This window comes from Myotis myotis, unplaced genomic scaffold, assembly GCF_014108235.1.
Source record: "Myotis myotis isolate mMyoMyo1 unplaced genomic scaffold, mMyoMyo1.p scaffold_m19_p_2, whole genome shotgun sequence".
Lineage (NCBI taxonomy): Eukaryota > Metazoa > Chordata > Mammalia > Chiroptera > Vespertilionidae > Myotis > Myotis myotis.
In genome coordinates, this window is record NW_023416324.1 from 18474405 (window position 1) to 18759989 (window position 285585).

Below are 285585 nucleotides of genomic sequence, written 5' to 3' on the forward strand. Positions count from 1 at the left end.
TCTCCATCTCATCAGTGACAGCTTCATTCATCTAGTTGCTCAAGTCAAAAATATTGTATCCATCTTGATTCCTCTCCTCTTGTGTCTCTATTCTCCAATCCATCAGCAATGCTATCAGCTCTGTCTTTAAAATATATCTCTAACCCAGCTGGTGTTGCTCAGTGGTTAAGCACCGATCCATGAACCAAGAGGTCACTGGTTCAATTCCCCATCAGGGTACATGCTGGGGTTGTGGGCTCCATCCCCAGTGGGGGGTTCAGGGGGTATGCAGGAGGCAGCCTATTGAAAATATTTCTCTCCCACCAATGTTTCTATCTCTCTATCCCTCTCATTTCCTCTCTCTCTAAAGATCAATGAAAACATACTTAAAATATATCTCTAAATATATATATGTGTGTGTGTGTGTGTGTGTGTGTGTGTGTATGTGTATGTATATATATACAAAATTTGGATACTTCTTATACCCCCACAGTCACCACATCAGTGCAAGCCACCATCATATTTCTCCTGGATTAATTAATTTGGCTCCAAGTGCTTCCGCCTTTGCCCTGCCCCATAGTCTATTCTCCACTCAGCATTCAGAGCAATGCTTTAAAACTTGTCATTTTTCTACTTAACTCTTTATCCCCAAAACACATCAAGCTCACATTGGGACCTTTACCTCTGCCAAGAATGTCCTTCAGATGATTCACATGATCAAATCATTTCTCAATGTCAACTGATCACAGTGGCCTTCCCCAACCAATGAATCTAAAATAGCACTTCTAGTCCAGCTGGTGTTGCTCAATGGTTTGAGCATCGACCTATAAACCAGGAGGTCACAGTTTGATTCTCAATCAGGGCACATGCCTGGGTTGTGGAACACCCAGTAGGGGGCATGCAGGAGGCAACCATTTGATGATTCTCTCATCATTGATGTTTCCATCTATCTCTCCTTCTCCCTTCCTCTCTGAAATCAATAGATATATTTTAAAATAGCCCTTCTAGTTACCCTCTATCCCTCAGCTTGCTTTAATTTTCTTATAGAACTTATTATCCCCTGATATATTTTGTATTTATTTCTTGTGATCTATCTCTCCTCACTAGAATGTAAGCTCTATAAGGTCAAGGATTTTTCTATGTTTTGTTTATTCATGTGTTCCCAGCACCTAGAAACCTTGACCCATAGTAGTCCTTGGCCTGTAGGAGTTGCTCAAGAAATATTTGTTGAATTAATGAATGCTGAATGATAGTTTTATTTACTTAGGAAACCCCAATCAACTCTAGTAGAAGAAAAAAACACCCACATCAAACTTCCTGCAGTAGGTTGAATGGTAGCTCCCAAAAAAGATATGTCCACCTCTTGGGACCCGGGAATGCAAGCTTATTTGGGAAAAGAGTCTTTGCAGATGTAATTAAGTTAAGGATATTGAGATAAGATTATCTGGGTAGGCCCTAAATCCAATGACAAATGTCCTTATAAGAGACACACAGAGCAGAGATGGACAGAGAAGAGGAAAAGGCCATGTGAAGATACGGACAGAGATTGGAGTTATTCAGCCACAAGCCATGGATCACCTAGCGCAGTGGTCGGCAAACTCATTAGTCAACAGAGCCAAATATCAACAGTACAACGATTGAAATTTCTTTTGAGAGCCAAATTTTTTAAACTTAAACTATATAGGTAGGTACATTGTTATTAACTTAATTAGGATACTCCTAAGCTGGCCTTTGCTAAAAATGTCCTCAATCTGATTGAGGTACGTTCGCTGAGGTCGACCCCTTCCAACTCTCCCATCCACACTCGTCTTGTGTACTTGTTTCGTCTATCTCCTTTCGTTCATCCTCTCTATATGTCCAAACCATCTCAACATACCTTTCTCAATCCTCGACACTACATCTTCTTTCATTCCACAACGTTCCCTAAAATTAACTTAATAAACTTTACTTAAAGTTTTAAGTCAACTTCGCACTGTACGTGGTATTTTGTGGAAGAGCCACACTCAAGGGGCCAAAGAGCTGCATGTGGATCGCGAGCCGTGGTTTGTCGACCACTAACATAGAGCCACCAGAAGCTGGAGGAGGCAGGATGGACCACCTCTACAGGATGTGGCCCTGCCACTGGAGTTTGGACTTCTGACCTCCAGAACTCTGGGAGAGAAAATTTCTGTTTTAAGCCACCAAGTTTGTCATGGCATTTGTTATGGCAGCCTTAGGAACCAATCCACTACCAGACTAACAAGAGAAGTTGGTAAGGAGATGGCTACAAGATAAATAGGACAAAATCAATTGTTTTTCTTTGTGCTCTCAAGAAGTAATTAGAAAAGATAATTTAAGAGAGCCTGTATTTTCTAATTTTTCTAAATTAACTTCCAATCTCAGTGGGAAAAAAAACAGAGATGAGTTCAGAAGAACAACAGCTAACTACTAGGAATTTCAGAAAGAGAATAGACCTCTGGAGAGAGGTCTATCTAATAACACTGACCCTCAAAGGGAAAGAGTCGGGATCCTAATCTGATCATTCCCAGAATGCAAATTTTCTTCAGTCCTCCTGTCTCCATCCAGACACCAATTTGGAGAGGCAGCCCATGGCAGGCCACAAAGAGTACAATCACACACACACACACACAGCAGGCAAACCAGCCTTACATTTATATAACTAATAGGGGTCACTCCAGGAATCCTTCCCTGGACAGCTCTGCCCCTTAATGACTTTCTGTGTCCGTCTCTAGGCTGAGAAGCAATCAGCAATTTAAAAATAGCATCTTCTCTTGCCAAACCAAAAATTAAGTTCTGTCTCACCAGGCAGCCTTCTACATTATTAACAGCGAAGAGACTATTAAAACCTGCCTGGTCCTGCACCGCAGCCTGGAAACATCAGAAAGCCCCAGCTAGAGATGCTCTCAGGACCCTAACTCGATGTGCTTTGGCTTGCCTCTCCCCTTGTTTACTGCGACTGAGCAATGAGCTCATTGCTCAAGGTCGCTCATCTAGGGGACTACCAAACTCAGATAACACACTCATCCCCTGGGCCTTTCTCATTCGACTGCTTAAGCGGGCTTATCTGACTGCGTGATCCTGTGTAGGGAAGAGGAGTCAGTGTGACGGAGGTCACCAGTGGTGTGCTGGTAATTGTCCAACCACCAGCTACTGGGTGAACAGATAGCTCTGGTTTGTAGCATCTGTTGATTTCCTTGGTGTGAATACTCTCACTGTGACTGATTTCTAGTTCATTTCCAACTCAACATCAACCTGCAAATTGAACCGTATGCAGTCAGGAGCAGAGGTGAGCAGACTCCAACACCCATGGTAAACTTGGGGCCCTTTGAGGACATGCTACCAGGGTTCTGACACCTTCTAGGTCAACTCTTGCCTCCGTCACACCTTGGCATTTAAAAAAAAAATGTTACTAGTAGGGAATTATATTGAGGCAACATGAGCAGAATGGGACAGAAACTTGGGAGTCTTAGAGCCTCGGTTCTCAGTAGCAGTCCCACCACTTATGACCCAATCTACCTATTCAGCTGCTTCACCAATCTGGGCCTCAGTGGCCTCACCTGTAAAATGGGGATATTGCCCTGGCCGGTTTGGCTCAGTGGATAGAGTGTCGGCCTGCGGACTCAGGGGTTCCAGGTTCGATTCCAGTCAAGGGCATGTACCTTGGTTGTGCGCATATACCCAGTGGGGGGTGTGCAGGAGGCAGCTGATCGATGTTTCTCTCTCATTGAGGTTTCTAACTCTCTATCCCTCTCCCTTCCTCTCTGTAAAAAATCAATAAAATATATTAAAAAATTTAAAAAAATAAAATGGGGATATTGATACCTGACGAGGTGGTTGTGAAAAATAAGTAAGATAATGTCCATGTACTTGCCAATCAGTCAATATGAATTTCTTCCCTACATTACCATGAGCAATTGCTTATGATATAACACTGTGTGCAAAAATCAGAATACCAACTTTTCCTATGATTTATTACCGGGGAGGTACTGGTTGCCTGGGATGGAGGCAGGGAGATTGACAGAGAAGAGCAGGAGGGACATTTCAAGGATGATGTAAATATTTTTTACCTTGAGATGGTGGCAGGGGGTATGCCTTTGTCAAAACTCATCTTGCCCTAGCTGGTTTGGCTCAGTGGATAGAGCATCAGCCTGTGGACTGAAGGGTCCCAGGTTCAATTCCGGTCAAGGGCATAGACCTGGTTTGTATTCTTGATCCCCAGTGGGGGGCATGCAGGAGGCAGCCAATCAATGATTCTCTCTCATCATTGATGTTTCTATCTCTCCCTCTCCCTCCCTCTATGAAATCAATAAAAATATATTTTTAAAAAACAAACTCATCTAACTGGAGTGCCCTCAAAGGTCCTGGATCTTTTTTTAATATATATATATTTATGGATTTTAGAGAGGAAGTGAGAGGGAGAGAGAGAGACAGAAACATCAGTGATGAGAATCATTGATCGGCTGCCTCCTGTATGCCCCACACTGAGGACTGAGCCCACAACCCAGGCATGTGCCCTGACTGGGAATGGAATCATGACCTCCTGGGTCACAGGTCGATGCTCAACCACTGAGCAACACCAGCCGGGCTGGATCTGTCTCTTGCTTCATCCTCTGACCACCCTCTAATGTCTTTTCCAGTCACCACCTTTGGAACCACCTCAGCCATCCTCAGCCTCCGAGACCAGCCAACACCGTTTTTGGGGTCTTTTTAAAAAACTTAACTTCTTATTGCCGAAAACCATGAGCTCCCAATTCCTCAGAGTTATTCCACCGAGGGGGGAGGGGGGGGGCTGCCGTCAGCCGCCTGGCCGGCGGCATCTGCGGCCCCACACCTACCTGTCTCTGCGTTTCTATTCCGACTGGGACCAGGTGGCTCTGGAGGGCTGGGCCCTTCTTCCGAGAGTTGGTGAAGGCATGGAGGGCGCTGAGCAGCTTAGAGATGTGAAACCAGCGCGGCGGCCGCATTCTCTCCAGGACGCGCTGAAGCCCCCCAAGATGAGGGGGCAAAACTCAGGGCCCATGGCAGCCGCCCTGGCCTTGGAGAGGCACCTGAGCCAGGCCCCGTGGAGCTGCCGCCCCGGGTTCCACCCGCAGACCCTCAGCTCTGGGGCTTCCTGCAGAACCACTTCCGGGGCAGGAGGTGAACCTCGCCAGGAGGATGGGCAACACCTGCCTCACCCCACAGGCTGCCGGCCCCCAGGCTGGGCCGGGGAGTGTCTCCTCCGGAAGCCTCCCCCTCAAGCACCACCAGGAGCCTTTGGAGCCCAGAGGCCTTTGAGGGGCCCCTCTGCTTCCCCTGGTGTCTGGCTTTGCCCGAGCTTCTCCCTGAAACCACTGGCCATTCTTTTCACCACCTGGAGCCGTCTCCCGTGCATGGGACCAAATGAAACAATAAAGCTTTTTGCAGGGAAAAAAAAACAAAACAAAAAACCCCACAAAAACTCATCTAACTGTAGAGCTGCGGATGCCTCTATTAAAAATGAAAAAATATGCCGAAACTGGTTTGGCTCAGTGGACAGAGCGTCGGCCTGCGGACTGAAGGGTCCCGGGTTCGATTCCGGTCAAGGACATGTACCCTGGTTGCGGGCACATCCCCAGTGGGAGATGTGCAGGAGGCAGCTGATCGATGTTTCTCTCTCATTGATGTTTCTAACTCTCTATCTCTCTCCCTTCCTCTCTGTAAAAAATCAATAAAATATATTTTAAAAAAATGAAAAAATAGAAAGTGGGGGAAGGAGCATGATTATACATGACAAGTTCCTTTAAAAAGCACACACATGAACAAGTGGATATGAGGATAAGAGAAAGAGTTAGGTGAGCAGGCTCAGCAGGCCAGGCTAAAAGCCTCCCCTGGCCTTGCCTGGAGGTGGCCTGAACCCCTCTCTCTACCATGGAAGTGTCCAGGCAGCTGCTGATCACAGCGACCACGGGGGTCCTGAGCTTAGGCAAGGGAGCTATGTTGTCGGGCATCAGCACAGCCCACCGAACACCTTCCCAGCAGGCCCGTGCTCCCAGACCACCTGCTGAGGGAGCCAGACCGGGAAGTCAGAGTGTAGTCAGGCTTTCATTGTGCGAGGGGTACTGAACCCAGGCCATGTGACTCAGCTGGAAAAGCTCGCCCTGCAGAGCTGGCTGTTGGACCACGTCTATCCAGCCGACATGGCAATCCACCCAAGCACGCCTTTGAAGTCTCTTAAGCAACGCCTTCCGGCTTCCTGGATTCCTTCAGCCAGTGCCCTGTGTGCTGCGTTGAATTTGACCCTCTCCAACCCATTGGCATCTGTGATCTGACTGGAAGCTGTTGCCAAGATACCAAAGGCTTACGAAGCCTAAAGGAAACCTGTCCTGCAATATTAACAGAAGATTAAGAAAAAAAGAATGTTCAACAAGGTCTCGCAAACAGAAACCAGTAAGGTCTGGCCTCTTTCACACCCTTTCCTACCCCCCAAAATGTGCCACATAAAAACGAGAAGAGAGAAAAGGCAGCAGTTAACCTCAAGACGGAATATGAGCAATTAGTAAGATGAGCAGAACTTCCCTTTCCTGTCACACTTGGCCTAAGACCTGAGCAGATATAAATTCTTGTATATTGTATTTCCATTTCATTTCTATGAATTTTAAGCTGGGTACCAAAAGATGGGCAACAGAGTTCAATGTTAAGATTTAACTTTTGCCGAAACCGGTTTGGCTCCGTGGATAGAGCGTCAGCCTGCGGACTGAAAGGTCCCAGGTTCGATTCCGGTCAAGGGCATGTACCTGGGTTGCGGGCACATCCCCAGTGGGAGGTGTGCAGGAGGCGGCTGATCGATGTTTCTCTCTCATCGATGTTTCTAACTCTCTATCTCTCTCCCTTCCTCTCTGTGAAAAATCAATAAAAAATATTTAAAAAAAAAAAAAAGATTTAACTTTTGAGCCCTAGCCACTGAGGTTTAGCTCAGTGGATAGTGTCGTGTTGGCCTATGGACCAAAGGATCCCAGGTTTGATTCTGGTCAAGGGCACGTGCCTCGGTTGCAGGCTCCTCCCCAGCACAGGCCCTGGTTGGGGTTCCTGTAGGACGCAATCAATCGATGTCTTTCGCTCACATTGATGTTTCTCTCTGTCTTTCCCTCTCCCTTCTACTCTCCCTAAAAAAATTTTTAAAAAATAAAATAAAATAAAAAGATTTACCTTTTGAAAGAATCTAATGCAGTTTTCACTTAGTTGTCTCCTATGAGTGAGCAAATCTATAATAATAAAAGCATAATATGCTAATTAGACAGAACAGCCAAATGACCATCAGACGTCATTCCGGATGTCCTTCCGGACGAAGCCGCGGTGGCGGGGGCCGAGGCAGAGTGGTTAGGGGCCATCAGGCAAGCAGTTAGGAGCCAGCGGTCCCGGATTGTGAGAGGGGGCAGACCAGGCTGAGGGACACCCCCGCTGCTCCATGCATGAATTTTGTACACCGGGCCTCTAGTAATATAGAAATGTCTAAACATCTAATTATACTGAACTTAAAAAATGTTTTACAATAAAGATGCCGAAACCGGTTTGCCTCAGTGGATAGAGCGTCGGCCTGCGGACTGAAGGGTCCCGGGATCGATTCCGGTCAAGGGCATGTACCTGGGTTGTGGGCACTTCCCCAGTGGGGATGTGCAGGAGGCAGCTGATCGATGTTTCTCTCTCATCGATGTTTCTGACTTTCTATCTCTCTCCCTTCCTCTCTGTAAAAAATCAATAAAATATATTTTAAAAAAAAGTTTTACAATAAAGAATAAAAGAGTAATTGAATGTTATCTCGTTTTATCTGTAAGAATAATGTGTTTATAGTGTTTCCCTATTTTTCTGGGAAAGTAATTTGAAAATCACATAACACTAATTTTTGGAAAGTATCTTAACAAGACTTTGGGATGGACTGATGCCAAAAAACCACATTTCTCATTCCAGAACACAATTTGTGGTGCGCTATGTCTACAAAATGCAACTCTGAATAAAAACAACTTGCCTTGAAGAGTGGATTCTTCAGAATAGAAATTAACTACTGCCTCTAAAATAAGAAACTTGTAAATAAGTTGGCCACATAGCCTGATTTAATTTTGTGGGTGAACACACTTTCAGTTTATCTGTTTCAAAAACAACCCAGCTAAAATTTTCTTTTTCTTTAAATCATTTTTTTAACTGATGAGAGAGAGAGAGAGAGACATCAATTTGTTGTTCCATTTATTTATGCTTTCATTGGTTGCTTCTTGTATGTGCCCTGACCCGGGATCAAACCTACAACATGGGCATACTGGGATGACGCTCTAACTGAGCTCCCTGGCCAGGGCCAGAGAGAACTTTCAGTAGTCAATCTGCTATAAAAATCCATCAAGTGACATATTGGAAAATATTATTTTTATTTTTTACTGTATTTAAAATTTTTTTCAATTATAGTTTACATTTCTGGTGTACAACATAGTGGTTAGACAATCATACTTTACAAAGTTTTCCTCCCAATATTTCATGGTGGGTGCTTGAAATATGGGGATGGCCGAATTGGTGTGTTTTTTTCTCTTATTTTTTCTTTTTTGCTCAACCCCTCCAACACTACCCCCAACCAGAATGGTCTGCCCGCTCTCTCTCTCTGAGTCTGTTGGAAAATCTCATTATTTTTAAAATATATTTTTATTTATTTCGAAGAGGAATGGAAAGGGAGAGAGATAGAAACGTCAATGATGAGAGAGAATCATTGATTGGCTGCTTCCTGCATGCTCCTCCTGGGGATTGAGCCTGCAACCCAGGCATGTGCTCTTGACCGGAATTGAACCCGGGACCCTGCAGTCCTCAGGCCAATGCTCTATCCACTGAGCCAAACAAGCCAGGGCGGAAAATATTATTTTTAAGTGACTTGCTTTTAGCCCAGCTGAGGTGGTTGAGCATCTACCCATGAAGTAGGAGGTCAAGGTTCAATTTTGGGTCAGGGTACATGTTTGGGTTGTGGGCTTGGTCCTCAGTGTAGGGTGTGCAGGAGACAGCCCATCAATGATTATTCCCTTTCATCATTGATGTTTCTATCTCTCTCTTCCTCTCCCTTCCTCTCTGAAATCAATAAAAATATATTTTTTAAAAATTAAATTACTTGCTTTTATTTTTCCTTTGAAAGCACATGTGTGTCGAGAGTTGCATGCTAGAAATTGACACCATGATATGAATGCTTGAATAAGAACCAAGTTGCTTGAATTTTCTCCAGGGGCAAGCTGAATTAGATCTAGTGTTAGCAGATCTAAGTTACTCAGCTTAAGAAGTGTGTGGAGGAGTGGGGCACGTGAGCGGGGGGGGGGGGGGGGGGGGGGGGCAGGGGGGGCGGAGGGGGAGAACTGTGTGAGTTGCAACCCACTTCCCACTTTTTCTTTCTGCCCCAAAGCATTTTGGTGGCTAACAAACCAAAGTACAATCAAAGAAACAAAAGATAACCCAGGGCACTGGGCACAGCCAGCATTCTCTGTGGTTGGGAAATAGGAGTACATTGAGCATATGCTGGGGGAAAAAATTCTTGATACAAATTACAGTCGTAATTAGTACACAGGAATAGAAATAAACAGGTTTTACATGTTTGTGGCAGAGGTTAGGAGGTCTTGGAAAGTAAGCGAGTTTGTTGCAGAAGGAGCTTTGCTCCTGGGGAAAGCAGTTGGTGCTGGCGGGCTGGCGGGCCTTCCCATCTCAGCGCTACTGAGTGTAATCTGAGCAGCCGTGTTGTCACCATTATTGTCCCGGATTCTTAAGGGAGGCAAAGGGGTTAGGCCCTTATGCCAGGCGGGGCAGGGCGGGGTGAGGGTCAGTGCCCTAGAGATGGAGGGTCACTGGCTATGTATCAAAATGGCCTCTCTCGCCCTTACTTCACTTGGGGCTGAACCAAATTAACATTCACAGCTGAGCGTTATTACCTGCCCTCGAAAAATTGTTCCACCTCATAATATTTTACTGGAGGCACTTAAAACACGAATGCTAGAAAATGGTTCTCATAATTGTTTAGTGAAAAAGATTTCCCCCCATATATATCTTTAAAATATATTTTTATTGTTTTCAGAGAGGAAGGGAGAGGGAGAGAGAGATAGAAACATCGATGATGAGGAGAATCATTGATTGGCAGTCTCCTGCACATTCCCCACTGGGGACTGAGCCCACAACCCCGGGCATGTGCCCTGATGGGGAATCGAACTGTGAGCTCCTGGTTCATAGGTCGACACTCAACCACTGAGCCACTGCCAGCTGGGCTCTGATATTTTTTAAATTTTAATTCACTGTTGGTCTTTCAAAATGGAGAAGACTTTTAAAAGAATTACAACTACATTTTAGTTTTAACATTTGTTTCTTTTTAATAAAAGATGTTTTTATAGATTTTTAGAGAGAAAGTGGGGGAGGGAGAGAGAGAGAGAGAGCAAAAGAGAGAGAGAGAGAGAGAGAGAGAGAGAGAGAGAGAGAGAGAGAGATCAGTTGCCTCTCCCATATGACCAGGGATTGAACCCATAACCTGGGCATGTGTCCTGACCAGGAATTGAAACAGCGACCTTTCAGTGCATGGGATGACACTCAAGTAACTGAGCCACACTGGCCCAGGCTAACATTTGTTTCTTTCTTTAAAAAAAAAAAAATATTTTATTGATTTTTTACAGAGAGGAAGGGAGAGGGATAGAGAGTTAGAAACATCGATGAGAGAGAAACATCAATCAGCTGCCTCCTGCACACCTCCCACTGGGGATGTGCCCGAAACCAAGGTACATGCCCTTGACTAGAATCAAACTCAGAGCCTTCAGTCTGCAGGCCGACGCTCTATCCACTGAGCCAAACTGGTCAGGGCTAACATTTGTTTCTTTATGAAATCTCCTGTATTGTTACATGTTAATATTATGTAATATCATGTGCTTCCCAAAATTGTTGTGAAGTATTAGACTGTATGAACTGTCGGTAGGCTCTCAAGCATTCTTTATTGCTCTATTACAACACAAACAAGTTTCAGGGGAAAAATAAAGATAGTACTAAGAAGTTGACCAAGAAGGGAAAGAGAGGAAGGAAAAGAGAAAGAAATTAAGAGAAATGGAGGCCAGACTGAGAGCATCGAACAAGCACTCCAGGAGTTGAAATGGAGCGAATGGCAATGAGGTAATACTTGCAGAAATAAGGGTGAGGATTTTTCCAGAATAGGATAAAGACATGAGCCTTCAGACTGAAAGGGCCCACACACTGAAAGCTTCAGTAAGAACTCATCAAACTGATAGCATGGGAACCTCTGAGAGGGTTGGCATCAGCTGGACTTTAGCCTTAGCTATATGCATACATTTTTTATAAGGAGACTAGGTCTGTGTTTTTCATATGCAGCCAGTAACGAGAGAGAGAGAGAGAGAGAGAGAGAGAGAGAGAGAGAGAGAGAGAGAGAGAGAGACTGAGTTGCTGTTGCACTTATGTATGCATTCATTCATTGGTTGATTCTTGTATGTGCCCGGACGGGGACTGAACTGCAACCTTGGCATATTGAACCACCAGCTGAGCTACCCAGCCAGGGCCTCGGGGAGAGAAGTGTTGAGTGAGCAGCCCGTGGATCATTTCATAGGGTGTCTTCCCACAAGGTGCCAATGCCTAGAGGAGGACACAGCCACAGAAAGTACAATGTGAAAACTCTCAAAATAGATGACATCACCTGCTGGCCGTGTGCTGAGGATCATGTCAGGTGCTTAACAAGCAGGTTAACTCTCATGACAACTCCATGAGTCTGGGCTATTGTTATTCCACCTGATAAAGAACCTAAGGCGTACAATGTAAGCTACTTGCTTGAAGATAAGATTATATGTTAATAATCACAATAGCTACCCTAGCCGGTGCGGCTCAGTGGATAGAGCATCCACCTGTGCACTGAAAAGTCCCAGGTTGGATTCCGTTCAAGGGCACATGCCTGGGTTTCAGGTTTGATCCCCAGGTAATGAGTGTGCAGGAGGCAGCCAATCAATGCTTCTCTCTCATCATTGATGTTGCTATCTCTCTCTCCCTCTCCCTTCCTCTCTGAAATCAATAAAAATATATTTTAAAATAAATAAATAAAATAATATTTTTAAAAAATCACAATAGTTCAATGACTTATTATATGCTCACGACAAAGCAGGCAGCATTCTAAGACGGTGCTATGTGCATGCGTTAACTCAGTTACTAGTATTACTCACAATAATCCCATAAGGCAGAACCAGTTCACCCCACTTTACAGGTGAGGAAACTGAAGTCCAGATGTGTTCAGACCCTTGTCCAAACAAGCAAATGGCAGAGGTAGGATTTGAACTTCACCCGAACAGAGTCTGTGCCCTTGATTTCATAATATTGTGCATATGCCATGAGGACACAGAAGAGGCTAGGAAATAACCCACTTTGAGGATGAGGGGTTCATGATGGATCAGGGCAGGACACTTCTGAGTGGGTCTTGAAGGGTGAATAGGATTTTGCCAGGCAGAGCTAGGGAGAAAGAGCACTCAGCAAAAGACAAAGCAATGAACAAGGTGGCATCTGTTTGATGAAGATGAGAATAGGACCTACCTCAAGGGGCTATTGGAAGGATTGAATGAGGTACTGCACTAAGCATGTGCACACTGCCGGGCACATGGGAAGTCTCCATACGTGTCAGGTATAATTATTAATTATTACACAAGTAAGTATAGTTGCCTTCTCACTTTTCTGTATTGGGAACAAGTCTTTGTTTCGAGTGATGGAAACCCAGCTCAGACGAATGTGCTTTGTTGGTTTTGGAGGACTCACGTCGCCACGGAACGTGCAAAGGCCTAGCTTGCACTGGTCTCGGGGACAGCTGCATCCAAGGACTCAGACACTGCCAAGTCTCTCACTCCGCTTCTCTGTCTGAACTCCACCGTTTCAAATCTTCATTGGAGACATGGTGGCCGACAGCTATAGCATCTCCCATCTTTCCCCCGCAGCAGGACGGCAGTCATTCTCTCTAGCCCGAGTTGAACAATCACAGGGGAAGCTCTGACAGATACAACCCCGCCAGGGGGGTGGGTGCCTGTAAGACTGGAGAGCGTCCATTTGAAACACATGGTCTATGAAGGGGAGAGAGGAACAAGACCTGCTCCCAGAAGAAAGAGATGAGGTACAGTTCTGGGCAGGCAAAACCAGAGTGCACCCAAAAAAGTACATTCTGGTACATAGTGCTTTTTGCATTGTAACAGAGTCCGTTTCTTTTTTCTCTCAAGATTTAACATCACAACCAGAGTGTGTGTGTGTGTGTGTGTGTGTGTGTGTGTGTGTGTGTGTGTGACTGTGGGAAACTTGTTTTTCTCTTTGGAATCTTGTAACTTCATCTTTTTGTCCCTATTGTTCTGAAATTTCCTGCCTATGTAACTTGGCATGGACCAAGTTTCATTGAATTTTCTGGGGACTTAGGGGACCTCACTATGATAATAAAAGCTCTTCAGAGTTTTTTGTTGTTTTTCTCTGGAGGATTTCCTCTCCTGTTTCCCTGTTCTTTCTGCAATTCCTGAAACTCAGGTCCTAGACGGGCCCTCTCGTTTTCTGCTAATTCTCTCCTGTTTTCCATCTCTTTGTCATTCTGCTCTACTCTCTGTGACACTCCCATTACTTTATATCCAACTCTTCTGCTCTAAGTTTTATTGCTATTATCATAACTTCAATTTCACGAGCTGTTTTATATGTGTGTAAAACGTCATTTGACCCAGAAAAAAGGCCTGAACTTCTTAAAGCATCCCCATGTGCAAAATAAAGGACAAAGTTCTTTTTATGAGATTGGTTTTCACGGTATCAGGTCCAGCTCAAGAAGCTGCTTTTCAACTCCACATAATTAAGAGCTAAAACCAAGGCCCTTGCTGGGTAGCTCAGTTAGTTAGAGCATCATCCTGACACACCAAGGTTGTGGGTTCAACTCCCGGTCAGGGAACATACAAGAAGCAACCAATGAGTACATAAATAAGTGGAACAACAAGTTGATGTCTCTCTCTCTCTCTCTCTCTGTCTCTCTCTCTCTCTGTCTCTCTCTCTCTCAAATCAACATGAAAAACACAAACAACCTTCATGCCTTTGTGCAATTGCCCAAGTGCTGATATTACTGGCTTGGTACATGGAGCTATTCAACAACACTGCATTCTGGACCAAAAGAAACACCACGTTGGGAAGCAGTGGGAATGGGAAAGGTGCCACCTTAGACTAATGCTGTGCCATTGGTGGGCACATAGACACGTCAGGTGATTTAGCTTCAATCTAGAAAACTGGTATATGCAATAAAGCGTTTGTTGTAGAGTGATGGCCCTACAGCCCTGAGTATGGGTTGGAATCCCCGAAGAGAAATGTCTGCGACAGCAACCCAAGTTCCAAGGCAATCTACTGGCGGTGCAATATTTAAAGGGGTAAGGAATACTTTGAAGCTCATGAGGCATTTTGGAAACATGGTGTAAGCCTGAGGATGAGGGCCCAGACAGGAAGGTGTGCAGCTCTACGTCAAGAATTCCTTCTAGGAAACCGAAGAGTCAGGAAACACTTGTCTTATTTGTACAAAAGCTTCCCTGTGAAAGCATGTAGACGGTTGCCTGTGGAGCTGAATTCCACATAAGTGAGGTTATCAAAAATGATGACTCTAAGTACTGCGCACCCTGTGACAGTCTCTTCTGTTTAAGATAAGAATACCACTCCCGATATTTCACATTAAAGTACGTGGGCTTCCAAGGGATGAGTTTATAGTTAAATACATAAGGCTTACCAATCATTCTTACCTTTCTGACTTGTTGGAGGTTATTCTTTTTTTTTCTTTATTATTTCATACTCTTTTTAAAATTTTTTTATTGATTAAGTTATTGCATATGTGTCCTTATCCTCACATTACCCCCCATCCACCCCCCATGAAAGTTATTCTCGTCTTTTAGGAAGGTTTTATTCATTTGACATTTACTAGTACATTTTTTTTTCTTCAAAATATTTTTTATTGACCCCCTACAGAGAGGAAGGGAGAGGGATAGAGAGTTAGAAACATCGATGAGAGAGAAACATCGACCAGCCGCCTCCTGCACACCTCCTACTGGGGATGTGTCTGCAACCAAAGCACATGCCCTTGACCAGAACAGAACCCGGGACCCTTCAGTCCGCAGGCCGAAGCTCCATCCACCGAGCCAAACCGGTTTGGCAACTAGTACATTTTTTTATTTCTTGATGGATTTTTGAGAGAAGAAGGGAGAGAGCGAGAGAGAGACTTGTTCCCCTTATTTGTGCATTCATTGGTTGATTCTTGTATGTACCCGGACCTGGAATCAAACCCACAACCTTGGTGTGTAGCTCTAACCAACTGAGCTATTGGCCAGGCTATCTATACCGGGAGGGCTTAGAATCCCCTCAATCACCTTTCTTCTCATTTTAGTGAGAAGGAACACTTATTTAAACGGGAGTACACTCTGTCATATTTAACTAGAAATAAAAAATGATTTTCCCCCCAAACTCTTTTAAACCAGAGAGCCTTTTTTTCCCCTCCCCAATGGGAAACCACTTGGAAGTCCGATATATTAAAGAGAAAAAGTGAAGTTGCTTTGGTTGGGGTGGGAACGCGGTGCTCGCCACATGGGTTGTTTTCTATTTCTGAGTCCATTAATCTCTAGACCAAGGTTTCACTTGACTCAATTTGTCTCAATTAAATGGCTGCAATAATGTACTTTTTCTCAGCCTGGCCTTGTGCTAGTTCCTGAGAAGGCAGATATGGACAGCAAAGCCCCTGCCTTCAGGGAGTTCATGGTCCAGTGGTAGAGACAGACATGCATATAGAGAATTATGAGGTTTCAGGACACCGGAATGAGAACTGGCGAGGGAGTCAGCAGGGGACTGACTGTCTTTCAGTCGCTCCAAATAGACACCCATTCGAACTGGCTTAAGCGGAAGGCAGAGTGAGAGCGCTGTTAGTGTGACAAGTGCATGTGAGGAGTTCCCAGGGCAAGACATGCAGGCAGGAGGCCTGGACCAGGAGACCAGCAAAGCCACCCCTCTGTCCTTTGGCAGTTAGGTGGGCCCTGTCTTCTCTGCTAGTCACTCTTGGAGTCATTCTTTTTATATATGTTTTATTAATTTCAGAGAGGAAGGAAGAGGGGAGAGATAGAAACATCAACGATGAAAGGGGATCATTGATTGGCTGCCTCCTGCATGCCCCCCTACTGGGGACTGAGCCCGCAACCCGGGCATGTGCCCTTGACCAGAATCGAATCCAGGACCCTTCAGTCCGAAGGCCAACGCTCTATCCACTGAGCCAAACCAGCTGAGGCATGGAGTCATTCTTTTTTTAAATCAACAATTCATACATTGTATGTATGTATTTATTATTTCTTTATTTTTTTAATCCTCACCCAAGGGTATTTTTCCATTGAATTTTAGAGAGAGGGAAAGACAGAGAGATATTGATGTGAGAGAACCACATCGATTGATTGCCTCCTGCATGGGCCAGGGAGGAGCAATATGGCGGAGCCTACAACCTTTGACCAGATTCGAACCTGGGACGCTTTGGTCCGTAGGCTGACACTCTATCCACTGAGCCAAATCGGCTAAGGCTGGAGTCATTCTTGACTGTTGTTTTCTACACCTCTTTGCAATCTGTCAGTAAGTTCTATTGGTTTTATCTTCAAAATATAGCTTGGCCAGCGTGGCTCAGTGGTTGAGCATCAATCTATGAACCAGGAGGTCATGGTTTGATTCTGGGTCAAGGCACATGCCCAGGTTGCAGGCTCGATACCCAGTGTGGGGCGTGTGGGAGGCAGTCCATCAATGATTCTCTTTCATCATTGATGTTTTTATCTCTCTTTCTTTCTTCCTTCCTCTCTGAAATCACTACACACACACACACACACACACACACACACACACACACACACACACACATATCCAGAATCTGACTCTTACCAACTCTTCTTGCTTTCTTGAGCATCTGGTGGCAAATTGCTGGGTCAGTTCTGGAGCTCTGTGACAAATTCCAAATTCTCAGCACAAAAACTCTGATTGGCCCAGTTTGAGTCAGGTGTTCATCCTTGGACCAATCAGCTACAACCACTGGGGATCATATACACACCCTTCTCTATAGTAGGGGTCAATTCCCAGGGAATCAGGGCTGGACAGACAGCCCTAAATGGCTCTATGAATGTGGAGAAGCAACTTACAATTTATCTAGGAAGCAGTAGTTGCCATCTTAGTTTTTTAAACAAGAAAAAAACAAAAACAAAACCTTGGTATTTTTAGTTCCTTTTATGTTTGTCACAAAACGCCAGTCAGATTTCCTGCCACATCAACTTCCCCCTCTGACTTAACCTGCCCCAGCTCCCACAGTCCTTCTTACTGCCGTCCTGGCCAGAGGCCAGGGAGGGCTGGCTGGGAAGGATCCCTGGACGTGGGCTCCAGGGCAGAAGGGTCCTGCTGGAGAGTCGAGACCCTGTTGGCCCAAACTGTGGGGAGGCTGAGTGATGGGAAGGCAACCACTAACCCAGGGTGGTACACATTGGTCTAGAGCAGTGGTTCTCAACCTTCCTAATGCCGCGACCCTTTAATACAGTTCTTCATGTTGTGGTGACCCCCAACCATAAAATTATTGTCATGGCTACTTCATAACTGTAATTTTGCTACTGTTATGAATCGTAATGTAAATATCTGATATGCAGGATGTATTTTCATTGTTACAAATTGAACATAATTAAAGCATAGTGATTAATCACAAAAACAATATGTAATTATATATGTGTTTTCCGATGGTCTTAGGCGACCCCTGTGAAAGGGTCGTTCGACCCCCCAAAGGGGTCGCGACCCACAGGTTGAGAACCGCTGGTCTAGAGACCGGGGAACCCAGGAGGCTCAAGAGCAAAGCAGAGATAAGAGTCAGCATCGTCAATCAATGGTTCTCTCTCATCACTGATGTTTCTATCTCTCTCCCTTCCTCTCTGAAACCAATAAAAATACATTTGAGAGAGAGAGAGAGAGAGAGAGAGAGAGAGAGAGAGAGAGAGAGAGAGATGGATTGCCTTGGAGAGAGGGAAATAGAGAGAGAGGAGCTGCCTGACAGCTTCTTTCCGTTCTTCCCTTCACTTGGGCAGCAACCATTTACGGGGCCTCTCCTCCGTGCTAGTCACTAGGGATGGATGAACAAGCCAGAAGAGGGACTTTGCTTGTGGAGCTTGCAATCCAGTGGGAGAGAGAATCATGAAATGATAGTCATACGGGGACTTAATCTACTAACTAGAAGCATACTTACGCAAGACGAATTCGTTATTTACAAGTGCCCCAAATGCAGTGTGCTCTACAGAAGCATGACATGGACATCACCCAGCCTGGGGCCTCGGAAAGGGCTTTTCGGCTGGGACTTCAGAGGCAAGTAGGAGTTAGCTAGGCAAAGAGGCAGGGGGAAGAATATTCTACCAAGAAGAAATGGGTTATGCAAAGGGCCTGAGGCAATTTAGGAGTGTGGCACATTCAAGCGACTAAGGGGAGCCCAGTGTGGCTGGAGTGTGCTGTGCAAGAAGCGGATGTGAGATGAGAGAAGTGGGGGTGGGGCCAAGTCAGGCCGTATCTGCAGCTGCGGTTAGGGACTGGGATTTTATTTTAATTTTTTAAAGTGGGAAGCATTTCTGCAAGGGCCCTAAGCAGGGGAGCAGCATGTCACAGGCAGCTTAGAAAGGTCACCCTGGAGGCGGGGCTAGATGTGCTGACACGGAAAAACATTCAACAGAGGCTTAAAGAAAAAAGGCAGCTTGCCAAGTGAAACACAGAGCTATCTCAGTTACGAAAAAACAGGCAAACAAAGCACAAGCCTGACTGAAGAGCACGTAGTTGGAGGGCTGAAAGGGACCGTATAATTAATAGCATAGTTTGCCCTCTTGGGGAGCAGCGGACTTGGGATTGGTGAATTTAAACACGGCTTTGTGCTCAGTTGGTGTCTGTTTTTGCTTTAGAGTGATAGGAAAGTGAATGTATTGCTCGCCTAATTAAACAAATGACCAAATAAATCAATAGCCCTGGCCAGTTTGGCTCAGTGGTTGGAGCATCAACTGGCAGACGGAAGGGTCTCGGGTTCAATTCCTGGTCAAGGGCACGTACCTTGATTGCAGGTTTGAGCCCTGGCCCCAGTTGGGGCACCAGCAGGAGGCAACCAATCAATGTGTCTCTCTCATGTCTATGTTTCTCTCTCTCTCTCCCCTCCCCCCTCTCTCGCACTCCCTCTTTAAATCAATGGAAAATAATATCCTCGGGTGAGAAAAATAAACAAATAAACAAACAAACAGACAAATAAATAAATCCTGGTTCAATAAAACTAAACACCCATAGACACAGCAACAATGTGGTAATGGCCAAAGGGAAGTGGGGGTGGGGGAGCCTGGGTAAAATGGGGACAGCTGTAATAGTGTCAACAATTAAAAAAAAAAAGAGCAAATAAACAAATAGGTTGGTCTTTCCAGAAGCACACCTCAAGATGAAGCTTCTTGTATAGGCGATTTATTAAGAAAGGCTCGCAGGAGACACTGGCCAGGGAGTGGGGGAAGGACAGGAAAGGGCAAACAAGAATATGATTTCAGATAAAACCCTGACAGGGGAGCAGCAACGGCATGAATTCCGGAGTGGAAATCCTGAGTTGTCTGACGTCTGAGGCTTCCATTCCACTCTGACCAGTCACTGGCTAACGCGTGCCCACAGGGTGGGGGTGCGGTGCGGGCAAGAGCTGGAACTTAAATTCCAGGTACTTCCAGCTCTCCGGAGGGCAAAACGGTGCCAGCAGCGGCGTGCAGTCTTCCGAAGGAGGCTCTGGGGGTGGGCCATCACTAACTAAGTCACCGGCACAGAAACCAAGAGACGGGCACTCAGAAATGATCTAGGGGTCCAAGAGAATCCGGACTGAGCAACAACAATATCCATTACAACATTTTAAAAAATGTATTCTATGCAGTGTGTTATAAAGTATGACATGGGATGTCACCCAGCACACCCAGTCAGGGTGCGTCTCTCTCACATCAATGTTTCTCTCCGTCTCAACCCCTCCCTTCCATCTTCCCTACAGGTCAAAGGAGAGAATATCCTCAGGTGAGGATTAACAAAACAAACAAACAAAAAAATAGTAATGAATACATGCACTCAGGACAAAATTGCATAGTCTGTCCCTGTATATTTTTGCTTGGCCTTAGAACTGTTACCAGAGATTTTCTGTGCACGTACAAGCATGACTATATGTTTCCTACCTTCTTTTAAAAAGGGGGAAATGAAACAAGTAGTAGCATATCATTTCTTGCTTTTCTTATTTCACATCTTGGAGATGGTACCATGGCGACACATTTAGACATACTCATTATTTTCAGTGACTGCTGAAGAGACCTTATTGAGGGACATTTAGATTTTATACCCACTCTTTACTACAGCACATGAACCAAACTTCAACGCATATTCTTTGTGTATGTCTTGTGTACATGTACAAGTACATGTGTAAATCAGATTTGTAGAATTGTTTGATCCAAGGTTATATGCAGTTAAAATTTAAAAATAGATATTAGCAAATTGTCTTCCATAGGCCTGATACTGAAGTAGACTCCTACCAAAAATTATGAAAATTTTGACAACTTATTTAACTCAGATAAGGGCATCTTCCATAGAAGTCTTCAACTGGTGCATTTATCTTTCTGGGCATTGGAACAAAAAGCAGATTATAGTCCTGGCCCATGTGCTCAATGGTTAGAGCGTGGGCCCATGCACTGGAGGGTCTTGGATTCTATTCTCAATCATGAGCACGTACCTGGGTTGCAGGTTCTACCCCTGGCCAGGTCGGGGCACATGCACGCTGCGCCTTAGGGAGGCAACCAATTGATGTGTCTCTCCCACATGGATGTTTTCCTCTCTGTCACTCCCGCTTCCTTCCTCCCTTCCTCTATCTCTAAAGATCAATGGAAAAAATATCTTTGGGTGAGGATTAACACCAAAAACTTATTTTTTAAAAAGCAGATTATAGTTTATGAAAAGGAAAAAAATAATTTTAGGTATAAGATGATTCATCTGAAATAACATGTTTGTTTTTTAAAAAAATAAGAGCCCTGCAGCTGCAGTGTGTGCGTGGGCACAGAGAGCACTGGGGGCTGGGCTGGTGGGCAGAGGCGGTCTCGGGAAGAAAACATGGAGGTCAGTGTCAGCGACTGAAGAGTAGAGCGATGCCTGTGAAGACTGCGCTCCTTCCTGCACTTTCCCCAAATCTTTCCACAGCCCCCTTCCATTTGATCTAGGTTGAATGGAGCTCAGGCTGTTGGTGTTTTGTTCCAACCAAAGAGCCTTCGCCGGGTCTCTATCAAAAACCTTGGTATCCCCTGAGGAACTGATACCTGACATTGACTTCTTCAGGCACATCAGCTAATCATAGTATCAGTCCAAGACAGAAAAGCAAGGAAACCATTTTCTTTTTAATATATTTTTATTGATTCCAGAGAGGAAGGGAGAGGGAGAGAGAGATCGAAACATCAATGATGAGAGAGAATCATTGATCGACTGCCTCCTGCGTGCCCCACACTGGGGACCAAGCCTGCAACCCAAACATCTGCCCTTGACCAGGATCAAACCCAGGACCCTTCAGTCCGCAGGCCGACGCTCTATCCACTGAGCAAAACCAGCCAGGGCAGGAAGGAAACTATTAGTAGTTGAGCACCTAGGCCAGCCTTAGGCAAACTACGGCCCGCGGGCCGGATCCGGCCCTGTTTGAAATGAATAAAACTAAAAAAATAAAAAAAAAGACCGTACCCTTTTATGTAATGATGTTTACTTTGAATTTATATTAGTTCACACAAACACTCCATCCATGCTTTTGTTCCGGCCCTCCGGTCCAGTTTAAGAACCCATTGTGGCCCTCGAGTCAAAAAGTTTGCCCACCCCTGATAGGCCCTTGGCATCTGTTACCTAATTGGTCTGCAGTGGTGTGGTTAGTCCCCACCTCGCATATCCATTCCACAACCAGCTGTTGTATTTAAGCTAATCATAGTGACTCCATCCCCTTGACAAGGATGGCTCAGGAATGGTCACGGGACCCAATTCTGTCCAACGGGGCCTGAGAGGGCTCTGCTGGAGGGCTTCTGGGAAATGTTTTCTCCTAAGAGCGTCTCTCCTCAGAATAGTATGGACTCTCTAGCTCAGTGGTTCTCAACCTTCCTAATGCCGCGACCCTTTAGTACAATTCCTCATGTTGTGGTGACCCCCAACCATAAAATTATTTTCGTTGCTACTTCATAACTGTAATTTTGCTACTGTTATGAATCGTAATGTAAATATCTGATATGCAGGATGTATTTTCATTGTTACAAATTGAACATAATTAAAGCATAGTGATGAATCACAAAAACAATATGTAATTATATAAGTGTTTTCCGATGGTCTTAGGCGACCCCTGTGAAAGGGTCGTTCGACCCCCAAAGGGGTCTCGACCCACAGGTTGAGAACCACTGCTCTAGCTGAATACTGTGGTGTTTGGATGTGAGCGCCACATGGCGCCCTATAGGATTAATCACCCAGGCTTTTGGGGTTGTAAGTGATTTGGTCCGAATCCCATCTCCATCACTTAATCTCTGTATGGCCCTGGGCACTTTCCCTCTCTAAACCTATGTTCTCAACTGCAAAATTGGGTTAATAATAGTGGAATCGATTTGTTTTGAGAATTAATGAAATAATGCACAAAAGCCAAGACTCATTTCATTTCCAAGTGACAGAGTCCCAAATCAAACTATCTTGAATTATAAAAAAGAATTTATTGACCCTGGACAGTTTGCTCAATGGTTAGAGCATCTGCAGGAAGACCGAAGGGTCGTGGGTTTGATTCCCAGTCAAGGGCAGGTACTTCAGTTGTTACCTCAGTTGCGGGTTCCCCAGCCCCAGTAGGGATGCGTGCAGTAGGCAACTAATCGATGTGTCTCATGTCTTGTTTCTCTTTATCCCCCTCCTCCATCCCCTCTAGTCTCTGTAGAAATCAATAAAAAAAATTATCCTCTGGTGAGGATTTTAAAAATTACAAAGAATGTATTGGCTCATATAACTTAAAAGTCCAGGAGAGCCCTAGCCAGTTTGGTTCAGTGGATACAACGTTGGCATGTGGACTGAAAGGTCCTGGGTTCGATTCCGGTCAAGGCCACATGCCTGGGTTTCGGGCTCGATCCCCAGTGTGGGGCGTGCAGGAGGCAGCCGATCAATGATTCCTTCTCATCACTGATGTTTCTATCTCTCCTCTCTCCCTTCCTCTCTGAAATCAATAAAAATAATAAAATAACATAAAATTTAAAAAGTCCAGGAGAAATAGCTTCAGGTATAGCTGAATCTCGGAGCTCAAATGATGTCACCAAAAGCAGCTCCAGGCTCTGCCTGTTTTTTGTTCTGGCTCCATTCCCAAACAAGCCATGATTTTTCACCACAGCTACTGCCCTAGTCCAAAGCACCATCGTTCCCACCATAATGACTGTAACAGCCTCCTAACTGGGTCCCTTCTTTCTACACCTCTACCCCTCCCTCCCAGTCTCATCTTACAAAGAGAGTGAACTTTTAAAACTGTGATTCAGCTCATAGGACTCTTCTGCTCAAAACCGTCCACTAGTTTCTTGGAGTAAAATCTAAATCCCTCTCTATGGCCCAGCAGACCCCCTCAAAAGTGGCCTTTCCTGACCCCCTGAATTCATCTCCTGCTTCTTTCCTCTCCCACTCTACTTCACTGGCCTTCATCCCATTTTGGGGGGTGGGGGGTGGGGACAGGAGGGAAGGAGGTCCCTTTGCCAGGAACTCACCTCTGTGGCTTGCTCCCTAACTTCATTTATCACGCAGTTCCCCTGATCTCATCTCTCCCAGGTTCCCACCCTCACAATTCCAAGTCCAGTAGGAAAAAGAAAGTTCTCTTGCCCAAGAGTTTGGACACAAGTCCAGGGCTGGCTTCCATTGCCCCAAATTGCACTGGGGTACATCCCTGAACCAATCAATCACTGTTGCCAAGAGGCTGAGATGATCTGATTGGTTAGACTCTTGTCACGGGCTCACCTGGAGCTAATGAGTGGAGAAAATCAGTTCCCCAGAGAAAGATTGAGGTCCTGTACCAGAGGGTGAAGTAATGCTGGGCAGCAAAAATGACAATGTCTATTTTCTGTTTGGACAGTGACTGACATAAGAAGTGTTTGGGGACAAAAATACTCAAAACAACCCCAGCTTGCGTAGCCTGCAAGACCACCCTGGGGAGCTCCTTTATCAACATTCATTCATTTAACAACTTTTTATTAATATCATTCAATTCCAGGCTCCGTCCATAGGGACCCTGTTACTTTCTTGAATTGAAATGTGACAATGTAATAAATAGGTTATATGATGTGTCTAGAACAGTGCCTGGCATTCATTCAACAATATTTATTGGGCTTTTATTAGCATTGGAGAGGAGCTCAGACCACAGCTGTGCATACATAGGTGGTCCTTCTCCTCCTGGGACTTATATTCTAGAAGAAAAATGACAGTAAGAGAGAATATGGACACGCAAGCCACTCATAAAAGCTGATACCTTCTAGGGAGAAAATTTGAGTGGCCTGGGCCATTTCTTTATTGAATAATCTTTTGTTTCTTTAGACTTGTGTACTTATACCAGTAGTAATCATTTTTTGAAAAATATTGATTCATTATTTTAAAAGTAATGCCATATGGCCAAAACCGATTTGGCTCAGTGGATGGAGCGTCCGCCTGCGGACTGAGGGGTCCCAGGTTCGATTCCGGTCAAGGGCATGTGCCTGGGTAGCGGGCATATCCCCAGTGGGAGATGTGCAGGAGGCAGCTGATCGATGTTTCTCTCTCATCGATGTTTCTAACTCTCTGTCTCTCTCCCTTCCTCTCTGTAAAAAATCAGTAAAATATATTAAAAAAAAAAAAAAAGTAATGCCATATGGAGATACACTACACCCATTAGAATGGCTAACGTAAAAACTGAGCAGCACTCCTGCTGTGGGAGCGCACTGACCTCCAGGGGGCAACTCCCGGGTTGAGTCTCTGCCCCCTGGTGGTCAGTGTGTGTCATAGCGACCGGTTGAACGGTCACTTAGGCTTTTTTTTTTAATAAATATATTTTACTGATTTTTTACAGAGAGGAAGGGAGAGAGATAGGGAGTAAGAAACATCCATGAGAGAGAAACATCGATCAGCTGCCTCCTGCATACCCCCTGCTGGGGATGTGCCCACAACCAAGGGACATGCCCTTGACTGGAATTGAACATGGGACCCTTGAGTCTGCAGGCCCATTCTCTATCCACTGAGCCAAACCGGTTAGGGCTAGGCTTTTATATATATAGATTAAACAAAGAACTACCCTATGGCCCAGCAATTCCACTCCTTTACCCAAGAGAAATAAAAAGTCATGTCCACAAAAGATTTGTGTAAGGATATTCATAGCTTAATACTAGCCCCAGACTGAAAGCAACCCAAACGTCCATCAGCAGAAAATTGGATAAACAAGCTACGGTATAATTATATAATGAAATACTACTCAATTTTTTAAACATTGCTAATACAACAATGTGGATGAATCTCAAGACGAGTATGCTGAATGAAAGAAGCCAGACTTAAAAAATAAAAGTATTGTATGCTTTACTTTATATTAACTTCTAGAACAGGCAACAGAAATGGGAACAGTGGTTGCCTGGGGTGCGGGGGAGGGGGGCGCGGGATTCACGGAGAAGGAACTCGGTGAACTTTCTGTGCCCTGGAAATGTTCTAAGTCTGGTAGAGGTGTGAGTTACAGGGGTGTTTTCATTTGTCAAAACTCACGGAACTGCACGTTCAAGTTCTGTCTGTGCATTTCGTTGAATGAAAATTATACCTTAAGTTTTTGGGTTTTTTAAAAGTGTTTGAACAGGGAAAATGACTGCATGTAAATGTGCGGCAGGATACCTCCACCAGGGCGTGGGTGTGCCGTAGAGATCTGGGAGGAGAGGGTGAGGGTTCGGTCTTTATGGGATGATGGAGGAGGGTGAGCTAACGTTCATCGCCCTGCAGCTTTTATTCGTGTTTCTGCACTTAGTGTCACAATAGCAGCATTTTGGCTCCCATTTTACAAGTGAGGAGACGGAGATTCAGGGAGGTCAGAGGACTTGCTTAAGACCAACGACTGGGGCCTGGCAGGAGCCAGGTGACAGGGGTACCTATCTGGTGTCGTTTTCCCGACACATAACCTGAAACCGCCCGGCAGCCTCTCCTGGGTGGGAGCGTGGAGCACAGGAATGTTTCGGAACAAAAGAAGGGCTGGGCTGGTGAGCTCGCACCTCCCACCGGCCTCCCGAGAGAACGGGGTGGGGGAGGGCGCCAAGGTCTGGCTCCGCTGGGTGAGTCAGCGGCTCCCAGGTTCCCGGCAGGTCGGCCCTAGAACAAAGAGTCCGTGGGGTTGGGGGGCGGGGTCCGATCGGGTGGGGGTGGGGAGGGTGTCGGGGCGGGGCTCAGGCGGGGAGAGGGGGAGGGGAGCGAAGGGGCCCAGCGCGAGGGGGTGGGGCGAGAGGTGGTGAAGGGCGGGGCCCGATCCCCAGGACACAGTGAAGCCGGGAAGGGGACCTCCCCCCTAAGCCGGGGAGAGAACGGGAAGGGGTGGGGGTGAAGGCGGGCCTGAGTTCCTGGAGAGGAGGGCGGGAGCGGCGGGTTCGGGAGGGATTCTATTGGGGGAAGCAGAGAGGCTGGAGGGGCCGAGTTTGGGGGACGGGGCGGGGAGTGAGCGGGAGGGGTGCCGCGGGAGGGGTGCCGCGGGAGGGGTGCCGCGGGAGGGGTGCCGCGGGAGGGGTGCCGCGGGAGGGGTTGGTTCCCGGCGGCTGCAGTTCCCAGCTCGCTCCGCAGCCCCGCCTGCCGTTCCCGCTAGTCCCGGAGCAAGTCTTTCCCCTGCTCGGGTCCTGTTTCCTGTCGTGTGGAATCATGATGGCGGGTCTGGAATCGCAGGGTCCAGGAGAGTGGGCTGAGAATGGAAATGGCGAGGAAGACTGGTCATGCCCTGATGTATTTTGTACTGTGACGGCGAACCTATGACACGCGTGTCAGAGGTGACGCGCGAACTCATTTTTTTGGTTGATTTTTCTTTGTTAAATGGCACTTAAATATATACGATAAATATCAAAAATATTAGTCTTGGTTTTACTATGGTTGCAAATATCAAAAAATTTCTATATGTGACGCAGCACCAGAGTTAAGTTAGGGTTTTTCAAAATGCTGACACGCCGAGCTCAAAAGATTCGCCAAGGTTAGCAGCCAGGAAGAACTGTCTTCGTAGCAGCACTAACACTTCATACACACATTTCCGTTTATTCCACAAAACAACCCATGAAAATAGGTAGTTATCATCCCATGGCACAGCTGAGAAAACTGAGGCCTAGAAGAGTTTTTGGAGAACGTTTCTTCACAAGCTGGTACGCGTCAGAAGCACTTAAATCTGAATCAGGGGCCCAGCGGAGCTCAGTCTTATTGTTGATGCTACCACGGCACCAGGCATGTGAGTGAAACCTCTTGGATGTCTTGGACTCTCCCCCAGACTAGCCATCCACTAACCTTGCCAAGAGACCCCCTTTGACGCCATAGGGAGCAGAACGCCCCAGCTGAGCCCTGCCTGAAATCCTGACCCACAAAACTGTGAGATGTATTGAAATGCTTTAACCTACTGAGTTATCTATCGCAGCGATAGACAACGGGGACAGAGGGAACAAGTCCCTGGGGGAGCCAGACTCAGGATGCTGGGCAACCACCAGGACTCTGGTGGGAAAAGGAAAACAGTGAGGGCCTTGTTTGCACCTGGCAGGGCTGTGGCCGGAGGGACAGGCAGTCCCGCCTCTCCCTAGCTGGCCATTGGTGGTCCATGGCGTAGACCTCCAGAGAAGGGGTTGACTTACCTCACACAGATGACCTGGGCAGAAAGGGCACACAGAAATTGAGCTCAGTGATACATGGCTCTTTAAAATTCCTGTGCAGCTCTGGCTGGTTTGGCTCAGTGGATAGAGCGTCGGCCTGCGGACTGAAGGGTCCCAGGTCTGATTTCAGTCAAGGGCACATGCCTGGGTTGCGGACTCGATCCCCAGTGGGGAGCACGGAGGAGGCAGCCGATCAATGATTCTTTCTCATCACTGATGTTTCTCTCTCTCTCTCCCTCTCCCTTCCTCTCTGAAATCAATGAAAATATATTTTAAAATCCCTGTGCAACACACGCACGGGTAATGGGCCTGCATGTTAAATAGGTAAAACTGAGGCTTAGAGGGAGAAAGTGATTTGCCCTTGAGGCAAATAAAGCTCCAGCTATAGAAGTGTGGCCTGGCCAAGTCAGAGGGTTAGAGGCCCTGGACGATGTCTTGGTGGTGGTGACCCCATGGGGCTGAGTGGGTGGTCACCAGCACCTGTGATTAGCCCTGAGGGAGGGGCTTAGGTGCTCCCTGCCAGGAGGAGGTCTTGTATACCTTTCCCAGGAAGAAGAGGGTGGGAAGATGTGGGGAGTCCAGGTCCCCTAAAACCCAGGGAATTAGCCAATGTTCTGGCTATGCCCATGGAGGGCATGAAATGCTGCAGGACCCAGGGAAAGAAGCTGAAGAAGCAGAATCTCCACAGGTGGGAGAACAAGGACTTTAGAGTCCAGTCACTGATGTGACCTGGGGAGGAAACAGGCACTTTGCCTCATTATGCCTCAATATCCTCAACTGAAAATAGGTTTCAGAGCCCCGAGTACCTACTCTGCTAGTCTTCATTCCCTCATCAATGCATCCGCTCATTCACTTACTCAGCAAACACACATTGAGCACCAACAGGGCGAGGCTGGATACCCAGCAATAGTGGGCCAATAAGGTCCAGACCCCTGGTCAGTCCTTGCAGGCCACAGGGGAGGGGGAAATGATCGTGCCGGACCTGGAGCAATTCCTTTCCTTTCTAAGGGCTCCGTTTTCAACTCCGGGCAACGGGAGTGCTTGGAGAGACTTCCTGGGCCTCTGGGCAGAGGCTGCAGAGAGGTGGGCTGTAGGGTGGAGAGAAGGCAGGAGGTGGTGGATGGTTCTCAGGGTCAAGTTCTGTGACAGTGGACAGGCCCTTTGCCCATTGCCATCCCAGGGGGGCAGGCCGAGGCTGCAGGAAGCAGGACTGTCAGGAGAGTCTACGTGGCTCCCAGAGCTGCCCCTGGTCGGGGAGGCCTCTATACTGTAGTTCTCTTCTGGGGATCTGAGCTGAGACTCCTTCCAGACTGCTCCAGGGTGTGGTCTGGCAAGGAGGCCTCAGGCTATGCAAAATATAATGAGTTCTTCCCCTGTGTACAGCTTCTACAACTTCCAAAGCCCTTACTCTTAACCTCTATGGCCCAAAGATACACATAATATTAAGGTCATTTTACAGACTGGAATATCGAGGCTCAGAGCAGCAGGCTAGCAGCCTAAAGCGACTCATTAAACACCTTCCTGGTCACTCCCATTGTTCCATCTCATCCCCACTTCTCCCATCTCCCTGTTTGAACTTCTCCCAACCCCAGGTCCTCATCTACCCTCTTCTTGGGACCCTGAAACTCCCTGTCCTATCCATGGTGATCCAGGAGCTGTCATCTTTTTTGGGGGGAGGGAGGGCGGGTGAGGTGCCAGGGAAGGAGAAGGAGGCTCAGAGCTTGGAGTCTAATCATTCTGTATCACACTCTGGCGCTGGTCAGGCAGAGAGGACACAGTGCCGTGTCCAAATATTCCTCCTCCTCCAGCCCTCCCACTCCCTCACACCAACAGCTGGAGGCTGGGGGAAAGGAACTCACGCTTCACATTTTACATTTACTGCCACCTGTGATTCTCATAGAACCCTGCCATGTGAGACGTGTTACAAATGAAGCTACTGAGCTTCTGAAGAATTATAAGACTTGGCCAAGTGGTAGAGCCAGGACACAAACCCTGGCCTAACTCCAGAGACTGGGACCAAGAAAGGGAAGGGAGAGGGAAGGCGCTGGCTGGGCAACGGGATGGCCAAGCATTCAGGAGGACAGGGAGTTGCCTGGGCAAGGAGCCTGGCTGCCTGGCAGGGTGGGGTGGTCTCCTCCCAGTCTAGATGTCTGGAGGCCTCACAGATGCAGCACCAGCCAGCAGGTGTCGCTGTGACAGTCACGTTATCTGTTCTGATGGAAAGAGCTGAGGGAGATACTCAGCAAGACTAATATTGTGAAAACAGTGGCTGTATCTCTGCTAGATATGGTGGGGAGGATGACCGATGTCACTGATGAAAAGGGTCCAGCCAGGCGCTCAACTATCAGAATCTTCACTTCTCTATGCCTCAGTTTCCTCATCTGTAAAACAGGAACACGGCGGCTGCTTTCCAGGGTCACCGTGGGGATTAGGAGAGCTACGTAAGTCTGCCACGTTGTAAGGACTCATGAGTATTTAATGCTGATTCTTTTCCCCCTGTCAGCAGCAACTGGTCCTGCTGGGCCCCCGGGCCTTACTTCCCATCATTCTCCCAGACCCCCGGTCGCACCTAGGACCCTCCCTGGGCATATAGGCCAGAATACCGAGAAGTTGGAAACAGCCACATTACAGGGGTGTTCACCTGAGAGAGTTAAGAAGTCAGCGTTCTTGGTAGGTGACGTCGTAGTTTGAAACGCAGTTTCCTTGTCTATGAAACAGTGACAATGCCTGTGAATGAGCCAGTGGCTTATGGGAAACCCCTAGCCCAGTGTCTAGCACCGGAGCCACAGGACTTGTGGTGCTGGTGTTGAGGGCTTGGGAGTCCCTGCTCTCTCATAAATCACCCACAGCTTGTGGTTCTGTGTGTGTGTGTGTGTGTGTGTGTGTGTGTTAATCCTCACCCAAAGATATTTTTCCATTGATTTTTAGAGAGTGGGAGAGGGAGAGACAGAGAGAAACATCGATGTGAGAGGGACACATCGATTGGTTGCCTTTTGCACGCACCCCGACCAAGGCCGGGGAACCTGCAACCAAGGTACATACCCTTGACCAAAATCGAACCTGGGATCCTTCAGTCCACGGGTCGACACTCTATCCACTGAGCCAAACTGGCTAGGGCTGTTTGTGGTTCTTAATCTGGTATTTGGGAGTTTCTGATGGCAGAATGAGGTCCTTGTGCTGCTGTGATACTTCTGAAAGCCAGAGGACCATCCCATGTGTAAGAGGGGAGAGGTTGCTTAAGCTGACAGAAGAGTCTCTGTTCTGGGCTGGGATTGCCAGCTCTCCAGAAGGTCACGTGGCAAGTCCTGCCCCAGGCAGCTGGGACAGCTGTCTTGGCAAATGGGAAACAAATTAATAATTAATCAGTGCTGTTTTCTAAAATGGAACCTGGATGGGGGTGGTAATCTTAAAAGTTGTGGGCCACGGATCTAGTTTGATCCCTCTCTTCACCCCAATGCCATCTGATGGGCAGAGGACACGGAGGCCCGAGTTTGGAGCCGCAAGATCACTGTCTTGGGTCTTGGAAGTGGCCCGTACTTTGGTGAGACTGGGGGCAGGGGCTGTCATTCTTGTATTTCTTCGTAAAGGAGCTAACAGTTATTGGGGCCTCCTATGTGTCAGGCGCTTTACAGGAATTCTCATTAATGATCTCACGAACGCCTTGAAATGTTATGCCATTTCACAGATGAGAAATGCTTTCCCCATGGTCTCCCTGTCCCCCTTGATGACTTTACTTACTTAGCTGCCTCTGTGTAGAACAGTGACTCACTGGGGGTGAGGTTGCTCCTCAGGGACATTTGGCCATGCCTGGAGACATTTTTGATTGTCACTCCTGGAGGTGGGGCACATCTTGTGGGTAGAGCCCGGGGATGCTGCTAAACATCGTGCAGTGCACAGGACAGCTCTCTCTCTCTCTCTCTGCCTCCCCCCCCCCCCCCCCCCCCCAGCTGCCTGCAAGGAATTATCTAATGCAAAACGGAATAATGCTGTGGGAGAAACTCTGTTCCAGAGAGCTCCATGCCTGCCCTCTGGGCCACTCCAGGAGGCCTGCCCTGAGGCCCCACCTGGGAGAGGTGCTCCTCCTGGTGGCCCCTACAGCCACCATCTGTCCTAACAGGTTACTGATCACTGATGAGCTGCCGCTACCCGGAGCGGTTTGGGCAAATGGTATTGGATTGATATTCACTCAGCGCTTGTTGACTTGAAACACAAGGTCGTACCTATCTGTCTACTGACGCCTTGCTTTAATGACACTGGTGGCTCCTTCAGGTCTGGAGTGTGTGTGACAGAACCCACAGCTTTGTTCTTGCCAGAGAGGTGGTATGCTCATTGTCACTTGTGCACGTGGACAATCTGACAATCCACCTATATTGCTTAGCACAGTGCCTGGCAGGTGGCAGGCATCCTGAGAAAGTTGGCCATTGTTATTAGGCGATGCAAGCAGCAATGCAGTTTCCATGAAATAATAGCAAGGTTCCTTCTAAACATGAAATCCCACAAACATGTTAGTCTCTGTCATACTTCTATGCTCTTGAACAAGCTGTTTTCTGTTGTTGTTTTTATCTTATTTTTTTCTTGCTTAGAATGCTGTTCTCTCTGCACATGTCTCCAAATACACTCTTTATTCTTCAGGTCTCAGTTCATGTGCCCCCTCTTCTATGAAGCCTCCCTTGATTGCCCTCTTCTTTTCTGCTTCCACCATGATTCTCCACCTTATCCTGGGATCATACTGCCATTACAGTATCTATTCCATCATTAAAAACTTTTGTGTTAGCCCTAGCTGGTTTGGCTCAGTGAATAGAGCGTCGGCCTGCAGACTAAAGGGTCCCGAGTTCGACTCCAGCCAAGAGCACATGCCCGGGTCGCAGGCTCGATCCCGAGTGGGGTGTGTGCAGGAAGCAGCCAATCAATGATTCTCTCTCATCATTGATGTTTCTATCTCTCCCTTCCTTTCTAAAATCAATAAAAATATCTTAAGAAAAAAACTTTTGTATTAAATTTCTTCCCTATGCAGTCTGAGTCCTCCCTCCCCCGCCCCCACCCCCCGCCCGCCCCCCTGGGTCAGATCTATCTTTGCACCCCAGCACCAGAACACAGACATGTGGAAGCAGCAATAAACATCCATGGAATGAACTCTGGGTCTGAGTATATGAAGCCCTCCAGCAGGCTTCTTCCACAAATACTTATCAAGTGTCTACCGTGTCCCAGGCACTGCACTCTCTGCCAATGAACGGTATCAGATCTGCTTTTCCCCGGTGTTCCAAGTTTTGAGCCTTTGAATCCAGAAGGTCATAAGGAAGAGTGGAGGGAAGGAAACTGGCATTTCTTCTGAGAACCTGTTTGGTTTCTTTAAGATAACATGAGTATTAGAACAACAATCAGAGTCCCCGTAGGGGTTTCAAAGTGTGTCCACAAATTCTTTGACAATCCTCCCTTTAATAGTGAGAGATGCATTGCTAACCCTTTCGCGTGGATTGGACTTAGTGACTCTCCTAACCAACAGCATGTGGTGGGAGCGCGGTGTGTGGCTTCTGAGACAGTCTTTCTAGTCTTCCTCTCCCTCACTCTCTCTCAGTTGGTCTGGGGCAGGCTGGCTACCATGTTACGAGTCTAGTCCAGCACCCCAATGGGAAGATCTGCAAAAAGGACCTCAGGCTTTCTTTCAGCAGCCACTTGATGAGGCAATCTGGGATGTGGCATCTCCAGCCCAGCCACGCCTCCATCTATCTGCAACCCCATCTATCTGCAAGCTCATGAGAGACCCTGGCCAGCACCACCCAGCTAAGCCTGTTCCCAAATGTCTGACCCACAGAAACGGAGACAATATTTGTTGATTTTGTTTCAGAGGCTAAGTTTTATGGTAGTTCGTTATGTGGCAAGAAAACGAATAGAGTCGCCCAGGTCCTAGAGCCGTGGTTCTCAGTCTTGGCTGGGCGTAGACAGTTCCAGGAGGCAGTTGTCCAGTGGCTGGAGAATGAGCCTGGGGTCAGAGTGGCTGGGTTGGCTTTTGCTTACCAGCTGTGTAACTTGGCATACATGACAACCTCTCCCAGCTTTCGTGGCTCCTACTGTTGTCATCCCAACTTTTCGGGCAGCTCCACCCTTCTATGCTCTCAGGCCAGAAAGCTTGGGGCTGGGGCGGGCGGGCGGGGGGGGGGGGGGCGGGGGCGGGGGGGGGGGGTTCTCTTTGGTTCTTTCCTTTCACTCACATCCCACATCCAATCTGCCAGAAAACCCCGTCGGCCCCACCCATCAAATAGATTGGGATCTCCCTGTTTCCCACGTCCTCCACTGCTGCCACCTGCCTGAACCACCAGCATCTCCCATCTGGATTTCTTGGTGGCATCCGACCTGGTCTCTCTCCCTCTGTCAGCCCTGACTTCCTACAGTCTGTCCTCCACACAGTATCCGAAGGGATTTTTCCCAGCGCTGGGTTCTAGGCCTCCTTTTAGTCTTTCAGATTAAAAGTTAAAGCCCTAATGATGTCTCTTAAGGCCAATACAGTGTCTGACATGCCTCCCTACTCCCCATCTCTGACTTTGTCTCCTACATTCTGTCCTTTCCACACTGGCGCGCGCCCACCTCAGGGCCTGTGCACCTGCTGTTTCATGTGCTTTCTGTCTAACCTTCTTTAGGTCTTTTATCAAAAATTCTTCCTGACCTTAAGTCCAATTGAAAACTGGAATAAATTCTTATCCTTCACTCCCTTCCCTGCCCCATTTTGCTCTCTGACACTTAGCTTGATATATCATAGATTTTGCTGGTTTATTCATTTCCTCCCAATAGCTACCCTCCCGAGAGCAGGGATTACTTTCTGTCTTGTTCACTGTTGTATCCCCAATTCTCGGTGCACAGTAGGTGCTTAATAAATATCTGAAGGGTTAATTCGGGTGTTTGGGTCCCAATGAATGAGAACCTGGTATGTGAGTGTGGCCCAGGAATCTGTATTTCAAAGACACCCCAGTACATTAGGGTTGAGAGGCCTTTTCTCAAAATGTCAGTGGGAAAGAAGTCATCATGCAAAGTTCAGCCCTCTGATCTCACCATTGAAGGCACCAAGGTCAGAGGTGGGAGGAGTTAACCAGGTCCCAGGTGGCTGGGGCAGAGGAAGTAGAATTTAGGTACTGGACAACCAGCACTGGGCGCTCTACAGCTCCAGTCTGCCTGGGCCTGCCCATCTGATTCCAGGGCCTGCCCATCTGAGTCACTGGAACCCAGGCTTAGGGCGAGGCCTGGCCCCAAGCTCAGGTGGCCTGGGGCAAATTGGAGCTGCACTCACCTCCTCCAAATGACTGAGGCTGAGAGGGAAAGGCAGAGAATGGTCCTGCTTTTGCCCAAACTAACTTATGGTGAAGTTATGTCAATGTTTAAGTTCAAGAGTTGATCACAGCCTTTGAAATGCTTAACCCATTAAAAAAAAGTTATAACAACTGAAAGTGGGCTTTGGGGAAATAACTAAAATCTAGCTCTGATCTGAAGGAGCTGACTGGCATAATTTGGTGCGGCCTCCATGACACTGGCTTCAAGGAAGATTAAAAAATGTTTGCATGCCTCTCTACCTGGGCCTAGGATTTCCCAAACCTGCATCACCTGGGGGACATTTGTAAAAACAAAAACAAACAAAACAGATTCCTATTATTGCCCAGATGTTGGGTTCAGTGTCTTGGATCAGGCGCAGAAATTTGGATTTTAAGGGACTCTTATATATGCAAGTTTGAGAAACACTGCCTGGGCCAGTAGCCTGGGCAGTGATGAATCATGTAGAGCAACCAGGCCTTGGCATCAGGCCCTCCCTCACATCTCATCTGTTTGGAAACACCAAGACCCAATCCCAACATGTTGAAGAAAACTCTAGTATGTCTGTAAATCTCAGTGACTATTGTGCTTGTCAAACCCACCTTTGAGAATTTATATTCTGTTGCTTCACAGAATGCCTTGGGCACCCATGACCCAGCAGTTGTTGAAGATGGTCTGTCTTATCTGGATTATGCTGATGGGCAGAGGTTGCTGGGAGATGGCCCCAGGGTGTCAGCAGCGGGGGGGGGGGGGGGGGGAGCGGCTTCACTGGGTTTGGTGGGAAGACCGGCTTGGTGGTTTCCAGAGTCATACTGTTTTAAAATATATATTTTTACTGATTTCAGAGAGGAAGGGATAGAGACATCAATGATGAGAGAGAATCATCGATCGGCTGCCTCCTGCACAACCCCTACTGGGGATCCAACCCACAACCCGGGCATGTGCCATTGACCGGAATAGAACTTGGGACCCTTCAGTCTGCAGGCCGATACTCTATTCACTGTGCCAAACCAGCTAGGGCGAGAGTGATACTTTAAAAAAATATATATTTTTAATTGATTTCAGAGAGGAAGGGAGAGGGAGAGTTAGAAACATCAATGATGAGAGAGAATCATTGATTGGCATGCAGGAACCGAGCCCAAAATCCGGGCATGTGCCCTTGACTGGAATCGACCCCAGGACCCTTCAGTCTGCAGGCCGATGCTCTATCCACTGAGCCAAACCAGCTAGGGCCAGAGTGATACATTTGGACCCAGGTAGCCTGACTTTTGCATTTTATGCTCTTCGTTGCTATACTAGCCCTCCCAAGGCTGCACAGAGTTCATGGTCACACACATATCCCCAGTGACACAGGGAAGTGAGAAACCCTAAGCCTCTTCCCAAAAGAACGCTGTTTCCTACTCTCCTCCTCCAACCCACCTCTCCAGCCCCACGGGCTCTCTCTGCAGGACAGCTCTAAATCCTGCAGAAGCCACCACGTCTGATGCACCTGGTTTGGCATTCAGGGCTATAACTTGGACACAACTGCCCTGTGGAAGGCAGAATAATGGCTCCCAAAGCTGTCCACATTCTACTCCCTGGAGCCTGTGAATGTGCTGCATGGCAAAGGGATTTTTGCAGGCCTGGCCAGGTGGCTCAGTTGGTTGGAGCATTGTCCTGATGCACCAAGGCTGCAGGTTCAATCCCTAGTCAGAGCACAAACAGGAATCAACCAATGAATGCATAAATGGGAGGAGTGGCAGATTGATGCCCCCCCCCCCCGCCCCCAACACACAATCAAAATGTTTATTTTTCTAAAGAAGGACTTTTGCAGATGTGATTAAGGGCTTTGAAAAGGGGAGATTTTCCTGGACTATGTGGGTGGGCCCAATCTAACGATTCAAGACTTTAAAAGTGGAGAGCTTTGCCCAGCCCGTGTGGCTCAATGGTTGAGCGGCAACCTGTGAACCAGGAGGTCACAGTTCCATTCCAGGTCAGGGCACATGCCTGGGTTGCGGGCTCGCTCCCCAGTAGGGGCTTGCAGGAGGCAGCCAATCAATGATTCTATCTCATCATTGATGATTCTTTCTCTCACTCCCTTCCTCTCTGAAATCAATAAAATAATATTTAAAAAAAACTTTTAAAAGTGGAGAGCCTTTTCTGGCTGTGGTTAGAGAGAGGTGATGGAAGAAGGAAGGGTCAGAGAGATACCCCCCTGCTGGCTTTGAAGATGGAGGAAGAGTGGCCAAGAGCCAAGAAATCAGGCAGCCTCAACCGACCGGCGTGGTTCTGTGGTTGAACGTCGATCTATGAACCAGGAGGTCATGCCTGGGTTGTGGGCTCAATCCCCAGTGGGGGGTGTGCAGGAGGCAGCTGATCGATGATTCTCTCATCACTGATCTTTCTAGCACTCTCTCCCTCTCTGAAATCAATAAAAATATATGTAAAAAAAAAAAAAGCAGCAGCCTCTAGAATCTACAAAAGGCAAGGAAATGGATTCTGCCCTAGAGCGTCCAGAAAGAAATCTTGACTTTACCCCGTGACACCACGTTGAACTTCTGTCAGATAATACATTTGTATTGTTTTAAGACACTGAAGCCGTGGTGATTTATGACAGCAATAGGAAACGAATACAGTCCCCATAGAAGCTTCCTCCAACCAGTTAGTCCCTGCTAGTCTGACTCCAGGCACCATGTGTCCTCCCTCACACCTTTGCTCCTGCTGCTGCCTGTCCAGGACACTCAGTTCACCTCTCCTGCGCTCCTGTTAACAACTGCCTTCCCCTCTACACTGTCCTGGCATTGACCCCTGCCAGCAGCATTCACCCTTCAGCCTGCCCCTCCCGCGGGCCCCCCTCTAGACCATGAGCTCCTTACAGGCCGTGCCTGTGATTTATTTTCCTCCGACTCCATGACCAGGAGTGGTCCACAGAGGCCTGCACAATGGACCTGGGGCACTTATGTAGAACCCCTGGTTCTTAGTCCCCAGCTGCATCAGGATCACCCGGGATCCCTACAAAAACCCCAATCTACCAAATCACGGTGGAAGGACGGGCGGCGGCTACGCATGCATTATTGGGGGAAGATTCCCAAGAGTCAGAAAGTGGAAAAACAGCAGGGAGGTGAAAAGTAGGATATGTTGCCACTTGTGTGAAAAAAATGGAAAAAACAAATATTTGTAACAAATTTTTAAAGAATCAGCTATCTTTGGAAAGATATAAAAAACAAGAGAACATAACTCCTGGTAACTTTCTAAATTCTGTATCATATATACATATTAACTGTTCACAAAAGTAAGTAAAATTTTAAAAACTCAAAATACTGATTCTGGTGTATCTCCAGAAAAGACCCAGAATGCCCCAGGTGGGGCACAGGAATGTCCCTGGAAAACACTGTCCGCCAGCTCATTCCAAGTCAGGAACTGAATTGTCAGGAAGAGGGCAGAGCCAAGAAGCACAAACTGGAAATGCACTTCATCAGACAAATAAATAGAAAGCTCTCCAAGGGACTGGGAAGCCCTAGAAACCCACTGACTCAGTCCCGCCTCTGCATTTTATGGGCCAGGAAAGAGAGGGAGAGTAACCTGCCCACAGCAACACAGCCAGTCAGAGGCCCAGGCCAGTGCCCCAGGAATGATAGCGACAAGGACATCGATTCCAGCCCCTGCCCACCCTCATGCAGGGGCCCTGCGGACTCACGAGGCAGCAGGACAGGAAGATAGAGAAGAAAACACCATCTTTAATCAACCCACCTGCACAGAAACCAGGGGAACGTGCCCTGCCTTGCAAGGTCCCAGTGAGAACTCGGTCCCCTTGCAAAAACTGTCTTATAAAAACAAAAGGCTTCAAAGCACCAGTGGCTAAACCCCTTGAGTAGAAAGGGGGTGGGGGAGGGGAGGGGAGATGACAATTGGCTGGGGGTCGGGCAGGGGGGAGAAGGGAGGACTGGAGGCAGGAGTTAGCCAAGTGGTGGGGCAGCAGTCAGGCCTCAAGGGAACTGTCCCCATCTTGAACTGTACCCACCAGCTAAAGGGGCTGACCATCTGGGACCTCGGTGCCCGTGGTGACCAGAGGAACTCCTGGGGCTGGTTCCTTGGCACAGAACTGCACTGGGAGGGGGTTTTAGCTCAGGATATTTTGGCTTTAGACAGTAGGAAATACTAGACTGGAGAGGGAAGAGCATAGAACAAAGTGGTCACCATGGACGGGCTCAGGTGTGCAAACTGTCTGCACTTCCCTCCAGCTCCCTGAGGCCTCCCACCCTTCCTTACCCAGGGCCACTCCAATTTCACAGGCTGCGAGGCTGAGGCCTGATCCTCCTGCCCTTGGACTCACCAGCCAGGGCACAGGATGCAGGCTGCTCTGGGATGCCTGTGGGGGGAGGTGGGGAATTGAATGAGCTCTCATCTCTACTTGCTCTCAAGGAAGTGTGCTGGGCCTCCTGACCCCACCCCACCCCCACTCTACCTCTTCAGAACTCCAGGACATTGGAGTAGTCGTAAGCGCTAGTGATCTGTGAGCACTGGTGACCAGCTAGAGCGGACCAGCCCTTTTCCACTCTTAAATCACAGGTCTTCCAACCGGTCAGGTGGAGTTGCTGAGAGCATAGGGGACCATAGGTGCAGCAGCTTTAGGCACCTGGAAAGGGGGGTGATGACTGACTGTGAGTCCCCTTTCCTGGAGAGAGCTTGAAAGGGTTGCCAAGGGTGGACAGAAGCCAAGTCTAGGAAGGCTTCCCTGTGGGCCAGGCTGAATTCAGGGCTCTGGGCTCCATATGTCTAGTTCCCCAACGAGAGAACGGGTATATTGCTTTAAGAGAGGCGCTGGCAAGTGGTGGCGGTGATGTGTAAGTATGGTGTGGATCTCATGGGTTCTAGAGTGTCCAGGCTGGAAAGGGGTTTGTTTGAAAATGGAATGCGGAGACCAGGCACTGGGTTTTGGAGGTTGAAACTACAGAAAGTACACTGTGTTCAAGGCCTGCCTCCACCAAAAGCCTAGTTGTGTGGCCTCTACACCTCTGGGCCTCAGTTTCCTTATCTGCAAAATGGGGATTATAATACCAGCCTAACCCAGGAGGGAACTGAGTGTCAACTGAGAGAGAAGGCTAGAAAGAGCTCCATCTGCTAAGGGATTATTTTAATTATTTGAGGTGGGGAAACTGAGGACCAGAGGGCAAGGGCTTTGCCAGATGTCACACAGAGAGTCAGGGATGGAGCTGCGATTGGAACCCAGGACTCCTGCTCCTAGCTCACGGTGTGAATGAGTGTGGGGAGGTGGGGTGAGTCTGTCCATCCTGCCTCTCCTCTCTGGACAGTGGACAGGATGCTGAGCGAAGGTTGAAAGAGAGAGGCTGGAAAAGGGAGGGAGGCCCCAGCGCACGCCAAGGCAGATATTAAAAAAAATACAAACCCCGAGATTCCCCTCCCGCACCCCGCCCCGCCCCGCCCCATCCCTGAAGTCCAGGCTGCAAAGGGCCAAGTCCAAGTCCGAGGCAGACCAGATAGAGCCGCGCAAGCTGCAGTCAGCCCGCCAGCCACCAGGGGGCGCGCCTGCCATCTTGGCCCGAGCTCGTGGCAGCGGCTGTCAGTTTAGCACAAAGCACTCGGCACGGCACCGGGTGGGCGTGGGGCTGAAGCTACCCCGACCTGCAGGAAACAAAGGCAGGTTAGGAAAGTGGACCCCGAAAATGGGAGAGCAGAGAGATCCGACTGCTCTTCCCACCCCTCCTCTCCTTTTTACCGACACTAACGCCCGGGTCCCCCATCCCACCCTGCTCGGCGCCATGACCCACGTGTACAGAGGCTGCAGCTGTAAATGCGACGTCTTCTGGGGCGCCTGGTATCCGTAGGAGTCAAAACCACCGATGAAGTCAACTGCAGAAGGGGAGGTGGCATACAGTTAGAAACGGGCTGGGGGCGGGGCGTCCCTAAGGGAGAAGGTTCTTGGGGGCAGGGCTTGAGCCACTTAAGGGGAGGAGATGGGGTTGGGGGAAAACGCTGGGAATGAGAGGTGCCAGATAGGGACCAGCCTTGTGGAGCCTCTCCAAGGGGCAGGGCCTGAAAGGGGCGGGTAGGGTGGTGGTGCTGGGGCCATGGACTGGGCACCTGGACATCCGGACCTCAGTCCAGAATGGGCTGACTATATAAATCCCACCCACCCCTGGCTCCTCTCCTCCCCACTCATAGAGGGGCCGACCCAGGGCTCCCTCCCACCGAGGCCATGCGGGCCCCTGTCCAGGGTGCTGAAGACGCGGGGTGGCCCGCGGCCAGGCTTTTCCGCTTCCTTGGGGCGCCACATACTTACAGCTGTCCTCTTCCTCCAGGAACACTTTGCTCACGTAGCAGGCGAACACAAAGCCGAACAGCTGAGGGAGGAAGAGGATGAGGAGAGGGAAGCTCTCCCTCCACCCGCTGCCTGGCCCTGCCTACCCCGGCTGGAGGGACAGGGTGTGCTCACGTGAAGGCAAACCCCTAACAACTTCCAAGTTAATGGCTGGGCCTTAAAGTCAAACATTCCTGGTTGCAGTCTCTGTCCTGGGACTGTGACTTCGGACAAGTAATTATTTTACCTCTTTGAGCCTCAGTTTCCCCAGTTGGATCTGGGCAATACCTTACTGGCTTGCTAAGAGGAAAGAGAATTATGGGGGGTGGGAGATCCTCCCCAGGCAGGCTGGAAGACCCAGAGTCAACCCTTCTTAACTAGGGCTAAGCAAAGGGGCTTTCAGACTCCACTTCTGGGAGTGTTGTGAGGTGGGGACAGGAGGACTCACAGCCAGGAAGATCTGCAGGGCGCTGCTGAGGGCTTCAATGTAGGGATAGTCGAGCAGGCAGCCAGTGACAGAGATGACATGGTGGTCTTCCAGGGCCAGGCGGGAGTTCAGGACAGGTGTCACCAGGCAGCCTGGCCCGTTCTCCATCCACCAGGAGCGGTGCAGGGATGTGTTGAAGGTCATGATGAAGTCCCGGTCCTGGGGGTAGAGGGGCCTAGGATACTGAGCTGGGGTGGGGGAATCCTCCCCAGCTCCCAGGAGACTATATATAAAGCCTATTTCACATATGCACCCTTATAGCAGCCTCCTCCCATAACTTGCTTTGAGGTGGGCATGGGGGTGAGGGGGCATGCAGAGTATGTATCTGCAGATCCACACTTGGCCAGTAGGTGGCACAGGATGACCATGCAAGCCTCCCTATTCCATCAGCAATAGAAGGGGCTGGTACTGACCCACAGAACCCCAGGATTCCAGGGCTGGAAAGAACATTAACAGTGACCAGATATAATTTTCCAGCTATTGGTGAAATCTTCAATACAGGCCCTTTCACGGCCCATTCAGCCTCTCCCATGTGCTCCCTATGTGTGACCCTGGGCAAACCTTTTCCCTCTTGGGCCTCAGTCTCTCCATTTGAAATGGCGAAGTGGCTGACCTAGGTCAGAAGTTGTTACCCATGATGTGCATCCCTGTGTTCATTAGTCATTCACTCATACAGTCTGCTAACAAATATTCACTGCATGCTGACCAGGTGCACAGCACTGAGATGTGTGATCTTGTTTATCCCCTCAGCAATCAAAGGAAGTTGGGGTTGCTCTTATCTGAATTTACTAAATGAGGAACTGAAGTTCAGAGAGAGTAAGACACTTGCCCAAGGTCAGACAGCTAGAAAACATTAAAGCTGGATTTGAATCTAGTAGATAGTCAAACTACCAAGCCCATTGCTCTCATTCATGTATGCTGCCTTCTTAATATCTAAGAATGAAAGTTGTGCTCTCGATGGTTTGGCTCAGTGGCTGGGGTGTTGGCCTGTGGACCGAAGGTCGAGGGTTCGATTCCTGGTCAAGGGCACGCACGTACCTTCGTTGCAGGTTCCCCAGCTCTCATAGGGGCCCATGCAGGAGGCAACCAATCAGTGTGTGTCTCTCTCATGTTGACGTTTCTCTCTTTCTCTCCCTCCCTCCCTTTCACTCTCTCTAGATATCAATGAAAAAAAAAATATCCTTGGGTTAGAATTAAAAAATAATAATAATAAAAATGGAAGTTATACCCTCTGGGTTTACTCTTCTCAAAGCTAAATATTCCTACTTTCTTCGATATTTTTCTATGTGACATGGTCTGTTCAATTTTCCCCGAACAAACTCTACCTAACCTCTTGTTCTTCTGAAAAATATTGATCAGCACTGAACTCGAATCTTTGCGGTCTAAACAGTACAAAGTGCATGGGATTTTCACCTCCCTTGCACTGAGCACAGGTGAGGCCTAAGAGTAGCTTTGTGGGCCACCATATACTGTTAGTTTCTACAAAGCTTGTTATCAACCGAGACCCCAGCCCATCTTTACACAGACGGATCTTCACCCTTATCTGCTCCATCATCATTTGTGTCTGAGAAGTGCAGAGGGGGCCAGAAACAAAAATGTGGGGTGGGGGATGGGGATAGATTATTTGGGTGTGCGGAGGGAAGTTTCTTCAAGAAATAATCCCCCCCACACACACACAAAAAAAATCCACTAAAGAGATGATGGCCCAGACCCATATCACCGTGGGAGCCTTTAGGGTGGGAGGGCAAAGGTCAGGCTCTGCCCTCTGGCACTGCCAGGCCTGAGGCTTACCTGGGACAGCTGTCCAACCTCCAGGTAGAAGCAGATGATAAATGCATTCCAGCCAACCCAGAGCACCAGCCAGGCTGCATACTGGGGAAAGCAGAGGTGGGGTCAGGGTGGGGCTTGGGGGAGGGGGCTTGGGGTACGTCCATGGACACAGAGTTAATGGACTGAGAAGACTTTTGCAGGGGACGTTACGACAACACCTTGCTCATAGAGCACTGAGAATAGTTAACAAATCATTTTTATACCAAACCAGTCTTTATAACAGCCCTGCAGGGAAGGCATTGTCCTCGCTTCAGAGATAACTAATTTAAGACCTAGAGAGAGTCATTTTTTCCAAGATCACACAGCTAGAAAGAGGTAGGGCTGGAACTCAAACCCAAGTCCTGGGGTAGCTAATCCTATCCATTCGGCAGAAAACAACAGCCACCGGACATGGCCAAGAGCTGGAGAGGAGCTGGCTATTTCCACCCAAACCCTATGCCTACAATTCCAGTGGCGGCCACCAGCAGACACAGCATTTTACACTGGTGTCTGGGCCGTCCTGAGAACTGGAGAGAAGGGTTCTCATATCTCACTCAGATGAGAGAAAACCCTGGAAGGGCCACGTTCTCCTGGCCTCTGGGAGGTGGGGACAGGCCCTAGAATGAGGGCTAGTGGGCTCTGGTGGTAGCAGGACACTGCGTGTCACTGTTATTGCAGGTGTCAAGCGTTTCTGTAGTAAATCTACCGAAAAGCCTTTTCCCTCAAGAGAGGTATGTGAATGGGTCACGGAGGAAGAGCAGGGGACACAGGTGAACTGAAAACAGGAGTTTGACAGAGACCATCCAGGACCAACCAGGACTTAGAAAAAGGGAGCAGGAGGAAGGAGCCAGGGACACAGTCCACTCTGGGGATGGGCCTCAGAGCCACTCTCGACTGTATTCTTGATGAACACCAAGGGACAAGCGCCAAGCTTTCCCGACGCAACCTGAGGAACTAAGCTAGACCAGGCTCCGTCCTCGCACTGGCTTTCTGAGGCGGCGTGGTGAGGTGGCAGGAGCCTCCACTCTGGATCTGAGGCTCTAGTCCTGGCTCTGCCACCCTCTAGCTGTGTGACCTTAGGAAGGGCTGCAACCTTTCTGAGACTCATTTCCTCATCGAGAAAATGGAGATGGTGCGATATACCTCGCAGAGCTGCGTAAAGATCCAACAAAGCAAGTGGCATCTTAGCAGAGTGTCCAACACAAGGTGGGCACTCATTATATCAGTGGTTCTCAACCTTGGCTGCACATTAGAATCACCTGGGAATCTTTTTAAAATCGCGATTTCTGGGCCTCATCCTCCGGAAATTCTGTTTCTTTGTTATGGGGTGGGGCCACAACATTAGTAACAAAGAAACAGAATTTCCGGAGGATGAGGCCCAGAAATCAGGATTTTAAAAAGATTCCCAGGTGATTCTAATGTGCAGCCAAGGTTGAGAACCACTGCATTAAATGATGTATCATGTTAATAGTTGGATTTTTCCCTCGGAAATTCTTTAGGAAAAACACCAACCTGCCTCCGCTGAATAAAGAAGCATTGGGATTTGGGCATTCACATCAACAGGGCTAGAGGCAAGACAGGGCAGGGGTCTGCGTGCCTGTGGTGGGGGGCAGTTTTGGTTGGAGGAGTGGGGGAGATGGATAGGGGTGAGGAGAAGAGGTTGGCTGGGGAGGGGTCAATGAGCCATACCAGAATGAGGTACCGGGAGCGGTACTGCACCGTGCCAAAGATGCCCAGGATGACCGCCATGATGTGCAGGAAGTTGGCTAGGATAGGAGCCCATTGGTAGCCCAGGAAGTCAAAGATCTGCCGCTCCAGCGCAGCCACCTGTGGGAAAGAACACACTGAGGCCGTGTGCACGCCCTAAAAGGGAAGGGCAGGGACTCCTTGACCTTGTGGAGAAGCTGACATCAGTTATTGTGGTGATGAGGCACCATGACGGATTGTGCAGAAATCTTGGAGCCATCCCAGCCCCGCAGTACCAAAGGGCTGCTGGGAGGTGGGACAAGTCTGTGGGGGTGGAGGACGGAGCCCTGATCATGACTTTGGGGTGGGCTGAAGGGAGATGGGAGCCAGGGTTCAGAACACCTACCTCCCTGCCAAGAGGCCCTCCCCACTTGCTCCTTCCTTACGTGGGGCTCTCAGTTGATGGAGTCAGGATCCAGACTCCTCCCTGGCCCTGCCCTAGGGCTGAGCCCTGGCCCTGGAGGCCCCAGGGATGCCTGGGGTCTGAGTCATCTCTTCCCAGGCCCCCTCTCAGGAGGTTACCCTGGCCTATGGGATCCATGGGCCACAGAGAAAGGGATTTTATTTTCTCCCCTTCCCCGAGGGAGCTGCAGTAGATTGCAAAACTGGCCTCAAATTCTTCTTCCTATTTCCATGCTCTTTGGCAGTGCCCGCCCACACTAGCTCCGTACTTGGTCATGTGACTTGCTTTGCCCAATGGGGCTTAAGCAAATGTGAAGCAAGTGAAGACGTGAAAAATGCTTGTGCACTGGAGCTTGCTCACTTGCTACACTTGTAACACAGAGAACACCTTGTGAAGGAGCCCGAGCTGACCTGCTGAATGGCAGGCGCCCCAGCTGCCAGCCAGTCAGCCATCAGAGTGAGGCCGTTCTAGCTCATTCAGATGCTAGCCAACCCACCAGCTGGCCACAGATACCCAGCCCAGAGTCAGAAGGATCTCCCAGCCGACACACAGAATCATGAGCTGAATAAAATGATTCTTTTAAACTACTACATTTTGGGGTGATTTGTTACACAGCAAAAGCTAACTGATACAGGACACAATCAACACTCCCTTTCCAGCAGCCCCTACTTCAATCTTTCAGCTGATACAATCAGGAACAAAGGTGCCAAGGGTACCTATTGGTATTGACTGACCAACATTCCTTCTTCTGGTTTTGGAAGCTGCCACCCAGACACTCAGTTCATGTGGCTTGGTGGGGCTGATCCGACTTCTAACTTCCACAGTGGCTGGTGGCCTATGCCTAACCAATAATCCACACAGCGATCTACTCAGGGATGGGCACTCACTGTGTGTCCTGCTCCCGAGAGTCACCAAAGCTAAGGAACAGGGAGAGAGTGAGGAAGGAAGATGAACAAGCAGGGACAGTGTCCCCGGTGACATCATTGTAGGTCTGAGGACCCAGACATGCCTGAAACGAACTGCCCCTCCCTGGACCTGCGATTTCTGTCACTTGCAACCAAGAGTCCTGACTGAGATAGAAGAAGGGGAGAGAAGCGGGTCTGGCTTGGGAGGGAAAGGGAAGATTCTGATCAAGTGAAAAGGTCCCAGAAGCTTTTTTCCTGGGAGGGAGGCAGGAGAAGGTGGACCTGATGCTACCACACAGATGGCAGGGCTGGGCAGAGACCCAGGAAGCTGCGGGCTCAACCCTGGCACCCACCCACCTGGCACCAGCCTGCCTCTTTTTGGTGACTCCCCTCGCAGGGCTCTGCGGATTGTAAAGAGCGTTCCAAGTTCATCTCTCCCTCCATACTCCCTGGCAGAAAGGCAGAACTGAGATCATGATCTCATTTTGGAGAAAGAGACAACTGAGGCTCAGAGAGGGGAAGTGACTGGCCTAAGGTCACACAACTGGTTGGTGGCAGAGCCAGGCAACCATTCTGCCTTTCTCTGCCACCTGTCTCACCTTGGCCCCAACACACAACCTCTCCCAGTGGGCAGTGGCCTGGGTGTTAAGAGGCATGGTTCCGGTTGAGAGTCTGGTACTGACCATGGGTGACCTTGGGTAGGCCACCTTCCTGCTGGGTCTTGGGCTGCTCTTGCATACATAGAGGCCGCTGGACCACATGACCTCTAAGGGTCCTTCTGGTTTTGACGTCAATGATCTGCCGACCTTGGGAGAGAAACTCCCCAGGCTGCTCCCCCTGCCAAAAGGCCCTGCCTCACTTTTTTTTTTAAATGAGGTTTATTCTCTCTTTTTTAAAAAAAATATATTTTTATTGATTTCAAAGAGGAAGGGAGAGGGCGAGAGAGATGGAAACATCAATGATAAGAGAGGGACTCATTGGACGGCTGCCTCCTGCACGCCCCATACTGGGGATCAAGCCCGAAACCTGGGCATGTGCCCTATGACCGAAACCGAACCCAGGACCCTTTAGTCTGCAGACCGATGCTCTATCCGCTGAACCAAACTGGCCAGGGCTCTGCCTCATTTTTGTTCTCCCTTCCACCCACACTCTGCTAGGCTTTAGGAAACGTGGTGGTTTGGGATCCAGCTTGAAGCTCTCAACTCAGCTGGCACCTGGTCCTGGCAAGGAGGCTGTCATCAGAGGACAGAGGGCTGTGGCTCAGTTCTTGGGCATTGTCCCGTGCACTGAAAGGTAGCAGGTTCGATTCCTGGTCAGGACACATGCCCGGGTTTAGGGCTCAATCCCCGGTAGCGGGGGTGCAGGAGGCAGGAAGTAGCTGATCAATGCTTTGCTCTTACATCGATGTTTCTCCCTCTCCCTTCCTCTCTCTCTAAAAATCAATAAAAATATTTATCAAATAAAATTATTCTCCACCGCAGGACTCCCTGCCTCCCCACTGGTTTTATTTTTTCCATGGCATTTATCTACCCACCTTCTATGTACTGTCTATCTCCTGCATTAGAGGGCAAACTCCATGAGAGTGGGGGTTTCTGCCTGAGATGTCCGCTGCTGTGTTAGTGGTGAGGGCCAAGCCTGGCACACTGCAGGTGCTAAAGGTAACCTCATTCTCCACCCTGTCTGGCCACTCCCGAATCCAGCGCAGCTCATCCTCCCATGCACTCAGACCCTTAAATATCCAAGAACCTCAGGGCTATATTTGGCCCTTTTTCATGCTCCACTTGTCCCAGCAAACGCATGCCTACCCAAGCTTCAGTGACTACCTGCTCATGTTTCAGCTTCCAGCCCCTTTATAAACCAACTGCCCACTGGATGGCTCATCATGAACTTAATACGCTCAAACCTGGTCCATTTCCAGTGACTTGGGGCCCCATGATGTGTCCAGCTGCATGAGCTGGAAAACGGAACTTTAGGTCCTGGTCTCCCCGCTCTCCCTCACCTCCATGCCGGGCCTGTCAAGTTCTGGCTCTGACTTGCTGAATCTCTTACACAGCTGGTCACCTTTCTCCCTCCACTGTCTGCTCTCACCTGGCCTTTGCAATGCCACGCCCCCCCCACACCCCACTTCTAACCTATCCCCCTCTTTCCTGAGTGAAACCTCCAAGAGGCTCCCCTGCTGCCCCTCCCCCTGCCCTTAGCTCCCCACCCCCACCCTAATTATTTATTTATCGGGTAGCTGCCAGCTGAGGGGATGCAGTTGCCATGGGAACCTTCAGCCCCAGTCAGGGCTGCTTCTGTTCTCAGTAGGATGCTCTTGTCTGTCTAGACGCCAACCCCAGGAGTTCAACACCAGGTGGGGGGTGGGAAGTGGGGGGCAAGGAATGAATAATGGAGATGGGAGATGGGCCCACCCCAGCCCCTAGGAGGAGAGGGCAGGGAGGGGTTTGGGCTTGGGGCCACAAAATCCATCAGAAGTCTCTTGTATCCAAGCCCTCGCCAGCCAATCCTGCAAGTCAACTACTTTCCTGGCCCAAATTCCAGTCATGTAGCCCCAGGACTTAGACACAGAAGTCAGGCTGTCTGAGAAATAATGAGGGAGAGGCCCCTGAAGTTTTCTGAGAATGGTTTGGTCCAGCCGGATACTATCTCTTTTATTGATTTTGGTTCACAGAGGACCGAGTTGGGAAGAGTTCCCCATTTAGGATCAGGCAGACCTGAGATCCACCCCCAGCTCAGTCCTGGTGTGACCTTAGGCAAGTTACTCACCCTCTCTGAGCCTAGGAAAACATCCTAAGGATTCAGACAGCGCACTTTACGGACAGCTCTCAGCTCAGGCCCTGGCACACAGTTGGTGCTCGGTATATGGCAACAGCATTTTCTGCATCCTCAAACTCAAGCCTCCCTTTTCCCAATGGATTTCTGAGGCAGCTGACAAAATTAAACTCGACGCAGCCCCTCATCCGTGAAATGAGGGAGTGGGATTGAAGCCACAGACAGCAGAGCTGGAAGGACCCCTGGAGATCTGCTGGTCCAGCCCCCTCATTAGGGAGGTGAGCAAACTGACAGCAGAAAGGGGCAGTGACTTTCTACGGGGAGGGTCTTCTCCCTCTCCCTGAGCTCTGCCCCCATCTCCAGGGTCCATTTGGGGTCAATGCCATTTGAGCATGAGTTAAAATAAACACCCAACAAGAGATTGAAAGGAGTACAGGCATGGAGACCAAGTAGTCTTTGCCAGGACAAGAAAGATGGGCTTGGCAGTGACTCAATTCATTGTACAAATGTTTCTTGAGCACCTACTATGTGCCGGGCCCTGAGCAGGCTATGTGGACAAGCTGGTGTGGCTCCTGCCTCGGAGAGCTCAAGCCTAGATATCACAGTGCTCTGGGAGCTGACGATGGGGGCTTCTCTGCCAGGTTCCCCACCTCCCCTGGGCCTCCTTCCTGTCCCCAACACACACACACACACACACACACACACACACACACACGCACACACAGCTCTTGTTTTCCAGGGCTCCTGCAGCCCTTCTGTTTCTCTCTGTCCCAGCCTGGGTCCTGCTGGAAAATGGCCAAGGCCATAACTGTTAAGTGAAATAAAACGAGCTGCAGAACAACATGATTCTATTTGTGTAAAAAAAAAAAAAGAGAGAGAGAGAGACACGAAATGTGTGTGACTGTAAATGCACAGTCAAGAGCCACAGAAATACAATAGATAATCATGAGAAGTTCTCTCCAGGGAGTGTGAAAGGGGAGATGGGGAGACTTCTACTTTTAAATATACACACTTCGTATTTCTGAAATTCTTTTTGACAACAGTTATATTTTTTGGGAAAAAAAAGTTTTAACATGTTGATTCATTGCTCAGCCCATGTTACAACGGTGCTAGAGTGGCTCAGCAGATCTGAGGTCTCCTCCTCCTCCGATGAGAATGCGTGCGGGGCCCTGGGCGGTTTCCTCCTCTGGCCTCAGTGTTCTCACTGTGCCATGGGGGCCGCTGTAGCTCCAGGTCACTATCTAGGCCTGGTGGTGCCGCATGCAGTCTGCCTGCCTGCGGGGGGACTGGCCTTGGGGTCCTGTGACCTCTGCTGAGAGCCGAATGGCTCTTCCCCCGCCCCCCCAGAAGCTGGTTCTGCCGGCCCCTGTCCCAGCCTGGCTCCAGGTTCTGCCTGAGCCATCACAGCCCTGCTTTCCCTGCCTCACCCTACCTGGACCCATCAGCACCCGTCTCTAGGTTCCGCCAACTGAGGGTACCCTCTCCCCTCAGCCCTAGTGGAGCTGCCTCAATAGAAGGTTCCCTTTTCACAGAGAGCAGTCACCTTAGTCTCCTGAAATCACGCAGACAGGAAGAGGCAGAGCCGCGATCTGAGTCCTTGTCTCCGTACCCACTGCTCTTCCCACCCAACAGCCATCTCTCCAGAGGCAGGGGCTTGGGAAGGGGGCAGAGCCTGCTCTGGGTCAAGGGCCTCTCATAAGTCACCCAGCAAAGCCTCCGGGGGCAGTGCTGTAACAGCTCACATTTATTAACCTCCAATTAGTGCCAGACACTGTTCTGAGTACTTCACATCTGTCCGTTCATTCATTCTACAAATAGTTCTCGAGTGTCTTTTGTGTGCTAAGTTCAGAGAACTCAGCAGTGAACAGAGACAACCCCACTCCTGTCCTCAGTGCAGACACCAGGACTCTGGCCCCAGCCCAGACAGCAGGGGAAGCACAGAGGGGCAAGAAAAGGGAAAGTTCTTTACCATTAGAAAACAAAACAAATTCTCCCCGAAGGAGATCAATACCTTCTCTCAATGGGTCTTAGAATTGCAGAATCATTTATTGAGCACCTACTGTATATAACCCCTCATACTCACATCACGTCTCTTAATCCTACCCCCATTGATAGACAAGGCCCAGAGAAGTGCAGGGGCCCTGCCCAAGGACACACAGAGAGCTGAGGCTCCAACAATCAGTTTGGGGCCAAGCCCTCGCTCTTCCCTACCACATGGCTCCCTGAGCCTGTTTGCATGATGTGGCTTTTGGGAATTTCACCCCTTCCAGCCCTGCTCCCTCTTCCTCAGGACAGTTCCCCACTCCCTCCAGCCCCCAGACTGCCATCTGTCTTCCTCACACCCTCCCGCTGTGGCCCAACCCTCTACCTCAGTGGAGCCCGAGGAGCAGGGAGCAGCTGGTCACCACCTTCCAGGTAATTAGCCCTGGGAGACCAGCGTGGAGTTATTAGGGAGGCCCAGGACTGTCTCAGAGGGCTGATCTAACCGGCCCTGGTTCTGTCAGAATGTAGCCACTGGGGCTTGGCCTCAGTCTCCATGGCAACCCCACTCCAGTGACTGCTGACCCATCCCCAGCTAGGGGGCTCCTCGGGCCCCTTCTGGGCAGATCTATCCCAATGCACCTCAGAGCTGGCAGCTCCATTAGAAAGAGGGGATTGGTAGTGGTCTCATTAGCATACATCTACATTAATTTGCATAAACCCTAGGCCTAGCAGCCCAGGGTGATACCAAGGTCAGTCTAAAAAGAATCAAAGCGTCCCTCCATCTCATAGGCTTGTCTCCTCATGTACCATCTGGTCCAGGCCCACAGGCAGCATAGTGGGAGGTGGTGTGGGCCACGCAGGGAAGGGCCAGTGACTCTCTGTGACTCAGCCTCCTCCTCTGTAGAATGGGGACAGGATGCCTACTTCACCTAGGTGTTGAGAGGACTGAGGGATCTTCTCCATCATTCCCACGCCCAGGCCCTGCCCTGGCCCCACTAACCCCCAGTCTCCACTCCTGGAGCTCCTTGCTTTCTGCCTGTGGGCAGACCCACCCCTCTAACAGGCCCAGAAGCCAGCAGGAGCCCAGCAGAGCCTGCACCTTGGATCTGGGGCTACTATGCCACCCTCCTCCTACCAGGCCCTTCCCCCCACTAGTTTCTCTGGGTTCTGGCAGAAAGTGGATTGGAAGCTGGAGGCCACCAGCTTTGACCTTTCATCACACGGCTGGGCTTTGCCCTCGTGCAGATGTACAGCCAGGGAGCAGGGGGCCTCTGACCTCACCACCCACTCCATGCACCCTTTGGAAAACTATGAGGCAGTTTAGGGTAACGGGGCAGTGGGGGCGCTCTGGAGCCAGACTGCTTGGGTTTATCATCCAGATGAGCCTGTCTCCCCGTCTGTAAAATGTGGATAACAGTCTCCACAATTCGTGGAGTTGGCGTGAAAATTAAATGAGATAATATAGGTCAAGTGCCTGACATAGTAAGCACTCTATAAATGTTAACTATTATTACAGTAATGACAGTAATAAGAAAAAAACCTGAGACCACCTGGAAGATCAAGGAAGGGGTTATAGAGGAGGTGATATTCTTTTTTTTTCTTTTTCTTTTTTTTTTTAGAAATGAGAAGTATTGTTTTTAAACCATTTTTTAAAATATATTTTAATAGCCCTAACCAATTTGGCTCACTGGATAGAGCATTGGCCTGCGGACTCAAGGGTCCCAGGTTCAATCCTAGTCAAGGGCGTGTACCTTGGTTGAGGGCACATACCCAATAGGGAGTGTGCAGGAGGCAGCTAATCAATGTTTCTCTCTCATTGATGTTTCTAACTCTCTATCCCTCACCCTTTCTCTCTGTAAAAAAATCAATAAAATATATTTTTTAAAAATAAAAAAAATAGTTATTGATTTTAGAGAGGAAGGGAGAGGGAGAGAGAGATAGAAACATCAATGATGAGAATCATTGATTGGCTGCCTCCTGCACGCCCCCCACTGGGGATCAAGCCTGCAACCCAGGCATGTGCCCTTGGCCGGAATCAAACCTGGGACCCTCCAGTCCACAGGCCGACGCTCTATCCACGGAGCCAAACCAGCTAAGGCAGAGGAGTTAGTTTGCTATTTAACGTGGCCTTGAGCGGACGATAATAATGAAACACTGGAAACATTCTGAATGTCCGTCCGAAGGACCCACAATAAATTATGGCACCTCCACAGGATGGAACACACACAGCACAGCTATTACAACGAGCGTGGAAGGAGGGCCAAGCTGGGCGGAGTGAAAAGGCCGCAGAGCCGCGGGAGTACGAACTTATTTTTGAGCAGAAAAAAGAAAAGGAGACATCACACTGTTAACTCTGGAGTGTGGGATTTGGGGGGTGATCTTAGAGAGTCAACCAGAGACATTTCTGTAAGGTTTTACATTGAGGGGTAATACTTTTATAAGAAAACAAAAGAAAGAAGAAATTACTAGGGGAAAAATGAACATGGACAAAACCCTGAGGTGTGAGCAAGGTGACCCATCGTCCTAGTTTCCCTGGCACTATGGAGTTTCTTGGAGTGCATCACTTTAAAAGATAAAATCCAAAAGTCCTGGGCAAACTGGGACGAGCTGGTCACCCCCAGATGTGGGAGCGTATGGACGACTCGGGGACCTGGGGTGGCTCTTGAATGAATGGTGTGAGGGGTGGCAGGGTGGGGAAGACCTGGCTGGGCCTCAGTCCCAGAGCTTTATCCCACTGGCCCCCAGGAGCCAGGGAGGTTAGGGCAGAGGGCTGTGGAAGCCGGGTGCTTCTCTGGCTGGGGCAGTGGGGGTGGAGGACGGGCTGGAGGTGGGACGCCTGGTGGAGACGCTGAGGCTTTCCTTGCTGGGGCCCCATTCTCCCAGGACTCCCACCTTCTTGGTGATGCCCACTCTATCTCTGCCCCTACCCCCATGTCCAAACTGTTGGGGCATCCTCAGTCCCAGGCCCCAGAGGCCGAGACTCCAGCAGGCTCTGGCGTGGACAGTGAAGGCTTGGGAAGAGAGCGCCCTCCTAGAGGAGCATTCCAGAAGGGGATGGAGGGGAAGGCAATCCGGGCAGAGAAAACCAGCAAAAACCAGGCTCTCCCAGGAGACGCCGGCTACAGACAAATGGACATTTGAATAAATATAAAGATGATTAATCAGATCCCCCCATTAAGTACCATGAATGACATCATATAATTAAGCCAAAAACTCATGGCAGAAAGCATCTAAAATGGAGCAGGCACTTAAGCAGGGAGAATTAATTAAGGAGGCATTGAAAGTTTCAGGAGTGGCTATAAGGATGGAGTTGGAGTGGGAAAAACTAGAAGGTAGACAAAAACACTTGGGTGTTAACATCTGCCCAGCATGGGACGGAGGCCTGAGCCCAGTAGTTTAAAATCTCAGGCTCTGGGAGTCAGGCAGACCTGGGATGGATTCCCAGCTCTCACTTACAAGCTTTGGGATCTGGGAAAGTCAGTTTCCTCATCTATACCATGGGAATATTATCACTAAATACCTGAGGGGTGTGAGGATTCAGCGAGGCAATGTGAGTCAAGGACTCTGCATATAGTAAGTGCTCAGTAAATTATCCTTCATTGAACAAGCTACATTCCCTTCTGGATCTTAATTTCTTACCGGCAAAAACAGGACAATAATGTCCTGCCTTCTTCACAGAGAAATTAGAGATCAAATAAGATCATAACCATGAAAGCAATTTATATAATCTAATGTGCTTTCTAAACTATAAAGTACTATGCCCACATTATTAGGATAATTATTAAGTCCTTGGCTTCATACTAAGGTCAGATTCTTGCTGCTTGAGTTTTTTGAGAAACTGTACACTGTAGTGGTTAAAAGTGTGGCCTAGGAGTCAGACCATCTGGGCTTGAATGCTGCCTTTAACACATTAGCTATGTACCCTTCAGCAAGTCACTTAACCTCTCTGTGCTTTACGTCTTCATCCATAGAATGGGGATAATGACAATGGTACCATCTTGTGGGGTAGTTGTGAGGCCTAAATGAGGGAATGTGTGTAAAATGCTCAGAATACCGCCTGGCCTGGAGCCATGGGTAAGAAGCCATGTTAGCTGTGATGATGTTGCCCACAGTGAAGATCCAGGGCCTGAGACCTCTCAGAGGAGACCATAGTCGTCCTGGTGTGCAGGCCTCTTTGAGGCCAGGTAGGGCTCCCTCCACCCCGAGCTGGCCCCTTGCTCTGCCCTTTCTCTCCTTATTCACCTGCCAAGCATTCATGGCACACACACACCCCGCCCCCGCCCTGTGCTGGGGGCACAGATGATGGACTTCAAGTGTCAGTGCTGCACAAGCCCAGAGAGCAAGGACTTCCCTTCGGGGCTGGCACTGAGCCTGCCCTGTACAGGCTGCCTTATGTCCACTTCATTTACTCTTCTCAACTCTTCCCCCACCCCCCTTAATCCTCACCTGAGGATATGGTTTTGTTTTGTTTGTTTTTTAGAGAGAGAGAAGGGAGAATGAGAGAAACATTGATGTGAGAGAGCAACATCGATCTGTTGCCTCCTGTATGTGCCCCGACTAGGAATCAAACTCACAACCTTTTGGCGCACGGGAGGACACTTCAACCTACTGAGCCACCCAAACAGGGCAATTCCTTTCAGCTTTTGAGCGGTGCTATTTCCATATGTGGAAACAGAGGCCCAGGGAGCAAAGTCATAGACTCCAGGTCGCAGAGCAGGCAGGGGCAGGATTCCAACGCAGACCTGTGGGCTCTAAAGCCTGCCCACCACCACCCCACCTTCCCCATGAGCTCTTCTGCTCTACAAACGGCTGCTGGGCCCCCCGCAGTGTCCCCACTGAGGCCTGACTCCCTTCTGCTGAAACTGGCTCTCCTCCCAACGAATCTGCTAGTGACACTGATGGTGCTGAGATGTGTTCTGTTCAAATCCATCATTTACTAGCCATGTGACCTCCAGCAAGCGTCTAACACCCCCTAAGCCCGTTTCCTCCACTATCACAAGGAAAAGATTAAAACCTACCTTTCAGAGGTGACCTTAAAGGATGCAAAATATGGCACTTGGCACAGGAGGGGCACCTGACAAATGCCATTCTTTCATCAAGTCTGAGCGCAGTCCTCCCAGGGCCCCCTCCCCCTCTCCGCCCCATGCCTCTGGAGGCTTGTGCTCTGACCTAGCTCGGCCTCCACTGAAGCTTTCTCATTCCCGGCTGCCTTCCTTTGGGGAAGGTTTCTTTCATTTTTTTTCGGAGGCCTTTCTTCCTTGCTAATGAGACAAAACAGAGTCCTCCTGCAGCCCTTTTGCCAGCTCCTCGGGCAGGAGGCCTGCCTGCCTCACAGCACCGTGGAAACCTCTCATGTTGGCTCAGTTCGCTGGGCCCCAGGGCTCCCTCAGAAAGCGCCCTCGAAGCTGACCTGGGCTCCCTCACGCCAGGCCAGCACTGATAGTGGCCGTCCCTCCTGGCCTGCAGTAGAGGCACGTCAGATACCAGACAAGATGCTGCCGTACCAAACAGTCCTGCCTTTCTGGGCCCCCTCCCAGCTCTGGCTTTTCTGTACCGGGCTCTGGTGTGGCTCTGGGACAGCCTGTCTCAGAATTATGTTGCTCAGACCTTGGGCAAATCGCATGCCCGTTCAGGGCCTCCATTTCCTCATCTATAAAATGGGAATCGTAATCCCTACCCTTCTTGCTTCTTGGGTTAAGGGTGGATCCAACAGAATAACTGAGATCAAGGAACCCTCAAACTCTCCCCTCACAGGGGAGACCCCCAGGGCTCACGCTTCCCGTTCTAAAGGAGTCAAGAGTAACACACCTGCCTGACTGGTGTGGTTCAGTGGTTGAGCGTCGACCTATGAACCAGGAGGTCACGGTTCAATTCCCGGTCAGGGCACATGCCCAGGGTGTGGGCTCAATCCTCAATAGGGGCGTGCAGGAGGCAGCCAATTGATGATCCCTCATCAGATGTTTCTGTCTCCCTCTCCCTTCCTCTCTCTGAAATCATTTTTTTTTTAAATTTATTGATTTTTTTACAGAGAGGAAGGGAGAGGGATAGAGAGCCAGAAACATCAATGAGGAGAAACATTGATCAGCTGCCTTCTGCACGCCCCCCACTGGGGATGTGCCCGCAACCAAGGTACGTGCCCCTGACTGGAATCGAACCCGGGACCCTTGAGTCCGCAGGCTGACGCTCTATCCACTGAGCCAAACCGGTTCTGGCTGAAATCAATTTTTTAAAAAATCTTAAAAAAAAAAATAGCAGCACAGCAACATTCACGCTCCACCTCCTTCCCACCTAAGCATCCCCAACAGCTGCAAGAGAGGACTCTTCTGCGAGTCTGTGTTATCTTAACAGAATATGCACCCAGCATTCTCCTCTAAACAGAGCCTCCTCTTTAGTTCACGTCCCCGGAAATCAGGGTAGAATCAATGCTCTGCACGGATGCACGGTATCTGCATCCTGTGGCTTAATGTCCTCCTCCTCCCAACCTGGCAGGTACAGGAACTGCGGCCTGAGATGCTATCAGGTTGGGTATCAATCCTGTCTCCGCCACTTACAGGCCACACGGCTAGTAAGCCACTCGGCATGGCTGAGGCTGTGTTCTCATCTGAAATGGGAATCATTCATACTGGAACGTAAGTCTGTGGGCCAAGGCCAGGGTAAGGCTGAGAGGAGTGGGTGAGGAGAAAGGATCCAAGCCTGAAGTCAGGGCCATGGACAGCTGGAGTCGCTGCAGGAAGATTGTGAGAAGACTGGCCCTGTGGGCCACCATTAGACCTTTATTCTCACCTCATTAATTGAGTGTCAGCCACAATACTAGACACTGAAGATACAGTGGCAAGCAAAAGCACAAACAGACACAGCCCCTTTCATGACATAAACACTCAACAAAATTGGAACAAAAGGGAACTTTTCAATCCGGTTAAGGGTATGAAAAACCCACAGCTAACATCGTACTTAAAGGTGAAAGTCTGAAAGCGTTCCCCCTCAATTCAGGAACAAGGCAAGAATGTCCGCTCTCCTCACTTCTATTCAACATTGCACTGAAGATTCTAGCCAATTAGGCAAGAAAAAGAAATCAATCAAAGGCATCTGGATTGGAAAGGAAGAAACAGCCCTAGCTGGTTTGGCTCAGTGGATAGAGCATCAGCCTGCAGACTGAAGAGTCCCGGGTTCGATTCCGGTCAAGGGCACATGCCCAGGTTGCAGCTTGATCCTCAGTGGGGGAACCTGCAGGAGGCAGCCAATCAATGATTCTCTCTCATCACTGATATTTCTTTCTTTCTCTCCTTCTCCCTTCCTCTCTGAAATCAATTAAAAAACCAAAAACAAAACTCAGGGCTACTAAGTTAGATCAGCAATGTTGCAAGATCCAATATCAATATACAGAAATCAGTTGTATTTCTATACACTAGCAATGAACAATCCAAAATTGAATTAAGAAAATTCCATTTACAACAGCAGCAAAAAGAATAAAGTACCAAGGATAAATTTAACCAACCAAGAAGGTGAAAGATTCATACCCTGAAAACTATAAAATATTGTTAAAAAATTAAATGGAAAGGCATCCAGTGTTCACGGGTTGGAAGACTTAATGTTGGTAAGATGGCAATACTCCCAAATTGATCTTATAGATTTAATACAATCTCTGTCAAAATTCCAACTACCTTTTTTTTTCCCCCCAAAGTGGATAAGCTGGTCCTAAAATTCATATAGAAATGCAAGAGACCCAGAATAGCCAAAATAATCCTGATACATGCCCAACATGGATGAATCTTGAAAACTTTATGCTCAGTGAAAGAAGCTAGTCACATCTTTTATATAGATTCCATCTATATAAAATATCAGGAATAGGCAAATCCAGAGAGACAGAAAGTAGATTAATGGTAGCCAAGGGCTGGCAGGAGGGAAAATGGGGAGTGACTGCTAGTGGGTTTGAGGTGTTGTTTTGTTTTGTTTTGTTTTGAGGGATGAAAATGTTCTGGAGTTAGAGAGTGGTGAATGCTGCACATACCGGTACGCTGTGAACATACTAGAAAACACTGGCTTTTACACTTTAAAGTAGTAAATTTTATGGTACGAGAATCACACTTCAATCAAGAAGAAGGAAGAAGAGGAAGAGGAGGAGGAAGAGGAAAAACCCAGACACAGCTCTTGTCCTCGTGGAGCTTATATTCAGTGGGGAGTTGGGGGGGGGGGGACTCAACGCCCCCCCCCCACACACACACACCCAAAATCCGCTGAAGGAAGGGTTCCAAGAATGAGAGCTATGATGGAAATAGTCAAGGAAGACTTTCTAGAGGAAGTGATCTGAAGAGGGGCTGGCGAGGAAAGAAGGCTGAGGAGGAGGAGACCCCTGTGGCGGGAGGGAGTTCGGTCAGAAGGACCCAGAAAAGATCCCCGTGGCTCGGACAGAGGAAAGGAGAGGGAGCAGGGCAACAGAGGGAAGGGCTGGCAGGGCTTCTGTGTCCTATGGCCAGATGCCAATGTGGCAGGGGCAGCGGCTGAGCAGGACAACAGCTGACAGCTGGAGGGGGGCCACCAAACCCTCTGAGTGCCTCGAGTCAAACATCACTGGGGGTATCAGGGCAAGTGCTCCCAGCCAACATCTGGAAAAGAGCTGGAGGTCATTTCTCTGGGCTAAGCCTCTCCTTTTTTTGTTTGTTAATCCTCACCTGAGGATATTTTTCCATTGATTTTTAGAGAGAGTGGAAGGAAGCTAGGGAAGGGGGGTAGAGAGAGAGAGAGAGAGAGAGAGAGAGAGAGAGAAACATTGCTGTGAGAGAGACACGTTGATTGGTTGACTCCTACATGGGCCCCAACTGGGACCAGGGATTGAACCTACAACCCAGGTACGTGTCCTTGACTGGGAATTGAACCCATGATCCTTTGGGGCTCAGGCGGGGGCTCTAACCACTTAGCACACCAGCCAGGGCTGGGCTGAGCCCCTCTTGATGGGACCTGAAAGCGAGGAAAACATCCAATTCCCTGACTTAGTGATACCTCCTATACCGAAACTCCCGGGAAGAAAATACTGATGAAAACCAGCCTCACTGCTATGGCAACAGCAACCCCTTCTGACTTCCCGCCAGACTAAAGGCCAGATGGGAAAGTCTGCCTAGCAACAGTGGTGGGCGTCAAGAGCCCCCACCCAGGGGCTTCCGGATTCCCCTTCCATTATCGTCCCGGCCTTGGCTCCCATCCCAGCCTCCCTGCTTCTCCTTCCAGCAGAGAACCACAGCAGCTACCCACACGGAAACAGGCCTTCACAGCTCAGTCTGTGACTGATGTCACCACTGTAATGTGGGATTAGCCCCATTGGACAGATACAGACACTGAGGCTCAGAGAGGAGAAGGGGGTGCTGCCAGCCTGGTGCCCTTCCCTTTGCTCTCCAGGGTGGTAAAGGTTTGCTTATCTGTGCAGGTCTCCTGCTCTGACTCATCTGTGACAAAAGGAATAAATGAGTGGGAGGAGTGTCATCCCTCCATCCTGTCCCCTTCTTCTTTCCCTGGTAACCCAGCAGTTCTGGGCCTGGGGGTGCTCTGTGCTGGACCAGCTCAAAAGAGGGGAAAGGGAGGGGTCACTTGGGGCCTGAGAGCCAGAGCAGTAAGAAGAGTGGAGAAGCCCTGTGCAGGGTCCAGCCCTGCTTGGCAGGGGAGGGGGTCCCCCCCAGGAGACTGAGCTGAAATGTTTCCCTTCAAAATGCCTGGCTCTGAACTTTAACCCTAGTATCAAAAACGGTGGCTAATATTTTGCGCGCACTTACTGTCAGGCTTTGTGGCAAGCACTTTGCCTGCGCCTTCTCACTTTGCCCTCAACCACGAGTGAGGGATGGGTCACTGCCCCTGTCCTAGAGGGGGGTGTGCAGCTGAGATCTCAGAGCTGGAGGGGGCAGAGCTGTGATGAACCAGGTGGGTCAGGCCCTAGAGCCCAGGCTCCTAAGAGGTACTACAGTCCCCAGGAGACTTCTCTTCTCCTCATCACCCCCACCCCCCACCCCCCCCCCCCACCCCGGCCACCACCCGCCCCAGCCTCCAGCCCCAGGCTGGCTGAAGACTAAAGGGCTGGCAGAGGAGCTGACAAGAGGGAGTGGAGCTGCCTCCTGACTCCGGGCCCGGGGCCAGAGCCTGCTGGAGGGAGAGGTGTGCTGTGGAAGCAAGGGTGGAGGGGGGCCCCTCCTAAGGATGGCCCCTGCCTGATCTGCAGGCCTGGGCTTCACAGGAAAAGGAAGAAATGGTTTGTAAGTGCCTACTATGTGCATATGCTGAGCACAGCACTTTACAGGTGGCGTTTCATTTTATCCCCAGAAAGACACTAAGATAATAGCTAACGCTTATTATATCCAAGTATCTCTTGCTTGCTTAGCAGGCTTTGATTCATTTAATCCTCACAGAAAGCATGCCAGGTAGAGACAGATCATCCTGGCTTCCCACATGGGAAACTGAAGCGTAAGGAAGAGAACTGCCCAAGGTCACACAGCAGGTAGCGGTTCGAACCAGGTCTTCTGGCGCCAGTGTCCACGAGGAACAGACGTACTGTCCTGCTAGGGGAGTGGTGTCCCAGAGGGGGAGAGTGAGGCCCTTTCTTGAGGCCACCAGGTGTCAGAGTGGGGTTGGAGCCCCATCTTCTGGGAACATGTGTGGCATTATGGCTTATCTAGTGGCACCTCCTGGATTGATGGGCCCCTTTGGCACTGCTGCCTCACCAGCTCTGCCTGGAAACACCGAGGCCATGGGGAGCAGCTCCAGCTGCAGACGCTTGCCCAGGGCTGCCCAGAACCGAGCAGGGGAGCATTTTTGTTCAGGGTATTTTTGTCTGGAATCACACACCCAACTGTGATCCTTTCCAGCGATGGCATCAGCCCGCGTCGTGGAACAGTCCATGAAGGACCCTGACGCCAGGCATCGGAAGGGACCCAGCATGCCCCACTGCCTCCCCGGGCCTCTGCGGACCTGTCTGTTCAAACAAAGGGTTGAAGGATGTTCTCTGGGACCCTCCTGGCTCCCAAAGTCCAGGATCCTCTGCCCGGGAGCTGCCCACTCAGCACAGCCCTGCCTCCCACATGCACCGCCTCCAGGAGCCTGACCGTGATCCCTGCTAGCCGTAATTACCGCAGCTACCGCGTCCTACACCTTGGCTCAGTGCCAGTGCTGTGCTGGGTGCTTTTCATGGATTCTGTCACTGAGTTTGCCCAGCAGCCTTAAGAGGCATTTTACAGATGCAAAAACTCAGCTCAGAGAGGCTGAGCAACTTGACTGTGCTCACACCCCTGAGGAGTAGCAGAAACGGGATGTCTCAACATCACCTGGTGCAGGCCTTGATTAAACCATGCCCCCTCCCTCCCTCCTACCTCATCCTGTCCCATCAGGCCTCAGGGGGCCAACCCGCCCAGCCTGTCACAGCTGACAACCATGGCATGATGCCCAGGATGGGCCCCAGAAAGCCTCTCATTTTGTTGGGGGAATCCCTGTGTCCCTGGTGGCCTATCTTGGGGATGACAGCTCGTAGCAGCTTGGGGACAGCAGCCTACTCAGATGGCACTGGGGGCCGCTGAGAGCAGACAGGCAGTGACAGGCTGGAGCAGCTGGAATTGCCCGAAGCAGATCAGGCACCTGCCCCCCACACCAAGCCCAGACCCTTCTCTCTAACATTGGAGGTCTTCAGGACCGAGGCAAGAGTGTCTAAGTAAGTTATAAACCAAGCTAACAAACTCTTAAATAAGGTCTGGACAGCCAGGCTGTGAATTTCAACTTCTCTGACTCCTTAAAGCTCTGTCTAGAACAGCCGTGGGCAAACTACGGCCCGCGGTCCGGATCTGGCCCGTTTGAAATGAATAAAACTAAAAAAAAAAAAAAAGACCGTACCCTTTTATGTAATGATGTTTACTTTGAATTTATATTAGTTCACACAAACACTCCATCCATGCTTTTGTTCCGGCCCTCTGGTCCAGTTTAAGAACCCATTGTGGCCCTCGAGTCAAAAAGTTTGCCCACCCCTGGTCTAGAAGACAGCAGCATCCTCCGGCTTCAGCCGGCTCTCCCATCTCTGCCTTCCTTCTGGGCCTCATGCACAGGTCTGGACACATGCGTAGGCAACATCCACACCTGCCCTTCTTCCCAACACAGTCAGCTTTTGTCCCTGGGTCTGGGGGTGCACACACCAGCCACACGGGCTGTCCACTGGAGAAGCCCGGCGGGCCCTGAAAGTGGGCTTGGGGCTGACTGGACAGGGGGGCTGGGGTCTGCCAGGAGTAAACCGGTCAATCCTCACTGGAGACATGTTCCCAAAGCAGAGTCTCAGGCCACCTGGTGCCTGCGCTCTGGAGGCAGCACGGGGAGGGGGGAGGGGGGGGCGGAGGAGAGAGAATAGAGAGAGCTTGGGATTTGGCGTTGGAATCCCGGCAAACCGCAGCTCTGCGACGTGCCTGCTGTGACTGTGGCCCAGTGAATTCCCCTCGGGGGCCCATTTGCTCACCTGGGGAACAGGGATGACAGTTCCTGCCTGGTAGGGCTGCAGGGAGGAGTAAATGCAATAAGATCCACGCGAGGGTTTGTGCTTTGTTTGCAGACTGTTCAACTCCACGCTAACCAGCGTCTCTAAGAAGTCCCCTCTGTACCACCCAGATCCTCAACATCTTCTCCTGGATAGCACTGGCCAAACCCGGCTTGATCTGAGAGCACCTGAGCCCCACAGAGGCAGGGGCTGTGGCTCCCACACCGCTGAACCCCGGCATCTAGCACAGTGCCTGGCCCAGAGTAAGCAACAATGACTACCTGACTGGCTGAGTACATGAAGCTCTGTGACTATTCACCCGGCTTTCCGTCTACTCACGGGGTTTATTCAAGTATATCACACATTCACTGAGGGCCTTCTGAGGGCCGGGCCCGAGGTCCAGATGTTCAGACACCTCTCCAAGCCTCACAGAGCTCAATCTAGGGAGAGAGTCCACATGGAAACAGGAACAGATCCCGACAGTGTGGTGCCTGCAGTAATGGAGGAGGTGGGGGCAAGGTGTGGCCAGAGCCCGAATGAAATCAGCGATGTGTGGTGGGGCTGCAGGAGTACAGAGAAGCTCAGAGAGGAAAGAATGGGTTAGCTGGCCTTAAAGAGAGGGGGCAGGGCTTCCAGAGGTCAGAACGGTATATGCAAAGGCACTGGGTATGAGGTGAAGCTGGCGTGCTTACATCAATGTGGCCGGAGCTCAGGGACTGGAGGTGGTGCGTGCTAGGGTTGGTGGGCCAGCCGGACAGCCCAGTGTCCCACTGATTAGACTACTGGTCCTCAAATATGTGGTCCCCAGACCAGCATCATCAGTGGAACCTTGGAACTTGTTAGAAATGCAAATGTCTCAGACCTACTAAATCAGAAACTCAGGGCAACGTCCACAAATGTGCATTTTACTAAGCTCTCTAGCTGCTTCTGATGCATACTGGTTTGAGACCCCCAACTCCACCCCTAGTTAGACTTCCTCCTGGAGGCACGGAGGAGCCATTGATAGGTGGTAAACGGGCAGTTGGGGGGTGGGGAGGCGGATCAGAACATCAGAATGGCACCTGATTGCAATCACTGGGCAGTCTGGTGAGGGGCTGGTCAAAGGCCCACAACTGAAAGTTGGCCCCACATGGACTTCCACCTCCAAGTGGACAGAGCTGCTGTGTGTGGCAGAACAATCTATCTTCACATGTGAGGGAAGGGGCCACTGGGAAGTCAGAGACCCTGCTGGGCAAAGGGGCTGTTGCCAGGGTAACCACCTGTCACTGGGAGAAAGGGGACAGCTCCTTACCGAGGGTAGGGACGGGGGACTGGTTATTAGGGCAACTTGCCCTTGGACGGGACAGGGCAAGGGAAGAAGGATGCCTGCTTGTTCCCAGGTACCCCATCCCCATCCCAGGAGGGAGCCCCACGCACCCCAGTCCCCCTCTGACTGTATCGAGCCCTTCATCCCCTCCTCTGTGCATTTGGGCTCCAGGCGACAGTTTCCTTTCATGAAGCCACACCCTCCTTGTCAAAGCCTAAGGGCTGAGGGGCTGCCTCCCTGGTTATAGCAGGGGCTCCTGTATCCATGGGGAGCCTCTCTCAAGAGACCTGAGACCCTCACCTACCAGGCCTTCCCTTTCTCTGCCAAGGCTGGTTTGGGGGCCAGTACTCCTGTCTGGGGCAGTGACCCAGGTCGGTGGCAGGGCTCTCCCACTCTCTCTTCGGCTGCACAGTGACAAAAAGAGGAACAAGACGACGACGTGTGATGGACGCAGAGGCACACTACACAGCGCATCAGGGAAACCTGATCAGAACAACTCAGGTCCAAACTGAAGCTCAAAAGAGAGCAAACGGAGCTCTCAGACCTGGTAGAGCACAAAGCATGAAGGTCCTGGAGGCCCAGAGGCCTGGGTTTGAGTCCAGCACCAGCACTGTCACCTTGGGCAGGCTCCGTCACTTCCTGAGCCTTGGCCTCCTCACCGGGACGTCAGAGATGATATGCGTACCCGCCTCCTAGGGTTCCCATCTGAAGTGAGAAACAGCACCCGACGCCTCCCTGCGTCTTCGTCTCCCTCTTTCTCAGGGAGAAGGGAGCAAAGGCCCCCGATGACCTCTCTCCGCTGGTGGGACATCTGGCGGGGAGAGCCCTGGCTCCGGGGTCAGACACACTCGGTAAACCCTGACTGCCGGTACTGTGATTGTTACTACTAATCAGCGGGCCATGAATGGAGCCCTGATTTCTTCTGCCCCGACCCCCGAGGTAATTTACACTTGCTAGTGTAGTCTTCATTCACTACAAGCTGACACAGGGATGTTTTCTAGAAAGCAGGAGCCATGAGCGTCTTGGTTTTCCTGCAATGCCCAGCCCAGGCTCCCTGCCAAGGAGCACCCAGGATGCGCAGCATGGAGAGGACTTGGAAATCATCTCCTCTCACTTAGTATGCAAGGGGAAACCCTCCTTCCTGGCCACATCAAGCGCTCGAATGCCTCTGGGGATGAGGTCCTTAGTCCCTGCGGAAGGTGGACAGAAGGTGGACGGTGCCCAGGACTCCGGGGAGGCTGAGCTCCACGGAGTGAGCAGAAGCTGAACAGGCAGCTGCTGGAGTTGGGGCTGCAGGGAACTCCCAGGGCCATCCCCAAGCCCTAGCAGCCTCGTTCCCCACCCCTCCCGCTGGGAGCTGATAATAGGAGTGGTTCTAATTATGCTCTAATTGCTTTCTTCCAGGCAGTTTCTCTGGAGCCAAGGAGTTCAGAGTTCATGAATAAATGAAGAGGGAGGAAGCGGGGAGGGATGTTTATTGATCCACAAATCTCTACTGCCAGTGTCTGCCCCACAAACGCTTAGGCAGGGAGCTGTTCTGAATACATACACTGAAAGAACATACACACCACAGCCCCCAAGCCCTCTCTCCCAAGGACTGCTGGGAGTTAAAACGAAGGTTACAAGAAGTGTCCTAAACTGGCTTGGGGTCCCAGTTCCAACTCTGCCACTGACTTGCACTGTGGTCTCAGGCAAATCCTAACTTTCCGGGCTGTAGAGAGTAGGGGGAAAGGTAATGTCTGACAGCCCCTCTCAGAAAACCCAGATTTCAGGATGTCAGTGGGAATCATCCAGTTAGACAGAACCCGGAGCCGGGCCAGGTGGGCACTGTCACCCTCACCCTCAGGTTGCCCTTTCGCCCAGATGCCTCCTTCTCTAAGAACTGGCCAGGCAGCTGGGGGCCCCAGGGAAGTGGCGGGAGGAACACCCACACCTCCATGCAGGCAGGACGCTTGGTGGGGAAGAGCAGGAGCTCTGGATGTTGATGTCTGCTCAGCCACTCACCCGCTGTGAGGCCCCGGGCAAGGCCCTTAAGTTTCTTGAGCCTCAGTTGCTTCATCTGTTAAATGGGAATGACAGGCTATGTGGTGAAGGTTCACCCAGGGCACATAATGGCCTTAGCCGAGTGCCTGGCATATAGGAAGCATTTGGCAAGTGGTAGGTAGATATGACTGCTAATATTGTTAACAACCCTGCCAGGTACAGATCGGTGACTTCGTTACAGATGAAGCAACAAAGGATGGGTCAAGCAGCTGACCCAAATCATTATGAAGTGGTAGGATTTGAACCCAAGCCCATCTGACCCGGAAACCTCTGTAGCCCAGTCTTATTTCTCCACTGTGTCTAACCCATCCCCAGGAGCTGGCACATAATAGGTGTCCATAATAACGTGCCAAGTGACAGAGAAATGTAGAAAAAAATTAGTATAACAGGCTCTGTTTCTAATGACCAAGGTAAGGGTGGGTTTATGGGGTAGGAATGAGGCCAGATTTCCTTCAAAGTCAAAGCAAAGTGCTGGTTCTGCTTTCTCAGCGGCTGGGGCCCGGCCAGGTGGGATATGGGGATCCTTGGTATGTGCTTGTGGAAGGAAATCTTCTTTTTTTTTTAATATATTTTTTTTATTGATTTTTTACAGAGAGGAAGGAAGAGGAAGAGAGTTAGAAACATTGATGAGAGAGAAACATCGATCTGCTGCCTCCTGCACACCTCCTACTGGGGATGTGCCCGCAACCAAGGTACATGCCCTTGACCGGAATCGAACCTGGGACCCGTCAGTCCGTAGGCCGACGCTCTATCCACTGAGTCAAACTGGTTAGGGCTGGAAGGAAATCTTTTACCCCTTCCTGACTTCCACTAAGAAGCCAAAGTCAGAAATCCGGGCTTTGGCATTCGCCGGAACCTCTCGGCCACTGCCGCCTGTGTGACTTTTGGCAAATGACTTCGGTTCCCTGAGCCTCAGAGCCGCATCTAGGGAATGGGGATAGCGACGGCCCACCTCTGGGCTGCTGCGGAGGAGCTATGAGATGACGTGTGCAAGGCTGTCTGTTAGGTTAGGGGTGGGGCCTAGAGCCAGACTGCCCGGGTTTGCACCCCAGCACTGGCACGGCCTGCAGCCTCAGGTTCTGCTTCTGTACAACTGTCACTAAAGAAGGGTGGAGTGAGGGTGAATGAGCCACTACAGGTGAAACCGTTACAACAGTAGGCAGCGTGCATAAGTGCTCAATAAATCTCTATTAGACTACGCTGCGTGCAGAGAGCCCGAGTTCATTTCACACCTGGGGAAACAGAGCCCCAAAGAGTGTGAGGACTTGTCCAAGGTCCCAGAGCCAGTCCACGGCAGACCCAGGCCTGTGTGGGAACCTGCTGTATGCAGGGCCCCGGGAGTCCAGACCTCAGCTTGCACAGATGACCACAGACCTTTCACAGACCTGGGCCATCCTACTCAAGGCCTGAAGACTCTAGGAGGCGGGGGGGGGGGGGGGGGGGGGGGGGGGGGGGGCGGAAGCTCCCCTCTCCTGTCCTCCCTGGCGGCTCCAAGGCTGGCTTAAACCAGCAGGGTGTGTCAGAGGGCAGGGAGGACTGACCCACCTTCCTGGCCCACCTGGCTGGCCCCTCCACTCCCAGGCTGGCTGCAGAGGCCTCAGAAACAATCCAGGGACCTGGACTGGAACACCATTTGTCAGCCCTGCATGGTGGTGACGGGCTCATCTCCATGGCAACAGTACAGTGTGAAGGCATCCTGGCATCATTAGGGAGCGCGCTGAGTAGTATAAACAGAGGCTGCAGTAGATTACACGCCTATTATGAGCAGTCTCAGGCTCTGAGCACTGGTAATTATGCCTAATTGTGCATTTAATTGTGTAATTGAAAACCCACATCTCTGGATCAGGCTGGGGCTGCAGAACTTACGCCCCCCCCCTCCAAAAAGAAGAGGCTTAGGAACCACCCTTACCCGGAAAACCCTATGGCGGCCTCCCCTTCTAGGGAAAGTGGTACCCAGAATAGTCTCAGGAGAAAAGTGCCTATAGACTCCCATTTCCCCTATTTCCTGTGCCAGGTTCTGAGATTTGGGGTGGGAGGGGGTGGAGCATGCTTAAGGCAAAGGCACATGGGAAGAGCAAAAAAACGCTCACAATTTTAATTATTCGTACTAGCTACCATTTTGTACTATTGCCATTGTCCTCTCAGGACCCAGACCACATCTGGTGGCTCCAAGGGACCTGGGTCATCATTAGCTCCATTATTCATCCAAGTGGTCATCCACTTACATATAAATTCTTAATCACTGCCAGGGACAGGGAACTCACCACCTGATTGTCAGTCTGCCACTGCAATACTCTCTCCCCCATCCCCAGGGTCACAGAGCGGAGAAAATGAGGCTCAGAACGAGGCAGGGCCAGCTTCAAGTTGCACAGCAAGTGAGTACAAGAACTGTGGGATTCTGGCTTGTAGCTGAGGGCATTTTTTTAAAGATATGTTTTTACTGATTTCAGAGAGAGGAGGGAAGAGGGAGAGAGAGATATAAACATTAATGATGAGAGAGAATCATTTCTCAGCTGCCTCCTGCATGCCCCCTATTGGAGATGGAGCCTAAAACCCAGGCATGTGCCCAGATTGGGAATAGAACTGTGACCTCCTGGTTCATGAGTTGACGCTCAACCACTGAGCCATACCAGCCGGGCTGAGGGCATACTTTGCATGTACCCTAAGGTGCACTTAGGATTGTGCCAAGCACCTTGTGGGGTCTTCAGACATATTTGCTGAATGCAACTCTAGGCAGGGTCAGGGAGTGGCATTTCTTATTCTCTGATCCAACAGCTATTTAGTTTTTCTCGAGTTTAGGAAGCTCACCAGTGGTGACCAGGGGTTAGTGATGGGTCAGAACCTCTTGCTCTAAATCTCTGTGATCGGAGACTTCATTTTACAACCAAACATACCATGTGGGCATTAGGGATGGAGACAGCACTCATTCCAACAGAAAGAGGAAAGAAGATGTCCCCTGGGTCCCTGACAATCTGACACCGGGTGTAAAGCCTGGAGCAGGCCATCATAGGCAGGAGTCTCCTCCTGTCTCCAGAGCCTGACATCCACCCTCCTACCCTCCCCCACCAGTCAGTCACTGCTGCCTGCAGCAAGGTGGGCGCTGTGGCAGCAGCTCAGATCTCCACCTGGGAAAGGACAAACTCATTGATGACTCAGAGCTGGAGTCCAACCTTCTCCCTTTACAGAAGGTCAAACCTTTCTGACTCCCTCTGAGTGAGTGCCAGACTCTGTGCCCAGCTCTCTCCCTGCAGTATCTCAGGTCACCCTTACTACAGTCCCCATATTACAGAAGAGAAAACCAAGGGACAGTCAAGGCCACGGCCACAAGATTCAGCAGAACCTCTGCTCCAACTTGGGCCTTCTACTGGCTGAAAAGGGTATCTGTCCCATTTCCTACCCCACAGTATTGGTTCATGGAGTCTGCTTTCTCATTTCCAGGGCATTCAACAGTGTGAACCCCTCGTGAGCTCCTACTCGGCATATCCTACCTCAAAGGAGCCTCTGTCAACTCTTTGAGGCAGGTTATTACTATCCTGCCTGGCAGGTGGCTCAGTTGGTTAGAGCGATGTCCTGATACGCCAAGGTTGCGGGTTTGATCTCCGATCAGGACACATACAAGAAGCAACCAACGAATGCATAAACAAGTGGAACAACAAATCAATGTTTCTCTCTCTCTCAAATCAATAACAATTAAAAAAAGATGATTACTATCCTGATTTAGAGAAATTCAGGAGGAAGGTCAGAGAGGTTAAGTGTCTAACCCAAGGTCACCAAGCTACAAAGAAGCAGGGGTAAAACTCAAACCCCAGCCTGACCCCAAAGCCCAAGCTCTTCCCTTGCCCCCGGATTCTCCAGCTGCTTTGAGAGGCAGGGGTCAGGAGGCCAGGAAAACCCATTAAAACCTGCAACTGCAGACATAGCTCTTCTAACACCCTGGTGCTTGCTGGCAGAAGTATGTCTCAGGGAGACTTGCTTTGCTGCCTGAGACTCTCCCTGTCTCCGAATCACCATTCCTCTCCTTCCTGATCAAGGAGGGAGGCCAAGGGCACTGGGACTGGGATTCCCAGGACCAAAGGCAGCTCCACACCCTGTGGCCTGGAACTGGCTTTGAAAAAACACATCTCTGGTCTAAGCCTGCTCTGCTAGCACCCACCCCTCCCTGAAAGGAGACTTCAATGATTAGAGCTTGGTTCAGATGTTACAACTGTCTTCACATCCTTTCCCTTGATCACTCATCTGAAGCCTAGACTGTATCTTGTTTCCTTGGCAACGAGTCACTTCTTTCTTTTGAGCCTCAGTATACTCATCAGTAAATGGGTATAAAAACAGTATCTACTTTATAGAGTTGTTATGAAGGCTGATAAGTTTTCAAAACAGGTCAATTTCTTCCCTGGGTAACTTTTTCTCAACCTGCATCATAGTATCCTTAAACCCAACACCAGCATTGGGATGAATAGAAATAGGGATGGGGATGGGGGTTTGTGGAGCATTTGAATAAGTAGCTCAGAATATCACGTATCTAGTAATATTGTGTATTGAGGAAGGATTTAGATTTCCCCATCGCCTTCCACATCCAGCATCCCACAATCTTACAGGGGGAGCAATGGGCATGCAAGGTAGAAGCTAGGAGTCCTAGGCTTGGGTTTGAATCCTCACTCTGTCCCTACTGTCTATGTGGCCATGAATAAGCCAGAGAGTAACAAGGGATAGGTATACAAGGAGCCCGTGCCTGGCTCATAGCAGACACCAAACAAAAAGGTAGTTATTATTGTTACTGTTATTTCTGCTGAACCATACACTTTCCATATAAAGAAATTAAGACTTGAAGAGTTTATGGGCATGACTCTGACCCCTAAATCTCTAATGCAGGCAGACAGGGGGGCGGAAGTGACTAGTCCAAGCCTCAAGGCAAATAAGAGCTAGCCACCGGGAGCATATCGCCTCGGCCAGGCACTGTGCTATTCGGGCACTGTCTCATGGAATGCCCCAAACTGCCATGGGGTAGGAGCTGCTGTTCTGACTACTTTCTAGGAGAGAGGCGGAGGCTTAGAGAGGGTAAGAGAGGCTTTCTGGAAGTCACAAAGCAAGGCAGCAGACTGACTGAACCGGGAGATACTGCTCCTAAGCTCTGGGCCAGATTCTATTTCATTTTTATTGATTTCAGAGAGGAAGGGAGAGGTAGAAACATCAATGATGAGAGAGAATCATGGATCGGTTGTTGCCTCCTGCACGCCCCCTACTGGGGGGTCGAGCCCACAACCGAGCACATGACTGGGAATTGAACCATGATCTCCTGGTTCATAGGTTGACGCTCAACCACTGAGCCACACCAGCTGGGCTCTGTGCCAGATTTTAGAGTGGCTGCCATTTATGGGGGGCTTATCTGAAATAATCACCCACCCACCCCTGCAAAGGAACAGAACCAGGGCCACCCCCAGTCCCACAGAGGCCCCCTTCTCCATTCCACCCTGCTCTGCCGACATCATAAGGGTCTTGAGAACTGTTTGTCCTCAGTTCATCTGCAAAAGGGAGCTGATCCCCCAGCCCCCAGCTGTCTAAAGGGGTCAGTGGCCTGGACAGTTTCATGCTCCTGACTCCCAGGCGTGGCTCAAGGACCTGAAGCACCCAGAGCAGAGCCAGAGGCTCCCCAGGAAGCCATGAGCTTGCCTTAGCAGCTGCTTCAGGGCGCAGGCCCCCCGCAGGAGCCATCTCCCTCCAGTCTTCCCCATCACTCTCCTAATAACCACATCAATCAGGTTGACCACGTTTCACACCATTACTCGCAGCTCAGCAGGAAGCTACACATTTCCCCCCTCACCCACCACCTTCCAGAAAGCAAAGTACGTTCCAGAAGGGAAGAGAATGAAACTGCCACTTTTCTGAGTACCTATTATGTATACGGCACTGGCTAAGCCCTTTTTACAGCTCTGAGAGGTAGCGACGACTCTCTGTGACAGGAAGAAAACGGCTCCAGAGGAGTGAATGCATGTGTCCAAGGTCACACAGAGCTGGGACAAGAGCAGCCACAGCAGTGATGGATGACTGAGCACCCACAGGCTCACGCTGCCAGGCGTGCGCGTGATCCTATTGAAATACTATCGTTTTCACTTTTCAGATGAGGAAGCGGAGGCTTGAAGCAGTGAACAGACCTGTCTGAGGTCGCACACTGCTTAAACGTGAGCCGCAGCGGGGCACAGGGCGGAGAGGGTGGCTCTCTGCTCAGGCAGAAGAGTGCTCGATCCTGGTTCCGTCACTGACTAGCGTAGTGATCGCGGGCACATCTCATCGCCTCTCTGAGCCTCAATTCCCTCCTCTGAAAAAGGGGATAAGAACATCTCTCCCATCATGTGGAATAACAGTAAGAAGGATAAAAACAGTAAAACAGCTAACTTTTATCAGCCATCTAACATGTACCAGGCATTTTGCCAAGCACTTTACATATGTAAGCTCATTTGGTTAAATGAGGTAATGCGTATAAAGTGCTTAGCACAGGATTCCAGAAATGGGAGTAATAATGGCGATGATGAAGAAATTGATGATGACTCCCTTGGGCAAATCCCCTCGGTTCATCCTCTTACGGGAAGAACAGTGGCCTGTAAGGTTTCAGGAAGGGGGTGGAAAGAAAGGCAGGGTCTGGATGGGGGAAGGAAAAGGGATAGACATTAAAATTAGGGAGTGAATAGCATTAATAATGTCAAGATGATACATCAAGTAGGAGCCAGGAAACCAAGGGACCCAAGATATTCTACAGATGTCCGGGCTGGTGTGGCTCAGTGGTTGAGCATTGAACTATGAACCAGGAGGTCATGGTTCGATTCCCAGTCAGGGCACATGCCCAGTTTGTGGGCTCGACCCCTATATGGGGTGTGCAGGAGGCGGCCGATCAATGATTCTCATCATGGATGTTTCTATCTCTCTCTTCCTTTTCCTTCCTCTCTAAAATCAATAAAATAATGCTTTTTTAAAAAAGATATGCTAGCCCTCGCTGGTTTGGCTCAGTGGATAGAGCGTCGGCCTGCGGACCAAAGGGTCCCAGGTTCGATTCCAGTCAAGGGCAAATGCCTGGGTTGCGGGCTCGGTCCAACATGCAGGAGGCAGCCAATCAATGATTCCCTCTCATCATTAATGTTTCTATCTCTCTCTTCCTCTCCCTTCTTCTCTGAAATCAATAAAAATATTTTTTTTAAAAAAAGATATTCTACAGAATGGAACCAGATTGTGATGCATCGAAACCTCCAGGCCAGCCCAGACCTCATCCCAGAGTCCCTGATGGGCAGAACTGGCGGGACCCTAGAGACAGAGGCTAATGGTTCTTCCCCTTTTACAAATGGAAAAACCGAGGCTTGTCCAAGTTCACAGGACGTCAGTGACAGAGTTGGGCTTGAATCAGGCCTCCTGCCTCTCAGCTCAGGGCCCAAAACCTGCTGCTTCCCACAAAGGAAGAGTGCAGGGGGGCACCTGGATACTTGGGCCACAACTCCAGGAGAGCATTCCATGGTATATACATCATTAAGATAATAGCAATAAAAAGCTAAGGTTCGTTCTGTGCTTGGCACAGTGCTAAATTCATTATGAGCACTCAATCCTGGCAACAACCTTACTTAACAGATGACAAAACTGTGGCTCAGCGAGGGTAAGCAACTTGCCTGAGATCACAGCTAGAAAGAGACAGTCAGGACTCAAACCCGCCGAAACCGGTTTGGCTCAGTGGATAGAGCATCGGCCTGCGGACTGAAGGGTCCCGGGTTCGATTCCGGTCGAGGGCATGTACCTGGGTTGCGGGCATATCTCCAGTGGGAGATGTGCAGGAGGCAGCTGATCGATGTTTCTCTCTCATCGATGTTTCTAACTCTCTATCTCTCTCCCTTCCTCTCTGTAAAAAATCAATAAAATATATTTAAAAAATAAATAAATAAAAATAAAAAAGAAGGACTCAAACCCAGGTCTGACCTATCAAACTCCAAGGCCTTGCCTCTATAGAGTCCACCTGAATGGTATAGCCCCTACCTGCTTCTCCTACAGTTCATCTTGTAAAGTTTTCAGCTGAGAAACAAACAGCCTCTTCCTTCTCTGACCCTTTCCATTGGGTGAGAAAACAGACTCCCTTCTCCCTGGGTCCTAGGATAATGTCAGGCTGGTGAATGCCAGCATCTGGGAGCACTTTACGGAAGCTGCCAGGGAGCAGAGGCTCCTGGGGGTGACAACTGAAGGGACTCACTCTGCAATCCGCTCAGACAGAGCAACAGAGCCAAGAGACCAATTTTCAAGTCCCTCTTCTGAGCACCTCCCCAAATTATCTCATGTAACCCTCACAGGCTGCCCAGCCAAGACACAGGAGATTCAGAATCCCAGCCAGGTCCTGTCTAACTCCAGATCCCCTCGAGCTGGTGAGCCCTCTATGTGGAAGAGTGGGACTTAGCTTAGCTCGAGAGAGCTATGGAAGCAGGTGAGTGGGAGGCAGGGAGATTACCTTCCTTCACCACCTCATCTCTCTAGAGCAGTGGTTCTCAACCTTCTGGCCCTTTACATACAGTTCCTCATGTTGTGACCCAACCATAAAATTATTTTCGTTGCTACTTCATACCTGTAATGTTGCTACTGTTATGAATCGTAATGTAAATATCGGATATGCAAGATGGTCTTAGGCGACCCCTGTGAAAGGGTCGTTTGACCGCCAGAGGGGTTGCGACCCACAGGTTGAGAACCGCTGCTCTAGAGCGAGAAGTAAGCACTTCCCAAGGGACTCCTGACTTAATCAGGGCCAGAACTACTTACTAGTATTTTATAAGTAAGACAACAGAGGATGCTGGTCAGCTGCCTGGCTGCAAAGCCTGGCTCCTACCTATAGAACTTTGGGCAAGTTACTTTATAGGGTCATTATGAGGATTTAATGAGTTAATAGGTGGGAGAGTGCTTACAAACACCTAGTAAGCGCTCCCTAAAGCTAACTATTGTTATTTTTTTTAAAAAAATAATTTATCATTGCAACCCTCATCTTTTATTTTGTATTTATTTATTTTTGTTAATCCTCACCTAAGGATATTTTTCCATTGATCTTTTGGAGAGAGTGGAAGAAAGAGGGAAAGACAGAAACATCAATCTATTGGTTAGATCCTGCACATGCTCCAACTAGGGCCTGGGTCTGGGAGGAGGCTGCAGCCAAGGTGTGTGCCCTTGACTGGAATCGAACCTGGGACCCTTTGGTCCACATGCCGACGCTCTATCCGCCCGCTGGGCCAAACTGGCTAGGGCAAAGCTAACTATTGTTATTATCATCAACAGAATGAGCCTGGGACAAACTATTAATAGTACTTATCTTTGGGGTGTGAAACTGGACATACAAGGAAACTTACCTTTATCTTCTATTCTGTTTGATTACTTATTGATTTATTCATTTTTACAATATGTGTGTATTACTTTGCTAAAAGCTCTAGTTTAAAATTTAAACACGAACAAGTACAGAAAAAAGAATCTTCTGAAAAGTTTTAGCACTTGTTGGCATTTTATGTTCCTCAGAGCAGATAAAGAAGGGTGTTTCTACTGTGCGCCAGGAGTTGCCAAAATAACGGATTCATTCATTTGTTTTACGAATATTAATGGAATGCCACGCACTGTTCCAGCTGCTGGGGATTTAGCAGGGAACAAAACGGATCACGTCTGCCCTTCTGGAGTTTCCATTCTACCTGATCTTAATTAATCTCCTCTGCAACCCTCAAGGATGAGCAATTACAGATCGGCAGACCAAGACGGCCAAGTGAGGGGAGTCACTTGCCTGCCTCCCACAGCTGGGAGCAGGGCTACAGTCTTCTAGTCTAGGCTGTTTCTACCACTGCCCAAGAGGGCAGGTCCATGGATGGCAAGTTTGGGGCTGGTGCCCCCAAGAGGTGAGAAACAAGATGAATGAGGTCTGCCCATCCAGGCTCAAAGCTTCACTCTGTATTACTGTGCACACCTATGGTGCAGAAGGGGCCATGGCACAGGCAAAAGTGGAGACCAGGTCACGGAGGCAGGCATAACTCACATTCAGACTTGAGTTTTGTCCACGGAGGTTCCCATGCGTCTCTAACCAGAGGAGCAGCACAGCTTCAACAATCCCTTGTTGTGGGGCCTCAGCTCTAGGGTAGGCAGAAGACCCTGGCCTCTCCTTAATTAAGCACCTTCCCAAATCCACCTGCCAGAGCCTGAACTGAAGGGCAGTCAGTTCCCTTCAGCTCCTGAATTCACTCCACTAGCCTCCCAGAGACAAGAACCCGAGTTCCCTAAGCTGGGGTTGGGCAGTGTCCTCAATGCTCCCATCCTCCCAGAGCACCCCCGAATGCCCAACTCCATCAGTGCCAGCCCTGAGAGAGGACTGCTCTGCCTGTCCTCACCCCTGATGCCCCGGTGGAGCTGATGGCTGGTGGAACACCCATGCCACAGTGGCCACAGTCAAAGCAGGGAGGGCGGTTCAGCACCTGGTTAGTCAGACTGGCCAGTACCTGGCACCGCCGTGTGACCCTTTCCAGGGAGGTGGTTCTCCATTCCCAGGCCTGCTCAGTCAGGGGGGTGAAGGGAGGCAGAAACAGCACAAAGGAGCGAGCGGGTCTTGGAGTCTAAGATCCCAACAGGATCGTCACTCACACGGATGAACATGGACCAGAATGGTCACAGATCTAGAGATCTGCCAAAGAGAAACCCAGAGAGACACGCACAGGAGCTGAGACTTTGTGAGAAACATTCACGGGGCGGAGACCAGAGGCAGAAGCCCAGAGGCAGGGAGACCCATGCAAACAAACGAGTGATCTAGGAAAACACACGGCAGGAATAACAACGGATCCACAAACCAGCCCGGGTCACATCGCCAGCCACAGTCCCACAGCGCACCTCGCAACAGGAGGCCCGACGCGTGGAGCCCCAGGCGCCGGGCGGGCCGGGGACTCGCGCGCAGGGCGCACTCCCGGACTGGGGAGCGCCGGGCGAGAAGCGCACACAAAGAGACAGCACGGCCAGCGGGAGCTGGCTCCGCCCGTCCGCTCCGTGACTCCAGACCACCCCCCACCCGGGCACTCTCAGCAGACACACACACAGACACAGCACCCACCCGCACGCCCAGGGACCCCGCCCCGCCGCGCCCCACCCTGCTCCGGCCGCCCGGGAGCGAGGCGCTCACCAGCTGCAGGCAGCAGAAGGCGACGAGCGTGCAGCGCCCGCTGCACTTGCCCATGGCTCCAGGGGCCGCGCAGGCCGTCCGCCGCGGCGCCCCTCTAGCTCGGCGGCCGCCGCTTCCTCCGCCCCGGGCCGTCTCCGCGTCCTTCCCGCTGGGCGCCCCGGGCGGCGGGGCCGGGCGCTTAGGGCCGGGGCCAGGAGCGCGGGGTCCTCAGGGCCGGGGCGGGCCGCTTGCGCTCGGAGTCCATGGTCCGTCCACCCGCGCGCTGGCTCCGCCGCGCCGCGCCTCCTTTGTCTGACCGGCCGGGCGCCCGGCGCGCCTCCTGCCCCGGGGCGGCCGGCGGGGAGCGCGGAGCGGGGAGCGCAGACACCGAAGGCGGCGCGGCGCGGCGCGGAGCAGCACTGCCCAGCTGGGGCAGCCGCCCGGGCGCTCCGCGGCCACGGCTTCCCGGCCCCACCACGTGGCTCCGCCGTTGCCGCCGCCACCACCGAGAGGGTGGGAGGGAGGGAGGGAGGAAGGAGAGAGGTGGGGCGGGGCGGCCGCGGGAGGCGAGAGGAGGTGGGAAGGGGTAGGGCAGTGGAGAGTTGGGGGAGAGAGGCGGGGAGTGAAGTGGGAAAAGCGCAGGCTTGGGGGCTGACAGCCCTCGGTCAAACCCGGACTTCAGGGCTTGCTCACTCTCTGTGTGACCTTGGGCAAATCACATCACCTCCCTGGGTCTCAGTTTTCTTAAACAAAGTAGGAATAATAATGTCTTTTCAGTGTTGCCATGAAGATGAAATGTATTTATGTGAACAAAGCACTTAGCCCTGTGCCTGGCCTCCCGAGGGCTCTGGACACCCCTCTGTCCAGCCTGTTTTTAGGGTCTTGGGGTTCAAACTTTGGCCCTCCATTTCCCACTCCAGTTCCCAGATCTGCTCCTCGTCCCAGCTTTCCTCCTGAAGGCCTCGTCACATTTTCTTCCTTCCCTCTTTTTTTCTACTGGCATTTATTGAGCCCTGACTGCATACACATCCCCGGCAGCCCTGGGATCCAGAAATGAGCCCTGCTGTTCCAGAACCCACTGATCGGGCATCCCAGTCAGGCTCTCAGGGGCAGGTGTGCCTAGGGGGCAGTGGGGAAGGGAATGGGAAAGGGCTTGCTCTAGGAGACTGCCTTCTCCAAGACCCCCCCCCAAAAGCTCTCAACTCCGAAACACATCCCAAATCCATTTAACCATCGCTGCCCCACAGCTAAGTTTGTTTGTTTTTTAAATCCTCACCTGAGGATATATATATATATATTTTTAATTTTAGAGATAGAGGGAGAGACATCAATCGGTTGCCTATTTATGCACCCCAAACCTGCAACCTAGGTATGTCCCCTGACCAGGAATCGAACCCACAACCTTTTGGAGTATGGAAGGCCAGGACCACACCTAACTTCTCATAGTCATCTTGATGATTAGCATCACTCAGGTAGGATCCCTCATCCTCCCTCCAGGCTTCTCTATCCCTTCTGGCCTGTGCACTGCACCTTCCAGCTAGTATCTATGAAATACCTACTATGTGCCAGGCTCTCCACTGGGGAGAAGGCGGTGCACCAGCCTCCGCACTCACTGCGAGAACAGTCTAGTGAGGAAATGTCATTAAAACAAGAAGCCCTGGCAGAACGTTCCTTATTCTTGCCCTTCCTCTCCACTCTCACCAGCCCTCTTGACTCAGAAGGCAGTATGATATAGATTCAGACCATGGTTTGGACCCGAACAGCCTGGGCTCCAGGCCCAGCACTGCCACTTGGAAGCTGCTTACATAGTGAGCACTCAAATGCACGCTTATCTACTCCTAGGACTGGCTACGTGGTTTGTGGGGTCCAGTGCGAAATGCAAATGCAAGGCTCCTTGTTAACGAATTAAGAATGATGACACGCCGAAACCGGTTTGGCTCAGTGGATAGAGCGTCGGCTTGCGGACTGAGGGGTCCCAGGTTCGATTCCGGTCAAGGGCATGTACCTGGGTTGCGGGCACACCCCCAGTAGGAGGTGTGCAGGAGGCAGCTGATCGATGTTTCTCTCTCATCGATGTTTCTAACTCTCTATCTCTCTCCCTCTCTCCCTCTCCCTCTCCCTTCCTCTCTGTAAAAAATCAATAAAATATATTAAAAAAAAAAAAAAAAAAGAATGATGACACGGCAGAGCACGAAACCAAGCCCAGGGAGGGCCTTGCACGGCTAAAGCCAGCCCTCTCCCCCCTGGATGACTGAAACGGTCTCTTCACTGGTCTCCCTCCTCCACTCATTCCTTCGCTTGCCACCTAGTATTTTAAAGTACACAGGGTACTCGCAGAATTGCAACAACATGTGCTGAGGTTTTCACTTGGTATAACAAGCTGAGATAATAGTGGGAACTTTTCTCAGCCCTGCTCGGGGGAGTAACAGCCGGGTCCCGCCAGGTTCCATGACTAGACAGCCTTCCCGGAGTCTGTGAAGTCCCTGAAACAATATGCAAAGCCTCGCATGAGCAGATGTGCTTTTTCTCTGGGAACAGGGTCCACAGCTTTCATCAGATTCCCCAAAGAGTTCATTTCCCACAAAAGAATAACAAATCAGCCCGCAAAGGATCAGCCCAGCTGTAACAGTTCTCTACCAGGTCCTCTTTGAGGTCTCTTCCAGACCCCAGTCTCTGCCAGTTGCTTCTGTGACGCTATCAATGCAATTCAATAATAATAACAATAATAGCTGCCATTTATTGGGTCCTCCCTCTAAGCCAGGCACTTGACATAGATTGTCTCATTTAATCCTTATAGACTCCACTGGGGCTGTGACCAGCCCTTGCAAAGTTTTTGGCTCTATCCTGCCTGTGACACCTGTTCCAAGGCCTGGCTGACTCCCTCTTTTTTTATGTTTTATTTTTTATTGATTTCAGAGAGGAAGGGAGAGAGGTAGAAACATCAATGATGAGAGAGAATCATTGATCCGCTGCCTCCTGCACAGCCCCTACTGGGGACAGAGCCCGCAACCTGGGCATGTGCCCTGACCGGAAATCGAACCGTGACCTCCTGGTTCATAGGTCAATACTCAACCGCTGAGCCGCATCAGCCAGGCTAGCTGACTCACTCTTAAGCCTGTCTTGTGGGAACAGGGATGGCCTGGCCAAGCTCAGCAGAGCTAGCCTCCGCCTCTGGGTCATTCCCACCTATTACAAGTCTTATCCGGGTGAACCACGCACACACCATGCCATCTCTCACTTCCGGGCTTTGCATTATGTTCTTTCTGTCCAGACTGCATCTCCCATACAAATTCTTGCCTGAAGAATTTATATTTAAATTTCAAATCTCAACTTCCTCCTGGAGGCCTTCCTTAACGCTGCGATTTGGGGGAAGGGCCCTTCCTTTGGGCTCACAGGTAGTCTGTGATACCTTTCTTACAGCTTTTACTGAGATTTTCTGTACTTGCCTGATTTTGTTTCGTTCCCCAATAGACTGTGAGCTGTACGAGGACAGTGACTGTTATAAATTACCTCTATATCCCATAGGCCTCTGATGATATCAGCAGTCAGCAAATATGTGGAGAATGGATGGTCTTCCCAGCCTCAGGCCCTAGTGTAACTTGTGCCCTCTTTACCACTGGAGAGTCCAGGGTTCTAAGGGGGAGGGTGATCTCATTATAGGAACAGATGGAATTGTCTCAGGCAAGAAGTTGGAGGGGGTTCAGAGCTGGGGATGACGTCAGGAGGTGCTTGGAGTAGTCGACACAGAGGATAACTAACCCTTCAACTAGGGAAAGTTTGTGGGGAAAATGAAGAATTTAGTCATACAGGAAGAGGCCCAGTAGGAGCTGCTGAAGCGCTGAGATTCCTGGGGAGGTAAAAGTGCCTCCCTTGGCTTAAGCTAGGGCGAGGCAGTGGTTGAATCTTAGTCCCTCTGGGGCTTAAAACACTGAAAGCTTCTGAGAAAGTTTCCTCATCAGATAGCCAAAATGTCAAACCTATATCTCCTTCGTCCAGGTAAGAGGACTGAACGTGCTCACTAAGTATAGTTTCTGGGGGTGTTTTCTGCTATCAACGAATTCTCCAACACCAGCTGGTTGTCCAACAATTTAATTCAGTTCTGGCACTAACTGCCTGGATTAGGGTAGGGCCGCAGCGTCAGGGTTCAGTGCCACAGACTGCCTCCTCTTCCCATGCTGGGCCCCAGCCACGCCTACTTCTGATCAGCCAGCCAGAAACCGAGAGTTCCCACCACCACCTCCTCAGGTTCCATAATTTGCTTGTACACAAATTCGCAGAACTCAGGAAGTTAGTTTACTTACCTTCACTGTTTATTATAAAAGCTACAAATGGGCCAGCTGGCGTGGCTCAGTGGCTGAGCGTGGATCTATGAACCAGGTCACGTTCCATTCCTGGTCAGGCCATATGCCCTGGTTGCAGGCTCCATCCCTAGTGTGGGGCGTGCAGGAGACAGCTGATCAATGATCTCTCTCAGCATTAATGTTTCTCTCTCCCTCTCCTTTCCTCTCTGAAATCAATAATATATATATTGATACAAATATATTTAAAGCTACAAATTAGCGGCCAGATGAAGAGGTACATTGGGCAATGTCTGAAAGGGTCCTGGGTACTTCTGTCCCTGTGGAGTTGGGACACACCACCCTCCTAGAGGGCTCACCAACCCAGAAGCTGCTCTGGCTCTCACTGTTCAGGAGTTTTCATAGAGCTCAGTCTCCAGGCTGACAGTTTCCACTCTCCAATCACTTGGTCTTCCCGGCGATCAGCAGCATCCTGAGTCTATCCTGGGGGTCCCCTCACGGCAACCCTTTGAGGAAGGGATTATCAAAAGGGACTCCCGAGGGACAAGGGACACTCCTATCACTGAGGACACGCCAAGAGTTTTAGGAACTCTGGGCCAGGAACGGAGATAAAGACCAAATATATTTTTGTATTATATCACACATATTCTGGTTTCTCCCCGGATGGCATAAATCCTTTGCCTTTTGTATTATATCACAATCACAAACACCTATTAAGCATTCTGTGCCAGGCACTGTTCTGAGCAATTTCAACGCATTAATTCATTAACCCTCACAGCAACCCTTTGAGGAAGATATTATCCCCACCCCCATTTTCTAGATGAGGAAACTGAGGCTCGGAGAGGTTAGCTCACTTGTCCACGGTCACACCACAAGGAAGTGGCAGGATCAGGATTTGAACCTAGGCAAAACGACAGTTCTTTACAACTCCTATTCCATTCTTTACAGAGTCCAAACTTTTTCTTAGCATCAGACCCCTTTCTTCAAAAAAAATAATAATTTCTAAAACTGCTAATAGTAGAATGAGCCCTAGCCAGTTTGGTTCAGTGGATAGAGCATTGGCCTGCAGACTGACGGGTCCCGGGTTCAATTCCGAACAAGGACACATGCCTGGGTTGCGGCTCGGTCCCCAGTGGGGGGCATGCAGGAGGCAGCCAATCAATGATTCCCTCTCATCATTGATGTTTCTATCTCTCTCTTCCTCCCCCTTCCTCTCTGAAATCAAAAAGCAAACAAACAAACAAACAAACAAAAACAACACCCCCCCCCCAAAAAAAAAAGAAATTAGTAGAATGCTCAGGTTGTGTGGGGAAGGACTAGCACCTTGCTCTCAATCTGCACTCACCTGTGAAGGCCCCCAAGTCAGCACCGAAATCCAAGGTCTCTAGGGAAAAAGTGGAAAAACCACTGGCCTCCATGCTCTCCAAGCCCCTGTTTTGAAGAGGGGAGAGACAAAGAGAGGGAAAGCGGAGGGCAGAGAGGTTCGGTGGGTTCTGTAAAGTCACACAGCACGTTCAGGGCAGAGCTAGATCCCAAGTTCTCCAGGTGAGTTCCAGGACTGCCTGGCACTGAGCTAGGAGCTTTGCAAGCAAAGATGAATCAAATAAGCTCCCCTGAGAATCCTTGGGATAAAGGCCTGGGTCTAGCGCACTGGCCACCAGCGTGACATTGTCCACTGCTTCTATTCTTAAACACAGCAGTTTCATGCATTTGCCTTTCCTCTCACCCCTGATGGCATCAGAGTTTGTGACGCTTGAGTCTGTGGGAGAGGAAGAATAGATAAACAGACAGTTACAAGCAATACAGAGAATGGCATAACTTCTCTGAGGCACAGAACCAGAATGGATGGCTTGGCTTGTGAATAGTTAGTGATGAAAAACTTTAGGGAAAAGGTGATGCCTGATATACAGGTTGCCAGACAGAAAAACAAGTGCAGACACAAAAAATACCTAACTGCAAGGTGCATTTCAGGGACTGGGACCCCTTTAGTTTAACTTCTGTGCATACTTTTTCCTTCCTATTGCCTCCTTATCGCCAACGCCCCTCTTCAATCAACTTTCTTTAAAATCTCAGATCCAGAGCAAATCTTAAAAGAAAAAACAAGTCTCTGATAAGAACGGATGGTGGAGAAATAAAGACAGAACAGGGTGTATATGAATGGGCAGGGTCCAGATCAGAACAGCTTTTTTTTTTTTTTAAAATTTTAATTGATTTCAGAGAGGAAGGGAGAGGGAGAGAGAGAGACGGAAACATCAATGATGAGAGAAAAATCATTGATCAGCTGCCTTCTGCCCACCCCACACTGGGATCGAGCCCACAACCCAGACATGTGCCTCGACTGGGAATCGAACTGTGACCTCCTGGTTCATAGGTCAATGCTCAACCACTGAGCAACCCAGCCGGGCAGATCAGAACAGCTTTGATGGCAGTAAAGCTTGTAGAATGTTGACTCCCCTTCTCTGGGCTTGTGGAGTCCAGAATCCCTAGCACAGAACCTTCTGACACCAAAACAAATTTCCCTTTGCACTAGTTCTTGGCTTTCGAATAAAGTCTGCCCCCAGGCCAGCTGAGCTGGGGACATTAAGAGATGGCAAGCGGTCCTCTCCAGCTGGCCCCACACTCTGCTGGGCCTTTATTAGGCAGCGCTGGGCGTGGCCAAGGGCCAGCTGGGGATAGGAAGGCAGCTCAGGCCGGGTCCCTCCAGCAGGTTCCAAATGCCCTCACGGGATTCTCAGCTCCCTGCTGGCTCCCCACCCCTTATCATGTTCCCTAAGTCCTCACCCAGGCGTCCCCTCACAGCCAAACAATTCATCGAATCCTAAAATTACCATCTTAGAGTCTGGAAAAGACCACAGAGGCCCTCTAATTGCGTGGCTCCCAAATGTTAGTGTACAGACCTGCCTCTGCATCAGGGTCCCACACCAGCCGGACTCCAGCAAAATCTCTAGAGATGGGACCTGATTATGGGGATTTTAAAAAATATATTCCTCAGGGATATGATGAGCAGCTTCAGCCCTCATTCAATACAGCTCAAGCTTTCCTGTCAGTGGGCACCCAGCTCTGCCTGCACACCCGCGCGGAGGGGCGCGGGGCCGTTCTGTGTGGACGGCGCCGGTTCAGTGGCTTTCTCTGCTGAGTGTAAATCTGCCTTCTCACACTTTGTCTCGGCTCTGCACTCTGAGGCCTCCCAGAATGAGTGTTTTCTTTTCCAATGTAGCCTTTTGATGTTTGAAGACCGTGATCTCATTGATCGTCCCTAGTTCCCACAACTGTTCCCCGCAATGACCTTTTCACTGAGTACCCGGAACCAAAGTGTCCTCAGGTGTGGCCCTCCGACCACAACCAAGAAACTCTGCTGGCTCCCTTTCCATAAGACAAACCCCGCGGCTGCCAACCTGGCTTTCAAGACACTTTGTACTCAGGCTCCTTTTAACTTTTCAAGGTTCCTGCTCACCTGTCGCTTCCAACATGCTATCACCACTGCATGCTGGGTCAGTTTTGAATACACCAGATTTCATCTGTGCTCATCCATGTTTCTCATCCATGTTTTTTCCACTCTGAGACTGTACTTGTCCCCCTCTCAGTTCCCTCCCTTCTCCCCAATATCCGATCTTCCTGCGGGATTCACTTTAAGTGTCATTTCCTTAGTAAAGTTTTCTCTAATTGCTCCTTAGGCACTGCCTCCTACTTTGTAGGGATCTCTGACAGTTTGTATTAGATTGCATTTGAGTTGCTCATTTATTTGTTACTAACACATGTACATGACAAGACACAAAGCACAAATAAATGTGGCAACATTTTTCTGGAGTGTCATTCTACTTGGTGCTCCGTGATTTAAAACATTTATTAACGTAAAACAAGCACAACTATTTTTATGAAGCAGCACACGAAACCACATACATTTAAATAGTCTGTTTCACTGGGAAAAAAAGGTAGGGGGGACTACTTCAGATTAAGAGACACTGGAGAGATAGAACAGCCAAATGCATGACTTGGTTGATTCCAGATGGAAAGCTATGAGGACATTTTTGATACTGAGGACATTTTAATATGATCGTTAGATGGTACAATGGAATCGCTGTTAATCTTCTAGGTGTGGTAATGGTATTGTGGTTATAAAAGAGAATGTCCTTAGGAGATACCTGCTGGAGTATTTAGAAATATTTGGGAATAAAGAATTATGTCACCATCTTACCTTCAACAGTCATTAAAAATGATGTATATGTATGCATGTGAGACAAGAGATTGTTGAATCTAGGTGGAACGTACAGATGCTCAACCTTTGATGGGGTGATAGCCCATTGTAAGAGGAAAATATCATAAGTAAAAAATGCATTTAATAACGACACTGTGGAACATCAGTTGTTTACCTTCATGATCTCTCGGCTATCTGGGAGCTGCGGCTCGCTGCCACTGCCCAGCATCACAAGACAGTATCCTTCTGCATATCGCTAGCCCAGGAAAAGATCAGAATTCAAAATCTGAAGCATAGTTTCTATTGAATGCGTATTGCTTTTGTACCCTTGTAAAGTGGAAAATGTTAGGTCAAACCATTATATGTCAGGGACTGTCTGTAAATATTTCTCTCTTTTCAGCGTCCAGCACAGCTAGAGAGCGGCCCAGTTCTTGAGTAGGGGCTGCTGGGGACTGAGAAAATGAAAGGAAGAGACAGACACAGAGATGGAAGGAAAAAGCTGAGACCGGGTGGGACCACTGTTCTCTGATGGAGACAGAGACCCAGAGCCAATACAGCGTTTTTATTTTATACAACAAAAACCAGGAAGTTTTACTAAAGGTCAAGACAAAGGAGATTATGTGCATTATTGGGTGGGCCCGAGTTGTATTCATTCCTGATGCTTGGCTGGATTTAGGTAACGAAATCCACCCCCTGGCACCTGGGCTGAAGGTCAAGCCGACAACACTCCTGCCTCTGGCAAGGCGTGTTTCCAGGATGTGGCTCTGCCAATGCCACTGGATTCAGCTGACAATAATTAAAGAAATGCTCATGTGCCTTCCCAGGCACTCTCTACAACTGTATAGTTATGTTTGAAAATTTTCAAAATAAAAAGTTGGGGGAGTAAATCATACATTTTACAAACTCATGCTACAATTTCAAAAATAATTTCAGGAGTCCCTCTTTCTGCTCCAGTTCATTCTCTCTGGTAAGAACACTTCATGGAGAAGCTTGAGAAGCCCAAATTTTTGTTTTTCTCCCACTGTTCTGCCCCATTCTGCCCCAAAGAGGGGAGGACTGTCATTTCTGTATTCTCAGAGCCAGGCATGGCCTGCCACAGAGGAATGTTGAATAAATGCTCCCTGAATAGGCAAAACCACTAACCTGGGGAAACTGTATGTATGCTCAGGCTCCCCTTCCATAAAAGAGGTTGGACTGGACGACCTAAGGTCCTTCCCAGCCCAGCACCTTGGATGCTATACTCGGGGCATTGAAGGCAGATCAGTGGCCTTTTCGACACAAAACCCCCCAGTCTCACCAGGCAGAGAGGATCACAGTGAATTGGCCTCTGTTCTCTGGTCAAGCTCCTACGTTTCAGCTGAGCCGTGGGCTTTGAGAGAAGTGTTCTTAAAATCCATAGGACATGTGATAGTGTTTTCCCTGAGAGCCAGAAGGTGGCAGGGGAAGTTAACTGAGCTTTATGCTGCCCTCTTGGCTGTAGTCATAGCATTGGCTAACACCAGTGTCCTCAACCTTGATTACACATTGCAATCACTTAAGGAAGCTTTAAAATATACTGATTTTCGCCCTGACCAGTTTGGCTCAGTGGATAGAGCGTCGGCCTGTGGACTGAAAGGCCCCAGGTTCGATTCCGGTCAAGGGCATGTATCTTGGTTGCGGGCACATCCCCAGTAGGGGGTGTGCAAGAGGCAGCTGATTGATGTTTCCATCTCATGGATGTTTCTAACTCTCTATCCCTCTCCCTTCCTTTCTGTAAAAAAAATCAATAAAATATATTTTAAAAAATAAAATATACTGATTTTCACCCCAGGGACTCTGATTTAATGGGCCTGGGGAATGATCTAAGCATCTGGATTTTTAAAGGCTACATAGGTGATTCTATGTGCATTCTAAGGCCAACATCATGATGATGGGGTAAGAGCTCTAGTTGGATTTACTTCCTGGCTTTGCCATTTCCAAGTTGGTTGGGGTGTCACTTCTCTTTGAACCTGTTGAGCCGTATGTGACAATCAAGCGAGATAATGCATAAAATACGGAGCCAGAAAGAACAGCTAAATAGTTAAGGACAACTATTTTAAAAAATGTGTATTTTTATTGATTTCAGAGAGGAAGAGAGAGGGAGGGAGAGACAGAAACATCAATGATGAGAGAGAATCATTGAACGGCTGCCTCTTGCACACCCCCACTGGGGATCAAGCTTACAACGTGGGCATGTGCCCTGACGGGAATCGAACAGTGACCTCTTGGTTCATAGGTCGACACTCAACCCCTGACCCATGCTGGTTGGGCAAGGACAACTAGTAATGAGTAAACATGAGGAGCCTCTGTGGCTCTCCTAGGAAAGATAAAAAAATTTTGAGCCCTAGCCGGCTTGGCTTAGTGGATAGAGCGTCGGCCTGCGGACTGAAGGGTCCCGGGTTCGATTCTGGCCAAGGGCACATGCCTGGGTTGCGGGCTTGTTCCCCAGTGGGGGGCGTGCAGGAGGCAGCCAATCAATGATTCTCTCTTATCATTGATGTTTCTATTCCTCTCTCCTTCTCCCTTCCTCTCTGAAATCAATAAACAAATATTTAAAAAAAAAAATTTTGAGTTTGAAGAGCAGTGGTTCTCAAACTTGCATCAAAATCACCTGCGGGACTTGTTAAAAGGTGGCTGAATACTTCCTTTCCCCAAAGTTTCTGATTCAGCAGGTCTCCGGTGGGCCTCTAAAATTTGCATTTCTATCAAGTTCCCAGGTGATGCGGATGCTGCTGTTCCAGAGACCACACCTTGGGAATCACTGTTCTTGAACGGGGTTTCTCAACAGCACCACTGTGATATTTTGGAGCACCCAATGCTTTGAGCACCTTTGGCCTCTACCCAGAGATGTGCATAGCATCTCTCCAGTGGTGACAATCAAACATGTCTCCAGGTACTAACAAATGTCCCTTGGAAGGCAAAATTGCCCAGTTAAGATCTACTGTTCTAGAGGACACACGTTAAAGAAGAATCTAAGAATCTAGGTGGGTTTCAGAGGCAGGTGAGGAGAAGGAGTTGAAGCCTAGAAGAAAGGAGGAGAGTTGGGATAGCTCAGGGATTCATGCAGAGGGTGGGCGCCCACTCAGAGCTTTTTTGGAGAGAGATCATTATGGGTCTAGGGTACGGAGACAGTTGACCAAATTTGGCTTCATTTGGTCCCACAGGAAGAGGCTATAAGCCTGGCCGCTCCCTCTGTCCTGGGACACGGCTGTCAAGCCCTAAAATCCCTTGGAAGGAGCAATCCTGACCTAACTCAGATGGCCTGACAGCTTTTCCTTCAGGCTTAACTGCCTGCAGCCCCCAATTGCCCAGAGCTCTCACACCTCAGGTTCCCATCCACACACCTTGAGGTATTAACAAGCAGCAGACTCTCGTCTATCTGTGAGAGCAAATAACTTTGCAGGTTCACTCTGACAAGAGCCTTGACCTGTCCAAATCCACCTCCCTGACAATTCAGTCTACAAAACTCAACCACCCAGTGGGGGAAAAAAATCTGGCTCTTTTAAGTGCCAACAGTATTAAGTGTTAGAGACCGTGGAAGTCATAAAGGGAAATTAACTGAAAACCAGAGATGCCATTACTCATTCGGGAGCAATCTCTCTCTCCCAAAGTGAGAATACAATTTGCACTCTCTGGGGATGTTTTATACTCAAATCTTTATTCCCCAGGCGAGGGCCTCTATTTCCTTCAAATTCTAAGTGGTGCTGCTCTTTCCTACCCCTAGCCTCTACCCAGCCTTTGAAGGCACTTGGCAGGAGGAAGAGGCTAAGGTTAGAGGAAAGCCCTTGCAGTCTCCAGGGCCCTCGTTCTACCCAATCACTGCCAACTTCTCAAGGGATTATTAGGCTTTTAAAAGTGCAATGTCAACGTTGAAGCCTTAGTTTACCCCAAGCCAAGTAAGATGGGTGAGCGGAGGGCACTGGACTAATTATGAGGCATGTGGACTTAAAAAAGGGATTGGGGGTAACCTGTGACAGTGGGAGAGGTGTGAAGAACAGCTTGCAAAACATCTTCAGCCAAACCTCTCCCGGTTAAAGGCATAACCATATATATAATTATTGCTCAGGCCTGAAATGAGTCACCATTCCCTTTGAAGATCCCACTATAATTTGTACACTAAAGGCTCTAAGCCAGTGCTTCTCAACCTTCTGGCCCTTTAAATACAGTTCCTCATGTTGTGACCCAACCATAAAATTATTTTCGTTGCTACTTCATAACTGTCATGTTGCTGCTGTTATGAATCACAATGTAAATATCTGATATGCAGGATGGTCTTAGGCGACCCCTGTGAAAGGGTTGTTCGACCGCCAAAGGGTTCTCTACCCACAAATTGAGAACCACTGCTAAGCACTCCTGCAGTTAAAAAAAAAGGTTTCATTTTATTTAACCCAGGCTTTTTCAAATGTACTTGAGCCTGGAATCTTTATGCCCAATGTTTCTAACGTACCTGGGAAACAGTGTTCTGTGGAATATACTTTAGGAAACCTCAACCTATAGGATCAGGTTCATGAAGTACAAGCTCTCCAGGATTTGGTAATTACCTGCTGTTCCCCACCTATAACAACGTTAAAGTTCAACGCATATGTTCTTGGTCCACCTGGCAAAAGCCCCACTCATTTTTTATTTATTTTTATTTTTTAATATATTCCATTGACTTTCCACAGAGAAGGGAGAGGGACAGAGAGTTAGAAACATCGACGAGAGAGATCGATCAGCTGCCTCCTGCACGCCCCCCACTGGGGACGCGCCCGCAACCAGGGTACATGCCCCCGACCGGAATCGAACCCGGGACCCCCCAAGTCCGCAGGCCGACGCTCTATCCACTGAGCCAAACCGGTCCGGCCCCACTCATTTTTTTAAATCCCAATCTAAGCATAATCACATAATGTGTTAAACTTCCTTAACTCTCCCAGGTACAATAAATTGCTGTTTCCAGTGGTCTTTTTTTTTTTTTTTTTTTTAAATATATTTTATTGATTTTTTACAGAGAGGAAGGGAGAGAGATAGAGAGTTAGAAACATCGATGAGAGAGAAACATCGATCAGCTGCCTCCTGCACATCTCCCACTGGGGATATGCCCGCAACCCAGGTACATGCCCTCGACCGGAATCGAACCTGGGACCTTTCAGTCCGCAGGCCGACGCTCTATCCACTGAGCCAAACTGGCTTCGGCTCCAGTGGTCTTTATTCAAATTTCATTCACTGTATTAAAAGAAATTGACTTGATAGCTTTACCATCCTGCTGGTTCCATCATTAATGAGTTAAATATTGGACGTGTGCTCACTTAAAACCATCCCCTCTCTCTTTTAAGATACACAGATGATTCAGGTTTGTGAACTAAAGTATAAAACCAAACATGTTAGAATAGGTTGGAGGCGTGAAGACCTGTGTGAAATATGAAGTTCAGGAAAGATACACTTCACTTTCCATGTTAGATGGAATTCATGAGTGCTGGTTTGGGTGCTTGGCAATCATAAATGATCTAGGAAGACAGTAACCTGTCTTGGGGGTAGGAGACAGCTACTAGCATTTCTTTTAAAAAATATACATATATATATATATATTCTTACTGATTTCAGAGAGGAAAGGAGATAGATAGAAACATTAATGAGAGAATCACTGATCAGCTGACTCCTGCATGCTCTACACTGGAGATCTAGCCTGCAACCTGGGCATGTGCCCTGACCGGGAATCGAATTGTGACATCAACCACTGAGCTACGCCAACTGGATCTAGCATTTTTATGTTATTGTTTTTGTTAATCCTCACCCGAGGATAATTTTTCCACTGATTTTTAGGGAGAGTAGAAGAGAGGGAAAGACAGAGAGAAACATAGATGTGAGAGAAACACATCAACTTGTTGCCTCCTGCACCATCCCTTACCAGGCCGGGGAGGAACCTGCAATAAAAGTCCATGTCCTTGACCGGAATTGAACCCGGGACCCCTTTATCCGCAGGCCAACACTCTAGCCACTAAGCCAAACCAGCTAAGGCCAGACCTAGCATTTCTTTCTTTCTTTTAAAAAAAATATATCTTTATTGATTTTAGAAGGGAAGGGAGAGGGAGAGATAGAAACGTCAATGATGAGAGAGAATCACCGATTGGTTGCCTCCTGCACGTCCCCCACTGGGGATCAAGCTCACAACCCAGGCATGTGCCCTTCACCGGAATTGAACCTGGGACCCTTCAGTCCCCAGGCTGACGCTCTATCCACTCAGCCAAACCAGCTAGGGCCGGACCTAGCATTTCTTAATACCACTGTCAATTTAGGGAAAAGAGACAATAGGTAGAATCATAAGTCTCAATGTCATGGCCCAGTTACACTAAAACTTTCTCATATTCCTTCGAGTTGAGTTGAGTTTGATGCTATGTTCCTAATAGGAGAGCAGTACTTGTTACTGATATTCTGTCATTTACATGGGGATGAGTATGGTAAACCAAAACACACATAAAAGGGGGAAAAGCCCAAAACATCCCAGTAAACGGCTTCCTGGAAGTTTAACTGGAATGTCACCTGTCCACATCATGTCCTGCTCAGATTTACTGCTCAGGTCAAGTAGCAAAGAAAAGACAGCAATAAATTCAATCTACATGGCTTTTGTAAAAAGGCATCTATTTGGCTTTTAATACAAAATGTCTCAGAGAAACACAGAAATAAAATATACAAGCCAATAATTAAACCCCCAATAAGCAGATTTCAGTCACATTCCCTGTCTTCAATCTGGATGAGAAAACAGGAAGCTACAAACCAACCAATGTCTGCCCCTTTGAAGAAATAAAAAGTAAAGAAGAAAAAACCAAACAGTCCCTGAAATGTGGCAGGTGGTTTTTAGAGGCCGCTGTAAGCTTGCTTTAATCATCCATCCTGGTGAAATGAGATGCATGTGGTTGTTGGAATACGGCCACCTCCTACTGGTTTCTAGATCTTCATCTGAAGGGAGGATGCTGGCTTGGGCACCACTTGATGCCACGGATGCAGTCTGAGGTCAGGCAGCCCTGGAGTCTTCCATTTCTGATCTTCACTGGATCTCCCCCATATACAGTCTCTTGTCACTGGATGCTGAGAGAACTGAGGTGAAAGAATAGAGAATAACTGGAAATGATGAAGGCTCAAGGAGACTTGGTGCTCAAGGGCTCTTATTTCAAGAGCCAATTTTGGTATAAAAGAGCAATTGGATTTAGCTTAAACCCCCCTCCTCCTAAACACCATTCACAGGAAACTGCAGCCTGCTTTTCAATCCACATCCTCTTGAAATCACAAGGGTGGACTGTGCTATGGGAAATACATTACCAGGCTCTAAATCTCGATGTCTCTTGTCAGTAAAGCCCTAAGAAAAAGACTTCCTCAGTCATTCTAGAACAGAAAAATCAATGTTGGTGCTTTCATTTTGTAAACGAGCTTAGCCCCAGAGAAAGTTACATTTTCTCCTTAAATTAAAGGCCCATTATTTACAAAATGATTGGCTAGCCAATAAAATGTGGGTTAAGCTATAAAGTGAAACATTGCTCTTACCCTCACCACTTAAAACAGTGGTGACTGTTATTGATACCCATAAAGAATGTTTGCATGGACATTCACAGAAAACAGACATCCAACTTTGCCTCTGTATTCTCAGGGCTCCTTTTGGGAGATTCCCATAGTTTCCTTTTCCCCAGAGTCAGGACAGACTTACTGATGGGCTCGTCAGGGTGGAAAGCCACTTCATTGATGGAGCCAGCGTGGCCCGGAAGCTTATACAAAATCCTCCTGCTTGTTGTATCCCACACATACACAAACCTGCAAAGCATCACAAAGAACAAAGCTAAGGCCTTTCAGGGCTGAGGGTAGGTTGGCTTTTTAAGGAAAATGGAAGCAACTATTTATTTATTAACCCATGTTTATTGAATTGTATTCTGACTTTTAGAAACTAAGAATACAGACTTTGAATTAAGCATGGACCTGTCCTTGAGCAACTGAGTGGAGAAATAGGAAGAGCCAAAAATATAGATGGGCCTTGTGTGGGCCCGAGTTGTATTCATTCCTGATGCTTGGCTGGATTTAGGTTACAAAACCCACCCCCTGGCACCTGGGCTGAAGGTCAAGCTGACAACAATCCTGCCTCTGGCAAGGTGTGTTTCCAGGATGTGGCTCTGCCAACGCCACTGGATTCAGCTGACAATAATTAAAGAAATGCTCATGTGCCTTCCCAGGCGCTCTCTACATATAGGCCTTACTGGTATTTTTAAACATAAGAAATCTTCCTCAAAAAGCACCCATATAATTAGGCTATCATTAACATCACATGCATCCAGAAATGTCTTCAAGGTAACCCAATTCATGATAGGTTGGAGCCTAGGTTGTAGAGGCACCTGAACTTCTAGTATTCCCATCACATAGCCAGAGAAGGACAGGAAATTTGTGCTAATAAACATAACCCAAATATACACTTGACCCAAATCTTGCACTGAATTCATGAGCAGAAAGAATACTAGCATGGGAAGGGGCCAACAGAAATCAGCTAGTCTGACCTCATTTAACAGATAAGAAAACTACGGTATAGTGACTTTTCCAAGTTGACACCGTTCATCAGTGTCAGAACTAAAATCAGAGCTCTTATATCCCAGTTCTCTCCTTTTGCTTAAACCCCTCAAACACCTTGTCTCCCCAAACCCCAATAAAGAAGTTCCTTTGACCCTCAACCTTGCTTGGGTCATTTTAAGCTGTAGGTAAAATGAAGAGATATTATCTTCATATTACCATGCAAAAAGAACCTGTTGGTACATTTAAAGGGCTCATGGTTTTCAAACAGGTTATACAAAGTTACACATTTGTTTTGTTCGGTCAACACTTAAAAGGAACACTCACCAGTACTTGATTATAAAATGCCTAGTTCTGATGTGGCAGTGAACACTTTTAGTCTAAAATGCAAATAAACAGGAAGAGCTTCGGAATGATACTGTTTAGTTCTCAAGAGCTAGGCTCCACAGGAACTAAACAAAAGTTCCAAGCAAGATGGAAGAGAAGCAGGAACCCTATCTGTCTATAGACTCCTTGGCTCTGATGCTCATGCTCTCCCTACTGTCTTTTTTCCTGCCAAGCACAAGTCACTGTCTTCATTAATCCAACTGAGGACGATGTGCCATGGTGAAAAAGTACATGAGCTCTGGAGTCAGAAAGACCTGGGTTCAAGTCTCAGTGCAACTATTTAATAGCTAAGTAATTTTAGAGAATTTATTTATTTATTTTTTTTAAAAAATATATTTTATTGATTTTTTACAGAGAGGAAGGGAGAGAGATAGAGAGTTAGAAACATCGATGAGAGAGAAACATCAATCAGCTGCCTCCTGCACATCCCCCACTGGGGATGTGCCCGCAACCCAGGCACATGCCCTTGACTGGAATCGAACCTGGGACCTTTCAGTCCGCAGGCCGACGCTTCATCCATTGAGCCAAACCGGTTCGGCGAGAATTTATTTAACTTCTCTGGCCCTTTAAATACAGTTCATGTTGTGGCCCAACCATAAAATTATTTTCATTGCTACTTCATAACTGTAATGTTGCTACTGTTATGAATTGTAATGTAAATATCTGATATGCAGGATGGTCTTAGGCGACCCCTGTGAAAGGGTCATTCGACCGCCAAAGGGGTTGCGACCCACAGGTTAAGAACCGCTGCCTTAGTTGTATGGAGATAATATTGGTCTCACATAATAGTGGTTGAGAGAATAAGATAATGTATGCAAAATGCCTGGCACACAAAATGAATGACAGCGATTGCTATGACAAACACAATTGTTATCAATTATCAACATACAATCATGAAATCAAGAGGTTAAATAAATCGCTCGTAGTGGAAAGTCTGGCCAGTCTTCCCGTAGTCTGTGATGGGAATTTTGAAGGGTTTCAAGCCTGAACATGAGGGAGGTGATTTGTAAGTAGAGAGGGGAAATTTGCCAAATCTAGGCCAAGCTGAAAAGCAGTTTTCTGAGGAAAGTTACATTTCCCAGGTACTTATAGGCCAGCAGAACCCCAGATCTCCAAAGGTTTACTTCAAGGCCTCACTCCCCATGGCTGCCAATTAGATGCTAAATTTAGAGGGGTTCCATGTCCTCTTGTTGCTTTGGCATGGCAATGTTCGGCAGGAACCAGGCTCTTTATGTAACAGAGCTGCTTGCTGACTTCGGGCTAATTGCCTAGGAGACCTGTGAAATCCGGCCAACCCCAGCAGGTAGACAAGCCGACTTTCCCCAGACCAGAGCCACGCTTCCACATGGAAGGTTTAAAGGAACAGTGGGGAGAGAGGACATTGAAAGTCAGGGCCAATGAATGTCAGAAACAAACCGATCAGAAGAAAAGCTTAGGCAAATATCATTTAAAAGCTTAAGTACAGAGGAAAGATCCAAAATCTCTGCTAAAAATAATGTAAAAATACTTAGAATGGTTCTTCCTCTGTCAGAATGCAAGATACATCTCATGTTGTAGATCTGTTTAAGATCTTTAGCAACCTGACAACTGAAAACCTCTTAGATTCTCTCTTTAAGGCAGTTCTCTAAACCACCAGGAGCCCTTTCCTCCCCAGAAAATAGCTGAATAACTTGTTTGTTCATTTTTCCTGGCATTAAACTTGCCAGAAAAAAAAGAAGCAAACTCTGGACTCTTCAGGTATGTTCACAAATATAAAGGTGTAGGACAGACCAAAATGAGGTTTCTCTATGGCTGTGCTCGGGCCACAGACAAGACACCAGACATGTTGAAGACCCAATCTAGCCCAGGAAAGGCTTCGTGTTTATAGGATGGTGCCTGTTTCAGCAGGGTGGCAGGAAAATCCCTAAAGGGGAGAAAGATGGGAGCTAAACCCAGAGATTGTCACCAGATGGCTTCCCACATCTGTGGCCCAAAAGCCTGGGCCCCTGGACATCCCTATTCAACCTCTGACTCCTTCCCAAGTATAGGTCACCATATGCAGGGTAAAATTTGACTGCCAACCTTAGGCTAGGAATTCATTCATATAATATTACTAATGCTTAGAATAGGTCAAACACTGCCCTGGGTTCAGAGATGACTAAGATTCATTCTCTGACCTCTAGGAGCAAATAATGTACTGGGTGCCCGACACTATAAGATGCAATAAATGCTAATAAAGGTTAGGTGTACAAAGTGTGACAACAGCACAAAACAAAGAGGAATTTGTTATGCCCAAGAGGTAAGGGAGAGAGAGGACCATGAAAAGTTTATAGGCATAACAGAGAGAGGTGATTACATGTATTAAACATGTAAAGATACCAGCATCATTATTTTCTTCTTTTTTATTGATTTTAGAGAGAGAGGAAGGGAGAGGGAGAGAAAGAGAAAGAAACACGGATAAGAGAGAAACATCAACATGGATTGGCTGCCTCCTGCACACTGGGGATTGATCCTACACCCTGGGCATGTGCCCTAACCAGGAATCAGCCACCTCTTGGTGCATGGGTTGACACTCAACCGCTGAGCCACACCAGCTGGGCAGCTCTGTCATTCTTTGCCACACTCCCGGTAATCCTTACCTATCGGCTGAGCCAGCTGCTATCTTGCTTCCATCAGGTGACCAAGAACATCTCAGAAGATTCTACAATAACGAATAAGCAGGAATCCAATGAATATAGTCATGTACCAAACCCCTCTTTGTTAGACTACAGAATCACTGAGAGACTTTAAAATTTCTTGAGTTTTAATTATTCTCCCCCAGAAAGATGATCAGCAATTATTTTATATTCTGTGGCCCAAGACAGCATACTGGCATCATTTCATACCATATAAAAACCAACTTTAGAAAATGCTTAATTTATAGTAAATCAGAATGAACCTGGCAACAGAATTTTGTTCGACCTACAAATGGAGGCTCCTTTTGCTCCATTTACCTTGATCCTCATTAAAAACTTTATCTTGAAGGAAAAGAAAACCAAATCCAACAAAAAAATAAAATTTCATTCACAAAGTCAAACACTCTTAACGGGATCTCAAAAGAAAACCATTAGTCTCTATTATCAAATTATTTTGGGGAAAAGCTGCTTTTAAGAGCTGACCTGGACTTTGCGAGTTTAGAAAACATTTCTCTCTCTCAGAACTTGGGCCACAGCGCTTACTGCAGATAGAGATGTATTCTCAGGGCTCTAACAGCTGGTCACTGGGAGGTGATAGAGGTTGTTTGGGAAATAGCCATGGGAGCCTGGATCCCATTTGGAACACTAACCTAAGAGGGTTAAAGTTACCAAGGAATTAAAAGGATAGGAGTGTCTTGTTGAAGTTGGAAACCCTAAATTGGAGGGTTGGTGCCATCACCACTTATCTATGTGATTGCCTTCTACCCTATCCTTCTACTAGTTGTATTTCCAGCAAGGACAGTTTCGATGGAGAACAGTGTTACTGGAATGCAGCCCCTTAGTAGAGCTACTGATCTCTAGCCTCAGCACCATCTCTCTTTTAAAATTTAAATTGAGATAAAACTGACATAACATTGTATTAGGTGTACAACATACTGATTTGATATACGTAGATACTGCACCTTAGCACAATCTAAATGTTTCTTTGAATCAAAAAGGACAGAACTCCTTTGCTATGCAGAACTCACCTTTTCAAAGTTGTGCACATTTCCTTGAAATATCTTGACACATCTCTCTTTGGGAGCAAATGGCCGGACATCCCAGACCCGCACTACAAATTCAAATAAACCAAGCAAAACAGTTGTCAGCCAAGTTGAATCTATAAACCATTAAAATCTATAGTTACAAAGAAAAAAAATATACTCAGGTCTCTCTTCATTCAGTGTCAAAAGTTATTTTTGCACTTTGCTTAAAAGCTATTTTCGTATGAAAATAAAAGGTAAAATAAAACAGTTATCAGCCAGAGGCCCCCCGAGCACCCAGCTGAAATCCACAGATGCTATTTCCTGGGGGGAGGAGGTTAACATGGAACAATGCTACCTGGTAAGGCTCTTTCCTTTTGCTAAGAGGAATAAAATACATTCAAGTCCCATTAACTGGGCCTATGGGCACAGAGGAAAGCTGAGGGGGCAGGAAGGAGAAATGTCAAACACACTGCTGGGGATTTGCAACAGAGAATAGTTGGGTGTGACACTGATTTCAACAGAACATTTTGCAAATGATTCCTCTGCCAACCCAAAGAGTCACATTTAGCAAAGCTTTGATATGACAATCTAACCATCATCGACTACTGTGACATTCAATCTATAAAAATCAAACTCAGGACTAACCTTTTATAAATTTGCTCAGAGGGGCACCTGGCAGTCTAAACTTGAACAAGGTCAAATATATATTAAAAGAGCACTGTACCAAGAATCAGAAAGTGAACTTTGATTCTAATTTTTAGCTATACCATATATATGGGTGGTATCAGATAAATAGCAAGGTTCTTTGTGTTTTGGTCTCTTCTGTAAAAAGGTATTAGCAAGAGTATTTTAAAGATCAAATATGATGATATACGTGAAAGGGCTCTAAAAGATTGGAGGCAATAAACAAAAATGAAGAATTTGTAATTTTATTATATAGCCACAACAAGAAATTCCTCTTCTTCTTAATTTAATAACCATTTAGGGAATCTCATCTTCCCTTAGTGTAAACAATGCTAGATTCAGTCTATGGTAAACCCATTGAAACCAGAATATATGTATAAATACCCACAGTGAGCAGTGTGAAAAAAAGAATCCTTTAAGTCAGAGAGGCATAAAAAGGCAAAGCTATGCATAAAGGGGTGCTACAGAGCTGACAATACAGTCAGAAGGTAAAGAATGTTCATGCACTCAACAAATATTTATTGAGCACACATTGAGTGCTAGGCACTGTTTTCATTACAAAATGTCAGTGAAAACACCACCTCCCAAAAAGCCTATGAACTTGTGTACCAAAGGGGTATTTCCAAAAATATTAAGCATATAATCCAACAAGTCATCCTCCTTTTCTGCTACACCATCCTCCTACCCAACAACTCAAAAACAAGCAAAGATGAGAGTGTGCGTAAACTCAGGATGTTGAGATGTTTTCATGAGGGTCTTTTGTCACAACGCTTTGGAGTGGGGAAGGAAGACAACGGCAGAAGGAGCACAACTGAGGTTCAATAGGTCTTTCGATCATCCAAGTTGGTGCTCTCTGAAAATGCCTGAGAACTCTCATCTTTTTCAAAAAACAAATCAAAAGTCTCTTGTATCTTGCTTGAACCCATATAGCCTTGGATTCACAGCACACCACAGCTAAAATGGCCCTTAGAAGTAAAGTCCAGTCCTCTTCTTTATCAGTAGAAACTGATGCTGAGACAAGTGTTATGTGCAAAGTTGCTCAGGGATTAGGTGGCAGATTTGGGACTAGAATCCTTTTCCTATTATGTGTTCTCCTAATTGCTCTGGTGAAAGTCTGTGAGCCATCCTGACTCTATCCTTGGATCCTTATTTATCCTAGCACACATTTAAAAAAAATGTTTTTATTGATTTCAGAGAGGAAGAGAGAGAGAGAGATAAAAACATCAATGATGAGAGAGAATCATGGATTGGCTGCCTCCTGCATGCCCCACACTAGGGATGGAGCCAGAACCCAGGCATGTGCCCTGACTAGGAACTGAACCTGGTTCACAGTCGACGCTCAACCACTGAACCACGCCAGCTGGGCCCAGCACACACTTCTAACACCGAGTGCCCACTTTCTGTAGGCATTTGGAATGCTTTCCTTTCCAAAGTTACCTGTATTGTCCATTGCATTGGACAGAAGATAAGAGCCCTCAGAACTTAAACTCAGGCCAGTCACTGAATCTGCATGGCCTCTCATGGTGTAGGTCAGCTTGTTTTGACGCAGGTCCCAGACCTACAAAACAAAAAGGTGCTCTCAAAAATCAAGTTGAGAAATTGGTATTCCTTCTTAAACTGGCTCTAGAGCAAGAATTACTTTATCACAAAATATAGGATTTCTATCAAAGAGAAAAAACTCCTCTTTCTAAAAAGGGAGTCAAGCTACTATATTTGACTAGATAGATACAAACAAATAAATGTCAAATATTAAGATAAACTAACAACCTATGAACCAGGAGGTCATGGTTCAATTCCCAGTCAGGGCACATGCCTGGACTGTGGGCTCAATCCCCAGTGTAGGGCATGCAGGAGGCAGCCGATCAATGATTCTCTCTCTTCATCAATGTTTCTATCTCTCCCTCTCCTTTCCTCTCTGAAATCAATAAAAACGTATTTCTAAAAATGCTTAAATTATGATTCTTAGCAATTAAAAATAAACTATATAAAAACAAGTAACCATGTTATATAAAAAAGACATCATGATTGCATATAAAATGTATAAAATAAGGTAATATGCAAAGATAGAGAGACTTAAAATTTTTCATTTAATTTCATATATTACATATATGCACACACATATACATGATAGAAAAGCATATTTGTTAAAATAAATATGTCTGTGTAGGAAAGATAAGAGAAACATTTCAGTTGGAAGAAACTTAATGTCAAATAGAAAAAAAATATGGTTTATTAAGTTATGGCTCGTCAACACATTCAGGTCAAGGGCATGTACCTCGGATGCAGGTTTGATCCCTAGACCGGCCTTGGTGCATGCAGAAGGCAACCAATGGATGTGTCTCTCTCACATTGATGTTTCTCTCTGTCTTTCCCCCTCCCTCCCACTATCTCTAAAAATCAATGGAAAAATATCCCCAGATGAGGACTAAGAAAAACAAAACAACATAAAACAAAAAAATGCTTAGCATATATATGCCTAGCATACAGCAGGCCCTCAGTAACTGGTAGGTATCATCAAGCTACTCCTAAAAATAACTCTGAAGACCAAATGTAAAAATGTGAGCTATTAAGCAAACATAAAGAATAAAAACAATATTTATATTTACATAGACTGTAATGATGTGAAAATATATAAAAGAAAATAGAAATGGTCTGGAATGTCATACACAAAAAGAATCGTTGGTATTGTACAAAATTTCCTCTAAAATTGATTTAATATTGCCATGTAGTTTTTCTACGTTAAAAAAAAATTCTGCTGTCCCTTTTAGCAGCTAAGGCATGTGCCTCATCTAGAAATGTCAAATATTAAGATAAACTAGAAATGAGTTTGGTGTTGTCAAAGCAATACACAAGGTAGACAACTCCACTTCCCATCAATAGTTCATTCATGTGTGGAATCCAACATACTTTATATACAATCATTTTTTTGTCAAGATGTGTGTTGGCTCAATAATCAAGAAAACTTAAAATGGCTGACACTTTTTTATTCAAGCTATTGTTCTTCTTCTTCAGAGAAGGCACTGCAGAAATCTTTAGCTTTATAACATCCAAGAGAGAATGCAATTCACCATTTCTCACAGCACTTGAGTGCTATTTCCAGACTTTCCCCCTTAGGGCCTGCACATGGTACTTGTGCAGGCCTAAATGTATTGGGATTTGCCATAGAAAGAGTGAGTAGGGCACTAATTTAAGCAAAAAATATATATTTATATATATTTTTATTGAATTGAGAGAGAGAGAGAGAGAGAGAGAGAGAGAAACATCAATGATCGAGAGAATCACTGACCAGCTGTCTCCTGCACACTCCCTACTGTTGGGGATCAAGCCCACAACCTGGGCATGTGCCCTGATTAGGAACCAAACTGTGACCTCCTGGTTCATGGGTCGACACTCAACCACTGAGCCACACCAACTGGGCTTAAGCAAAATATTTTGCATCTCATTAGTGGAAGGTAATTGATTAAGAAAAAAAAAAAGAAAAAAAAAGACACAATCTCTGCTCCCAAACACTTGGGCAAGGTATGAAAGAAGAGATACTTTTTTACTTCAACAAAGTAGAAGAGTATTCCTAGGCAAAAATAATGTGAGAAAACAGACAATTAAATGAATTAATAACATAAAGCACTAAGAGCAATGCCTGACACAAAGTAAGCACTAAGTGTTAGATCAGCGGTTCTCAACCTGTGGGTCGCGACCCCTTTGGCGGTCGAACTACCCTTTCACAGGGGTCGCCTAAGACCATTCTGCATATCAGATATTTACATTACGATTCATAATAGTAGCAACATTACAGGTATGAAGTAGCAACGGAAATAATTTTATGGTTGGGTCACAACATGAGGAACTATAATTAAAGGGCCAGAAGGTTGAGAACCACTGTGTTAATGCATTTATAGGAGCAACCCTTGACTTAGGAATTCAATGAAGATAGGACAGAAGAAAAGATCTAAATTCATAAGTTCCTTCTCATTGTTATTAGGTGCAAGCTACCACAATCTCAGAAGTTTGAAAAGATTCTCCTCTGTAAAGATAGTGAAAGGGAAATGTAACATCAACACCAAACATACCTTGATATCATTGTCTATTCCACCCGAAATAATCTGATCGCTTGTGTCATTGAAGGTCACAGCTAACACCTGGTAGGTATTCTGAAATGTCTGGATGGCTGCTTTCTTCCGGATGTCCCAAAGCTGAAGGAGAACAGAAGAGTCTATAATAACAGCACTTCAAGAAGTAATTGCATAATACACCCTTTAGCCCAAGGACATTGTAGTGGTGAATCCACCTCTAATAGGGGCCCATTCAGAAACATCTTTGGGTATCCAAGGAACATGGTGAGAAGTGACCACAATTTTGCCAGCGTATCTGAAGGTTGGTGAAACAAATCACTTTGGTTATATTTTCAGAATCCTTTGTTAAAATTTAAATAAACATAGTTAATCAATATGCCCTTCGAGTGGAAATCCTATACCTGCTTAGTTCATATATCCTTAGCACAGCAAGGATATTAACTAGCCCAGTGTGTTCAAATGGTAGATCTTATCTTATTAGTAGGCTGCAACTCACATTAAAAAATATGTACATAGACAGAGGAAGTTACAGCAGCAAAAACTGCAGAGTAGGAAATTCTACACGACTGTCCCTCCACAAAAGCAGAGAATTACCTAGCAAAAATTTAGCGGAATCAACTTTATCAGAATTCTAGAAACTAATCAAAAATTTATAGCAACCAGGCAAACATTTAATGAAGGAAAAACAAACCCTGGGTCTTAGGAAGAGTTTTGTAGTATTTTAACTTACCCTGGTTCCATCCCCTAACTCAACAATACCTCTGAAGACAACAGCCCATATTCCCAGTATAGGTTCCCAGGATAGAAAGGAACAAAATGGACCTTATTCCTTATTCTTAAAGAACGTGGCTGTTTTTACCTGTCTGGTGGCACCCTGAAGGATGAGCTCAAAGGCTTTTCCTTTATTTTGCTTAACCTGGAACTCTCCCAAGGCAGAGGTTTTTTTCCAAAAACATTTACAGGCAAATAACGCACTAGCCTCTGCTTGCTGAAGCAAGGACTAACAGTTTGGGCAAATAAAAGACAGCCAAACAGGTGGAGACTGAAAGTGGGAGAATGAGACAACTTGGAACACAGGAGAGGCTTTGAAAAGCTGTAACACAGCCCTGACTGGTTTGGCTCAGTGGATAGAGCGTCGGCCTGCAGACTGAAGGGACCCGGGTTCGATTCTGATCAAGGGCATGTACCTTGGCTGCGGGCACATCCCCAGTAGGGGGCGTGCAGGAGGCAGCTGATCGATGTTTCTCATAGATGTTTCTAGCTCTCTATCCCTCTCCCTTCCTCTCTGTAAAAAAACAATAAAATATATTTTAAAAAAAAGAAAAAAAAAGCTGTAACACATTCCTGGGACTCTAAAGGTCATGTGCATGCCCATGGCTGTGAACATGCTCAGAAAATAACTGAGAAGGACCCACACTCTCACCTGTAGGCTCTGTACAAGCAGGAAATGAAGGCTAATGCAGAATTGGAACTGCCTGGCTGAGAGGTGAAGGCAGGCCCCTTCACATAGACACAACCAATCTGCAAAGACTAGGAGAGTCTCCCCTCTCTGCCTTTCTCCGCCCCTCCCCCCCCCCCCCCCCCCGCCATTAAGGAAACCTCTGCCCAACCATTGGCAAACCACTAAGCTAATGAAATAAGAGACTTCAGTGGCTACAAGCAAATTTTAAAAATTACACCAGAAAATTCACTAAATAAATAACAGCTACAACAAGCAGCAACAACAAACCATGATGAGAATCTAATTTCCCGAACTGCCATCCTATCTAATAGACAAACATGGTAATTGACCATACCTTTGCTACGCCTCCCATTGGCTAATCAGCACAATATGCAAATTAACCACCAACAAAGATGGCGGCCAATTTGCATACCGCAGGCAGGGCGGGACAGTGCCATCCTGCCTGCCCTGCCACCATCCGGGCCTGTTATCTGCGACCCAGGGCGGCTGGTGTCTGTGTGCGACCTGACCCAGGGCAGCCAGGCGGTGCAGCAGTGATCGGCCAGCCCGCCCGGCCTCCATCAGGGAATCCCGTGTGCGACCCGACCCGGGGCGGCCGGACAGGGTAGCAGCGATCAGTTGGCCCGCGCAGGCATTCCGTGTGCGACCCGACCCGGGGCGGCCGGACAGGGTAGCAGCGATCAGCTGGCCCGCCCGGGCATCCCGTGTGCGACCCGACTCGGGGCGGTGCCCCAACCCCCGGATAGGCCCTGCTGTGTGCGCGACCTGGGGCAGCGCCCCAACCCCCGGATCGGCCCTGTCGTGTGCGCGACCTGGGGAGGCAGGACAGGCACCGAGGGATCGGGCCTGCCATCTGCCACCCAGGGAGCGGGCCTAAGCCAGCAGCAGGTGGTTATCTCCCGAGGGGTCCCAGACTGTGAGAGGGCACAAGTGGGGCTGAGGGACACTTCCCCCACCCCCCCCAGTGCACAAATTTTTGTGCACCGGCCTCTAGTCTCTATCATAAAAACCCCATGGTCGTGACGCCATCAGCCATCACAACCAAATGCCAAAAGGCACCTGCTGAATGTCATATGATTTCTTCATGGGAACAAGTAAGTGTTGCTCTGTTCAATTCTTATCTTCCAACGAAGGTCAATTTAAGTTCTCCTGAGAAGGAAAGGTTAGGGCAGGAAACTATTCTTATCTCTGTCCACAAGTGTCTTCAAGGTGGACGGGGCTGCATGCACGGGTGGGTGGGGACTTGACACTGGGTCCCGCGTGATTTCGCGTGGTGGGCCTCTAGTATTATAATATTCAAATGTCTAGTTTTCAACAAAAAAATTATGAGGCAAAGAAGCAGCAAAATGTATAGCCCATACAGATGAAAGAAATTAATAGTTTTTTCACAAGTGGCCCTGGGACAATTGGATAATCAGTTGAAGCTAGACCCTTACCTTACACATGTCAATATTAACTTGACATGAATCAAAGACTTAAATGTAAAAGCTAAAACTATAGCCCTAGCCGGCTTGGCTCAGTGGATAAAGCGTCAGCCTGCGGACTAAAGGGTCCCAGGTTCGATTCCGGCCAAGGGCACATGCCTGGGTTGCGGGCTTGATCCCCAGTAGGGGGTGTGCAGGAGGCAGCCGATCAATGCTTCTCTCTCATCATTGATGTTTCTATCTCTCTCTCCTTCTCCCTTCCTCTCTGAAGTCAATAAAGAAATATATATTAAAAAAAAGAAGCTAAAACTATAAAATTCTTAGAAGAGAAAAGGGGAAATCTTCATGACCATGGATATGGCAATGAATTATTAGATATGACAATAAAAGTACAAGTGATAGAAGAAGAAATAGATAAATTAGACTTAATAAAAACAGAAAGCTGTTGTACATCAAAGGATAGTATCATGAAAATGAAATAACTGCCAATGGGAGAAAATATTTGCAAATCACATATCTGAGAAAGGTCTAGTATCCAGACAAAGAACTATTATAACTCAATGACAAAAATATAACAAGCCTAATTAATAAATGGGCAAGGACTTGAATAACTATTTCTCTTCAGGTCCAGCTGGTGTGGCTCAGTGGTTGAATGTCAACCTATGAACCAGGAGGTCACAATTCAACTCCCAGTCAGGGCACATGCCCGGATTGTGGGCTTGATCCTCAGAGGGAGTGCAGAAGGCAGCCAATCAATGATTCTCTCATCAGTGATGTTCCTAACTCTCCCTCTACCTTCCTCTCTAAAATATATAAAAACATTAAAAAAATTTTCTCTTCAGAAAATATAACAAGGGCCAATAAGCACATGAAAAGATCTCAACATCATAAATAAAAATCAAAACTATAATGGGGTACCAGTTCACACTCATTAAGATGTAACAATATCAATAACAGTAACAAACCCACACAGAAAATAACAAGTGTTGGCGAGGAAGTAAAAAAATTGGGGATTCTTACATTGAAAAAATCTCATACATTGCTGATGAGAATGTAAAATGATGAGGCTGCTACAGAAAACTTTGGATGGCCCTCAAAAAGTTAAATATAGAATTACCATATGTCCCAGCAACCAGACTCCTAGATATATGGCCAAGGGAAACGAAAATAGGTGTTCAAACACTTGACCATGAATGTTTATAGCAGCATTAATCATAAAATTTTTTTAAAAAGACGGATAATTTCGTGCACCAGGCCTCTAGTTACTAATAAAGTCCAATTTGATAATTTGATTAAGAAGTTCTTTGACAAGCTTTCTTGCATAAGATGTTCAAGGCTCACCTAGTACTTTCCCTGCCCAGTCCCAAAAGGCACGCTGGTTCCTTTTAGTGGAAAATGATACTTTAAAGGCCACGGCCTGAGCAGTAGATGTGCTCATTGCTGTTGGGGTGTTATTATTCCTAAACCCTCTCAGTGGTCAGTTAGAAAATATATGTATACATAGGTATACACACACATCTACATTCATTTTTTTTCTATATCTATTTGTTTGTATATTGAATGTCTTAAATTCACACTGATAATTCCAATTTGATACCAACAACACACGATGCATTTTCGTCTTCTCTACTTCAGTATTGGTAACTCCTCTCTCTGATGGTGAGTAGTCTATCTCCCATTATACTTATTTGATCAAGCTTCCTGTATAACCAACCTCCCATATCCTCTTCCACTCTTCCCCTGAATAGATACCCTTTTTCCTGAACCGTGATTCCCATTCTCAGCTAACTCTATGTGCCCCCCTTTCTCATCCCATTTGGGTCATCCCTGTGTGAACCAACACCCTCTTCACTCTGCTTGGGCTTTAATACCCCTCTCTAGGCTGCCCTTCCCTAGGGATGCCATCTTCATCCTGCTCAGCCTCAGACACCTGCCCCGTTTGGGCACCCTCAGCTCAGGTTCTGACACTATATTGCCTCCTCCACCAACGTGTAGTTGACCCCTTTTTTTTACCCTACTAGGGCACTGATGGGCAGCACCTCCTTCCTCATCCTCCAATTCCCCAGGCTGCCTACCCTGTCCTGTGTGGATGCCCTCCTCACCTCACTTGGACTGACATGCTACTCTGGCCCACTAAAACATACCTTAAAAAAAAATTTTTTTTTAAGCCCTCACCCAAGGACACACTTTTATTGATTTTAGAGAGAGAGGAAGAGAGAGAGACATCAATATAAGAGTGAGAACATTGATCGGTTGCCTCCCACACTGGGGATTGAACCCACAACCTGGGTATGTGCCCTGACTAGGAATTGAACCTGTGATCTTTGGGTGTATGGGACGATGCTCCAACCAAGCCACCCATCAGGGCTAAACATACTCTTATGGTAAGTTCCGGCAATTGCAATCCTTGACAGTTAACCACAGGAGCTGAAAATGTAGGTTAACACAACCTGTACATGAATGTCTCAGCAGCTTTATTCATAACTGCCAACTCTTGGAAGCAACCAAGATGTCCTTCAGTAGGTAAGTATATAAATAATGAAATATTTTTCAGCACTAAAAAGAAATGAATTATCAAGCCATGAAAAGACATAAAGGAATCTTAAATGCATATTACTAAGAGAAAGAAGCTAATCTGAAAAAGCTATATAGTGTATAATTCTAACTATATGACATTTTGGGAAAGGCAAAATTATGGAAATAGTAAAATGATCCATGGTTGCCAGGGCTTGGAAGGGATGAATAGGCAGAGCAGAGAGGATTTTTAGGGCAATGAAAATACTCTGTATAATACCATAGTGATGAATACATGTCAGTATACATTTGTCCAAACCCACTGAATGTACAACACTAAAAGTGAACCCTAATGTAAACTATGGACTTTGGGTAGTTATGATGTGTCAATGTAGGTTCATCAATCGTAACAAATGTGCCACTCTGGGGGAGGCTGTGCATATGTGGGACAGTGGATACATGGGAAATCTCTAATCTTTCCCTCGATTTTGCTGTGAACCTACAACTGCTTTAAAAATAGTCTTAATTAAAAAAAAAAAAAAAAAAAAATCTCACTTCAGACCTACCGAATCAGAATCTGTTTTTTTTTTGTTTGTTTGTTTTGTTTTTAACAGATTCTTTGAGTGATTCTGATATGCACACAGGTTGGAAATCATTGGACCAAATGACCTTTAAGATCCCATCCTGTGTTACTAAACCATGTACTGACATTTCTATATACTCACTAATTTCACAATAGCCTTGTAAGACATGTATACTACTATCACCACCGTAAAGATTGAGAAACTGAGGATAAGAAAAGCTGCCTAAGACCACACAACTAAGTAAACAGCTGAGCCAAGAATCCAATTCAGGTGATCCATTTTAATCCAAGTCACAATGATTTGATTTGGGTCTAATATTATTCTGTTAGATACTTAAAGCATCTGTTTTGGGAAATGACTGCTAAAACAAAGTTGTGGTGAGGAGGGTACAACACAGAGGGTAAGGCAAGATAAAGTTCACATTATGTCACCTCAGAAATTGCAACACTCAGAGAGACAACATCACCCACCTTAACTGTACCATCATCACTGCCAGTGCAGACAAGCTGGGGGCCCCTCCTGGCCGGATAACAGGAATTCACAAAGGAAGTATGTCCTTTCAGCCTTTTAACCCTCTCACCTGTTTCACTATCCCACACTGCCACAGTTTTATCTGTGGATGCTGAGAAGAGCATACTAGAAGGTAAGAGGAAGAACAAAAAAGAAGTAAGTGAATACGAACCCCAGCAATCTATCTTCCCCACTTACCAAAATGTGCCCAACCCTTTAAGATCATTGACATGTCCTCTGACAGTCTGGCACATGATGCTGGAATGCCTGTCTCGCCCTATCTACCAAAATCCTATTGGTGCTTTAGATCCGTTAGAAGGTCTACCCTAGCAAAAAGGATTCCCTTCTATCAGTCCCCATGATAGAGTAAACATTTAAGACAGCAGTTTTTTAAATCCTTTCCTTCTTTGTGATAGATAAGACTTCATACATAAGACATCCTCCCACTTGGAAATATTTAATCACTCCTTGCTGCAGAAGTAAGAGAGACTAGCAATTCTTAACCCAATGGCTCAGCAACTCCAACCTTTTCCCTAAAAATCAAAGTTTTTATTTTGTCTCTGAGGACAATTCGTAAGTTATAATTATTATAAGGCTTTCTTTACTCAAATATTAATAAGAAAATGTATACAAGGCTATGTACCAGTTGATTCAGGGAACCCTAGGTTTTACAGATCAGAGGTTTAAAACAATGACTATTTACTGAAATACCCAATGGGATTAATGCCTTTTATAAACACATTTCTATATTATTTGTAATTATTCTAAAATTATGCAATCATTAAAATGCTTATGATAAATAGCATGTTAGGTGAATAATGTTAAGGGAAAAAAGCAGCAGACAAGATCGTAAACATAGCTCTAACATGTAAGTAAAAACCAAACAGTTGAGAGTAGGAAAAAAGGCTTGAGAAAAATGTATCATAATATTAAGTTATTCTCTTTGGATTGGCAGGAATATGGGCTATTTTTTCCTTGTTCTGTTTTTTGTCTTAGTTTCTCAAAATAATATTTTATTACTTTCATAATAAAAATTACTTTGTTTTATATCTTAAGAAAGAATAAATTTGTCTGAGACGTTGACATATTAGATGACAGAGATGATGTATTTTTAAATGCCTACAAGGAGCAATAAACACCTCACTTGGCGTGACAGTGATAGAATAAAGCAATTGCCCAAATGCAGCAGTTTTTGATAGCATGGTCTCCTGAGAGAGAAAGCTCAAGGATAAAATGTGAAAGGATGCCAAGAAGAATTAGTGTAAGTAGCAGCCGTCATTCTACTATGCAGAATACTCACCTGCCATCTGTGTTATAATGCAGTTCCATCACTGCTCCACTGTGCCCCTTCAATGTTGCATAGTTATCACAGTCACCATAGACATTCCACAACACTGTTAGGAAGACAGGAATTCTATGAGCACTGCTAGGCAAAAGGAAATTTATTACTGGGCATGGACAGGGTACCTATGAATTCACCAGAACAATAGTGCTTAGAACACTATTGGTTCTACCAACTGTGCCAATTTTCCTGACACTGTAACAAAAATAATGCAATATTTTCACATTTTATAAGGTAAAAAAGTTAATGGATACAATTTTTTAAGCCGTAATTTCCTATATTAAAAAGCTGACATTCACTATTGCTCATCTCCTATGAATATAAATAGACTGCAAAATGGCAGCACTTATGGAAAACCGAGGAAGCCGCAAATGACTTGAAGGTCACATGGCAATGATTTTATCCGACATTTACTTAATCCACATGTAGTAAGTACCTATAACATGCCAGGTACTGGGATAAAACGAGGTAAATGAATAGACGCAGTTGTTATCCACAGTGAGCTTGTTCTAGTGAGGAGTAAAATTAATGAGAATTATTAAGGAACACCTCTATTCATAATAAGATACATATAGGTAGTTATGGATGTTCTACAAAGATGCCTAAGCCTTCCAGATGCTTGGCCACCAGAAAGTTTAAGGATCATAGAACTAGAACACCTAAATCAAAACAGACAATATCATCCACCCTGAGGTACAGAGTTATAAGCAGAGTTAATTTCATCTCACAATGCAGCAAATGATGGCAGAAGAAATAAAGTCAGAGGCTTCTGTTACCTTCTTTTTCACTTTTTCTCAGGACTTCCCCAAAGTGATTTTCTCAGTTTCTCAAAAAATGGGTTTTCCTGACTAGGAGTTGAGAATCTGGTAGCAGATCCTAATGTTGTACAGATAGATTATCCAAGTGAGTTGCCACTTTAAGAGTTCCCCTTCCTCCCCATATGCTAAGATTCTGAGAGTGAACCAAGAGGAGGGCCTCTCTTGCCGAAACCGGTTTGGCTCAGTGGATAGAGCGTCGGCCTGCGGACTGAGAGGTCCCAGGTTCGATTCCGGTCAAGGGCATGTACCTGGGTTGCGGGCACATCCCCAGTGGGAGATGTGCAGGAGGCAGCTGATCGATGTTTCTTTCCCATCGATGTTTCTAACTCTCTATCCCTCTCCCTTCCTCTCTGTAAAAAATCAATAAAATATATTAAAAAAAAAAAAAAAAAAAGAGGAGGGCCTCTCGCCTCTGGGGAAAAGAAATGGTCTCTTTTTTTTTATTACGCCCATTAATCTTTAAGCCTAGAATTCTTATGTTGCTAAATCAGCTCAAGATTCACCTCCATGAGGAAGATATTCTCAAACTAGAGCCACTCACTTTCCAACCAGTAACATAATTCCTTCCGTATTGACCACATGGACTCTGAGTTCTCCAATCAAGATCATTCAGCATTTTCACGACCATGTAGTTTGTTATGTGACCAAATCAGACTGATACCTTCTGTGGCACCAAAGGTTTTAAAAAAAATAATCACTATTTGGCAGATAGCGATTATTCCAGATTCAAACACTATGAACACTATGCCTTACATATCAGTCGGTCGAATCCTGCAGATGCTAAGGTGGATCCATTGGGGTGAAACTTGCAGCAGTACACTTCCCCTTCGTGTCCTGAGAGAAGCATGATTGGGGCTTGAAGGGAGGAACACCTTGGAGGCCCCTAAACAAAAAAGAGAACTACAGGATAGTCACTGCATGCTGGCAAAGGAAGCTGAAAATCACGGGAGTGGATATAGGGAAAAGGCAAGGGAAACAATGACTGAGTGATTTCTCCTGATCTAGAGAATTGCAACTCTTCTCACAACTTATGCCTCCAACTGATACTTTCCTGCTGAAATTATCAGTGTCTGCCCGCTTTACCAACTTTCCTACCCCTCATCCTGCTCCTGTCTCATGGCCAACTTCTAATTGCTCAGACATGTTAAACTCATTTCTACCTCGGGATCTTTACCCTTGTTGCCCCTGACAGGAATCCCCTTCCCCTAGATTTCCCTGTTTGGCTCTTTTCAAATGTTTCCCGTTTAGAAAGTCTTCCCTTGATCATTCGAACTCAACCAGAGCCCGACCTCCCCTCTGTATTCCACTAACCCTACTGTATCCCCTCACTGCACTGATCATCACCTGAAATTCCCTCCTGGTGTATTGGTTTACATATTTTGCCTTTTTCCTCACTAGAAAAGAAGCTCTGTGAATGCAGGGATCCTGCCTGCGTCATTCAACATTCTTTTCCCAATCTCTAGCTCATTTAATGAATGAGTGAATCATGGAACTGAGCAACAGTTCAGGGTACAGATTACTGGGGAAAGGCCCTTTTTGTTTTTCCCATGTAGAGGGCATAATGTCACAGGAAGGTCATAGTATCCTGCCACCCGTGAGGAGTAAGCCCAAGTTGCTGTCGGATGTGTTAATCACAGAGGAGTCACTCTTCAGGCACTCTGCTCTCTTCACATCGGGAAAGGACTTTTGATTATGATCTTGACATTAAGTCTAGGCTTGGGTAATATGCTGGAACCTGGGCTGATATTCATATTTGTTAGGTAGATGAACAAGTACATTATTAATAATCCCCAAATCTCTTCAGTAGTTTCCAGCTTACTCATTTATTTAAAAAAAATACTATGTGCCAGGCACTGTTGTAGGCATTAGGAAAATAAATGGAGTTTGCTTTTGAGTGAGAAACAGAAAGAGGAGGGATAGAGTGTGGGAAGTCGCCCACTGTCTTCACTAGCTGAGAGGTGTGGACAAGGAGCCCGGAATGCTGGTGACCCCTGAGCCCTGGCAAAGGTCAGAACTATGCACCGTGCACCCGCCCAATTTCCAAATTATTATTTCTTGTCTCATCTCTGTCATTTGCGTGCAGCCCCTTCTCCAGAGCCCAAACCCTGAACCACGCAGGACGTGGGTCAATCACAATAGAGAGAAAACAAGTAAAATATATAGATGGTTGTAGGTGCTTTGAAGAAAAACAGCAATGTGGGTTAATAAGTACTGGGCATTGCAATTTAAAGGGGACCAGGAAAGCCCGCACTAAAAAAGTGGTATTTGAGGAAAGATCTGGAGGAGCTGAGTATATAAGCCAGATGAACATTTGGAAGAGGACTCCAGGAGAGGAAGCAGAAAATGCAAACACTTTCAGGCAGGAGCATGGAAACCAGTGTGACTGGGGCAAGTGTGAGCCATGGAAAATTGGTAGATCAGAGAGATAAACAGGCAAAAAGGGCAAATGGTTGTTAGGATTTTGGTTTTACAGTGAGTGAAGTGGAAAGCCACCAAAAGTTTTCAGCAAAGCGTAACAGAATCTGACCTTTAGAAGGAGTCCTCTGCCTGCTGGTTTGAGAACAGACTGACGGCCCAGGAGCAGAAACAGGAATACCAGTTAGGACCCTACTGCAATGCCAGGTGAGATAATAATAGCTGAGATCAAGAGCTAGGGATGGAGGTGGCACAAGTGGTAGCAGTGTGTAGGTCTATTTTGAAACGGTGCCAGCCGGCTTGGCTAACCCGCTGCTTGAGGAGTTGAGAGGACTCGTGCTTCTTTATCTGAGGCTAGGAGAAGGAGAGGTATGATCACTACTTCTATCTTACAAGAAATGCAAAAAAAACCCCAAAACATAGGGTCTGGGTTTAAGATGTTTCTATCACTATCAGGTAAGAGTTTGTCTTCCCATCTACAAAATGGAATAACAGTTCCTAACTCTTAGGCTGTTACCAAGATTAATGGAGTTTTCATTTAAAATAAAACAACTCAGTACAAGGGCTCAATGAATGTTAACTATTCTTGGGTTGTTAATAGTGTAGAGAAATAAAGGGAAAAACAACTTGGCCAAAGTGAGCCAGATCATTAATTTCATTTCTTCCCTCATTCATTCATTCATTCATTCTCCATCCGCCCACTCTTGCAACTTTTCTGAATGTTTATGCTGAATCCCTTAAGATTTAGGATACGAAAACCTCGGTCTCAAAATCAAGACTTCTTGATTTTGAGGTCAAAATAAGGGTCCTTAACTTTAATTCTAACGCTATCTCACAGGGAGATCGAGACGCTGAAAACGGCTGTCAAACAGGGAAACGTAGGGAGTACCCGCAGGACGTCGGCCGCTTTTACAGTGTTTTCCTGCCTTAACTCCAGATAGAGATTTTCGTGCCGCCCCGCAGTAGGCGGGAAGGGCCGACGCGGGACCACCCGGTGTAGCTCTCAGAGGAGGAAGATGAGCTGCGGGCCGAAGGCCGCCTGCTCCTTCACTCACCGCTTGCAGCAGAGCTCCCGGCGCCGGGGGCTGCTGTCCCGCTCCAGGGCCCGACCCCGCCGCTCCCAACATGAGCTCATGCCGCTGCCTCTTGACTGGAACCAGCGGCAACTCCGGACCCTTGCGCTTCTGTTGTTCAATCATGGCGGTAGCCGCTCGCCTCCGCACCGCCACGGACCGACCGCGCCGACACCCTCAGCCACCGCGCGACTGGTTCCGACTTAGTCCTTCCCTAGCACATCCGGCTTGGAGAGGCCAATCGGCTTCCAATACTCTCCCCAGCGCCCGAGGATGAGAGCCTCTTATTGGTCAAATCCTTCTTACGTCACGAGAGTCCCATTCCAGGATTGGCGGGTGGAGCTGGCGCCCCGCCTCGGCACGCTGAGTCTTGTGGGTGGGAGCGCGCTGGCTGGGTTTCGGCGTTTCGCGCAATGCAGCGGCGCGGAGGCCGGAGCGGACGCCGAGTAAGTGTGAGGGAGGTCGGGGGCGGCGGCTGCGGAATCTGGAGGCGGTGCCTCGGTTGTGCGGTGTGAGCCTGGCCCTTCTCGCCCGAAGTTTTGAGTGCGAGGGGCAGGGGCAGGGGCGGGCCCAGATGTCCCAGCTCGGGCAGCGGTAGCCTGGGTTCCCTCTCTCGGCGGGAGCAGCGCTCTGGGGTCTGTGCGGCTGCCCGAGGCCCTCGACGGCCGCCTTCAGCGAGCGCCGGCTGTGCCCGTCCCCGTGCCAGGCGCCCCCAGGGCGGAAAGGCCGGCCTCCCAGCCTCCACTCGGGTCCCGACCGAGGAGGCCGGCTTGTGTCTGCCGGCCTTTTGCTAGGGCCTGCTCTGTGCTCCTGTGAGGGCCGGCGGTGACGGGAATGCCCGACTCCAGCCGGTCCAACTGGGATTTATTGTGCAAAGCGTGGAGGGTTCCTTGTGAACCGAACATGGCCCCTGACCTCTCAGGGGCTTGAGGCTGGTGGGGAAAACAGATGCTAAAGTGTCTCACTGAGAAATGTGAAATAGTGCGACCTAGGAGAGAGGCACCCGGTGTTCCCAGTGCCTCAAAGAAGCCGGGAAGCTTCTCCCAGGAAAAGGTGCCTGAAGGGAGGGTTCTCCTGAGGCGGGTGAAGAGAGGAGGGCAGACTCTGCCCCGGAGAGAACGGCGTGTCCGGGGCCCGTGACCAGGGGAGGAGAATGAATAACAAGCACAGAGGCCCGCGTGGCCGGGAGGGAGGGAGTGCAGGGCGGGTGCAGGGGAGCGTGGTGCGGGGCGAAGCTGGAGGCGGGTCGAGGGCAGGCCGGGCAGGACTTCGTAGCTTTTGCTGGAAGACCGGTGAGGTTTTTGTTGGTGGTGGTGGTTTATTTTTGATGGGGAGCGGGGCGTGCGGTGGGGGAGGCTCCATAGTGCGAACAGATGGAGGACGGATGGACACACCGTTGGGAATGAGGACTGAGGTGGTGGTGGAAACGCAGAGTTGGACGGGTCCTAAAGGCGTATAAGAGGGGGTGAAATCAGTAGGACTCGATGATGGACTGGGTTCAGGGAGGGGAAAAAGAGGACTTCAGTGTAACTCCGAGTTTTCTGGCTTATGGCAACTGCGTAGGTTTGGTTTTGGTTTTTTTTGGCCAGGGGAAGGGAGAAATCATCCCTGACGCCCAGGAGGCAGTTTGAAATACGGGTTTGGAACGCAGAAAAGAGATTTTTGTTGGAAATATAAATTTGAGGGTAATTGGTATTTGGCGGTGATTGAGCCATTGATGTGGGTAAGATCACCTAAGTCGGAACCTTTAGTCGTCGTGTTCACGCTGCCAGGCACTAGAAATTCGAAGGGTATGCGAACGAGCAAGAATACTCAGAAGAATTTCATAATTTAAAGAGGGAAGAAAAAATGTTTGTGAACAGGGTTTGAATCTCATCAGCATCATTCATAGGTCTGTGATTTTGAGCAAGTTACTTAGCCTCTCTGTGTCTTAGTTCCTTCATCTTCTTGAATGGGTGAGCAGAGCCTCACTGTGTGCTGGGGAGATCAGAAGATGGGAGACTTTCAAATGCCAACTAGTGGTCCCACCTCCCTCCTTCCCATCCAGTTTCTAGAATAACTGTCTTAGAAGGACGCTACTTCTTTTTTGGATTCTAGTTATGAATCTCTTGAGAAAACAGGTCAAATGCAGGAAAGAGAAAAAATAGTAAAAAGCAAAGAAAACCACAAAAAGTGAACTCAAAATATGAAAGCTGAAAGAAATTATGGGGAGCATTTAGCCCATTACTCCTATTTAGCTGAAAACAAACCAACAGAGATTAAGTGGCTTGATACAGGCTGGTCAGTTAGCCATGCGGGTACTCAAGGCCGGTACTTACTCTGCTGCCTACACTGTTCTTTCAGTCAGTAATCCGGAAGGTCCCTTCCAACTCCACTAATAATAATTGCTAATATTTGAGTACTTCCTATTTGCCATGTGTTAACCCCAAAGCTTTACTTGTCTAAACCAACTTAATTCCCTTTTTGACCACCCTAGGAGATAGGCAACCTTTCTGTGCATGGGATGGTGCCCAACCAATTGAGCCACATGGGCCAGGGCTGTGAATTCCTTTTGAGGCAGCGTAGAATAGTGGTTGAGAATGCAGGCTCTGTAGTCATCCTGCCTCTGCTCATAGCTCAGTATTTTTACTTAACTTCGTAAACATAGGTTAAAGATGAGTCATTCTTCTTTGCAGATTTCTTCCTCACCTAACATAGGCTTTGACCTCGCTCTGGGCCACCATTCCCCTGCTATACCACCTACTCACACATTATTCTTCCTTTGCTTTCGGAAGGGAGTGCCCAGTAATCGGCTCCCTATTGCTTCCCTACATACTATTGTTGTTTAAAATATTCAAGTAAAATGAACTACCTAAGGAAGATTTTCTGTTTCCCGAACTATTGCAAAGTAACTCCAAATGGTATATCTCAATCCTTGTCAATTTACTTGCTCTTTTTTTAAAAGCAGAACTCCCTCCCCCCCCCCCCCAAAAAAATTGAAATCTTGCATAGAAGCTTAATAGATAAGCTGGATCAAAGCAAAATACACTGCTAAAATAGTTTCTCCTGCCCTAGCCAGTTTTGTTCAGTGGATAGAGCATCAGCCTGCAGACTGAAGGGTCCCAGGTTTGATTCCAGCCAAGGGTACATGCCTGGGTTGTGGGCTTGATCCCCAGTGGGGGGTGTGCAGGAGGCAGCCCATCAATGATTCTCTCTCATCATTGATGTTTCTATCTCTCCCTCTGCCTTCCTCTCTGAAATCGATAAAAATATATTTTTAAAAAATAGTTCCTCCTCCTGTAACTTCCACTTCTTGCTACCATGACCCACCCAAGGCTGGGAGGGCAAGTGGGAATCAGCAGTAATTTTCAAGGAGGGGCTTCTAGCTTTCCAAATGCTCTGAGTGGGACTTCCCTCAATTCTGGTTTCTTTGGGGTTCTGCTCTGTACATCTTTGATATAGAGGCTATCTTCCAGTAAGTTGGCCTAGAGTCCTACTTCTTTGGCTTTCTTGACACTTATGGTCCCTAGATATTTCAGAATCGACTTTTAAAAAATAAACTTGACCCAGCTGGTATTGCTCAGTGGTTGAGCATCGACCCATGAACCAAGAGGTCACTAATTCGATTCCCAGTCAGGGCACATGTCCAGGTTGCAGGCTCTATCCCTAGTAGGGGGCATGCAGGAGATAGCCAACCAATGATGTTCCTATCTCTCTATCCTTTTCCCTTCCTCTCTAAAATAAACTTGAAATATCTAAGGAGCTTCCTAATAAACCATCATAGAACCCTACATCTCTACAGAGCATAATATGAAAAAAATTTTAAATACCATTTTAAAAAATGGCAACTTTCTACTCTCCTGAATTGTAAACTTACATTTTTACATTTCAGACTTTCCCTCAAAAATGCTGCTAGTTTTCTAAAAGCATTGCATAGGATTTCTCAGGCTATTCTTCTACAGAAGGAGCAAACTGGAGAGCTTTAAACTTGGCTGTTCATATTGTTGTCACAGCAGAAATCAGCAAGAAACAACTTCAGATTGTTTCCACTTACTTCTATTGCTCTTTCCACAACCTTTCTGTAGGGAGGAACAGGTGAGACTAAGATATTTGAGCTTAATTTAGATGTCCTACCTGCTGATGCCTCTATGGATTCTTTACCTCACTAATGCTATAGGAGTTGGAGGGATAATTAAGGTTTTTTGATAGAGCCATTGACCTCAGGTTAATTTCTGTTATAGGATGTGATGGATACTGGGCAGAGGGAAGGGAAGGACTAGAGTTGAGACTACATAGCTAGGAAGTGAAAGGAAGGATCCAACTAGGCTATGATACTTGGATTTAACCTGTTTATCAGCCATTTCTTAAGAACTGACAAATCTGCCTGCATTCTCTCTATGTGCTGTTAGTAAAGTAATAACCCTGGCCTGTGTTGCTCAGTGTTTAGAGTGTCGTCCTGGGCACCAAAGGATAGTGGGTTTGATTTCTGGCCCCAGTCCGGGCACATGGAGGAGGCAACTAATTATTATGTTTCTCATGTTGATGTTTTTCTCTCTCTCTCTCTCCTCCCCTCTCTGCTTTCTCTCCTCCTTTCCTCCTCCCTCCCTTACACTTTCTCCTTAAAGATCAATGGAAAAATATCCTCCAGTGAGGATTGAAAATAAATAAATAAATAAATGTGTGTGTATGTATGTAAGAATTGCTAAAATATATTAAAACTAGAGGCCCGGTGCATGAATTCATGCATGTGTGGGGTCACTCAACCTGGCCAGTGATCGGGGCCGGCTGGAGTGGAGGATACCGCGGGAAGTTGGCTGTGGGAGTGCACTGACTACCAGGGGGCAGCTCCTGCATTGAGCATCTGCCCCCTGGTGGTCAGTGTGCATCATAGTGACTGGTCAACTGGTCATTCGGTCTCTTAGGCTTTTATCTTTCTACCTACTTACCTACTAGTGTGTGTGTGTATGTGTGTGTATGCTGTTAATAATGATTTCATGATTCCATTTAAAAAAACACTGTACATATACAAAAGTCTAAAAGGATATAAACCCATTGAATTATAAATGATTTTATTTTCTTCATTATTAATGTATTGTCTGAACTTTAATTAATTAATATTTTTAAAATATATTTTTATTGGTTTCAGAGAGGGAGGGAGAGGGAGAGACAGAAAAACCAATGATGAGAGAGAATAATTGATTGGCTGCCTCCTACACGTCCCCTATTTGGGAATTGAACTGGCAACCTGGGCATGTGCCTTGGCTGGGAATGGCACCCTGACCTCCTGGTTCATAGGTTGAAGCTCAACCACTGAGCCACACTGGCTGGGCGTATTGTGTGAACTTTTAAAATGAACTTGTGTGTTTTCAATTTATCAGGAGAAAAGTAAGCATAGTGGTTAAAAGCGTGGACTCTTGGTGTCAGCCAGATTTTGACTCTACCATTTCTTGGCTTTTTGACATAGGCATAGTAATTGGACCTCCAGAAGCCTTGGTTTTCTCATCTATATACTATGATAATAATAGAACCTATATCTTGAGACTTTTGAGGGTTAAATTAGATATTGGATGTCCAGTGTTGAGCATAGTGCCTGGACATAGTGTTTGATAAATGTTAGCTCTTATTACTATTACTGTTTCCTTTCTTTTAAAGATCCATTTACCCCCCCACCCCCCAAAACTTTCCCTTGGCAAAAGAATACCAATGATAGCAATTAAAAAACAAGAAACAAAGCAGCAGACTGATGGCCTTGGGTAAGTATCACAATGAAAAGAAATAAGATCAATGTTCCCAAAACTCCCCACAATTAGAGTAGACAAAAGAGTTTTAGATAAAAGTACATGGTGTTAAATCTGTGTTATTATTCTGTAGAGAATAGCTGTGGATTGTCTGTACTTCTTTAATGCAGATGTCTCTCAAATTGTTGTCTATGTTATTTCTTTGTGACAGTACACTTGAATTAGCTTTAGCAGAAGAGATATGGAGGAGCCATAGAACATTAAGGATGAATTCAGGAAGACCCGAGACCATGGAGAACTTGCCTGCTCTCTACACTATTTTCCAAGGAGAGGTATATTATTTGGGCTTTGAAAACTTACCATTTATGTTAAGCATAGATTGAGGGTGAAAAGCAGCTGGGTTTGGAGCTCCTGTCATTTGAGAATATCTTGAGCATTACAGTTTAAACGGGAAGGGCTAGTGGAGCATCTGGCCATCACCTGTATCCCTTCTAAGCTCCAGACTTCCAGCTGCATATTGACATCATCTTTTGGATATCTCACAGTATCTCTGACTTACGTTTTATTTATTTATTTATTTATTTATTTATTTATTTATTTATTTTAATATGTTTCATTGATTTTTTTAGAGAGAGAGGTGGGGGAGGGATAGATAGAAACATTGATGAGATGAGAGAGAAACATCGTTGATCAGCTGTCTCATGCACGCTCCCTACTGGAGATCAAGGCTGCAACCCGGGCATGTGCCCTGACCCGGAATTAAACCAGTAACCTCTTGTTTCCTGGGTCAGTGCTCAAGCACTGAGCCACACCAGCTGGGCTGATTTATGTTTTGAAAAGAATTTTTAATTTTCTCACAAAATCTATTCTAGTCTTTCCCATATCAGCAGATGGAACCACTGTCTATTCATCTACCCACACTGGAAACCTGGGCATTATCCTTGATTTTTCCTCTTAATTTGATTTTGATTTTCCCTTCTGCTCCAGTCCATTAGTCCTATAATTTCTTCCTCTCAGATGCGTCTCTGGTCTTTGTACTTCTTTATCGTGGCAACCCATTAGTTCAAGCTCTCCATCTCTTCCCTGGCCCTTACTGGGATCTTCTATTGTAGCCTCTTTCCAATCTGTTCTTTACATCATAGCCAGAATAGCATTTTAAAAGCAGATTGGACCATGCTGCTTTCTCACAGCTTTTCTGGGTTTCTCATTACACTGAATACATTCAAACTTGTTTTTGTGACCCTTATATGACTTAACTTCTATCTAATCTGACAGTGTTGTTTTGTCTACTTGTCCCCCAGCCACACTGTTGCTCTTACAGCTCTGAATATTATAAGCTTGCTTCTTTCTCAGGACTTTTGCATATACCGTTGCTTCTAACTCCATTTTCCCCACCAACTTCTCTTTATTTTTTAGGTCTTAGACTTAATGTCATTTCCTTAGAGATCTTTTTCCACTATAAGTACACAGACTTATCCTGCATTTATTTATGTACTTGTTTAATGTCTTTCTTCCTCACATGATACTAAGCTCCATGAGGGCAGAGCCCTGTCTGTCTTGTTCAGTGTTGTCTATCTTAATCCCAGATTGTATTTGTTTTCAGAGTAGAGGCTTTTGAACAGGACAAAGCCTGGATTCCAGTCCTAGTTCTTTTATTTATTACTGGAGGCTCGGTGCATGAAATTTGTGCACTGGAGGGGAGGAGGGGGGGTGTGGGAAGTCCCTCAGACCGGCCTGTGCCCTAAGCCGACAGTTGGACATCCTTAGCTCTGCCACAGAGGCAGGAGAGGCTCCCGCCACCACAGCTGCGCTTGCCAGCTGTGAGTCTGGCTTTTGGCTCACTGACCACTGGGCGCACTGACCACCAGGGGGCAGCTCCTGCGTTGAGCATCTGCCCCCTGGTGGTCAGTGCGTGTCATAGTGACCAGTCGTGCCGCTGTTTGGTCGATTTGCATATTGGCCTTTTATTATATAACATAGGATAGGATGTCATCCTTGAAATCATCACTTGATCACTTGAACCTCAGATTTCTTTTTTTTTTTTTTTTAATATATTTTATTGATTTTTTACAGAGAGGAAGGGAGAGGGATAGAAAGTTAGAAACATCGATGAGAAAGAAGCATCGATCAGCTGCCTCCTGCACATGCCACACTGGGGGTTTGCCCGCAACCAAGGTACATGTCCTTGACCGGAATCGAACCTGGGACCCTTCAGTTCCCAGGCCGATGCTCTATCCAGTGAGCCAAACCAGCCAGGTAAACCTCAGATTTCTTATTTATTAAATTGAGAGAACAACTTCATGGAATTGCCATGATGGTTAAATAAGCTATCATCTAAAACACAATGCCTAAGACATGGCAGGAATTCATTATCATTATCTCCCTTCTCTTGAAGCAAAAGTAAAGGCAAAAAATTGTTTTCAGTGACTTATGAGTGCCTGTAGTATTTTAACTATATAATTTTTATGGCATTTATACTTCCTTTGTGGTTGATAAAAGTCTTACCTCCTCATAATGTTAGGCCTTTGAAGACACACTTTGTGACTTCCAGTTGATTATAGATAATTGTGGCTCTTGGTTTTTGTTAAGTTTATCCCAACCTGTAATATAACAGTCAAGATATAAAGGGTGATAAATTTTAAAAAATAGCAAACAACTTAGCTGTTAGAGCCTTTGACCTTTAAGACCCATAGTACCCGGGGGTTGGAGAGGGCAATGGGGGAAAAAAGGGACATATGTAATACTTTCAACAATAAATATTTATTAAAAAAATAAAATAAAATAAACCCCATAGCACCCCTAAAGGTCAAGTTACCAGGACTCAGGAAAAGGAAGTGGTAGCATTGTATATGAAATTGATTTTTCTGACAAGCCTTGACTTGTCAGGTGTTGCACAAAAGAAAGAGAAGAGTTCTCTGCCCTCCACAGACTGACACAGATTTTTAGTAAAGTGGCTCCTGATCTTCAGCTTTTTCTTATATGAGCTGGGGCTTGCATTAGTGTAGGTTTTATATTTTACTATCAGAATGGATGGGCTAGAGCAGCGGTCGCCAACATTTTGAACCTCACCGACTACCCGTGGTCCGCGGACCACCGGTTGGTGACCACTGGGCTAGAGTAATGTTCAGAGAGAACTTTACAGTTCTAGCTTAGAATTTCAGGAGCACATTTTGAAAATTGATGGTTTAGAAGTCACTGGAATTAAGGATAGAGAAATTTCATGATAAATTGGAAATAAGAAACTTTTTCAGAATATTCATCCAACAGATATTTTAATGAGTGCCTAATATTTACAAAGAAGACCTGGTTGCATTAAAATTCAAAAACATTTTTGTAAGCTTAATGTAAATCAGCACTTTCACACATTCTGTCATTCACTTTCTCCCAAGAAATTGTTGATCCCATTTTATGGGTAAGGAAACGCTTCTCAGAAGTTAAGTAGTGTTCAGATGGTTAACAAGTGGCGAAGCTGGGATCCTAAAGTTCTCTCTCCGAGTCTGCTTTCTGCTACTCTGCAGTTGGGATTGTTCAACTGTACATAAGTGCATGGAGGAACTGAAAGACCCATGAGAACTCTTGACTGAATTGAGGTATAGGAGGAAGGTAAATGGTAAATCTGGTTGTTCCATGGTCATTTGTTTGTACCTCTATTTTGGTGTTAAATATAGTCTGTCTTGTGTTATTTTTACTTGTACATGTATATATATGTCTCCTTCACTGGATTTTGAATTAGTGGAGAGCAGAGGCCATGGCTGTCTCATGTATCTTGGCAACTACTTCAAATTCATTTTAAAAAGGCTAGGCATTCCTTTTTTAAAGTTGTTTCTATTTTAAATAAAATAAAAACATGGCCTCCTGCATATAGATGCTCAGTAAATGTTTGATTTAAATTAATCCCGAGTTTCTTAGGTCCTATTGTTGAAGAAACTGGTGGTGCAGCCCATTTCCCAGAAGTTCTCTTCAGTAGGCTGAGCAGGACTGAGGGGCCCAGTGGTCAAATAGCTGAGAAGCCAGTATTCATCCTTTTCTTGTCCATTAAGTATCATAGGGGATATAAGCATAGCAGTGGGAATTGGGGTTTGGCTTAGCCTCGCCATAGTTAAAGAAATACTGGGGGCGCCGGGGAGACTCCTTCTAGAGCTTGCATGCACACATCTTACCTCTTCCTCTTCCCTCAAGAACCACACTGCTTTCTCTCTCCTAAGCTCCAAGGGCCCTTTTTGCCTCTATCTTGTTCCTGAGCCCACACAGCCCAGCTGGCTCACCTTTTCTACCTCTGTGACTTTCTAAATAAACTTTCCTTGTATTTGAAAAACAAAAATGCTGAGGGAGGTTGGTGTTAGTAAGGTGGAGTAGAAGTTAAAATAATTCTGTTCTCTACCTGGTCATACTACTTTCTAATTTTGTGAGTTTGCACAAGTAACAATGTCTCTAAGCTTAAATTCCTCATTTACATGATAGAGATAACTAGTTTCAAGGCCAATGCAACCTCTAATCTGAAGATGGTAAATTCATTTACCCAAGTCCTGAGTTTAGTTGAGATAATTACTGAACCCCCCCCCCCCCCCCCCGTGCTATTTGACTAATTATTCTGGGACACCAGAGCAGACTGTGTGATCATTTACAGTAGGTGCCATTCTCTTAATTTCAACTCTGCATCCTAGGAGACACAGTGATGGAAACACCTGGTGCTGGAAATAGGCATGAATGCCTTTTCCTAACTGAACAGTTGAGTGCATCAATTCTGGAGCACATTAACCTTCCCTTTTGGGAGAGGCCAAATTAAGGTCTGTTATAATATTTCTTCAGAAGATCATAATAGGACACTGGAGCTTCAGGACTGAAAAGTGAAATTGTCCTAATTAACAACAGCAAGGTGATTTGGGTTCCAACTTCCAGATGCTACTTTTAAGTTTGTTGGAGTGTTGTGCCCTTTTAATAATGTTACACAATATGAGACATCTTAGCTCTCTTTCTAGAACTTGGAGCAAAAGCTCAAGTGCCTTTGGTTGGTTCAGAAAGAAGGGGAGTGCTTTTATTGTAATTAAAATTTAAAGTCACCTTTTTTATCCACATGGTCCTGTTTTATAGATGACCATGTGAACTTAGGTAAGCACTTCATGTCTCTGATCTTCACTCTTCTCATTTGAAAAATGATGGGATTGAACTAGCTAATCTCTAAGATCCTTCCTCTAGTTCCACCTTGTTTTGATTTTAAATGCTAGTACCTACCTGATTGTACTGTTTTTGGGGGGGACTGTCCGGTTCCTACCCCAGCATAGCATGTTCATCAGTGTAAAGTTTCAGACTTGGCTCTTAACCCATTCTTTTATTTAAAAAAAATGTTTTTATTGATTTTAGAGAGAGAGAAAGGGAGAGAGAGCGAGAGAAACATTGATTGACTGCCTCCTGCACAACCCCTACTGGGAATCAAATCCACAACCTAGGCCTGCATCCTGACTGGAGATTGAACCAGTGACCTCTCGGTGCATGTGACGATGCTCAACCAACTGAGCCACATTGGCCAGGGCTTAACTCATTCTTAATGCTCTATCTTAGAGAATTGGTTCAAGTGCTTTGTCCCAATATCCCTATTAACAAAAAGGGGGAATGGAAATTTTTTGAAAAAAAAATTTTTTTTTAAGACTTTTAAAAAATATATATTTTATTGATTTTTTACAGAGAGGAAGGGAGAGAGATAGAGAGTCAGAAACATCAATCACCTGCCTCCTGCACACCCCCCACTGGGAATGTGGCCACAACCAAGGTACATGCCCTTCACCAGAATTGAACCTGGGACCTTTCAGTCTGCAGGCCGACGCTCTATCCACTGAGCCAAACCGGTTAGGGCGGGAATGGAAATTTTAATCTATTTTTATCCTAACATTGAAGTGGGTAGTAATGCTATTTGGTAAAGGAGGAGGCACTGGACCAGGAGTCAAGGGATCTAGGATCTGTGCCTATCTTGTATCTAAATTAGATGTATGCCTTTCTGTGCTTCAGTGTCTTGGACTGTAAATTCTTTTTTTTTTTTTTTAAATATATTTTATTGATTTTTCACAGAGAGGAAGGGAGAGAGATAGAGAGAGTTAGAAACATCGATGAGAGAGAAACATCAATCAGCTGCCTCTTGCACATCCCCCACTGGGGATGTGCCCGCAACCCAGGTACATGCCCTTGACCGGAATCGAACCCGGGACCTCTCAGTCCGCAGGCTGACGCTCTATCCACCGAGCCAAACCAGTTTCGGCTGTAAATTCTTAAAAAGTTAAAATTTATTGAATGTACTAGTACATTGGGCACCAGATACCAGTGCTCAGTGCTTTATGTACATCGTTTGTTACCTGCAGCAGCAAAGTGAGTACAAGGGGAACTTAGACCCTGAAAGGCAAGTTGTGCTCAGATCCCATGGGTAAGAAGTGGGAGAGCTGGGATTAGAGGCCACATCTTTCACTCCAAAGCCTGTGCTCTTTCTACACCTCTGCTATTTCACCTTATCTGTAACATAGGAACCTACCATTTACGCTTCCTAAGATTGTTGCCTGGAGCAGATAAGATGTCAACTGTCACATTGCTTTTGGCTGCTAGGATTTTATAGTTAAAGAGAACCCAGGGGCAGTTTTAGTGTAGTTAAGTCTCCCTGGGTTCAGATCCCAGTACTGTTATTTGCTAGATTTGAACACTGGTCAGGTAACTTAGTCTCTCCACATGTCAGTTTTGTCATCTATCAGATGAGCATTATAACAGTACCAACAACATCTGGTGTCATGAGGATTCTGTAAAGCACTTTAGATAGTGTTTTACATGTAGTGAGTATCCTATCTAATAAAAGAGAAACATGGTAATTGGCGTACGACCGCTACCCTTCCCATTGGCTAATCAGGGCGATATCCAAATTAACTGCCAGCCGAGATGGCAGCCAGCAGCCAGGCAGCTTAAACTGAACACGAGGCTTGCTTGCTTCAGTGACGGAGGACTCCAATGTTCCCCGCCTGCCTTGCCGGCCTCTGAGCCTGCAGTTTGAACATTGTAACAAATATAGAAGCTAAGCAAAACCCCAGAAACCTGCTTTCAGCGAGCCGGGATCTCAGAGCTGGAGTTGATACAGAGTTTCGATTATAGAACCTAAACAAACCAGATACCTACTTTCAGCAGCTGAGGCCTCAGAGCTGGAGCCAAGCCTCAGAGCTAAAGCTGGCCCAGAATAAAAAAAAAAAGAAACGAAAAAAGGAGCAGTTGGGAGCTTCAGTCCCAGCCTGAAAACAGCCCTCAGCCCCTCACCCAGACTGGCCAGGCACCCCAGTGGGGACCCCCACCCTGAAGGGTGTGTGACCAGTTGCAAACAGCCATTATCCCCTCATCCAGGCTGGCCAGGTACCCCAGTGGGGACCCCCACCCTGATCCAGGACACTCTTCAGGGCAAACCAGCCAGCCCCCACCCATGCACCAGGCCTCTATATAGTAAAAGGGTAATTTGCCTCCCAGCACTGGGATCAGCGGAGCTGCGAGGCCTCCCGGCACCGGGATCAGCGTGACGGGGCAGCGCCCAAACCCCCAATCACCCTGCGGCTCTGTGTGTGACGGGGCGGGGCCACAACCTCCCTATCAGCCCTGCTCTGTTCCTGACAGGGGAAAGCGCCCCAACACCCTGATCGGCCCTGCTCTGTGCCTGATAGGGGGGAGCTCCCCAACCCCCTGATCGCCCTGCGGCTCTGTGTGTGACAGGGTGCGGCGCCCCAACCCCCCCACCCCACGGGCCCTACTCTGTGTGTGACGGGGTAGAGCCATAACCTCCCCATCAGCCCTGCCCTGAGTGTGAGAGTGGTGGCGCCCCAACCCCCTGATGGGCCCCTGCTCTGTGCGTGACAGGGGGGAGCTCCCCAACCCCCTGATCGGCCCTGCTCTGTGCGTGACGGGGCAGCGCCCCAACCCCCTGATTGGCCCTGCTCTGTATGTGACGGGGTGGCGCCGCAACCTCCCCATCGACCCTGCCTTGAGTGTGACGGGGCAGTGCCCCAACCTCCCAATCAGCCCTACCCTGAGCGTAACTGAGGGTGGCATCGCAACCTCCCAATCCGCCCTGCTCTGTGCATGACAGGGGGCGGCGCCCCAACTCCCCAATCGGCCCTGCTCTGAGCCCGACCAGGGGCTGCACCTAGGGATTAGGCCTGCCCTCTGCCACCCGGGAGCAGGCCTAAGCCAGCAGGTCGTTATCTCCCGAGGGGTCCCAGACTGCGAGAGGGCACAGGCCGGGCTGAGGGTCTCCCCCCGCCCCCCCCCCCCTCGAGTGCACAAATTTTTGTGCACCGGGCTTCTAGTTCCTATATAAAAGGGTAATATGCAAATTGACCCCAACAGCAGAACGACCAGTTGCTATGATGCACACTGATCACCAGGGGGCAGACGCTCAACTTAGGAGCTTCCCCCTGGTGGTCAGTGCTCTCCCACAGGGGGAGCTCTGCTTAGCCACAAGCTGGACTGATGGCTGTGAGTGCAGTGGTGGTGGTGGTGGGAGCTTCTCCCACCTCCTCAGGAGCGCTAAGGATGTCTGACTGCGGCTTAGGCCCATAGGAGCAGGCATAAGCCTCAGTTGGACATCTCCCAAGGGCTCCTGGGCAGCCGGGGGATGTCTGACTGCCAGCTTAGGCCCGATCCTATATTAGTGAATAGCAGTACAGCAGATGTTGTCTTATTCTATCCCCTTATAGATGTGAAGCTGAAATAGTGAACAACTAATTAAAGTCACTGAAAAGAGTAAAGTTTATATGTATAAGATTGTATTGGATATTTTATAAAAATAATAATGAATTTAAGATATAGTATGTAGTGACAACTTTAACTCCAATCCACATGTGAGAAGGGTGGGCTAGAAGAAAGAGGGGAGGAGAAAGGTAGTCTGGAATAATGAATTACCTGGCAAGGGACCTGGGTTGTTCATTACTATTACATACTATACAGTACATAGACTGATCAAACCTCTAACCCCTCCATCCATCTTAGGTCAACTCTGTATAAGAATTGAGGACAACTCTTTTTCTCTCTGATTATATCTTTTCTGTTTCAAAAATTGGCTTTTTCTCTAATTATCTTGATAAAACTCAGACTCTGGTTTGAAGTGAACTAACCATACAACTATAGGCTGTTTGGTCTGGTTTGATTTGAAGTAGGAAAAAGGAGTGTCCTACGTGATCTGTCCCATATTGTTAGAGTTCTCTGAATTGGGATTGGAGGTGTCAGTTCCAGCTAGTAGAAAGTATAACTTTATTACCTGATTTTCTGCTGTTTGTTCCTTTTGTTCACATACTTTGGAGATTTTAATTGGTGTGGGATTCGGGCATTCTTGGGTACTGTCATAGCATCTGACAATAGTCCAATCTCACCATGTTTTTAATGAGTTCACACATACTTGTCAGTCTAAATTTTTTACAGAATAAAAATGTTTGACAGAACATCACTGTTAGGCAGTTTTGCAGCAGGCAGACAGGCAGTCAATATCAAGTAGAAATTCAGGGAGACTAGGTTAAATGCTACAGAAGAGAGACTCATTTGTGAGACATTGATTTTCTTTTTTGTCTTTATAGGTTGCTATGGTGACAGACTATGGAGCCTTTATCAAAATCCCAGGCTGTCGGAAGCAAGGTGGGAGCCTATAACTTGAAATTTAGCCTTCCCACCGCATTGCCTTTGCTGTCACCCCCACCATATCCTAATTATAGGCTCTACATTTTTAGGTAGTTTTGTTTTTGTGTAGAGAGATGAATACAGACAAGTGATGACAGTTAATTTTTAGCATATCATAACTCAGAAGAATGGTGCTCTCTGACTTGGAGGGAGGGTTGGCGTATAGCTACTTTGGTTCACTTCTGGAACCAGCTCTTCCCCAAATTTAACCTGTGACCCCAGGCAAGTCACTTGACCTCTTTGGTCTTGGGATTCGGGGGAGGGCAAGATACTTACTCCCTAAGGCTAACATTGTGAGTTTTCCATTTATGCACATGGAAAGGAAATAGTATTATAACCAATACAAATATATATGTTAAATGCTTTAAATTTTTTTTACATATTAATAGGTTCAAATGTTTGTGGAACATTTTTGGAGAATCTGTTTTACATGTATAATCTTACTTGTTTCTCGTAAGTAGAAAAAGCAAGTTTTATAGACTGGTAACCTGCTCAGAGTGATTTAGCTAGGTAATAGCACAGGCAGTACTAGAACCCAAGTCTCCTGATTTCTAGCCTCATGGGCTTTCTACTGCATCACACTGCTAGTGGATCCAAAGACTCAACTTGTTAATTTCTTGTGCTAAAATTAAAGATTGTAATGGAAAAATACCACCATAAGATATTATTAGAAGAAAATGTAGAATAATACTGCATAAAAGTAAAAGCTGCATTGCAAAAATTATAAGCGAAGTTGAGACAATTTGTCATACTATGACAAAGGACTCATAAAAGAACGGTGAAGTAGGAAAAGGAGCCAAGGATATGAAAAGAATTCACAGGGGGAAAAATAGCAGTTGATTAATAAATATCTTAAAAGATGCTCATTTTCATTCAATACTGATTTAAAAAATAACGTAAACAGTGGTACATCCATACAATGGAATATTGCTCAGCAATGAAAATGAAGTATTGATATGCACAACAATCTGGATCACTCTCCAGAGAATTCGTGTGAATGAAAAAGTTAATCCCAAAAGATTATACACTTTGCTATTCCATTTATATAACATTTTTTATTATTTTTATTTATTTTTTTAAAATATATTTTATTGATTTTTTTACAGAGAGGGAGAGAGATAGAGAGTTAGAAACATCGATCAGCTGCCTCCTGCACATCTCCTACTGGGGATATGCCTGCAACCCAGGTACATGCCCTTGACCGGAATCGAACCTGGGACCTTTCAGTCCGCAGGCCGACGCTCTATCCACTGAGCCAAACCGGTTTCGGCAACATTTTTTATTTTTAAATATTTTTTGATTGGTTTCATAGAGGAAGGGAAAGGCAGAGAGAGATAGAAACATTAATGATGAGAGAATATCATTGATCGGCTGCCTCTTGCATGCCCCCTGGGATCGAGCCCGCAACCCGGGCATCTGCCCTTGACTGGAAACGACCCTGCGACCCTTCAGCCTGCAGGTCGACGCTCTATCCACTGAGCAAAACAGCTAGGGCTATAACATTCTTTTTAAAAACAGTTTTATTGAGCACGGCAGGTGTTGCTCAGTGGTTGAGTGTCAACCTATGAACCAGGAGGTCACAGTTCGATTCCTGGTCAGGGCACATGCCCAGTTTGCTGGCTTGATCCCCAGTAAGGGCTATGCAGGAGGCAGCTGATCAATGATTCTCTCTCATCGATGTTTCTATCTCTCCCTTTCCCTTCCTCTCTGAAATCAATGAAAGTATATTTAAAAAACAAACAGTTTTATTGAAATAGAATTCACATACCATACATTTTACCCAAAGTGTACAATTCAGTGGTTTTTAGTATGTTCACAGAGTTTTGCAACAATCTCCACAGTCTAATTCGAGAACATTTTTGTTACCCCCCAAAAGAAATTCTTTAACTATTAACAGTCACTCTAAACTCCTCCTTAGCCTTAGGCAACCAGTAGTCACTGTCGGTGTTTATGTGATTGCACATGTGATCTTTTGTGATTGTCTTCTTTAACTTAGCGTGTTTTCAGGGTTTATCCATTTTGTAGCATGCATCAGGACTTCATTTCTTTCTTTTGCCATTCCAAAATGTGGTATGGAATCAACAACCAATTCTCTGATTCTCTGATTCTTTGATACCAATGAGGTATCCTACAATTCATTTCTGACACTAACTACCTGAAGGTGGCATCGGCCTGCACAAATTTAAGGGCTTAGTCCCACAAGACTCAATCAGACGCTAGTTGCAAGTACCAAGTCCCCAACATTACCCACACATCTGACTAACTTGACTATAAATTTAAAGGTTCCCATACTACCATCCCAAGTTTTAGTAACTTGCTAGAACAACTCAAAGAACTCAAGAAAATGCTATGGCTACTATCAGTTTATTATAAAGGACACCAATGAATAGCTAAATGAGGATGTATAAAGGGTAAGGTCTATAAAAGGGTCCCATGTGCAAGAACCTCTGTTTCTGTGGAGGTAAGGTGCATCATCCTTTCAGCACGTGAATGTATTCGCCAACTCGGAAGCTCTCCAGACTTTATTGTTTAGGGGTTTTTATGGAGGCTCCACCATGTAGGCACAAGTGGTTAGATCATTGACTGGGTGATTTGGTTCAATCTCCAGCCCCTCTTTTCTCCCTGGAAGTCAGTATGAGGCTGAACATTCTAACCTTCTAATCACATGATTAGTTCCTCTTGAGATTACCAGCCTCCATTTTCTTTTCTTTTCTTTTTTTTTTTTTAATATATTTTATTGATTTTTTACAGAGAGGAAGGGAGAGAGATAGAGAGTTAGAAACATCGATGAGAGAGAAACATCGATCAGTTGCCTCCTGCACATCTCCTACTGGGGATATGCCCGCAACCCAGGTACATGCCCTTGACCGGAATCGAACCTGGGCCCTTTCAGTCCGCAGGCCGACACTCTATCCACTGAGCCAAACCGGTTTCGGCACCAGCCTCCATTTTCAAGTTGTTCAGGGGCCCACCAATAGTCACTTCATAGCATAAACTTGGATAAGGTTAAGAGGGGCTTGTTATAAATAAGGCATTCCTATCACTCAGGAAATTCTAAGAATTGGACAAAGATCAAATGTGGATATTCTGGTTGTGATAATGTACTGTTGTTTTGCAAAATGTTCATCTTTAGCCCTAGCCGGTTTGGCTTAGTGGATAGAGCATCAGCCTGCAGACTAAAAGCTCCCGGGTTTTGGGCTTGATCCCCGGTAGGGGACATGCAGGAAGCAGCTGGTCAACAATTCTCTCTCATCTTTGATGTTTCTATCTTTCTCTCCCTTTCCCTTCCTCTCTGAAATCATTAAAAATATGTTTTTTATAAAGGTTTATTGCCCTAGCCGGTTTGGCTCAGTGGATAGAGCGTTGGCCGGTGGACTAAAAGGTCCCCGGTTTGATTCTGGTCAAGGGCACATGCCCGGGTTGTGGGCTCAATCCCCGGTGGGGGGCGTGCAGGAGGCAGCCGATCAATGATTCTCTCTCATCATTGATGTTTCTATCTCTCTCTCCCTTTCCCTTTCTCTCTGAAATCAATAAAAATATATTTTTTAAAAAATGTTTATCATTAGAGGAAACTGGCTGGGTAAAGGGAACATAGGATCGCTCTAATATTTCTTTCAACAACAGGTGAATCTAAAATTATCTTAAAATATTTTTTAAAAGTGATTTAAAACATTCAAGCTTTTTGAGATTAATGAATATTTTTAAAGATTATTATGTTATTAATACTCAGTATTGGAAATGGGTATTTCCAGTAATAGTTTTACATTTTTAATGTGCTTAAACCTTTAATTTAGCAATTCTGCAGAGAATTTAGTTTGTGATATAGCATTAGATAAATTATATACATCTATGAGTGGACAATGCAGATGAATGTTAACTGTACTATTCTTAGATACTTGGATGCTGGTGCCTTCCTCATTTTACCAGAAAAGATAAAATGGAAAGTTTTCACACAATTCTACCACACTGCTACCTGGCTGATGACAGTTGTAAGACACCATTGATTATAAGAAACATTCTGATTTCAGAAATGTTAATAGTGTGTATGTTTTTGGGAAGTGCTTCTTAGAATCGATGAAACAGGGTGAATCTCAATGTACTGAAATGGAAAGATATCCAAGTTAATAAAATGAAAGAGCATATTGAAGAAGAGTTTGTATGGCATGGCCCCCTTTTTCCCCCCTTTAAAGCATATGTGCATATGCTTGTGTATTTTAAAAATTATTGCATACAGGGGTGGATAAAAGTAGGCTTACAGTTTTAATACAAATAAATAATACAATGTTTAATAAATAATATAAAAATTCTCATACACTGTAAACCTACTTTTGCCAACCCCTATATGATTAGTAGTGTCTAGAAGAATATCCAACAAATTGTTAATAATAATTACCTCTGAGCAGTTCAGTTTGCTAAAGAAAAGAAGAGATGTACATAGAAGAGGGATTTATACCTTTTGCAGTTTTTAAAACAAAATTATTTTAATACAGTTCAACAGCTGGTCTTTGGATATTAAAGCCACGCTCTACCCTTGGAGACTACTGTGCTGCAAATTGCATTTTGGCATTATAAACGGCTTACCAGTAGTTTCCAAGCTATAATAGTAAGCAATCTGTAATAAAGTTTTTCATTTTATGTTGACTGGGATTTAATGAAATGGAAACTCATCCCCATGCCTATAGAGCATGCGCCTCTTTTGGTCTGAAGACAGATTTTCTTACTTTGTGCACTTGCCATAGCTGCCAGTATCTGAAAGTCCCATCCCTACTGGAGCATTTATGTGACACTTTGGGGCTATGTGAGTATTAAAGGCCTGCCGCCTTCCAGCAGTGTCTTCAACTCACTTGTGTACATGCCCTGTCAGATGATGGCTCTTACTGTGGTTGCCAGCTCTTACTGTGAATCTCAGTTTGACTGCTGTGCTGAGTGAGACCAGCCTGGGAGGGAGAGTTCAGGGAGTTAAATAATTTGGTGGGAACTGTGAGTTCTAATCCTGGGCTTTTCTGTAGGTGTATTGGATAACTTGAGCAGTTGACTTTCCTACAGTGTACGTATTTTAGATTCCCCTCTCTTAAAGGGGAAGATTATTAAATCCCACCCTGAAAGGACTGAGCATAAAGTAACGTCTCCAGATTTTAACATTTTTGGTTCAGGAAGGTAGACTGTAATTTGAATTATTTTTCTCAGACTTCCATTCTCAGAATTCTTTACTACTGCGTTGAAGGTCCTTTCCCAGTATTCAGCTCTAAATTAGATTTTCTTTTCCCCTCTCATGATATTTTCCAATAGAACTTTCTGCGATAATGGAAATGTTCTGTTTCTGTTCTGATGTGTATTCTGACGCAACCAATCAATTCTCCAGACACCAACTGGGTATCTTAACAATACAATTAAATTCTGACACTCTCTACCTAGAGTTAGTGTTAGATCCCACAAGTTAAAGGGGGTCATTCCCACAAGATGCCAGTTGAAAGTTCTAAGCCACCTGTACTTCTGACTGGTTATGAATCAGAGGGTCCCGCGACACTCTCCACAAGTTTAATAATTTGCTACAACAGCTCACAGAATTCAGGAAAACAGTTTTCTTATGTTTTCTGGTTTATAATAAAGTATACAATCAGGAACAGCTCACTGGAAGAGAGGCATAGGGCAGGTTATAGAAGAGAAGCACACTGAGCTACCATGGCCTTTCTGGCACACCATCCAGCAATCTGACGTGTTCTCTAACCTGAAGCTCTCTGACTTTCATTGTTCAAGAATTTTTGTAGAGTGCAATCTCCAACCTCTCCCCCTTTTTTCTAGAGGACTATGAGCTGAAAGTTCCAACTCTGTAATCACTTGGTCACTCTGGTGCCTAGCCCCATCCAGAGACTAAGAGCCCCACCCAGAAACATCCATTAGTATAAACTCTGGTGTGATCCGAAGGGGTTTATTATGAATAACAAAAGACACGCCTGTCACTGGGGAATTTTCAAGAGTTTAGGAGTTCTATGCAGGGACTAGGGACAAGGACCAAATATATTTGTGTTATATCACATCTGTACAGTTCACTACAGTAGCCACTGACTTTTAAAATGTTTATTTACATTTAAATTTAAAACAGTTATATGGCTAGTGATTACCAGACCAAAAATAACCTTTGAGATCAGGTGGGAGAAGGACAAATGATCAATGCCATTGTTAGGGTTTTTGGCTGGTGACAGGGGCTGTGAAAGGATTCACAACTAAAAGAAGAGAGATAAAGAGAGTTTATTTTATTTTCCACAAAGGGAAGGGGATGGTGTATTGTTAATTAATACAAAGGCAAGAAATAAACCGTGGCCTGCTTTTTTAATTTATTTTATTTAAATTCTTTATTCTTGAAAATATTACATATGTCTCCTTTTTCCCTAATTGACCTCTCCCCTTACCCAAGGATATTTTTTCATTGATTTTAAGAGAGAGGGAAAGACAGAGAGAACTATTGATCTATTGGTTGCCTCCTGCATGCGCCTGACCAGGGTCTGGACTGGGGAGGAGCCTGCAACCAAGGTATGTGCCCTTGACCAGAATCAAACCTCAGACCCTTTGGTCCGCAAGCCAACAGTGTATCCACTAGGCCAAACCGACTAGGGCAGTGGTTTTCAACCTTCTGGCCTTTAAATACAGTTCCTCATGTTGTGACCCAACCATAAAATTATTTTCGTTGCTACTTCATAACTGTAATGTTGCTACTGTTATGTATCATAATGTCAATATCTGATATGCAGGATGGTCTTAAGCGACCCCTGTGAAAGGGTCGTTCGACTGCCAAAGGAGTCGCGACCCACAGGTTGAGAACTGCTGGACTAGGGCTTGCCTGCTCTTTTAAAGGGTGATGGCTGCTGTTGCTAGAAGGGAGGAGGATTTTTGGGCTGAAATTGAGTAAGCAACAGAGGGGCTGTCCTTGAAAAGTTTGTTTTAGTCAGGGCAGATATCCTAGGGAGGTGTGTTTATTAGTATTTGTACAAGTCTGTAAGACATTCTTAGAGCACAAGTTACAGAGTTTAAAAGGTGGGCAGATTGGGTTTGCAAGGAAGGGAGTAGAGCCCTTCTATTAACTAGAAACATTCTGGCCCTTTCTTTTAATTAGAAACTTTCCCCGGGGTCATTAGAACCCCAGGGATGGGTATACAAGAATGTCGCCTTGAAAGTAGCTTATTTTGTCTTGTAGTTTGAACAGAGGGGCTGTTGGGGTCAGAGGAGCTAACAATCTTGTGGTTTAATTACCTGGTGTTTCTCATAAATTGTGGAAGGCTATAACAAAGAAAAAGAAAGGCTTTTTTTTTTCCTATCCTTACAGCCATTATTTCTTTGGTTTTTGGTACTCCAATAAATAGACTTTCTGTAAAGAAAAAGAACGTTCTCTCAAATACATTAATTAGGTTCAACATTAATTTTTTTTTTTAAAAAAAATATATTTTATTGATTTTTTACAGAGAGGAAGGGAGAGGGATAGAGAGTTAGAAACATCAATGGGAGAGAAACATCGATCAGCTGCCTCTTGCACACCTCCTACTGGGGATGTGCCCGCAACCAAGGTGATGCCCTTGACGGGAATCGAACCTGGGACCCTTCAGTCCACAGACCGATGCTCTATCCACTGAGCCAAACCAGTCAGGGCAATTTTCCCTTCCTCTAGGGCAGTGGTTCTCAATCTTCCTAATGCCTCGACCCTTTAATATAGTTCCTCATGTTTTGGTGACCCCCAACCATAAAATTATTTTCGTTGCTACTTCATAACTGTAATTTTGCTTCTGTTATGAATCGTAATGTAAATATTTGATATGTAGGATGTGTTTTCATTGTTACAAAGTGAACATAATTAAAGCATAGTGATTAATCACAAAAACAATATGTAATTATATATGTGTTTTCCGATGATCTTAGGCGACCCCTGTGAAAAGGTTGTTCGACCCCCAAATGGGTCTTGACCCACAGGTTGAGAACCACTGCTCTAGGACATCTGAGTTTCCTCTCCTGACTTTCCCGTTAGGCTGTTCTGCTCATTACATCATTGTAGGAAAAGAAAAACCCAACTCCTTGAAATATATCCAATTTGGAGATTATGTAATGGTCTAAAATTAAAAGTGTGGGGTATATAAAATACTTTGAGGACCCAGAGTTATTCACAGATAGGCTATCACCTCTAAAGTCAGCTGAAGTAGGTTTGTGAGGCCCAGTGACCCTGGTTGGAGAAAGCAGAGGCTTCAATAGGAACTCCAAACAGAGAGGGCCGATACTTTGAGTTATAGGTGTGTGCCCACATCTGTGCGAATGCTCGCGCATGTGAGAGAGAGATGGAGAGAAAGAGAATAAGGGTAATTATTTTCCCAAAAAACTTTAGGGAGGGCAGTTATTTTAGATATAAATCTTTGATCTATCAGTTTTTTTCTTTTGTTTGATTCCTGGTTTATAGTCATTCAAGATAATTGTTAATTATGTTTATTTTCCTCAGAATAGAAATAGTTTTCTCTATGATTAAAACATTTGAAAACAAAACAAACCCTGTAATTCTGTACCCTATTTTAACCATTGTGATAGCATTTTTATAACAGTTCTTTGTCATTTTTAAAATCTAGTTTAAACATTCATAATCACATACAATTTTACATTGTATTTTGTTGTTTACATGGAAAATGCTAGTTATAATGCTTGGCACATGGTAGGCACTTAAATATTCACTAAAAATGAATTATTGACATTTTTATATAATCTTTGAACATCATCTTAAAAAATATATTTTTATTGATTTCAGAGAGAAAGGGGGAAGGAGAGAGAAAGATAGAAACATCAATGATGAGAGATAATCATTGATCGGCTGTCTCCTGTATGCCCTCTATTAGAGATTGAGCCTGCAACCCGGGCATGTGCCCTGACCAACTGGGAATCGAACCATGACCTCCTGGTTCATAGGTTGATGCTCAACCACTGAGCCACGCTGACTGGGCTTGAACATCATTTTTAATGGGCCATCTAGTGGCTATCTATAGTATAGGTCATTTTCCATTACCCTACTGTTGGATATTAAGTTATTTCTAATTTTTTTCTGTTTTAAAAATACATTGCATATTTTCATGTAGATTGCTTTCCCAGATGCATATAGCCTTTTCTATGTATAAGATTATTTTCTTAGGATAGAGTCCCAGAAATGATTATGTGCCAATTAATTATTATTCAGGGACAGACTAATAATTATGCAAGGAACAGAATACAATTGAGAAACATTTTGTTAATTATGCTGGGGAGTACAGGATAAATCTGGCTTCCACCAGGGCTGTATCAAGTTGCTCAGTTTACACATGCAGGGCTTCGTCTCTTTGCTTCCCTCTGGCTGACTCTTGCCACCTGGTGGTGAAGATGGGCATTGATAACTTTTTGTAGTTTATAATCCTGACAAAAATCTTAAGATTATTTGATTTAGATGATTTAACTATTGTCTTGTGTCTGACCCTCAACCAATGAATTGCAATGGCCAAAGATGTGAAGTACCTTTTTTTTTAAATTTGAGAGAGAGAGGAAGGGACAGAGAGAAACATCAATTTGTTGTTCCACTTATTTATGCATTCATTGGTTGATTCTTATATGTACCCTGACCCAGGATCGAACCTACAACCTTGGCATATTGGGATGCTGCTGTAACTACCTGAGCTACTCAGCTGGGGCATAAAGTGCCTTGATTGACTAAGCCTGGGTTAATGTGCCCACAATTGGGGGTTAGGTCAGCTCCAACCAAATTACATGGACTGACCAGATTACTTTAGAATATAATAAAGATGTTTTCTCAGGAAAGGACCTTGGCAGACAGGAAAAGGATATCTGTTGTAAATGTTTTATTAAGTATCAGTAATTTAATAATTATTGCAGATTTTAATTATTTTAAAATTAATTTTATTTAATGCTTTATCACTCTTGATAGCCATTGGTAAATGATTTCTAAAAATTCATACTAATCTTAGCAATATTTATTATTTTAATATACTCTAATTAACTTTGGGTATTGTTATTTTCTAAATATTTTGCTAATTTAATAGATTAAAAATTGTACTTTATATTTCCTTTTTTCACTTAACATCTATGATAATTATCTTTTACTAGAGGCCCAGTGCACGAAATTCATGCACGGGGGTCCCTCAGTCCGATCTGCATCCTCTCTAATCCAGGACCCCTTGGGGGATGTCCGACTGTCTCTTGTGATCTGGGACCGCTGGCTCCTAACTGCTCGCCTGCCTGATCACCCCTAACCACCTCTGCCTGCCTGCCTTATCGCCCCTAACTGCTCCCCTACCAGCCTGATCGCCCCTAACTGCCTCTGCCTTGCCCTGCACCCAGGACCTAGGATTCCCTCCTCTGGCCGGTCACAGGCACCCTGGACCTAGGTTTCCCTCCCTCTGGCCAGCTGCAGGCACCCAGGACCTGGGCCGGCTTCGCCCAGGCTGCATCTGCAGGCACCCGGGACTGTCGGGCAGGTGGCTAGTCCCTCTCCTGGGCCGCAGCTGCAGGTGCTGGCGCCCGGGACTGTGGGGCGGGCAGCTTATCCCCCTCCCGGGCCGCAGGCGCAGCCACTGGCACCCAGGACCGCCAGGCAGGCGGCTTATCCCTCTCCCAGGCCGCAGCCTGGCTGGTCCCCATTCCTCTCTCCCCAGTGTTGAGTGTCTGAATGGTTAAGGCATGATGGCATGAGGACGTGATGACCATTTCATATTAGTTCTTTATTATATAGGATAACTGTAATTTAAATAGCTGCTTTGATAGATTTACCATTACCAAGCTATTTTTCAATTCTTGAACATTTAGGTTATTTTTTTAAAATATATTTTATTGATTTTTTACAGAGAGGAAGGGAGAGGGATAGAGAGTTAGAAACATCGATGAGAGAGAAACATCGATCAGCTGCCTCCTGCACACCCCCAACTGGGGATGTGCCTGCAACCAAGGTACATGCCCTTGACCAGAATCGAACCTGGGACCGTTCAGTCCGCAGGCTGACACTCTATCCACTGAGCCAAACTGGTCAGGGCGACATTTGGGTTATTTAAAAAATTTTATTTTTAACCTTTGTAGCTAATAATACTGCAAGTATTTTTTTTTTTCCTGCAAGTATTTTTATATGCCCATAGATTTTGCCTCTATGAGGTTTTTCTTTTGGAAAAATTTCAATGATATTTTTGCATCAAAGGTATAAACATCTTTTTTAAAGCTCTTTGCTTTAAAGCTCTTTGCTTTAAAGAATTTTACCAACTTGTATTTTTATTGTATAGTTATTGTATCATATTTTACCAACATTGAATACTATTTTAAAGACTATTTGTTAGTTGATTAGATATAAAAAGTGATCTCAAATAGTTTTAATTTTAAATTTTAAATTAATGACTTTTTTTTTTTAATATATTTTATTGATTTTTCACAGAGAGGAAGGGAGAGAGATAGAGAGTTAGAAACATTGATGAGAGAGAAACATCGATCAGCTGCCTCCTGCACATCTCCCACCGGGGATGTGCCCGCAACCCAGGTACATGCCCTTGACTGGAATTGAACCTGGGACCTTTCAGTCCACAGGCCGACGCTCTATCCACTGAGCCAAACCGGTTTCGGCAATGACTTCTTTTAGTGAATTCCCAACTTCCATCTTCTTGTTACCTTGTTATTTAGAGTATAAACACCAGACATAGAGCATCACATCAGACATACCTTGTGCTTTGTTTTATTTCTTTTTCTTGTGCCCAGGTCTGGTCCATCGAACTCACATGTCATCCTGTCGTGTGGATAAGCCTTCTGAAATAGTAGATGTTGGAGACAAAGTATGGGTGAAGCTTATTGGCCGAGAGGTAAAGTTCTGTGTTAATTTCATCTCGTTAGAAAGGATTAGGAAAAGCCAGGGTTTTCTTGGTATTTTATGATGGTGAGTGTGTATATGCTGTTAATTGTGGCTGAGAATCTTATTTTGAATCCTGCCCCATAATCTGTCCTGAATATAAACCTTCTGGCTGGTTCTCCTCTCAAACTGAGAAGGAATGGTGTGAACTACTATAAGTGTAGCACAAAAAGACATAGAGTTTACAGTCACTTTTCCTAATACCTGGCACCATGCGACATGAGGAAAGTGAGAAAGCTCTGAAGAACCCTGTTACAGTTCACTTTAGGGTAAGTGGGCTGTGGGTCATTCATTCATACGTAATTTTAAAATTTTTATTTTTAACCTTTGTAGGTAATAATACTGCAAGTAATTTTATATGCCCATAGGTTTATGGGAAGACCACAGGAGAAATATGAACATGTACTGAGCCCTGCTCTGCTACCAGGGGAGACAGCCTGAAAGAGATACTATTCAACAGTATTTGAGTGCTTAATGTGCATTAGTTCTGAGGGATATAAGAGTGAACTAGACATAGATGACCCCAGCTATTATAGAGCTTATATAGAATATAACGAGGAGAGAAAGAAAAAGTAAACAAATTAAAATAATTAAAAATTATGGTAAGTGCTATAATGGGTTCAAACAGTATCAGAAGTAGGCTTAGATAAAGTTGTCAGGAATGGGCTTTCTGAGGAGATGGAGTGTGAGCTGGGAAGGAAGTAGTCATGAAAAGTTGGGATAAGGATATTCTAGATAGAGAATAGCTGGTCAAAGACCCTGAAGTGAAGAAGGGCTTCAGATGCTGGAGGAAGCCAAAGAAGACCAATGTGGTTAACAATTGTCCTCATGTTTGTAGAGGTTCTAGACCAAGTCCAAAAGGAGATCTAGCCTATTGGAATATTCTGAAACTCATTCTGGGCTCATGGATCTCTGCATTAATCATTATGCTGAATTTACCTGAAGAAACAGCTTTTCTTTTCTGCTGGGTTACTTCGACAGACCTTGGATTTGGGGACAACCATTTTTGTCTTTCCCCCCAAGAGGGGCAAAAAGCGATGAAAACCATTTCCTAAAATCCTATCACAGAGCCTGCCTATTATGCTTGTTAGCACCACCAGTGCTTTTAGCACAGGACCTTGGCTATTAGAGGAGTACTGTTTGTTATGATGACAAAAATTTCTATTCTTAGATAATTCTAGATCAGTGGTCTAAATGATGTACTTTGAGCTTTTGATGACTTTGTTTTCATCTTTTTCAGATGAAAAATGATAGGATAAAAGTATCTCTCTCCATGAAAGTTGTCAACCAAGGGACTGGGAAGGACCTTGACCCCAACAACGTTATCATTGAGTAGGTAAAAGGTTTGGAAAGGCTAACATTCTTCTACCTCTCAAACCATGGAGTGCTGTAGTGAATCAGGCTGACGGGAAACCCTGCCATTTATAGGCTGTGTATTGATGAGCTCTAAACCTTTATGTCCTTGGTTTTTAGAGGTATAGTGTTATATAAAACACTTGTAACATGCAAAGTTCCTAGCACAGAAGTGCTCCGTTGTGGGTTTTGTTTCTTTTCCCTTACTCTTTTTCTGCTTCTGCCCTTTAGCCAGTCAGCAAGCAAGTATTCATGAAGTACCTGTTATTTGCCACTCTCCTAGTACTGGGACTGAAAAAGGAAGATACCAAATGGGAGGGGAGGGTAATCTAGAAGCAACTCCAATAGGGTTTAGATCCCTGTGTCTTGGGATGCACTGTATTCTGAACACTACATCTTACTTTCATTGGCTCTTCTTTTTTTTTTAATTTTATTGATTTCAGAGAGAAAGGGAGAGGGAAAGAGAGAGAAACATCAATGATGAGAGAGAATCATTGATCAGCTGCCTCTTGCATGCCCCCTACTGGGGATCGAGCCCACAACCCGGGCATGTGCCCTTGACCAGAATTGAACCCGGGACCCTTTAGTCCACAGGCCAATGCTCTATACATTGAGCCAAATCAGCTAGGGCTCATTGGCTCTTCTGACCTTTAATTTGGCAGTGGAAGATTTTCTATTTATGTAGGATAATGTCTGGTGATACAGGGAATTTACCATCTGTATTTCTTGACTATATGCCAGTGATTTCTAACCAGGGGCTCCTAGATCCTTCTTTGTTGTTGTTCTTTTTTATTTTCTACTAGAGGCCCGGTGCACAAAATTCATACGGGGGTGGTGGTGTCCCCTCAGCCCAGCCTGCACCCTCTCCAATCCGGGATCCCTCTCACAATCCTGGACTGCTGGCTCCTAATCACCCACCTGACTGCCTGCCTGCCAGGTCACCCCTAACTGCCTCTGTGTGCCGGCCTGGTTGTCCCTAACTGCTCCCTCGCTCCTGGCCAGGTTGCCCCCAGCTGCCCCATCCCTGCTGGCCTGGTCACTTCTAACTGCCCCTCCCCTCCAGCCTGATCACCCCTAACACCCGCCCTCCTCCCGCTGGCCTGGTTGCCCCTCACGGCCCCCCCACCAGCCTGGTCGCCCCATGCAGCCTGCTTATTCAGTCATTTGGTCGTCCCTCACTAACCCTCCTGCTGTCCTGGTCGTATGCAGCCATCTTGTGAGGGTGTGATGGTCAATTTACATGTTGCCTCTTTATTATATAGGGTTTCCCTCCCTAGATCCTTAAAAACCTCTTCAAAAGGAGTCTTGGGGATTTATGAACTGTTTCCAGTGTTTCAGAAAGCCAACCAAAATCATACATTTATCCTCATGTTAACCATGACATTATGTTGTTGCTTTTGATGATAAAGTATCATATTTACCTCATACTAATCAGGTTGCTCTCAGTGATAGTTATGATACCAATTTTTAGAAAACAGCCCTGATGGGTTTGGCTCAGTGGATAGAGTGTTGGCCTGAGGACTGAAAGGTCCCAGGTTCGATTCCGGTCAAGGGCACGTATCTTGGTTGCAGGCACATCCCCGGGGGGGGGGGTGTGCACGAGGCAGCTGATCGATGTTTCTCTCATCAATGTTTCTAACTCTCTATCCCTCTCCCTTCCTCTCTGTAAAAAGTCAATAAAATATATTTAATAAAAAAAAAAAAAAAAAAAAAAAAAAACAGGAAAAAAAAGTTGCATGAGTGATATCTTGGTGGTGAAAAGTTTGGAAACCCTATGTTTATTGTACTCAGTGAAATCACCTTGGATATGAAGGTATTTTACCTAAAAGGAAGAGAAGTGGTATTTATTGAATACATACTATATGCCAGGTATTGTGCAAGGCAGTTTATGTATATTAGTGCATCCGATTCTCATAACAACCTGCAAAGTAGATATTTTCTCCATTTTACTTTATCTCTCTAGTCTCTAACTTGATGCTTAGTAATAACTTGCTTAGGGTTTCATAGCAAATCATAGTGGGTTAGGATTTTTAATCTCAGTCTCCCTGACATTAAGGCTAAGCCCCTTTATACTACATGATGCTTCTAGCAGTTGCATGCAACTTACAGAGTTTTTCATATATCTCTAAATATTGACATGTTTGTAGGGCTGATTATTGACAAAACACTTTCCATTTATGGTAGGAATCTTTTATAACTCTGCTCAGAAATGTTATCTGATTCTGGCATTTATCAAAATTGCATTATAATAAATTCCTTCTGTTCCAAATAATTTTATGCTATGCAGCCTCATTAAAAAGCAGTGAAATTTCCTAAAGGCACCCTTGTAAGGGTAAAATATGAAAATAAGTAAGACAATAGAGCTACCTCTCTATCAAAACAAGAGTAGAGAAGGGAAAGGGCTCCCTGGGTTTATGCTGGATGTGTTTCCATGTATAGACTGTTTCTAGTAATAACCAAGTGGAAATAGTACTTTGTTGTAAACTGTTCATATAGCTGCATCCAGGAAAGAAGCATTGCTTGGTGAAATGATGACGGGTTTTAGAGTTAGACTTGAATCAGAAAGAGCTCTAGTTCTGCCCCAAAGTAGTATGACTTTGAGCAGATTACCTAGCCTCCCTGGACCATAACTTCTTCACTATAAAATGACACCTACCTCTCAGAAATGATAGAATGATTTAAATAAAATCTTGTTTGTAAAGAGCCTAGCTTATTGTCTGGTCTATCATAGAAACTTAATTTATAATAGCTAATTGTGGTTACTGTTTTAAAATGTCTCTTTGTTTTTCTTCTAATATCTGAAATTATCATATCTTGTCTTTTGAAAGAATCGATAAGAGCCATGAGAAAATGGGCTACATCATAACCTTATCTCCCATAGTACCTGATGTATAGCAGTCAGTTAGGTAGTACATCCACTTATTCCTTTATTCAACAAGTGTTTGTTGGGGTCATATTCTGTTTGAGGTACAATGGCAATACCAAGATTTCTGCCCAAGGACCTCCCTGCCTACTGTAATGAAATAATTATGCAAATAACTTTAATATAAGGCAACATGTAATAAGTGCTAAAAGAATGGTAGAAAGAAAGGATTCTAGTCCTGGCCCAGTGTCGCTCAGTAGGTTGGAGCATCTTCCTGTACACCGAAAGGTCAGGGGTTTGATTCCCAGTCAGGGCACATATCTACGTTGTAAGTTCAATCCCTGTTTGGGGCATGGAAGGCAACCAATGTTTCTCTCTCCCTCTCCCTCCCTCACTCCCTTCCCTCTCTCTAAAATATCAATGAGCATGTCCTTGGGTGAAGATTAAAAATAAAGAAAGAAAGTAAGTATTCTAGGAATTAGCGTGAAGAGAAAGAGTTGATTTAAGGCCCTGGTGATCAGAGAAGAAGTGGCATTTGAGCTAGGCCTTGAGGAATGGATAAGATTTTTTCAGGCAGCAGGGGAAGGAATGGCATTCAAGGCAGTAGAAATGGTTTGAGGAGCCTGGCCATTGTGGTTCAGTGGTTGAGCATCAACCCAGGAATCAAGAGGTGTCCATCTGGAGAAAGTAAAGTAGTCTGGTTTGGCTAGAGTAGTGGTTCTCAACCTTCTGGCCCTTTAAATACAGTTCCTCATGTTGTGACCCAACCATAAAATTATTTTCGTTGCTACTACATAACTGTAATGTTGCTACTGTTATGAATCGTAATGTAAATATCTGATATGCAGGATGGTCTTAGGCGACACCTGTGAAAGGGTCGTTCGACCGACAAAGGGGTCGCGACCCACACGCTGGGCTAGAGCCTATTGTACAAGTAAAGATGAAGCTGGAAAAGTAGGTTTGACGGTAAAAGGACTTGAATGCCAAAGGAAGGAATTTGGACTTGATTTTCCAGGAAGTCTTTGAAGGTCTTTTAAATCCAGGAGTGACTTTGTAAAGGTTGTAGGGGACTTAGCAAGGTGCATAATTATCTCTTTATCCTCTGTGCATCAATGAGATGAAGTGTAGTTTTATTCATAATTATTAATTCAGACCCTTGTCCTGAATGAAAAAAAATGTTCTATTTCACACCATTGCTTTTATTGCCCATCTCCTTATGCCCAACACTTTTCCTTCTTTCTCCCTTCCACCTGCCAAAAGCAAAAGAAAAAACCAACATACAGCATTACCTTGTAATATCTCTGGCCACATCTCTTAATCAGGCCAATAGTCACAGTATCCTTTTCATTACAGGCAAGAAGAGAGGCGGAGGCGGTCCTTCCAGGATTACACTGGGCAGAAAATCACCCTTGAGGCTGTCCTGAACACTACCTGCAAAAAGTGTGGCTGCAAAGGTAAGGTGAAGCCTCTGCCATTTCAGTTTGTCAGTCCTTGTGGGCGGACCCTGTGCTAGATGAGCAGCCTAGTGAGTTTAGTTCACCCTGTTTTTAAGCCAGGTGATGGCTTGACCTGTTCATGCTGTTATTCCTACTAGACTTACATCAGAGTTCATGGCTTGCTACTTTTTCTGTTTCCTTTTCTGAATGCTAGCCCTGGTGGTGACACTGTTAAACTGTCACCACCTCTTCTCACCTCTCTGCAGCTAATGCCCTACCTGGGCAAGGCCCCAGGTACTCTGCCAGGAAGGTAAGAGTGTTGGATTATGATTAACTCTCTAAATTTTATCTCCAAAGGATTGTTATTATTCTGCTGCAAGAATTAAGAAACTTAGAAATATATTCCTTAAGGAATCAAGTTAAACCCTTTCTTGCTCATCTCTTTAACTTCAGAGTTCTGAATGCAGTATCCTCTTAGTAATAAAGAACACACCCTAGTCATTTTCTTTTAGCTCTGCTTCCTCAGGTTTCCTCTAGTCTTACTCAAATATTAAAGAGCTCTTTCAGCCTGACTTCCTTGTTGGAGCTGTAATGAGAGGGGTTGCCAACTTCTCATTTCAGAGTGGCCTCAATTTGTTACCACTTCTCCCGAGCCTTCTATCTACCTAGCCTTGTTGATTCTTCTACAGCGACTGGTGACATATTTGTGCCCTGGTTGAGGTTGTGGGGTTTAAGCTGCTATTTATCATTAATGTAGAGGGAAGAAAGAAAAGTAAAATGGAGAGAAAGAATACCTCCTCGGGGGAATTGTGGGAGCATTCCAAATATTTGGAAAACTAGGCTGTATTCTTCTTCCAGGAACCAATCCAGCTTCTGGATTCAGAGTTACAAAGTCGTTTACATGTTGCTTTTGATGGCTTTATCCAATTCTGTGTGCCCCTGAGATAGGGTCTACAGTAAGCACAGGCAAAACCAGCTCTATAGCCTCTGTTAAAGGGGCCCTTGATAGCACTGTAGGCTCAGGGAAGATGGTGTCTTCTTACCTTCAACTTGTGTCCACCAAGTATAACATGAGGCAGAGAAGAATAATGAGAGATGGAATTTGGCCCACTCAGCAAAGGCTGGGCCAAAGGTGGTTGGTTTTGGTGCAGCAGAAAGAGTACAGGGCAGGGGGGCACAAGACCCTAGGTTAGTTTTACTTCTGCTGTTCTCTGTGTGACCTTACACTACTTCTCTACTCTGGGCCTTCATATCCTCTGCAAATGCAATGTTGTATTTGATTATCTCTAAGGCCCTTGCCAGACCTGACAGTCTGTGCATGTCAAGTGCCCTAGGTGACCATGCCTGTCTCTCTGTGTGTTAGCTTGGATGCTGCCTTCCTGCCAGCTGCCTGAGAGCTATCTTTCTTCAGGACCTTGGTCTGCCACTTGGCTCACTCTGCTAACCATTCTGCTCTCTGGAACAGCCTTTTGTTGTCAGAAATAAGTTCCAAATAGGTCTTTAAAAATTAAGCTTCATTGCTAATAGAGGGCAGTACCAGCCTGCATGCTCATCTGTATCTTCTGCCATTTCCAAAGCAGTGCCAGTGTTTCCCACAGCTTTAGGACCAGCTACAAGGCTGGCTCTGGTTGAGTGAGCAATGCCATCTTGAGGTGACAGAAAATCTGTTCTGAATCCAATAGCTGCTCTGAATGAACTCGGTAATACCTCCTGAACCAGCTAGCCCTTCCAGGACCCTCTGGGGAAGATCCACCTGCTGAGAGGAACGACTGCTTTCTCCTCCCAACTTTTCTGCTTCACTTCTGCAGGCCACTTTGCAAAGGATTGTTTCATGCAACCAGGTGGGACCAAATACTCTCTGATACCTGATGAGGATGAGGAGAAGGTAGAGGCAAAGGCAGCAGATTTTGATAAGCCTGACCCTACGAAGAATTCTAGGAAAAGAAAGAAGGTGAGTGCTATCTTGCTTTATTTATCATATAAATAGATATGTTTTAGAATGTAAATGTACTTTGCACAGAAATGTAAAAAATGCTGAAAAACATAAAGAATATTAGGATCTCGTGTAATCTTTCTACCCAGGGAAACTCTTATAGTATTTTTGGATGTTCTAATGTTTTTTATAGGTAATAATTAATATATACACACACTCTTATACATATATACACAAAATTATGGTCATCCTAGGCATAACTTATATCTTACTTATTTTATTATACTTACTAAAAGCATTTTCTGTTGTCCTTATTTGTTCTTCAAAAACTTGATTTAAGAGCCACTGTGTGATTTTTTTTTTTGATGTCAGGAGTGGAATAATGTTTTATTTAATAACTAGAGGCCCGATGCATGACATTTGTGCAAGGGTAGGCCCTCACAGCCGTGCAGGCTGCTGCCTTGGCCCTAGCAGCCCCGGCTTCGTCTGGAAGGTTGTCGGGATAGTTGTTCTGCTGTTCGGTCTAGTTAGCATATTAGCTCTTTATTATATAGGATTTTTCTATTGTTGGATATTTTTTATTATTTCCAACCTAAATTTGCCACATATCTTATTGTTTTCTTTGGTTACATTCTTAAAAAGATTACTGAATTAGGGCTTTAAGGCTCTAGATACATTTTGTCAAACTGTTATTCCAGAAAGTGGTGGATGAGAGTGTCTGTCTCAGTGAGTTCTGTCTCTTACCTACTACTTACAGCAGAAGAATTCATAAAACAGACATTGTGGTGCACAAAAACTGCATTTGTAATTTGTCACATGATACACAGAGAAAATGAAAAACTATGCAACGGTTTGGTCAGGATATACTGGTTCTCATGTTGTGCAGTATTTTTCTAATTGTGGCCAGTTATTACATTTGGGGGTTTGGTTTTGTTTTGTTTAAAGCTTTAGCAAACTTTTGTTGTGGTCAACTTGTTCCAGGCATTGCAAACCTAGGAATACAAAAACTGTGATCAAACCCTTGCTCTCGTGTGCATTATCTACAAATTAAGTATTATCTTCACCCTGGCTGGCATGGCTCAGTGGTTAGAGTGTCGGCCTGCCAACCGAAGGGTCTCAGGTTCGATACTGTCAAAGGCACATACCTGGGTTGCAGGTTCCCTCCCCAGGTTGGGTTGCATGTGAGAGGCAATCAGTTGATATGGCTCTCTCACATCAATGTTTTTCTCTCTCTCCTCTCTCTATCCCCCCCTCTTCCACTTTCTCTAAAAATCAATGGAAAAAATATCCTCGTGTGAGGATCAACAAAAATAAACAAATAAATAAGTGTCCTCCAGTGAGGATTAACCAAAAAAAAAAGTCTTTATTCTATAGGTGAGGAAAAGGGTGTATTTTAACATTATAAGAATTAGCCAAATATATTAATAATAATTTATTGATCTGTATTTTCTCTCCCTAGCAACAGACTTTGTCTCCATGATACCTAACTAGTATCTCAAACTTTGGCTTGGAGTCTATCAGATGTAAATTTGAGACCCATACCAGCTATGTAATTTTGGGCTCTTTAACTTCAATTAATTTTCAAAGTGGGATTGTTCTGGTCTTTGATGAGAGTGTTCCTTGCAGAGGGATACCCAGCTCCCAAAAATAGATATAAAGTACTGACAAATAAGTGCTTAATTAATGTTGGCCATTAGCTCTTCTTTAGCCCTCCTTCCTACACACACACACACACACACACACACACACACTCACTCACCCCCATCACCATAAAAACAACAACCCAAACTCTGGTTTCTGTCCTTCTGTCTTGCGTTACTTGTTTTAATGATACCTTAATTATATTTTTTCCACTCCCACTGCTACTCTGCATTTCATCCCCTCACAACTCTCCCATTTAGACTGTTGAACTAGCTTAGGGAGATTTTAAAAATGTATATTTTGTTGTCAACCTCTTAGTATCAAGGTCAGCAGCCCCCAGGGTCAGAACCATCCCCGCTGACAGCAGTGGCACTGTCTCTGCAGCAGATGTGCACTGAACCTCGCCAGGGGCCATGGCTAAACCCGCCCACCTGGCCCCACCCTGGCCCAGCTCCCACCCGCTCCAGAAGATTGGAGCCCTGCCCTGAGCACATACAGCTGCGAAAGGGCCACATACAATTTAAAGAATGGTGCCAAGCAGGGAGGTTTGACAGTTACTCCCTCTTTGGCCTCGCTGCCCCCTAGTGCCCCACCAACCAGTGCCTCCAGGGACGACCACCGCTACAGGGCTGCTGGCCAGAGCCTGCCCCTCCGAGGCCTGCGGAACCCTCTGCAAAGGTTCGATAGCTACAGTCCCAGGAAACAATCATGTCCTCCTCCCCTAATCAGCACCTGCTACCTGTAAGGGTACCCGTGGGCTTAAAAATAACAATCCCTTCCCATTTAGACATCACTTACTTGATTAAACATTTCTAGGTTTATTAGCTCAAAACCTCCTCATGACAACCCAGTGAGGTAGACAGAGAAGAGATTACAATTTCCATGGTATATGTGTATGTATTCAGAAATGAAGCTCAGAGAGGAAAAGTGGCAAGCCCAGTGGTTCCCAAGATGCAGTACACACCCCACAGGGGGGGCAATTTGATTTTAAGTGGGGGCAATTCGAGAATGAGTTAACAGTGACTTTTTTGCATTTCTTATGGTTCTAGGGGCCCTTATCTATAGTGTATCCTATATAATGAAAGGCTAATATGCAAATGACCGAATGGTGGAATGACCGGTCATTATGATGCGCACTGACCACCAGGGGCAGACACTCAATGCAGGAGCTGCCCCCTGGAGGTCAGTGTGCTCCCACAGGGGGAGTGCCGCTCAGCCAGAAGCAGGGCTCACGGTTGGCAAGCACAGTGGCAGTGGTGGGAGCCTCTCCTGCCTCCTTGGCAATGCTAAGGATGTCTGACTAATGGCTTAGTGGGCTTAAACCATCAGTCGGACATCCCCCCAGGCCTCCTGGACTGCAAGAGGGCGCAGGCCCGGCTGAGGGCCCCCCCCCCGAAGTGCACGAATTTCGTGCACTGGGCCTCTAGTACATAATAAAAGGCTAATACGCAAATTGACTGACCCACAGAATGACCATTTGCTAAGACGTGCACTGACCACCAGGGGGCAGATGCTCAACACAGGAGCTGCCCCCTGGTAGTGCACTCCCACAGGGGGAGCACTGCTCAATCAGAAGCCAGGCTCATGGCCCACTAAGCCTAAGCCATCAGTCGGACATCCCCTGAGGGCTCCTGGACTGCGAGAGGGCGCAGGCCCAGGCTGAGGGACCTGCCCCCCCTCCCCCAAGTGCATGAATCTTGTGCACCAGGCCTCTAGTTGAAATATAAAACAAAAGAAAGGCAGTTCATAATCTGACTATTTTACCAGAATTACATTATTGTGGCACATATTTTCTACCAGCTGTTTTCCAAATGTTTTATCTAGGTGTAATAAAAATGTATGTATAGTTTTGTTTTCTGCTTTTTTACTTAGTCATAAGTATCTTTCCGTTTTTATCACATAGTCTCAATTCCACTTATTTGAAATGGCTGTACCATATTATATCAGGTAGGTGCTGGGGAATTGCATTTTTGGAGGCAGTTAAGGGTGGTACTTAAGAACCTGGGCAGAGGAAACAGACTGGCCATGTTTCATCACAGCTCTGTCCTCTCCTCATTGTGGAAGTTAGGCTAATTACTGAATTTCTTTGTTTCCTTATTTGTGAAATAGGAATAATAAGCATCAACTTTATAAAGTTATTAGGATGCATGTAAAACTCTGAGTACAGTGCCAGGCATACAGCAAAGCTCAATGTAAGTCAGCTACTAGTAGCTGTTGCTTAAAAACAGAGACTTTGTGGTCAGAGACTGGGTTTAAGTACAGACCTTGGGTTCAGGGTGCTCTTTATATATTCTAGATATCAATCCCTTATCGTTATATGACTTGCAAATATTTTCTCTCATTCTTGGATTGCCTTTTTACTCTGTTGCTAGAATGTTGTCTCCATACACCAAGGTTGGGGGTTCAATCTCTAGTCAGGGCACATCCAGGAAGCCACCAATGAATGCATAAATAAGTGAAACAACAACTCGATGGATGTTTCTCAAAAGAAAAAAAAAAATTGCCAAATCATGTCATGAAGCTTAAGAGTTTTATAGTTTTAACTCTTTTTCATAATTTTTTTCCTTATTGATTGATTTGAGAGAAAGAAAGAGGGAGAGAGAAAGAAATAAAGAAAGATTGATATTTGTTGCTCTACTTACTTATGCATTCATTGGTTGCTTCCTGTATGTGCCCTGACTGGAGATTAAACCTGCAACCTTTGCATATCAGGACAACACTCTAACCAGTTGAGCCTGGCTATGACTATAGTTTTAACTTTACATTTAGTTTTTTTATCCATTTTGAGGTTTATTTATTTATTTTTTTTGGTTTTTTTTGGGGGGGTGTTTTTTTGTATATAGTGTAAAGTAAGGGTCCAACTTCATTATTTTTACATGAGGCTATCCAGTTTTCCTATCACCCTTTATTGAAAAGACTGTTCTTTCCCTATTGAATGGTCTTGGCATCCTTGTTGAAAAATCATTTAACTATATACCTGAGGGTTTATTTCTTACTCTCTGATCTATTCCATTGGTCTAGATGTCTGTCTTTATGCTAGTGCAACACTGTTTTGACTATTCTTTGTAGGAAGTTTTGAAATCAGGAAATATAAGTTTCCTAACTTTATTCTTCTTTTTCAAGATTATTTTGTGTATTTGGGGTTCCTTGAGATTCTGTATGAATTTTAATATGTATTTCCTATTTCTACAAAAATGTCATTGAGATTTTGATAGACATATCAAATGTATAGATTGCTTTGTGCATTATTGACATCTTAATCCATGAACACAGATGTATTTTTTTTCATTTATTTGTATTGTCTTTTGATTTCTTTCAGCAGCGTTTTATAGTTTTCAGAGTACCAGTCTTTTGCCTCCTTAGTTTATTCCTAAATATGTTATTCTTTTTTTTTTTAATATAGTTTATTGATTTTTTTACAGAGAGGAAGGGAGAGGGATAGAAACATCAATGAGAGAGAAACATCGATCAGCTGCCTCCTGCACACCTCCTACTGGGGATGTGCCCGCAACCAAGGTACATGCCCTTGACCGGAATTGAACCTGGGACTTTTCAGTCCGCAGACCAACGCTCCATCCACTGAGCCAAACCGGTTAGGGCTATGTTATTCTTTTTGATGTTACTGTAAATGGAGTTGTTTTCTTAATTTTGTTTTTGGATTGCTCATTGTTAATGTCTAGAAATGCAACTGATTTGGGAGTGTTGATTTTTGTATTCTGCAGCTTTGTTGAATTCACTTATTAGTTCTAACAGGGTTTTTTTTTGGTGTGGGATCTTTAGGATTTTTTGCTTATGAGATGATGTCTACAAACAAGTAATTTTCTTTAGTAGAGCTAGATTTTTTAACTCTAATTTTATTTATATGTTCCAGGAATTTTTCTTTCTCTTTTAACCTTTCAGGTTCTTAATGGTATTTGCCAGAATCCTAAAGTGGTTCTATGGATATCTCATTTCTGTGGACCTTTGGTTAGTTGTTTTTGCATTGCTTAATACACCTGGTGCAATTAGTTATTGCTTTGCTTCTAAGGCTTCTTTGAGATACATATTTCAGTTTTCTAAAACAATTACCTAACATCTGCTAGATACGAAGCTCTATATGACCTGCTTAGTGATTATCCTACCCTCCATCGCTCTTCACTTATTAGAGGAATGGTCTATGAACAATGGCAGTAATAATCATCATAACGAAAGTTAAAATACCTTTGTGTATATGAACTTCTAACTCATGAGTCCACTTTGTTTAAAAAGTGTTCTAGGGATTTGAAACCATTAAAACTTCCCCCTTGATGTCTACTGTTTTTCCCAAGATATCATCTAGTATCATCTTTTCATCTCATTGTTAATCCCTTCATTATCTTTTATGCCTTACATAAAATACTTGTTTATTTTTATTCTGTTATAGAACTCTATAATTCTGTTATTATGCCACAGTTTTAGATATTAGGAAAATGGAGATTAAGCAAAGTGTCTCTCTGACCTGAAGTCACACAACTATAAGAGACAGTGCTGAAATATGAACCCATGTCTTCAGATTACTAACCCAATATTCTTTTTTTGTATACCACACTTCAACCATTAATTCATTTAGCTCTTCAATTATTTATTTACTCAACAAATATGTATTGAGTGTCTCACATGGATCTGTTTTGTATTGTGTTAGGTGCTCGAGATATCGGGACTCAGCGGGCACTTCTTTGCTAGTTTTTGCTCTGTCACCAACTACTTTTAGCAACCATTTGATGTTATCTTTTGTTCACAACTGTAAATCAAGATTCTAGGCCTCCTGTTTGTTTTCTTTTACCCTCTAAATCTTTGATTCCAACAGGAGGTTGGTTTCCGTATCAGTAAAATCTTCTAATTCAGCTGGATGTTTTGGAGTGTGTAAGAATGTTAGATTCGGATACCTGTTCTAACACGAGTTGACTGGGAGCCAAATGTGGAACTGAGTAGGTGCATCTGAAGAGGAATGCCTTCCACAGTCCATGTTGCCAAATAAGATTGTGGGTAGCAGGAATGCCTAGTGTGTGGAAGACATATATGGTGGACAACTCACTTACAGTGAAATAAAGGTCATACATAGCACCTACACTCAAGCAGCTAATCACATAAGGAGAACGATAAGCAGCCAAAGTATATCTGGTGGCAAAGGACAGACACTCACTACAAGGGGATTATTGGATCTCCTAGAAATCCAACGATAGGCAGTGAAGTATAGCTGGGCCACCCAGAACTGGAATCAGAAAGGAACAGGCTAGTGGGCTCTCATCTCTGCTACTTCACGTGACTGCTTCATTGTCCCACTTTCTGCAGTCTGGTGGAAGGGAATGCTTAATGTAAAACCTCTAAGGCAGGAGGAGGTGCTAGGCATGTTCGGGAACCAGGAAATGGCCCAGGATAAAGAAAGGATGTCACCTGTTCCGAATAATGGCTGGCACATAATAGGCATGCACTAGCTACCTTTGAATAGTCTCCATGATCTCTGCTATCTGTATAGCTCCTCCGGTTCCATAGCTCAGTGAAACCTGCCCTCAGTTTGGAGAGTAATGGGGACTGACTCCTACTGCTGCTTGTAGGTAGTAATGAAGGGAGCTTCTAGTCCTGAGCCCCCCAACTCTTTATCCCCCAACTCTTTTTAAAAAGGTGAAAGATTTGTGGGATCCGAAGAGAAACCAGATTATCCCCCCCAAACTCTTTTTATCAAGTATGCATGTATTGAATGTATACCCTTGTCCAAAAATCTAGTATGCATCGGTTTAGTTCTACATACCAATTTGGTACCACGACAATTTTTGTTCCAGTGTCTGAAAACTGTAAGTGATTTTTGTTGGGCATAATTAGGACAAGAGGAAACTGTTTTTCAAATGGAAATGGGATATGAAGTGGTTGGCAAAATTCGAATAGAGGTTTTTGTAATGAAGCACTGAAAATTTTTCCATGAACCTGTGGTCAGGGCTTTGCTGGCCTCTTTTACTTGTCATATGCCATCATGAGTCTTTCTGAATCAGTGCTATATTTTGAGGAAGCATGTGCCTCGGGTAACAGGCTGTCCACTGATTATAGTGAATTTTAGCTATGTTTGATCCAGAATATAATTTTATTCTTTTGATGTGGCTACTATAATTACTTTCTGCTGAATTATATATGGAAGAACAGAAATAGGAATGTCATCCCTTGGTTGCAATGCTGGCTCTGTCCTGTTGTCCAGAGAACTTCTGGTGGCCATATGAGAGAGAGATTGCCAGTCCTGGGTCCATTTTGCTTGAGCACCGAGTCATCCGGTACAGTCTGAATTCCTTTAAGACTTCACAGTCTGTCCAATTTTCCAGCATCATCTCTCACAGTCCCTTCCCATATACTGTATTCCAACCTGATTCATTAAAAGACCATCTGCTGCCCTGGCTGGTGTGGCTCGGTTGAGCATCGTCCCATGCACCAAGAAGGTCATTGGTTCGATGCCTGGTTGGGGTACATGCCTGGGTTGCGGACTTGATCCCCAATGATGTTTCTCTTTCACATCGATGTTTCTCTCTCTCCTTCTCCCTTCTTTCTCTAAAATCAATAAAGAAAAAAAAAAGCATATTAAAAGAGCATCTACTATGTGCCTAGCTCTGTTCTGGTTACTGCAAGTACAATAGTGAATGAAACAGGTAAAATCCCTGTTTTCATGTACCTACCTACCTTCTGACAGGGTCACAGACAATGAATTGCTAAACCAAATACAAAATATTACTAATATGTCAAGTAGTAATATGTCAATTTCTCCATAGGTTTTATGGAGAAAAATTAATTTGGTTATGAGAGATAGGGAGTACTAGAATGGGGTCAGGTGGGATAGGTGACTTGACATTTAGATAGGGTGGTAAGGGCAGGCCTTTCTCATAAAGCATCATTTGAGTGGATATTTGAAGAAAGTGAGAAAGCAAGCTACTCATAAGTGGAGACAGAGCTTTTCAGTAAGGACAATAGCCAGCTGTTGGCATGTTTTGGGAATAGTAAAGAGGCCGGTGTAGCTGGAGTGAAGTGAATGAGAAGAGAGGAAGTTAGAGAAAGCCCAGGGCTGTCTAGAACAGTGACGGCGAACCTTTTGAGCTCAGCGTGTCAGCATTTTGAAAAACCCTAACTTAACTCTGGTGCCGTGTCACATAAAGAAATTTTTTGATATTTGCAACCATAGTAAAACAAAGACTTATATTTTTGGTATTTATTTTATATATTCAAATGCCATTTAACAAAGAAAAATCAACCAAAAAAATGAGTTCGCGTGTCACCTCTGACACACGTGTCATAGGTTCGCCATCACTGGTCTAGAAGAATATGAAGACTTCACCTTTCACTTGGAGTAAGATGAATGTCATTAGAGGTTTTGACTAGAAGGATGGATGACAAGTTCTAACTTAGCTTTTAAGAGAATTATTTTGGCTGTTAGGCGTAAACTAAATGGTCAGAAAGCAAGAGTGGGAGCAATTAATGGCCATTGTTAATAACCCAGGTGAGATGATGGTGGCTTAGATTAGAATGAAGGTGGGGGTGGTGAGAAGGGAATTGAAGTGTGGCTCAATTTTGAAGGTAGAGCTGACAGAACTTGTTGAGTAATTGGTTATGAGTTAGGAAAGAGAACAGTTAAAGATGACTAACTGGAAGATTTGAGTTAAGAGAGGAAGGAATGCAGAAGTAAGAATGGGAGTGGGGTTTAGTTTGAGTTGCTATATATGAATATGGGAAAGAAAGCTGGGAGTAGGTTTGGGTGGAGGCAAGGCATGTGAGTTGGGATGCCTATCAGATATTCACATGGATGTGTAGAGTAGGCAGTTGGATGTATAGTTCAGAGTTAAAGGAGAGGCTCAGGTAAGAGATACACATTTAGAAAGAATATCGTCAATAGTGTAACAACTTTGTAGAATGACAGAAGGTAACTGGACTTATTGTGGGTTTCCCTTTGTAATGTGCATAAATATTGAATCACCACATTGTATATCTGAAACTAATATAAGTCAATTATATTTCATTTTTTAAAAAGAGACATGAATTTAAGATACATATAGATGGTATATAAATTCATATATGAGATCACCTGGATAGTAAATATAGGGGAGAGAAGGGGTTTGAGGACTTGAGCCCCAGAGTGCTCCAACTTTTATAGATATTATGGAGATGAGTATGTACCAGCAAAGAAGACTGAAAAGGAACAGCCAGGGAAGTTGGTGGAAAAATAAGAGAATGTGGTAGAAGTGAAATGAGGAATGTGTTGTAAGGAAATGTTCTGTGTTAAATGCAACTGATCAAGTAAATGAGGCCCAAGAATTGGCCATGGATTTGGCTATGGGAAGGTCATGGGTAACTTTGACAAGAGCTGTTTCAGTAAAATGGCGGGGTAACAACCTGGTTAAAATTGTTCAGAGGGTTTTTATTTGTCTGTTTATTGTTGGGAATGAGCCAGTAAAGAGGAAAAATTGATGCAAAAGAGAGGAGACAATCCCTGGACCGATGTTGAGCAGGAGAGAAGGTATGGGATCCAGTGCATAGTTAATAATCCACACAGAATACTTTGTTACTTTCGAAAGATCTTGCAAGCATTTGCCTCATTCTATCTTCCCTTTGGCTGGAAGGCCCTTGCTCCCCTTCCTCTGTCAACACTACCACCACCATGCCACCTGCCAAAACCAGTTCTTCAAGAGCACAATACATACATATCCTTCATGAAGCCATCCTCAAATTCGTCGGGCATGATTGATTTCTCTCCCTTGTGTGTCCATGGCATGTTTTTTGTACTTTTCTTACATCACTTCTATGGACTGCCTAGTATCTTAATTAGTCTTTCTCCTTAATTAGATAATTTGTTCCTTGAAGGCTTCTGTTTCCTAATTTCTGACCTCATTCAACTATTATAAAAGACTAATCAATAGATATTTCTGGCTCATAGAAGGTACTCAGTAAATATTTGATGAATAAATGTACTATATGATTATAAGGAGTTATTATTTCCCTTGTTTGATGAGGTTGGCTTAGGTTTGGAGGAATGGTGCCAGGCTCCACGCAATGAGTGTGTTTACTTTGCATCTACTATTAGTGCAAATAGTACTCTCTATTTGTCTGAATTATATTAAAAAATTTTGTGTTCTCATCGCCTAAGCAACACTGTATGTAACTATGGGTCTTTAAAGAACTTCATAGATAGTAAAATTCAGTAAATATTTGTGAGTTGATTAATAAAACTTCTTCTGGTCTTACCTTTTCCAATATATGATAAACTGGTGCCTTAGAGGCAACTTCTAGCCAGGAATCACAGTCTATCCCAGCGATTTTCAGCCTTTTTCATCTCATGGCACACATAAACAAATTACTAAAATTCTGCAGCACACCAGGAAATATAGTGGGTTTTTTTTTTGTTTTTTTTTAAATTAAATCTTTATTGTTCAGATTATTACATTTGTTCCTCTTTTTTTCCCCCCCATAACTCCCCTCCTCCCAGTTCCCGCCCCACCCTCCGCCCTCACTCCCCACCCACTGTCCTCATCCATAGGTGCACGATTTTTGTCCAGTCTCTTCCCGCATCTCCCACACCCCTTTCCCCCCCAGGAATAGTCAGTCCATTCCCTTTCTATGTCCCTGATTCTATTATAATCAACAGTTCATTCTGTTCATCAGATTATTTATTCACTTGATTCTTAGATTCACTTGTTGATAGATGCATATTTGTTGTTCATAATTTGTATCTTTACCTTTTTCTTCCTCTTCCTCTTCCTCTTCTTAAAGGATACCTTTCAGCATTTCATATAATCCTGGTTTGGTGGTGATGAACTCCTTTAGCTTTTCCTTATCTGTGAAGCTCTTTATCTGACCTTCAATTCTGAATGATAGCTTTGCTGGATAAAGTAATCTTGGTTGTAGGTTCTTGGTATTCATCACTTTGAATATTTCTTGCCACTCCCTTCTGGCCTGCAAAGTTTCTGTTGAGAAATCAGCTGATAGTCGTATGGGTATTCCCTTGTAGGTAACTGAGTTTCTTTCTCTTGCTGTTTTTAAGATTCTCTCTTTATCTTTTGCTCTTGGCATTTTAATTATGATGTGTCTTGGTGTGGTCCTCTTTGGATTCCTTTTGTTTGGGGTTCTCCGCGCTTCTTGGACCTGTAAGTCCATTTCTTTCACCAGGTGGGGGAAGTTTTCTGTCATTATTTCTTCAAATAGGTTTTCAATATCTTGCTCTCTCTCATCTTCTGGCACCCCTATAATTCTGATGTTGGTACGCTTGAAGCTGTCCCAGAGGCTCCTTACACTATCCTCGCATTTTTGGATTCTTTTTTCATTTTGCTTTTCCGGTTGGGTGTTTTTTGCTTCCTCGCATTTCAAATCATTGACTTGATTCTTGCGCTCCTCTGGTCTGCTGTAGGGAGTCTGTATAATATTCGTTATTTCAGTCCGTGTATGCTTAATTTCTAGTTGGTTCCCCAATATAAGATCGAGGGTCACATTAGTTTTCTTGTAGATCTCATTAAGTTTATCGGCGGCTTCTAAACAGTTCTTGAGAGACCTTAAAAGTGTGGTTCTGAACTCTAAATCTTCCATTGACAATTTTGTCCTGTTTCTTTGTCTCCGCATTTTGTTATGCTTCCTTGGTGCACCCCCTAGTGGTCTTTGTTCGCAGTCTTATAGTTAAATCTTGATTGTTGTAGCTAATTCCAGGGAGGGTTTGACCTCCAGGCCAAGTGGCTATGAGAATCAGCTGTGTCAGCAGTGAGAGAACTTCTGTCCTCTAGGGAGGTGCTAATCTAGCCTTTGCCTGAGGCTATCCGGCAAATGCCTCTGTGCTGGGCTTGGGCGGGGCGGGTCGCACAGGATCAACAGGGTGGGCCGGAGAGAGCAGTTATGGCGGCTCTCAGTCCTGTCCCCAGGGGCTCTGCCTCTCTGAGTCCCAGCACCCGCTGCAAAGCTCAGAGAGAAAGCTGCACTCGCTCTGACCGAAGCCAGACAGTCCCGCTTCTCCCCTTTGAGTCTGGGTCCCTAAAGACTCGCCCGGATCTGGAGCTCAGAGTCTGCGACTCCCTCCCGATTGAAAACGCCAACCGCGCCCTCCGCCGCCAGCCCGCTCCGCGCACTCCGCACCTCAGAATTTGACTTCAGCACTGCGCCTCCTCTGAGTGTCCGTATGCGTTTCTCTTTCCTCCTAGTTGTAGGACTTCCACTCAGCCAGCGTTCCTGTAGTTCTGGGTGATGTCCCTTCCGTTTTTTGGTTTCACTTTTGAAGTAGTTGTTCAAAGCAGCAAACTCCGGCGTTAACCTATGCCGCCATCTTGGTTCTCCTCTATAGTGGGTTTTTTTGTTTTGTTTTGCTTTTTGCCAGTCTGACAAAAAGTGTAGGTATAATTTTGATCATTCACACTGGACGGCTATTGTTGTGTTGGCTGTTGTCATTTTTTTATTTGAAAATCTAAGGGAAAAGAGGTCAGTGCCACTGGCTAAATAGTCAGGTATTGCATGTTTTAAAAATTCTTGCAGCACACCGGTTAGAAAAGCACTATTCTTATTTCCCAAAAGTTTACCCAGAGAATCAATTTGAGAATCAAATTATCTCTTCAGAGTCAATCATTTCTCAAGAATAACTCTCGCCCTGACCGGTTTGGCTCAGCGGATAGAGCGTCGGCCTGCGGACTGAAGGGTCCCAGGTTCGATTCTGGTCAAGGGCATGTACCTTGGTTGCGGGCACATCCCCAGTGGGGAGTGTGCAGGGGGCAGCTGATCGATGTTTCTCTCTCATCGATGTTTCTAACTCTCTCCCTTCCTCTCTGTAAAAAATCAATAAAATACATTTTTTTTTAAAAAAAAGAATAACTCTTAAGAATAAATAATAATAATAAAGTACTTGTTTGTTTGATTTCTGGCCAACTCGGTGCCTTTTAGTTGGGAAGTACTAAGTTAGCTATTGCCTATAATCTAGACAGGGCTCAAAAGAACATCCACATTGGGACCTCCAGCCTGAGTCGACAAATACAGGTTCTACCACTTGGGCAAGTCATTTTATCTCAGTCAATATCTCTGAGGTTAAAAGTCTTGCCTAAAAATATAGGGGAAATTATGCCCACTTAATAGATTTGCTGTGAAGGTTAAAGAATGTGTGGAAAGTGCCTCGCTCAGCATCCAGAAAAGTAAGTGTTCCGTAGCTGTTAGCTGCTGTTCCTCCCCGCTCACAGCTATTCCCATCCCAGCTTTTGCTTTGCTTTTCCTCTCACACTGGGTTGCTGCTGTACTGTTTCAGAATGTAGAGAAAATGGGTGGGCTAGCTGATGTGGCATGGGATCAGTGATTTTCCTAGAGAGCAGTTTGAGCAGTGGCTTCTTTCCCATGTCCCTCCTGGCCTGTTTGCCAAGGGCTTACACCCCTGGGTAATTTCTTTACCCTTTATCTTCTCCATTTCCCCCATGAATGCAGTTGAGGAACCAAAAGTTAGTTTCACTTTTGGTGGCTGTCCATCTTCTTCTGCCCTAATTCCCAACTTTCCTTTTGAACTACAACTTGTGAAGTGATAGTTCTTTTCTAGCTCAAGATAAGACACACAATGAAAATGATGCCATCTGCTGGAGTACTAGATTTTCTTTGCTTGGGTTTCAAAAGACGGTTTGCATCAAGATTGAGGTCTGTTATTCCTCCTTGCTAAGTAGAGTACATGTCCTAGCATGCCAGGGTTCTCAAATGATTTGTTTTTCTCTTTGTTCCTTCTGAGCCTGCATCTTTGAAAGAGACCAAAGTGTAAATAAAAGAGACCAAACTTTAAAAGAGACCAAACTCTGAGTAAGAAAGTACCACATTCTCATCACTATAGTATGTGTGAACTCATTGTACATCTCTACTTTGCAATTTTTCATTTCTAAAATGGGACTGATAATTCCTGAACTTTGACCTTACCAGATTGTTATTGTAAGATAAGGGATGCAGCCCAACCTGTGTTGCTCAGTGGTAGAGCATTGACCAATGCACCGAGAGGTCGCCAGTTCATTCCTAGTCAGGGCATATGCCCAGGTTGTGGGTTCAATCCCACATGAGCATGCAGGAAGCAGCCCATCTATGTTTCTCTTTCATTGATGCTTCAATCTCTCTACCTCTCCCTTCCTCTTTCTGAAATCAATAAAAATATATTTAAAAAAAAAAAAAAAAGTAAAGGATGTGGTTGGTTGGAGCATTGTCCTGTACACCAGAAAGGTCGAGAGTTCTGTCCCCGGTCAGGCGCATCTGGTGGATGTATCTCTCATCTCTCTCTCTCTCTCTCTCTCTCTCTCTCTCTCTCTCTCTCTCTCTCTCCCCCACACACACACTCCCCCCTTCCTTCCCTGCCTTCCTCTCTTCCTCTCTTTCTAGAATCAATGGAAACATATCATCAGGTGGTGATTTTTTTAAAAAAAAAGGCCTGGCTGGTGTGGCTCAGTGGTTGAGCGTTGACCTTTGAACCAGGAAGTCACAGTTCAATTCCTGGTCAGGGCACATGCCCAGGTTGTGGGCTCAATCCCCAGTGTGGGGCATGCAGGAGGCAGCCGATCAATGATTCTCTCTCATCATTGATGTTTCTATCTCTCCCTCTCCCTTCTTCTCTGAAATCAATAAAAATAGATTTTTTTAAAAAAGATAAGGGATGCAGAGAGCTTGATAAACTAGTGCTACTTGGATGTAAGAAAGTATTATTACTCTCCTTCCTCATTTATTTTTCCAGGTTGGGCCAGGCTTTGGGGGAATGGGCACCAGACTCTGCATTTGCTCATTTACTTCCCCAGGCCCCTGCCGTACCTAAGGGGCAGAGCCTGTGAGACTCCTAAGCCCATATAGTCTGTGATGGGCTTCCATGATCTTGGCACCCAGGAAGGTGCAGTACCATAAGCCAAACCTTTGATTTGCCAACTCTCAGCTCCTCCCAGTCATGGTTCCTATAGCTTGGTAATGTGGGCCTAGGAAGCTTCCCCTCTCTCTACTCTATTGGAGACTCCAAAATTTTTTTTTGTTTAATCTCCTCTCAAAACTTTGGCTTATCTGCCATAGATACATAGCCAAACTGTCAGAACATTCTGGGAGTTCTCTGAAATGAGAGGGTAATACAATACTTCTAGCTACCCCTGAGTGTCTACCATGTATCAGGTACTATAGTTGGAATTTGTCTTGTGTAATACTCATAGCATCCTTTGAAGTAGATATTTATTACTTGCAATTTACTAGAAAGAAAACTAAGGTTCAAAAAAATCTCCTGTTTCAAGTCACATAGCTAGTAAGTGATCATCATGCCAGGAGGCCTCTAGCACTATATAGGAAGAGGGACTGTATGCTACAGAGGAAAATTCAGATTTCCAGTCCCGTGATCTACATGCAGATCCCAACCCTGCCTGTGGGATCTGGGGCAAGTGGCTTTCAGCTTCTCCAGCCACAGATACTATCTCATTAAATCTTAATCACAGCCATGTGACCTTTCTCTTGCCCTTTTTTTTTTCTTTTTTCTATTATCTGTTTACATTTGAGGAAACTTGGTAAAGGTGAAATAATGTGCCCAAGGTTACAGAATAGTAAGTGGCAAAGCCAGAGCTCAAGTCTCTAACGCCTGGTTTGGTGTCTTTCCTCTCTCTCTCTCTCTCTCTCTCTCTCTCTCTCTCTCTCTCTCTCTCTCTCTCTCTCTCTCTCTCCCTCTCTCTCTCTCTCTCCCCCTCTCCCTCTCCCTCTCCTTCTCCCTCTCCCTCTCCCTCTCCCTCTCCTTCTCTCCCTCCTCACTGCCAGCTCCTAAGACCTGGTGCATCACTCAGGCAAACTCACAGCTTTCAGGATGCTGGTTGAAAGCCTATAGGAGCAGGAGCTTCGTGTTCTTCTGCTCTGTTTCTTTCTCTTCCCGTAATCTCTCCTTAGAAACCTTACTAAGGCAATATAAACATTTACAATTCAAGAAGGTTGATGCAAAGCTGAAAAACTGCCCAGCGCACCCCACAAAAGCCTAGGAACCTGCCTCCCATATTTTATGTGAGTTTGTGCTGTTACTCTGGCAGCAAGGTGTAGTGCAGGGGTCCTCAAACTACGGCCTGTGGGCCACATGGAAATACAATTATTGTATTTGTTCCTGTTTTGTTTTTTTACTTCAAAATAAGATATGTGCAGTGTGCATAGGAATTTGTTCATAGTTTTTTTTTAAACTATAGTCCGGCCCTCCAACGGTCTGAGGGACAGTGAACTGGCCCCCTGTTTAAAAAGTTTGAGAACCCCTGGTGTAGTGGGTAGTTTTGAGGAAGTTCTTCCTTAATTTTTTATCAATAAAATCATATAAGATTGTTATGAAGGTTAGAGATGATAAATATTCAAGGGCAATAAAATAATAAAATAAAATAAAATTCAAGGGCAGCAGGTAGAGCCTTACTAACTGATGGCAGTTATTTACCCTGGCAGCAGGAGCTAATAGAAACCAGACTGGGAGTCAGGAGTCCTACATCTATTACTCTCTTAGCCTGTGACCTTGGGCATGTGAGGCACTCTCTAGGTAGACTAGGTGGTCTCTAAGGACTCCTTTCAGCTTCAATATCTGCTTTTACAAATGAAAGTAATAAATGCTTGTTTTAAAAAAATCAAATTGGGCAACTATCTGAAGTAAAAAGTGAAAGACCCCAATACATTCCCAAGGTAATACTTGTTACTACTTTATGTGCCTTCCACTGTTTTCTGTGTATTTGAAATATATACAGGCACATGTAAATATACATATGCACATTGTATGGTATGTATGTTAAACACACTGGAATCTAGAATACATACTGTAGCAGGACTTGATCCTTTACTTGCTTTGGGCATTTTTTCTTGTTAATACTTGAAGATATAATTTATTTTTAATTAATATTTTGTATATCAAGTGGTACTCTAGTGATCACATGTCATGATTTTTAAAGGCAAATATACATACACAATGTTGAATTTTTAAATTTTCTTTTTAGGAAAAGAAGAAAAAGAAACATAGAGACAGGAAGTCATCTGACTCTGACAGCTCAGACTCTGAGAGTGATACAGGCAAGAGGGCAAGGCACACATCGAAGGACAGCAAGGCGGCGAAGAAGAAGAAGAAGAAGAAGAAACACAAGAAGAAGCACAAGGAGTGAGAGCAGAGTAGAGGGGGCGGCTGAGACGAGGGGCCCGGGAGCTTGTGCCTTGCAGCCCTGGCCCCTAGAAAGACTCAGTAGTGAGAATATGGCCTCCCACCCCATGACTCTCCCACTGGGAGACAGCTTCCTCTCATGCTGCAGGGAGCCAGATGTCAAAAGCATCTGCCTGAATGAGTTGTTGTTTCCTTGTCACTCCTGGTCCATTTGCAAGTGACCCCTGCAGCTCACCCATCCATTCACCCAACTTCCTTCATTCAGCAGGAGGTCCTTTTACCCTCTCCAGTTGTCACTGCCAGAGCCTGATTCCTATAGGAGTCCAGGCTAGAGCCAGTTACTGCTGTGGAAGGGAGTCTGGCTGTAGTTCAAGTGTGACAGGCCCCTCTCTGTTGGTTCACCCTGGGCTGATTGGTGGGTGATTTCTGCTGTATCCAACACAGTGGCATGGAGGGAGCCTGGCAATCTGAGGGAGAACATAAGAAGTGGTGCTCACTCTTTCCATTCCCCCCTAACATGATTCTGCTATGCTAGAAGTGACAGCCAGTGTTCCGCAGCCAGAAACCATTGCAGTGACTGAGCTTGTGTGTGACATTCTGCCAGACCACCAAACCAGACAGCCCGAGCTAAGATCATTGCTTTACTTTGTGTTTAATACTATGAGTCAATGGATTCCACTTCAGGTTCCTGCTTAAATGCCTGGCACTAAATGGAAGTGTGTTTGGTTTTAAACTTACTGAAAGTTCTTATTGCTATTATACCTCTTCCCAGGTAACTTACAGATGGAGAAGTCACTGAGTCTACAAGTTGACAGAAAAACATTTAATATGTAACTTTAGACTGTGGAGAAAGGTCTGCTGAGGTTCAGAGCCAGATGTACTAGCAGGTCACAGCCTTCTTATCACTAATAAGCCCTCCCTTTTGTAATCAGATGACCTCTTCCCTCTGAGCTGATTAGAGAACCAGTGAGAATTTACAACTGGGAGTAATGGCCTGGGCATTGGTGGGAGCTCAGCAGTCATCTTGGCCAGTGGGCATTTTTTCCCACCAAAATGGCACAAGCCTGGATCCATTGTCCTGAGCCTACATTCTGGAAAAAGAGACCACAGCATTGCAGAGAAGGGCAACTGTCCAGACCCAAGGGCATTCAGTGCAAGTGGCCCAAGGTGATAGATAGTCCAGTAGCCAAGCTTGGGGAAGCCCTGCCACTGATGAGTCCGGGTTGGACTAGCTCATTTGGCCATGGGGAGGAAGTAAAGGCAAGGTATAGGTACAGCTGTTCTATTATTGTATGTGTAAGGCGGTCAGCTACCACCGTCCCAGAGACTGTCCATTTCAGTGTCATCCAGTGCTTCTTCCTGAGTGACCTTCAGGCAGGCGTTTCTGCCCACTTTCAGACACGGGGGAACAGACTCATGGAGTCATGTCACCAAAGGCAAGAAGGCAACTGGGTGGCCTTGGCTCTGCTTTATTGACCTCAGAGCACTCTTTGGATGCAGTTAAGACACAAACACAATGGGAATTGGAACTGTATCCAGGATGGTGCACCTGACCCCAGAAGAACTTCCCCCCCAAGGTGGATTTATACAAAACGCCAGAGGAAAAGACGAGGCAATCTGGTGCTGAGTCCAGGGGTAGCCAGCTGGCAGCGGAACAGTCAGTGAAGCAGTGGGCTGGTCATGCCTCCTTCTCGTAAGTGCGCGTACACACTACATTGCCGTGGGTGAGCGTCTGGAAGGAAAGAGAGAGTCCGATTGTGGCAGGGATGAGGGAACAAACCTTAGAAGCACTCCATTTATTGACTGCCTACTATATGCCCAGCACTTGACATACATATTTTTTCTAATACTTACACCAGGTCTCTAAGTTACACATATGATCTCTCTTTTAGAGATTTGGGAAAATGAGTTTTGAGAGGAAGTTGGTCAAGATCTAGAGTGTTTCTCTTTCCCTTGCACCATTCTTCTCCCTTCATCCTTAATGCCTATGATGGCGCCTAGCATGTTGTGTCTACACAATAGGTGAATGCAAATATTCAGAGACTCTTAGGGAAGGGCTGTGCTAGGCCACCAACCTCCTTTCCTTCTCTAACTTGGGTAATCCCAGGGCCAGAGTCCTAAGCCACCACCATCCAGCCTGGCATAAAGCCAATCCCATGGTCTCACCATAGCTGATTGCCCAGGGAGTATTTGGTCCTGCATATTACATCTCTGCCAGAGGTAGGCACCTCATTCTTAACTCTGCAAGAGCCCTGCTCTGTGTGAGTGCAGGAATGCACTGACCCACGAAGATCTGCCATGAAGTGCAGAGTGAAATCTGAGGCCCCATGGAATTAGGACATAGAGACCAAGGCTGGCTGCTGTCTCTGTCCCCAGGTCTGAGGGTGTTCATTCAAGTCTACATTCTCCAAGTGAGACCCCCAGATTTGTTCCTGAACAGACAGATCTGCCAGCCTGTCACTTCCTGCCAAGTTCATATTCAAGTACTTGCAGTAGGCCAGGCATGAAAAGCACCGAGAGGAGGTGGGGCTGGAATGAGGTGTGCCGTCAGTGCCCCACAGGTCACCAGCCTGTTACTGCCCAAAGGCTGGCTGTACATGTGGCGGCACAGTCCTAGGGAGGAGAGGGAACGCTGTGATGGAAGGTGGGAGCCTTTCCTAGGGACTTGGGGTCACATCTGGCCCTGCTTTCTATCTCTGGGGCGAGGCAAGGCAGCAACACAGGAAACTAAGGCTGTGGAGCATCAGCTGTCTCCCTCCCATGTCAGTGATGCTTTGTGCTCTGCGTCCACGGTCTTATTCAGACTTCCCAGCAGCCCTCCAGGGTTGGTGTTGCTATTGTGGCAGTTGGACTTGAAGATGACTTGTCCAAAGCCATAACAGCCTATAAGTTGAGATTTGAACCTAGGCCTGAGATGTGAGTCCAAAGCACTACACAGAAAATTCCCACCCACTGTCACCCCAGCATGTTCACCCTCCATCGTCCCAGCTTCCAGTGCTGCCAGGGGGAGACCTTGACTTTTTATGACATGCTTGGCTGAAGGGGCAGCAGTAGTAACCAACTGGGAAAGGCTCCAGAGTTGTCCATCTTACCAGGATGAGTTTGCCATCCACGAGCTCCCGCACAAGTTTTGTTTCTTGCCCATCCCATTTCTGCACGTGGACAAGTTTGCCTCCATCCAGCGTCACGGTGGACTGTGGAAACAGGGTAGAGGCCTGAGCTGTAATCTGAGTCAGGATTGAGGGACAGCATGGGGTCTGGTCCCTGGGCCAGAGGACTTAACCTCTGGCCCAACTAATGATGGTGCTACGCCCAGAGCTCAGGCAGCCCACCTCCAGTCAGCCCTGCAGGATATCCAGCTTGCCTCCAGCCTCTGCTCCAGTACTGCCTGGCTGGACAAGTAGAGAGGCAGGCAGTGTGGCGGAGCCAGACAGCCTGGCTCTGAAAAGCGCCATCAGTGTTCTGATGGGCATTTATCCTGTATTCTAGGTGATGCCACAGCCCCAGTGTCCCTAAGACAGGGGCATGTGCCAACCCATATCCCTGGGAGAGACTGGCAAGGAGAGTCCTCAGACTCCAGCCTAGTGATCACATATAACGTCTAAAAGACCCTTGGGGTTGAGGGGTATTAGAAAATTAGGCCCCTGCTCTTTATTCCCACCCCTCTTCTTGGTCCACATCATGTGACCCTTTCAGCTGACAAGTGGGCAGCAACTGCCAGGGCCTGGGACTAGGTGCCCTTGTAGTGTCCCACAGCCCTGGCCAAATGCCCACTTAGTCTTCTGGGTACTACCAGCCTGCATCAGCTGGTTCTCACTTGGCAGCTCTCCCATTCTCTCCTCTAGGAATTTGGGGAGGTCTCGGCCAGGCTAAGGGACCCTGGCTGAGCAGAGTTCAGCAGAAGAATCTGAGAAGGTTGTGTACATATGTTGGGGGATGGGGGGTGCTGGTGATACATGCTCATTCCCAGTTCCCTTAGTTTTTGCCCACTCAGCAAATTATTTTTAGCCGGGCATCCCAGGGAACTACTGTTGTCTTTAGTTGGGGTTCTTGCCCCTCGAGGTGGGCTAGTTCAAGGAAGTACAGGCATGTGGTAGGGGCAGCCACTTCCCAGACGGGCTGCATCTTTGGGCACCATCCCACTTCTGCTGTCAGCATCCCCTGCAATTCTGGGCTGAGCTCCATCTTCCTCCACAGGGAAGAGACCAGATCCTTCCCGGGGCAGCGATGAGGAAGGGAAACGGCTGAGGGCTGAATGTGAGTCTGTAGAGGCCAAAGGCCCTTAGTCCTCTCTCCCATGCCTAGCCCAGGGGAGGCCTGAGGCAAGCTGCCAAGAAAGAGCCACTGCAGCCCTAGCTGGTTTGGCTCAGTGGATAGAGCAGTCAGCCTGCAGACTGAAAGGTCCCGGGTTCAATTCCAGTCAAGGGCACATGCCTCAGTTGTGGGCTTGACCCCCAATAGGGGGCGTGCAGGAGGCAGCCAATCAATGATTCTCGTTGATGTTTCTATCGCTCCCTCTCCCTTCCTCTCTGAAATCAATAAAAATATATAAGAAGAAAAGAAAGAGCCACTGTAGGGTGACAGCCCTGAGGATGTGGACTAAGGCCTGGTCAGAAGACACTACAAACACATCCAGGACAATGCCCTGTCCGGATCATAGCTTGTCCTGCCTGTGGACTGGCATGGCAGCATGGGAAATACTTCTTCAGGGTCACTGGCCAAGCCCTGGAGGTGGGAGTTGGGGAAGAGGAAGCATCTGAGTAGGTCTCTCTCCTTGTCCCCAGCTTCCTCCCTTGCTGCTGGAGGCCAGGATGACCTGTTAACTCAGTGGAGGGCCCTGACTTCTGGGCATCATTCCTAAAGCACTTGAGGTAACAGCCATGGCCACACCACTCCCCCCCCCCCCCCCCCCCATCTTGGAAGAGGAAAGGAACCCGGAGTGACGGCATGTCATTCACAAGGTCACCCAGCTGGAGCGGGAGTAGACACTGAGGTCAGAACTGGCTCTGCTGCCCACTCCGAGAGGCAGCTGGTGGATGCTTCCCAAAAACGGAGGAAAACGAGAACAGGACTAATGCACTTAGCACTGGAACATTCTGGCACTGTAGAGGCTTTAAGGCTGTTTATTTCAATCCCCCACTGCAATAATAGTCTCCAAGACTACCAGCTCATTCCCCTTCAGGTTCTCAGCGTTGTGCACTCCCCATGCCCCCTCCTTGACTCACCTTGACCTTCCTGTCATCTGCCGTTGTCTCGTCAAACTCCACCCCCAGCTTGAAGCTGATCTCTGTGTTCTTGAAGGTGCTTTGTGTTTTTAGGGTGATCGTGTCCCCATTTATTTCGATGATTGTGGTAGGCTTGGTCATACTGGCCACCTGCCTGGTAGCAAAACCCACACCTGAGAGCAGAGGGAAGGTTATGAGTATGAGCCGGAGGAGAGAGGCGGGGTACAAGGAACTCAATGAACAGCTCAGGCTGGACGTGGGAAAGAGGGGAGAGCATGAGGACCTTCCGAGACTCTGTATGGTCTTTTAAAAAAATTATTCAGTCTTATGTGGTGAAGAGACACTGTTGATCTCATTAGACAGATCAGAACTTAAGGCATTATGCAGCAAGTTGGTGGCAGAGCTGAGATTAGAATAAGTTATTAAGTGCTTTCTGTGTGGTAAGAACTGCATATGTGTTCTCATTCAATCCTGCAGTCTTCCTGAAGGGTTGGTTTATTATCTCCAATTCACAGATGCAAGCACAGAGAAACCCAGGGTCACACATCTGAACTGTGACTGCAGAGCTCACGTACCCGCTCAGCTATAGTGCCTCTCGGGCTGGAGCCCGGGGCTCCCTGCTGGGCACCTGAGCAGCTTGCAAGCCACAGGCTAGGGAAGAAATGTGGACTTTTCCTTCCAAGGCCTTGGGATAAGAGTGTTCTACCTTTGGGAGTTTCTACCTTGAGACGCACCGGTGCCTTTGTCCCCCGTATATGGCAACGAGACATTTTCAAAGTCTCTTATCCCAGACCGAGGAAGTAGGCGAAGGGTTTGTCTGTCTCGTACAGATTTAGGAGAGGCCTAAATGGTAGTGCAGTCAGGACTTGGATCCAGGTCTCCTGGCTCCTGGTCTAAGGCCCGATGGAGACCCCCTCCTGACCTAAGCATAGCTTCCCTGGGTCTGGGCAAAGCCCAAAGTGTCCTGCAAGAGAGTGCGGAACAAAGAGCCCATAGGCAAAGTCTAAGGTGTGATCCTGTGATCTGTCCTTTAGAGTCCCCAAACGTGCCTGGCTACATAGAGCTTGTTGGCAGCTAGGAACTTATCCCATGCCCTCCCTGGGTTATTGTACTATAAATGCTCATAACAGCCCTGAATGGTGGGTTTTATTATTTATTTGACTTGACCCAGATTTGATCTAGGCTACAAAACTGTTTGCTATTCCTGGGCCATTCTGCCTCCTGCGATGTGTGTCTGTGATCACTGGTACTACCTTTGCCCCCTGAGAACCCTTGGTCTAAGACAATGGGCACAGGCTACCTCTGTAGCTACCTGCAGCTGGCCCACCCAGTCTGGTCGGTGAGGGACTTTGGCCTCACCCCCTGCTGTCAGAGTCAGGAGAGCTGGGCCTTATCACTGCACAGGAAGGGAGTTCTGTTTGCCTAAGACCTACCGAGAGGAGCGGAGTGTTTGAGGAAGGAATCCTCTGGAGAGGGAAGGAAGAACTAAACCAGGAGGAACTGAGAATGAAACTGGGCTGACAATTCAGGGGACTTGGGAAGAGGTGGGCTCTATTATAAATGAAGCTGAAGCTATTTACTGAGAGCTGAGGAGGGGCTTTTCTCCCCCATGGGTCTCAGCCTTTCTACCAGTGTAACAACAAAAGCCGACGGGGAGGGCTCTCAGTCCCCGAGCACAAGCTGGGGCAAAATAAGGGAGCAATGGTGGGAAGGATGTTGCCACCCCTTTCAGGGACCAGGTCTTCAGTTGGAATCTGCTGTGGGAGGCTTGGGAGGAGGAACAAACCCTGGGCATTCCAACTTCCCCAACAGCTCAGGAGTCAGTGGGCATAGTGCCTGACATAGGTAGGCCTCAAGAGCCAATTGTGGTCCCTATTTCAGAAAAAGGTTAGGAACAGAGGTGAGAGGTGCCTGGAGTGGATCTTTTCCCCTTTGGGTATCTGCTGAAATCCAGCCCGCCTTCCCTGGGAGGAAGGCATGGAACGTAGCTTGACCATGATCAACTTTCCTGTTTTCCCTGTCCCAGCCTGGAGATAGATCTAGGATAACCTCATAGCTGGGGATTTCAGGAAGGGCTGAAGTCAATCATTAGATAAGCATTTCCAGCCACTCCCGCGCCCACAGGGCCCGTATGGGAACTGACCCGGGTTGCAGATCTATAAATCTAGGTTTTCTGTTCTGCTGTGGAATTTTTATGACAAGTTTCTACTTTCTCTGGGTCTCAGTTTCCCTATCTGTTGAACTAAGCAAGGTATGAGAATCTCCAAGGACCTCACCTATAAGATTCTTTGAATTTTTACCCTTCTGCACCCCAGCACCACACTTGCCTAGAGCAAAGACCACTCCCCTCATCACCCCTCCTCCCCCATGGTTAGCAGGTCTTGGCCTTGCTGCACCCTGGAAGTCCAATGGCTTTCTCCCCTGGACCCCTCCCCACTGAGTGGCTAGGCCGTGGGTTGTCACTGATGCGGGGGCCTCTTGCCCCATCTCAGTACTAGGCTCAGACCCCGGATTAAATTAGCCTGGTTACACACCCCTGCAGGCAAGGTCAGAGCCTGGCTGGTGAGAAAGGGCTTCCTCCTAGCTCAACATGGAGAAGCAGGGGTTGCTGCTAACTGGGTTCCTAGCTCACCTCCCATATCCCATTGCTGGGGTTACCCACTCTTCCATCTCCCTCCTCCCGGGAATCCCCTGCTTCTGTAGGCCATAGTACACTCCCTGCCGGCACCATTCCCTTCCTGTGTTCACCGTTTCCAATTCCTAAACCGCCCGTCCTGTTCTTTCCCTCCCCTAGCTAGCCTCCCACCTTTTTAGTCAAACCCTCCAGAACATATACCCCTCTTCCGAAAAGCACCCCTCAACCCCCACATCACCGCCATATCTGCTTCCTTGAGCCTCCCCACGTGGGAATCCGCCAGGTTCAGACCACGAGAGCCCCCTCCACACAGGCCCTAGCCCAGGTTGCCACCTTTTCCGGGTCCCCTTACCCCCCAACCCTGACCAGGAGGGATGCAGCAGGCTTGCAGGGTACCAGCGAGGGCGGGAGCGCTGCGCCAGCTGGGCACGCGGCCAGACCCTCCCCAGCCCAGCACCCAGAGCCCGGCTCACCGATGGACTTCATGTAGTCATCGAAATTCTTGCTGTCCACCAGCTTCCAGGTGCCTGCGAAGGCGTCCGCCATGGTGAGGCTGGGCTAGGCTGTGAGCGAAGAAACGACAAAGCAGGCGTGGAAGGACTCGGGGACCCCGGCTCGCAGCCCGCGCCGCCGCTTTAAATAACCCCCGTGTCACGTGATGAGGCGTGGCCCGCCCCCACCCCCATCCAGCTCCCGAAATAGGAAGCCCGGGCTGGCGCTCCCCTCCAGGGGCTGGCCGCCCATCCCCCAGCGCGCCGGGGCGAAGTGGGCAGCCGGCGGTGCCAGGCCAGCCTGCGTCAACGCGGGCGCCTGGCCGCCGAGTCCCGCCGGAGCTGCGCGCTGACAGCACCGGCTTCCTTCCTTCCCCCGCCGCTACATCTTCTTTGGAATCTGAGAAGGAAGCAGTGGGGGGCGCGGTGCCCGCGAGCTGGGGCGCACGCCCAGACTTCATCCATCCCCATCCCTCCCTAGCGCGGAGTCCGGGCGGAGATGAGAGATTAGAGGAGAAAGGACCGGCGCCCTTGGGCTGATGCCCACGTCGGGGAAGCTCTGGCTGACTCTTCTCGGCGCAGGCATCTTGGTCCGCGCTTTCTACAGGTGAGGAGACTGCGGGGACCTGACAAGGTCGCAGGAAAGGAAGGGTGGATTAGGGCCCTAGTGCCAGCCGGCTCTAGCTGGCTCCTGAATCCGCCCCTCCGACCCCCCACTGCCTGGTGGCGGGAGAGGAACCAGGGCACCGTCACGGCTAGGCCAGCCCTGTGCCCTCCGACTGCTCCGGGACAGCGTGCCCCTAACGCCATGCCCGCCCCGCACGTGCTCGCCCCTCCCTGCGGAATGTCTGCTGTGCGCGCGCCTTTCCGCCCAGCACTCCAGCTCCCCATCCACCAGCCAGAGCCCCAGGTCTCTCTGACCTCTGCGCACAGCTCTGGGCATTTGCTGCTGTGCTTCCCCCCCTCGCCGTCCTCCAGGAATTCTGCCCCTCACCTGCTGCCCTTTATCTAATCTTTCCCCACCTCCTTTAAGGAGGCTGCTGCGTGGTTGACAGTTTACAGTTCCTAAAGCACCGTTCATAATAATAAGAACCTGCCCGGCTGGCGTAGCTCAGTGGTTGAGCATCGACCTATGAACAAAGAGGTCACGGTTTGTTCCCGGTCAGGGCACATGCCTGGATTGTGGCTCAATCCCCAGTAGGGAGCGTGCAGGAGGCAGCCCATCAATGATTCATCATTGATGTTTCTATTTCCCTTTTTCTCTGAAATCAATAAAAATATACTTTAAAGCCCTGGCCGGCTTGGCTCAGTGGATAGAGCGTCAGCCTTCGGACTGAAGGGTCCCAGGTTCGATTCCGGCCAAGGGCACATGCCTGGGTTTCGGGCTCGATCCCCAGTGGGGGGTGTGCAGGAGGCAGCCGATCAATGATTCTCTCTCATCATTGATGTTTCTATCTCTCTCTCCTTCTCCCTTTTTCTCTGAAATCAATAAAAATATACTTTAAAAAATAATAAGATCCGCGTTGTATTGATGTTTGCTGCATGCTGAGGGCATTAAGTACATTGTCTCATTGGCCTTTTAAAGCAGACCATGATGTAGGTGTTATTATCTCTGTTTTACAGGTGAGCAAACCAAAGCTTAGAGGAGCCATTCATTTCAGTTATTAAAGCACCTACCATGTGCCAGGCCCTGGGCTAGGCTCTGAAAAGACAACCATGAATAAGACACACTCACATAACTCACCTTTGGGTGGGCAGATGCAAAACTACCGTGGTGGCTTTCAGGGGAGGCCTGGCCTGATCTAGTGGCTCAGGGGAGACTTCCCAGAGGAGGTGAGGTATAAGCACATTCCTGATAGGAGGCCCTGCCTTTGTTAGGGGCAGAAATAGGAAACTGGGGACCAGCTACAATGATAAGAAATAGTAATCATGCTCTGTAACTGTGATTGTTCTTTCCTGATTAGAGAAAGCATATTCTCACCCTGCTGAGAGCTATACACCCTGGGACATGGGAGCTAACATCGGAATGCAGTCCATCCTCCTGTCCCGAGAACTGCCTATCATTATGGAAAGATTTACAGCCTCCTGGCTGCAACAATCTAGTCTAGAGGCACCCACTCTTTACAACCCCAGCCCCTATTGCCTTTAATCTGGTCCCTAGCGCCCTCCCTCTGCACCCCCGCCCCGCCCCGCCCCGCCCGCCTCCAGCCCACATGACTTGTAACCTGTAATGATTATCCCGTACCTATGTTTGTTCCCATACCTGTGATTCCTACTTTCCCACGTAATCTTTGTCCTTTTACCCAATATAAGCAGCTGGCTTATGAGGAGAGGCAGAGCAGATGTTTGTGGATGGCCTGCTGCTCTCCCATAGTGCCAGCAGTATTGGAATAAACGCTCATATATGATTCAACCCTGTCTCTGCTGAATTGGCTCAAGCAGTGACAGCCCGGACTCCTTGGTTGTCCGGTTACACATTGGTGCCCAACTGAACAGCCAGCAGAGGACCCCCCAGGGGGACATGCAGGACTGTAGGCCCAGTAGCCCTGGGCTCCTGGCAGCTCTGCCACACATTTACAGTGTGGCCGATGCCCCTTGCTGGGCCTCTGTTTCTCCATGTGGCAGTGGAGAACATCTGCCCCTACCTCTGTTTCCCTGGCTGTCTGGGAAGGAGGCCAGGGAGGAAGAGCCCTCTCTCCCCCAAGGTCTCGGTTCCTTTGGATAGATCCACTTGCCAGAAGGCTGAGGGGCCTATTTCTGCCAAAGCTGCAGGGACAGGCCTCAGGGCTGGGCATGGAGCCCTGGTGACCTCACTGCTGGAGCAGGTGCCCGGGGAGGAGGGGAGTGGGAGGATTTCTAAGTCAAGGTCACAGCCTTTAGACACAGGGCTTCCTCTCTCAAGGACTGAGTGGCTGGAGACTCAGGGACCAGAGCTGTCTCCCTACAAGGCCTTTTTAATGCAGTGCTGGAGATCTGGGGCAGCAGATAGATATGAGTTCCAGTTCTGATTGCACTGGGTTCCAGCTATGTGGCTGTTCACTTAAGCCACTCTAAGTCTCCATTGGATCTTGAAAATGGAGGTAATGACAGTATTTACCCCATAGAGGTGTTTGGGGATCAAATGAGAGAATGCATTTAAAATACTGAGCCTGGTAGACTTAATAAATTATGTTCACTCCTGCTGCTGCTGCTGCTGTTGTTGTTGTTATTATTATTATTAGTAGTAGTAGTAGTAGTAATAGTAGTATTATATCCATGGATAGTACAGGAGTCCTAAGACCTGATCACAGCACTGCCCCTTACCTGCTGGGCCATCCAAGGCAGATAGCTTTGCTTCTCTAATCCTCAGTTTTCTTTCTTCTGAGACAGGACTAGAAACTGCTGCAGTTGTGAGGAAGGAGTGATAGAGATATTTAGGACGGGTTGAGGGAGATACTGCCAGAAAATCCTTTTGGACCCTGCCTGTGTTGAATAGCATGGTGCTCTGAGACACACCTGAGACCCACTAGTCTTGCTGCCCTGCCCCCAACTCCCATCAGGCTCAGACCTGAGTCACCAAAGTTGACTCCTAGTCCGCACCCTATCTCCTGTCTGCCTGGTTCTCATATTTCTTTCTAAGTATGTACAGTTTCCCCCTCATCCCTCCGATTACCTGCATCCCCCTTGCCCTGCTAAGCTCACTACAATTTTGGAGAGAGGGGCAAGGGGAGGAAATAGGAGCCCTGTCCCTTTCCTGCCCCTCTTTCTTGCCCTTGGGAGGTCCAGTGTGGATATAACATCTGGCAAGCGGCAGGACCAATCCCTGCCAAGCGCATCATCTCCCCAGCCCTTGCCCTATAGTGATATCACTGTTCTCTGTTTCCATGGCAACCACAGGCTGGGAAGATAGAGAAGGAGATGAGTAACCAGGAGAGAGCCAATGAGATGGGCCGGCTGCACCGGGTGATCCATGGGGCCACAGGGAGGAGGGAGAGGGAGGCCTACTCAGCATCTTCAGCTGTTCCCTCCACTGGGGGATTTACTGTTGGCACAGGGAGAGATGCCAGAAGTAGATGCCAAAGAAGCTGAGCTGGAGGCTCCACTGACCCAGGGACATGGAGACTCCCTTTGCCCCTTTAGGGCCTGAGTCTGTGAATGCTGACCGCCCCCACCTCACCCACCCCACGTACCTAAAACTGGGAATTTTTCTTTTTTGACTGCTAAGGGTGGCGGGGCTCTGTGTTTCTGCCTGCCACGGAGTCTCAGGTTTCTCCACACCCTCCAAATCCTCCCTTGGTGCGTGGTGTCGTCAGAAGCACTATAGCTGGAGACCCAAGCAAGTCCCCCCTTCTTTTTCTAAACATCCAAACCTGTAGAGAATTTGTCTAAAATTTATTTGAGCTAAATAGAAGATGTGCCTGGAAGCAAGATTTCAACAGACTGGGATAAGCGCTTCCAAGACCAAGTTTGCAGTTTCTTTTGTGCCTTTGAAATTAAGGAGGGGGCATAAGGAAGATTACATGAAGGTAGGAGAAAGCCAGGTGGGGCTGGGATTACAAAATGGTTAAGATTATGTGCTTTCTTGAGAGTTGTCATGCTCTAGATTCTAGAAGTAGGGGCCTGAGAGCGTGGTCATGCGTTAGAACAGCAGTCCCCAACCTTTCGGACCTCACGGACCACCAGTGGTCCACGGACCACTGGTTGGCGACCGCTACATTAGAATGAGGGCCCAAAAGGGGGCATTTCAAAGAGGCATTAGATGCATTGCAGCAATGTGCAGGGCCCGCTTAAGGTAAAGATAAGCCTTTTACTAAAGATATAGGCTTGGGCCGAAACCGGTTTGGCTCAGTGGATAGAGCGTCGGCCTGTGGACTGAAAGGGCCCAGGTTCGATTCCGGTCAAGCGCATGTACCTGGGTTGCGGGCACATCCCCAGTAGGAGGTGTGCAGGAGGCAGCTGATCGATGTTTCTCTCTCATCGATGTTTCTAACTCTCTATCTCTCTCCCTTCCTCTCTGTAAAAAATCAATAAAATATATTAAAAAAAAAAAAAAAGATATAGGCTTGGGACGTGATTACCCACATGACCTGCCCAGCGACCGCCTGTGAGGTTCCTTTTCAGAGAACTGCTTTTCTGTCCACTCCTCCCTGAGCTCACAATGCAAAGGGACTGCAGTCACTGTGGGTGGAATGGAGTGTTCCTTCTGCCACTAGGAATCCACTTCCTTGTTCCTCAGGAGTTCTGGACACTGTGGGTCTGAGAGAACAAAAGATGGCAAAGGTAGAGGTGTACTCAACACCAATTTGCTTCCCAGAAGCTGTTGCCTGAGGCAGAACGCTCCCTGAAAGAAAAACAATGGCTCTCCCGCTCCCCCCACCCCCCAAGAGGGGGTGCAGCTCAGAGTGGAGGGGCTGTCACCTCTGCCTTTGGAAACCAGCTGTCCTACCTGTTGCTTACAGAATAAAGCCCATATTCTTTGTCCTTGCCTTGAAGTGTGGTAGCAACCATCTCAGGTAGAAACTGTAGTTTAACTCTAATCCTGTTGTTTGGCTTAACAATAGAAAAGTTATTTTGATTTTCTGAATTGTATAACTCATCCCATTTGATTGAATGACTAGCCCATTGATATCTTACTGGTTTTAGAAAGCACATTCTTCTGTACCTGGGAAACAGGACAGCACAATTACCCTAAATTGTCTTAGTGGCCACAGATAATGCGTTCTGGTTGACTCAGTGGTCCCAAGACCAGGACAGCACAATTACTCTAAATTGCCTCGATGAATTCCTGGCAACTCAGTGGTCTCAAGATCTGAGGGCTCTAGATAATGTGTTCTTGTCAACCCAGCGGTCCCAGATAATGTGTTTCTATCAACTCAGTGACCCAAAACTGTAATTAATGTGCTTAATTCTGCTTCTGTAAACTGCTTTTTGCAAACCAGGTTCCTCATTCCAAACCCTGGGATGTAATCAATACCTTTGTGATTTTGGCCTATATAAACCTGGTTTTTCGACCATCGTATTACTATTGTTGTACTGTACCCCTCGAATCACAGAAGGATGCCTCAAGAAGTCGAATTAAAGAGTCACATTTATTGCAATCCGGGACTATGAGGGGCCATTCCCCAAATCTCATAGTAACAAGATGGTCGCAGCTCCAGGGTTATATAGGCAAAAAATCACAAAGGTATTGATTACATCTCAAGGTTTGGAATGAGGAACCTGGTTTGCAAAAAAAGCAGTTTACAGAAGCAGAAGCAGCATGTTAATTATAGTTTTGGGTCTGGGGGGTCATTGAATTGACAGAAACACATTATCTAGAGCCCTCCGGTCTGGAATGAGGGACCTGGGTTAAACTTAGGCATGTTATCTAAATTACAGTTTTGGGTCTCTAGAACACTGAGTCAACAAGGACACGTTAACTGGAGCCCTCTGACCTTGGGATAACTGTGCTGTCCTTCCCAGGTAAAGGAAAATGTGCTTTCTAAGACCAGTATGACCACAACCCACGGGATATTCACATTACAATCAATAAGGCATTTAATCGAATGGGATGATTTATACAATTCAGAAAATCAAAATAACTTTTCGATTGTTAAACAAAGCAAATAGGTACAGAAGCCAAACAGCAGGGTTAGAGTTAAACTACAGTTTCTACCTGAGATGGTTGCTACCATACTTCACTATGAGATTTGGGGAATGGCCCCTCATAGACCCGGATTGCAATAAATGTGACTCTTTAATTCGACTTCTTGAGGCATCCTTCTGTGATTCGCGGGGTACATTACAACAGCCTGATCTGTTTCAATGATCTAGTTCAGTGGTCAGCAAACCGTGGCTCACAAGCCACATGCGGCTCTTTGGCCCCTTGCGTGTGGGTCTTCCACAAAATACCACGTGCGGGCGTGCAGGTACAGTGCGATTGAAACTTCGTGGCCCATGCGCAGAAGTTGGTTTTCAGAAAAGAGACAGACGAAACAAGTATACAAGACCAGTGTGGACGGGAGAGTTGGAAGGGGTCGACCTCAGCGAATGTACCTCAATCAGATTGAGGACATTTTTAGCAAAGGCCAGCTTAGGAGTACCCTAATGAAGTTAATAACAATGTACCTACCTATATAGTTTAAGTTTAAAAAATTTGGCTCTCAAAAGAAATTTCAATCGTTGTACTGTTGTTATTTGGCTCTGTTGACTAATGAGTTTGCCGACCACTGGTCTAGTTTATTACTGAAGTCCTGCTCCAAGAAGAGTACCAGGCATGAATGAATGTTGAATGAATGATTGAATGTAATGAATGAATAAATGAATGAGGGAATCCAGCCACCTCTCTAGCTCAGGGCCTCTAGAGTGAGGCTCACTTGGGTTCCAATCCTGCCTGTGGACGAAAGGGGCCACATGCTGACCTGACAAGCTCAGGAGAGGCCTGCATGGCAGTTTTGCAGACTCGGAGACCTAAAGCAACCACAAAGGATGGTCTGAAATTAAACTTTAACTAAAAGCAGTTATGGTGGGCAGTTATGTCCTAGGCCGGTATCTTCACTGACAAGGTCAACCTTTACCTTAACTGAGCCTATCTGTCTTTTTTTGCATCTATGATAACATACCCTTGAAATGTCTGGGTAACTTGTGACTTCCCTATATCTGGAGCCCCTGGGGCACAACCAGGTGTGCTGGGCGCCAGGACAGATATCACAAATTCCTTCATCATCATGTTAATTGTTCCTGCACCCACCTACGTATGTGCCCATCATTTTACTTTTTATCCAATCCCAGAGGTCCCTCCCCCTCGCTTAATCCCACCTCCTTAATCTATCACCAATGAATTTCATGTAACCCACCTATGTTCCTCCTTTGATTGCAATGTATAAATATGGATGTAACCCTGCCATTCTCCAGAGCACTATCTCAATTCGTTGAGGTTCTGCTTCCCGGCATATGTTGACAGTTTGGCTCAAATAAACTCACAAAAATTCTTTACAGGTTTCAATGGTTTTTTTACGTTAACATGCCTCTGTTGCTTACACACCAACTGTGTCTTTGGGCAAGTTACCATCTCTCTGGGTCTCCATTTCTTTATCTGCAAAAAACCCAGCGGCCTCCCAAGGACTCTGGGAAGATAAGGTAGCATAAGCCTGGGACTGACTGATGTACAAAGATTAATTGTTTCTCTCCTCAGCCTCCCTCTCTGGCTGCTCATGGCCCTCAGCACAACCTCGCCATCCCTTGCCCCATGGCCCTCTGGCTCTGACCCCTGCCCACCTCTCTAAGCTCCACACTGCAGTCGCTCCACCCTTTTTGTACCTTGAAGGGGCGCCATGTTTCTCACTTGCTGTTTGCCTAGAATAGTCTTCCTCCCTGGCCTCTACTCTAGTTAACTCCTAGTCACCTTTTAGCTTTCCCCTTAACTGTCCCTTCCTCCGGGAAGCCCCACCGCCCTTATCATCGCACTAATCCTTTCTTGGGTCCTTTTGTTTCAGAGTCTCTTTCCTATTGTACCAGGACCGGGTCCACGTGGCCCTGTGCTGTGTCCACAGAGCCTAGTACAGGGCCTGGCACGGGCCTGTGGAGTAGACAGTTTCTCTGGAGTAAAGAAAGCAGTGTTCTCTCTGTTTGAGAATTCTGCTGCTATTCTCAGCTTTCCTCCCACCAAAGTATCCTGTCTCGTGCCCTCTTTTTCACTCCCTCCCCACGGGCCACAAGACTGGGCTGTTTCCGTTGTGTAGTGGGGCCCCAAGCAGTCCTGTTACCCAAAAGGGGACCGGCCCCACAGGCTGGGCCGGAGCGGGTGGGTTCTGGACTTCGTGGAAGAAATATTTCACAACATGAGTCTGGGTGATTTTGAGAGTCCGTTTATTAAAACTGGGACAGTGAAACAAGGGAGGGTTTACAACAGAGGAAGCAACAGGAGAGAAGTTAGGCAGGGCTGCTGTCAGCTCACTGGAGAGTCAGAGGAGAAGGGGCCTTGGGGACAGGTTCTGGAGGTTAACCCGGGATGAGCTGCCACTGCCCGTTGCTCCCCCTGGTTGCAAATCTCTTGGGAGTTTAGGATACACACATACACGCATGTGGGGGAGGGTGAGGGGAGAGGGAAAGAGCAGAGGGGGAAGGGAAAGGATGCAGTCCCTTCCTCTCAGTGTTCCAGAGAGCGGGAGAGCCGTAGCTGGATTCTTCATTTGAGGGTTTTTTTTTTTTTTTAAATCTGGGAGTTTAAGAGACTTCTAAGGGTCATGGTCTCCACTGTTCAGCCAGGGCAGGAGGTCATTGGTTATTGCAGCCGGTCTTGGCTTTGCCTGTCTAGTTTTGCTGCTTTCTGGGCCTGGAGCTGAAGTACAAATGAGACGTAGATGCTATCTCTAGGGAGGAAAGGTCAGGGAAGGGCCCAACCACAAGATCAGTGATAAGCCAGGGGAGGAAAGGCCACCCTGGGGGCGAGGTCTGGCGCCAGGTTGGCCTCTCGCTGGGCACCCGGGGCCTTCCGCCCTCATGACTTCCGTATCTGACTGTAAATGGTTCAGTTAGTTTGTTCGGCTGTTGGCTATCTATCTCAGTTTCCCCATTCCACTTGTCAAGGAATTTTTCTAGTTTCTTACTATCTTACCTCAGTCCCAGGCGAGAACTGCCTTTCTGGGCACATAGGTACAGCCTGAATCTCAGTGGCAGCTCTCGGAATGTGAGGGTGATCTGGCTGCGACACCTGTCACCCCATTCATGTAGGGTTTATTCCACTGATACGGCTGGCAAGGTGGGTGTCCCCTTCCTCCCTGTCCATGTGCGAAGCAATGACCTTCCCCGCCAGAGGAAGGAGAGGACCACTCTGTGGTCAAGGGTATGTGAGTCGCTGTGCTCCCCCCGTCTAGAGCCTCCCAGCGAGTTCCCAATGGTAGCTCTCTTTGGGGATAGGGCTGTTTCCAGGAAGTAATCAAACCCTATCCCAGACTTGGGGCCGCCCCTGGCTCACTCCCCAACTACTGCTCTATCAAAGGGCAATGCTGCCTGTGCAAGAACACAAATACTACTAGGCGAAGTCAAGTATAATTAGATCCAGTGGTTCAGTGTCACTCCCCAGAGTGCACTTCATTCAGGAGCAGCCTGCTCAAGATCCTGGAAAGAGGCGGGCATGTCCAGGAGGCCAGCTGAGGCCGGTTGGTGTGGACCGGTGAGCACTGGGTGAGGAGAGTTGGCAGCCACGGCAGGGGGCCTGGGCCTCAGGAGTCCGGGCCAGGTGTGTTCCAAGAAGCAGGTACAGGGCCAAAGCTGTTTGCGTGGCTTGAGCTGTCTCGGGGGCTGGAGTTGTGAGGAGAAGCCTCCCTGGGCTCTCTAGTCCACAGAGACACTAGATAGGAAAAGGAAGGAGTCATCTGCGGGAAGGACGGGCAGGCTGAGGGGGCCACCAGGACTGGAGCCGATGCTGAGAGATTTCCCCGTCTAGGGGTGGGAGGTGGGAAGACCAAGAGCTAAGAAGGATGAGATCAGCCTCCTGAGAGGATGATGTCACATGGGTAAGGTTGTCCTCCCGGTTGCGGTAGCGGGATCATCACTGCAGGGTAAGAAGAGCTCAGGGCGGCATCAGGACCCAAGGGCTGGCTCTCCATCTGGCTCTCTGGCCCCGTCTCCATGGGATGCGTTAGTGGCCAGGACGAGGAGGAGGGGGAGAGACCCGGGCAGGGCAGTTGAGATACCAGCTGTGTGAACGTGGCCTGCCAACCCCTGTATGCCTGTCTCCTCCTCGTGTGCAGGGGTTAGTGATGTTCACCTCTTAGGGTTGTCAGAAGGGACAAAGGGGGCTGCAGGAGTTGAGAAGTTTTTATGCTGCAAAGTGAAGGACAGAAAATGATTGCTGACCCCAATACGGCACTTGCCAGCTCTCTGTCCGTAACGCCTATAACCCTGATAATAACAGTGAGGTAAGTGCTACCGTCCCCACCCTGAATTTATAAATGAGAACCAGGGTTGAGACCAGGAAGACTGGCTCTAGATCTTGTACGGCTTACCACTGTCTCACATCGCCTGTCCCTGTGACGGTCTTTGCCTTGCCTTGACCCTCGACCTTGACCCTCGACCTTGACCCAGTCTCTTCCTTTCAGTGTTCCCGTCTCCATGGCAGGGGCTCGGGACAGGTGGTCTGTAATCCTTCCGGTATTTGGTGGTTCAGGGAGACAATGTCCAAATGGGGAAGAGGGTGAGGTGGGGCCAGAATGGAAAGGGAATAAACTTTCCCAATGCCCCTGCCCCTCCTCGGTGGGTAGACTGGCAGCCTCCCCTTTGCCCTACAAGCTGTGTGGCCAACGGAGCAGGTGACATTCAGCCCCAGCCTGAAATACTCACTGGTCACTGAGGTCACTGAGGTTTGAGTGCCAGGACTGCCCGCCAACAGGCAGGCAGGGCCCATCTGCCTTGGCTAGCAGACCCCAGAGGGCAGCAGGGTCACAGCCTGCTTGAGCCACACCTCTTAGTCTCCACCCGCCCATCCTGGGCTCCCACCTCCCTCACTCAGGGTCAGTTTATCTGGGCAGCAAGCCTGGACGAGGGCCCGGGGACGAGGCTATTTCTAGATGTCCTCCCTGTCTCCTTGGCCTGGACCTCCAGCCAACTCAGGACACATGCACGCACAGGCACATGCACACGCACACACACACTCCTTCTATCACTCACTGAGCTTGCCTGCCACTGGCTGGGTACCTGGTAGGGTACTGACAACCAACAGATGACCCAGACGTGGTGACCCAGAGGCGGATGCAGCTACAGACCATGACAATACAGAAAGGCTATCCCTCTCCCAGACCATGGACGACAGAGGGAGCTGCTCAGTCTGCCAGGAGGGTCAGGAAAGACCTCCCATGGAAGCTACTCTGGGCTGCGTCTTGAAGGATAGTTAGGCGTCTGCCAGGTGTGTGGCGAGGAATTGGGAAGGCAGAGGGAGGAAGGATGGCTAAGGAAGGAGATCTTCCCCATGGTTGGTCTGGGATGAGGGCAGAGGATAACAGTGGCAAGCGATGAGACGGGAGATAGTTTAAGATCAGACAGGAAGAGACCTTGCCCGTCTTCTGGAGGCAGTGTGGAGTCGCTGAGGTTCGGGGCAGGCTTCATGATCTCCCCCGGACTGTGGTAAGATTCTCTGGCTGTTGCGTGGAGGCTGGACTGGAGACTGGTGAGGAGGCTGTGGCAGCTGTCCCAGTCTGCTCACCCGTGCCTGCAGCCAGCCGGAAGCGGACGGGGAGGGGCACACCTGTCCTAATGGAAGCCGTGACCTGGCAGCTGCACACATCTCCCTCTTGGCCAGAAATTAGGCCCATGGCCACATCCAGCTGCAAGTGAGATGGAGAAACATGGCCATTATTCTGGACTGCCTGTGAGTCTACATTCTAGACTCTTGAAAGAAGGAGATAATGGAGGACCTTGTTAGGTCTGATCGAATAATTGAATCGATACCCCCGCCCCTGGGAACTGACCTTTAGACCTCTTCACCACGGACACTCCCTTTCGCTGAGACCACATTCCACTTGCTGAGACCACATTCCACTTGCTCAGACCATTACCCTTCCCCTCGGGACCTTCCCAAGATCCGGACCCGCCCAGAGAATTCTCCGCCCCGAGAAAGCCTGCCTGGAGTCCTTTACATCTCTACTCCCCATCCCAAAATGGGTGCTGGCGCCATTTTGGGGCTCAGCCCATCTGGCCTCCAGATGATCGAATAACTTTATAATCCCTTACCACTTTGGGCCTCATGGCTTCCTCCTTTGGCGACTCTAACAGAATACAGTGGTTAAAACCTGTCTCTGAAATCAGATTTCCCAAGTTTAAGTCCTGCCCTCGTACTTACCAGCTGTGTGGGTAGATTACGTAGCCTCTCTGGTCCTCAGTGGCCTCATTTGAGGGTACAGGGAGCTAACACGCCAAGTCTAAGGGTACAGCCTGGCATATATGAGGCCCAGGGCTGCCTTTAGTTTCTGAGAGAAGGGGGTGTCCTGGGGTCCCTGGTAGAGCTGAGGTGCCCATATGAGGGCTGGTGTGTGGCTAGGGCAGCCAGGACAATTTAGCCCTCCTTCCTTAAAACAAGGCAAAGGATGCTGGGAGCAGGATATGGGGGCCTAGGAAAAGAGTGGTCGGTTTTGGAGGGAATTCAAGAATAAGAGACCCAAGAAAAGCTACTCCTGGGCCTAATAGTTTCAGAGGCAGCCCAGCCTGTAGCCCCTTCTTCTCACAGGACAACAGATCTCCCCAGACCAGGGGGAGGAGGTGAGTTTTGAGTCAAGAGCACCTGAAGCCAGGCTCAGACTGGCTGGCGTGTGACTGCCCATCTCTGAACCCGCGTCTTCCTAGTTGGAAGCTGGGGTTCATTTATGCAGCCTGCCGCCACGTGACTACAAAGAATAGATGTTAGTCCTGGTTCTGGAACTGGGTTGCACTGCAGGGCTGAGCGGGAGGAAGGGATGGGTCACTGCAGGTGACAGCGCGCCCCCTCCTGGGAAGAGGGAGCATCGCAGCTCCGTCCAGCTAAGCCGCTTGCCCGGCCCCATAGATTTTTAGAGAGAGTGGAAGGGAGGGGGGAGAGAGAGAGACACGTCTCTCTCACATCAATTGGTTGCCTCCCGCAAGCACTCACTGGAATTGAACCCGGGCCAAACCGGCTAGGGCTAGGGCTCTCTCTCTCACTTTTTAAATATATTTTTATTGATTTCAGAGGGAGAGGGAGACAGAAACATCAGCGATGAGCGATCGGCTGCCTCCTGCACACCCCACACTGGGAATCGAGCCTGCAACCTGGGCATGTGCTCCGACCGGGAATCGAACCCTGACCTCCTGGTTCATCAGTCAACGCTCAACCACTGAGCACACCACACCGGCTGGTCATTTGTCTCTCTTAAATATATATTTTTATTGATTTCAGAGAGGAAGCGGGAGGGAGAGATAGACACATCAATGATGAGAGAGAATCACTGATCAGCTGCCTCCTGCACGTCCCACACTGGGTCTCAAATCCACAACCCAGGCATGTGCCCTGACCGGGAATCAAACTGTGACAGACACTCAACCACTGAGCCACGCCAGCCAGGCTCCAGGCACTATTTTTTCCTTCATTTGGCCTTTTCCCAGGCTACTGGCTTTTAAACAGGGTGAGGTAAGAGAGCTAATGTGGGAAGGAGAGGAGAAGAACCCAGAGGACTAAGGTGGGAGGGAGTAGTGTGTGTGTGTGTGTGTGTGGGGGAGATATAGCAACTTCAGGAAAATGGCTGAGGGCAGGGGCTGTGCCCTATTCATCCCTCTGTCCCCTTCCCAGGGCATGGCATCGCACCCCCGTTTGGCTGACAGTTTGTTGGTTGAACCCCAGAGCGAGCCCCTGCCGGAGCCTGCATGAGGCCCACCCAGGCCCTGCTTCGGGAGAATCTGAAAGGCAGCTTTGGGGAAAAGGCAATGCCTCTGGGCCGCAGGAGATGGGCCCAGGCAGGCCTCCCTCATCGCCTCACTCTGTCACCGGCACAAACCACTTGCCTCTAGAGCGGGCTCCTCATCTAAGCATCTTGAGGGGCTGTGGTGGCTTGAGAACTATTTTCACACCAGAGAATCCTGTCATCAAACAGGTTCTTCAGTGAACATCCAGAGGATGGAACAATAAAAGGGGAGCTGTGCTGGTGGAAGCCGGGCCTGGCCGACTGAGTGTGGACCTCCCCCTTGCCTGCTCTTTCTGAGCCTGGGGGCTGGCGAGGGGTGGGGAGGGAGGGTAGAGGGAAGGCCTGCGGGGGTGGGGTGTGGGGTGGGGGGTGGGGGGGTGGGGGGGTGGGTGGGGGGGGGGGGGAGGGGGGGGGGGCAGGGAAATGTGTGTCCCAGCAGCAAGCAGCTCTGGCAAAGGGCAGGCAGATTCTCTCTGCAGTTGCCCTTCTATTCCTGGGAGCCGGTACCATCCATTGCCCGTGAAGACACAGTGGTCCAGGGCCTCTGGGTGCTCAGCAGAGCTTGGAGTAGGACGACGAGGAGAGGAGAAATGAGGGGGACCATGAGATTTGGAGTCAGCAGGCTCCGGGCGCCACCCGGTTATGTGATCTGGAGCTGCCGGTATCTCTGAGTCTCAGGTTCCTCAGCTGTGCAGTGAGGGGTGAATGCAATGACATCCCCGAACCCTCATTTGTCGTGGAGGGAAGATGGGGGAGGGGAGGGGAGCTTGTGCTTTGGCTGCTCAGAGGCAGTGATGGCAGGCGCAGCATCAGGCGTGGGGGTGGGGGGGGGGAGGGCGGGCTTGGCGGGAAGATTTTGTTTGAGCCTGGGCTCTGCCACCAAGTTGGGGTGTGCTGTCACTTCTCAGGACCACACTTTTCCCATCTGTCTAAGGCAGTGGTTCTCAACCTTCCTAGTGCCGCGACCCTTTAATACAGTTCCTCATGTTGTGGTGACCCCCAATTTCATTGTTACAAATTGAACATAATTAAAGCATAGTGATTAATCACAGAAACAATATGTAATTATATATGTGTTTTCCGATGGTCTTAGGCGACCCCTGTGAAAGGGTCGTTCGACCCCCAAAGGGGTCGCGACCCACAGGTTGAGAACCGCTGGTCTAAGGGGACAAGATGCTCCCAGACCCAGGACTCAGTGACAGTGCTTAGGATCAGAGACCGGAATGGGGACCCGGAGCTGGCTCAGGGCCGGCCCGCGGTGCAGGGCGGCAAGGGGGGAAACTGTTAGGTAGGATACAAGCGCCGAAGGGAAAGAAGGGATCATAACGTCCAACTTTCTTGGTTTACAGATGGGGAAACTGAGACCCAAAGGGGCAACCAGGCACCCAGAGACGCCGGCGCGCTGCGCTGGAAGGGGAGGAACAGCCCTGGCCAGCAGCCTCCCACCGCTGTGTTTCCGTAGTGTAGTGGTTATCACGTTCGCCTCACACGCGAAAGGTCCCCGGTTCGAAACCGGGCGGAAACAGTTATTTTTCTCATGAAATTAATTACTTAAAAATCCATTTTACGCCCTGACCGGTTTGGCTCAGTGGACGGAGCGTCGGCCTGCGGACTCAGGGGTCCCAGGTTCGATTCCGGTCAAGGGCATGTGCCTTGGATGCGGGCACGTCCCCAGTGGGGAGTGTGCAGGAGGCAGCTGAGCGATGTTTCTAACTCTCTATCCCTCTCCCTTCCTCTCTGTGGGAAAATCAATAAAGTATATATTTTAAAAAAATCCATTTTACTTAATTTTAAACTTTTCAAGACCTCGGGGTGGGGGTGAGGGTGGGGGTGGGGGTGGGGGTGGGGGGTGGGGTTAGTTGTCCGATATCCTAGAATGGGTTGAGGACAGGGCCAGGATCAGAACCAGGACTCCTGACCGCCTGTTTCAGCTTTTCCTCGCAGAAAGTCGTGATGGGAGGTGCAGGGATAGCCTGGTCCCGGAAGTAGAAGCCTGACCCATCCCTAACTCCTAGGGGCAGGGGAGGACGGAGGTGACACCCGTGGAGATTGTGGGGCACAGCCTGAGCCCAGGAGTGTGGGTCCCCGTCCTCTCCTCTCTTTGCGCGTCCTGCACTGAAGACTTTCTCACCGACGGGAATGAAGGAAACCTGCCCTCCCAACGAGTCCTGGGCGTCCAGCTGGCCTCATGCTGCCCCCCTTGAATGTCAGAGCCCTGGGGATCCCTGCCCAGCTCCTGCCCGCGGTCCTCCCAGACTTGCCCCTTCGCACGGGCTGTGGCCCCGGAGATTCCGTCCGTGTTCTGTGACCCCGCCCCTTTCAACCCCGGCTGTGACTGATTGGTCCAGGAATGCCTACCTGGTCCAAGCAGGCCAATCAGATCCTTGTCTGGGGATGGGCGCTAAGGCCAGGTAAACTTGTTGACTGTAAAGCCGCTGCCTGCACTTTCACTGCTGTTTGTACAAAGGAAGAAGCAGGGGGCGGTGCAGGGGAGAGAAGAATGAAGTAGCCATGAAATGATACGCGGGGAGGGACAGGGGAGCTGTGCGTGCTCCCGGGGATGGCCACGATCGCTCTTCCTCCCAAACATTTATCCTTAGGACAAGTCCTGCATTTGTTTCAATTGGCCTGAGAAATGGCTGCTTCGCACAGGCCAATGGCCTTACTTAAGGCACTTACATTGAAAAACGTCAGAGGGAAAGTGCCGCAGAGCCCGAGAGTGTGTTGGTGTTACTGTCATTGTTGAAAGTGACATATCCCAAAGCACAGAGCTGTGTCCTGGGAGGGTCCCCAGTGGAAGCATAGGTCATCTGTCACTCCGCCTGCAAACACTGCGTAGTGGAGAGGGCTTCTCAAAGAAAAAACTGGCTTTGAAAAGGACTTGATTAAACTTGGATTTGTCCGGTGGTGTGCGGACAACTGGGTCTTCAGAAATCCAAATGTATACGTTACAGAGGTGCATGTGTTTATTATAAATTAGATGTGTGTATGTTTTATTATAAATTTTACTGACAAAAGGATGTGTAGCACACAATTTACAAATAACAGCACAATCTATAATAATAAAAGGGTAATATGCTAATTAGTCCGATGTCCTTCCTGACCAAGCCTGGGGCTGTGAGGGAAGCCCAGGTCCCAGGTGCCAGAGGGAAGCCGGTGCCGGCAGCCGGGGGAAGGGAGGTCTACTCTTGCACGAATTTTGTGCATCAAGCCTCCACTGTATGAATTCTTGATTGTAAACCCCATGTAACTAATTGGTTCTCACAGATCACTTTTAATTTTTGCCAAATTCTTGTATCTGAAGTTAACTTATAGTTGTAATTCAACCGAACTTTGAAATGGAGTCACATTCCAGTCTAACTCTTTTCCCAAAACATTTATTGTCATTAAATCTGATCCATAATGTATTGTTATACAATTTCTCACTCTCCTATAAATATATTCATTAAACTAAAAGCTCTTTCAGCTTCAGCATTTAATTTTAGTCTGCACTACGAACACTTTGCCTATCACTTTCTTTTTAGTCTAGAAAGTCAACAAAACAACAAATCAAGTTCTGAACACAGAGTTGGGAAGATATGTGCAGAAGCATAGCCTATGTCCAAGCCTCACTGTACAGATACAATAGATGTAGATGAACTCAAAGGAATAGGGAATAGTAAAATGTAGTAAAATCTCTAGGAGATGAGGAGTTTTGAGTACTATCTTTATTTTAATGTAATTTATTTAATTGTAAATTTATGCAATTTAATTTTCTAAAAATTCTCACCTGAGGATATATTTTTATTGATGAGAGAGAGAGAGAGAGAGAGAGAGAGAGAGAGAGAGAGAGACATCAATCAGTTGCTCCCTGTACACCCCCTGACTGGGGATTGAACCTGCAACCTCAGTATATGCTTTCACTGGGAATTGAAACTGCCACCTTTTGGTTTATGGGACGACACTCCAACCAACTGAGCCCGCTGGCCAGGGCTGTGCAATTTAATTTAATAATGATTATTCAATAACTTGCGTGCCAAATTTCTGAACTTGTAGCAGTTGGCTTTTGCAAGCTGGCGTGAGCTAGCTTTGCTGCACTGCTGGATGTGTCTCCACTTGAGAGCATCCATGGGACATTGTCAACAAGAATCTCCATGACCAGAGAGACTATGTTGTGCCATGTGCTCTGAGAAAATGTGAGCTGGGTTGTGCATGGGAGCAGAGGAAGAAACCAGAAGCAATGACTCTATCAAATTCTTGTGGGTGCCTCCTCAGTGCACTCAGGGTCACGGACAATTCTGTGGGTCCTCCGTCTCAGAGCTGATGGAGGAATGCACCACTTTGTCCACCAGAGGGCGCAACAGAGCCCACATAGGAGCATGGTCAGCTCGCTGAGCCTCCAGCCTTGGTTTATCTGTACTTGGGCCAGACAGAAAAAAACCCAGACGCTGGGAAGAGAGGGACCTGCCTAGGTCACCCTGAGAGTCAGAGACAGAGCTGGCACTTGACCCAAGCCTCCAGACACCAGCCAGGTAGGTGCAGTCCCCAGGTGGCTGAGTGTGGCCTGAGAGCGTGGCTTCTCCATCGCTTCAGGATCGGCAGCCCTCAGCGAAGGCCCTCTTGGGTTAGGCTGTGCTGAGCCACACCCCTGCCCAGCATGGCATCTCACCTCTCCCTGGGACACCCACCAGTGCTGAGCCACCCCGGCCTCATCCCCGCTCTGTCCAGGGGTCGCCACCTTCCCTGCTGGCCCCTGTCGTCAGCACAGGGTCTTTGTGGTTTAGGAAACACTTCTGTGCTCTCTGTTTACTTGCTTTGTTTGTGTGGAGAAGAGGGTGGGACTGGGGTCAGACGAGGTGGGCTCCAGTCAGCTACTCAGCCTCAGACCAGGTTCACGCAGTGAGCAAAAGCACCGTATGCTCTCCAGGTGTAACAGAACTTTCTTCTTCTTCAGCCGGAATTGTCCATCTCTCTCCGCCTCTGGGTTATCCAGGAAGATGCAATATGGTTCTGCTGAGCTGGGGTTACACTGTGGTTTGGAGTAATTCTGGAAGGTCCTTCTCTGGGCTCTGGCTGCCATCCACAGGGCTCTCACCACTCGCTCCATCCCTCTTCCCCCTTCAGCCTGGGGAGGTCTTTAATCTGCCTAAGGGCCACCTGCTTGTATTGGGAGGGGGGAGAGAAGGAAAAGGTCAAAATACCGGGAGAGACACAACCAGGTCAATTACATCAACACGGATTTCTGGGATGCCTTTTGTGTCCCAAGTGCTGTACTAGGTCCAAGGCTGCTGCTATAAAGGCAGACACAGCCCCTGGTTGCCGGGAGCCAGTCCATCCTTGCTGTTTCAAGGGACCTGGCATATATGGCATACTGTTCTTAATATGTTTGCTCACCTTCTTGGCACTATGTGTTTTAACCAAGGTCACCTCTCTGAGAAAGGTTGTTTCCCCAGGTAGGGATTTTCCCCTGAAGTTAGGGAGGGAATAAAACCCCTTAACTAAGTGCCAGGCGGGTAATTAATCAATTTAACTACGAACAATCATGCTTAAGCTACATAATCTTTACTCCCTGGAATGGAGATAAGAAATGCCCTAACCTTTGGAATAGAGATTGATAGGATTGGAATCAACTGGTATAAATACAGATGTAACAAGACAACAGAACACAGAACCTAGACACAGAACCTACACAGAACCTAGAGACAGAAGAACTTCGCTGAAGAGAACATGGCAAAAGATCCTGGACAGAAACTGGAAACAGAACCTAGAGACAGAACCTAGAGACAGAACATGGCAAAAGATCCTGGAGAGAAACTGGCAACAGAACCTAGAGACAGAACCTAGCGAGAGAACCTGGCTGAAGAACCTAGAGACAGAACCTGGCTACAGAACCTGGATAGAACATGGCAAGAGAACCTGACTAGAACCTGGTGACTGAACCTGGCTGGAGAACCTGGACAGAACCTGCCTGGCTGGAGAACCTAGCGAGGGAACATGGCTACAGAACCTGGCTGGAGAACCTGGAGAACCTGGCTGGAGAACCTAGCAAGAGAACATGGACACAGAACCTGGCTGGAGATCCTAACCAGAACTTCGCTGGAGATCCTGACCAGAACTTGGCTAGAGATCCTGGCTAGGCTGCTGATCAACTGAACGCTGTCTCCATGTCCTTCCTTCTTCGCCGACTCCGTCCACACCTTTGGGGACCCCTGGACCTGCTGGGGTTGGACCCCAGCACCTGGTGTCTCTCAAGGGGAGCTGGAGGGGGCAGGTGGGGATGGTCATAATGGCTACCATTTATGGAGCTCTACTCTGTGCCGGGTGCTGTGTCATTTCATTCACATCTTGCAACAACATAATGACATGCCGCTATCGCCCCCATTTTATAGGCAGGGAAATAGAGGCAGAGAGGTTCAGTGACTTGCCCAAGCTAGTAGATAATAGGGTTGGATTCTGACCCAGAGAGTCTGGAAATTAAACAAGGTCATGGGGTCGAGAAGAGCGGGTGCTGCGTCCAGCTGAGGACATAGTGCTTCCTGGATGAGGAGGTGGCGTGGGGGCTGAGACGTGCCCAGTGAGAAGCAGCCATGCCCAGATCTGGGGAAAAGCAGTGCAGACAGAGAGAGCAGCAGTGGCCCTGAGAGGTCAGTGGACTCGACTTACCAAGGACTGAGAAGAAAGCTGCTGTGGGGGGGGCGTGGCCATGAAGGAGGGAGGGTGGTAGGAGGTGAGCAAGGGAGGGGAGGCACCAGATCGGCAATATGACTCTGGCCCTGGCCGCTGTGGCTCAGCTGGCTGGGTGTCATCCCATGCACTGAAAGGTTGCGGGTTTGATCCCTGATCCCCATCAGGGCACATGCCCAGGTTTTGGGGCTCATCCCTAGTGGGGGAGGGGTTCAGAGGGTGGTGGATCGATGTTTCATTCTCATGTCGATGTTTTTCTCTCTCCCTCGCCCTTCTCCTCTCTAGAGAAGTCAAGTAAAAATCTTTTTAAAACCATCCCCAAAACAACAAAAAAAGAAGCTCCAAGGAGGGTTTGCAGACACCTGGGCCTCCTCCCTGGAGCTGGGCAGGGCCCAGCCATATTCCCGTAAACCCCAAGAGGTCATTATCTCTCTGCCCCTGCTGTGGCCTCTTCTAACCTCTCCTTGGTCCGGGGACCGTGATGACCAGCCAGCTTCCTGGTGGTGGTGGGGGCAATGGTGGGCTGGAGGGGAGGACCGGAAGTGCTGGCCCTGAGCCAGAGGCCCTGAGATCTGGCCCAGTGGTGGCAAAGCCACTTGGATTGGTGTCATTAAGGTCACCAATGACACCAATGCTCACCTGAGCCACGCTGTCGCATCGCCTCCCCTTAACTTCCTGGCCTAACCTCTCCGACCTCTACCTTGACCGGGGGAGAGGCGCCTCTGAGGTACTAATAAAGCTTTTTCCCTGAGTCCCCACACCTCCTCCTTTCTGAGACCAGCATTGCCCCCATGCCCCCCTCCCCCCACATCCTAGGGGTTCAGCGGAGGTCAGTGCAGCCGCATTTCCCAGGCCTCCTGGCTCTGCCCATAAGGAATTGGCACAGACGGTGCCTTTGCCCATGTCACTCCCTCTGCTTGGCCTGTCCTGTCAACTTTTGTTAATATTGGAAATTCCTCCTACCACAGTGCGTATAAAACGTCCAAAAGGATATCAACAAAATGGAATTATAAATGATTTTATTTTCTTCATTATTAATGTATCATCTGAGCTTTCTTTGTTGTTGTTAAGCCCGAGGATATTTTTACATTGATTTAAAATATATATATATATATATTAATTTCAGAATGGAAGGGAGAGGGAGAGAGAGCTTGAAACATCAATGATGAGAGATAGTCATTGATTGATTGGCTGCCTCCTGCATGCCCCCTATTGGGGATCAAGCACGCAACCCGGGCATGTGCCCTTGACCGGAATTGAATCCGGGACCCTTCAGTCTGCAGGCCGATGCTCTATCTGCTGACCCAAACCAGCTAGGCTTTACATTGATTTTTTGGAGAGAGTGGAAAGGAGGGAAGGAGAGGGGGGAGAGAGAGAGAGAAACATCCATGTGAGAGAGACACATTGATTGGTTGCCTTCTGCACACACCCGGACTGGGGCCAGGGATCGAACCTGCAAACCAGGTAAGTGCCGTTGACCGAGAACTGAACCTGAGACCTTCCGGTTCGGGGAATGACACTCTAACCACTGAGTCACACTGGGCAGGGCGCTAGTTATGTGTGTGTTTGTTTTTAATAACTCCCCATTCCCCGTCCTCCCCAGGCCCGGGAACCCCCCTTCTACTTTCTGTCTCTGTGGGTTTTTCTCTAGGAACCTCATCTCAGTGAATCATACAGTATTTGTCCTTTTGTGTCTGGCTTATTTCACTGAGCATAATGTCTTTGAGGTTCATCCACGCGGTAGCATGTGTCAGAATCTCTTTCCTTTGTAAGAATGAATAATATTCTATTGTATGGACGTACACTAGGTGGTTTTGAGCTTCCTTCAACTCCAGCATTGTAGGATTCTCAAGGCCAATGTCTCTGTTCTCTTGGGCTGATTGCTATCTAGTGGGGTGCGGCCCTGGCCGCCAGCAGACTCTTCCTTCTGTTTGTGTCACCCCGAACCCAGCAGAGCTGGGAATGAAAGACTTTGGCTGAACACCTGCTGCCTTCTGTCTGGGGCTTCAGCAGCCAGGCCAGGCCCGGGGCGGGGCAGGCGTGGAGCTAATGATGGCCTGCCGGGGGCTTGGCTGTGGAGGCCTGCTCTGATTACAGGGAGCCCCACGCTTCCCTCCCCAGGGCCCCGCCTGGCGGGAAGCAGCTTGCACACACCCAGCTGTTCCAGAGCAGCTGTGGAGATAGACCGACTGAAAAATCTGGGGTAGCAGCTGCCAAAAGCATTGGCTTTGGGGCGTGAAACAACAGATCCGGGTCATGGTGAAGCCAGCGGGCTTGCGTGTGGCTCTTCTGTGGGGTTAATCACTAATAACAGCCACTGTTCCTAAAAGTGTTAATATATTTATCGCGTGTCAAGCATTGGGCATGAATTCTCTCATTTAACCTCACACAGCCATATGAGGTTAGTATCATCACACCCATTTTATAGGGGAGTAAACTGAGGCTTGGAGGGCCTTGCCTGGGGCCATGCAGTCAGACCTGGGCCCTGCTTCTGGGCTGAAGCCTGTACTTATCCGCTGGTCTGCGATTGGGTGGGGGTCTCTTTGGGGAGCTTCTTGGTGGAGGGCAGATGAGGGGGCTGAGCGGACAGAGATGACCTGCCTCTTCCACATCGACCAGGGCAGCCACTCTTGTTATTTTATAGATGGAAAAACGGAGGCTCTGCGAGCGGCCGGGAGCTGACCAGGGTCTCTCTGACGGCCCAGGCAGAGCTGGGATTAGAAGTCAGGTCCCACCTCCCAGCCATGTTTCTGGTGCCCACATGGCCTCCTGGACCCTGTGTGTGACCCATGCAGGCAGGAGGGGAGTCTGGGCCTCCCCTACTGGCCTGGACCCCCTCCTGCAGCGACTGAAGGGAGGGCGTGCAGAGGTGCCAGGCAGTGGGGACGGAGGATAGAACCGGGGCTGGATCTCGGTTCTAACTCTGCTGCTGGCTTGGGCGGCTCCATTCTCTCTAGGCCTCAGTTTCCCCGTCTGTACCCGGTGGGCCCACAGGCACTGGGCAGGGGAGAGAAATGGCCAGACAGGTGGTAAGGCATGTATGGGGAGGAAGGGAGGAGCCGCAGGGCTGCAGGGGAGCTGTGGGCACCCTGCCCTTGCCTTACCCTCTTCCAGGAAACACCTCCGTTTCAGCCGCCTACACGCCCGCTGCTGACCCAGGGACGCCGCTTGGCCTGAGCGTGTCCAAGCCTCAGATAACAGAGCTCTCGCTCCCAAGGCTGCCCTGGGGCTAGCGGCTGCCCTTTCTCAGCCCCAAGACATCCTCTCATTCCCCCAATGGTGCTGGCCATACGGGGCTGGGAGGAGGCTGAGCTCCTGGGTGGGCTCACACCTGGGTGCCAGCCACCCCCCCCCGACATGTGCATACATCCCTACATGTGCACATGTGTGCATCTACACACATACCCAAGGCATTCTGTTTTTTTCAGGCTCCCAGTAGTGAAAAATGAAGAAATGTCACAATTGTGGTATTTTTTCACGTTTTTATTTTTAAAAATTAACATCTTTAACACACACTCACTCACAAACAAAAGCAGGGATGATTACAGAAATGATGAAGAACATGAGCTCACCCTGCCGTGTGGTCGGTGATGGGATGTACATTTAAAATTGCATGAGAGCCTTCTGGTCTTTCCTTCCGGTGCATGATTCTCTGGGTCTAAACACCCAGCCGCCTTGCGTTTCCATTGTTTATTCACATTTCACTATGGAAAAGTTCCATCACCCGGAAAAGTTGAAAGAATTGTACAGCGAACACCCACATCCTCACTGCCTGGAATTTACAATGAAGGTGTTGCAATATTTGCTTTATTACATATCCATCCCTCTATCTGTCCTGCTTTCCTTTTATCCATCAATCCATCCAAATCCATCCACCCGTCTAGTCATCAATCTATCCCTCCATTCATCCATCTCGTCTTTTAAAAATATATTTTTATTGATTCCAGAGAGGAAGGGAGAGGGAGAGATAGAAACATCAATGATGAGAGAGAATGATTAATCGGCTGCCTCCTGTACGCCCCCCACGGGGGATCAAGCCCGCAACCTGGGCATGTGCCCTGACCGGGAATTGAACTGTGTCATCCTGGTTCATAGGTTGACACTCAATCACTGAGCCACGCCAATTGGGCTCCATCTCATTTTTTGATACATTTTTTAGGCTTATGAATGTGAGGCCTGGGCCAAATGACACTCTCTTCTCTCAGCCTTCTCCCCTACATTAACAAGCCCTGACACACACACACACACACACACACACACACACACACCCCACACCTACATGCAAAAACCTATATGCACACACTGCATATGACTTACCCATTCACACATGTCCACTCCACACACATATCCACATGGATCCACATATGCAAACACCACACCTAATCACTCATGCACACACACAGAAAGTTACACACACACACACACACACACACACACACAGTGCCCACATGTGCATTCACGGCAGCCCCTTGATGTCTGTGCGGAAAGCACCCAAAGTCCTCATAGAATCCTCAGACCTGTGACCCCCGTGGAACCCGTGCCAGGTCCTGACTTACTCTGCACCCCTCATTTCTGGCCAAGCATCAGGGGCTCCCCTGCAGCTCCCTACCCGACCTGTTCCACTTTTTATTTTATTTTATTTTTTTAATATATTTTATTGATTTTTTTTACAGAGAGGAAGGGAGAGGGATAGAGAGTTAGAAACATCAATGAGAGAGAAACATCAATCAGCTGCCTCCTGCACACTCCCCACTGGGGACGTGCCCGCAACCAAGGTATGTGCCCTGGACCGGAATCGAACCTGGGACCCTTGAGTCCGCAGGCTGACGCTCTATCCACTGAGCCAAACCGGCTAGGGCTGTCCCACTTTTTAAAAAAATTTTCCACCACAGTCTCCTCACCTCCTAGCACATCCCACCAAGAAAACCTCCCACAAAGATTCCTTGTAGAGTGTTAACCGCGTGTGGGCACAAAGCCCACCAAACTGCCGCGCCAGGAGGGCACAGACGGTGTTGGCCTCGTTCACACCACATCTCTGCCCCTGGCACACAGGGGGCCTCCCAAGTGTTGGTTGTAACAGGAACAAAAGCAGCACAGCAGTGCATACACAGGCAGCCTCAGGACACCCCTGTCACACACGCTTACATCCATGTGCACACACACTGTGCGTGCACCTATGCTCACACATGCATCCGCTGTGTGTCCGCACACGTGTGAACACGCACTGTTTGCACACACCTGTCTGCCTGTCTCCTTCTCTGGAGATGAAGTGAATTCCAGGACCCAGGTCCTTTCCCAAAGCCTTGGTCACCTAAGACCACGGTGAGCTCCTCTGCTGGAGTGTGAGGTTGAGGGGTGGCTCCAGGTGAGCCCCCGGGCACCTGGGCAGCAGGGGTTCAGAGCCCCAGCTCTGGAGTCTGACAACACCTGGGTTCCATCCTCTCTCTGCACTTAGCCACTGTGCACCCTCCACATGTGACATATGTGTAAGTTACTTCCCTTCATGGAGCATCAATTTTCCTCCCTGTTCAGTGGGGAAAATAGTTCCCACCTTAGAAGCACCTTACAGGAGATGTTCTTAGCAGGATGCCTGGCCGGTTGTAAGCACTTAACAATGGTTGCTGTGGGTATTCTTTGCCCCAAACTCCCATGCACCCTTTGGGAGGGAGGGCAGCCTTGGTGGGGGCTGTGTATGGAGAGAGCCAGTGGGCATGGATGATGCCTCTGTGAACGCCTCTCCCAGAGGCTCCCCCAATCCCAAGCCCTCATTATCCCACATGCATATTCATAAGGGATAGTTCCAGCCCTGCTCTGTAAATGCCTCAGAAGCGGGAAGTGGAGGCAGTGCAGAGAGTGAGGCCCAGGGGACAGGAGGCTCAAAGCCAGAGTGCATCTGAGTCCCCATGGACGGGAGGATGGTGAGAAGGGATGGGGCAAGATGGGTTGGAGTTATTGGGGGCCTCTGGGGACTTGAGCAGGGGCTTGTTCCTATATTGCAGATTTGGAAACTGAGGCCCAGTGAGAGCAGATTAAGGAATGCTTCGAGCGACTGGCTCGAGAAGCCAGAGCCTGCTTCCTCTGGGTCCTGGAGAGCAGAGCATCTATCTGGGCTGGGTGATGGGCACAGGGGGATGGACCAGGGACCTCTGTGTGTTTCTCGCGATGGACACAGTCAGCATGGCAATGCGTGGTTGCTGCGGTGGTCCTGGATCTCAGCCTCAGTGAGGCTCAGAGAGGTTGGGTGACTTCCCAAGAACACAGTAATGACTGTGATCTTGCCTTTGGAGGTGTGAGAGGCAGTGACTCTGGCCTCATGCAGGAGGTCAAGGCTGGGAGCAAGGCTGGTCAGGACATAGAGAAATGAAGCTTCTTTATCTACCTCCTCATTTCATCTCCTCGAAAGTCCCCTGAGATACCGGGAGCCAAAAGGATTCTCTCCCTTTTACAGATGAGAAGCATGAGGCTGAACGAGGATGATTCGCCAGGACAGGACACAGTGAGTATCTGCAGAGTAGGCTGCCCCTCCTTGCAGGGCGATACAGGGTGAGGGGACGGGAGAGCCCGCGTCACCTCGGTCTCGGGCAAGGTGAGTCCAGGACAATGCAGCCCTGTTCTGGAAAATTTCTATCTGAAACCAGAGGGGGCTTTCTTTTTCACACTTGCAGTTCAGCTCCTCCCACTCCTCTCAGATAACTGCCCGTCTCTGTGAGTGCCTTCTCAGTGCTCACACCTGCTCTGGGAGGATAAGCAGAACCACCCCCATTGCAGGGGAGGGGATGGCGTGGCCCCCAGCAGAGTGTGCGAGAGGCTGTGAGGGGCAAGAGTCTCTCTCTGGTCTGGCTCGGCCTGGCCTTTCTACCGGGATCAGCTCACGGGAAAGGGAGGGGCTGAGGAGTGGAAATTAGGCCCTTAGAGCACAAGTGTCAAAAGCAGCTGATTCAGGTGGGAGGCTGAGAGAAGGCCGCTTGGTGGCATTCCAGGGGCAGAAGACTGTATCAGCTGCTTTGGGGTCAGCCAGTCACAGAGGAATGAGGAAATGGCTTGCGTTAAAAGTTCAGACACCCATTCACTCCGCAAGCATTTACTGCCTTCCTGTCGGAGGTGAATCAGACAGTCCCTGGGCCGCTCAGCGTCTCCTAAGGGCCTGGGACTCGGGAAGGACTGAACATATTATTGGACCCAAAGAGGGGGGGGCTGGACATTGTCACCCCCACTTTCCAAGACAGGCAGTGAGGTGTCTGGGACAGGCCTCGGGCTTGAGATCAAGGCCAGGTGGGGTGGTCTTCTAGCTCTGCCCTTCTGAGCGGTGTGACCTTGAGCCACAATAACAACAACCGCATAGGCACAGGCAATGTTTACCTCGTGCTCAGTTTGCACATAGGACAGCACTTGACTTCTTTGAGTCTCAGTTTCCTCATCTGTACATTGGGGTGAGGTGAGGAGTGAATCTACTTCCAGGGTTATCGTGGGGCTTGAATGGCACCATGTAGGCGAAAGAGCGTCCAGCTTTGTGGTAACTCGCGTTATTTGTGAGGACAACACGGAGGCTCACGTTGTAGAAACACAGGGAAGTTGGACCATTCATTCCTCACAGGACCAGGCAGAGGTTTGGGGGGAGGGGATGGTTCTCTTCACAGAGAGGATATGGGATGTGAATAAGGCTTCAAAGGGCAGAAACTGGGGTGAGGAGGAAGAGAACTTTCGCAGAGAAGGACACGGCATGGGCACCAGCATGGAGGAGGGAGAGTGAAGGGAATATCCGTGGGGCCCTGGACCGTGAATCACCCAGGGATGCAGTCAGGCGGCATCTTTAGCCCTGGGGCCATTTGTGCGGCTCTCGATTTCCTTTCCTAACATGATCCCGTCTAGGGTTGAGTGAGGAGAGGGCTGGAGGGTGAACCTGGAGTAATTACAGAGCCCGTTTCTGCGTCCCTTCCACCTACCCCTTTGGGACTGGACAGTCTGCCAGGAATGTAACCCCCGACCCCCCCCCCCCCCTCCATACACACACCCTCTCTGACCTCCTTAGCTGGGGGCCAGGGTTTGGGCATCTTTCGGAGGGAGGGGCCGCTAAACAGGGTGGCTCTGGGGGCCTGTTGGCGTGTGGCGTCAAGGGTTCAGTAGAGATTGAGGGACAGGTGGCTAGAGGGAATGGCAGCTGACAGGGTGCAAGGCCAGGGTCTTAGATGAGACAGGGAGCGCACATCTGTCAAGCATCTAGCATGGGTTGTAACAGCCCCGTGAGGTAGGCGTCCTAACTTCACAGATGGAAAAAGTGAGGCTCGGAGAGGTGACGTGACTTGTCTGTTTCTCTATCCGATCACTCATCCTTCCACACCTGTGTACTGGGCTGGGAGGCTCTGCGCCAAGCGCGGAGGAATCAGGGGTGACCACCTCTTGGCCTCTGACCCCTGCAGGGGGCCAGTGCTGTGAGGTCACACTGTGGCCTCGGTCGGATTCGAACCCAGGTCTCAGTATTTCCAAACCCTCACTTGGGACCAGGACACGAGCTCCCGCCTGAGCCCGGTCCGGTTGCCAGGCTCGCGCAGCCGCGGGAGGCACCGCTCCCCCCCCCGCCCCCTCCCCGGGTTCCGCCGCGCGCACCTGCCGCGGTGAGTCCCGGGAGGCCGGAGCGCACCGGCACCGGAAAACCGTGAGCAGCTTTGCCAGGTGGGGCGGGGCGGGGCCGGGGCGGGACCATTGGGCGCGGGGCGGGGCCAGGCCGGGGCACCCGGAGCCGGAGCGGATCCCGCGGCCCGCGCCCCTCCGCGCCCCTCCGCGCCCCGCGCCCCCGACCCGCCGCCGCCGCCGCCGCCATGGGCGCCTGCCTGGGCGCCTGCTCCCTGCTCAGCTGCGTGAGTCCCACCCCAGCGCCGGCGCGCCGCCTGCTCACTCTTGTCCTGTTTTCTCCCTCCGAACAGTTTCTTCATGTGCTTCCTCCGAACTTGTCTCTCTGGGTCCGCACCCCGCCTCCGCGCCCCGGGCCCCCGGTCACTCGGTTTCCCTCCCCCCACTCCCGCCCCAGCCCTGGCCCCGGGCGACCGAGACAGCTGCAGTCCGGGCCTCGGGTTACCGCGGGGGAGGGGTGGGGCGCGCCGGGGCGGGGGAGGGAGTGCTCTCCGCCGGCCCCTCCCGGGAGCTGGGGAGACTGAGGCTCGGGCTGGGGTGGGGGTGGGTGTTGCGGCCCCGCCGCGCCCGGCTTTGGAGACGTCCTCCAGGCGCGCGTTTCGTGGTCTGTCTCCCCGACGCCCCGACTCTTTGTGAGGCCTGCCCGGCCCCCGGCCCTCTCTGCCCTGGGTCCTCTGTCCCTTTGCCATCTCTCCCTTAGTCTGTCTGCCCCCGCCCGTCGGCCTCCGTTTGTTCATTAGTATTTATCAGCTGTCTGTCTCGGTCCGTTCGTTTGTCCGACTGTCTTTGTCCGTCTGTGGCTTCTCCATCTGTCATTGTCTACAGTTCAGGGTCTGTCCGTCTGTCCGCCCGTCCAATGAGTCCTTGTCTCCGCACATTCAGTCTGGCTCAGGCTAATTCCTGGCACTTCTCCAAGGAGCCCCAGACCCGCCCCTCTGGGCCCCCGGGCAGAGTGGGGAGTGGGCAGGAAGCCCCTGTCTGCCTTTCTAAGACACTGGGAGAGGTCTGTGCTGGTGCCTCCCCCGGCGCAACTCTGGGCTAGAAGCCCCAAGAACTGAGGGAGGGGAGGGTGTGTGTGTGGGGTGGGGTGGGGTGGGGGGGAAGGAGTACCCGGTCGCCCGCCTGGGCTCAGGGCCTGGGAGCCAGCCCGCCTCAGTTTTGGGGCTGCAGCCAGCATAGGGGAGGAGCTTCAGCCAGACCCCAGCTGAGAGGCCCCTGCCCCTTTTCCTTTTCCTAGCTCCCTCCTCTTTTCCTTTTCCCCTCATTAAATCCGAGGCTCATTCAGGCGTGCCCCTCCCCCTCTGCCCCACACAAAGAGGAGCAGAGAGGAATGGGGGGGGGGGGGGGGGGGGGGTGAGGGGTCTGGTGGCTGCTGAATCCCAGGACTTGCCTTCCTTTGTCCCAGATGTGTGTGTCTGCGCGCGCATGTGTGTGCATGTGTGTGCGTGCATGTGTGTGCGTTGGGATGGGGGTGGAGGGGCAGGAGCTGGAGGATCTAGAGATTTACTTTATGGCCATTTTTTTGAGAATGATAGCTGTCCCATGGGTCCCTGGACAGTCTCTCGTCCTCTCTGGGCCTCCATTTCCCCATCTGTGAAGTGCGTGCCTGTGCACACACAGGAGGAGGAATCTAGAGCTGGTCCCTGAAATCCCTCCCCGTCTTAAGAAATCAAGGTTTGGGCTGGGTCTCTGGCCAGGAAGTTTGCTTCCTGATGGGGGAGGGAGCGTTTCCTAGGAGCTGAGCAGGTTTCCCTCTGGCTGGGGGTAGGGATGTTGAGGGGAGACTTGCCAATCTCCCGTGCCTTTCTCTCCTAAGGCTGTTGGAAAGATCGAAAGCGCCCCACCCAATCCTGGCGTTTAGTGCGTGCTCAAAATGGGAGCCCTGGTTACTATCATCTTGGAAAGGTGGGTGGAGATTTCCTCCGGAGCTGAGTGCTGGTCCTGAGTCATGGAATTCTACTGCGCTGAGACCGGAGGGCACCTGACAGGCTCCTCCAGAGGAAAATGGAGCACAGAGTGGGTAGCTGGCTTGCCTAAGGTTGCACAGTGAAAGGATGGGGAACTGCAGGGAGGATTAAAGTCTGTTTTGTGATCCAGACTTCTTCTCATGTCCTAGCTGCCTGAGGGACAGGGCTGCCCAGGTAGACTAGAGAGTGCCACTTAGTGGGCATCAGATATCTGCAAGGAACCGCCTTTCAGTGGCCTCCCTTGGTGGTTCTGACCTCTGACATTTACTGCACACCTACTGCGTGCCAGGCACTGTGCTGAACTGCTCACTCATGCCATTTCATTGGTTTCCCCTCAGCCCTGCGACATAGTTATTCTGTTTGACAAATAAGGATACCAACAGCAGCTACCATTTACCACATCCTACCCTAGGCCCAGCACTCACTGCCCAAAGCTGTCCGGTGGTGGCACAGGCCCAGCACTATAGTGAGCACTTGATATATTTTCTTTCCCTTTCTTTCTTTCTTTCTTTCTTTCTTTCTTTCTTTCTTTCTTTCTTTCTTTCTTTCTTTCTTTCATGTTTTATTGATTTTAGAGAGAGGGAAGAAGGAGAGAGAGAGAGAGAAAGAGGAGAGAGAGAGAGAGAGAGAAACATCAGTGTGAGAGAGAAACACCGATAGGTTGCCTCCACTACCTGCCCTGACAAGGGATCAAATCTGCAACCTAGCTAAGCGCCCTGACTGGGAATGGAACTGATAACTTTTTGGTGCATGGGATGACACCCAACCAACTGGGCCACCCCAGCCAGGGCTGATACATGTCCTTTCATGTAGTACTCACAATGATCCCAGTGAGGCAGTTCATATCATTCCCATTTCACAGAGGAGGAAACTGGATCAGAGAGGGAAGATGAATCCAGAGAACGGACACCGAGGAAGAGTCAGATTCTAGAATTCTCATTGTGTGCTTTAGCCAATATTTATTCCTTCTGACAATACCACTCATTGATTGACATCATTAGGGTTGTATTTGTTAGATATCCATTTTAATATCTATCCTGATTCTTAAGGTAAATTACCAGCTCGTTGAAGACAAAAAGCATTAAAATAGTAAAGTTCACGCTGCGTCTGTTCTGCCCACGGTATTACATTGTGCAGTGGTTACTACTGGAACCAGTAACAACCTGTTTCCATGGAGATTTGCCGGACAGCAGTGAAGTTCCCGCATCCTTAGCGGGACGGTTTGGTGGGGAAGACTTCTCTGCCCTTCCATCGTGAAGCGTTTGCAGCTGCCCCTCATGGTTCTCTCTCGGCTGGAGCTGAGTCCTGGCCTGCAGGAAGTGAGAGGGGCCCACAGAGGGTGGGAACCGCCAGGCAAGCCAGCGCAGGATAGATGGGTGGTGAGCAAATATGTGTTTAGGGAGCGCCTTCTATGTGCGAGGGCGTGGGAAAGGCCTTTGGGTCGGACTGGTTGGACTGAGATCCTGGCTTGGCCTCTTCTCAGCTGCTGGACCGTGGGCAGTCACTTCCTCTCTCTCCTTGTCTGTAAAGTGGGAGAACAGTGGTACCTGCCTCTCACACTTTGTATTAAATGGGACTGAGGTAAACAGGCCGACACCTTTAGCATGAAGCTGGCTTGTAATGGCCACTCTGTAAACACCCCAGGGTGGTAACTTGCTTTAGGCCACATGCAAGGAAGTGGTGAGGCGGGTAGAACCCAGGGCTGTCTGACCATAGAGCCTGGGCTCTGAGCCACTTTCCTATCCTGCCCAGTAGCCCATTTTATGAATGAAGAAACTGAGTCCCATGGAGAGGAAAAGAGACTTGTCTAAGGTCATTCTGCAAGCTGGTGGCAGAGCCCTCTGTTCTCAGCACTGCACGGGGGGAGTAATTGTGCTTGAGTAGTTTGGGGCTGACCTCTCCTCCCTGTGTTCTGTCTAGTTCTAGGCTGGCTCATTCACATCTCCTTGCTGGGACCATTTTTAATCTAATTATGGTAAAATAGATAATGTAAGTTTTACTATTTAATACTGTTTTAGTCTTCAAGGAGTTTGTCATTTATTTTAAGAAACATGATACGTATTAAAATGGGCATTTGCTAAATACAAGCCTAATGGTATCAATGAGTGGTATTGTCAGGAGTAAATATTATTGGCTAATGCACACAGTGGGAATTCTAGAGGCTGACTTTTCCTTGGTCTCAGTTCTCTGCATTATTGAGAACCACCCCCGACTCTCTCCCTCTGTTCCCAAAGACACTGCATTCCACTCCCCTGATCTGTCTTCCACTCTGTGGCCAAGTGACAGCTCTAAAGGGCAAATCTGGCCCTAGCCAGTTTGGCTCAGTGGATATCGTGTTGGCCCGTGGACCAAGGGGTCCCGGGTTCAATTCTGATCAATGGCAAGGGCACGTATCTGGATTGCAGGCTCAATCCCTGGTCCTGATCGGGGCACAGGCGGGAGGCAACCAATCCATGTGTTTCTCTCTGTTTCTCTCCCTCCCTTCCACTCTCTCTAAAAATCAAAGGAAAAATATCCTCAGGTGAGGATTAACCACAACACCAACAAAAACAAACACCAAAACTAAAATGCAAATCTGATGTTGATCTGTTCTTTAGCAATGGTTCCCCTTTGCCTGCAGGATACAACCCAGACTCCTGGGCATGGCCTGCGGGACCCTGGCCATCACCTCTGTCACCATTTTAGCTTCTTTTATTGCCCAGCTACCCTGAAAACACAGCGTTCCTCTTAGCTTTGCACATGTTATTTCCTGTGTAGGAATACCCTCTCCTTCCTCACTTAGCTGCCTTACTACTGTTCCTTGAAAACTCTGTCCCCTCCTTTTTTTCTTTCTTTTTTTTTTTACTATAGTAAAATATACATAACGTGAAATGTACCATTTTAACCATTTTAAGTATACAGTTCAGTGACATTAAGTACCTTTCACATAGTGCAAGCATCACCACCATCCATCTTCAGAACTTTTTCATGTTCCCCCAAACTGAAACCCCTTACCCATTAAACAGTAATTCCTCACTCCCCTACCCCCAGTTCCCGGTAAGCACCATCCTACTTTCTGTCTCTATGCATTTGACTTCTCTGTGTACCTCATATGAGTGGGATCCTATGTGTTTATATTTTTGGGTTGGCTTACTTGACTTAGCATAATGTCCTTAAGGTTCATCCATGTTGAAACATGTGTGAATGCCTTGGTGACAGCCTCTTTCCACCATGCCAAACCACTGACAGCTGCAGGGCTGTCTAGCTTGCCTGGGGAGGTAGTGAGCTCCTTGTCAGTGACAGTGTGCAAGCAGCAGGGGATATAGCCAGCTGCCTTACTGGTGATTCTGCACCAGAGGCTGGATTGGTTGAATGCCAAGCAACCTCCAACTGGAAGACTCTAAGACCAGGGCTTCATATTCTCCACTCAGAGAACCTGCCTGGTGCTAAGGCTGCCTTTGCCTTGAGCGCGCTTGGTGGGGGTGGGAGCTGTAATCTTCATGGGGGAAGTTTTATAGTCGCCTGGGCCTCTCACATTGCATCATAACCCTTAGCCCAGGCTGCTCTGCGGCCTAGTGACTTTCATCTTTCCTGTCTCTATAACGTCCATGCAGTAAGTGGGCCACCACTGGCCTCTGGGCATTGAGGTCATTTGCAGTCTCTCCAGATTCTAATAACCTCATAAAACCTAAAGCTTTGCGCCTATTTTATTCCCCCCCCCCTTAATTAAACATTTTTATTTTTAAATAATAAAACCAACTTTATTGAGGTGTAATTTAATTATATTTAGTTACATGGACCCATTTAAGTAGCACCTCCCCATCTGCTCCCTTTAGCAGAAATAGCCAGCTCTCTTAGGGAGTGCCATGACGCACCGCTGAGCATTTATTTTCAATTTCCCCCTGTTATTTTCCTGGCGTGAACAAGTGCCACAGTGGACTTCCGAGTGTGCGGGGGTGGGCGTCTGCCCTTCCTCCCTCGGCTGGTACTTCTGTAGGAAGAGGTTCTTGTAGGAGAGATCCCCACAGGGGGCAGGACTGTCAGAGAGCATGAATGTTTCAAGGTTGCTTCTGAAGCAGCTGGGGTGGCCAAGGGGCGGGGGTGGGGGTGGGGGGGTTGCGGCTGGCGTGAATTTTTCTCTCCTGACTTGGTCTCTCTGGCCACTGCTGGCTCAGGGAATCCTGAGGTTTCAGGTGTCAGTTACACCCGGATTTTGATCTCCAAAAAACAGTGAATTGAAAGGCCAGGCTCCCTGACTGCATTGGGGCGGCTTTTCTTACATCGCAAATGTTTTAGGTTGAAATGGCAACAAGACGGAGCCGGGCCCTGCCCTGGGCACTTGGGCACCGGTTCCTGAGGTCAGTTGGTGCTGACCTCCCTTGGTTTTCTCTGGCACCGGCGGGATTGTGGTCATCACTGGAGCCTTTTGAAATGACGCCAGGCTGCCATCGTGCAATCACACGTTTGTGAGTCCTTGGTGCAGATAAACCTGAGCCGGATCCCAGCTCCTGAGCTCACTGCTCTGCGCCCTTGGCCTTGTGTCCTCTCTGAGGCTCCGTTTCCCCATTTACACATACATTATGGTGTCGGTGGGTTTAATGTGGGTACGGTGCTTCCCGCAGTGCCTGGGGCTGAGGGAGAATTCACTCTTCATCGGGGAAGCTGGCACTATTATGACTTGAAGCTCAGCACTGCTGTCCACTTACTGTATGACTTCTGTCAAGTTTTTTTCTTTTTTTAAAAGTAGTTTATTGATTTCAGAGAGGAAGGGAGAAGGAGAGAGAGAGAGAGAGAGAAACATCAATGATGAGAGAGAATCATTAATTGGCTGCCTCCTGCACTCCTCCTACTGGGGATCAAGCCCGCAACCCGGGCATGCGTTCTTGACCAGAATCGAACCCGGGACCCGGCAGTCCACAGGCTGACACTCTACCCACTGAGCCAAACCAGCGAGGGCATGTTTTTTAACTTCTCTGAGCACAGTTTCCTCATGTGTAAACGGGAACTAATAGCCAGCTTTGTCTGGTGGCCAGAATGCTCTTGTGGTTGGTTTACAAAACATTTTCCTGGCACCTGCTTGCCTCCTGAAACCCAAAAGGCGGCCACGGATAGGAGCCGGGGCTTGAAGTGGGGGCTGTGGGATACAACTCCAAGCTGCGGGCTGAGCGAACTGTTATGCTTTGGACATGAGGGAGAATTCACTCTGCAAGCATTTCCTTTAGCATTCCTGCCCTTGGCTTTGCAGGTGGGAGTTGGGTGAGAAGGAGCAGCTCAAGTCTGGGGGAGGGGGGGAGGGCAGACGGGAAGGCAGGGCACTTCAAGCAGAGCGTGCCTTACGCCCAGGACCAGTCCAGAGATCGGGGTGCCGGGTCGCAGAGGAGCAAGGTCCCCTTTTAGCCTGTTCTCCACAAAACCGATCATTCAGCATAAGGCTGTTCCAGTCCCTCCTGGCTTCAGACCCCTGAGTGGATGCCCACTGCTGCCCAGTCCTGCCATCCTCATCGACCTCACCACTCACCGCTCGCTGCCTGTCACGCAGCTTTGGGCACAAGGTCCTTCTTTTCGTTCCTCCGTTGCCCAGCTCCTGCCTGCCCCAGAGCCACCCCGGGCTCTGTTCCCGGGAGCAGGCTTCTTCTCCGTGGTCAGGAGACATTGTCACTTCTTCAGGGAAGTGACGCGCCACCCCCAACTAAACTAGGCCCCCATCTGTCACTGAGGGCGGCATGCACGTTTTCTTCTTAGCACTCACGGGGTAATGATCTGTTGAGTGTCTTTCCTGCCCTTGGGAACTCCACGAAGGCGGGGCCCTGCCTTTCTGGACTCTCAAGTGCCTGGCTGAGGAGCTGGGGCTGTTGGGAAGACAAACTTCTGCAGAGGCTTGGCAGGTAGGCCCGGCTCCCCGAGGGCTGAGGCTCTTTGGGGCCCCGCCTGTGACTGGCGTGGCATCACCAGCCCCTGAACGGTTTCCGTCAGCCCCAGAGTAGGAACTCCCGGCTACTCACAGGTCTTCATTCCATTCATTCAGCAGGTGTTTACCATGTGCTTGCTGCTTCCTGCGGTCTGCATATGCGCCTGGTGCTACCCCAGAACCATTGCATTCTTTCACCAGATGGTCACTAAGCTCCTACTATGTGCCAGGCACTGTTCGCTTCCTGGGAAAACCACAGCGAGCAAAAAAGACAGAAATTCCTGCCGTGGGGGAGCGTGCATGCTAGACCTGGGAGGCGGACAAACATAAGTAAACTCTGAACCTTCGCAGATGATAGTAAGTCCTATGGAGGAAAGTGAAACAAGGAAAGGAAACGTCTATCTCATTCTGACAACTGCCCTGTGAGAAGTAGGTGCCCTCTGATTCCGGTTTTGTAGAAGCGGACACTGCAGTTCGGAGAGGTTGAGTGAGTTGTATAAGGTCACAGAGCTAATCAGCAATGGAGCTAGACGCCTGGATTTTTAAGCATTTATTTTTTTACTACTCTGCCTCCCCCCAAGTAAGACACAGCGTGGCCAACTCTCTCCCCGAAGCCACGGTAGCACCTGAGGTTTGAATCCGGGTTCTTTTCCTTGCCGGCGGTGTGACCCTGTGTGACGCGGCCTCTTCCGAGCGTGGTTTCCTCAGCCTCCCCCTCAGGCTTGGAAGTTACGTGGGATCACACTGGCCTGGGGTTGTACAGGCGGGCTCGGTGCAGATCTGGAGGCATCGAAGGGGCAGTGGTGGGTGCTGCGTGCTCGGGCATGGCCGGGAGGGGAGGCAGAGGTAAGGGTGCTGTCCTGTCCTCCCTGCAGGCCTCCTGCCTCTGTGGCTCTGCCCCCTGCATCCTGTGTGGCTGCTGCCCCTCCAGCCGCAACTCCACCATCAGCCGCCTCATCTTCACGTTCTTCCTCTTCCTGGGGGTGCTGGTGTCCCTCATCATGCTGAGCCCTGGCGTGGAGAGCCAGCTCCACAAGGTGAGCAGCCCGGGGAGGAGGAGGGTCTGGGAGTGCCCAGGGAGCAGCCTGGGGGGCCTGCTGCTCAGGGACCAGGCTTGGGGTCCCAGCTGACCAAGAAGAGGTGGGCAGGTGTGTCCTGGGCAGTTGTTCAGTGGGAAGGAGGGTTTGAGCCTCACCTGGGGATAATTGGTTCTCGTAAGCCATGGTCTCCTGGGAAAATCATATTAATCATTATTGCCCCTAAGATTCTGGCCCCAGCAAGCTCTCCCCTTTTTAATGTGCAAGCCCAGTTTGGGGGTCCCAACTCTCCCCTTCATCCAAGTGTTTCGTGGCCCAGCATGCACCCAGTGGGACACTTAGGCCAGTGGTGTGACACTTTAGTGGGTACACAGGCATGAATCCCGGGGGAGCGGGAAATGCAGCCTCGGAGCCACCTCAGAGACGCCAGTCCTGCAGGAGACGGGCCTCAGAGTCTCGGTTTCCAGAAGAACCTCAGGGAATCTGGTGTAGGTGGTGGGTGGAGGGCATCTTGGGAAATCCTGCCTTAGACAGCGCCATGCGTTCTGAGGCTGTGGGCAGGATGACAGGGAAATGAACAGAGTAACAAGACGTAACTAGACCGGCTGTGTGTGTGTGTGTGTGGGTACGCCTAGGACTTCAGCCCCAGGCGTGGGTAGCTATGGGGATGGAGTGGCAGGCTCAGCTCCTGTCCTGGCCCCACCCCTGCTGGGAGGTCCTCCTCTTGGCCCCACCCCTGCTGGGAGGTCCTCCTCCTGGCCCTGCCCCTGCTGGGAGGGCCTCCTCCTGGCACTGCTCCTGCTGGGAAGGCCTCCTCCTGGCACTGCTCCTGCTGGGAAGGCCTCCTCCTGGCCCCACCCCTGCTGGGTGGGCCTCCTCAGGGCAGGCCTTGGCAGAATCAAGCCCAGGGAGGATGGGGCCGTCAAGCGGCAATGTCTGTCCCCACAGCTGCCATGGGTGTGTGATGAGGGCCCCGGGAGCACCATCATCCTGCAGAGCCATATTGACTGTGGCTCCCTGCTCGGCCATCGTGCCGTCTACCGCATGTGCTTCGCTACAGCAGCCTTTTTCTTCCTCTTCACCTTGCTCATGATCTACGTGCGCAGCAGCCAGGACCCCCGGGCTGCCTTCCAGAACGGGTGAGTGCTGGGGGGCCCCCTGCACCCCGTCCGGTCCCTCCCACAGTGGCGCCCCCTCCCCTGCCTGTCTCCAGATATCTCCAGATATCTCCAGACCCTACAGCACAGAAGGCAGCTCATTTAGTGTGTTCCGTTTCTCAGATGAGGAAATTAAGCTCAGAAAGCGCAGCAACATGCTAAGGCCACACAGCATTTAGTGACGCAGATGGGGCCAGAACTTGGGTGACCGACCACCCTTACCCCTACTTGGCCCTTCCCTCTGCCCCTTGGGGCTTTTTCTAGGGCCAGGACAGATTTCCTGTGCCCATCAGACCATGAGAAAGCCCCCTCTTCACCTCTCCCAGTACCTGTTTTGGGGGGGTGGTGAGCTTCTGGGAGTCAGCTCTATTCCTCTAACTCTGCTCCACTGTCCTGTCTGTCCTAATCCCCATCCCATAGGTTTTGGTTCTTTAAGTTCCTGATCTTTGTGGGCATCACCGTGGGTGCCTTCTACATCCCCGATGGCTCCTTCTCCGACAGTAAGCATCTTGGTGGGGAGGGTTGGAGGCCACCAGGAGGGGCGTGGGGTCCCCAGTGGGAGGAGTGCTGGTGGGGCTGCTTTGTGTCCTGGCACCCAGACCACAGGCTGCTGACTGGGGCCTTGGCTCCTAGTCAGGAGACAGCGCTCTGGTCCGTGGTCATATGGCCTCTGGGCAACCTTGGGTAGAGGGGGACGGAGGTACCTGCCCCACGCTGACCCGTGCCCTGCCACACTGTCTCAGTGCATGGCTGGGGGCTCTCTGAGAGCAGGGCCTTTGCTTTTTCTCAGTGTGCCAGTGCAGGGCTTGGCACAAATGATTGTTGAATGAATAAATGTGTGTAAGGGGGAGCCCACGGGACTGTGCCTGCCCCAGGAATCCCAGGGAGCCGGGTGGGTCAGGGGCCTTGGCACCCAGGCTTCTGCCCAGGGCCAGACTGGCTCGCCTCACTCCCCTCTCCCCATCCAGTCTGGTTCTACTTCGGTGTCGTGGGCTCCTTCCTCTTCATCCTCATCCAGCTGGTGCTGCTCATCGACTTTGCACACTCCTGGAACCAGCAGTGGCTGGGCAAGGCCGAGGAGTGCGACTCCCGCGCCTGGTACGCAGGTCAGTGCCAAGGCCGGCCTTGGGGGGGAATCCAGGGGTCTCTGAAGCTTGATAAGTGCCTGGAGGGCATCTCGAGCAGCCCCTGCCTTGGTGCAGGAATTGGACTGTGCAAGGCAGAGGGTGGGAAGGGTGTGTGTGTGGGCAGCCGATTCCAGGGCAACTTCAGCAGGTCAGAGGGGAGAGGAACTGGGGAGACCTCAGAGGGTCTAGTTCAGCGGTTCCTGAGGAAGGAGCCGTGCACAGCCAGCCCCGACCAAACTTCAAGTGACACTTGGTCTTTGAAACCCAGTGGCAGAAAGGGTCCCGGTTCACTGAGGCGCCGGTTTGGTTTTCAGGCCTCTCTGAACTTGCTGTCTCTCTGGCAGCCAGAGCAGGCGTCAGCAGATCCCACACATACAGTTCACTTAAAAAAAAAAAGTTTTTACTGATTTCAGAAAGGAAAGGAGAGAGCGAGAGAGATAGATCATGAAAGAGAGTAACCGATTGGCTGCCTCCTGCACGCTCCCCACTGGGGACTGAGCCCGCAACCTGGGCATGTGCCCTGACCAGGAATGGAACCGTGACCTCCTGGTTCATGGGTCGATGCTCAACCACTGAACCACACTGGCTGGACCTAGTTCACTTTTTAAATAATCATTTTGTATTCATTGTACTTATTTATTTTATTATTATTATTTAAAAAAAATCTTTATTGTTGAGAGTATTACAGATGTCTCCTTTATCCCCCTCCCCATTCATTGTCTTTATTTTTATGATTATTTATGGAAAGTGAATCATTTTAGTTCAGGATGGGGCCAAAACTCACCAAGGTGTTGGTGAATGATGGAAGTTTAAGAGGCTTCCTAATGACCATTGTCATTCCTTGGATGACGAAGTGGAGGCTGGCTCAACAAGCCCCCTGGAGGGAGTGGGGGTCCCTGTGTCTCCTGACCCCCTGCTTGCTGCCCTCCTGCCCAGGCCTCTTCTTCTTCACCTTCCTCTTCTACTCGCTGTCTATTGTGGCCGTGGCCCTGCTCTTCGTTTACTACACCGAGCCTGACGCCTGCTACGAGGGCAAGGTCTTCATCAGCCTCAATCTCACCCTCTGTATCTGCATCTCCATCATCTCCGTCCTGCCCAAGGTCCAGGTGAGCTTGCCAGGCTCTGCCTGGCCGGAAACCAGGTCTGCTGGTGTGTGGGATGTCTTGTGGGAACCTTGGCATCCTGGGCAGGGCTGGTGGTCACAGAGCCTTGGGCTAAGAGTGGGGGCTCCCCAGTCAGCTTCCCTGGGTTAGAGTCTTGGCTCTCACATCTACATTTCAGGGGTCTTTGGCAAAGTGCCTTCACCTCTCTGTGCCTCTCTCTTCTCAAATATAAAACGAGGATAATAATACCTACTATTTGGAGGGTTGAGATCATATTTGTGAACATGTAGAACAGTGCCTGGCATATAGACAAACATCAGGCACTGGCTAGTGTTATCATTATTGGTGCTGTCATTTTTTAAATGTAAATTGGGAGGACATCCCTGAGCAATGATTCTTAGGCACCTCAAGAAGTAGTCTTAGGAGGTACAGTTCCAGTTTCTAATCCCAGACCGTCTGGGATAATGAATGGGGGTTCCCAAGTAATTGTTTGCTCTTCAGAAAAAAAAGCCTCCTGAGTTCAGTGGTACTTCCCAGTTTGGGACCTCAGCCCACCAGGGGATTCAAAGGTAGCTTAGGCAGTTTTTAGGGGTCTTTAGCAGAACGTTTGGGAACTTTCTGGTCAGAGCCTCCATTTCCCATTGAGAGAACTAAAGCCCAGAGAGGGTGATGCACCTGTCCCAGGTCACACAGCAATCACTTTCATGCAGCAAACACCTCTTGAGCACTCACTGTGTATCAGGCGCCCGTCTAGATGTTGGGGATACGGCTGTGAGGAAGGGGAGGAAGAATAATTATAATAGCGAACAGTTAATGCCATCGATCATGTCATTTAGTCCTTGTACCATCACTGTCCCCATTTTACAGATGAAGAAACAGAGGCTTAGAGGAATAAAGAGACTTGCCTGAGGTCACACGACTATAAGGGGTGAAGCTGGGATTTGAACCCAGGCAGACTGGCTCCAGAGCCTGTGCTGTTAGTTACAGAGTTTAGATGCATATTTTCAGGCGTGTGTGTGGTGAAGGGTGGGAAAGAATAAGCAATAGACCAGGCAAAGTAAGGTCGTTCTGGATGAGTGCTATGAGGGAAGTAAAAGGGTAGCGGGTTCAAAGGTAGGCAGGGCCAGGGTTGCTGTAGGCAGGATTTTCAGGGCCTTGTTGCGGGTCCTGTTTGAGCTGAGGCCTGAAAGCTAAAGAGGGGCGGCCCATGCAGAGATCCGGGAAGGGAGATGTCAGGGAGAGGGCACAGGGAGTACAAAGGCCCTGAGGCGGGAGAGGGCTCAGCACGTTCCACAGGCAGCAAGGAGGCCACAGTGGCTGGGGTGTAGTCAGCAGGAAGGACCATGGGAGCAGGATCGGGTGGCGGTGAAGGTGGGACCGACCAGGGAGGGCTTTGATTCACAGTGTGCAGGGACGCCATGCTTGAGGGGTTCTCAGCAGGGGAGCAAGGGTGCAATCTGTTAGGAGAAAGAATTAGGACTCCACCTTTGGGTGGGCTAGGTAAGTGGTGGGTGGCTTGGGTGGTGTGGGGTGGATGGCCCTAGGGTGGTGAGGGTTTCTGAGGTTCCCTGGTGGAGGGTGAGTGGGGGCGGGGTGTCCCCAGGTCTGGCAGGGCTCACTGATGAGCTGCTCTTTCCAGGACGCCCAGCCCAACTCGGGTCTGCTGCAGGCCTCGGCCGTCACGCTCTACACCATGTTCGTCACCTGGTTGGCTCTGTCCAATGTCCCCGGTGAGTATGGGCCTGGGTTTGAGGAGGCCTGGTTTTGTTCTTAGGCTAGTAATGGCCCTCTGGGGGGGCTGGGGACCCTTCCAGGTGACAGGCACATCCCAGCCCCAGCTCAGTCTGAGGCTTCGCCTTTCAGGAAAGTGGGAGGACCCCATCTGCTCCTGGAGCTGTTTGTCGTTTTGTCTGCTAAGTGCTCTCTGACGCTGGGACTTGGACGATGGGTTCCGTGTCTGTCTGTCCATTTGGGTTGGCTCTCTGCCCATCCTCAGGGCTAACTGGCTCCTCAGACTTGGCCTGCATGGGCTGAGGGTGACCATACTCCTATCCCCAGACCAGAAATGCAACCCCCACCTGCTGACATACTTGGACAATGAGACGATCCTGGCAGGCCCTGAGGGCTATGTGACCCAGTGGTGGGACGCACCGAGCATCGTGGGTCTCATCGTCTTCATCCTGTGCACCTTGTTCATCAGGTATGGCAGGGGTCTGGGTTCTGGGGAGGGATCCTGATGGGGGGGGGGGCCCAGAGCTGGAAGAGAGGAGAGGATGTGGGAGCCGAGACACCAGGCTGGAGGCAGCATGTCCAGCCCCTGCACTGTGCTGGTGGGCACAGTGTGACTGGCAGCCGAGGCGGGGCTGAACCCTGCCTCCTGGCCCCAGGCCCTTTCCTGGACACTGGGCTGCTATGTGCCAGCTCAGTTGGTTGCAGGCAACTGTGGGGTCAGGGAAAGAGCCTGGACTGGAGCCAGTGGGTCCAGGCTCTGTCACTCACCTGCTGTGGCCTTGGGGTAAGTGGCTTTCCGTTTCTGAGCTTCTGGCTCCTCCTCAGTAAAAGGATATGATAACCTCTAATGCCCAGGGTGGCTGGGACCCCACAGTCTGACTGAGAGGGAGCAGCTCCTACTTAAGATCACATGACAACTTTTTTTAAAGGGGCATCTTAGCCAGGGCTTATCGGTGTGAACTCTGGAGCCAGGACGGCCTGCGTTGGAGCCGGGCACGGGCGCTAATTAGCAGTGAGATTTTGGAAGAGTCACTTAACCTTTCTGGGCCTCAGTTTCCTTATCTGGAAAATAGAAATAGAAATAGCACCTTCCTCAGTAGATTGTTGTAGGGCTATAGGTGAGTTAACGTGTATCGGGCACTTGGAAAAGAACTTGGCAAGTCATAGGCACCAAATACATGTTTGCTATTATTACAAATAACTTTGAACATTTGCACAGCTGGGCGGCTGTTTTGTACGTGTCACTAGATGGTGAGCTCAAGTATAACTGTGTTTACACGGAATCTGGCAGACTCAGTGTTGGCTCTGGGGCCCAGCGTTTCTCCAGGCGCCACTTCCTTTGCCTGCCCTTTCCTCCCTGGAGGCCACCTCTGGCCACACCTCCTCCAGGCCCCGGGTGGTACTTTCTGAGGCTGTTTCACAATGCCCCCCTCTTTCAGACATTTTCTCCAAGTCAAGTTTGGGCAGTTTACAAACATCTCTCGTCTTTGTCACCTCATTTGACTCCTTTTCTCATCTGGAAAGGCCCCTGTCAGGTCCATTTTAGAGGAAACTGGGACTCAGTGTTGGGCAGCCGCTTGTCTGAGGCTGTGAGCACGCAGTGGCGGTGGGGCTTGAGCACACGCCCTCCCCAGCCCATCCGGCACCTGGCTTCCTCAGGCTTCTCACACGCACACCTCCCTGGCCTGAGGTCACTGGGCAGCACCTCTGAGAACCATGGGAGCTGTGTTCTTAGCTCTTAAAACACAGGACGTGCCTGGCCAGCGTGGCTCAGCTGTTGAGCTGTGACCTCTGAACCAGGAGGTCAGGGTTTGATTCCCAGTCAAGGCACATGCCCAGGTTGTGGGCTCGACGCCCAGTAAAGAGGCATGCAGGAGGCAGCCGATCAGTGATTCTCTCATCATTGATGTTTCTATTTCTCCTTTCCTCTCTGAAATCAATAAAGATTATATATATATATATAAATATATATATATTTATTTATTTTAAAGCATTAATTAAAAAGAAAACACACACAGGAAGCAAAGAAGCATAAGCAGCCAGGAAGCAGGGACCATGATGGCTTTCACCCCAGCTAGACGCACCCCCCCCCCATGTGTGCTTATATGTGCAGTTTGTGTGGGGCGGGGGGCAGCTGCAGCTCAGCAAGGGGTGACCTCAGTTTGAGGTGTGGCTGGAATCCAGGTCCTTTCGCTTTTTTTCCAAAATACCACTGGATTTTCAAAATTGTCTATGAGTCTCACACTATTACTGTTAAAAACATCAAGACCTCATTATAGAAAAGCAATGACCAAAATATCATTACTATTATTATTTTAAAAATTATAAACATGAAGAAAGGGGAGGTAATTGGTAAAGCCACTTACCTAAAACTAATAGAAGGAAAACAAACTTAATAGCAAGTGGGCATGGTTAATTATTAACATTATTAATAAATGTAGAACCTGGTATGATGCTTTGCAGCATTAAGTACTCAATACATGTTAAGGGAAATGGCAACTGAACCACCAGAATAATAGAGGCAGTTTATTTCTTTATATTGTATCAGGCACAGTGCTAGGGACTTTACACCATTATTTCATTCAATCTTCCCAAAAACCCTGTAAGGGAGGTACTGCTGTCCCTGATTTTTAAAAAAATATATTTTATTGATTTTTCACAGAGAGAAAGGGTGAGGAATAGAGAGTTAGAAACATCAATGAGAGAGAAACATCCATCAGCTGCTTCCTGCACACCCCCCACTGGGGATGTGCCCGCAACCAAGGTACATGCCCTTAGCCAGAATCGAACCTGGGACCTTTCAGTCCGCAGGCCGACGCTCTATCTACTGAGCCAAACCAGTTAGGGCTGTCCCTGATTTTATAGACAAGGAATCAGAAGCTCAGAGAGGGGTGCCTTGCCCAAGTTCATACAGGGGGTGGGAGGAGGGTTGAGAATCAAAGCAGTTTGTTAACTCCTGGTCCCAGGACCTAAGCACCAGATCCCGGGCCCTCAAGGCTCTGGGACCATCATGTCCATTGTTATGACCAGTGCCATGGTGCATGAGGCCCCCTGGCACTGCCCACCTGCCCACCTCCTCCCTCCCCTGCAGCGTGCGCTCCTCCAACCACCGGCAGGTGAACAGTCTGATGCGGACGGAGGAGTGCCCGCCCATCCTGGAGGGCGCGCAGGAGCACCAGGTGGCAGGCCAGGCCTTTGACAATGAGCAGGACGGCGTCACCTACAGCTACTCCTTCTTCCACTTCTGCCTGGTGCTCGCCTCCCTGCACATCATGATGACGCTCACCAATTGGTACAGGTGCGTGCAGCCTGGCCGGGCATGGACAGAGCCCTCGGAGCCTGGCCACACATCTCCCCTCCTCGGGCCCCTCACTGAGGTGTAGGAAAACCTGCTCAAGACTTGGGCATGGAGGCATCTCTCCAGGACCCTCCACGGAGCCTGCCCCATCCGTGACCCAGTTTCCCTGCCAGTGCCTTAGGACTGCTCAGCCCCTGGCACCTCCACTGAAAAGTGGAGATCACAGGAGGTGGGCTGGGCCTGTGCAGCGAAGACTGGGCTTACAGATCGGGTGTGGTGATTTGGATTATGGAGTCAGATCTAGGACTCATGGTTGGAGGGGTAGGATTAGGCTGTAGATGTCAGAATCGAAGTCACAGGGTTAAGAATAGGAGTAATTTAGGAGTAATGAAGTCAAGAGTTGGGATTGGGGCCATATAAAGTCACAAATTTGGTCATTTGATTAAAATTGGGGTTAGGGGGCCAGAAAGACAAGTCAAGGAGCTAAGATAAGAGTAACAATGCCAGGGGCCAGGACTGTGGTCACAGGGCCCAGGGTCAGAATTGAAGTCAGATATCAAAACTGTGGTCATAAAATCAGGGGTCGGGGTCGGGGGTGGTTATAGGATTGAGGGTCAGAGTCAAGGTTAGAGGTCAGGACTAAGGCCTGGAGCTCCAGGAGCCAGGTCACTGTATTAGTCTAGGACTGAGGTCAAGATTGGAACGGAGGTCAGGATCCGGTCTGTGGTCCAAGGTCGAGAGCTGTGTCTGGAGACTTAAGACCAAGTGTCAAAAATACCAGAGACGGGGACTCGAGTTACAGAATAAGAGTCAAAGTTGAAGTCAGGAGTCCCAGCTGGGTCATAAGGTCAGGCCAGGACTGAGGTCATAAGCCTAGGCCAGGCTCACGGGCATGATGGTGTGTTCCAGACCCGGTGAGACCCAGAAGATGGTCAGCACCTGGACCGCCGTGTGGGTGAAGATCTGTGCCAGCTGGGCCGGGCTGCTGCTCTACCTGTGGACCCTGGTGGCCCCCCTCCTCCTGCCCAGCCGGGACTTCAGCTGAGACAGCCCCCGCAGCCTGCCCACCTGGTGCCAGGCGGACCCTGCCCCGCTGCCAGCACTTGCCCCTGAGCCGAGTGCCTTACTCTCAGTGCCTCCAGGGATGAGGAGCTCAGGCTCACACCTCTGCTACCCCAGACCATGGGACTTCCTCTCCCTTCCCCCCCGCCCCTGATCACCCAGACTCACCTTCTTGGGGGAAAAAGGGCCCTTTGTTCCCAGGCTCCCAAGGAGAGGGACCTGAGGAGAGAAATGCCCAGAGCTGCCCAGAGGGCGGGAGCATGCGCTATGATGGGATGCCCAGCACTGAGGTGTTGGTATTCCTGACCACACCCCCCGGGCGCCCCGTCACCCTCCTCGACTCCGTGCCTTACAGAGTCTCTAAGACTTTGCCCAATAAAGAAGCCAGAGTGTGTGCCTCCCATGTTCTCTGCCCCCTCACCCTCAGTGCAGTGCCCATCCCATCTGGGGTCAGGCTGGGGGCAGGGGATGGAAGGTCAGGGCTGAGGGACCAGACCAAGAAGGGCCAGGCAGAGGGGCCTGGGCTGTGTCCTCGGGGTCACGGGGAGCCTGAGGGTGGGGGCTATAGAGGAAGGAGGGGCTTTGAACACAGAGACTCTCGGGGTCAGGAAACAGGCCTGGAGCAGTGCCCACATGAGGAGGCGTGGTGAGCCAGAATCAGGGTGGAGCAGGGGCCGTGGGAGGTGGCTGAGAGGGCTGTCTTCAGGGCCATACCAGTGTCTGTCCTGAGGTTCTGCCACCTCTAACCTGCCTCCAGGTCATCACCATCTCCCCTTCCTGCCATAGTCTAGACCAGCGGTTGCCAACTGGTGGTCCGTGAGGTCCGAAAGGTTGGTGAGCGCTGGTCTAGACACCTGCTCTGGGCCAGGTGCCGTGGGGAATGAGGAAGAGCATGCTTGGGAGTGGCCGGGATCCCGCTGAACCTCCAAGGCCACGGGGGATGCCCCTGACCCCTGTGTGATTCAAGGTCAATTGTACTAATAAGCTCGCTATAGGGATGAAAGCTCCTTGCTCCAGGCTGTGTGCACAGAACCATTCAACAAACATTGGCTCCTGTTATTTTTCTCCCACCTCCTGTCATTCACACACACACACACACACACACACACACACACACACACACACCGCAGTTGATAATCCGTAAACATAGATTCCCAACCGTGGATTAAAAACATACATAGAGAAAGAAAGAAATTTATAAGAGAAAAGAAAGATGGAACCTCTGAGTCCTCAGTCTTCTCTGGCTCCCAGTCTAAATAAGGGCCCCCATTTCTCTAAGTGAACTCTCTATTTCCCCACATAGCCTTTATTACTGTACTAGAGGCCCAGTGCACAAAATTTGTGCAGGGGGGGAAGGGGGAGGTGTCCCTCAGCCCGGCCTGCAACCTCTTGAAATCCGGGACCCCTCAGGGGATGTCCGACTGCCGGTTTAGGCCCAATCCTGTTGCAGATTGGGCCTAAACTGGCAGTCAGACATCCCTCTTGCAATACAGGACCGCTGGCCCCTAACCACTCGCCTGCCTGCCTGATTGCCCCTAACTGACTCTGCCTGCCTGCTGATTGCCACTAATCGCCTCTGCATCCCAGCCTGATCACCCCTAATCACCTCTGCCTGATTGCCCCTAAGCACTCTGCCTGGTTGCCCCTAACTGCTCACCTGCCTGCCTGATCGCCCCTAACTGCTCACCTGCCTGCCTGATCACCCCTAACCACTTGCTGGGGGGAGGCCAGCCAGGGTGAGGGGCTGTGGTTGTTCTGGTCTCTGGTCATTCTGGTCTTTCCACCATTTCAGTCGCTGGGCTTTTATTATCATATCCATGTGTGTGATCATCACTGTATTGTCTGACTACCCCTAAGAGCAACGAAGGCAAGAACTTCCCCGTATTAATAGTATATCATTTCCCCAGGGCTTAGAACAGCCGGATACAAAGACGGTGCTCCCTAAGGGGTGGGTGGAGAGGCTGACTGACCACCGGAATGAATATTAGTTGATTCTGGAGCAGTCACGGGAAAGCCCAGGGCTGGAGAGTTTATAGCAGAGGACGAGGGGGAGGAGGCCTGGGCTGGAATCCAGGGGCCTGGGTTCTGTTACTGAATGTGCAGGGTCAGAGGAAAACGGTGAGAACAGGTGGGGCGAAGAGCGCGGGAGAGTGGCGGGGGCAGGGAGCTGCATGGAGAGGCCCTGCAGCAGGAGGACGGGGGTGAAGTGGCAGAGGCGGGAAGGCCCAGGTATGAATTCAGAGGTCACAGACTAGAGGCCCAAAGGCTTGTCTGCTTTGGCCTTCCCTGTGTTTAAAACAAGAACCTCACAAAGATTGTGGTGCCTTGCCATGGAACACATCCTCCATCCACTCCAGTTCCCACGCTCCTCCTCAGCACCCACTCGCTGCTTTATCGCTTAAGTGACTCACCTGAGTCACCCAGGAAGACATCTGAGCTTGCAGCCCTGATGTAGGGTCAGGTAGGCTGCGGTCTGAGCACGAAGAGGCCTGGGACCTGCCCACCATCCTCTGAAAGGCCTCAAGGGCTGTGAGCTCGGTCTGCCTCAGCCTTTCTCTGGTCTGTTTCCCAAGGAGTCCCAGGGTGGTGAGTCCTGGCTTGGGAGAGTGGCAGGGCTTTGCAGGGGGGTGGGGGCGGGGGGAGGGTGGTGGGGGAGGGAGGGTGTGGGGGGGAGGGCGGTGGGGGAGGGAGGGTGGAGGGGGGGGTCGCGCTAAGTATCCGGTGGTGGCCAGATCCTGAACCTGGAGCCTGGCAGGCCTGGTTCCCTTCCTGACTCCTCCGCTTGCCCACCTCTCTGACCTTCAGCTTCCTTACCTGTGAAGGGATGACGAGTCCCTGCTGCACAGGGTTTGGGATAAGCCTTGTTTGACTTTGGCTATGAGCCGTTCTGGAAAGCCCGCTCATGTACTCATTTGTTCAACGTGCCAGGGTGCAAGAGTTTAGCCAGGTGTACAGTTCATTTTTATTTTATTTTTAAAATCCTCACCCGAGGATATTTTTCCATTGATTTTTAGAGAGAGTGGAAGGGAGAGGGAGAGACAGAGAAAAACATTGACGTGAGAGAGACACATCCTTTGGTTGCCTCCTGCACACACCCCGCCCCGGGCCGGGCCGGAGAACCTGCATCCAAGATACGTGCCCTTGAGCAAAATCAAACCCAGGACCCTTCAGTCCGCAGGCTGACGCTCTATCCCCTGAGCCAAAACTGCTAGGGCTCAACCTTATTTATCTTATAACTGGAAGTTTGTCCCCATTCCCCCCATCTCCAGCTGCTGGTAACTATTAACTTCTTCACTGTGTACAAGGTCAGCCTGGAGGAGAGATGTGACTTCTACACGTTGGAAGATCCAGGGAAGCCGCCTTACCTCCGCCCTCAGGGGCCTGGGGCTGGCAGGCTGAGAACCTAGGGTAACCAGAGCTAACGTTGATCGAAGGTTCCTTATGTGCCAGCACTGGCTCAGCCTTTCCCATGCATTGTCGATCTAACCCTCCCACCTTTGCACAAGGAAAAATACTCATGGCTTCATTTTACGGAGAGAACACCAAAGCAAGGAGAGGTTGGTAGCTCACCTAAGGCACATAAGTAGCAAGGAGCTGAGCCTAGGATTTGGGCACAGGTCTGGGTGACACCTAAGTCCACACTCCCTGCTATCCTGCCTCCTATAGTTAAAAGCATGGGTTTGGGTTCAAATATAATGGGTTCAATTCTGGGCTCAGCCACTTACGGGCTGTGTGACCTTGGCTTGGTCAGGGATCCTTGCTGAGCCTCAATTTCCTTATTGACCACAGTTAGGATGTCCCCGCAGTGCCCTATCTCTCCTGTTAGGCTCCTGACTCTGTTGAGGTTTTGCACCTGACTCCCCAACAGGACGCGGAATTCCTGGAGGGGAGGACTCGTACCTATGTGTTCATCCACCTCCCACCTGCCTACACTGCCTGGCACAGAGCAGGCGTCTGTAAATGTTTGCCGTTATTGAAGTACATGGAACATGCTGCCGAAAGACCTGTGGAGCAGGCAGAGGGCGGGCGCCCAGTGTGGGAGGATCCCTCGTGTATAACCCTCCCTGGGAGCCTGGTTACATTTCAAGTAGAAAACATGGACCTTACCCCTAGAGGGCCTGGCTGTGTTTTAGACCAGTGCCTTGCCGTGTGACGTTGAACAGGGGACATAATTCCTCTGGCCTTGCTTTTCCCATTAGGAAAATAAGACTGTTGAACGGTTCAAGCCTGCTTTTCCATCTTGGCCGAATGGCCCTGGGAGCTCTGGTGCTGGTCCACACAGAGGAAGTGTCTGATTATTGCCGGGGTTCTTGTTCCAGCATTAAGAAGGGTTCAGCAATCTGGAGAAGGCAGTGCATAGATTAAATAAGAGTCCAGAGGCGAAGCATAATCTTGAAAGGCATTTGGGGGTCAGAGGAGCTTAGCTTAAAGGAAACTAAGATCTAAGTTCTAAGTTCTTAGGTCTAAGGGCAGAGGTTCTCAACCTGTGGGTTGCGGCCCCTTTGGGGGTCGAATGACCCTTTCACGGGTTGTCTAAGGCCATCGGAAAACACATATATAATTACATATTGTTTTTGTGATTAATCACTATGCTTTAATTATGTTCAATTTGTAACAATGAAAATACATCCTGCATATCAGATATTTACATTATGATTCATAATAGTAGCAACATTACAGTGATGAAGTAGCAACGAAAATAATTTTATGGTTGGGGGTCACCACAACATGAGGAACTGTATTAAAGGGTCGCGGTATTAGGAAGGTTGAGAACCACTGGTCTAAGGTCTCCTCCTCTCAGGACCCCATGCTTTTTATTAACACGATTTGTCCTGAGGCGAGGCAGAGATATACACTTCAAAGGGTATACACAAGCATTGTCAGAATGGGAGAATTAGCCTACGGCTGTTCAGGTGTTTGGCCAGTAGGAGGCAATAACATGTAGATTAAGATGTCCTGCCCTGTCTGGCAGCCAGGCAATCATCCCTTTTCAGGTTTGGGGGAATGCCCTCAGCCATTCCCAGATTCAGCCCTGCTGTCATGCGGGAATTGGTTTCCAGCATCTGCTGGTCTTTTTGGCAATAACTCCTCTCTGATCTTGATGGCCTATTAATCCCCCAGTTTCCCCCATCACGTGTGTGCACATGTGATCCACAAACACAAATGCAGAGACATGCAAATATGTACATAGCACATACATATGTGTGGGCACGTGTGCATACAAACATACACATGCATGCACATGGTGATGAATATGATGGACTGCCACTCAGTATCCATCCACCCCTCCTCTCTGGGCCTGCCAGCAGGCTAGAAAGCTGAAACTGTATTTCCCAGACTCCCTTTCAGTTAGAGCTAGAGTTTTGGGTGTGGCTTCGGTTCAGCCAATACGTGACCTTTGGAAGGTGTGAGTTTCTGCAGATAAATATTGCCTTCAGGCCTTTGTTTTTTCTGTGGCCATTTCCAGAGTGTGAGCACCAGGTCCAGAAGGGTAAGAGGCGGGGCTGGCAGTGCGTCTGCTGTCTGCCGGGAGTGCCCCTGGGTTGTGGCAGGTGTGGCTCTGCAGTGGCCGCAGCAGGGCCTCCCGGCTCCTGGTGGCTCCCCCAAGGGCAGCAAGGGTTTCCAGCCGGGGCAGCTCCCTTGGTAGCACTCTTCTGTGGTGTGATTTTGGGAGTTGTTCCTGAAAGCTCAACCCTAAATTTGTTTCTTTCTCATCTCCGGATTATTTATAACACATACCACTCTGTAACACATTCCTTCCTGTTTAAACCAGCTGGAGTCTGTTTTCTGTTCTCTGCACTTAAATCCTTCAGGTTTTAGCTCAGATGTCCTGAGGTCGGAAGGGGCTTGGAGTGTTTGAGGGAAAGCAGACGGGACAGCCTGAGAAAGGGGAAGAGGCTTGTACTGTGTGAAAATTAATAAAGGGAAACTTCGCTGAAATGTAGGCTGGAGGCCAGAAGGGGGAGCTCTCACACAGTACCACTTCACGTCAATTGCAGGAAGAATTGTCACTTACACTCTACAATAGAATAGTTAATAGCAAAAAACCATCAATTATAGACCCCAACAGGAAAAGATGTACATTGCATCTCCTACAAGAACTTGACTGCCCCAGCAACTCAACCCATGAGAAGCCACCACTTCCCTGAACTCTCAAGTTTTCCGCAATGGATTTTCTTCAAGAATAACCCCTCTCCCGGTCTTTTTTTCCCCTCCATAAATTAACTTTCTTCTCCTTTGTTTATTGGACTTACCTATGGCTTTTGCTATTGCTTGCTTGTCCTGAATTGCAGTTCTGTGTTGTCCCCAAATAAACCCATTTTTGTTGGTAAAATAACTGTTTTACTTTATTTTTAAAAACAGAGGCCACGCTAAAGAATTGAATTTTATTCTAAGCACAGTGAGAGGCCATTGGAGGCCCCTATGCAGGGACATGATGGGGTTGATGTATGTCTTAAGAAACCAGTATGATGTCAGGGGTGGGGGAAGGTCAGGGAGGCAGCAGAGAGACCATTTGGGAGGTGACCGTAGTGAACCAGGCAGGAGATGGCAGGCTAGTGTGATAACCGTGGAAATGGTGTGATGTGTGAAAGGTTCAGAGTGGGTCGGGGTCGCGCACCTATGACGTGAGGCCATAATGTATCAAAAGAACTTTGATTTCAAGCACCTGGGTGCAGGTGGGCTGAGTCCGAAAAAAGGAGTCAGCGTCGACTGAAGGGGGAGGCAGGCTTTTATTAGCTTTTGCTGGCTGCAGGCCGTTCTGCTGATGTACAGAGCTTGACTGGCGGGTCCTACCCGTCTTTGGTTCCTCCAGGCGCCAGAAGTCTAGTGGTTATCTCGGCTATGCTGGGCTCAAGGCTGCACGCTTTCTGTGAGATGTCTGCTAAGCACAATACGTTTCCTCTGCCCCGTTTTATTCTCTTTAACCCTTTCCATGTGAATAAAGCTGGGAAATATTTTGGAGGTAAAACTAATAGAAATTGCTGCTGGGTGAGACGTGGGGGTGTGGATAAAAGGGCGAATGCTGATGTCATGTATCACAGTGCAGAAGACTTGAGCTGGCTTCAGAGAAGAGAGGTAATCAAATTTTCTATTTGGGATGGGTGCTAGACCGGATTAAGGCATAAGTGTAGGAGATTATGCGACAGTCCAGGTAGAGACAATGGTGACCTGAACTAGCGTGGTGGTGGAGAAGAGGGTGGATGGAAATATTTTTTTTTTTAATTAAATCTTTATTGTTCAGATTATTACATTTGTTCCTCTTTTTTTCCCCCCCATAACTCCCCTCCTCCCAGTTCCTGCCCCACCCTCCGCCCTCACTCCCCACCCACTGTCCTCATCCATAGGTGCATGATTTTTGTCCAGTCTCTTCCCGCATCTCCCACACCCTTTTCCCCCCCAGGAATAGTCAGTCCATTCCCTTTCTATGTCCCTGATTCTATTATAATCACCAGTTCATTCTGTTAATCAGATTATTTATTCACTTGATTCTTAGATTCACTTGTTGATAGATGCATATTTGTTGTTCATAATTTGTATCTTTACCTTTTTCTTCCTCTTCCTCTTCTTAAAGGACACCTTTCAGCATTTCATATAATCCTGGTTTGGTGGTGATGAACTCCTTTAGCTTTTCCTTATCTGTGAAGCTCTTTATCTGACCTTCAATTCTGAATGATAGCTTTGCTGGATAAAGTAATCTTGGTTGTAGGTTCTTGGTATTCATCACTTTGAATATTTCTTGCCACTCCCTTCTGGCCTGCAAAGTTTCTGTTGAGAAATCAGCTTACAGTCGTATGGGTATTCCCTTGTAGGTAACTGAGTTTCTTTCTCTTGCTGTTTTTAAGATTCTCTCTTTATCTTTTGCTCTTGGCATTTTAATTATGATGTGTCTTGGTGTGGTCCTCTTTGGATTCCTTTTGTTTGGGGTTCTCCGCGCTTCTTGGACCTGTAAGTCCATTTCTTTCACCAGGTGGGGGAAGTTTTCTGTAATTATTTCTTCAAATAGGTTTTCAATATCTTGCTCTCTCTCATCTTCTGGCACCCCTATAATTCTGATGTTGGTACGCTTGAAGCTGTCCCAGAGGCTCCTTACACTATCCTCGCATTTTTGGATTCTTTTTTCATTTTGCTTTTCTGGTTGGGTGTTTTTTGCTTCCTCGCATTTCAAATCATTGACTTGATTCTTGCGCTCCTCTGGTCTGCTGTAGGGAGTCTGTATAATATTCGTTATTTCAGTCCGTGTATGCTTAATTTCTAGTTGGTTCCCCAATATAAGATCGAGGGTCTCATTAGTTTTCTTGTAGATCTCATTAAGTTTATCGGCGGCTTCTAAACAGTTCTGAAGAGACCTTAAAAGTGTGGTTCTGAACTCTATATCTTCCATTGACAATTTTGTCCTGTTTCTTTGTCTCCGCATTTTGTTATGCTTCCTTGGTGCACCCCCTAGTGGTCTTTGTTCGCAGTCTTATAGTTAAATCTTGATTGTTGTAGCTAATTCCAGGGAGGGTTTGACCAGGAAACCAAGTGGCTATGCGAATCAGCTGTGTCAGCAGTGAGAGAACTTCTGTCCTCTAGGGAGGTGCTAATCTAGCCTTTGCCTGAGGCTATCCGGCAAAAGCCTCTGTGCAGGGCTTGGGCGGGGCGGGTCGCACAGGATCAACAGGGTGGGCCGGAGAGAGCAGTTATGGCGGCTCTCAGTCCTGTCCCCAGGGGCTCTGCCTCTCTGAGTCCCAGCACCCGCTGCAAAGCTCAGAGAGAAAGCTGCACTCGCTCTGACCGAAGCCAGACAGTCCCGCTTCTCCCGTTTGAGTCTGGGTCCCTAAAGACTCGCCCGGATCTGGAGTTCAGAGTCTGCGACTCCCTCCCGATTGAAAACGCCAACCGCGCCCTCCGCCGCCAGCCCGCTCCGAGCACTCCGCACCTCAGAATTTGACTTCAGCACTGCGCCTCCTCTGAGTGTCCGTATGCGTTTCTCTTTCCTCCTAGTTGTAGGACTTCCACTCAGCCAGCGTTCCTGTGGTTCTGGGTGATGTCCCTTCTGTCTTTTAGTTTCACTTTTGAAGTAGTTGTTCAAAGCAGCAAACTCCGGCGTTAACTTATGCCGCCATCTTGGTTCTCCCCGGAAATATTTAGGAGATGAAATCAACAGGGCTTGGTGATGGCTTGGAAATGGGTGGGAGTGGACTGGTGAGAGGGGGGTGTCAAAAATTTTCCAGAAGTCTGTGGTTTGTGAAAGGGTTAAAGTGATAGTGTCATTCACTGAGGTAAGCTAAGAGAGATCCAGACTTGTAGGGGATGATCCAGAGTTTGTTTGGGGATATACTGACATAATGTATATAAGGTACCTAAAACACTGAGCTCAGCTGGGGGTGGGCTAGAAGGGGTCAGTGGGGAAGGAAAGGGGACCTATGTAATACTTTCAACAGTAAAGATTACCATGCCCCCCCCCCCCCCAAAGTATCAGTTTGAGTCCCTGCTTTCAATTTTTCTATTTCTTGGCCAGTTTGAATTTGGGGATTATATGCGCTCCATGCAGATCTATGGTTCCCAAGTAGATAAATGCAAAATGACTCCAAGTAATTGACATGTTACTATCAAACAAATTGTTTTAAAATCACACATTTTGTATTGTGAGACTTGTAATACAAAGTTCTTCAGAAAATGTTTTACCTTGGAACACTAGAGCTGGCAGGTGCACACCAAAAACTGAAATAAGATTCGAGGACTCTTGCCCGGCTGGCGTGGCTCAGCGGTTGAGCGTTTGATTCCTGTCAGGGCACATGCTCAGGTTATAGGCTTGATCCCCAGTAGGGGGCATGCAGGAGGCGGCTGGTCAATGATTCTCTGTCATCATTGATGTTCCTATCTCTCCCTCTCCCTTCCTCTCTGAACTCAATAAAAATTTATTTGAAAGAAAGAGAGGACTCTTCAGTGAAAGCACCGAGGGCAGAGGTTATGAGAGAAGACTAATGCCCTGAATAAGGAGAGGAGGAGGGTCCTAGGACTCTTTAAAATTGTATTTTTTCTGAAATCCAAACAGTATAAAAAGTGATACGTTATAGAAAGAGTTTCACATAGACTTTCAAGGTAAAATTTTATGTTGTATTTTATTAATTGTAATTATATTAGGGCCCCACTGCACGAATTCATGCACTTTGAAAGAACTGTGGGCCTCGAGGCTGTGGTGGGCACAGGGATGGGTCTTGGCCCATCCTCTGTGCACCCAGCCAGCCCCTCTCACTGTGGCCCCAAGCCCCCTCTCTGCCAGCAGTCCCACTCCTGCTGCCGCTCCCATGCGCTGACGGTTCACGGAACTGGTGCCAGCAGTGGGCGTGAGCAGCGACTGCTGTCCCATTGCCCCTCAGGAGCAGGGGGAGGTGGGGAAGCCCTCAGGGGTGATCGGTGGCTGCCCCAGGCGCCAGCAGCGGGTGCTGGCAGCGGGTGCAAGCATCGGCTCCGGTGCTGGCTGTGGGTGTGAGTGGGCTAGCACCAGCAGTGGGTGCAAGTGGCAGCTCTGGCACCAACAGCAGGTATGAGCAGGGCTGTTGCCGGCAGTGGGTGTGAGAGGCGGCTGCCAGCCCCGATCGCCCCTCAGGAGCAGTGGGAGGTGGAGAAACCCTGAGGGGCGATTGAGGCTGGCAGCTGCCACTCGCACCTGCTGATGGCGTCAGGCACCTGCAGCGGGTGCAAGTGCCAAGCAGACCGCAGTGCATGGGAGCAAAGAATTGTCCTGATGACAGTGACCGACTGGCGCCCTGCCTTGGTCTGGGGCCCTCCCGCTCATCTGCTCCACAATCACACTGCAGCTGATGCCTGCCATGTTCCATGCATGTCCCCTGGTGGTCAGCACACGTCATAGCGACCGGTTGTTCAGTTGGTCAGTTGTTCTGCCTTTCGATCTATTTGCATATTAGGGTTTTATATATATACTAGAGGCCCAGTGCACAAAAATTTGTGCACTCAGGGGGGAGAGGGGGTCTCTCAACACGGCCTGTGCCCTCTCACAGTCTGGGACCCCTCGGGAGATAACGACCTGCTGGCTTAGGCCTGCTCCCGGGTGGCAGAGGGCAGGCCCAATCCCTAGGTGCAGCCCCTGGTCGGGCTCAGAGCAGGGCCGATTGGGGAGTTAGGGCGCCGCCCCTGTCATGCACAGAGCAGGGCGGATCAGGAGGTTGCGATGCCACCCCTAGTCATGCTCAGGGTAGGGCTGATTGGGGGGTTGGGGCACCGCCCCCTGTCACACTCAAGGCAGGGTCGATAGGGAGGTTGCGGCGCCACCCCGTCATGCACAGAGCAGGACCAATCAGGGGGTTGGGGCGCTGCCCCCTGTCACGCACAGAGCAGGGCCGATCAGGGGGTTTAGGAGCTCCCCCCGTCACGCACAGAGCAGGGCCCATCAGGAGGTTGGGGAGCTCCCCCCTGTCACGCACAGAGCAGGGCCCATCAGGGGGTTGGGGAGCTCTCCTCTGTCACTCACAGAGCAGGGCCGATAGGGGAGTTGGGGCACCGCATACTGTCACACACAGAGCAGGGTGGATCAAGGGGTTGGGGCGCTGCACCCTGTCACACACAGAGCTGCAGGGCGATCAGGGGGTTGGGGAGCTCCCCCATGCCATGCACAGAGCAGGGCTGATCAGGGGGTTGAGGAGCTCCCCCCTGTCACGAACAGAGCAGGGAGGATAGGGAGGTTGTGGCTCCACCCCCTGTCACACACAGAGCCGCAGGGCGATCAGGGGGTTTGGTCGCTGCCCCCTGTCACGCTGATCCTGGTGCTGGGAGGCATATTACCCTTTTACTATATAGGATAGAAGCCTGGTGCACGGGTGGGGGCTGGCTGGTTTGCCCTGAAGGGTGTCCTGGATCAGGGTGGGGGTCCCCACTGGGGTGCCTGGCCAGCCTGGGTGAGGGGATGATGGCTGTTTGCATCTGGTCACACCCCCTTCAGGGTGGGGGTCCCCACTGGGGTGCCTGGCCAGTCTGGGTGAGGGGCTGAGGGCCGTTTTCAGGCTGGCGGGTGACTGAAGCTCCCAACCTGTCCTTTTTTCCTTTTTTTTTTTTTTTTTAATTCTGGGCCAGCTTTAGCTCTGAGGCTCGGCTCCAACTCTTAGGCCTCCGCTGCTGAAAGCAGGTTTCTGGCCTTTGTTTACCTTCTGTATTTGAAACAATGTTGCGATCCTGCTGGCTGAAGCCCGGGGTTTTGTTTAGCTTCTATATTTGTTACAATGTTGCTTAGAGTGCAGCTGAGAGGCCGGCAAGGCAGGCGGGGAACGTTGGAGTCCTCCGTCACTGAAGAAAGCAAGCAAGCCTCCCTGTTTGCGTCAGCTGCCTGGCTGCCAGCCGCCATCTTGGCTGGCAGTTAATTTGCATATCGCCCTGATTAGCCAATGGGAAGGGTAGCGGTCGTACACTAATTACCATGCTTCTCTTTTATTAGATAGGATAGATGTTCTATGTTATAATTTAATCACATATTATGGCATGGTATTTTTTTCTTATAATTCTGAGATTGGCTGTCTTTTCTATCATTTTTTGAGTGTTTTGAGCAGGGTTAGGATTTTAAACCACTGAAATCATGAAATCATGAATATTGTAAATTTCCAAAGCCTTTAGAAAACTGAAGTTCACCACTACAGTGATCTAAGACAAAGGAATAAATGGCATTTTTTTTTAAAGGTTTTATTCATTTATTTATTTTTAAAATATATTTTTATTGATTTCAGAGAGGAAGGGAGAGGGAGAGAGAGAAACATCAGTGATGAGAGAATCATTGATCGGCTGCCTCCTGCATGCCCCACACTGGGGATTGAGCCCGCAACCGGGGCATGTGCCTTGACTGGGAATCGAACCGTGATCTCTTGGTTCATAGGTCGATGCTCAACCACTGAGCCACACCGGCCGGGCATCTCTTCACTTCTTTATGCACTGGAAATCCATGTGGCTAACTCATTAGTGACAATGAGTATTAGATGCTCATAAATCTCCCACAATTCATTGGCTGAAGACATCTTAATGTGGACTTTTTGTTTTTTATTGTCTTTGGTTGCTTCTTTAGAATGCTTTAGTTTGAGTGCACAGATTTGGGGTTTTGCAACTTGTTTTTAATTAAGGCATGGCTTATTTTTATTGCTTGAGAGAAATGCAGTCTGGGGGACTCAAACCTCACTTACAAAATAAAGTGCATCTGGGCAGGCCACGGGGGTGGGGGAGGAAAGAAGTAAAGGCTAAAGTGTCTGCCAGGTTTCTCAAGTTTACTTAGTAACTTCTGGGAGAAGAAAAGTTCCAGCCCCTGCATTATAACAAAAGAGCACCCCTTATAAATGTCCTTCTCTTTGAAATGTCTAAATCAGGGGCCCTCAAACTTTTTAAACAGGGGGCCAGTTCACTGTCCCTCAGACCGTTGGAGGGCCGGACTATAGTTTTTAAAAAAACTATGAACAAATTCCTATGCACACTGCACATATCTTATTTTGAAGTAAAAAAACAAAACGGGAACAAATACAATATTTGTATTTGCATGTGGCCCGCGGGCCGTAGTTTGAGGACCTCTGGTCTAAATGAATGAGGCTGAATGGCTTGTAGAAATTCACCTTGAGCCCAGCTACCGAAGATACTAAACAAAAGAGGCAGAGAGAGACTCTGAGGAAACACCACCTGCTGTTTTATCAGTCACGTCACCTGAAAGTGGCCAAACCCTTGGTGGGAAGCGGGGCTTTCCCTGTGTTTTGTTTCCCTGAACCGAGACTGTGAATGCCAAGATTTAATCTAAAGAGGTTTGTATTTTAAAAACTAACAACCACATAATAGAACACTTACAAAGGGTTTATAATGAAACCGGTGACAGTTTTCAGTGTGCTATTACCACTCTTCAGCTCTCTCTCCCGCTTAATCTATCCTTTCGTCCAACTCTGTGCCCTTTGTCTTAGCTCCTTTTGTTACCGGGAAATCCCCGGGTGGGCTTGGACTGCCTGTCGCGATGTCCAATAACGAAGGCAGGGTTGAATCATATAAGGCATTTATTTATTTATTTTTCTTTTTTTTTAAAAAAAATATATTTTATTGATTTTTTTACAGAGAGGAAGGGAGAGGGATAGAGAGTTAGAAACATCGATGAGAGAGAAACATTGATCAGCTGCCTCCTGCGCACCCCCTACTGGGGATGTGCCCGCAACCAAGGTACATGCCCTTGACCGGAATCGAACCTGGGACCCTTCAGTCCTCAGGCCGACGCTCTATCCACTGAGCCAAACCAGTCAGGGCAGGCGTTTATTAAGAAGGCCAGCCAACCAGGAGGACAGGGCGCTTACAAACACCCTGCTGTCTTACAGCAGGTGCAGGGGACAGGATTATATTGGGGAATGGACTAGGCCAGTGATGGTGAACCTATGACACGCGTGTCAGAGGTGACACGCGAACTCATTTTTTTGGTTGATTTTTCTTTGTTAAATGGCATTTAAATATATAAAATAAATATCAAAAATATAAGTCTTTGTTTTACTATGGTTGCAAATATCAAAAAATTTCTATATGTGACACGGCACCAGAGTTAAGTTAGGGTTTTTCAAAACGCTGACACGCCGAGCTCAAAAGGTTCGCCGTCACTGGACTAGGGTGAGGTTGGGAACGGAATGCAATTGCACTCAGTCCCGGGGGTTAGCAGAATTCAACTATTATTCTTGGTTGTCAGGCGATGAGATGATGTCTTGGCTCCTGGTGGGGTTGGCCTGACCATGCTTAACGGTTCTGCTTGCTTGCTGGTATCAAGCATGTCAAACTCGCGGCTGACGGGCTGCATGCCTCGTTTGATATGCTTGGTGTACATTGTCTGCAGCTGAATCACCTCCTCAATCATTTTGCTCAGGATCTAAGGGAGTATGCAGGGGCACCGGCCTGAGGAATGAAACGTAGAAAAGAAAAACTTAACCCTCTACTTCCATATGTATATGTATTTTAGGATTTCAATATAATATGATTGTTTCGGATTAACTCAGGTGCTCTACCTACCAGATTATAAGTCCCCCATCACTTTCTCACCTTGCTGCCCCCAAGGAGCAGACCATCTTTAACAGGTGGAGTGTACATTGTGCTCTGCATCCGAGGACAGGGCTGTGCTGCTTGCTTTGCTTGTCTGAGATAAGTAAGTGGCTCTAAGTACCTACCTCGTTTGTGCAGTGACTTCTAACGGGGAGTGGGAGACACTGGAGCTGCAGGGGCAGTGGCATCAAGATTCCAGGATGTCAACCAGGGCAGGAAGCCTGGGGCCCCTCTCCCTGGCACCCTGCACCGCCCTGCCAAGGCCCAAGATCCACTCCAGGGATGAACTTCAGTCAATAGGTTCCACCCAGGCCACGGAGCCTGAAACTCGTGTCTTTCACAAAGCCGTAGTTCTCCTCTCAAAGAAACGGCGCCTAGGGAGGGAAACTTCCTACTCAAAACTTTCTAAGAGCCATTTCTCGTGTCTACGTTTCTGTGCTGTGCCAGCACGGCCATGGTGAACCTGGGGGGGGGTGGGGGAGGAGAGGGGAGGGGGTAGTGAAGGATTAGAAGAGACAGACAAGAGAATAAAGCTGATTAGAGAGACAGTGCCTCGGCCTGCAAGCCGAGTCTTTATTTTACGGCCAGATTCCACAGGCAAAGTAAGGGCGTGGGCAAGGTGTTTACATGGTGCTGGTGGGTTTCCAATCTGCTCAGTTACATGCACCTGATCAAGCTTTGTTTACTTGCTGCACCTCCCGCAGCCTCTGTCACTCAGCCACGTGGGACCACAGGTTCCCATGGTCAAGCTTACGACTATAGGCTTGAGCCTGGCCACACACTGTAGCCCAGGGGTTCTCAACCTTGGCTGCACCTTAGAATCACCTGGGCGTCTTTTTAAAATCCTGATTTCTGGGCCTCATCCTCCGGAAATTCTGTTTCTTTGTCATGGGGTGGGGCCACAACATTAGTAACAAAGAAACAGAATTTCCGGAGGAGAGGCCCAGAAATCAGGATTTTAAAAAGATTCCCAGGTGATGCTAATGTGCAGCCAAGGCTGAGAACCACTGCTGTAGCCGCTCTCCACACTTTGCCTATTTTCTTAAGCCTCCCCTGCCAGCATCCCACCCGTCTCTGGGTAAGGACTCTTGAGTCAGGAGGGCGCTGGGAGGCATGTGGGCAGCATCTGAGTGACCCTGCCTGGGCGGCCAGAGGGCCGCAGCCTCCCCCCTGTGTGTCTCAGGACCTCGGGGTGGGGGGTGAGAGGCAGGGGAAGCCTGGAAAACCCAACTTCGCCATTAGCTTTCCTTTCAGCGCTGACTACAGGAGACAGGGGAAGGGCCCCAAGCGTTCTCCGCCGCCCCCCCGCCAGCACCTCTGCCATCCGGCTGCACCGCCCTAGAAAGTACTTGGGACGCAGCTCAGAGCTCTCCAGCTCCTCGCAGGCCGGGACAGAGCATCTCGAGGGGCAGTTTCCCCCTCCAGCCCGCGTCTGACACCCCCACTCCCACCCCAGGAGGCCGCTGCCACGCCCGGTCCACAGTCGCTGAGTGTCACTGCTCCCTCTTCCTCCTGAGACAGCTCCCCAGGCATCCCGCACCCCAAAACTACCGCGGTCACCTGAGGGTGCAAGGCCCAGGCGGAGGACGAAGTTTGGGGCCCACAGCAGCGGGAGAGGCGCGCATTGGCGAGAACCGCACACTGCCGGCCCCAAACGTCCCCGGCGTCCCCATCCTCCCGGGGAGACTGGCATCCTCGCCCTCCCCGAACTAACTGGGGCGCTGCCCCGGGCCATGTGCGCTGCAGCCAGGAGAGGGGGAGGGGGAGGGGGAGGGGGCGGGGGCGGGGGCGGCGGCGCACAGCGCAAGTGCTTGCAGATCCGGGCGAGTGTGGAGTTGGGGGTGCAGGTCGGTGCTTGCTCCACCTAGGGTTGGGGTGGCAAGGAGGCTGCAGTGCCGTGTTCTGCCTGGACTCCGCCTGGGGCTTGCAGGTTAGGGGATGTGTGTGGTAGATAAATACTTTTGGAATGAAAGAATGCATGAGTGTATGAATGAATGAAGCTCATATAGTACTTTCCCATCTGCTGATCGCTCATGCAGAGGAAAAGAGATTTATACTGGCTCTGAAAGTTACCTACTGGAAGTAACATATTACTTTATTTTATTTTATTTTATTTTAATTAAATCTTTATTGTTCAGATTATTACATTTGTTCCTCTTTTTTCCCCCCATAACTCCCCTCCTCCCAGTTCCCGCCCCACCCTCCGCCCTCACTCCCCACCCACTGTCCTCATCCATAGGTGCATGATTTTTGTCCAGTCTCTTCCTGCATCTCCCACACCCCTTTCCCCCCCAAGAATAGTCAGTCCATTCCCTTTCTATGTCCCTGATTCTATTATGATCACCAGATTATTTATTCACTTGATTCTTAGATTCACTTGTTGATAGGTGCATATTTGTTGTTCATAATTTGTATCTTTACCTTTTTCTTCTTCTTCCTCTTCTTAAAGGATACCTTTCAGCATTTCATATAATACTGGTTTGGTGGTGATGAACTCCTTTAGCTTTTCCTTATCTGTGAAGCTCTTTATCTGACCTTCAATTCTGAATGATAGCTTTGCTGGATAAAGTAATCTTGGTTGTAGGTTCTTGGTATTCATCACTTTGAATATTTCTTGCCACTCCCTTCTGGCCTGCAAAGTTTCTGTTGAGAAATCAGCTGACAGTCGTATGGGTATTCCCTTGTAGGTAACTGGGTTTCTTTCTCTTGCTGCTTTTAAGATTCTCTCTTTGTCTTTTGCTCTTGGCATTTTAATTATGATGTGTCTTGGTGTGGTCCTCTTTGGATTCCTTTTGTTTGGGGTTCTCTGCGCTTCTGGACCTGTAAGTCTATTTCTTTCACCAGGTAGGGGAAGTTTTCTGTCATTATTTCTTCAAATAGGTTTTCAATATCTTGCTCTCTCTCATCTTCTGGCACCCCTATAATTCTGATGTTGATATGCTTGAAGCTGTCCCAGAGGCTCCTTACACTATCTTCGTATTTTCGGATTCTTTTTTCATTTTGCTTTTCCAGTTGGGTGTTTTTTTCTTCACGTTTCGAATCTTTGACTTGATTCTTGTGCTCCTCTGGTCTGCTGTTGGGTGTCTGTATAATATTCTTTATTTCAGTCAGTGTATGCTTAATTTCTAGTTGGTTCTTTATCACAACATCGAGGGTCTCATTAGATTTCTTGAGGATCTCACTACATTTATCGGCGGTCTCACCAGTCTTTTCGAGGGCCTTACTAAGTTTATCGGCAGCTTCTAGACAGTTCTTGAGAGACCTTAAAAGTGTGGTTTTGAGCTCTATATCTTCCATTTCTGACATTTGCGTCCTGTTTCTTTGTCTCCGCATTTTTTTTATCTTTTCTTGGTGCACCCCCTAGTGGTCTTTGTGCGCAGTCTTGTTGTAATTAAGCCTTGATTGTTGTCGGCAATACCAGGGGTGATTTGACCTCCAGGCTAACTGGCTAAGAGAGTCAGCTGTGTCTGCAGTGGGAGAGCTTCTGTGGGGGATCTTTGGAAGTAACATATTACTTTAGTCCAGTGGTCAGCAAACCGCGGCTCACCAGCCACATGCAGCTCTTTGGCCCCTTGAGTGTGGCTCTTCCACAAAATACCACGTGGGGGGCGCAGGTACAGTGTGATTGAAACTTTGTGGCCCATGCGCAGAAGTCGGTTTTCAGCCTGGGCGAGTCTATTTTGAAGAAGTGGCGTTAGAAGAAGTGGGGGCTGTCAGTTGGCATGGTGACTGGAGACCGGCGCATCGTGGGGGAGGCACCCGATTCATGCAGGAGTTGAGTGAGCCAGTCAGTCAGCAGTCTCACTGTGCAGTGGTTAGTGCTAGTCGCGTCTGCAAATCGCAGGCCGGTGACAAAAGATGGACGAAACAAGTATACAAGACGAGTGTGGATGGGAGAGTTGGAGAACGTACCTCAATCAGATTGAGGACGTTTTTAGCAAAGGCCAGCTTAGGAGTACCCTAATTAAGTTAATAACAAAGTACCTACCTATATAGTTTAAGTTTAAAAAATTTGGTTCTCAAAAGAAATTTCAATCATTGATATTTGGCTCTGTTGACTAATGAGGTTGCCGACCACTGCTTTAGTCCATATTTTATTGGCCGAAGCAAATTACACAGCTGTACCCAATTTGGAGGGAAGGGTCTGTGATAGACTATATTAATTGCCCAAATGTTTGCTGTGTCTCCCTATGAGAGAACTATACGCCTCTCCCCATGGACATCAGCCTTAGCCATGGGACTTACTTAGGCTGCTTAGGATCTTGAGTAGAAATGTGCCATGAGGGGCTGCGTGGGGCTGCTCCTTGAGCTGAATCCTGGGATGATGGAACAGCCAAAGGTGACTCACAGCGAACCAGAAACGAATCTTCCTAGTTACAAGCTTCTGTGATTTGGGGGTGGCTTGTTATTGCAGCATAATTTAGCTTAAATAGATTGATTCTGTGGGGGAATGTAATTTCACCAAGTGCCCAAGAGGAGAGTTGGAAATAGCTGACGGACAGCGCTAATGGCTGCCACACGGTGCCATTTGAGTTGGGCAGTGGAGACAAATAGTAGCTTGCAGGCTGAAGGGCGAGGGGTTCCGGCAGACGGAGCAATACCTGCAAGGGTTTGGAACTGAGAGGGATGTAGTAAGTGGACGGAATTGGACTGGAGACTGTTCTGGGATTAGGTGTGGGTGGGAAGGGGAGACCGGCCAGGACAGAGTGCCATTTTATTCTCCCAAGATTGGCTGTTGGGCTTGGTCTCCATGAGATCTGAATTTGACTTCATTCTTGATTTGGGAGAGGTCCTGCCCCTCTCGGACCTTCAGGCTTCCATCTGACATAATGATACTCACTTTGCAGTGTTCCTGTGACTGTCCAGTGAGTTTGTTAACTAGTGACAAAGGCCTGGGCTCTGGAGTCAGACAGACCTGTGTTTGGGCCCCAGCTCAGCTACTTAGAACCTTGGGAACGCTTTTATTTAGTTTTTAAACCCCCGTGAGCCTCTGATTCCTTATCTGTAAGTAAAGATGATAATTAGCGCTTCATGGGGTTATGAGGCTTAAAAGAAATAGGGATATTATGCAATGCAGAGTAGGAATTTCACAAATATTCATTAACCCAACCATGGGAATCATAGAAAGGTTGGGCTTGATTTCTCTCTCTTTGATTCTAGACTTGGTACAAACCAGATCGCTTTGATATGTTTAAGGCAAAAGAAGGTGGGCATGATGCCTGAAGCTTCATGACCTTAACAGCACAGTGACAGAGAATCTGGGGTATGTCCGATTTATTCACAGAGCCACCCCAGGGTTTCATTCTCCTGGCATTTCTGGCGGGCGGGCGTTGAGTGCAGGGAGTGTGTCTGCCCCAGGGCAGAGATGAAGATGCTGGGTAGATGCTCTCTGAAATAGCAGACCTGAGGGCCATGGTGCAGCTCGGACAGCTCTAAAGAGGTTAGGACCCAGAGGCAGCGACCCAGTGATGGCGAACCTCTGACACGAGAACTCATTTTTTTGGTTGATTTTTCTTTGTTAAACGGCATTTAAATATATAAAATAAATATCAAAAATATAAGTCTCTGTTTTACGATGGTTGCAAATATCAAACAATTTCTATATGTGACACGGCAGCAGAGTTAAGTTAGGGTTTTTCAAAATGCTGACACGCCGAGCTCAAAAGGTTCGCCATCGCTGCCCTAGTCGGTGTGGGAGTCGGCGCTCATCCAGCCCAAGCCCTGTGCTGTGCACAGTGGTGCAGTGGCTCCTGAGGTCACCACCCTGCGGGAGCTGCACTTCCTTCCACTGCCACTTCCGTTGTCAGGATGGCTGGCAGCCTGGAATCCCCGGTTCCAATGCAGGTGCCCAGGCACCAGGTACCCATGGAGGCTACCACTTCTCTTTAAAAAAAACTTTATTATTGAGAATATGACAGATGTCCCCCCTCTCCCCCCACATGGCCCCCCCTCTACCTGGTTCCCGCCCTGCCCCAGGCTTTCTACCCTATTGTCTGTGTCCATAAGTAATGCATATCTACACTAATAAAAGAGAAAAATGGTAATTGGCGTACGACGCTACCCTTTTCATTGGCTAATCAGGGCTATATGCAAATTAACTGCCAACTAAGATGGCAGTTAACTGCCAACAAAAATGGCGGTTAATTGGCATATGTAGGCACAATGCAGGGAGGTGAAAGGGAAAGCAGGAAGAAGCCCCCTGCCACTGACAGTGATCAGAAACCCAGGGGGGAGCTAAGAGCTGGGGGGCAGGGCAAAGGCGGCCCTGGGGCCGCCTTTGCCCTGCCCCCCAGCCATGATCGGAGAATCAGGCGCCTTTGCCGCCCTGGCCAGTGATAGCAGGAAGTAGGGGTGGAGCCAGCGATAGGAGCTGGGCATGGTCAAAGCTGGCAGTCCCGGGAGCTAGGGGTCCCTTGCCTGGGCCTAAAGCGGAGCCCACGATTGCGGGGCCACTGCAGTTGCAGGTCCCCGCTGCCTGGGCCAGACGCCTCAGCCAGAGGCGTTAGGCCTGGGCAGGGGCGGAGCCTGCAACCGCGGGGAGCTGGGGGTCCCCTGCCCAGGCCTAATGCCTTGGCCAGAGGCGTTAGGCCTGGGCAGGGGCAGAGCGGGAGATTGTGGGGAGCTGGGAGTCCCCTGCCCAGGCCTAATGCCTCGGCCAGAGGCATTAGGCCTGGGCAGGGGCGAAGCCTGCAACCGCGGGGAGCTGGGGGTCTCCAGCCCAGGCCTGACACCTCTGCCGGAGGCCTCAGGCCTGGTCAAGGGGCCGATAAGGTGATTGGTGATCGGAGGGTGATGAGGGTCAACTCCTCTGGCCGAGGCATCAGGCCTGGGTGGGGGGCGGAGCCGGGGATTGGGGGGATATGATGGTCCCCTTGCCCAGGCCTGAAGCCTGGGTCAGAGGCGTCAGGCTTGGGCGGTGGGTGGAGCAAGCGATCAGAGGGAGATGGGGGTCCCCTGCCCAGGCATGATTCCTGGGCCAGAGGCCTCAGGCCTGGGCAGGGGTCAGAGCCAGTGATCGGGGGGAGATGGGGGTCCCCTGTCCAAGCCTGACACCTCTGGCGGAGGCGTCAGGCCTGGGCAAGGGGCCGATCAGGCGATTGGAGGGTGATGGGGGTCTATGCCTCTGGCCGAGGCATCAGGCCTGGGCAAGGGGCAGAGCCAGCAATCAGAGGGGTCTGAGGGTCCCCTGCCCAGGCCTGACGCCTAGGCCAGAGGCATCAGGCCTGGGCTGGGGGCAGAACCAGTGATGGGGGGAAATGAGGGTCCCCTGCCCAGGCCTGCCTGACACCTCTGTCAGAGGCGTCAGGCCTGGGCAAGGGGCCGATCCTGCGATTGGAGGGTGATGGGGGTCAATGCCTGAGGGCTCCCAGTATGTGAGAGGGGGCAGGCTGGGCTGAGGGACACTCCCTCCCCACCCCCCCCACCACACCCAGTGCACGAATTTCGTGCACCGGCCCCTAGTATGCATATAAGATCTTTGGTTAATCTTTTCCCATCCCTCCTCCCGCCTCCCCTCTCAGATTCATCAGTCTGTTCCATGTTTCCATGCCTCTGGTTTTATTTTATTCATCAGTTTATTTTGTTCATTAGATTCCTTGTTCATTTATTTTGATTTTTTTATTCAATTGTTGATAGATATGTATTTATTGCCATTTTATTGTTCATATTTTTGTCTCTCTCCTCCTCCTCCTCCTCCTCCTCCTCCTCCTCCTCCTCCTCCTCCTCATTCCTCTTCCTCTTCCTCTTCCTCTTCCTCTTCCTCTTCCTCTTCCTCTTTCTCTTCCTCTTCCTCTTCTTCTTAAAGAAAATCCTTTAACATTTCATGTAATACTGGTTTGATGGTGATGAACTCCTTTAGATTTTTCTTGTCTGTGAAGCTCTTTATCTGACCTTCAGTTCTAAATCATAGTTTTGCTGGGGAGGGTAATCTTGGTTGTAGGTCCTTGAGGTTCATCACTTTGAGTATTTCTTGCCACTCCAAATTTCTGTTGAGAAATCAGCTGACAGTGAAGCATGGTGCAACCATGCTTGGTGGGAATTGTTGTCTAATATTTTAACCTTGCTGACTTGGCTTCTGTCATTATTTGCTTGTTAAAATAATAGAAAAGTTATTTTGATTTTCTGAATTATATAAATCAATTGAATACCCTATTGATTGTAATTTGAATACCCCATTGGTTGTGGTCATAATGGTTTTAGAAACCACATTCTTCTGTACCTGGAGACCAGGACTGCACAATTACTCTAAGTTGCCTTGATGACTCCAGATAATGAGTTTCTGTTGACTCAGTGGTCCCAAGACCCGAAACTATAATTAATCTTTGTAAATAACTAATCGGCTCAATCTAGCTTCTGTAACAAACTGCTTTTTTTGCAAACCAGGTTCCTCATTCCTAAACCGAGATGTAATCAATACCTTTGTAATTTTTGCTTATATAAATCTGGTGTTGTGGTCATTTAAGCACTATGAGATTTGGAGAGCAACATGCCCCCTCGAAGTCCCAGCTTTGAAATAAATGTGACTCCTTAATTCGACTTCTTGAGGCGTCCTCGTGTGATTCGCAGGGTACATTACAACAGCAGTCATATGGGCATTCCCTGTAGGTAACTTTTTCTCTTGCTGCTTTAAGATTCTCTCTTTGTCTTTAACCTTTGGCACTTTAATTATGATGTGTTTTGGCCTCTTTGGGTTCCTCTTGTTTGGGACTCTCTGCATTTCCTGGACTTGTAAGTCTATTTCTTTCCCCAGGTAGGGAAAGTTTTCTGTCATTATTTCTTCCAATAGGTTTTCAGTATCTTGCTCTCTGTCTTCTCTTTCTGGCACCCACCCGCATAATGCGAATATTGGTACTTTTGAAGTTGTCCCAGAGGCTCCTTACACTATCTTCATATTTTTGGTATTCACTTTTTTTTTTTTAAATCCTTACAGAGGATATTTTCCCATTGCTTTTAGAGAGAGTGGAAGAGAGAGGGAAGGACAGAGAGAAATATCAGTGTGAGAGAAACACATTTATTTGTTGTCTCCTGCACGCGCCCTGACCAGGGCCCGGGCTGGGGAGGAGCCTACAACCGAAGTACGTGCCCTTGACCAGAATCAAACCCGGGACCCTTTGGTCTGCAGGCCGACGCTCTATCCACAGAGTTAAACTTGCTAGGGCTTATCTTCATATTTTTGGATTCTTTTTTTTTTCTGATTGGGTGATTTTTACTTCCTCGTATTCCAACTTATTGATTTGATTCTCAGAACCCCCTACTGTACTGTTGAATCTCTGTAAAATATTCCTTATTTCAGTTAGTGTATGCTTAATTTATGACTGGTCCTTTTTCATGCCTTTGTCATTCTCACTAAGATCTTTAAGTCCCTTGATGATCTCATTCATTCCCTTGAAGCTCTCACTAAGTTCCTTGAAGCTTTCATTAAGATCCGCAAGTGACCTTATAAACATGGTTTTAAACTCTGTATCTTAGTTCCCTCCTTTAAATAAAAAAATTATATATATATGTATTGATTTCAGAGAGGAAGGGAGAGATAGAAACATCATGATGAGAGAGAATCATCGATCTACTGCCTCCTGCATGCCTCCTCCTGGGAATCGAGCCAGCAACCTGGGCATGTGCCCTGACCGGGGATTGAACTGTGACCTCCTGGTTCATAGGTCTATGCTCTACACAGAGCCATACTGGCTGGGCAACTTTTTAAATTTTTTTTATTTTGAGAGGACTTTTATTAAAGCTGGGGACAATGGAACAGGAAGGGCTTAGGACAGAAGGAACAATAGGAAGACCCTAGGTGGGGCTGCTTTGGCTCACTGCGAAGTCCGAGAGCCTTAGTCAGCGTGGCTCAGTTGGTTGGGCGCTGTCCCATGCACCAAAAGGTTGCAAGCTGATACTGGGACAGGGCACTTGCTTGGGTTTTGGGCTTCATTCTTGGTAGGGGAAGTGCAGGAGGCAGCTGATCCATGTCTCAGATGGACTTTTTATTTCTCTCTCCCTTTCCCTCCTCTCTGTCTCTCTCTCTCTCTCTCTCTCAAAAAAATAAATAAATAAATAAATAAAAGAGAGTAAAGGGGGCCTTGGAGACAGGTTCAGGGAGTTAGCTCGGGCTGAGCTGCGGCTGCCTATTGCTCCTTGGGTGGCAAGACTCTTGGGGTCCCTTAAACTTTAGGAGATGAATGCCTGTGGGGAAGCAAAGGGGGAAGGGAAAGATGTGGGTGTGCTCCCAGGAGGGAGAGCTTGCCTAATTTTTAAAGAGTTTCTGATGTAAATGATGCCAGGTAAGATTGAGGCTTATCAAAACTAGATGCCTGGCCCTAGCTGGTTTGGCTCAGTGGATAGAGTGTCGGCCTGAGGACTGAAGGGTCCCAGGTTCGATTCCGGTCAAGGGCACATGCTCGGGTTGTGGGCTCGATCCCCAGTAGGGGGTGTGCAGGAGGCAGCCGGTCAATGATTCTCTCTCATCATTGATGTTTCTCTCTCTCTCTCCTTATTCCTTTCTCTCTGAAATCAATAAAAATATATTATTAAAAAAAATAGATGCCTGAGCACCCTCCCCTCCTCCAGGTTTTGCCCACAGAGGGATCACTTTATTTTATTAAATACATTTTTATTGATTTCAGAGAGGAAGAGAGAGTGAGAGAGAGATAGAAACATCAATGATGAGAGAAATCATTGATTGGCTGCCCCCTCCATGCCCCCTACTGGGGATCGAGGTCGCTACCGGGGCATGTACCCTTGACCAGAATCGAACCTGGGACCCTTCAGTCTGTAGGCTGACTCTCTATCCACTGAGCCAAACTGGCTAGGGTGAGAGGAGTCACTTTAAATTTTATCAAGGTCCCTGTGGTATTTACTTCAGTATTTCCAGATAATAAACTTGTGATGCTATTTAATTACTTATTGCTTTAAATATATACTGACTGAGGTATGAACTAAAGTTCTTTTATATCTCTGTATTTCTCTTCTGTTCTCCCTATATATTTTATCACAATTATGGTTCAATCAATAAGTCCTTTGTTATGACTATACTAAATATTTTTATTATCTTTGCCTATTACAAATTTTTAAAATATGTTTTTATTGATTTCAGAGAGGAAGGGAGAGGGAGAGAGAAATACAAACATCAATGATGAGAGAGAATCATTGATCGGCTGCCTCCCATAAGCCCCCCACTGGGCGTTGAGCCCACAATCTGGGCATATGCCTTGACTGGGAATCAAACAATGACCTCCTGGTTCATGTGGCTCTACTACTGAACAACACTGGCCTGGCTGCCTATTATTTTGAAAGGCATAGGGTATACCTGGTTACCTGTTGTGTTAAACAGATCAGATGGGGTCTCAGTAGACTGAACTCCTGTTGTCCTAGAGAGCCCAGGGTCCATGAGCCACACTGTCGACCCCTGCAAACCTGACTATTCTGGTTCCACTAGGGCCCTGCTGTCCACTACGGTAACCGTATCACCTCTGGGGGGAGTACTGTTATTTGGCGTCTATGATGCTCCAGGACCTCATCTCATTTTTCCCATTGAAAACAGAGAGTCCATTTCAAGGGCAGGATTTCCCTCTTTATCTCTGGCTGACACGGTGCTTTTCAAAGATGCCGATGCTCCCTTCACCGATGTGATTCTCAATACATTTCTCAGTCTTTGGGGAAGCTGTGTTTTCTGACCTCATGGTTAGGTGGTGAGTGAACTGTGTGAATATTCTTTCTAAATCTCTGGGTTCCTTCCTCTAGATGACAAGGGAATTTATGGCATTTATTTACCCATGCTGTCACTGAGTTCAGTTTCAGATGATGGACTGAACAAACATTTCGAACAATAAATGATGTTCCTCCCTTCCAGGTCTAACACCTCAGAGTTCATTCCCACACAGATTCTATAGGTTTTCTTCATGTGAAGTAGTTAAAACCTTCAGATTATATGGGCATGTCAGTTTTCCTTCCTAGGGTCTGACTTGGTAATTGGGGTGCTCTGGGGGTTCTGTTAAAGCACCTGGGCAGTGGGGGATGGTGGGATGGTCCATGAAGAGAGTGACTATTGCTTGAACCCTGGCCCGTTTATGAAAAGATCTTTAGACAGTGGGGTAGGGCCTCATCAGTCCAGGACTAAAGGTTACTTGTGCTGACAAGGGATTCATAATGGGTCTGTGGGTTTAAGATACTCTGAGACTTTTAAATCTTCCCATATGTCTTTCTTACAATTCTTAGGACGCTGTCTTTCAAAGTCAATCCTTCAACTTTCACAGAAGATCAGAAGCCTGATATAGGTATGTAATTTCAGTAAGTGTACAGCTGTGTGACTATATATACTATATATATGTGAATATAGATTATATATACATATACATGTATGTATATGTAAAAAGATTACATATATAGACATAGAGACCAAAAAAAAACAATACAAAAGATCAATGAAAGCAAGAGCTGGTTCTTTGAAAGGATAAACAAGATTGATGAGCCTTTAGCCAGGCTCACCAAGAAGCAAAGAGAGAGGACTCAAATAAACAAAATCAGAAATGAAAGAGGCGAAATAACAACAGACCCCTCAGAAATTCAAAGAATTGTTAAAAAATACTATGAACAACTCTACTCTAACAAACTAGACAACCTGGAGGAAATGGACATATTCCTAGAAAAATACAGTCTTCCAAAACTCAATCCAGAGGATTCTAAAAATCTCAACAGGCCAATAAAGATGGAAGAAATTGAAGCAGTCATCCAAAAGCTCCCAGCAAACAAAAGCCCAGGGCCAGACGGGTTCACAGGGGAGTTTTACCAAACATTCAAGGAAGAACTAAAACATATCTTCCTCAGACTATTCCAAAAAATTCAAGAAGAAGGAACACTTCCCAGCTCATTCTATGAAGCCAGCATCACCCTAATACCAAAACCAGATAGAGACAACACAGTGAAAGAGAATTATAGGCCAATATCCCTCATGAACATAGATGCCAAAATACTCAACAAAATTCTAGCAAATCGGATCCAACAATACATCGGAAAGATCCTACACCATGACCAAGTAGGATTCATCCCAGGGATGCAAGGATGGTACAATATCTGCAAATCAGTAAACATGATTCATCACATAAACAAATTGAGAGATAAAAACCACATAGTCATATCAATTGATGCAGAAAAAGCTTTCGACAAAATTCAACACCCTTTCTTGATAAAAACTCTCAGCAAGGTAGGAATAGAAGGATCATACCTCAACATAATAAAAGCCATATATGACAAACCCACAGCCAACATCATAATCAATGGGCAAAAACTAAAACCATTTCCCCTGAGAACAGGAACAAGACAGGGATGCCCCCTCTCACCACTCCTGTTCAACATAGTACTGGAAGTACTAGCATTGCGATCAGACAAGAAGAAGAAATAAAAGGCATCCAAATTGGAAAAGAAGAAGTAAAACTGTCCTTATTTGCAGATGACATGATACTGTACATAGAAAACCCTAAATACTCCATCAAAAAATTATTAGAGTTAATAAATGAATTCGCAATGTAGCAAGATACAAAATTAATGCCAAGAAATCTAAGGCATTTCTTTACACCAATAGTGAACTTACAGAAAGGGAGACTAAAAAAGCAATCCCATTTACCATCGCACCAAAAAAATTAAGATACCTAGGAATAAACTTAACTAAAGAGGTAAAAGACTTATATGCGAAAAACTACAGGACACTGAAAAAAGAGATAGAGGAAGACATAAACAAATGGAAGAACATACTGTGTTCATGGATTGGTAGAATCAACATCATCAAAATGTCCATACTATCCAAAGCCATCTATAGATTCAATGCAATCCCCATTAAATTACCAATGGCATATTTCACAGATCTAGAACGAATGTTCCAAAAATTCATCTGGAATAAAAAAAGATAGCTGCAGCAATCCTGAGAAAGAAGAACAAAGTAGGTGGGATCTCAATATCAGATATCAAACTGTATTACAAAGCCACTGTTCTTAAAACAGCTTGGTACTGGCACAAGAACAGACATATAGATCAATGGAATAGAATGGAGAACCCAGAAATTGACCCAAAGCACTATGCCCAATTAATATTCGACAAAGGAGGCAAGAGCATACAATGGAGTCAAGACAGTCTCTTCAATAAATGGTGTTGGGAAAATTGGACAGATACATGCAAAAAGATGAAACTAGACCACCAACTCACACCATACACAAAAATAAACTCAAAATGGATAAAAGACTTAAACATAAGACGGGAAACCATAAAAATACTAGAGGAATCTATAGGCAGCGAAATAGCAAACATATGTAAAAGGAATTTCTTCTCTGATAATGCTCCTAGGGCAGCCGTGGGCAAACTACGGCCCGCGGGCCGAATCCAGCCCGTTCGGCTGTTCTATCAGGCCCGTGGAGCCGAAAGAGCGGAGGGTTCTCTTGCTCTCCCCTCCACTCCTTCACCAGCAGCAGTGTTAACATGTATTAGTTCACACAAACACTCCATCCATGCTTTTGTTCCGGCCCTCCAGTCCAGTTTAAGAACCCATTGTGGCCCTCGAGTCAAAAAGTTTGCCCACCCCTGTCCTAGGGCAATGGAAACTAAAGAGAAAATAAACAAATGGGACTACATTAAAATAAAAAGCTTTTGCACAGCAAAGGAAACCATCAACAAAACAACAAGAAGACCCACTGCATGGGAGAACATATTTGCCAATGATATCACCAATAAAGGTAATCTCCAACATTTACAAGGAACTCATGAAACTTAATAATAGGAAGATAAACAATCCAATCAACAAATGGGCGATGGACCTAGATAGACACTTTTGGAAAGAGGACATACAGAGGGCTGAAAGACATACGAAAACATGCTCAAAGTCACTAATTATACGAGAGATGCAAATCAAAACGACTATGCGGTACCATCTCACACCTGTCAGAATGGCTATCATCAACAAATCAACAAACAACAAGGGTTGGAGAGGATGTGGAGAAAAAGGAGCCCTTCTGCACTGCTGGTGGGAATGCAGACTGGTGCAGCCACTATGGAGAACAGTATGGAGCTTCCTCAAAAAACTAAAAATGGAACTCCCATTTGACCCAGTGATCCCACTTCTAGGAATATATCCCAAGAAGCCAGAAACACCAATCAGAAAGGATATATGCACCCCTATGTTCATAGCAGCACAACTCACCATAGCTAAGATTTGGAAACAGCCTAAGTGCCCATCAGCAGATGAGTGAATTAAAAAACTGTGGTACATCTAGACAATGGAATACTACACTGCAGTAAAAAAGAAGGAACTCTTGCCTTTTGCAACAGCGTAGATGGAACTGGAGAGCATTATGCTAAGTGAAATAAGCCAGTCAGAGAAAGATGAATACCACATGATTTCACTCATTTATGGACTATAGAGAACAACATAGACTGATGAACAGGGACAGATCCAAAGACAGAGAAACAGCAATCAGACTATTAATCCCCAGAGGGAAAGTAGGGAGGGTGGGGGTAAGGGGAAGAGATCAACCAAAGGACTTGTATGCATGCATGTAAGCCAAACCAATGGACATGGACAACAGGGGGATGAGAGCATGAGTGGGGGTCGGGGTGGGAGGATGGGGGTTAATGGGGGGAGGAATGAGGACACATTTGTAATTCCTTAACTAATAAAGAATTTAAAGATAAAAAAAATTACATATATAAGATAGAGATCAAGATTATAAGGGATAGAATACTTCCAGCACCCAGAGGCTCCCTCACACCCTCTCCCTGTCACTGGCAGCTACTCAGAGGTCTTGATGCTTCTGAGTACTGTCAGCATAGATTACTTTTCTTGTGTTTGAATTTCATATTAGTGGAGTCTTAAAGTATGTATGTATGTGTCATTATTTTGGGCCTGGCTTTTTTGCTCAACATTAGGTATGTGAGATTCACTCATGTTTTTGCATTTAGCATTAGATCTTTTTTTCATTTCTGTGTCGTGTTCCATGAAATAAACATGAATTTATTGATCAACTAGTGACCCGGTGCACAAATTCATGCACATCGAAAGGAAATTAATTAGAAGAAATATTTTAATATCGCTATTTGCACTTTCTCTATAATAGAAGTGTCAACCAAATTCATGATCGACAATGACAGGTCAAAATACACACATACAATTGGTGCCAGTGAGAGCTTTATATGTATTGCGCAAGCATGAATCAACTTAGCCTTTTATATATATAGAATAAATTTGCTTAATTAGACCTGCTTTCTGATTTAGCTAAACTTTCCCAGCCCAGTGACGCACCCCAACTTATTTTTCAGGTAATTGTCAGCAACACAGCAAATATTGTCAGTAAATATCAACACAAAGCAGATTATTATTATAGATCACGCAGGGAGAACAAAGGGTAAAATATTTAACTGCATCAGTGTTTGACCATATTCTGCACAGTGAGAAAACCTGAAGTCATTTTCAAGGTCCACCATTTCTTGCTTCTTTTCAGTCTGGTCAAGTTTCTAAGCTTTCTAAATCTCTGTTTTCCAGCTAATGAAAAGAAAATAGGATTCCACTGAGTCTCATATCTACCTACTCCAGGATGTCTGTGAGGATCAAATGAGATGAGGCACAGGAAAAAGCTTCACAGACTTTCGGTTACAGTGTAAAATGTTTGCACCTGGCTATAAAGCAAGTCATGTTCCCGGGCTGAAGAAACTCCAAGGAGGCTAGTCACTAGGGAGAGGAAGCTGGGTGTTGCTACGTGATGTCATTACCCAGAGCCCACAGTGACCATTTCTGGCCTGGGCTGGGCCGTGGGCCACATTTTGTGCCATGGGGTCTCGGCAGTGTTGGCTGCAATTTGGTGGGGTGTCGCTCCAGGGTGGTGGTGGGGCCTGTGTCCCACTTGGGGGAAGCTAAGTGTTGGTTTGTTGGCGCCAGGTCCACGGTGCTGTTTCTCTGTAAATGGCCAGTGCGCGTTGCGGCAGCTCCTGCGTTGGGCGTCTACCCCCGGTAGTCAGTGCGTGTCATAGCGACCGGTTGGACAGTTGGACACTTAGCATATTAGCCTTTTATATATATAGATTCTATGGTTGATGGACTTCTGGGTTGTGTCCAATTGGGGATGTTGTAAATAGACTTGCTGTGAACATGTCTTTGGTGGATATATTTTTGTGGGGCATTTCTTACTTCTCTGGGTACATACTCAGAGTGGAATTGCTGAGTCATAGGGTAGGTGTATGTTTAGCTTAAGTAAATACTGCCAAAGAGGTTCTTCAAGTGGTCTTAGCAATGGCACTCCCAACAGAAGGAATGGGAGTTCCAGCTGCTCTGCATCTTCCTAAGCACTTGGCATTGCCAGCCTCTTTCATCTTAGCCATGCTAGCGAGGACGAGTGGCATCTCATGGTGATTTTATTTTTCATTTCTCTGATGACTAATCATGTTGAATATCGCCTCATGTGCTTGTCGGTCATTTGATATCTTTTGTTTGTGGTGTGCGCGTATGTGTGTGTGTGTGTATGTGTGTGTGTGAAGTAAAGCTGTAATTTAACTGGCATTCTAATGTGACAATATATAATCTTAAGCTTTGATTTTAGTTTTTGTGATTGGCTTCTTTATCTCTTCAGCTGCAAGAGATGAGGGATTCTTCATAGTTCAGTCATAGATAGTTCCTGGTTCTCTGATCATGTTTGTGCCAATAAATGATGACTCTGAGCTTATTCTTTTATTCCTCTAAATCCTCTCATGCGTTTAGATGTCACTCCACACCCAATAGGTGCCTTTGGTGCCATTCTATGTCAGCAAACATTTGGTCTCAAAGCCTGATTTTCTAGGAGATCAGATTATTCCAGATGAGAACAGGTAATAATTATATTAACTACTATTTCACTACCCACATGCTGCTGCAGTCACTTTTATAACGGGTTGATCCTCATGCCGGCAAATGAATCTGATAGAGCCCAGGTCACATCCTCACACATCTCTGCTACAAAGCAGTCTGGGAAGGTCCATTTCTTGCTTCCCCATGGCAGAGGGGAGGGAGTGGAGGAGGGGTATTCTTAGATGGTGGGCAGCCACAAGACATGACAAATATCCACTGTAGGGTCCATATGTTAGTTTTTAAGGCAAAAAGTTTAAAAATTGCTGGTGTAGATGATCTCTAAGTTCCTTATCATGCTAACATCATTATTATTATAAGCTAGTTAAATGAGTTTTTAACCAATGTCATGAAGGTGTTAGGTATGGGATTTGCATGCATTATCTCATGCACTGTCTGTGATCCTAGTAAGTCAGTCGTTCTCAACCTTCTGGCCCTTTAAATACAGTTCCTCATGTTGTGACCCAACCATAAAATTATTTTCCTTGCTACTTCATAACTGTCATGTTGCTACTGTTATGAATCATCATGTAAATATCTGATATGCAGGATGGTCTTAGGCGACCCCTGTGAAAGGGTCGTTCAACCGCCAAAGGGATCGCGACCCACAGGTTGAGAACCGCTGTAGTAAGTAGATTCTATTACTGTGATTCCTCTCTTTGCCTTGGTTTCACTAGCTGTGAGATAATGAAATCCCTGTGAGGTACTGTGGACAATATCCACACCTGCAGATGAAACTGAGCCTCCCGCAGGTGAGACCTGAAGCCTTATAAACTTACAAAGAAGCTAGAAGTCAGTCCTAGGTGAACCAGTCTGGGGCCGGTGTGGGTGTGGGTCTCTCTAAAAGTCATGGACTTTACCATGTTGTTTGGGATCACAGAGCAGAAGGCCTTATCCTGCTCATTCTTACCCCTCCCATCATTATATTGCTGAAATTGATGAGTCCCCTGCAGGTTAAGGGATTTGTGCCAGATTTCACAATGAGTCCATCCTTCTTCTTTTATTTTAATTAAATTAAATTTAATTTTTAAAATATATTTTTATTGATTTCAGAGACCAAAGGAGAGGGAGAGAGAAAAACATCAATGATGAGAGAGAATCATTGATCAGCTGCCTCCTGCACACCCCCTACTAGGGATCGAGCTCGCAACCCAGACATGTGCCCTTGACCAAAATTGAACCCGGAACCCTTCAGCCCGCAGGCTGATGCTCTGTCCACTGAGCAAAACCGGCTAGGGCTGAGTCCCTCTTTCTAATCCAGGCCCTTCCTGTTGCCTCTTCCTGGATTTTTAAAAAAATATATTTTATTGATTTTTTACAGAGAGGAAGGGAGACAGATAGTCAGAAACATCAATGAGAGAGAAACATCGATCAGCAGCCTCCTGCAAACCCCCCACTGGGGATGTGCCCGCAACCAAGGTACATGCCCTTGACCGGAATCAAACCTGGGACCTTTCAGTCCGCAGACCGATGCTCTATCCACTGAGCCAAACTGGTTAGGGCGTCTTCCTGGATTTTTAAATCCCCAGAGTCTGCAGATGACGGTCAGGTGGGGCCTTGGCACCTGATGGGAGGGAAAGCTATAGAAGGCCTCAAGCAGGAAGATGCCAGGCAGGGCTGGCACAAGAGAAGAGGCAGGGCAGCAGCGGATTCCTGCTGCTCTAACTCCCAGAAACTGGAAAAGGAGACTGTGGGTCATCACAGAGGTGGGGTGGAAGCCTGCAGGAGGTATCACTGACATCACAGGGGCGAGGTGACCTCAAGATGCTGGCTTGATCCTGGGAGTGCCGGCAGGTCACAGAGTAAGACCTCAGCAACCCATATGGAGAGAAAGGGCAGTGAGAATGTGGGGGTGTGACTGGACACCAAGTGACTCAGAGGGCTCACTATCCAATAAGAGTCTCCCAGCCAGATATTTAAATGTGCAGGGAGGGCAGAGACACAGCACAGGGAGAGACCAGCTGGAGTCTGAGGTCAGGTTCCACTCGCAGCTCCACTCCAGCTTTGCTGATCTGTCTGAAGACCTCTGAGCCCACGGTGTTTCCATCTTCGAGGTGGGAAGCTGGGTGACTGTGTTTCCAGGGTCTCTCTACTCTGATGATCACTGCTGTTCACTTATAATGGGAGTCTGACCTCACCCTGAGGGCCTGTTGTGTGGGCCACTCAGGGCTGGGAAGTTTTGGCTGAGTGGGTCGTGGTAGCCATGGTTTGGAGGGACAGCCTCACAGGTTCTTCACCTGGCCTGAGATCTGAGCTGAGTTCTGCTCTTCCCAAAGGGATTTACCTGAAGCCCAAGACACCACAGGTCCTGGTCCCCTGTGCTGGGCCTGAAGAAGCAGGTGATGATCGGCACCAGGTGAGTCTGGGGGTGGAGTGGGGCCCATGGGTGCAGCCCCACCTGCTGAAACAGAAGGACTGAGGCTGTAGGTGGCCCTCACTTCAGTCTCAGGGATGGGTGGCCAGCAGCAGGTGCAGTGGCTGCTTTAGGCAGCCCAGGAGCCAGTCCCAGCTCAGCTACTGGCCACTTGGTGACCTTAGGCAAGTCCTTTCCTCTCTCTGGGCCACTTGTCCACATGTGTAAAGTGGAATGTTGGGCTAGATGACCCCCTGGGTCCCAGCTAGCCCTGTAATCTAAAGATCGTGGACTCTGCACTTACCTTTTCTGTGGGTCACATTTCTCATCTGTGAATGGGAACATGTGTGTGCAGGAGCCTGGAAGAGGATGCCAGCCACCTATGGTAGGGCTCTTTTGAGCATCTCCCTTGATCCCAAACTAGGTCTTTGAAGCAGCCTGGGCCTGGCCAGTGGTCCATCCACAGATGGGAAAGTTCACGAGGGCTCCATGGATCTCTACGTGGCTGCAGGGGAGGGCCGAGGACTTACTGGCCTAGGAACTCTGGCTCCACTGGCCAGCAGGCCACTGGGAGGAGGAGGGAGGAGTGTCCTCAGAGCAAGGCCTTTCCAGGATGCTGGGAGTGTCCCTGGCAGAGCGCTCTGATGGACACTCAGGGATGAGCACCACCCTCACCGACTCGAAGGAGAACGAAGGACACCCTGGAAGCTCCTCGATGAAGGATATCGTCCCCCTGGGGCCTGAGGAATCTGCCATGGAGGTGGTCTTGAGGAAGATCCGGGAGCTCTCTGCTTCGGTGAGGGGAGAGGAGGGAGGGGAGAGTGTGGGTCTCAGTCCCTACTTAGGTGGGGACAAAATATGACTTTGTGTTTTATTAGTCAGTTTACTAGCTCTTACTGAATAGCTGTGTTCCCTGGTGGCATGGGGTAGTTCTCCTGTCCCCTTCTAGTCCCCCACCAGCTCCTGGGATTCCACCCTGTGCCAAGCGATCTGGGTGTGGGTTGGAGAGCCCTGGCACCCATTTGGTCTATAAAGCTTGTTGCCCTCTTGTCTTCCTGTTGTAAAAGTTAGAAGATCAAGGATCAAATCCTACCATTGGCATGTAGTTGCTATTGACCTTGAGAAAAAGATTCATATTGTAGTGCACCTGACACCTGTATAATTTTTTAACCAGTGCCACCCCAATGTATTCAAGAAAAAGGAAAAGAATAAAAAGAGATTTTAGGGCCACAGTTTCCTCTTTTCCTAACTGGGTAACAGTAGTACTTGCCGCATGGAGACCCTGTGAGGATTCACTGAAATGACACAATGCCCAGCCTTTCTTGCCTCTCTCTATGCCTTGGCAGGACCACCGAGACCCCTTCATGGTGGCCAACCTAGGTGTGTTGGCCAGCCGCCACCAGGCCTTCTGCCAGGCCCTGCCAAGGGTCTCGCCCTTCTATGCGGTGAAGTGTAACAGCAGCCCCTTGGTGCTGTGTGTCCTGGCCACCCTGGGCACCGGCTTTGACTGTGCCAGCCAGGTGAGTTTGGGCCACAGCCAGCTTCCTCATTCATAGGCCTGACGTTTCCTGGAGGAAAAAGGCCAGTTGCGAGGTGTCTCAAAGTGGGGACAGCAGCCCATGAACAGTGGCTGATGTGTGTGGTGCCCAGTTGTTTGTGAAAGAATAAATGAATGAACTGGGAGTAGTCCACCCTCCACTGGTCTTGGTGACGAGGGCAGTCAGCCTGAGCTAAGGAGTGGAGGGAACATGTGCTTTAATCCACAGACCCCGTTCTGTCCTGGCCCAGCCATTTCACTGGAGCCTCAGTTTCTTGGTCTTTAAAATGGGTTCAACTATATGTTCCTCAGAGCAGTCTAGAAGCTTAAGTAGCACAACATGTGCCCAGCGCTGTGGCAGATGCACAGTAGGTACTCAGTAGGGGACAGCTCCTCATGCCTGTGGTTCCTGTGCCCAAAAAGCAGGGCAGCAGGGAGGCAGCCCCTTACTCTGGCTTTGCCCATGGCAGGTGGAGCTGGAGCAGGTGCTGGGCCTGGGCGTGGCCCCCTCACACATCATCTATGCCAACCCCTGCAAGCCGGTCTCCCACCTGCAGTATGCTGCCCGCCATGGGGTGCAGCTCCTGACCTTCGACAGTGAGGAGGAGCTGACCAAGGTGGCCCAGCACCACCCTGGGGCCAGGTGAGACCAGCAGGGCTGCAGGCAGGTGGGGCCAGGGAGGAAGTTCTGGCAAACTGGCTTGTGCCTCAGCAAGGAGATGAAGGCTGTTCTGTGGTGACTAGGGGATGCCCAACCAGCAAAGAGCAAGAATTAGTGCCAGGTGTCCCAGTGCCCTCCCTGGTGCCCACTCTTGTCAAATAAAGATTTCCTGTGTCTGCAGAGGCGCTGGCAGAGCCTGGCATTAGGAGGTCTGGAGTCAGCAACCTCGTGGGAAAAGCACTCACATAGGATTCAGGAAGACCAGGGCTCACATTTCTGACTTACTTGTTCCATCTGTGTGTTCCTGGGAAAGTTATTTAACGTCTCTGATTCTGTGACAGGAGGTCTGCTGAAGGGATGTTTATAATTTTATCCTTTTCCTGCTTTTTCTTGTCTGGGCTGAAGTATGGTAAGTAGTGGTGTGTTCCCTTCCTGGACCTCCATGGCTGGACAGTCCTGAGGACCGAGGATTTTGGGTGGGGGCAGCAAAGCATTCAGGCCTGAGGTTCGTGTGTCTAAGAATGCCTGTCACCTCACACCCCCTCCCAGGCTGGTCCTCCGACTGTGGACTGAGGACAGCCAGAGCCTCATCCGTATGAGCGCCAAGTTTGGGGCCAGCCTGGAGCTGTGTGGACACTTGCTCACGTCCGCCCGAGACCTCGGCCTGGCTGTGGTGGGCGCCAGGTAAGAGCACGGACTCTCCCTCCTGTGAGGCAGGGCTCCTGGCCCCACGCCTGTCCACAGGCTCTGACTCCCTGGGTGCCCTCGGGTCAGCGTGGCCCCTCTGGGCCTCCGGGGGCTCCCTGTGGTCCTCAGAAGAGGAGGTGGGTGTCAGCTGCTGGGAGGGTGGGGCAGACAAGGCACTGGCCTTGGGTGCAAAATTTAACAGGATGCCGAAAACTTTGTACTCGAGAGAAATAATGTTTTAATACAGTATTTAAAAAATTAATGCAGAAGAAATCCATGATGAGCCCTAGCTCATTTGACTCAGTAGATAAAGCGTCAGCCTGTGGCCGATACCGGTTTGGCTCAGTGGATAGAGCGTCGGCCTGCGGACTGAAAGGTCCCAGGTTCGATTCCGGTCAAGGGCATGTACCTGGGTTGCGGGCATATCCCCAGTAGGAGATGTGCAGGAGGCAGCTGATTGATGTTTCTCTCTCATCGATGTTTCTAACTCTCTATATCTCTCCCTTCTGCTCTGTAAAAAATCAATAAAATATATTTAAAAAAAAAAAAAAGCGTCAGCCTGTGGACTGAAGGATCTCCGGTTGGATTCAGGTCAAGGGCATATGCCTGGTTGCGGCTCGATCCCCAGTAGGGGGCGTACAGGAGGCAGCCAATCAATGATTCTCTATCATAATTAATGTCTCTCTCTCCCTCTCCCTTCCTCTCTGAATCAATAAAAATATATATAATTTTTTAAAAAATCAAAGATGAGAGAATATCAAATTTTACATCAAGACAGGATTGGCATTTCTGAATTTTCCTTTTCCTTCTGGGTCCAATTACTCTTAACTAATCTTGTCTTTATTTAAAGTTTTTGTATTTTATTCATCATGATATTTCTGCATCACCGGGTTCGATCCCTTGATGGGATGTGTAAAGGAGGCAACGAATTGAGGTCTCTCCCTCACTCGCTCTTCCTCTCTCTCTAATATATATAGATATTTCATGGCGCACGAAAGTTACTTACGTTGATTGCTTAGTGCTTTGGTGCCCCCTTGAATGTTGCCCCTGAGGAGCTTCCTTCCTCACCTCACCTCACCTGACCTGCCCCTGATTAGGTCCTTTGCGCCCCCTGGTGGATGGTTTGAGATTTGGGGTTCCGATCACTTGCATTCCAAGGAAGAGAAGAAGGGGAGCCCCTGCCGCGAGGCTTGGGGAGGGGTAGCTAAGAGAGGTGACTGCCCCACAACCACGAGAGCCCAACTCACGGACTGTCATGTGGTGTGTGTCTCAGGGACCCCCATGGGCACAGCCAAGGCTGTGGTTCCTGTGGGTGCCCACGAGCTCCATGTAGTCATGTCCCCGTGTCTGTGTCCGTGTGCCTGTGTGGCTGTTTCCGAATGTGTATCTCCTCCTGCTGACCCTTGCGTTTCCTCGTGTGTTTCTGCACCTGTCACTGCACCTGTGCTCAGCTTCCACGTGGGCTCGGGCTGCCAGAATCCCCACAGCTTCGCACGGGCCATCGCCGACTGCCGGCGGGTGTTCGAGATGGGCCGTGGGGTCGGGCATGACATGAGCCTCCTGGACATTGGAGGGGGCTGCCCCGGAGTGGAGGGCTCTGAGCCGGAGTTTGAGGAGGTAAGAGGGGAGGAGGAGAGGGCGTCTGGGGGCCCCAGCCTGGGTTTATTGCACAGAGTGTGTGTGTGTACAGGGAGCTCTTGAAACTCAGTCCTGTGCCTGCATGTAGCTGGGCTTTGTGTTGGCTGAGAGGTCTCTGACTCTACATGCGTGGCCTGTGTGCATTTACACGAGTGTGTGTGTGTGTGTGTGTGTGTGTGTGTGTGTGTGTGTGTGTTTGCACGGGAGCATGTGGTTCTGAACCTTCTATAGGCGTGTTGGTAACTACCCCTGGTAAGGCTACAGTCAGATAGAGGCTTCCTTACTGCATCCCCCACACCCAGGGGACAGTTTCTCTTTGCTGATCACGTATTGATTTCAATGTTTCCAAGTCAGATCTCATGGTGCTACAGCCTGGTCACTAGGCTTGTGCCCTCGGGCACTTCTCCCCTCTGGGCCACAGTCTTGACCTGTCTCCTCCCCTGCACAAGGGGGTGCTGACACCTTCCCACAGAGCTGTCAGGGGAATGAAGAGGGAAGACACAGGGAAAGACCCCGCACAGGGACTGGCCTCACAGGGCTCGGGTCTGTCCCCACAGATGGCGAGAGTGATCAATGCTGCCCTGGCCCAGGACTTCCCCGAGGGGACCGGCATTGAAGTCATTGCGGAGCCAGGCCGCTTCTACGCGGCACCTGTCTGCGTGGCCGCTGTCAACATCATTGCCAAGAAGGCTGTGCTGCAGCCTGGTGGGTGGGCCCGGACTGGGCAGGGAGCGCTCTGTCCAGGGGTGCCCAGGCCTTGAGGGCAGGAGGGGCAGAGGGTCTGAGTTCCACCCTGGCTTCCTCATTCGGGGGAAACATGCTTTCATTTAGCTACAGGGTAGAGCCTGTTAGTAACATTACTGTGCTGTTCTCAGAGAGCCTGGAGGGAGGCATTGAGGGTCTTTATTCTTCCTGTGTCTGGAGGGGAAGTCTGAGGGCACATCTCATGGGCCACAGCCTCCCCTGCTGGTATGCACCTTACTATTTCCAAGCAAGCATTTTCTAACAGGCAGGGAGTTTTAGAACCCAAGTTCTAGTGAGTAAATAGTATTTCTACAACAAACATATGAAGGAAATATTGTCGGTACCATGGCCTGGAGGTTGAGGGTGACATTTGTAGGGTAACAGTAAATGATATTGAGGTCAGCCATCTCAGGAGAGTTTTTGATTGTTTGTTATTTGGGGGAAGGGGTGGGTGGGGTTGCTGTCCTCACAAAGGGAGCTAAGTGGAAACTGAAGTGCATGTGGAGCTAGAATAGACTCACCCTCTGGGTTAGTGCCCGTTACTTTGAAATGTTATGACCATCATATAAGTATTTCTAAATAATTTTTATTTTATTTTTAAATTATATTTTTATTGATTTCAGAGAGGAAGGGAGAGGGAGAGAGAAAGACAGAAACATCAGTGATCAGGGAGAATCCCTGAGTGGCTGACTTCTGCACATCTCACGCGGGGGATCGAGTTTGCAACTCAGGCAGGGTGCCCTGACCAGGAATTGAACCATGACCTCCTGGTCATAGGTTCATGCTCAACCACTGAGCTACGCCAGCCCTAAGTCATTTTAATCTGTTTCCTTATCCTTTGGACAAATGCCCTACACACACCTTTGTAACCCTAAAGGCACGTGGGTCCACTAATTTCATTTCCTCACGAAGCTTCTCATTAGAGAATGTTGTGATTTGGGACATATGATTTCAGCCATCATTTAACAAAAGCCCGAGTTATGCATATTATGGCTTACCATTTTTACCTTCACAACAGCATGAGCTGCCAGTGATTAAGGATCTATTATGTGAGCAATTACTGTTTTACCTCATTTCTGCTCAGCCCTCCTGTGAGGCAGTTTGGGGCCATTCCCATTTTGCAGGCAGAGGTCTGGAGGCTCAGAGAGAGGAAGTGACTGTCCAAGGCTGCACAGCGAGCTGGTGCACAGCGGCGCCAGGTCTGTCTGACCGAGAGGCTGGTGCCCTTGTGTTTGCAGACATGCCAGCCGAGCGGAGCGCCCAGCCTCAGGGCTGCCATGACTAACCCATGACCAACTGGCTTAGGGACAAGTGGGGCTGTGGGCGCAGGTGGCTGGATCAGTGCAGGCAGCTGAGAGAGAGCGGGGACAGGAGTGACTCACACCAGGAGAAGATGGTGGTGGTGGTGAGGGGACCCAGGGAGAGAAAACCAATAATCAGAAAGATCTGGGCATCTAAATGCTCAAAGGGTATGGAATGGCCCCAGTGCCCACAGAAACCAGTTGGAAAGATTAAGGAAATGAATGTCGAAGGTTGGACTAGGAGTGGTTGTTCAGAAAGTGGTTGATAGTAGTTCATGTCCTAGGGTCTGGGGCTGCAGGTGAGCATCAGCTCAATGTACATCGGAGTGTGGCGGAGCTGGGGAGAAGCCACCACGTGCTCAGTGAGGCATCAACAGAGGCAGAACATGTAGAAGGGAGGAGGTGACAATTACGCTGCTCTCTGACTGTGAGAGCCGGGCACTGACAGGGGCACTAAACCCAGCCCTGCCGCATTCTCCTGCGTAACTTCTGGCAAGACTCAGTTTCCTCAAATGTACAGTAGTGTTCATTGTTCCCACTCAGAGTGTTGTTAGGAGGATGAAATGATTTAATATGTGCAGACAGGTTGGAACAATGCCCGGGTTACTTGTACAATCATTGTTAGCAGCAGTAGCAGCCGCAGCACTCTGATGAGGTGCGGGTGGGGCAGAGGAGCCGTGGGAGCCCAGAGAACAGGCCCGAATATTGCCGGAGACCTGGGGAGGCTCCTGAAGCAGGACACAAGTGTTATCCAGTGCTGGGCAGAGGGCCTGGGCCGGTCCAAAGGGTGCGGGACTCAGTGTTGACCATCAGTGGTGAGACCTGGCTGAGCACAGTCCTGTTCTCTCCCCTCTCCCAGGAGGCCACCGGAAACTGTTGTACTATCTCAATGAGGGCCACTATGGCACCTTTCGCGCCTTCCTCAGGGATCATGTCCCCAGGATGCCAATTGTGGTGAAGGTAAGGGGACCCTTTGTGGCTCTGGCACCTCCCAGACCCTGATAGCAGTGAGTTCAGCCCCCTTCCCTTTGAGGCAGCGATCCCTCTGCGAGGTGCAAGGGGGCAGGGTCTTAGACTACACATGGCTTTGTAGATTGTCATACCCCATGCGTGTACGAGGATGTGCACAGACAAGCCTGTTTGTATTTGCATGCGCACTTCTGTGTGTGTGCATTTTGTGTGTGAGCATGATGACTGACACCTGTGCAGGCAGGTGGGTAGATGGGTACATGGTCCTGTGTGGGTGTGTGCGCACATCGGTTTGCCTCTGGGTTTCCATGTGATCTCTCTGTATGCACTGTGTGTGTGTGTGTGTGCGTGTGTGTGTCTGTGTCCAGAACCCTTGAATGCTGGAGATGCAGGAGTCCTAGGAAATGGAGGTTCTCTAACTTGCTTCCCAGTAGACTTATCTGGGAAGCTTCCAAGGACCCCGATGCCGAGGAGAAGGCCCAGGCGATGGGAATCAGGCCTCTCCTGGGTTGGGACGTGGCATCAATCCTTTGTTAAACCTCCTCCAATGGGACTCCAATAGCTGCTGAGTTTCACCCACTATTTTGAGTGATTATTGACTGAAATCTTTTCCTTTTATAGATGAGAACGGAGGCCCCATGTGTGTGGCCTTGAGAATTAGCAGGGCTAGAATGTGTCACTTGAGCGAATATAAGCTCCATGAGGGCCGGGTCAAGAGCAGTGCCTGGCACATAGGGACTGGCTGGTGTGAGTGACTGCCAGTGTCCTTGCTGGTGCCTGGAGGTGCTCTGCTGGACGAGGGCATGGGCTGGGAGGGTGGGTTGGGGGCAGGAGCTCTTCCTTCTCTGATTCCCCACCCCTGCGTCCCTGCAGGAGCTCTGCTCAAAGCTGCCCCTCTTCCCCTGCATCCTTTATGGTCCCACGTGTGATGCCTTTGACACGTTCTACAATGAGGAGGTGCAGCTGCCCGAGCTGGACATGGGTGACTGGCTCATCTTCCCCTCCATGGGTGCCTACAGTTCAGTCATGAGCTCCACCTTCAATGGCTTCCCGCCTGCGTCCATCTGCTACATCATGGGACCTGAGCTCAGGTATCTGAGGAGAGCTCAAGCATCTGAACTTGGCCCAGGGAGCTGAAGGCTAAGCTCTGGGTTCCCAGGTCCAGGAAATACAATCCCCCCCCTCCCCCCTGACATACACACACACTGGACCCAGAAAACATCCAACTGACATACATTGCCTGTGGGGTGACCTGTTACACCCGTTACCCATATAAGTTCAAGGCAGCCCACCTGGGCAGCTGTGACAGCTCTGATGTTTAGACCCCTCTGTGTCCACAAGCTGACATCCTTAAGGCCCCCGTAACCCTTAATTCTTGGCCAAGGCCCCACTCTGCTCTGACCATTTGTGGGTGTTCCCCGCTTCCCTTATTCGAAGTCCCTTCCCTACCAGCCTCAGGCTCCCCCACAGGCTCTGCCCAAGGGCCTCCTGTTAGCCTAATCTAGAGTTCACTCCCCGTGGTGATGGGGGCTTCTAAAACACCCCTTTACTGGTACAACCTTTCCACAGGAGCCTGCTGGAGACTGCGCCTTAACCTGGGACACTGCAGAATGGAGGGGTTCCAGACACTTGGTGCGTCACGTGGGAAAGCTTGGGCAGAGGTGGGGGTGGGGTGGGGAAGAGACATGTGGGAAGCAGCGGTTTGGTTGCCTCTGAAATGATGAGGCAATTTTCCCCAATGTTGGCCTGAAACACAGGTGAGCCCTTCTGGGCAGATGACTTCACCCTTGTGATTCTTACCCCCTGAGCCCTGGAGTGGGGTAGGCTTGAGAAACTGGTGTTATTATGTTCGGATCCAACCCCAGCAGGCCCAGGGGTTTCCTAAGGTGTGGATGGAGTCAGTAAAGAAGAAATGACACAGAGACAGGGTTCAGTTGATCAGCAGCCTCGCCAGGTTCTCTAGTCAGGTTCTCCAGCCAGGTTCTGTAGCTAGGTTCTGTCTTTATTCTCCTGTTACATCTGTATTTATACCAGTTGATATTAATCCTACCCATTCTATTCCAAAGGTTAGGTCGTTTGTTATCTCCATTCCAGGTCACTACTCTATTGTTCTGTTAAGATACAAGGAAGTAACTGAAGGAGATTATCCTAAGTAAAGATTATGTAGCTTAAACGTGATTGTTCATAGTTAAAAGTGATCAACTACCCGCCTGTCACTTAGTTAAGGGGTTTTACTGATTTATTCTCTTCCTTAGTCCTGTTAATCCCTAACTCCACGGAAAAATCCCCACCTGGGGAAACAACCTTTCTCTGAGAGGTGACCTTGGTTAAAACACATAGCGCTAAGTAGGGGAGCAAACATATTAAGAACAGTATACCATATACACCAGGTCCCTTGAAACATATGCTGTGCAGATGTTTCTTCCTTGCAGCGACTATGTCAAGCAGCAAGGATGGACCGGCTTCCGGCATTATTACAACACATGCTCCCTAAAGGCCATAGCCTAGAGTGTGAAACAACCTGCCTTGGCCAGGACCTTGAGATTCTTTCATTCCTCTTTTTATTTAAAAAAAATATGTATCTTAAAAATTGATTTTGAGAGAGAGAGGAAGGGAAAGGGAGAGAGACAAACATTGATGTGAGAGGGGAACACCCATTGGCTATCTTCTACACGCCCCTTACTGGGGATCAAGTCAGTCCACAACCCAGGCATGTGCCCTGACCAGGAATGGAACCAGCAACCTTTGGGTGCTCGGGAAAATGCCCAACCAACTGAGCCACACTGGCCAGGGTTCATCCCTCCTTTTATCCAGTTAGTGACCCCTGTGTTGTTCCAGAAATATTCACGTGAACTATAGGCTCCCATTCTAGTGCCCAGAACACCAGCTCTGGAGTCAGACCTGTAGTGAATCCAGGCTCCACCACAGACTGGCAGTGTGGTCAGAGCCTCAGTTTCTCCATCAATGGCATGAGAATGATATTTGTTAGTACCCTCCTGGCATGGCTGTCGAGGGGATTAAGTCAGATAACGCAAATCCTCATTTAGGTCAGTTCATGTCCAGAACCCTGCCTCAGGTTGGCCTTGACCCTGGACCTTTCCTACACAGAGACCACTCCCTGCCCCCTTGGTCTGGGCATCCTCAGGAAGCATATTGCATCTGGCCATACAGGTATTGGGGCAGGCATGTGGGTGACTGGCCTGGCGTTGGCCTTAAGAACGCCCCAGTTTGAAAGGTGGGAGGACAACGAATGGTAACATCCAATTCCAAAATAAGACAGGTACCACCGTGTGTCTCCCAGGTTTAGAAACAATATTTGGGAAAGTTCTGAGCTGAGAGAAGAAAATGTGTCCTACAGGCAAGGACATTGGCGGAGGTAGGGACCGTGGGTCCCAGAGGCCAAAGCCACTCACCTCCTGTGTCCTGTGTCCTTTTTAAGCTTCACCTGATACGACTTCTCCGATCATCAGCTCCTGCACATGGTCCTCATCATCCACCAGAGTCAGCCCCACCATCTCACTGCTGCCTCCACACTCAGCTCAGACCAGGGATATTCTCCAGCCTCCTTGTGCCAAAGACATCTCAGCCCCAAACATCTGAGGAGAAAGGATGGGCTGCAGATGCCTCCTAAGGACGCTAGAGGGCTCAGGCAGCCTTCAGGTCCTGTGTTACTCATTCCTCTACTCCCAGATGCTGCAATTTGGGCTAGAAACAACCACACTTATCCCCTCAGAGGTGTCTGGAAGAGCAAATATGAGTGGGCTTTAGGTAAAAATAAAGTTACATTCATATGCAAGAATTGCTGTAGTGTTTTGTGCTTTGCTCTACAGGTGTTGCCCTGTGGCATTTTGGATGTCAACTCATCTCCCCATTCATTCATGAATCCATTCATCCATCCATTTATCATTCATCAGTCTTTCCATCCTTTCATCCATTGATCCATCGTCCATCTATCCATCCATCCATCCATTCACTGACCATCAATTGATCCATTCATCCATTCATCCAGCTGTGCATCCATCCATAAAATAAAATGTGAGGGCCTAGTCTGTGATCGTATTATTCTAGGCAAGGTTATACATGATGAATAAGATGTGCAGAACCTGTCCTCATGGAGCTTACCTTCCATTTTCCTCCATTGGAAAAATCAGAGCAGGAGCAAACATATAAATGATAAAATAAAGTGGAAGCAACAAGTATTGTAAAGAAAAATTAAAGCAGGGCAAAGGGATATGGAAGGATAGAGTATGGTTGTTTTATTTTTTTAAATTTTTTTGAAAATATATTTTATTGATTTTTTGGAGATTGCAGAACCAAGATGGCGGCATATGTTAACGACGGAGTTTACTGCCTTGAACAACTACTTCAAAAGTGAAACTAAAAGACGGAACGGACATCACCCAGAACCACAGGAATGCTGGCTGAGTGGAAGTCCTACAACTAGGAGGAAAGAGAAACGCATACGGACACTCAGAGGAGGTGCAGTGCTGAAGTCAAATTCTGAGGTTTGGAGTGTGCGGAGCGGGCTGGCCGCAGAGGGTGCGGTTGGCGTTTTCAATTGGGAGGGAGTTGCAGACTCTGAGCTCCAGATACAGGCGAGTCTTTAGGGACCCAGACTCAAACGGGAGAAGCGGGACTGTCTGGCTTCGGTCAGAGCGAGTGCAGCTTTCTCTCCGAGGTTTGCAGCGGTGGCTGGGACTCAGAGAGGCAGAGCCCCTGGGGACAGGACTGAGAGCCACCATAACTGCTTTCTCCGGCCCACCCTGTTGATCCTGTGCAACCTGCCCCGCCCAAGCCCTGCACAAAGGCATTTGCCTGATAGCCTCAGGCAAAGGCTAGATTAGCACCTCCCTAGAGGACAGAAGTTCTCTCACTGCAGACACAGCTGATTCTCACAGCCACTTGTCCTGGAGGTCAAACCCTCCCTGGTATTAGCTACAACAATCAAGGCTTAACTACAAGACTGCGCACAAAGACCACTAGGGGGTGCACCAAGAAAGCATAACAAAATGCGGAGACAAAGCAACAGGACAAAATTGTCAATGGAAGATATAGAGTTCAGAACCACACTTTTAAGGTCTCTCAAGAACTGTTTAGAAGCCGCCGATAAACTTAATAGATCTACAAGAAAACTAATGAGACCCTCGATGTTGTGATGGGGAACCAACTAGAAATTAAGCATACACGGACTGAAATAACGAATATTATACAGACTCCCGACAGCAGACCAGAGGAGTGCAAGAATCAAGTCAATGATTTGAAATGCGAGGAAGCAAAAAACACCCAACCGGAGGGGCAGAATGAAAAAAGAATCCAAAAATGCGAGGATAGTGTAAGGAGCCTCTGGGACAGCTTCAAGCGTACCAACATCAGAATTATAGGGGTGCCAGAAGATGAGAGAGAGCAAGATATTGAAAACCTATTTGAAGAAATAATGACAGAAAACTTCCCCCACCTGGTGAAAGAAATGGACTTACAGGTCCAGGAAGCGCAGAGAACCCCAAACAAAAGGAATCCAAAGAGGACCACACCAAGACACATCATAATTAAAATGCCAAGAGGAAAAGACAAAGAGAGAATCTTAAAAGATCTTAAAAGCAGCAAGAGAAAGAAACTCAGTTACCTACAAGGGAATACCCATACGACTGTCAGCTGATTTCTCAACAGAAACTTTTCAGGCCAGAAGGGAGTGGCAAGAAATATTCAAAGTGATGAATACCAAGAACCTACAACCAAGATTACTTTATCCAGCAAAGCTATCATTCAGAATTGAAGGTCAGATAAAGAGCTTCACAGATAAGGAAAAGCTAAAGGAGTTCATCACCACCAAACCAGGATTATATGAAATACTGAAGGATATTCTTTAAGAAGAGGAAGAAGAAGAAAAAAGTAACGATAAAAATTATGAACAACAAAGTGACAACAAATTAATATCTATCAACAAGTGAACCTAAAAATTAAGTCAGAATAAACTGGTGAATATAATAGAAGCAGGGGCATAGAAAGGGAGTGGACTGACAATTCTTGGGGGGAAGGAGATATAGGGGGTGCGGGAAGAGACTGGACAAAAATCTTACACCTATGGATGAGGACAGTGGCAGGGGGTAAGGGCCTGGGGTGGGTTGGGAACCAGGTGGAGGGGAGCTATGGGGGGGAGGGGGAAAGGAATATCTATAATAATCTGAACAATAAAGATTTATTAATTAAAAAAAAAGGCTAGAGAAGAAATATGAATTTGGGAGGATGGGGGAAAGCCAGGGGAGGCTTAGCTTTAGTAACTAAGCTCCCCAATCTCCTTTTGGAGACTCAAAGCTTTTCATTCCCACATTTTGCCCTATAGCAAAGCAGATATACATATCAAAGGTAAGGTTTGGTAAATAGTAAAGTATAAATAGGTTGGGGGAAATGCCTACAGCTGTCCAGCAGCAGGTAATAACATGCAGATTTTCAGCCCTGCTGAAGCCCCAAGGTCCATCAACCTTTTAATGAACTTCTTGCATTTATGACCTGCATGAGAGAGAGGTATGAACCTGGGAAAGCAGAAGAGCACAGTGAATGAGAGAAGGTATTGGGAGGTGAGGAAGTAGGAGGGTCCAAGGGCTGATGTTCTCAAACCTCCTGGTGAATCAGGGCTTTGACTTTTCTGAGTGGGAGGGAAGGCCCTGGAAGGTTTGAGCAGGTGAGTGCACTGAGGGAATGCAGAGAACTCGAGGGGCTCCTGTCAACCACTGCAAATGCTGGGTGGTCGCGGTGACAGGTAATGAGAAGGACCAGGCTCAAGACAGGCTGTAAAGGCCAAGTCAGGAGAATTTGCTGAGAGGTTAGGTGTGGGGTCTGAGCAGAGAGGAGTCAGGAAGGACTCCATGGTTTTTGGTCAGAGCAATCCATAAATGGGGATGCTGGGGGTGAGGGGAGAAGCAGCTTAGGGGGGTTCAAATTGAAAGCTCAGTTTGGACAGACAGATTTGAGAAGCTTATTCAATTGCCAAATGGAGTCAGATGTGAGCAGGTGGTCAGGCATGAACATGGGAGAGAGATATGAACATGGAAGAGAGGTATGAACATGGGAGAGAGACATGAACATAGGAGAGAAGTATGAACATGGGAGAGAGTATGGACATGGGAGAGAGACATGAACATGGGAGAGAGGTATGAACATGGGAGAGAAGTATGGACATGGGAGAGAGACATGAATCTGGGAGAGAGACTTGAACATGGGAGAGAATCTTGAACATAGGAGAGACATAAACTTGGAGAGAGGTATGGACATGGGCATCATCCCACTGGATGGACCTTACATCTCTGGGGTTGCCCAGTTCAGCCAGGAAGTGAGAGTCCATAGAGAAGATATGAGTCATGGAAACTAAGAGAAGAAATGATTCAAGAAGGAAGGAACTCATCTCTGTGAGTGGGCGGTGGGCACTGAGATTGCCATTGGGAAAATGCAGGCCATTGGTGATCTTCAGCATGGCATTTCAATGCCAAGGAAATTTGGTGAAAGTGTGGCCCACAGAGGAATGTGGGAGGAGTGGGGAGTGTGAGGTGCTCATGGGAAGAACATATATGAAGATAGTGAGGTGATGGGAGGAGCCTGAGAGTAAGACCTTTTAAAGAAGACCTGCTCTGTGGTGAAGTAGGCAGTGAGGGGATCTGTGACACAAACTGAGGCAAGGACAGACATTGGGGACTAGGGTAGGAAGACCTTATCAGTCATGAAAGGAATCCCAAGTATCATTGAAAGATTTTTAAAGGGAATGGACCATGCTCACATGTGCTCTCAGAAGAGGTCACTGTGACTGCAATGCAGAGTGGATTGAAGGGCAGACCAGAGAGACTCAACTGAAGTAGATGACTGGGGAAATGCATGAGGAAAAATGGGAGTGGGATGTGTGTTGGAGAGTGAGAATGAGCTGGGGAGAAGGATGAATCTGAATTTCTTGGCTTGTGCACTTGGCAGTAACCTTCACTGAGATGGAAAAGCTGGCAGAGGTCATACTGGAGGTAAAGGTCATGCGTACAGTTTGGAACATGTTGATAAAATGAATGCAAAGTGCCTGACATTATTATTAGCTCTTTAACATAATTATCCTGTTATTATCTGTTTAACAAGCCCCAGTCTTTCCTCCAGGTCTAGTTCAAGAGGAACACTCCCAGCTCCTCCAAGTAGAGTGTGTCTTCCCTCCCGAGTATTTGATGAGATGTAAAACACATTACTCATCAGTTCACTAGGAGATTCTGATTGCCTCTCTGCCTGCCCCACTGTGTGCCTAGTACAGAATAGATGCTCTCATAATGTTTGTAGATGGGTTAACATGACGAGTGCTTCTCTCCATGGTCGTGCTCTCTTTGGTTTCATCATGAAAGTGTTGAAAGGAGCCAACTGTCCTTCCTCCTGATCTCAGGACTTCCATGGCGCTGTGAGGCCTGCTGTGGCAGAGCTGCCTGCCCGAATCTGGAGCAGGGGAGGCTCAGCCTCAGGGCAGATTGAAATCCAGTGTATTCTGTGCTTCCCCTGTGGCTCCCAGAGGCCATCAGCTTGCCATGGAGAGTTATGTCATGGAGGCGACAGGCATCTTTTGCATTTTTCCAGAAGGCAATCAGCGGTCTTTCCCTTCCCAGGGAGGCAAGCTCCAGACACCTGCTTCAGAATCTACAGAAGACCTTCCAGGCTGGGAAGGAGACCTAGAAATATCAGCCAGAGGCCTCGTTTCTGCATCTGTGAAAATTGAAGGTGTTGGGGCACCTTGGGGTACTTAATGGCAAACGTATTGTCTTGAAGCTTCCTTAATATGTGTCATTAGACCTCATTGGGTGTCAAGGGAGCCTCAACAGGTCAAACCTGGAGCCCTGTTGTTGAACCTCTTCTAGAAGTCACACCACTGGCATCACTATCACCATCAGGAGTTAAAACATGTGAGGCTCCCAGCCGGTGTGGTTCACTTGGTTGAGCAACCCAATGGTTGCCGGTCCCATTCTGGTCAGGGCACATGCTTGGGTTGGGGTTTAATCCCCGATGGGGAGTACAGAAGGCAACCGATAGATGTTTCACTCTCACATTGATGTTTCTCTCTGTCTCAGCTTCCTCTCTCTAAGTATGTCCTTGGGTGAGGATTGAAAAAAAAAAAAAGGACTTATGTGGGATTTATGATGTGTCAACAAGTGTCCTATGGGTTCTGTATATGGCATCTTATTTGACCTTCACAATAACCCAATGAAGCAGCTGCTATTTAGACCTCATTTCTCAAATCTCAAACCAGGTCAATGTGTTTTTCACAGCGCCATAGGAGCACAGGCTCTGGAGTCAGGCCTGAGATCCTTATCGGCTTGGTATCAGTGGTGTGTCTTGAGCAGGTCATTTATCCTGTTTTGATTTCAATTTCCTCATCCACAAAACGGGGACAGTAACCTCCCTCTGGGCACAAGTCCTTCTTGGGTGAAACCGGGAGAGCTCACTCTGTTCCACGGGTGGCCTCGGGCAGGAGGGATCCGGGTCGTCCCTCTGGGATGACTCTGTCTCCAGCCTCCTTGCAGGGTCACTTCAGGTTACAGAGTCACTGCACAAGGGCACTCATGGGCCCCCGCCTGCCAAAGGAGCCCAAGGTGTTACTGGACTATGACCACAGCTCACGTTGTGACCTGGGCCATGTTTCATAACTTTCTAGGTGCAAAGGCGGTCCCCAGGACAATAGAATCTAAAGGCACTGGGCTTACGGAAGAGCTAGGTTGGGTCCTGTGAGCCTGTCTGAAGAGCCGCCATGGGCAAGAGGATGTGTGAAAAGAACAAAACTCTGTAAGCCATCTGGGACTACCTTTAGCCTTTAGGTTTTAAGACTTTCAAATCTGAGTGCTGCCTGGTATGGTTAAGGTTCATTAAAAACAGACTCCTGAGCACTCTCCTTTCCCCTTAGTTTTGCCCCAGAAGCCATCGTTTAAACTCTGTCAGGGTCCTTGGGTGTTTACCTCACTATTTCCAGATAACAAGCCAGTGGTCCTGTTTCATGACTAACTGCTTTAAATAGGAACTTTAGTTCTTTTATATCTCTCTACTCTATTCAGTCTTTCCTATATAGTTTATCACAATTTTGCTTATATCCGTTGTCATTTCTTACTGTGTTATGACTACATGAAATATTTTTCTTGTCTTTGCCTATTATTTTGAAAGGCATCGGGTATACCTGGTTACCTGTTGTGTTAAACAGATCAGATGGGGTCTCAGTAGGCTGAACTCCTGTTGTCCTAGAGAGCCCAGGGTCCATGCGCCACACTGTCGACCCCTGTAGACCTGACCATTCTGATTCCACTAGGGCCGTGTTCGTCAAACTGTGGCTCATGAGCCACATGAGGCTCTTTGGCCCCTTGAGTGTGGCTCTTCTTAAGCCTCAGGAGTACCCTAATTAAGTTAATAACAATGTACCTACCTATATAGTTTAAGTTTAAAAAATTTGGCTCTCAAAAGAAAGTTCAATCGTTGTACTGTTGATACTTGGCTCTGTTGACTAATGAGTTTGCCGACCACTGCACTAGGGCCCTGCTGTCCACTATGGTAACCGGATCACCTCTGGGGGGAGTACTGTTACTTGGCCTCTATGATGGATGCTCCAGGACCTCATGTCATTTTTCCCGTTGAAAACAGAGAGTCCAATTCAAGGGCAGGATTTCCCTCTTTATCTCTGGCTGACACGGTGCTTTTCGAAGATGCCTATGCTCCCTTCACTGATGTGATTCTCAATACATTTCTCAGTCTTTGGGGAAGCTGTGTTTTCTGACCTCATGGTTAGGTGGTGAGTGAACTGTGTGAATATTCTTTCTAAATCTCTGGGTTCCTTCCTCTAGATGACGAGGAAATTTATGGCATTTATTTACCCATGCTGTCACTGAGTTCAGTTTCAGATGATGGACTGAACAAACATTTAGAACCACTTCCAGACGTTTGCGCTTGTGCCTAGAGGGCAGAATGTGGGTAAGAACTCATGAATAATTGGTCTGATCTTAAATGATATTCCTCCCTTCCAGGTCTAACACCTCAGAGTTCATTCCCACACAGATTCTATAGGTTTTCTTCATGGGAAGTAGTTAAAACCTTCAGATTATATTGGCATGTCAGTTTTCCTTCCTAGGGTCTGACTTGGTAATTGGGGTGCTCTGGGGGTTCTGTTAAAGCACCTGGGCAGTGGGGGATGGTGGGGTGGTCCATGAAGAGAGTGACTATTGCTTGAACCCTGGGCCCGTTTATGGAAAGATCTCTAGACAGTGGGGTAGGGCCTCATCAGTCCAGGACTAAAGGTTACTTGTGCTGACAAGGGATACATAATGGGTCTGTGGGTTTAAGATACTCTGAGACTTTTAAATCTTCCCATATGTCTTTCTTACAATTCTTAGGATGCTGTCTTTCAAAGTCAATCCTTCAACTTTCACATGAGATCAGAGGCCTGATCAGTCAGTGTACAGCTGAGTGACTATTTATACTACATATATATGTGAATATAGATTATATATACATATATTTGTATGTATATGTAAAAAGATGAAGGTTACATATATAAGATAGAGATGAAGATTGTAAGCTATAGAACCCTCCCAGCACCCAGAGGCCCCCTCACACCCTCTCCCTGTCACTGGCAGCTACTCAGAGGTCTTGACGCTTCTGAGTACCGTCAGCATAGATTAATTTTCTTGGTTTGATTTTCATATCAGTGGAATCTTAAAGTATGTATGTATGTATGTATGTATGTATGTGTCATTATTTTGGGCCTGGCTTTTTTGCTCAACATTAGATATGTGATGTGAGAGTCACTCATTTTTTTTTGTTTTGCATTACATCTTTTTTCATTGGTTTGTAGTATTCCATGAAATAGACATGAATTTATTTATCAATTCTATGGTTGATGGACTTCAGGATTGTGTCCAATTGGGGATATTGTAAATAGACTTGCTGTGAACATTTGTCCATATTTTGGTGGATATATTTTTTGGGCATTTCTTACTTCTCTGGGTACGTACTCAGAGTAAAATTGCTGAGTCATAGGGTAGGTGTATGCTTAGCTTTAGTAAATGCTGCCAAAGAGGTTCTCCAGTGGTCTTAGCAGCAGGAATGGGAGTTCCAGCTGCTCCATATCTTCCAAAGCACTTGGCATTGCCAGTCTCTTTCATCTTAATCATGCCAGCGAGGATGAGTGGCATCTCATGGTGATTTTATTTTTCATTTCTCTGATGACTAATCATGTTGAATATCGCCTCATGTGCTTGTCGGTCATTTGATATCTTTTGTTTGTGGTGTGTGTGTGTGTGTGTGTGTGTGTGAAGTAAGGCTGTAATTTAACTGGCATTGTAATGTGACAATATTATAATCTTAAGCTTTGATTTTAGTTTTTGTGATTGGCTTCTTTATCTCTTCAGCTACAAGAGATGAGGTATTCTTCATAGTTCAGTCATAGATAGTTCCTGGTTCTCTGATCATGTTTGTGCCAATAAATGATGACTCTGAGCTTATTCTTTTATTCCTCTAAATTCTCTCATACGTTTAGATGTCACTCCACCCCCAATATGTGCCTTTCATGACATTCTATGTCAGCAAACATTTGGTCCCCAAAGGCTGATTTTCTAGGAGATCAGATCATTTCAGATGAGACAGGTAATAATTTTATTAACTACTAGAGGCCCAGTGTGCGATTGAAATTGCGGGAGGAGGCGCCCCACCTCCTGCCTTGTGAGTAGGCACCCCGCAGGGGGCCAGGACCTGTGCCTGACTTGCAGTGTCCCCCAGCCCCCCGCCTGTGTCCTCTCCAGGTGCCCGAGCCGCTGCCTGCTCAGGTAGGCACCCCTGCCTCTGTCTCCGTCACTGCTCTAGGTCTCACCTGCACATGCAACCTCCTCCTGTCTGGTCATGACCTGTTACTGAGTCCCAGACACATTTGCACACACATATATATATATATATATATACTAATAGCCTGGTGCACGAAATTCATGCACATTAAAAGGGAATTAATTGCCCTAACCGGTTTGGCTCACTGGATAGAGCATCAGCCTGCGGAATCAAGGGTCTCACGTTCGATTCCTGTCAAGGGCATGTAACTTGGTTGCGGGCACAACCCCAGTGGGGAGTGTGCAGGAGGCAGCTGATCGATGTTTCTCTGTCATTGATGTTTCTAACTCTCTATCCCTGTCCCTTCCTCTCTGTAAAAAATCAATAAAATATATATTTTTAAAAAGCAACTAATTAGCGGAGATATTTTAATATTGCTATTTGCCCTTCCTCTATAATAGAAGTGTGAGAGATGAAAGAAAATTAGCAAAATGTATATGAAAATATATATAAATCCATTAATAAATAAACAGTAACAAAAGGATATAACAACAACAGAGGCATGATATAAAAATGACAAAAACATGATATGAAAACAACAGTGATGCAAACAATGACTGATAAAGTGATTAAACTTATTCTAATATCTCCCTGTACACCATATTAAGAGTGAAAACACTTTCAGAGTGCTTGACTAATTTCCCTTGTGATGAATTCTTAGAACTTTAACTGTAACATCACATGCTCTTCAAACTTGAGAGAAAGCAACATATAACTGACCATGTGTGAAAATGGTTCAGGTAGGAATATGCCTACTCTGTCTAGAGTTTGTCCTTGTGATTTATCAATAGTCATCACAAATACTGGCATCACGGGAAACCATCATTGAATCAATTTAAATGGGAGGCCAGTGTCAGATGGTGACAAATTAATTCTTGGAATCAGAACGGCCTCTCCCTCTGCAGATCCTGTTAATACTTCAGCTTCGATAATGTTAGGTCGTAATCTTTTGATAATTAACCTGGTACCATTACAAAGACCCCATTTACTATTGAGATTTCTCAATAGCGTGATGATTGCACCCACTTTCAATTTTAATTTATGACACGGCATCCCTGAAGGAGTAATACTATTAAAAAATGGGAAAATTTTCTTTTTCAGCATCATCTGTGGAATCAATGGAATCATCAAACATATTCTCTCCTCCCTGCTGTCAGGGGCCAGGGTGCAGGTGAATAGGATTGCTAGCTGGCAGGCCCCTGACAGCAAACTGGCCACCTGTCAATTCCGTGAGGAAAGGGGCTCCCTCCTCCCTCCTGTCAGGGTCCGGGGTGCAGGAGAATGAGGTTCCTGGCTGGCAGGCCACTAACAGCAAGCTATCCAACAGCGGATTCTGTGAGGAATGGGGCTCCCTCCTTTCTACTGTCAGGGTCTGGTTTGAAGGTCAGCCATGGCCCCTGTTGGGCCAGACCCAGAGTTCTACCATGCCATGGCCTCCACCTCAGCAACCCAGGACTGACTGCTGCTGGGCGCTCCTGGTGCTCTGAAGGTGGGTTCTTCCCTCAGACCACACGGGAAACAGCTGGGGAAGGTGCAGCCCTTGGCAAATCGACCCAGGATTCAGTGGGTCCACACTCCATGGGCGGGTTCCTGCCTCAAACCCCGCCCTTACAGGAATCTGCTCGGGGAAACAGCTTAGGGGAGGGCGCAACCATTGCCAAGACAACCTCTGTAGGACTGACTTCCTTCCAGTTGGTCACGGCTGTTCTTCTGGATGTGATGAACACCACCCATGGTTTTTATATAAGTAGATATTTATGTATATTATTTCACCACTACTGACATGCCTGCTACAGTCACTTTTTTTTAAATTAAATCTTTATTGTTCAGATTATTACATTTGTTCCTCTTTTTTCCCCCATAACTCCCCTCCACCCAGTTCCCACCCCACCCTCCACCCTCACTCCCCACCTGTCCTCATCCATAGGTGCACGATTTTTGTCCAGTCTCTTCCCGTATCCCCCACACCCCTTTCCCCCCCAAGAATAGTCCACTCCCTTTCTATGCCCCTGATTCTATTCTAATCACCAGTTCATTCTGTTCATCAGATTATTCACTTGATTTTCAGATTCACTTGTTGATAGATGTGTATTTGTTGCTCATAATTTGTATCTTTACCTTTTTCTTCTTCTTCCTCTTCTTAAAGGATACCTTTCAGCATTTCATATAATACTGGTTTGGTGGTGATGAACTCTTTTAGCTTTTTCTTATCTGTGAAGCTCTTTATCTGACCTTTAATTCTGAATGATAGCTTTGCTGGATAAAGTAATCTTGGTTGTAGGTTCTTGGCATTCATCACTTTGAATATTTCTTTCCACTTCCTTCTAGCCTGCAAAGTTTCTGTTGAGAAATCAGCTGACAGTTGTATGGGTACTCCCTTTTTGGTAACTAGCTTTTTTTCTCTTGCTGCTTTTAAGATTCTCTCTTTGTCTTTTGCTCTTGGCATTTTAATTATGATGTGTCTTGGTGTGGTCCTCTTTGGATTCCTTTTGTTTGGGGTTCTCTGCGCTTCCTGGACTTGTAAGTCTATTTCTTTCACCAGGTAGGGGAAGTTTTCTGTCATTATTTCTTGAAATAGGCTTAAAATATCTTGCTCTCTCTCTTCTTCTGGCACCCCTATAATTCGGATGTTGGTACACTTGAAGCTGTCCCAGAGGCTCCTTACACTTTCTTCGTATTTTTGGATTCTTTTTTCATTTTGCTTTTCAGGTTGGGTGTTTTTTTGTTTCTCCGTATTTCAAATCGTTGACTTTATACTTGCGATCCTCTAGTCTGCTGTTGGGAGTCTGTATAATATTCTTTATTTCAGTCAGTGTATGCTTAATTTCTAGTTGGTCTGACTAGATTTCTTGAGGGTCTCACTACATTTATCGGCGGTCTCACCAGTCTTTTTGAGAATCTTACTAAATTTATCGGTGGCTTCTAGAAAGTTCTTGAAAAACCTTAAAAGTGTGGTTTTGAACTCTATATCCAGTCATTTGCTTTCCTCCATTTCTGTCATTTGTGTCCTATTTCTTTGTTTCCGCATTTTTTTGTGCTTCCCTGTGTTGATGGAGTGGCTTTCTGTGCTAGGTGTCTTATAGGGCCCAGTGGCTCAGCCTCCCCAATCACCTGAGGTGGACACTCTTGGTGCACCTCCTTGTGGGCTGTGTGCACAGTCTTATTGTAGTTAAGCCTTGATTGTTGTAGGTATCACTGGGAGGAATTGACCAGTTGGCTGTGAGAATCAGCTGTGTCTGCAGTGGGAGAACTTCTGTGCTGGAGACACCCTCCAGGGCAAGACTTGCTTCATTGGGGCTTTGGTGCTCACTGGGTCTGCCCCCTGAGTGTGTCCCTTATGGGTCCGAGGGGTTGCAATCTGGATGGTCCCACTCTGACCACCGGGTATACTGGCTCCTGGATCTTTCAGGAGGTGCTAATCTAGCCTTTGCCTGAGACTACGCAGCAGGAGCTCAGCTGTGAAGGAATGCAAGTTGCCCCGGGGCATTGGGCCAGGTACAAGTTTGTTAGGTAATTTTCAGATTGCAAAAGCCTCTGTGCACAGCTTGGGCGGGGCGGGGTTCCAGGGTATCAATAGGGCAGAGCAAACACCTATGGCTGATCGTCAGTCCTTCCCTAAGAGGCCCCGATCTCAGTGTCCCAGTAATCGCTGCAAGCACCTCTGAGAGAAAGCCGCCCTCGAGATGCCAACGATGTCAGACAGTCTAGCCCAGCCGTGGGCAAACTACGGCCCGCGGGCCAGATCCGGCCCGTTTGAAATGAATAAAACTATTGAAAAAAAAGACCGTACCCTTTTATGTAATGATGTTTACTTTGAATTTATATTAGTTCACACAAACACTCCATCCATGCTTTTGTTCCGGCCCTCTGGTCCAGTTTAAGAACCCATTGTGGCCCTCGAGTCAAAAAGTTTGCCCAACCCTGGTCTAGCCTCTCCCCGTATCAGTCAGGGTCCCCAGAGACTTGCCTGGAACTGGATTTCAGAGCAGTAGGGAGTTTGAGACTCCCTCCCGATTGAAAAAGCCAATGGTGTCCTCAGCCGCCAGCCCTTTCCGCGTCCGCCTCCATACCTGAGCACTTAACTTCCGCACCACAGCTCCTCTTAGTCCCGGTATGCTTTTCTCTTTCCTTCTAGTTGTAGTATTTCCACTCAGCCAGCCTTCCTGTGGTTCTGGATAAGGCCCGTTCTGTCTTTTAATTGTATTCTTTCAGTCTGCAGGCAGACACTCTATCCACTGAGCCAAACTGGTTAGGGCTTAGTTGTATTCTTGAAGTGGTTGTGCGAGGCAGCAATCTCCAGTGTTTACCTATGCTGCCATCTTGGTTTCTCTCTGCAGTCACTTTTATAACCAGCTGATCCTCATGCCGGTAAATGAATCTGATAGATCCCAGGTCACATCCTCATACATCCTTGCTACAAAGGAGTATGGGAAGGTCCATTTCTTGCTTC

At 47.9% G+C, this 285585-nt stretch overlaps 6 protein-coding genes and 2 non-coding genes across 16 annotated transcripts in view; 4 read left to right on the top strand and 4 right to left on the bottom strand.

The window, feature by feature from the left end:
* Positions 1-40590: 40590 nt before the first annotated feature.
* On the bottom strand, positions 40591-79013 carry NKAIN1 (sodium/potassium transporting ATPase interacting 1). Of its 2 annotated transcripts, XM_036350642.1 has the most exons (7): positions 78545-79013; positions 45440-45577; positions 43733-43813; positions 41903-42100; positions 41437-41497; positions 40925-41006; positions 40591-40778 (listed from the first exon to the last, which is right to left on the bottom strand). In XM_036350642.1, exons 1-7 carry the CDS (start codon positions 78596-78598, stop codon positions 40769-40771), a joined length of 624 nt encoding a protein of 207 aa, XP_036206535.1. In that variant the 5' UTR covers positions 78599-79013; the 3' UTR covers positions 40591-40768. The 2 variants fall into 2 exon arrangements, with proteins under 2 accessions (XP_036206535.1, XP_036206536.1); XM_036350643.1 differs by lacking the exon at positions 78545-79013 and having other exon boundaries at positions 41903-42116; positions 45440-45469.
* A 14619-nt stretch (positions 79014-93632) lies between these two features.
* SNRNP40 (small nuclear ribonucleoprotein U5 subunit 40) lies at positions 93633-116730 on the bottom strand. 3 transcript variants are annotated; one of them, XM_036349355.1, is made up of 11 exons: positions 116499-116637; positions 115556-115797; positions 113782-113911; positions 112169-112262; positions 110829-110994; positions 104372-104494; positions 101742-101862; positions 99624-99706; positions 98560-98621; positions 94710-94813; positions 93633-94105 (listed from the first exon to the last, which is right to left on the bottom strand). In XM_036349355.1, exons 3-11 carry the CDS (start codon positions 113873-113875, stop codon positions 94056-94058), a joined length of 897 nt encoding a protein of 298 aa, XP_036205248.1. In that variant the 5' UTR covers positions 113876-113911; positions 115556-115797; positions 116499-116637; the 3' UTR covers positions 93633-94055. The 3 variants fall into 3 exon arrangements, with proteins under 3 accessions (XP_036205248.1, XP_036205246.1, XP_036205247.1); XM_036349353.1 differs by lacking the exon at positions 115556-115797 and having other exon boundaries at positions 116499-116729; XM_036349354.1 differs by lacking the exons at positions 94710-94813; positions 115556-115797 and having other exon boundaries at positions 116499-116730.
* On the bottom strand, positions 114576-114704 carry LOC118678050. The gene has a single exon (XR_004974724.1). It is a non-coding gene; the product is annotated as a small nucleolar RNA SNORA11 (small nucleolar RNA).
* Positions 116731-116873: 143 nt separating the features above from the next.
* On the top strand, positions 116874-169866 carry ZCCHC17 (zinc finger CCHC-type containing 17). 5 transcript variants are annotated; one of them, XM_036347286.1, is made up of 9 exons: positions 116874-116962; positions 122445-122565; positions 131815-131872; positions 143660-143760; positions 145048-145139; positions 149377-149477; positions 151268-151410; positions 154937-154980; positions 168972-169866. In XM_036347286.1, the coding sequence occupies exons 2-9, from the start codon at positions 122500-122502 to the stop codon at positions 169348-169350; spliced, it is 984 nt and encodes a 327-aa protein (XP_036203179.1). In that variant the 5' UTR covers positions 116874-116962; positions 122445-122499; the 3' UTR covers positions 169351-169866. The 5 variants fall into 5 exon arrangements, with proteins under 5 accessions (XP_036203179.1, XP_036203180.1, XP_036203176.1 ...); XM_036347283.1 differs by lacking the exon at positions 116874-116962 and adding an exon at positions 122148-122248; XM_036347287.1 differs by lacking the exon at positions 122445-122565 and having other exon boundaries at positions 116894-116962.
* Positions 169867-170578: 712 nt separating this feature from the next.
* On the bottom strand, positions 170579-177622 carry FABP3 (fatty acid binding protein 3). Its single transcript, XM_036347289.1, has 4 exons — positions 177463-177622; positions 174355-174527; positions 172222-172323; positions 170579-170861 (listed from the first exon to the last, which is right to left on the bottom strand). Exons 1-4 carry the CDS (start codon positions 177533-177535, stop codon positions 170808-170810), a joined length of 402 nt encoding a protein of 133 aa, XP_036203182.1. The 5' UTR covers positions 177536-177622; the 3' UTR covers positions 170579-170807.
* Positions 177623-193298: 15676 nt separating this feature from the next.
* TRNAV-CAC lies at positions 193299-193371 on the top strand. Its single transcript has one exon. It is a non-coding gene; the product is annotated as a tRNA-Val (tRNA).
* A 13846-nt stretch (positions 193372-207217) lies between these two features.
* SERINC2 (serine incorporator 2) lies at positions 207218-226550 on the top strand. Of its 2 annotated transcripts, none has more exons than XM_036347281.1 (10): positions 207218-207364; positions 215867-216028; positions 216977-217167; positions 217606-217685; positions 218154-218291; positions 219249-219418; positions 221055-221145; positions 221474-221615; positions 224238-224444; positions 225354-226550. In XM_036347281.1, exons 1-10 carry the CDS (start codon positions 207326-207328, stop codon positions 225487-225489), a joined length of 1356 nt encoding a protein of 451 aa, XP_036203174.1. In that variant the 5' UTR covers positions 207218-207325; the 3' UTR covers positions 225490-226550. The 2 variants fall into 2 exon arrangements, with proteins under 2 accessions (XP_036203174.1, XP_036203175.1); XM_036347282.1 differs by lacking the exon at positions 207218-207364 and adding an exon at positions 209026-209042.
* Positions 226551-260319: 33769 nt separating this feature from the next.
* Positions 260320-285585, top strand: part of LOC118676564 (antizyme inhibitor 2-like) — a 195521-nt gene continuing 170255 nt past the window's right edge. Inside the window, 9 exon segments of the mRNA XM_036350687.1 lie at positions 260320-260440; positions 260655-260737; positions 261347-261530; positions 262051-262254; positions 262742-262914; positions 263482-263616; positions 265071-265236; positions 265815-265962; positions 268162-268262. Coding sequence (XP_036206580.1) covers positions 260724-260737; positions 261347-261530; positions 262051-262254; positions 262742-262914; positions 263482-263616; positions 265071-265236; positions 265815-265962; positions 268162-268262 — 1125 coding nt within the window. The 5' untranslated portion in view covers positions 260320-260440; positions 260655-260723.

What these genes read in the sequence shown, in the direction of transcription:
- NKAIN1 (XM_036350642.1), bottom strand. Translation starts at nt 78,598, where the DNA reads ATGGGCAAGTGCAGCGGGCGCTGCACGCTCGTCGCCTTCTGCTGCCTG. An exon ending in CCCTGCAGATCTTCCTGGCT is followed by an intron (nt 41,498 to 41,902) that starts GTGAGTCCTCCT and finishes TTCCTCCCTCAG; the next exon opens with CTGTTCGGCTTTGTGTTCGC. An exon ending in CCTGGAGGAAGAGGACAGCT is followed by an intron (nt 41,007 to 41,436) that starts GTAAGTATGTGG and finishes CCCCTTCTGCAG; the next exon opens with TTGACTTCATCGGTGGTTTT.
- SNRNP40 (XM_036349353.1), bottom strand. Translation starts at nt 116,642, where the DNA reads ATGATTGAACAACAGAAGCGCAAGGGTCCGGAGTTGCCGCTGGTTCCA. An exon ending in AGGATTCGACCGACTGATAT is followed by an intron (nt 112,263 to 113,781) that starts GTAAGGCATAGT and finishes TCTTCCTAACAG; the next exon opens with TGTTGTGGAATGTCTATGGT. An exon ending in GCAGCTGGCTCAGCCGATAG is followed by an intron (nt 94,814 to 98,559) that starts GTAAGGATTACC and finishes GATGCTTTGCAG; the next exon opens with GTTTGTGTATGTGTGGGATA.
- ZCCHC17 (XM_036347283.1), top strand. Translation starts at nt 122,199, where the DNA reads ATGATAGCAATTAAAAAACAAGAAACAAAGCAGCAGACTGATGGCCTT. An exon ending in CCCAACAACGTTATCATTGA is followed by an intron (nt 145,140 to 149,376) that starts GTAGGTAAAAGG and finishes TTTTCATTACAG; the next exon opens with GCAAGAAGAGAGGCGGAGGC. An exon ending in CAAAAAGTGTGGCTGCAAAG is followed by an intron (nt 149,478 to 151,267) that starts GTAAGGTGAAGC and finishes TCACTTCTGCAG; the next exon opens with GCCACTTTGCAAAGGATTGT.
- FABP3 (XM_036347289.1), bottom strand. Translation starts at nt 177,535, where the DNA reads ATGGCGGACGCCTTCGCAGGCACCTGGAAGCTGGTGGACAGCAAGAAT. An exon ending in CAGATGACAGGAAGGTCAAG is followed by an intron (nt 172,324 to 174,354) that starts GTGAGTCAAGGA and finishes CTGTTTCCACAG; the next exon opens with TCCACCGTGACGCTGGATGG. An exon ending in TGGATGGCAAACTCATCCTG is followed by an intron (nt 170,862 to 172,221) that starts GTAAGATGGACA and finishes CTTTCCTTCCAG; the next exon opens with ACGCTCACCCACGGCAATGT.
- SERINC2 (XM_036347281.1), top strand. Translation starts at nt 207,326, where the DNA reads ATGGGCGCCTGCCTGGGCGCCTGCTCCCTGCTCAGCTGC. An exon ending in CCTGCTCCCTGCTCAGCTGC is followed by an intron (nt 207,365 to 215,866) that starts GTGAGTCCCACC and finishes TCCTCCCTGCAG; the next exon opens with GCCTCCTGCCTCTGTGGCTC. An exon ending in CGGGCTGCCTTCCAGAACGG is followed by an intron (nt 217,168 to 217,605) that starts GTGAGTGCTGGG and finishes CCCATCCCATAG; the next exon opens with GTTTTGGTTCTTTAAGTTCC.